This window comes from Bubalus kerabau, chromosome 11, assembly GCF_029407905.1.
Source record: "Bubalus kerabau isolate K-KA32 ecotype Philippines breed swamp buffalo chromosome 11, PCC_UOA_SB_1v2, whole genome shotgun sequence".
Taxonomy (NCBI): Eukaryota; Metazoa; Chordata; class Mammalia; order Artiodactyla; family Bovidae; genus Bubalus; species Bubalus kerabau.
This window is the reverse complement of record NC_073634.1, coordinates 103,738,432-103,998,151: the sequence shown is the minus strand read 5'-3', so window position 1 is coordinate 103,998,151 and position 259,720 is coordinate 103,738,432. Positions and strand designations below refer to the sequence as shown.

General features: G+C 49.2%; 6 protein-coding genes and 1 non-coding gene across 10 annotated transcripts in view; 2 read left to right on the top strand and 5 right to left on the bottom strand.

The window, feature by feature from the left end:
- Nucleotides 1-34,515: 34,515 nt before the first annotated feature.
- Nucleotides 34,516-65,123, top strand: FIBCD1 (fibrinogen C domain containing 1). The gene is made up of 7 exons (XM_055539213.1): nt 34,516-34,587; nt 43,689-44,168; nt 48,996-49,155; nt 49,567-49,703; nt 60,840-60,936; nt 64,162-64,341; nt 64,864-65,123. The coding sequence occupies exons 1-7, from the start codon at nt 34,516-34,518 to the stop codon at nt 65,121-65,123; spliced, it is 1,386 nt and encodes a 461-aa protein (XP_055395188.1).
- Nucleotides 56,761-56,833, bottom strand: TRNAG-CCC (transfer RNA glycine (anticodon CCC)). Its single transcript has one exon. It is a non-coding gene; the product is annotated as a tRNA-Gly (tRNA).
- An 11,048-nt stretch (nt 65,124-76,171) lies between the features above and the next one.
- QRFP (pyroglutamylated RFamide peptide) lies at nt 76,172-76,665 on the top strand. Its single transcript, XM_055539212.1, has one exon. It carries the CDS (start codon nt 76,172-76,174, stop codon nt 76,574-76,576), a length of 405 nt encoding a protein of 134 aa, XP_055395187.1. The 3' UTR covers nt 76,577-76,665.
- Nucleotides 76,666-82,007: 5,342 nt separating this feature from the next.
- Nucleotides 82,008-227,364, bottom strand: ABL1 (ABL proto-oncogene 1, non-receptor tyrosine kinase). 3 transcript variants are annotated; one of them, XM_055541407.1, is made up of 11 exons: nt 226,716-227,364; nt 115,366-115,539; nt 114,519-114,814; nt 106,571-106,843; nt 97,326-97,410; nt 96,473-96,650; nt 94,478-94,662; nt 91,972-92,124; nt 90,345-90,434; nt 89,833-89,997; nt 82,008-85,698 (listed from the first exon to the last, which is right to left on the bottom strand). In XM_055541407.1, the coding sequence occupies exons 1-11, from the start codon at nt 226,849-226,851 to the stop codon at nt 83,978-83,980; spliced, it is 3,456 nt and encodes a 1,151-aa protein (XP_055397382.1). In that variant the 5' UTR covers nt 226,852-227,364; the 3' UTR covers nt 82,008-83,977. The 3 variants fall into 3 exon arrangements, with proteins under 3 accessions (XP_055397382.1, XP_055397383.1, XP_055397384.1); XM_055541408.1 differs by lacking the exon at nt 226,716-227,364 and adding an exon at nt 130,228-130,436; XM_055541409.1 differs by lacking the exon at nt 106,571-106,843.
- Nucleotides 227,365-227,457: 93 nt separating this feature from the next.
- LOC129623660 (uncharacterized) lies at nt 227,458-227,556 on the bottom strand. Its single transcript, XM_055541413.1, has one exon. The coding sequence runs from the start codon at nt 227,554-227,556 to the stop codon at nt 227,458-227,460; it is 99 nt and encodes a 32-aa protein (XP_055397388.1).
- A 3,193-nt stretch (nt 227,557-230,749) lies between these two features.
- On the bottom strand, nt 230,750-240,871 carry EXOSC2 (exosome component 2). Of its 2 annotated transcripts, XM_055541411.1 has the most exons (10): nt 240,695-240,784; nt 239,644-239,700; nt 238,986-239,087; nt 237,281-237,326; nt 236,933-237,022; nt 235,808-235,873; nt 234,792-234,860; nt 233,466-233,642; nt 232,936-233,064; nt 230,750-232,428 (listed from the first exon to the last, which is right to left on the bottom strand). In XM_055541411.1, the coding sequence occupies exons 3-10, from the start codon at nt 239,069-239,071 to the stop codon at nt 232,348-232,350; spliced, it is 744 nt and encodes a 247-aa protein (XP_055397386.1). In that variant the 5' UTR covers nt 239,072-239,087; nt 239,644-239,700; nt 240,695-240,784; the 3' UTR covers nt 230,750-232,347. The 2 variants fall into 2 exon arrangements, with proteins under 2 accessions (XP_055397386.1, XP_055397385.1); XM_055541410.1 differs by lacking the exon at nt 239,644-239,700 and having other exon boundaries at nt 240,695-240,871.
- A 9,170-nt stretch (nt 240,872-250,041) lies between these two features.
- PRDM12 (PR/SET domain 12) overlaps nt 250,042-259,720 on the bottom strand; it is a 15,025-nt gene continuing 5,346 nt past the window's right edge. The window contains exons 4-5 of the mRNA XM_055539211.1: nt 252,603-252,714; nt 250,042-250,445 (exon numbers count right to left, since the gene is read on the bottom strand). Of these exons, the coding sequence (XP_055395186.1) occupies nt 250,042-250,445; nt 252,603-252,714 (516 nt within the window). The remainder of the gene's footprint in view (nt 250,446-252,602; nt 252,715-259,720) is intronic.

Genomic DNA, 259,720 nt, shown 5'->3' with positions numbered 1-259,720 from the left:
TGAGTTTCTATAGGCCCTTTGCCTCCGTCCACCTGCACACCTATCACCCTGATATCTGGCTGGAGCCTGGATTGTTTCTCTTTCATCCTATGACAGTTATTTTTCCCCCCAAGGTATATTTCACATTCAGTGAAATGTACCAACAAGTACACGTTGTTGTTCAGTCGCTCAGTCGTGTCCGACTCTTTGCAACACCATGGACTGCAGCGCGCCAGGCCTCCCTGTCCCCCACCATCGCCCGGAGTTTGCCTGCGTTCATGTCCATTGCATCAGTGATGCCATCCAGCCATCTTATGCTCTGACGTCCTCTTCTCCTTCTGCCCTTAATCTTTCCCAGTGTCAGGGACTTTTCCAATGAGTCAGCTGTTCGCTAGCTTGATGAATTTTTCCATGGGTGTGTGTTAGTCACTCAGTCGTGTCCAACTCTTTGCGACCCCACGGATTGTAGCCCACCAGGCTCTTCTGTCCATGGGATTCTCCAGACAAGAATACTGGAGTGGGGTGCCATTTCCTTCTCCGTAGGTATGTACCTATAAAGGGGTTTCCTCAATGGCTCAGTGGGTAAGAAATTCACCTGCAGTGCAGGAGACACAGGACATTCAGGTTTGATCCCTGGGTCAGAAAGATCCCCAGAGAAGGAAATGGCAACCCACTCCAGTATCTTGCCTGAAAAATCCCATGGACAGATGACCCTGGCAGGCTGCCTTCCAAAGGGTTGAGAAGAGTCAGCTACAACTGAGTGACTAAGCATACTCGTAAAAACAGCACCAGGATCAAGACCAAGAACATGGATCACTAGGGAAAGTCCCTTCCTGCTCCCTCCTTGTCATTGCCACCTTTCCAAAGGGAGCTACACTTCTGTCACTCTAAGTCACTCCACAGGTTCTAAAACTTCAGAAAAATGCAGTTGTATAATATTAATATGTACTCTTTCGGAGAAGGCAATGGCACCCCACTCCAGTACTCTTACCTGGAAAACCCCATGGATGGAGGAGCCTGCTAGGCTGCAGTCCATGGGGTCGCCAAGAGTCGGACATGACTGAGCGACTTCACTTTCATTTTTCACTTTCATGCATTGGAGAAGGAAATGGCAACCCACTCCAGTGTTCTTGCCTGGAGAATCCCAGGGATGGAGCCTGGTGGGCTGCTGTCTATGGGGTCACACAGAGTCGGACACGACTGAAGCGACTTAGCAGCAGCAGCAGCAATGTCTCTTTTCTAATTTGTTTGACATTAGGGTAGAGGAGATGCATCCATGTCACTGAATATTAGGGGCTCCTCCTTGTTCATTGCTGTGTAATATTTCACTGTTGTGGATACACAATTGTTTCATTCATTCTCCTGTGGATGGACATTTAAGCTATTTCTAATTTGAGGCAATTGCGAAGAAAGCTACTGGTATGCGTCTTTTTGTGAATATAAGCCCTCATTTCTCTTGGGTATATGGCTGTGAGTGGAATTGTTGGGTTGTAGGGTAGGTAGAGGTATATTTAATTTTACCAGAAGATATCAAGCACGTCTTCAAATTGGCAGTGACATTTCACATGCCCACAGCAATGTGTAAGAGTTCCAGTTGCTCCAGGTGTGTGTCAACACTTGGTGATATCTGTCTTTAATTTTAGCCATTCTGGTGGCTATGTACTGGATCTCACTGTGGCTTTCGTTTGTATTTTCACCACTGACTCATACCTAGATGACTGCATTGGCCTCCCATCTGGGGTCCCTAGGCTGGTCCCTGGCCCCTCTAGTCCATCCTGTATTCAGTAGCCAGAGGGATCAGTTGTCAGGTTAAAACCCTCCTTTGCTCAAAACTCTCCCAAAGCTCCCAGCTTGCTGACAGTAAAAGCTGAGGTCCCGATGGGCCCCACTGTGACTGGGCCTTCCCCCGTATTGTCCTCTGTCTCCCCTGCACCCCACCAGATGCCAGCTCTCCAAGGGCAGCACCTGTGTTTTGCTCCATGTTACATCCCCAGAGCCTACACCAGTGTCTGGCGCAGAACAGAAGCTCAGTCAGTACTGGTCGAATAACTGAAACGAGTCAGTGGCAGGTAACATGGCATTTGGTGGAGCCACTGTTCTGAATGAACATGGAACTCATGTAACATAAAGGTAACCATTTAAAAAAAATTATTATTTGGCTGAATTGGATCTTAGTTGTGGCACGCAGCATCTGAAATCTTGGCATGTGGGATCTAGTTCCTTGGCCAGGGGTGGAACCTGGGCCCCCTGCACTGGGAGAGCGGAGTCTTAACACACTAGACCACCAGGGAAGTCCCAAAAGTAACCATTTTAAAGCATACGATCTGGTGACGAATACTGCAGACACATGGTCATGCGACCACCATCTTTGTCTTGTTCCAAATAACAGCCATTAAAAAATAATATTTTATTTTTGACTGTGCGTGTGTGCTCAGTGGTGTCCGACTCTTTGCAACCCCACGGATTGTATGTAGCCTGCCAAGCTCTTCTGTCCATGGGATTTTCCAGGCAAGAAGACTGGAGTCTGTTGCCATTTCCCTCTCCAGGGAACAACAGCCATTGTGATGTGGCCTCGTCAACCCCTGATGTGACCTTAATAGTTCCCCACCCCCATCTTTCTTATTTCTAAAAAACTAAATGCCTCTGCGCTTCCAACTCCCAGCTCTGAGTTTTGCTGTGACCTGGAGCTTTCTCCCACGGAGGTTACAGATGATCAGAAGGTCCCACCTTGGGACTTCCCTGGTGGTTCAGTGGCTACGACTCTGTGCTCCCAATGCAGGGGGCCCGGGTTCAATCACCAGTCAGGTAACGAGATCTTACGTGCAGTAATAAAGATCCTGTGTGCCACAACTAAGATCTGATGCAGCCAAATAAATAAATATGAATAAATATTGGGGGGAAAAAAGTCCTATCCAAGTGCATAGGACCCCCCTGGCACCACGTGACCCTCGCACCACGCAACCCTCCCAGGGGCCTGATGGAGAGACCAGGGGCAGTGAAGGGGTTGGTTATCCACACCTCCCCACTTCCCCCTGCAACACACACACACACCATTGACTACTCCGCCTGGGCCCACGGGTCCCCTAGAGGTGGGACAGTCCTGGGCAAACCTGGGCTCTGCTGCCCCACACCCTTGCCAGCCTCCCTCTTCGACCCCCAGGCGTCTTTCCTTTCCTTTGGCTGATAACTGGGAGAGGGGAGGACGACCCAATTTATTTGGCAACAAATAAAGAGCTGCCATGATTAAGAGTGGGGGAGAAAGTTTAAAGGAGGAAAAATTCCTCGGGTAATGCCATCTCCTGCGTCTTTATATTCCGAAACGGATCACTCTGGACGCGGGCAGAAGGCCTGATTTAATATCGTCATGGAAAATACTGCACCTGATCCAATTACCACGGGAATTTTGATACAGTCAGCAGTCAAGTTGAAAGATTCAGAGGCACTCGCCGTGGGAGTAAATGCAGAGACTGAATTACCCGACTCCTCTGGGGGGTGTTAGGCGGTTCAGGTCGCCATGAGGGCACCTCAGGGCACCCGGTTTGCCGCAGCCGGCCCTGCGGCCATGCTTCTGCGTCCCTCCGGTCACCCTCCAGTCCAGCGGAAGGCCCTCGGCTTTGGGCCCTGGTGCGGTGGGCCAGGGTCTCCGTGTGGAGAGGGGTGGTCCGCACAGGTGCCCAGGCCCGGTCAGGCCCTGGAGGTCCTCCTTGATGTCCAGTCTCTCCTCCAACCCATCCTTGCCAAGCCCTGTCCAGGCTGCCTTCTGAACCCATCTCCATGCACCCGCCTGGCTCAGTTTCCAGCCATCAGACTGGCCCAGGCTCCAGTGCCCTCTCTGGTCGCCCTGTCTGGTCCTGCTCCCCTCCCGTGACAGACAGCCCTCAAGCATGAGTCTAACTGTGCTCAGAACCCCCTAGTCACCTCCAGCTGGTCTCAGAAATAAGTCCAAAGCCAGGAAACACCTCTGAGGGGCTGCCCACCCGGAACTGGCCTGCCCCTTCCCCACTGTCTCCCTCCCTTGCACCCACTCCAGTGCCCAGACCAGTCCCGGTCTCCCTGCTCCATGCACTCTGAGCCCCTGTGCTCTGCCTGCAAAACACTGGCCATGACTGTAATTATATCAGAACCACCCAGGGACTGTGGGTGGAAATCATCTGCCCCACTGGATTTGGGCTGCACAGATGTTGGAAGGGCCACAAGCTGCAGAGTCTCTGTCCCGTGCAGGCCACGCAGCCTTGAGCCAGTCTCTAGACTCTGAGCCTCGGTTGACTGATCTGCACAATGGGACCACAGTGTCTGCTTCATGGAGGTGGGAGGTTGGGGGAGAGGCTGAAGGAGAAGAGCCCGATGAAGAGTGAAGGTTCTGCCACCAGACTCTTTGGAGTCAAGTCCCAGCTCTGTCACCCACAGCTCTGCGTCTCAGGCTCCTCCTCTGTGAAATGGGTCATTATGGTGATCACATGAGCTACTATCCCTGGTCATAATAACACCATAGCTGTGTTAGCTCTTGCTGTCTGGTGAAGTACCTTGAACATTTCCTGGTTCATATTGGAGCTTCTTCCCTCTGGGAGGGTCAGCTAAAGGCTTCGGGCAGCCCCACCATTAGAGACCAAGGCCAGATTCAAAGGTCCTGGTGTTTCCCGCTGAAGCCAGACGTTATCCTGTTAACCATAAACCCACGAGTACAAGCAGGCTGTCACCTCCAGAGCTCACCTTTGGGAAGGGACATGGCAGGTGGGGTGCACGGGAGGAAGTTGAGAAAGGAGGCACAAATGTAGCCTTGGGATTGGTTTGTTCCCTGGGTGACTTTTGTGCTCAGAAAAGGTGACTCAGACAATGCCTTTGACTTTAAACGTTCAGATCTGATTCGTGAATGTTCCATATTTTAAAAAATGCTGTTCTGGAAATTCCCTGGCAGTTTAGTGGTTAGGACTCTGAGCTTTCACTGCTGAAGGCACAGGTTCAAGCCATTTAAAATATATATATTTTATGTATTTATTTATTCGGCTGCACCAGGCCTTACTTGCAGCACAGGGGATCTTCAGTTGCGGCACCCAAACTCTTAGTTGCAACGTGTGGGATCTAGTTCCCTGACCAGGGATCGAACTCAGGCCCCCTGCATTGGGAGAGTGGAGTCTTAGCCACTGGACCACCAGGGAAGTCCCCACGGGTGCAAGCCCTGGTCGGAAAACTAAAATCCCGCAGTCCACATGGTGTGGCCAAAAAAAAAAAAAAAAAAATGCTGTGCTTTCTTAAGGTCAATCCACATCTAGCTATTTTATTTCTATTTCTATATTTATAAATGCAGCACATCTACACGATCTCTTTCAAGGGCCACTGATTACCGTTTGTTCCCATTTACAAAACTAGTTAATCAAACTCTGTAAAGCATTTGAAACGGCATAAACGGATTGAATACCTCCCGCTTTCCTTTAGGTACTGCAGTGATCCGACTGAGAAGCCAGCCTCACTGCAGAATTAAGTGCATCCTTTGTACATCTAATATACGGGATCTATAAACTCCAGCACTGTCTACAAACTTCCCAAGAGTACAACCGGAAATCCCAAGTCTAAATCAACTGCTCAATCTCATATTTTAAATTCGAATCACAAGGCTGAACTAGGGCTTTAAACAGCAAAACGCTCCTGAAACTTAGAAATGCGTAAGCCACGCAACCTGCCCACACTTCAGACAAAGCTATTGATATTGCTGTTCTGATTCTATTAAAGATGCCTATTCTTTATTTTTTTAATATTATTTATTTGGCTGCATCAAGTCTTAGTCGTGGAACACAGATCATCTGTGATGATGCAAGGACTCTTTAGTCGTGGCGAGAGGGCTCGGTAGTTGTAACCTGTGGGTTTAGTTGCTCTGCAGCATGTGAGATCTTTGTTCTCCAACCAGGGCTCAAACCCACGTCCCCTGCATCGCAAGACAGTTTGTTAACCACCGAAACACCAGGGAAGTCTCGGTGTGCCTATTTGCCATCCAAAAGCTTCTTGGGTCTGATAGAGGCTAACCCAGCATGGAAAGCATGGGGCTCCCTGGGCCCCCCTGGCTGGTGGGCTCATGCTGCTTGGCCCCTCTTTCTCCTCTGCTCAGCCTGCCTGAAGCCTCCCACCACGTCTGCCCCCTCCCCAGAGGATTGGATCCAGCTAATCAGTTTACTGATTCCTCCTGTCCAGGATTCTTCTCCTCCTTCCTCTACGTTAGAGGCGACGTGGAGGACTCCTAATGACAGGTGATTGGATTCTGTGTGTCTCTCAGGGCTTTTATTGTGGTTCTGAGGGTCACTACGAGGACAGAGGGGGGCAGGTAGAAAGCCTGGCCACCACCCTGGAAGAGGCCCAACCAGAGTCGGAGGAGGAGTGGGTGGTCATGAGGAGACCGGACCTCTGCGAGGGCCGGAGGAGGCGCCAGTCTCCCCGCCGTTGTCCGCTGCAGGCCCTGTGTCCGCCGCTGCTGAAGCCACAGAGCAGGGCTGCTGCTTGCAGAAGGCGGGCTCCGGGGAAGACCTTGGGCTTTGGGTCACACCAGCCTGGCGGGCCTCCACCACCTCGCCCTCCCTGCTGAGAGAATGCGGTAGGACTGTAGCTCTCGCTCTCTCTGGATCCCACTCGTTACACAAACCAAGCGCACGCAGGGTCTGACGCTTCCTCCTGGGGCCCCGAGCAGGGCCTGGTACCTAGCCGGCTCCACGTGACCATCCGACCCTTTCTCTTCCGGAGGCTGCGGTTGTGGCGAGGCGGGGGGGTGCAGCATCCACACCAGCCCCTGTCACTGACTGCCTGCTTCCTGGGTGCCACGTGCCCGGGAGGGGCTGTCCACACCATCTCTTGTCTGATGTCCCAGTGAACACCTGAAGGCTATAACTAGTGTCTGGGTCAGTCCTGGGGCTCAGAGAAGTTAAGTAAGTTGCCCAGCATCACGGAGCTTAGAGACAGTGGAGCTGGGGTTGCTGCTCAGGCGGGTCTGACCCCCAGGGGCTCCTCGTCTTTGCCCCTGTGCCATCCTGCCCGCACATCCCCACCTGGGACAGGCCAGGCAGCAGGCAGCAGGAGGAAGCAGCGTGACCCAGCTCCTTCCACAGTGGAGAGGATTTCGTTCCATCAGCTCGTCTATCCCTCCTCAATTATCTCAGCACCAGGAACCTGAGGAATGAAATGTACCGCGACCACCGCCTCTCGCAGATGAAAGCCGTGGCCTTCGAGTGGGGCCGAAAGCCCCATGGCAGGGGTGCCCCGCTGGAGCATGGGGGCCGTGGGGGAGAGTCGGCGTGGGGGGCGGTTTCCCCTCCAGCCTCTCTCCCTTCCCGCCAGCCAGCGGTGGGCAGGGTAGGTTGTCTTGGCAACTCAGGCTGAGTTGATGTTAGTCATCTTCCTGGGATTTTTTTTTCCCTGTGATGAAAGGTGGGAGCGGGAGGGGCAGGGTAGGGGGAAAGAGCCGGAAGGAATCAGACGCCCTCCTTCCACAGGGGCTGCCGACTTAATAAGAATAAAGGCAGCTCTGGGGAAGCTGGAAAACCCCAACTGCAGGTTTGAGATATGTCCTGGGGGGATGGGGAAGCCGGGCCCGGCTGTGGGGAAAGTCCTCGGGTCCCATATGTCCCCCTACCCCGGGGGGCAGGGGCAGAGCCTTGGAGGGACCAGTGTGGGTCAGTGATTCTGCAGACTTGGGTATAGCAGTCCAGTGGTTAGAGCTCACCCTGGTTGACCTTGACTCCCCTCTTCACAGGCGAGTAGCCTTTTCCTCATCAGAACAGGGTGGGTGGGGTGTGTGTAATAGTGCCCCTCCCCCTGGGGTAGGGGGTTGAGTGAGATGCTGCCCTTAGTGGGTGCCCCCTCCAATAGGCAAGCACCGCCCTCATTGTGGATGTGGTGGGCTGGATGGCCTGGCCGGGACGTCCACCCAAGAATTGGAGGGCACAGGACCGAGACCAGCTTCTCTCTTCCTTTTCCTTTTCTTTGAACCAGCCTGCAGAACAGCAAACCATCTCCCTTGGACTGGGAAGAGAAGCTCGCCCTGGCCTGCTCGGGGCAAGGGCACGTCTCTGCCTTAACCCCTTACTCACGCACGTTGTCCCTCTTTATAGACATGGCCACAAGCTTGGCGGGGCGCAGCATGACTTGCCAAGGAGTTCTGGGCCAGTTGGGTTTTCTCAGACCCAGGTGGGTGTCCTGGGGTTCGGGTGAGGGGGGGTCCAGGCAGCCCCCACCCACGGCTCTTTTTTTTGACAGCCCATTAGCTCTGCCCTCTGCTCAGAGACCCTTGAGACCGCCTGGAATGCGGATGGCTTCACGGTAAAACGTCATCACTCTCTAACCCGGAGCCCCACATGGCCTTGGCCACACATCCAGGAAATGGCCACATTAGAGGACAAACCCGCTCTCCTAACTGACCACCCCCAAGGCACCAACCCATGGCCTGAGAGTTGGGCAGAGCAGTTCTAATCAGAGAGCCAAGGACGAAAACTCTGATGGGAAAAGGTGGGTGGGACAGGACTCAGAGGCGGCTACAGACATTTCTTTTTTGGCCACGCTACATGATATGCAGGATCTTAGTTCCCCAAGCAGGGATCGAACCCTTGTCGCCTGCAGTGGAAGTACAGAGTTAACCACTGGACCTCCAGGAAGTCCCAACAGACATTTCTAAAGCTGCTTCTCCCCAGTCACTGGGCCAGTGAGCTGGGACAACCAACCCCGACTGCCCGAGGGGCAATGTCTCATTCCTGAGTACCCTACTGACAGGATTGCGGTGTGTTCCACAGTAATCAGAAGAGATTTCATTTAGTGAGGCCTTACTGTGTGCCAGGCCTTACGCTAAGGCCTCTCGTGCTAGCAGTGAGGAATGTCACGTCCATTTTACAGATGAGGCAAGTGAGGCTCAGAGAGGCAAAGTCACCTGCTTACGTTAGGTGGATTCTTCCAGGAGCAGACCTGAGTCGAGGATTTCAGGATAAGTGATTTTATGAAGGAAGTGCTCCCAGGAGAAGCCAGAAGGAACAGGGGAAGCAGAACCAGGAAAGAGAGAAGGCCAACGAGGGTGTGATTTCAGGTCAGGCCCTGGGCTCAGCACGCATGCCCCCCCCACCCATGGCCTCTCATGGGGCTGGCATGTCCTCATTCAGATGTTGCTGTCCCCTCTGTTTCCTGCTCTCTACTAGGAAGTCACGGGGCCCACTGTAGATGTGACAGGCGCACACATCACACACTTCCATCACTCCACGCTCTGCATCATGTCTAATACAAGTCTCGCCACGGAAAGCATAGCTCAGGGCCTCAAGTATCTTTTATGCATCAGGACTTTCGGTGCAGGTACTGTGGGGGAGCCCTGGATATATACCAACGTGGCCCTGCATGCTTGGAGCATCTTCCGTGTGCAGGGGGACAGTTAGACACTCCTGAATTAGGGCCCCTCTCCTTGCCTGGCAAAGCGAACAAACAAACGAGTGCATTTGAAGAAAAGGACCTGTGAATATGTGACGGTTGGCCCTTGGATATGGCAGGGTGACCGAGGTTCGGATCAAGCTGCCCACTTAGGGGTTAAGGGAACAAAGGGGCAGGGACAGGGAGGCAGGCCTGGGGATGAGGTCTCGGAAGAGTCATTCCTGCGCTACACCAGGCATCGGCTCGTGCCCTCTGGAAGTTAGACACGGACATGTGACTAGCTCTCACAAAGGAAAGCTGACATGGAAAGATGGGGCCACTACTGGGCCAGAGCAGGTAGATGGGGGTGCAGGAACCCTGGCCCGGCTCTCCTTCCAAATAGTAGAGCTTCTGTTCATCTGGTCCCCACGGCCTGGGAGCCGCAGGTGCTGACGGAGACGTCGGGAGGGTCTGACGGGGGTCTGCACAAATAGGGGGTGGGGGTGGTGGGCCCTGCACCCTCCGGTTGGGTCCCCAGGGGGCCTGTGCAGCTCCAGGGGCCACCTGACGCCGCAGCCCACCTGCTGCAATTTCAAAGGCAAATGTTCTGAGAAGAAGTGAGGCATAATAAACCGGGTTGAACGATACTCCACTGAAGGAGAGGGACAGAAGGAGGGGGAGAGACTGACCTGGAGAGACATAAAGAGACATGGAGAGACCCGGAGAGACACAGAGAGACCTAGAGAGACACGGAGAGACCTAGAGAGACACGGAGAGACATGGAGAGACACAGAGAGATACGGAGAGACCCAGAGAGACATGGAGAGACACGGAGAGACCTAGAGAGACACGGAGAAACCCAGAGAGACACGGAGAAACCCAGAGAGACACGGATTAACAGGAACAAGACTAGAGAGAGATACTTCTGTACAGAGAGGTATGACAGAGTGAGATATAGGTAGAAATGCACAGAGAGAGGGGGATGGAGAGAGATAGACACAGATAAATACATGACCAACAGAGGGACACACAGAGAGACAGACAGTGAGACACCCACCAGCCCCACCGTACACCAGACACATGTGACAGACACGTGCACAGACAGACAGGGACAGACAGACAGGGTTGCAGGCGGACATCCGGGGAACGGGGGATGCGCACGATCGGGGGGCTGTGGGAGAGGGATGTAAGAGGCGGGGGAGGAGAGCTGTGGAGTCCGAGCCTCCTGGGGAGCTCGAGTGAAGCTGCTGGAGTCGTGGGCCCGCTGTCATTCCAGCCTCGAGGTCTTGTCCTTGGTCCTCCGGCTCTAAGGCAGTGGGGCAGGCATGTGGTCACCCCTACCCCAGTGCTCAGAATGACGGTCAGAGGGACGGGCGGGGCTGCGACCTCCCATCTGGGGCCAGCCCACCTCTCACCGGCCTCAGTTTCTACATCTGCAAAATGGAGGAGGCCCAGCTCTCTCCTCCCAGGGTGGTCTCTAGGGTTAAATGAGGTGATGACCACAGAGACCACTAGTCCAGCAGCAGTTACCCTTTCCAGAAACTTCTGATATGCCAGGTCCATCTGGGGACCCGGGGAGTCCAGCGGTGAGTGAGGCACAGAGACCCCATTTCCAGATGAGAACACGGGGGCCAAGAAGAGAAGTGACTCACCTGAGGCCACAGAATTGCCTTCGCAGAGATGAGATGAGACACTGGCCCCTTCCTGTTCTTTCAACCTTAAAATATGTTTCTACCACTTTTAGGAGCAGACAGCCCAAGTCCTGTGTTAAGTACGGTGAATGAATAGCCAAGAAATGGAAGCAACCTACAAGCCCATCAACAGAGGCATGGATAAAGAAGACCTGTGCACACACAACGGAATATTACTCTGCCTTGAAAAGAAGGGAATGACGCCATTTGCAGCAGCATGGATGGCCCTAGAGATGATCACACTAAGTAAGGCAGACAAAGACAAATACCATAGGGTGTCACTAACATGTGGAATCTAAAAAAAGACATACAAATGAACTTATTTACCAAACAGAAACAGACTCACAGACATAGAAAACATGTGATTATCAAAGGGCAATGGTCAGGGGAGAGAAAAATTTGGAGGCTGGGATTAATATATACACACGGTGTGCGTGCTAAGTCACTTCAGTCGTGTCTGACTCTTTGTGACCCCATGGACTGCAGCCGCCCAGGTTCCTCTGTCCAAGGGATTCTCCAGGCAAGAATACTGGAGTGAGTTGCCATGCTCTCCTCCTATATATAAAACAGATAATCAAAAAGGACCTACTGTATAGCATAGGGAACTCTACTCAATATTCTGTAATGACCTTTATGAGAAGAGAATCTGAAAAAGAACAGGTATACAAATATGTATAGCTAAATCACTTTGCTATGACACACCATTGTAAATCAGCTATACTCCAATATAAAATAAAATAAATAAAATAAAAAAACCAGGTGAACGTCCACCCTGGAGGGCAGAGAACCATTCACTCATCCATCCCCCCATCCGCTCACTCATTCATTCTTTTCCTTCTTGAACACTTGTGAATTGTCTGGCTATCACTGATAACTGAACAACATTTTGGAAACTAGCTATCTCCTGTCCCTTCCACTGTTCCTCGGAGGCTGTTCTGAGTGTCCTTGGCTATCCGTGGACTGCGGGACCTCAGGCCTCCTCCTCCGAGCTCAGCAATAACGCGCACCCTCATCTGTGCGAGGTTCACATCTTGGCTGGTGTGCCCCCCAGAGCAGGCAGGGGACAGGGCGCTGCAGCTGGACATCCGTCTCAGGGGCCTGCCCGTCTGGCCCCACCAGACCAGCCTGGGCTGCGTCCGTGTGGCCACCACAGGAGCATCTGCTGGACGCCCGCCCCATGCCAGGCCCACACGCTGCCCCCTCTCAGCTTCGTCACTGCAGGAAGGGGAGATCTTCACAGCTTTGTTCAACAGCTGGGAGAGGGAGGGGTCAGATCCAGGTCACATGGCTTGCAATGGCAGGACTGGGACCCCAGCCCACGCTCTTGGCCACCCTCCCACCCGCCAGTCCAGGCCCCTCGCCCAGCAACACCTCCTGGGGCCCGGGGCCTCGCTCAGTGGCCACACTGGTGTGGTCACATCTCTGGAGCTTGGTCCTGGAGGCTTGCCTCCGCGAGGAGCAAAAGGCCTTCCCCACCCTGGTCTAGGAATTGTCACCATAACCCAGCGAAGCAGCAGCTGGACTCTTTTCCTTTTTCTTTTTTTTTTGAATAATTGATTTACTTTTGGGCCTGCTGGGTCTTCGTTGCTGCACGCGGGCTTCTCTCCAGCTGTGGCGAGCGGGATCTACTCTTTAGTCGCAGTGCTTGGGCTTCTCCTGGCGGGGGATTCTCTGATTGTGGAGCACCGGCTCTGGGGCGTTTGGGCTTCAGTACTTGAGGCAAGTGGGCTCAGTAGTCGCGGTTCCCAGATTCTAGAGCACAGTCTCAACAGTTGTGGCACACGGGCTCAGTTGCTCTGCAGCACGTGGGATCCTCCTGGACCAGGGGTTGAACCCACGTCTCCTGGCATTGGCAGGCAGATTCTTTACCACTGAGCCACCAGGGAAGCCCCTGGACTCTTTCTGCAGAGCGCCGGCTCAACGGTCCAGCCCTCCTGCAGTGTACACGCTGCATGGGCCTTGGGGCTCAGTAGAACAGGGTTTGAGAGAAAGTACTCCCCTCTCTGTCCCACTCCCCCTCTCCCTAGAGTTTCCTCTCCAAACGTATACTTCCTGAAGACCCCCCCTTAGGTGTCTGCCACCCAACCCCGGCTGCACATCAGAGGCCCAGATTCCTGCGTCTCACACAGCACAGTCCAGTTCCACCAGCCTGAATATCTTAACTGTTTATAGTGGTAAAAAACACAAAACATAAAATTTGCTGTTTTAACCATTTTAAAGTGTACAATGTAATGGAATTCAATGTATCTACAATGTCCTGCAACCACCTCCATCATCTGGCTCCAGAATTTTTCCATCATCCCAGTGGAAACCCTACATCCACTAAAGGGTCAGTCTCCATTTTCACCTCCTCTAGTCCCCTCCCCGACCCCAGCAACCATTTATTCTACGTACTCTACTTCCCGTCTGCGCAGACTCGCCTATTCTGGGTATTTCATATAAATGGGCTCATACAGTGTGCAGCCTTTGGGTCTGGTTTCTTTGGTTTGCCATGGTGTAACAGCCATCAGAACGTCATTCCTTTTTATGACTCAGCAATTTTTCCAGTGTACGGACGTACCACATTTTGTTTGTCCATTCATCCATCCACTGATGGACACTGGGTTGCGTCCATTTTTTAAAAAAATATTATATTTCTTTATTTGACTGCGCCAGTTCTTAGTGGCCGCACACAGGATCTCTAGTTGTAGCAAGTAGGAGCTAGTTCCCTGACCAGGGATCAAACCTGGGCACCCTGAGCCGAAACTGCGGAGTCTTAGTCACTGGACCACTTTCATGCATTGGAGAAGGAAATGGCAACCCACTCCAGTGTTCTTGCCTGGAGAATCCCAGGGACGGGGGAGCCTGGTGGGCTGCCGTCTATGGGGTCGCACAGAGTCGGACACGACTGAAGCGACTTAGCAGCAGCAGCAGCAGCCACTGGAAGTCCCTGCTTCCATCTTTTGGCTATTGTGCATAAAGCTACTATGAATGTGGGTATACAGATATCTCTTTGAGACTTTGCTTTCAATTCTTCTGGGAATATGTTTTCTCGGAATGTACCCAGAAGTACAATTCCTGATCGTTCTAGTTTTAATTTTTTGAGGAACCACATTTTACGTTGTAACCAGCAGTGCACAGAGAACCAGTGTCTCCATATCCCCATCAACATTTGCTATTTTCCGTTTTTGTTTTTGTTTTTTTTTTTTAATATATAGCCATCCTAATTAGTGTGAAGTGGTATCTCTGGTTTTGATTTGGATTCCCTGATGGATGCCTTTTATCTTTTTCTTGCTTAACTGCTTTGGCTAGAACTTCTAACACTACATTGAACAGATGTGGCAAAAGCAGACAACTTCGCTTTGCTGCTTCACGGTGGTTTTGCCCAGAGTATTTTCTCAGGATCTGGGATGATTCTGACGGGCAGCCTGTGGTATAAGCTCCTGGCTTGCTTTGGTCAGTGTTTCCCCATCTTATCTCCTTTACTTCTCACAGCAGTCTTTTGAGGCCCCATTCTTGTACCCACTTTATAATAAGAGAGAAAACAGACTTCACGAGGTGGAGGTTCTCCACAGGATGGGGGCTGGGCAGCAGAGCCAGGAGGACCCAGGCAGGGACCCTGCTCACTACTGGCACCTGTTCTGATCGGTGGAATGAAGTTGCACAGCTTGGTGACTGTTTCAAAGGTCACCACTCCTGGCCCAGGCCTGCCTGATTCCAAAGCCCTTTGCTCCTCCCTCTCTGGGCACACGATGGTAGCCCTGGCATTGGCAAACTATGGCCCACAGTCAAATTCAACTCCAGCCGGTAAGCTAAAGGTGTTCATGCTCTTAAAGGGTTGCAGAAAGAAATCTAAGACATACATGCAAACAAAGCCTAAAGCATTTACTGCCAGCCCTTTACAGGAAAAGTTTGCTGGCCCAGCTTTGCCCAGAGAAGAAACTACTGGAAGGACCCTCCCTCGCCAGGGTTAGATTGGCACCCGTGGGTAATGTCTCCCAGCTGTGCTTTGTCCAAGGACCAGGCCCTGGTCGAGGGGTGTCCCCACCCAGTGCCAGACATCAACTCTCAGCAGCTCAACCCTCACTCATCCCAGGAGGTGAAAAATGTGACGCCTCGAAGTAGGCCATTAAAGTTTAAAGTGGGCGATGCATATTTAATGGGGCTTAACAAAGCATTCTTACAGAGGCTCAGACAGCCCCCCAGGGGTGGGGGCAGGCTGCAGGATAGCCACCCTGCCCATGGCAGCCCCCCTCCCGCCCGAGTCCCCTCATCTGTCTGTGGTGGGACAGCTTGGCATTCCAAGCTCCTTCGGGAGCCAAGTGCAGGCCCTTCCATTATTAATATCATGCGGATGTCTGAGGAGCTGTGTGAGTAGGGTCGCAACTCAGGCTGGCCTGGACCTGTTCCAAGCAGCCCCCAGCCTGTGGGACCTTTGTGGGAAGGCTGCCCCCCACCTCGTCTCTATCCTCTGACCCTCCACTCGTGTTAGTGGTCACTGCCGAGGGCGAGAGGTCAGCAGGAGGCATCCTTAGGAGTGGGGCATGGAGACAGCCGTCCTGGGAGTTTTGCTTGTGACAGGCCCCAATCCCTGACTCAGAGATCAGTGTCTGGGAATCAGAGGTCACAGATTCATAGATTCACGGCATCTTAGAAGAGCTGCTACTGACCCTCCTACATCCCAGAGGCCGGGCAGCTATGAGTTCTGACGAACCCACGTGAGCCACAGAACTCACTTTGTTGCTCCTCACCATCTGAAAAGCAGAGACATCACTTTGCTGACAAAGGTCTGTCTAGTCGAAGCTATGGTTTTTCCAGTAGTCATGTACAGATGTGAGAGTTGGACCATAAAGAAGGCTGAATTGATGCTTTTGAACTGTAGTGCTAGAGAAGACTCTTGAGAATCACTTGGACTGCAAGGAGATCAAACCAGTCCATCCTAAAAGAAATCAACCTTGAATATTTATTGGAAGCACTGATGCTGAAGCTGAAGCTCCAATACTTTGGCCACCTGATGTGAAGGAAGAGCTGACTCATTGAAAAAGACCCTGATGCTGGGAAAGATTGAAGGTGGGAGGAGAAGGGGACGACAGAGGATGAGATGGTCAGCTGCCGTCATCCACTCAATGGACATGAGTTTGAGCAAACTCCAGGAGACAGTAAAGGACAGAGAAACCTGCCGTGCTGTAGTCCACGGGGTCGCAAAGAGTCAGACATAACTGAGCGGCTGAACCAGCACCATCCACATGGTTGTGTGGCCTCTGTCTACTCTCAGAGCCACCCAGAGCCTTCAGGGACCCCAGGGGTTTCCCACAAGGAGGCCACCAGTCCTTACTGATATCCTGACCTGGCCATCTGATGGAGGAAGCTCTCCTTGGCCACATGGCAGGTGCCCCGCCCAGGACGGTGACCTGGAATTCTCAAGCTGGGAGTCCCTGAGACTTGCCACGGCATCTCTAACCCTTGATCATCCCTTGTGCAGAGATGACACATGACCTGCACCCACAGTCCAGCACATGGACCTCTGCCTTCAGGACTTGCTGCATGGAAGGTTTCAAGGGTTCCCCCCAGCTTAGGGTATCAGTAGAAAGCTTCAGATCTACATCTGCTCCCTCCGCAAGCCTGGTCCTCACCTGGGTTCCTTGTTGAATAGCACCCCATCATTGAAATGCCTGCACCAGATGCCAGCTTGGTCACCCCTTGACACCCACCTCTCGTTCACCTGTTTCTGACACTGTCCTTCCTAAGGCCTGACCAGCTCTGTCCTCCCAACTCCCCCTCTTCTCCTCAGGCTGGTCCAAGTGGGCAGCACCTCTCCTGACCCCTGTGCAGCCCCCTCATGGGCCCCCAGTCCATCTCCCATTGTCATCAGAGTGGACTTCCGGAAGCGCCATCTGATTACATCAAGTGCCTGTTTGAAACCATCAGTGAGTTCCCAGTTCTGTCCCCAGCAGGACATGCAGGGGATGTGGAGTCTGACCGCTCTTCCCACCAGCCTCTATCACACACCTTTTCCCTCCCCTCCCTCCCAGCTGTCCCCCGCACCCCCATCACAGGGCCCTGGCTCCCTCCCCTCCTCACCTGTAACACCTATTAGCCTTCCCATCTCTTCTATTCCTTGTCACTTCCTCAACTCCTCCACTGACCCTTCCTGACCAGGTCAGACCCCTAAGGAGGTTCCTGCCTCCCAGAGTTACACATCACAGAGGACACTCAATAGCTCTTGGGTGAGCCCCCATGCCAGCTGACCCCTTCACACTGCCCAAGGGGTGCTGGCTCTGCTCTAAGACTCCTGGCACCACCCAGGAGCCCAGCTTCAGGCCGAGATGAGAGATGACCCCCTCTGTGTCAGTTAATCTGTAGTTAATAAGCACCTGCCCTGGGCCAGGCCTGGTCCCCTGGGTCCCAGAGCAGCACCATGTAGCCCTAAGTATTGCAAGTTTCAACTCCCAAGGTCCAACTTGGGAGTCCCTGAGACTTGCCGCAGCATCTCTAGCCCTTGGTCATCCCTTGTGCAGAGATGACACATGACCTACACCCACAGTCCAGCACATGCACGTCCTAACCTCTAGGATGTGCCGCACGGAAGGTTTCAAGGGTTCCTCCCAGACTTGCTCCATGGAGGGTTTCAAGGGCAAGGCTGGGGGGAAAAGGCCCCTTCTCAGAGCAGACACACCAACCCCCACCTCCTTCAGTGACCTCTGCTGGCCGACATCTGGGCCCCTGCTCAGCTGGTCACAGATGCGAGCAGAGTGGCTGGCCAGCCTGGCAAGGAGCCCAGGTTTCCTTGGCATCTGAGGAGCTGACCCATTGTCTTAGACTCCGAGGGTTTTCCAGTGTGTGCAGGTTTGATGTTACCTCTGCAGAGCATCCCTCCAGGCCAGGGGTTAAAGATGTCTGTCTTGCCAGCTCAGGTTCTGCGGAGCGGCTCTGCGGGGCTGAAGGCAGGAGGGGCTGAAGGGGGCGGCTGGCAGGCCAGCAGGGAGCCAGGGGCTTCAGCACCCCCTCCCCATCCCCCCAGAACAACTTTGCTCTCCAACCACGGGGTTCCATAAAAGATCTCTTTTAAACAGAGTATCTCGGCTAAAATCAAATCCAGAGACTTCATTTGAAGATGGGGGAGGTGGGGCAGGGCCTGGGGGGAGGGGGCGCTGGGCTGGGGGCTCGTCCTGGTCACAGTGGCATCCCAGGCTAGCAGGGACCCAGCCACAGGGGTGGGAGTTAGCAGGAGAAGGTGGGGGTGGGTGGGGGGCTGGGCGACATCTGGAGTGGGTGTCGTCTCTGGTTCCGGCTCAGGAAGCAGCAGGTGTCCTAGCAGCCTCTCCAGCAGCCCCCTCCGTATTCCCACCCCCTCCCAGACACCCCGCACCCACCCGCCAAGAGGCACAAAGGAATCAGCCGTGCTCACATTTGGGAAGAATTACCAAATTCCTTTGCCATTTGCTCTCTCTCACTTTTCTTTCTTTCTTTTTTTTTTTTTTAAATATTATCCCAAACATCCTGGGAGGCCCATGATTTCATGATTCTAAGAGCCTCTGGTCCTCAGATTCAGCGGTCGGAAGATTCTAGAAGCTGGAGATCCCTCTTCAGTGTCTGGGCCCAGGGTCCCCAGCCGGGTGGTCAGCAGAGCCCATCCTGGCCTCAGGCCACCCGCCTTCTTCCCACTTTGGTCTGAGGCCTCACGACCTGTCGTGTGAGCTGAGAGATGGTCCCAGGGCCTGAAGAGGGGAGAACTGACTTTTCCTTTCCGGGCAGAGACTTGGGGTCAGAACCACCTCTTGGCCCACTCTGGTCTCGGCAGTTGAGACCAGAGTCGCTCAGGACTGGACAGAACTCCCACAGAACCTCCTGGAATTGGATGCACACTCAGGTCCCATTTCGCCTCCCATTCACCATCATCGTCCCTGGAACCAAGTTCCTTCGGGGGCCTCCGGGCTGGGGCAACCAGGGTCTGGGTCAAGGTCCCCAAGTTCCCGGCCAAACTGTATCCTATGAGAGCCTCAGTTTCACCCTCTTTTCCAGGTCTCTTTGGGGCTGGAGCCCTGGGGTGGCCAAGTGCATGGTTTACCCCATCCTGCTCCTTATAAGCCCTCTCGACTCTGATGCTGAGAGTTTATGGAAAAGGGGGCAGACTCCAGACACCTGGGCACCTAAATGGGGGCAGCCGAAGGTACGATGAGGGCACTTCCTGGCTGTGCAATCATAGGTGGGTGTCTCAACCCCTCTGAGCCTGGGTCAGGACTCAGCACAGGCCGTGGAATGGGACAACATATTGGTCCATAGGCTTGTAGGAGAGGGCTCACGCTGGGGCAAGTGGTAGCAGCCCAGAGCCTTGGGATCCACGCAGGAGGCTACCCTGCCACCGATCCCCCCCACCCAAGGATGGACCGTCCTCACCCTGGAGGAAAGGATCCAGTACATCCCGGTGGGTTAGAAGCCAAAGCTCCCCCTCGCCCACCGGTCTCAGAGGAGGAGCTTCGGAGGTAAAGAGCTGTTCTGAGTGGCTGAGCTGTGGGTCCCAGGGATACCAGGCAACCCAGGGCCGTGCCTGGCTGCCTGGAGGAGGTCATTGCAGACAGAACCTGCAGGGCCTCTTGGTGGGGGGGACCTCCAGGCTGGGCTGCAGCCCCCTCCGCAGCACCCAAGCTGTTGATAATGGGGGAGATTGAAAAAAAAAACAAAACCAGATGCTTCTCTGAACATTTTTGGCATTCATGAGTTTCATCCCAAACGCAGCTAACTTCCGCTCCCCTGCTGCCGCCTGTCTCTGCCCTACGCTTCCCACACCCTCCAGGTGGGCAGCAGGACGAAGGGAGGGCCCTCTCCTCCCTCCGGGTCCCCTTCTGCCCCCCTCCCTCTCCCTCCCCCATCAGCGTAGCCTCCCCAGGGAGCCACATTCCTGGCCTGGCGGCTACAGCTGGCCCCATGCCTGGGTCCCCGTCTGATGACCCCTCACCCTCTCCCTCCTCCGCATGCTGGAGGCCATGGCCTCTGCCAGCCCCTGGGGGCCTCCGGTGGAGCAAACGAAGCCCCAGCTGTGCTCTGGAGAAAGGTGACTCATGACAGGAGCTTGCTCAGCCAGCACCCGGGGAGGGTTGGGCCTCTGGGGGGCTTCTGGGGGGCTTCTGGGGGGCTTCAGCTTCAAGGGAGGTGGTCTCACCTGCCAGTTCCAAAGGGGCAAGAGATCTGGGCTCTGGGTCTTTCCTAGACACCTGCCCCGGAAGGAATCTGGGGAGGGGCCCCTGCTCCATGTGCTGAGAGCCCTGTGGCCTCAGTTTCACCCCCCCAGACATTGAAGGGAGTTAGACTGGACGGCCTCATGGCCCTTCTGACTCTGATAGTGCAGGATTCTAGAACCGTGACCCCCAATAACCTCACCTCCATCGCTAAGGAAAAGAAAAGGAAAAAATAACACCCACCCCATCTAATCCTTTGCTGGCTTATACCACGCAGCTCAGCTCTCTCGCCGGCTCCTCTGGGGGATGATGGAAATGTGAATTTAAATAGAGTTATGCCAAAAGAACATTAGCCAGCACAGCCCCAGCAGGGAGAAGCCCTGCGGAGCCGCAGAGGCAGGCCGCGCGGTCCGCGTGTTCACGAGGAGGCTGGCACCTTCGGACAATTACAATCAGGAGGCTTGATTAGCCCTCCTCCCACCTAGCCCCTTTCCCAGGACTCTCCTTAATAGCCCGCTGCCTCCTCTCCGGGTGCCGGGGGGCCGGCTGCTGGGGACCAGCCGGGTGTAGCTAATCTCCCAGTGGCACCACTCTGCCATCCACAACGAATGGGGACTCCGAAGCAGCTCTCCGGGGTGGCTCAGTGCCCCCTCCTGGGCGGGGGCGGCTGCCAGCCTGAGACGGGATTAGCATGGCTGTCAGCTCTGAGTTCAGGGCTCAGCCATGGGGCTCCGGGCAGAACAGAGCTGGTGCCAGGAGCTGGGGGCATCTGGGAGGCCCTGGCTTCCCCCCAACCCCCACACAGCCCTGAGCCAACCCCCTCCTCTGTGGTCCCCACACTCCCTGCTCTTTCCCATCACCTGGGTGCCCTGGAGGGAGGGGGCAGTCTGCCTCCCTGACTGCTGGGCACAAGGCAGACCCTCAGGGGGCGGCTGTTCCTGCTCTGGGCCAAGGGTTTTGTAGGGTTTGGAAGGTGGGCAGGGCTGACAGTGAGGCCTTGTGTTGGAAGCGCTCCTTGGGGCGGGGGTGGGGGTCCCAGTACACCCAAGCTCAGGCCAAGAGGGCAGGACAGGCCCCGGGGTGCAAGCCAGGAGGCAAGTGGGGGCCCAGTGCAGTGATGCCGGGGAAGGGGGTTGGACACGCCAGGTGAGCCAAGCCCTGGATTGGGAGCGAGAGGCCTGGACTGAGCCCAGAAGGCGGGATCCTCACGTGATCAGAGCAAGGGGCCTCCAAGCCCACGCAGGGCAGGATCAGCATGGGGAAGGGACTGTGCTTCCCACTCTCCTTTCTGACACTGTGGGGCCTGATGTGGCTAAACGGTGCCTGCTTTGGGGTTAGGTTCCAGAGGCTGCTCTTACCACACCCCACCCCCAGAAGTGGTGGTGGAGGTGATCACAGCTACCTGTGGGCCCCCAGGATGAACCAGGTACATCTAGAGGCCCCCCCCCCGGCCCCTGGCAGGCCCCAGCCCTCGTGCCAAGCTCTGGTTACTGCTGGAGGTTCTGGGGTGCACTCTCTGGGCCCCAGGAGCCGGTGGCTCCAGTTCTGTGCCTGCAGAACTCCAGCCCCCTGAGTAGGCTCCTGGCCGGGCCCTTCTCCCGGCCCCAGGAGGCAGCAGGGCCGAGGTGACTGCGTCCATGGAGCTGTTGGACTCACCCTTGCATCTCAGGTCGGCATGGTGACAAGGCCCCTTCCCCTTGCTGAGCTGAACTTAACCCCCTCCTGCCCATTAGCCACACTCTTGGGTCCAGAGTCTCAGTCTTTCCAGGGAACCGCTGCTGGTTTGAATGTTCTGGGTGAGCCTGTACCATCCTCTCCAAATCTTTGCCTTCTAGCCACATACTAAGGCCTCTGCAGCCCCATCATCCCATCCCGTGCTTTTGGTGAATTAGGGAAAGGTGCCCATTTCAGTTCTTACCACCTTTTTCAGCCAGGTGCCCTTGTTTTTTGTTTTGTTAATTATTTTAATTTATCATTTATTTGGATGCACTGGGTCTTCGTTGCAGCACACAGGATCTTTAGTTGTGGCATGTGGGATCTGGTTTCCTGACCAGAGATTGAACCCAGGCCCCCTGAATTGGGAGCTCGGAGTCTTAGCCACTGGACCACCAAGGAAGTCCCATAGCCAGGTGCCCTGGTGCATGCACAGCCTGGACAACTGTTCCAGGCAACCCTGCCTCATTTCTCCTCCTGAACACCTAAGGCAGAAAGTCCTCTTGCATTAGTTGCCTGCGTCAGGATCTCCCAGGTGTACCAGTTCTTTGAGGCTGCAGGCAAATCCACTCTGGATCCCAGTTTTGACTCAGCTGTTGTTGCCATTTGACATAGACTGGGTGTTGGATAATTGTAATCAGGTTGGGTGCTGGGTAGATAAAATAAAACAGAGGGCCTGCGGGTGCCAGCGCCAGGCTCAGAGCTTGTCAGACCCATCTCCATGTATTCTCAGCACCCCTGGGAGGCAGCAGCGGTGGGCTTTTGAAAAAAATATCCGTTCCTTTCTTAGGGCAAACCTAATTCCCCTCCCCCTGAGTGCGGACTGTCCACAGGGGCTCCTTTCTGATGAACAGAATGTGGAGGAAATGATGAAGTATGACTTCTAACCATAGATCATAAAACGCATGGTGGCTTCCCTTGCTCTCTCTGACCCGCTCCTATGGGGGAAGCTGGGGGCCATACTGTAAGGATGCTCGTCACCCTCTCGAGAGGGCCATGTGGCGAGGAGGAACTGAGGCCTCCCGCCAAGCAGCCACATGCGCTCTCCACCTTGGAAGTGGGTCCTCCAGCCCCATTCAAGCCTTCAGATGATGTAGCTCCATCAGCATCTTCTCTGCACCCTCCAGAGCGGGCACTGAGCAAGAACCACACAGCCCAGCTGCTCCTGAAGTCCTGGCCCCCATACACTGTGTAAGATGATAAGTGTTTGTTGTTTCAAGCTGCTAGGTTTCAGGGTAATTTGTAATGGTGCAGTTGATAACCAACACAATAGGCATTTTTGTTCCCTGGTTTGTTCAGACCAGAAAAGTGAGCTCCAAGGTGTCCTGGAAGGGACCTGGCTTAAGCAAAGGAGCCCTGGCTGGAGCACTCGTCTCAGAAAGAAAAGCACTTGTCACATGCACAGTGGAGGTGGGACCAGGGTGGCTCTGGGGCTTCGGTTGCAAAACTGAGGGGTCCCTTCCCTCCTGCCTACCAGTGGTGGGGGGCTGCCCTGTGGGCATGGCCTCTGGCCCTGTGGGCTCCAGAGTGGGGAAGCTGCTTCATGGGAAAGCTGCTTCATAAGGAGCTGCTGGGCAACCAGCAGAGGATCCAGGCAGGCCAGGCATCTTGTTTGTTTGTTCATTCATTCAGAGATGACCAAGCCCCTACTGTGTGCTAGGAGCAGCCACGGTCCCTCCATTAAGACCCTCCTGTCCCTACCATCCCTTCTGGAAAAAAGCTGACTCATGGAGAGCCTCTGGCCTCCTTGGCGGGGATACAAGACAGGACCCGGGATGTCAGGCTGGAGGTCAGGTGCAGATCTGGGCACGCGGGGGCCAGGTGGAAGGAGGCCAAGGCTGGACGCCTCCCAGTGATGCTCGGCTCAAGACAGTGTGGGAAAGAAGGCGAGAGATTCCAGAAGCAAGGCCAGAGCAGGGCGATGGGGATGAAGAGTCTTAAAGACAGTCCCGTCCTTTGACCCTGTAATTCTCTTCCTGGAAATCTACCCTAAGGAAGTAATTAGCAAGGCCGACAGCAATGGGGGGTGGTAGGAGGCTATTAGCTGTGCATTGTTTACAACAACTGGAAAATAGAGATAAATGTCTAAAAATGAGCCAGGCTTGTAAACGCCATGTCCCCTTCCCACCCCAACTCTGGAGTTGGAGTCCGATGACCCGGATGTAAATCTCCAGTCTGCAGCCGTGACCTCTCTGTGCCTCTGCTTCCTCTTCTGTCAATGGGGAGAATAACGGGACTGAGCTATGGGCACCTGTAAGGGTCTGATGAATCAGCACTCTGAGCAGGCTAAGCTCAGCTCCTGGCACAAAGATCCCCTCCCGTACATATTAGCTGATAGCTTTGTGGTGGTATTGCTTAGTCACTAAGTCGTGTCCAACTCTTTGTGATCCCCATGGACTGTAGCCTGTTAGGCTCCTCTGTCCGTGGGATTTCCCAGGCAAGAACACTGGAGTGGGTTGCCATTTCTTCTCCAGGGGGTCTTCCCAACCCAGGGATGGAACCCGCGTCTCTTATGTCTTCTGCGTTGCCAGGTGGTACTGTACCACCCGGGAAGCTCTGACACAAGCCTAACTCTAACAGTGAGTTCTGGAATCACGAAGAACATGGGCCAATTCTCACAATTAGGTTACGCGAAGCTATGTACCACAGGCCCTCCATCTGGTGAAACGTGATGTGTGTCAGAAATAACCATCTCCACCGCTGCCTAGGGCCCTCCTCTGGGTCAAGGGTGAGACCTGGTCACTGGGGCACAGATGCCGGGCCACTTGCATCGGCGCATGGGTCATGGTCCACGTCTGGCACACAGCAGCAGCAAGCGGAGTGCAGTGACGCTAGAATTTGCTGAATGACTGTGAGAAGGGATGGAGACGCAGGTGAAGCTTATACACAGAACACCTGGTTGCCTTACGTGGGCTTTCCCAGAAGCAGAGACGTAAACACAAGCGGTTTGTTTGGAGGTGATCCCAGGAAGTGCTGCCAGGGGAGGAGGAGGGTGAGATGGCAGCGGGGAGGCAGACAGCATGGTGAGGGGAATGTGTATCAGATCGCACCATGGCATCTGGGGCACCAGCCCTGGGGGACTCTGGGAAATGGGCCAGACCATGCCCTCAACAAACAGTGAGGGAGCTGGGGATTTACCCCTCACTCTCCTGACTCCCAGAGAAGGCAATGGCACCCCACTCCAGTACTCTTGCCTGGAAAATCCATGGATGGAGGAGCCTGGTGGGCTGCAGTCCATGGGGTCACTAAGAGTTGGGCACGACTGAGCGACTTCACTTTCACTTTTCATTTTCATGCATTGGAGAAGGAAATGGCAACCCATTCCGGTGTTCTTGCCTGGAGAATCCCAGGGACAGGGGGCCTGGTGGGCTGCTGTCTATGGGGTCGCACAGAGTCGGACACGACTGAAGCAACTTAGCAGCAGCAGCAGCTCCTGACTCCACTCTGTCGTTGGCCAAGGGCTGCCCTTTGGGGAGAAGGTACAGCACATTCTGGAACCATGAGTACCTACATGGACAGAGATGCAGCAGTGGCCCCTGCACTGATATCTGGTAAATGTTGAATAAATACTGCTGGGTTTTCCCATCTCAGCCCCACCGGCCTGCCCAGAAAAACACTGCCAAGATCCTCTCCCGTCTGTGTTATGTATCGGTACATACAGATAGACTCCCAAGCCTTTGCTAGTCCCACAGCCTGTAGTCTCTGGCAAATACTTGGAAAAAAGACTGGAAGGAAGAACCCCCAAATGGTAACCAGAGTCGTGTCTGGACACAGCTAAACTAGGTGATTTTTACAACTGGAAAAACTGATGAGATTGAAGACAGAAACACAGATGGACAGATGGCATTACCTGCGAATCTAAGCCTGAAAGACTCCCATCTGAGTGTTCCCATCCCTGGGCTCCTCATGGTCGCCCCTGCCACAGTCTGTCCCATCTGTTTCTCAGCCAGTGCTCAGAGGGTCTGGTGTTGGGTACACAGGGCTTCCAGATGGGTCTCCAGAAGGGGACACGGATGGTATGGGAACCATGGCTCTTGAGCCCTGGGTCCCAGTAGAGGGCAGGCCAATCCCCGCTGGGATGTTCTGGCCCAGAGGACCTCCCTGGGGTCTATCTGCCTGCCGGGCTTTCTCTGTCTAGCCTCATCTGTCACTCAGGTGAGACCTGCAGCAAGGGACAGAGGCTACCTGGAACCTCCCACTCCAAGGCCTTGAGATCCAGGAAGGCAGGGAGTCAGAACCCGGCAGAAAGCCGGGGCCACACCCTCAGTGAAGGAAGAGACTGAGGACGTACCCGCCCACGTGAAGGAGCAGTTTAACAAGGAAATACGTCCGCCACAAGTGTATGGCCGAAGCCTCGTTCTCGTGGAGATCTGGGGTTTTTTGTTTTCTTTTGGCTGGGCCATGCAGCATGTGGGATCTTATTTCCATGACCAGGGATCAAACACGTGCCCCCCATAGCAGAAGCGTGGAGTCTTAAGCACTGAACCACCAGGGAAGTCCAATCTGGGCTTTAAATTTTATTTTCCCCCTCATGCTGCTAATGGGAGTAGCAAAGGCTTACAACCACGTTGCGAAGCAATTGGACCACTGTTTCAGGAGGCACGGCCTTCAGCCCTTGATGCTGCTGGGTGCCGGGCAGTGCGGCTAGAGAGAGCGGGGAGGGGCAGACTGGGAAATAGAATGATGATTGACAGGCGCTTCCACACGCTGACACATTTCTGAGGTTTGAGCAAGACATCAGCTTCAGAGCGCAGACGACAGCCGAGCTGGCCTCCCGACCACAGCCACGAGACAGACCCTCAGGCGGGTGTGGTGGGAGAGGGCACCCTGATGGGCAGAGTGGCACCAGTGGGCAGGCCGCCCAGCCATCCCGAGGCCCTGATGAATGGGATGAAGCAGGGGAGGTGCTCAGGAAATGCTTGCAGAATGACAGGGAGCAAGCGATGGGGCTTCAAACACCCACATGAGAGCCATCATCACCCACGTGGCACCCACAGGCGCCTTATACCTGGGAGGAAGCCAGGTGCAAGTCACGGGCCACCTGCACCCCCCAGACACTGCTAGTGGGGTGTCAGGGTGTACAGCCACGTTGGAAAGCAACTTGGCTGTTTCCTATAAAGTTAAACTTACTCCCACCCTATCACCCAGCGATTCCAAGGACTGTGTACATGTGTGTACCAGCACGGGCGTACAAATGTTCACAGCAATGCTGGGCTTGACAGCCCCGCATGGAAACAGCCCAAACGTCCATCACCAGCGAAGTGGTTAAGCCAATTATGCAGAACCATAAATAAAATACTATTGCAGTAAAAAGGAACAAACGACTGAAATACACAACATGGACGCATCTCTTCAGCCTAACGCTGAGGGAAGGAAGTCAGATCCAAAGGAACACACACCATGTGGTTCCACTACGTGAAATTTAAGAAAAGGCAGAACGAAGCTGTGGTGACAGAAGTCAGAGCAGTGGTCACCTCTGGGGGGACCGTGTGTGATGGGGGAGGGGCAGGAGAGAACTTCCTAGGGTGACAGAAAGGACAGGAGTGATGGCTGGAATTCCCCAAACTCTACCCTTAAGATCTCTGCATTTGGGGACTTCCCTGGTGTCCAGTGGTTAAGATGTCTCTTTCCAACACAGGAGGTATGGGTTCAATCCCTGCTCGGGGAGCTAGGATTCCTACCTGCCTTGTGGCCAAGAAACCAAAACATAAAACAGAAACAATATTGTAGCAAATTCCATAAAGACTTTAAAAATGGTTCACATCAAAAAAATCTTTAAAAAAGAGCTGTGCATTTTATCATACATAAATTAGAATTTATTTATTTTTTTAGTTAAAAAAAGTAAATAAGCATGATAGAAGAAGTGAAATCGCTCAGTCGTGTCCGACTCTTTGTGACCCCATGGACTGCAGCCTACCACGCTCCTCTGTCCATGGGATTTTCCAGGCATGAGTACTGGAGTGGGTTGCCATTTCCTTCTCCAGAAGATCTTCCCAACCCAGGGATCGAACCTGGGTCTCCTACATTGTAGGTAGACGCTTTACCGTCTGCGCCACCAGGAAAGTCTTGAGAGAAGAAGGGACTTGTGTTTTTAATAATATGGTAGACTAGACTCCTACCTGGTGGCTCAGTCCGTAAAGAAACCACCCGCAGTGCAGGAGACCCAGGCTCAATCCTTGGATCAGGAAGATCCCCAGGAGAAGGAAATGGCAACCCACTCCAGTATTCTTGTCTGGAGAATCCTACAAACAGAGAAGCCTGGCGGGCTACAGTCCAGGGGGTCACAAAGAGTCAGACACGACTTAGTGACTAAATACCACCCCAGACACCTACTACAACAACAACAAAGCCTCAAAAGTTGGATATGATATCGCAGATATTCTTTTAAATGTGTAGTTAGACTAAAAAATAAAGAAGGAATCAACAGGGGACAGAAACCAAGAAGAACCAGGGGCCAGGGAACCTGCCTGGAGATGGGCAGACTAGGAAAAATTCCACCTTGGGAAGGGAAAAGGACCAGGAAAAAGTTTCCACTTTGGATGACCAAACAGAAATCTGTTTTCATGAGGATCTGGGGTCTGAATTCGTTCTACATACAAGATAAGAACTTAAAGCAGCTCTGAGTCTGAAGCATCTTCGGTTATCTAGTGGAAACAAAAGCCATTCCTCCCGGGAAGGACAAATTCTCAGCTCAGAACACACCGGATTCCCAAAGATAAAGTTCTGACCAAGTTGGAACACGCAATCCAAAATTACAGAACACGCGGGGAAGCAGTCACCGCGAGTGAGGGTCGGCAGACTCAACGACTAACAGAATCAGCAGGGCAGGGACTCAAGATGGTGAGCCAGTATCATGGCACAGAGAACAGGAGACAAGCAGGAAACAGGCCGTCTTTGAAAGTTTGGCCACGTGTAGGTTGGGATGTGGCCACTGGTTGCAAGATATTTTCTTTTCTACACCCAGTTTCTTTCATTCAACAACAAACATCGGGAACCTGAGGGTTAACCACACAGGGGTCCCCGAATTCTAAAGGAGTGGGTTCTGGGACCAGAATGCGGAGGTCAAATTGATGCTGTGACGTTTATCAGATGTATAACCTTGAGCAAGGCACTCGGCCTTCGCCTGCTTCAGCTGTTCCTTTATCTGTGAAGTGGCATAAGAAATGCTAGCAATCTGCCTCTTAGGTACCGGCCAGGGTTTCCGTGAGAAAATTCAAGTCACCTACGTAGTGCATAGCGGGCATTCAGTAAGACAGCACCTATCCTGATTCCTCTATAACGAAAGCTTAAGTCACCTGCCGGCTGGATTTCTTGCTTGGCCTGAATTCTGGACCACAGCCGTAGCATCCCTCCCATCCCCTGCCATAGCCGACCCTTAACTGTGCCTTGCGCTGACCTCGGTAGGGGCAGGGCCCACTCCCTTCATTTCTCCCAAGTCTTTCCAACACAGGTTGTTGAGCAAAGCAGACTCTTAACCAAAGACCGGTGGATAACAGATGCGCTCTCCTGTATCGCAGCTCGGAAACCACAAACATCCCGCTCACACTCACATCAGCGCTGGGGTTCCCAGGCCAGCCTTCTCCCCAGGCCCCCATGCGGCTGGGTGGGCTTCAGTCCCTCCCTCTCTGCTTCCCTCTGCCTCCCTTCCCCTCCCCCACATCCCCTCCCCTTCCAGCTGCTTCTGCCGAAACCACATTTCTCCCTGAGTTTCTTACCTCCCCGCCTCTCCAGGTCCTGCCCTCCCCTCCCCAGTGAAGCTTGAGCCTCAGCTTTTTACACCCAAGTAGTCCATCGGGATGTTTTGCTGAATAAAAAGCCAGAATTCTGCCTCTAGCTTTAAAAATACCAGTGTTCCCTCTCTGCTCCGTATTTCCAGAGCGCTGATCTCAGAGGACGTGGGAAGAGGGCTGGGGACACTGAGACCCACAGGGAGGTCCCGTCTCGCCCGCCAGGCCCGAGTTATCCTGCTGGGTTCCGGCCTCAGCCTCAGCCTGCGCCTGCATTTCCCTGGCACCCTCCGACAGGCTGGCGGCAGAGGTGGCCACACACAGCATCCCAGGGGACCCCGGGGTGCAGACCCACCCGCCCATGCACAGCGCATCAACGCCAAAAGCTCACACGCTCACACACGCACGTTCACTCCATGCTAATTCCTGCCTTTGATCGCGGCCTCTAGTCTGTCATCACCACTCAGTGTTGACAAAGCAAAAATAAAAAATAAAATGAAAGAAATCCACCCTGTCATTTGGACTCCCCCCCACCCACCCCCGCGGGCTTGGCAGCCCCCGCCCCCGCCCCTGCCTTTGTATTATGGGTTTATGTCAAGGTATGTTGGATTCTAAATTAAATGTCAGCCCACTGTACGTTTCTGCCTCCAGCCGCAGAAAATGAAGAGCCAGCGCTGGAGACCATCCAGCTGTTCCGCTCCCCGTGCCTAACCGTGAGGGGTGACAAGCCCATTGAATCACTGCACGGTAGCTTTCCATGCCATGGGAAGCCAAGATAAATTTATTTTTAATGATAAATGTGACTGTCAGAGTGAAGTTGAGACAGCTTTACGGTGAGAGTCAAGCACCCTTGGCAGCGCGGGGCAGAGGCTGGGTGGCCAAAGGCCAGAGGTCCCAACCTCCTGGCCAGCCGGTCCCCAGGGCCCCATGAGACAAAGCATATTCAACATTCAGCCCACGTGTGCTGAGCTCCTGCCACAAGCCAGCTTCGTAGCGCTGGACTCAGGCCCAGCGCTGGCCAAGCAGGAGGACAGAGGCGAGGAAGAAAGGAAGACGCGCTCCAGCAGTGCGGAGACTCCAGTTCACATTCTGGCTCCGTCAGTTGCTGTGTGATCTTGGCTGAGGGACTTAATCTCTCTGAGTTTCAGTCGCCTCATCTATGAAATGGGTATATCAATAACATCCACGGGCTTTTGTGGAGAACCACATGAATTAAGATCTATTGCTAATGAACGGTACACAGCACATGAAAAATGCTTTCTGAATGGTAGCTATTATTTATATCATTTTTGCTAATAGCACTTTTACCCAAGTTATGTAACTTACCTTTGGGAGTCAATTTTGTCATCCGTGAAACAAGGATAACAATAGCTCTCACTTATGAGGGTGGCTGGGAGGATGCTCTGTGCCCGGAGCAGGGCTGAGTGTAGGAATGAGGGGCAATGGATTCTAGCCAGTCGGACAGCAGTAACCCTGAATGTTGTCACCCGGCGTCTCTGGCCATGCTCATCTCCTTGATGAGAGGGTCTCTTCCTTTCTATCCCTCTCAGGCTGGCAGGCCTCACAGCCTGTCCTGTACCCCCTCCCTACAAAGCAAAGGGAGTACCATGCATCAGGACCCCACAGCCATCCCCTCCTTCACACTACGGTGGGCACCTGGCCAAAGACAGCTGATGACCTATGAGTGACATGTCCTGGCTCCAAAAGATGAGCAGGATGAATCAGAGCCCTTCTTTTGGGAATTTAAACTAAAAATCCCCCACGAGGGATTTCTGTTGGTGCAGCCATCATGTCCAAGTGGCCAAAGGCAGGAAGGACAGGAACATGGGGAATCAGTGAACCAGAGGGAGAAGTGTGAGGTGATGTGTAAGGAGTGGGCGGGGTCCTGGAGCAGCCTGGGGGTCCCGGGTTCCAGCTTTCCTGAGGTCCTGGCTGAGGTCCTGGCTGGAGTGCCCTGGTCCAGCCCTGATTCCACTGAGCACACCTGGGCTCTCCCGGGGGCTCTGTGGACACAAACTGTGCCCAAAGGAAGTTAGAGGCAGGGGCACTGTCCCCTCTGTGGGGTCAGCTGCCCTTTTGCTCACATAGATCTGGAGCTCACAGAGGGCAGACCCTCCTCTCCCCCAGACAGGGCATCTTGTAAGGCGCTGAGCAAACGCCGGCGGGCTCCTTCTTCTGGGTGGGCTCTTCTCCTGGGGGGCTGAGCAGGGGCCATCATCACAGCGGGGGTCATGGGTGAAGACCACTCCCACACATGCACTCACCACACCCCCAGAGGCAGGAAAGTGAGGAATCTGTGGCCCAGCGTGTGAGGCAGGCTGACTGCAAACAGTGCCATGAGCAGCCGCTAGGTGGCCCCCGCTTACCTGTCCAACCGCCCTTCTGCAGGCCTGGGAGCAGGTCCTCTGGCTGGTGTCCTCTGGTTGGTACCTGCCTGTGCCGGGGAGCTGTCATTTTCCATCCTCTGCCTTTGCTTTGCGGCTTCGCTGCCTGGAATGCCTTGCCCCCAACATTCCAGGTGTCTCCACCTTCACAGCCCAGTACCCCACCCCCTCCTCTAGGATGTCTTCCCCGCCCATCCAGAGCAGATACCCCCAAAACTCTGCTGGCCCTTAGCACCCCCTCCACTCAGAATCTCAGCTCAGGGTCCTCCAGAAGGGTGACCTTCTGTCTGTACAGAGACACTTCTGGAGCTTACCTCCTCTCCCCAAATCGGACTCAGGTTTGCAGTTCCCGCCTCACGTCTACAAATCTCTTAAGTCCCCATTTAGAAGGGGGAGGTGGTGATTTCTTGTTCAATGAGGAGACCCAGGCTTGGAGAAGACAGGGAATCCGCTCAAGGTCACAGCGGGAAAGTCTGAGGTCTCATCCTGCCAAGTGTTTCAATGCACTCTCAGAACTTCACAAGAGCCCTCTGAAGAGGGTGCTGTTGGCCCTTTAGCAACCGTGGGGAAACCGAGGCTTAGAGGCACAGCTGCTTGCCCCAGGCCACTTGGCCACCACACGCCTCTCCGCAAGGCTGATGGCCCCCCTGCCAATCCATTTAACCTACTGGAAAGGCCTCAAGTGAGAGATGACATCGAGAAAGAGCCCAGGGACCAAGACTCCAACCCAGGTCATCGACTCCCAGTCGATGCTGGGGGACCCAAACTCCCAGGTGGCCCGACTGCCTCCCTTGGGCCTGGGGAGTGGGCTGCAGGTGAGGCTGGCAGACAGATCTGGAAGGAGGAGGCGGCTGGCAGGTTGGGAATCCACCTTCTGTGGGTGAGTGACAGTCCAATGGATGCCAGGGGCAGCGAGTGCCCCCCAACCCCAGCTTTCCGGGGCCCCCACCCCCAGGCAGTCTGCTGCACTCGTGAGGGCCCCGGGAGAGGGACGAGTACGGGGCGACAGACTGGGAGCCGGTGGGAGAGAGACGAAGACGGTGCCAGTGAACAGCCTGGTGGGCCAAGGCGCCCCGGGAGCCTGAACACAGCTCTGGGGAGAAGCGTGGGGAAGGGAACACGGGAGTCTATTCTGAAGCTGGGGGAGCCGAAGATGGGGAGCCCCCGCAGAGAGGGGCGGGGGAGGGGCAGTCGGTGGCCCGGGGGAGGGGGCGGCCGGCCGGGAGGGCGGCCTCGGTCGTGTGGGCGCCTCCCGGTCAGGAGTCACAATAGCAGCTCGTTAACAGCGCAGATTAAGGACTTTTGTCAATTACCTCTGAAGGCTACACCGGGCGGATTAAATGCTTTTTAAAGTGCTGCCGGTGGGAGGGGGCGACTAAGAAGCCCCCTCCTGGCACAAATCCCTCCTCTCCCGGGCAGAGGAGGAGGCGGGGGCCGAGGCAGCGCTAGGCGCGCCCGGGGAATGCGGGCGATCGGCCGCGAGCGCGGGCAGAGCGCGGAGCGGCTCGCACGCGACACCGCGGGCCGCCTGGGCGAGAAGAAGGCGTGGGGCCGGCTCTCCGTCCGCGAGCACCGGATGCAGGCCTACAGGCTCTGGCCGAGGAGCCCCCAGGGCCGGCCTCGCGGGTCGGGGTCGGAAGCGGGCGGTCCCTGGTGACCGGAGACTCCGGGCCTGGGCGCACTTGCCCCGGGACCCGGACCCAAATCTCGGACACCCGCAGGGGGCGCCCTTCGGCTGGCCCCCACCCCCCGGACCCCGACGGGTCTCAGGGTGAGCCCCTGCGCCTTGAGGGGGCCGGGGGGAGCGCGGCGCCGCTCCCCGGAGACGCCCGAAGGCCCCCCGGGGACGACCCCGGGACCTTCCCGGCGCCGCGCTCCCCGCGCACGGTGAGTTGGCTCGGGTCCGGCCCGGGAGGAAGTTTGCGAGGAGGCGGCCCCCGGGGTTCTCAAGCCCCTCCGGGCCCGGCGAGAGGAGGGCTGGCCGCAGCTCTTTGCTATCCTCCCAGGCTGGCCCCGGGGGTCTCGGCCCGCGTCTTCTCTATTAATTAGCCTTTGGGGAGGTGAAGTTTCCCCATCGCCGTCCGCGGTGTGTGCGTGTGTATCAGAGGGAGAGCGGGGGAGCAATAAAAGGCAAAGAGAGTCCGAGACAAAAAAGACACGGAGATTGAGAAGGAGGGAGGGAGGAGGGAGGAGCGCGCAGGGGAGGCGCGGGAGCCGGGAGCGGGGACGGCGCGCAGCGCGAGCGGCGGGCGGGCAGCGGGCGGCCGGCGTCTCTCGCGCTCCCGCTCCCGCTGTCGCCCGCACACACCCGCGCACACGCCGGCACGCACACACACACGCACACACACACACTCGCACACCCGCCCGCTGGCCCGGGCCGTCCAGGTGCAGGGCAGCGAGGCGGGAAGCCGGCGAACAGAGCGAGCCCGCGCCCACCTCGGCGCCTTTGCGCTCCGCAGCGGCGCGCCTCGCCCAGCGTCCCCGCCAGCGGTCCTGCCGGAAGATGGTCAACGACCGGTGGAAGACCATGGGCGGCGCTTCCCAACTTGAAGACCGGCCGCGCGACAAGCCGCAGGTACCCGCGGGCCCAGGGCGTGGGGATACGGAGGTCCCGGGTGGCGGCTCCAGCCGGCGGGCTGGGCACCCGGGCTGGAGTTTGGGGCGTACCTCCCGTGAGGCTCGACAGGCCCGAATTGGGCCGGGCACCCTCCTCGGCTCCAGAGGAGACACTTGAACTTGGGGTTCGGGCTGCCGATGGGGGCGGCACCCCTGCAGGAGCCCGCTTGCTCCTCCAACGGACTCAGGTGCACGCCTGCACAGAGAAAGTAAGGGACCCACAGAGTTTACAGTGTCACCAGCCCTTGAGCGCGAGCCTCTGTTTCCTCATCTCTACAATGGGCATCTGAACCATTTACTAAGTATCCCAAACTGGGCAGCACCTCGTGCCAGGCGCCTGGCATGAGACCCCCTCCCCTTCATCTCCTCTGAATCCTCACACTTTAGCCAGCCTATCCCTACCCCCATACAGCAGAGGATCAATAAATATTTGCCTCTTGTAAGAACACTGGATACTGTGATTCTCTGGCTTTAAGACAAGGGAAGCAGGATTCAGAGAGAGTTGCTTCTGCCCCAGGCCTGTGGCTCTGCTGGGATTTGAACCTCAGGTCCTTGGGCTGCAGGTCTGTTCATCCCATGCTTTGTGCCGCCTCTTCAGGGGGCCGTGGAGGATGCCCAGGGCTGTGCACTGGAAGTGGGGTGAGGACAGAGCTCCAGGGCTGGCCGGAGAGGGGGCTAGGGATGGGAAGCCGAGTGGAGGGGCAGCCCCGGGGCCGCCCCAGGCTGGGCTGCCAAGGGACTGGGGCAGGCAGGCGAGATGCCGAGGTCTGCTAGCCAAGGAGAGGAAATAATGGAGCTGCCCGTTTTAAATTTCAAATTTCTCCCAGACAGATGTCATTGGGGAAGGAACAGTTCTTGTTTGCAGAGGCAGGAGGGGGGTGGCAGGGGCGGGCCTTGGCGGGCCCCTCACTCTCTTGGGAGCGGCAGCCTGAGTGAGCGTTGTCTGGAGCCACATGCCTCCACACTTTGCAAAGCCCTTTCCCAACCGTCTGCACAACCTCGCTGTCGGCAGCAGCCTGGGTGGGGAGGCAGGCGTGCACATGCCCTTGTCACAGGAGAATGGTGGTGCAGAGAAGTCGAGGCATGCACCCAAGTCACACAGCATGTTAGCAGAAGAGCAAAGTTTCAAAGCCGGGTCTGACTCCATGCCTCTCCCAATACCTCCTGGTCCATTCCCCTTTCCTGTGAGCCCCCTTACAGGTACTGACTGCTTGTCATTTGCCAACAAGCAAATGACACCAGACTGCCTGTTTCCAAATGTTTGCTGCCTCATTGTCCCCCAAACACACACACACAGAGACACACACACACATACACTTCATTCAGGGAAACCCTACATATACTTCAAAACCTACTCAGATGCCACCTCCTCCAGGAAGCCCTCCCTGATGCCTGATGCCCCGTGGGCTTTACCTTGATTCCCAGCAGCATTTAGCCTGTGCCACTCAGCTGCCTTTATCTCCCTGCCTTGTTCCCTAGCCTTGGTCCCTCCTCTAGCAGGAGCTCCCTTTGGACATATGCTTCTTCTGGGCGCCCATCCTGGGGTCTCCCCCTGGGTCCAGGCTCCTGTCTTTCCATGCAGCTCAGACCGGGAGTTGAGGAATTTTTGCTGACTTGAGCTGCATGAAGCCCGGCCAGGAGGAGCTGGGAGAGCAGCGAGTGCTGATGTGTCTCAAGGGGAGGTGGCTTCTGGGGGATGTATTTGAAATGTGGCTTTAAGGCCTCCTGGGTCAGCCCTGGCCTCTCTGCTGCGTCGTGGGGTATATATTCCAACTGCCACCAAGCCAGAGCTCAGCTGTCTGCCCCTTGGCATCGGAGGCTGCCAAGAGCTTGTGGTCCCAGCGGCCTGGGCCAATATCAAACACCACCTTCTCACTCCACCCCTTTGGTGATCCAACATATTAGACAGGCTATCCCATTGCCGGCTCCAGGCTTGTCTGAAACTTCAGGTAGGAGGCAAGCCCTTTCCTGTGCCCACCGTCAAAAGGGAACCAGGGTTCCCTTGGGCCTGGCCTTCTTGCATGCATTGCTTCTAGTATCATCTCCACCACTGACATGCTTTGTGACTGGGTAAGTTACGTCCCCTCTCTGATTCTGGACTTTACCATCTGTAAAATGGGAACAGCAATCACTGCTTCCTCCTCACTTCACAAGGACTTAACAAGAGCTGAGTGAAATACTGGTATGCTTTGCAAACTGTAAAGCGCTGTACACCCTTGAGGAAGGTGGTTCTCAGAGCAGCCTGACCCCTTTGCCAGGCTGTCAATGTCCTGATCGCCCCTTTGCCCACCAGGGAAAGCAATATGACCCCCCAGTTCCCTCCAGAAGGCTCTGACTGAGGTTCTCTAACAAGGCACTTCCTCCAGAAAAGGTGCCAAAGCCACAGTCTGAGTACCAGCTGTGCTCATCTGCATAACTTCTCGTTTCTGAATCAAACCACTCTCAGAATTTGGCAGCAGGAATGATCAACCCATTAAACAGATGAGGAAACTGAGGCTGAGAGTTGCAACCAGGACTTGAACTTGAGTGGCCGATGAGCCTTTTTGGGAAGACTAAGGGAAGAGAGGCTGGCTGCCCTTGGCTCCTCCTGCTCGGGCACATTATGTAATTCCCGAGGAGAGGGCTCTGTTACCTAGTGCGTGGTTCCCCAGGGCACACACCATACCCACTGCCATTGAAGGGCCTACATCCAAGTGTTGCTGTTTCTGCGGACAGCCTCAGGCCGGCTGTGTCTTGGGCCTGTCCGGCCTCAGCTCCTCATTTGCCAAGTGACCTTGGACAAGGTGCCGACTTCATTAGAGCTTCACTTTTCCCCCTGTGAAAACAAGGGGCTCTCACACCCTTAGGGCAGCAGGTGATGGTGGAATATTTGCCAGGAGTTCGGAGTTGCTCAGATAAAAGGACCCAGAAATAGTCACAATTCTCCTAATCTTCTAGTGTGGGGCAGAAAGTCACCCTGTAACTATCTCCTCTTGTTGCAGGGGGGCGGGGAGGCTCATTTCTGAGCAATCCCTGAGTCAAACCACCCCACAGGGAGGTCAACCTCTGAACCATCCCAGGCAGTGTCTCTTGATATTTTCAAAACTTTGAAAAATATTCCAGACAGGGAATACAGTTCTCATTGGGAAGTTCTTCTTGATGTCTAACCTAAACCCTGCTGCATTTAATTCACTCAGTGGCTATTTATAGAGTCGCTCCCTCCTCTAGGAGAGACAGCTGTAAACCTGTGCCTTGGGAACTTCTATAGAGTCTCTTGGGAGGAACACACTCGCATCATGGGATTATGACAAACCTCGATGGGCACTGTAAAGAAAACCATGCAGCCTCGGTCCTCATTGCCTGGGCTTTGGGCGGAGGTCACTGTGTCTGGGTTGGACGAGAAGGAGGCTGAAGAGAACAGGGCCTTCCTTCTCCTTCAGTTTCCTGGGCCCCTCCCCATGGAACTCACCCCCAGCCCAGCGTGCGGCAGTGATGAGGAGGCCGGAGGCTGGGGTGGGAGGTCAGAGACCACTTCGGCATTTAAGCTGGACAGCATCTGTCGGATCTGTGACACCAACATGTGTTGGGGGAAATGACAGAGGGGGCATCCCAGGTGATGCTAGTGGTAAAGGGCCCGTCTGCCAATGCAGGAGACTTAAGAGATGTGGGTTCAATCCCTGGATGGGGAAGATCCCCTGGAGGAGGGCATGGCAACCCACTCCAGCGTTCTTGCCTGGAGAATCCCATGGACAGAGGAGCCTGGCGGGGGGATATGGTCCATAGGGTTGCAAAGAGTCGGACACGACTGAAGCGACTTAGCACGCAGGCAGGCGGCTGGAGAGAGCTGGGCAGGAGTGGGGGTTGGGGGAGGGTGCAATAGCGGAGGCTGGGGGTGGGGCGGAACCTGCTCCTGAGGCCTCCGCAGCCCCGCAGTGGTCTGGGCGGAGTGTCCTGGGCTTTTTGCCATCAGGAGGGTCCTGGGCCTCTGGGTGGGGTATTGGTTGGTAGGGCTGGGAGGAGGTGGGGAGGCTAACGGGGAGATGGTTGAGGTGATTTTAAAGCAGACGATGGGGCTTGGACCATATCAGGGCTGGGGGGCCATAGGAACAGAGGGGCCCTGGGGATTTGAGGAGGTAAGAGTGGACGCAGCCAGGTGCTGGTGGGGTGAGGGAGGGGAGCCCAGGGAGGTCCCCAGTTTTGGAGGGGGCTGGTGAGGCTGATACCATCCCTGGGTGGAACTCTCAGGAGGGCTCAGGTTTGAGGTGGAATGAGCCTGATTTAGGGGTCAGTGGGCTGGAGGCCTGGGGATCTGGGGTGTGGGGAGGGTGAGCAAGACCCTCACAAGATACATCAAGAGACCCTCCTTCATCGGAAATGGACTCAGAGCTGAGTGCTCTATGGGGAGTGACAGGGCTGGCGGCTCAGCTCCTTCGGGAGGGGTGGACGCAGGCAGTTCCCAGACCCTTCTCTTTGTCCCTAGAACATCTCCAGCCAGTCTCCTGGGGACTTCCTGGTGGCCTGAGGCTTCAGATGGCCTTCAACGTGGGTCATGTTCAGAGGCCCCTGGCAAGACAGGGAGCTCTTCCCCCAAGACTCATAGAGTGAGCCAGCAGGCCCTCTTCCTAAATCTTTGGGACCCCACCCAGAATTTTAAGCAGAACAACCACCTCCTCTTTTTAAGGAGTCTCTGGGACCCTCCTTCTGCCAGGGCCAGAGCATCAGAGCCCAGCCCAGGTCAGGCGCTGTTTGCCTGGCTGGGGGAGCAGATGCGTGTTCCTGGGGAGAGAGGAGGAAGACTCCCCCAGGGCCTTTGGGCTGGGCAGGGGCTGGGCTGCCCCGCTCGCGACGATCCACGAGCCCAGGTGCAACTCTGAGTCTCTGCCAGGCTCAGACCACACTGCCGCACCTTGGCTTTCTCAACGTAGACCACACAGTGGGTTTCTGGGGCTGGGGTGCTCCTAGAAGATGAGGGGCTGGGAGCGGCCTGCACCTGGATCTCACCTTGCCTGGCCTCCCCCTCGGGGAGGTTTTCTTCTTCCCACTTTGCTACAAGGAGTGTAGTCTGAGCCTACTCACGGGACCACGACCCAGCTCCCTTAAAAAAACGGAAAGGGACTTCCCTGGTGGCCCGGTGGTGGCCCCCTGCACGCTCCCAGTGCAGGGGGCACAGTTTCAATCCCTGGTTGGGGAACTAAGATCTCACATGCTGCGCAGTATGGCCTTAAAAAAAAAAAAAAAAAAAAAAAAACAAGAAGTGAGGTGCAGTGCAGGCAGAGCGCTGTAGCCGTGAGCCCTTTCTTCTCTTAGTCTCAGCCAGACCCCGTGGCCATCCCTGGAGGCTGGGGACTCAGAGGAGGCAGTCGGGACACATACCACCCCTCTAATGAGGCAACTCCGGGGTTTTCTTCTCCTGCCTCCCCTGGCGTGAGCCCACCGTGTCCTACCCTGGCTGGGGCGTCCTGGGCCGCCTTGGACCACGGGCCAGCACTAGGGCTGATGCAGGGGACGAAGCCACATTCCCTGAGCCGGAGGCTTGCACAGGTGTTTAGCACTAGCAGCAGGTCTCAGACCCTGGGGTTCCTCGAACGCCCCCCACCCCCTGCCTGGGATGCCTTCCCAAGCTACAGGCTCCTTGCCCCTGGGAGGTAGGGAACCCAGGCATGCAGCGCTCTGCCCCGGCCAAGGGCTGATGAGTTAAACACCAGCCCCCCGCATGCTCCTCTGGGTGGCTTGCACCCGAAGCCCCCCTTATGGTCTCGGATAGATTTCTTTGCAAGGCACGTAAACTGCAGCCTATAAAAGCGAACAGCACTTCATGTTTAAGGTGATCTCTGAAGACTGATTCTCCTCTGCTGAGTGGCCGGTTTCATCTCCAGGCTCAGGCATCCCCTTGCCCCTCGGGGGACCCCCTGCAGCCTTCTGCAGCGTGCCCCCTCTGCGCCCTTGGCCTTCCCGCCAGGGACCAAGGGCCTGGGTGGAAGCAGATGCCTAAGAGGACCTGGGGACGCACACGGGGGACGTGGCTGGCTGCTCTGCCTCCCAGCTGGGGACCTTAATGCTCTCCTGTGGAGGACGGCGCTCAGAGCTGCTCGGGGCAAGGTGTCTCGCGATGGAGTCCGGGAGGGGACTGACAGGGACTCACCGGCTGACACAGGGCTTTGTCTCAAATCCCGGCCAGGCTTCCCACAAGGCGGGACTGTGGTCAGATGGCTCAGCAACGGCCACACAAACGGGCGAGGGGTTTGAACCCAGTCACCCGGGCCTGGGTTCACATGCTCCTGTGACCTTGGGCAAGGCTCTTCACTCTTTGAGCCTCAGTTTTCCCATCTGCAAAATGTAACCAACCTCAACAAGGGTATGTTTGGAGGTTTCACTGGTGGGAACACAGCATAAACTCAAGTAATAGCAGTGACGATGCAATGCCCGCCCCCGGGGATCCTGCTGGCTCGTGGCAGGCTTGGGGCAGCCTGGGGAAGCCTTCATTCTGTGCCAGGCCATCCTGGGTGGGCACAGAGCTCAGCATGGAGGTCATGATCCTCTGCCCTGCCACACACCATGGGTCCCAGGGCCTTCACCTCCTCCCACGCCAACAAGGTCATGGAGAAATGACCTAGCCCGTCTGTCCTGCCCTCCATCCATCCAACAACCAGCTGCTCTATGCCTTTTGGGGGAGCGGGGGGGCTCACGGTTTAGAGCAGGTTTCCTAGATCTGGGCTCTGCAGGCCCCAGAATTCTAGCTTTCCTTGTATCCACAGCTTTCATCATCTCCAAGGGGACCCATGCCCCCAAAGAGGGTAAGAGTCATAGTCCATGGGACACGAGGTCCCTACGGGCAAGGCTGGCATGACTGTCCACTGCTACCCCTCAGGGACTGGCTTGGACCCTGGCTCGGGGGAACACCAGGTAATACTGAATGGATGTTTGAGTGAATGAATGCAGTCAAAGGGGATGACTGTATTTGTCAGCAGGGAGCAAGGGCTGTGGAAACACTGAGGAGGAGCCTCACCCAAACTGGGAGGAGGGCTGAGGAAACAGTCTAGGAAGGCTTCCTGGAGGAAGTGACATCTAGCTGAGCCCTGAAGAAAGAGAGTTTAGCTGTGGAAGAGAAGCAGGGGAGGCTGATGCCTCGGGCTGAGGGAGCAGCCTGTGTAGAACTGACGGAGGGAAGCCGACGTGTTCAGGTCTGGCTGGAGTAAATCGTGCCACTGTGTGGAGTCCCAGCATGTCTGGGCAGGTGTCGGGAGAGGTGGGGTAGAATGTTGAGTCCCATCACTGCAGGGACAGGCTAAGGAACCCTCTCCCTTGTCTCTCCAACAACACAGACCCCTGACCCCTTCCTCCTCTGGTGCCAAATGGGAGATTCAGGAGTTACTTGTAGAATTTGAATTTAGGGAAAAGTAGCTATTTGCTCTACCATATTTTCTCATAGAAAAACACTGTATATAAGAGGCTGTTTTTTTTTTTAATTTGGCTACATCCTGCTGCACAAGGGATCTTAGTTCTCTGACCAGAGGTCAAACTTGCGCCCCCTGCAGTGGAAGCATGGAGTCTTAACCACTGGACCACCAGGGACGTCCCTAGAGGCTACTTTATGTATCTCCAAGAAAGAAAGTTGTCAATCACAATTGTAAGATCCTCCCATATGTCAGAGATGTTGAGATATGGAGATAAAAAAAAAGGGAAGGGACATTCTAGCATCAATGACACAGAAATAGCACTTTGGGTGGAAAATAAAAAACCCGACACCTCCAGATGCTCTGTGCACATTGATCACGAGATAATAAAAGCCGCTAATATTTATTGCGCAAACACAGTATGCCAGGCATGGCTCCAAGTGCTTTAATATACTAACTCATTTAAAGATGCCTCTTGGATTCAGAAAGTTCAAAATGTGGAGGAAATTCAGCGCTTGGACATTCCTGGCCCCGGGAAGAGGCGGGAGGTGGGGGTTCCAGTCCGAGCCCAGCTTCTCATCTGCAGGGTGACCGTGGGCAAGCCCCTGGCCTTCTCTGGGCCTCAGTGTCCCCGTGTGTCAAAGGCTGTGATTGCTCTGCAGGCTTCCCTTGGGCTGTGAGTGATGCGGGCCAGTGAGTCTGGATTTGTGCTCCATCACGGTGCCTCCTTTAATTACAAGCGGCACTGGGTCCAGGGGGTGGCGGGGCTGCTTTGTGAAAGAGGGGGAGGAAGGAAGGGCAGGCAGGAGAGGAAAGGGGGTGGGGAGGTGCTCGGGAGGCCATCCCCGGCCTGGGGACTCATGGCAGCCTCGTGGGCCTGCAGTGGCTTCAGGACGCGGGGTGTGGGTGCTCTGGGTTGAAAAGACCGTCAGTGACAGCAGCCCATGACCCCAAGGCATCCATCCCGCTGAGACAGCACAGTGATTTGTAACATTGCCGTGTCACCATCGCAGCTCCCCCTTCCCGAGTGTGCACGCCATCGGGCGCCTGCCTATGGGGCGGGCGAGTCATCATTGCCCCCATTTGACAGATGAGGACACCAAGGCTCAGGGAGGCAAAGACCTTCACTCAAGGTCACCCTGCAGAAAATGACAGCTCGGGAACCCGAGCCTGGCCTGTCTGGCTGCAGAGTGGGAGTCCACCTCCCGCCTGCCCTTACCAGACCTGGGAGGGCTCCACGTGGGGCGATGTGCCCAGCCGGGGCAGGGGCAGCGAGGGAGAAGGGACTGTCCCTCCATCTCCTGGCTCTCTGCCCTGGTTCCTCTTGTCGCCATCCCCTTCTCTGTCTCCCTGCCTCTCTTGCTGTCTTGAGCTTGCCGTCTTTGGTGGCGGCAGGTGGGGGCCTGTTTCTCTGTCTTCCTTCTGGGGCTCTGTTTTTCCAAGACTCCCCTTCCTCATGCCCCAGAAGGAGGCTCGTCCAGGCTTCACAAAGGGCAGAAGGCCCCGTCCCAGGGTTGGAGCCGGAGGCCCGGGTCTGCCCCTGACGCTGTTCCTCTCTCTCCGTCTGTCCCTGTCCGTCTCTGCGTCCGTGCGGAGCCGGAGGCCGGGTCGGCCCCTGACGCTGTTCCTTCTCTCTCCCGTCTGTCCCTGTCCGTCTCTGCGTCCGTGCGTCCGGGCTGGCCCGCAGCGGCCGAGCTGCAGCTACGTGCTGTGTACCGTGCTGCTGTCCCTCGCCGTGCTGCTGGCCGTGGCGGTCACTGGTGCCGTGCTGCTCCTGAACCATGCCCGTGTGCCCGGCACGGCGCCCCCACCCGTCGTCAGCACCGGGCCGGCTGGGGCCAACAGCGCGCTGGTCACCGTGGACAGGGCCGACAGCTCACGCCTCAGCATCCTCATTGACCCGCGGTGCCCTGACCTCGCTGACGGCTTTGCCCGCCTGGAGGGCGCCCAGGCCTCCGTGCTGCAGGCGCTGAGCCAGCGCCAGACCGAGCCACGGCTGCCGGGCGAGCAGGAGCAGGAGCTGCTGGACACGCTGGCGGACCAGCTCCCTCGGCTGCTCGCCCGGGCCTCGGAGCTACAGGCTGAGTGTTCCGGGCTGCGGAAGGGGCATGGCGCCCTGGGCCAGGGTCTCAGCGCCCTGCAGAGCGAGCAGGGCCGCCTCATCCAGGTAAGGTGGGGGTCTGTGCCTCCCTCGGGGTCTGGTCAGGGGTGGGTGGGGTGGCTGCCACCACCTGCTGGCCCTGAGTGCCTGGTGCCCTCGGCGTCACTCCATCCCAGGGCCAGGGGCTGTTGTGATTCCCATCTGTGGACAAGCAGATGAAGCTCAGAGAGGTGAGAGTCTCACCCAAGGTCACACAGCTCGTGCGGCCATCCTGGTGACCTGGGTGTTAGTCTAATCTCCATGGCATGCAGTGGTCCTTCCATCAGTCAAATCCATCCATTGAGTCAAATCCAGGCCTGGAGGGGCTTCCCAGGCGCTCCCGTGCCAGTGGACACAGGAGAGGCAGGACATGGCCTCCTTCAGGCTAATAGAAGTTCAAGGTCATATGGTGCTCAGTGGCAAGCCCCCACACCCTCGGCTGTGCCATGTGGCCAAAGAGAGCCGTACCCCCTCCACCAGGTCACCCCATGCACTGCCATTTGACGCCCACAGCCTTCCAGGGAAGGGGGGACCAACTGAAGAGCTCAACCAGACCCTTAGAGTGTCCCCAACACCTCCGCCCCACTCCAGCCCCCACCAGATCCCAGCCAATAGGTCCCAGCAAGCACCAGGTGGATCTGGGTGAAGGGTTTCTAACACTGACCATGTTTGCAGCACCAGCAAGAATCTTCCCCCTCGTAGAATCAGGGTTCAGGACCAGCTCACTGGCCCTCTGCCGTTTTCCAGAAGAGAAAACTAAGGCCCTGAGCGGGGCAGTGATTTGTCCGGGGTACAGTGGCCAGGTCTCCCCAGGTGGCGCTAGTGGTAAAGAACCCACCTGCCAATGCAGGAGATGTAAGAGACACAGGTTTGATCCCTGGGTCGGGACAATCCCCTGGAGGAGGGCATGGCAACTCATGCCAGTATTCTTGCCTGGAGAATCCCCTAGACAGAGGAGCCTGGCGGGCTACAGCCCATAGCATCACAAAGAGTCAGACACGACTGAAGAGACTCACCACATGCTTGAGCACAGCGGCCAGGTCAGGCCTGGCCTCTGGCCTCTGGAGCATTGCCCAGCCCCCAGCCTTTACCCTGCTGCTGCCCATCCCCCACCCCCATGACTTAGGTCCTTAGGGACTGGGAGGCGAGCCCCACCCCTGCCATGGGTCCAGCCCATTCCGGACACGTGAGATGGCCAGGCATTTGGTCACTCACCAGCTCAAGAGTGACGGGCCTTTTCCCTCCCCCGAAGGCTGCAGCTGGAGAAATTACAGTCCTCGTCATCCTGTCTAGGTGACTGATGGGGAAGCGGCCTCCCCATCCTGGGGGAGTGTTCAGCTGCCCTCCTGCTGCCCCTCCATCTGCAGCGATCCTGCCCCTCATCCTCAGGGATCAGGGAGACCTCCAGACTTTCTGGGGCATCTGGGTGCCTCACTCTGCTCTCCCCGTGGCTCAGCCCTGGACAGCCTGGCCTGCCCGCAGATGCTCACCTTTGGGGCAGGGGCGGGGGACTGGGTGGGAGCCCTGGGCCTCCCACCTGCTCACCTGCATGGAGGCCTAAAGCCATCCCCGGAAGACTAATGGCTCTTCTGGGGCCTAGCACTGCCTCGGCTCACCTGATATATTCACTTCTCACAAGAATGTTTAATTTGACTCATTTCCCATAGACTCAAGGTGATTTCAGAGACCATGTGTCTTGCAGAGCTGTGTTGCCATAGCTCCTAGTTCCCCTTCTATGAGCTTCCCAGACCCTCCGCTGTTAGCCCGAGACCTGGGTTTCTCAGAGCAATGCCCACGGCACTCCCTGTTGGAGTGACCAGAGCTGCTCATTAAAAGGCATGTCCCTGGACCTCACCCCCAAACCCCCGGGTCCCAGCAGGTCGACAAGCACCTGGGTGACTCCTGTGCACTGATGTACAGGTGTCTAAGACCCATTGGCCCAGGAGCGGCAGACCTGAGTGTTCCTGCCCTCACGGTTTGAGTCAGTTGAGTCAAGGCTTCACCAAGGACCAGCTGTGCGTCCCTGAGCACCTCCAGTGCCCTCTCTGGGCGGGGCACTGCCCTCCTCACCAGTAACATGGGGCTAGCACGGTCCATGCCCAGTAGGATGCTGTCACTCATAGCTGTACTGGGCTCGGTGGGCGTGTGGCACGTGAGAGATGTTGTCTACACATTCCCACTTCTTTTATTATGATGGTAGAAACTTTGTAAACTGAAGTTTCAGCCTATGGGGAGCCACGACTGAAAATCTTTTTTTCAGTCCACACTGTGTGTAATCAGCACTTTGTAGTACAATAGCCCCAGGAGGTGGTGAAGTGAAAGTGAAAGTCTGACTCTTTCAAACCCATGGACTATACAGTCCATGGAATTCTCCAGGGCAAAATACTGGAGTGGGTAGCCTTTCCCTTCTTCAGGGAATCTTCCCAACCCAGGGATCGAATCCAGGTCTCCCGCACTGCAGGAGATTCTTTACTTGCTGAGCTACAGGGGAAGCCCAGGAAGTGGAGGGAATCGTTATCCCATTCTGCGGAGCGGCAGACTGAGGCTCAGCGTGGCAAAGCGACTTGTTTAAGCTCCAACAACTGAGAAGTGCTGGAAGCAGCAGCTCCGATTTCACTGCCTCTGAAAGTCGCCAAGTCCTCTTGAATGCAGCTGTGCGGCTCAGCGAGCAGGGACTGACTTTCCCCATTAATTCGGGGCATGTTTTTATGTACATTTTCAACTTTAATCATTTGCTGGTTTAAACTGAGGTCTTCCTTGCCCGTTAGCAAGAGCTGGCCGTGCCTGAGTTTCTCGAGTGTGTCTGCCTCGTCACAGAAGAATAGGCAGTTCAGATTTGACTGAACTGATGGGCTCGGTGATCTTTCCTGCTCACATCCTGCAGGGCCGCCCCATGCCCCTGCTCCCTGGGGCTGCCTGCATCCCAACGCAGGGCTCCTCCAATGGGGCTTGTCTCCAGGACACTGCAATAAAACCCCGGGAGAAAGCTAACACCCCGCCTCAATGCTCTCTCCACCCATCTGGGTGCCTCTTCCCCGGGCCTGAGCCCCCACTGAATCACCTGCTCAGCAGAGGGGAAACTGACAAGGAAACAAAGCGTTGTCGGGCCCCTGCTCCCAGACAAGCCGAGAATCATATTTTGTGAACTGCTGGCACTGTATATTTCTATTTCCCTTCCTCGAACGAGCTATTATCTGGCCAGTGACAGACTCAGTGTGTAAAGACCCAGCAAGCTGCATGCTCGCTGGCTGGCTGCAGTCTGCCCGTGACCCTGCCTCCCTCCCCCTGGAGCCCTGGGGTGGGGAGGTGACAGACCACAGACCCCTCAGGCAGCAGGCACAACCGACAGACCCCAGGTGGAACAGAGCTGCACTAACTGAGCCCCAAACCTCTGGACCGCGATCACAGTGGGGATGGTACAAATCGAGAAAGAAGACTGAACACGTGCTGTCGTGAACCTTCCCCCCTCCCCAGAAAACAGGGCCCACCGCGGTGGTTCGTGGGGAGGAGAGTAATGTGAAAGGGGTTTGGTTACCCTTCCAGGGTTATTTGAAAGTGATTGGAGGAGGGTCCTGAGCCAAAACTCAGAATCAACACCAGAGCCTGGGTCCAAATCACCGCCCGGCCTGCCCCCACCTTAGGCTCCCTGCACGATGGCACAGCCCTGGGTTCCTTTCCTGCCAGTCAGCCCATGGGTCATGGCCTGAGTGTGTCCCCCACAGGGACCTCCCCTTCTGGGCCTCAGTTTCCCCATCTGTAACAAGGGGATGACACCTCAAGCCCTTCCACCTGGCAATGCTATGGGGTCAGGTGAAGGGGTGGACATCAGAGAGCCCTGGAAAGTCAAAGCCGGGTTCTCATGGGGTGGTGCAGGCCTCCAGGGTCCCACCTGTGGAGTGCAAACCCAGCACCCCTGCTTTGTAGCCTTGCTGGGCAATAAGAAGAGATGTTGAGTGAAGGTGTTTTGTAATCTGGAAGGTGCCTCATGAATTCCCATACTGAGGCAGGCACCCAGGTGCTGAGTGCTGAGTCCCTGCTGGGGGCCGCACGCTGTGACTGATCCCCAAGACAGCTGGGCCAGGGAGGCTAGGTTAGCCCCATCTCAAGGCTGGGTTAATCACTCACCTGCAGCCGTGTAACTGGCAAGTGGGTGAGCTGGGATTTGAACAGCGGGGTCTCCTGTAGTCAGCTCAGCTGGGCTGAAGGCACAGAAATGGATGAAGGACAGGGCCTGGCGGGCAGCAGCGGCACAGGTGTCCCCTCCCACCTGAGCCCCCGTCCTTTGTGCACCGCGGCTGAGACCGCCGTGGGCGGTGGCCAGAATAAATCAGGGCCTCACACCAGGAGAGTGCCTCCACCTTGAGGACTAGCGCGTGCGCCAGAGCTGTTGCCGGGTACTCCACTCAACCAGGGCTCCATCCACCAGGAGCTCCACCCACCTGGGGCCCCACCCACCAGAAGCCCCACCCACCCAGCACCCCACCCACCCGGAACTCCACCCACCCAGTGCTCCACCCACCAGGAGCTCCACCCACCTGGGGCCCCACCTGCCAGGAGCTCCACCCGTCCAGCGATCCACCCATCAGGAGTTCCACCCACCTGGAGCTCCACCCACCAGGAGCTCCACCCGCCCAGTGCTCCACTCACCAGGAGCTCCACCCGCCCAGTGCCCCACCCACCAGGAGCTCCACCCACCTGGGGCCATACCCACCAGGAGCTCCGCCCACCTGGGGCCCCACCCACCAGGAGCCCCACCCACCCAGTGCCCCACCCACCAGGAGCTCCACCCTCCAGGAGCTCCACCCACCCGGAATTCCACCCACCCAGAGCTCAACCCACCTCTATGCCCCACAGCTTCTCTCTGAGAGCCAAGGCCACATGGCTCACCTGGTGAACTCGGTCAGCGATGTCCTGGACGCCCTTCAGAGGGACCGGGGGCTGGCCCGACCCCACGTCAAGGCTGACCTTCAGAGGGCACCTGCCAGGGGATCACGGCCCCGCGGCTGCGCCAACGGTGAGTGAGGTGGGGACTCCCTTCCTTGCATGACCTGGGTGCCCAGGTTCATTCCCACAACGTCCCCCACCTGCCCCACTGACAAGGCTACACTGCTTCTGTGTGCCGAGGACTTCCTGCTGCCGGGCAGCCCTGAGCACCCTACCTATACCCTCCTGTTGACCCCTCTCCCTGCCCGAAGAGGTGGAGCTCACTGCACCCATTTTCCAGATGAGGAAATTGAGGCTCAGAGAGGGTGCTCACTCACCACATCCACCAAGGGAGAGGCAGAGCCACAGTCTGCCCCCAAGGCCAGTGCTCTGGAGCCCACCTGACACTGCTGGACAGACAAGTCAGAGACCCAGGGACACAGGAGAGAGGGGAGGAGCGTGGGTGCGGGGCCCAGTGCCCTGACGGCCTTCCCTGTCTCAGGCTCTCGGCCACGTGACTGTCTGGACGTCCTCCTGAGCGGACAGCAGGAGGACGGCGTTTACTCCGTCTTCCCCACACACGACCCCGCCGGCTTCCAGGTCTACTGCGACATGCGCACAGATGGAGGCGGCTGGACAGTGAGTCTCCCCGAGTGTGCGGCCGGCTGGGCCAGGCCCCGCCTCCTCTGGGCCCTGCAGATGGTCCGGGCAGATGCTGGGGTGACCCAGGAGGCTGTGCACGTGAGCCGGGGTGCTCTGCCTGGCCCTGCCCAGGGGCTCACCAGCCATCACAAACCTGCCCGTAATCTCACCAAAGCCTCCACAGGGCAAGTGGGGGGCATGTGCTGACATGTGGGGGCCACTTGGGAGCAGGTGTCAGATCCCCATGTCTGAGTGGAGCCGCCTTCCACTCCCTGAGCCCGCAGCCCCCGCCCCCACCCTGGGCAGTGGTTCTGGAGGGGTGCGGGGTGCTGAGGTTGGGTCCTGAAACTAACGGCTGCTGATGTGAGGGCAGAGGTTTTCAGTTACTCAGTAGATGGTGCGTGTGCAGGAGACACAAGGGGCAGCACAGTTGCTGTGAGCAGAGAGCCCCCCACCAGGGTCTCCTGGCAAGGAGCCGTCGCCATCTCCTTGCACCTCCTGATTCCTGCCCTGATGGGAATTGGGAGCAATGGAAAGGGAAGGGTGAGAGCCGCAGGTGGCCTGAGACCTCCCCGGGGCCAAGAGAAGAAGGAGGTGGCGTGGCGGGGCAGAGGCCCTGGTTTGAAGACCTGGAGGTCTCCTGATCGGCCAGCGGAGAAGCCCCTTCTACAGCAGGGTCGACACACAGGTCTTCCCCGGTCTACGCCACAAGTCCTCAACTCTGCCTTGGCAGGGGGAATGTAGCCACAAAACTAAAATGCCTGGGGGTGTGTGCTGGCATACGAGGGTGACGGCAGCGGGGTTGGCCAAACGGAGCAGAAGGCGAGACGGGGAGGCCCGAGTGAGGCAGGTGGGCAGGGCCCAAGCGGACGCTCTCGGAGGGCAGAGCTGCCATCAGGAGCTGGTGTGAGAGCCGCTGAGAGCCCCCCGAGGACCCCGAGACAAACATTCTCCTAATATCCCTACAAGCTCCGGAGAGAGGAGCGTTTAAATGCACTGGACTCTCATCTGAGCCTAAAAGCACTTTTGTTTTCCTATCTCGGAGCATCTGAGTTATGGCCTCCACCTCTGGGACCCCCTCGGCAGGCAGAACAGCTCTGATACACCAGCCAGAGCCCAGAAATCAGAGTTAAGGGTTAGGACAGGCTTAATGAAAGACCAGGATGCCGGCCCGGACCATGCATCTTCCACTCGGGTGGAGTGGAAGCCAATCTCCTGGGAAGTCAATCAGGGTTGGGGTTGGGAGGCGAGTAATTCCTCGGGCCTGGGCTTTGGGGGCGATTAGAGGGGAGTCGATGAGGGTGCACAGGCCTGCCCAGCCCTCCCACCCAGACATCTGGATCAGCCAGCCTGGAAGAAAGGCCATTCTCAGCAGAGAAGGGCTAGCGAGGCCCACAGACGTTAATATCCATTTGGGCTTCCGTCAAAAGCAATCTTTTCCCGGATACCTCTGGGCGTCTGTCAGGATCACCTCCCTGCCACAAGGAATCTCTCGGAAACTCAATTGCTGTTTGGGAGGGAGCTGGCTGCTGCTTTGCCGGACCCCAATACCATCCATCCTCATTTAGGCTCCATGTCCAAACTGCCGGGCCTCGAGTGCCAACACGGGGGACAGGGTGCCTGGGGCCAGACACACCAACCAGAACCTGCTTCTCAGAGAGCCGGAACTGCAAGAGGTTGGCACACAACATCCCTGTTTGCCTAGGGGCACTTTACCGTTTATATACTGTGGCCCTGCTGGCACTTTTCCAGCCCTCCTCCAACCCCTGGAGACCCACAGGGCAGCCTCAGAGAGGGCAAGAGGTTTGTTTAAGGTCATCCAGGTGGTGCTAGTGGTAAAGAATCTGCCTGCCAATGCAGGAGACATAAGAGATGCAGGTTCATCAATCCCTGGGTCGGGAAGATCCCCTGGAGGAGGGCATGGCAACCCACTCCAGAATTTCTGCCTGAAGAATCCCACAGACAGAGGAGCCTGGCTGGCCACAGTCCACAGTGTCGCAAAGAGTCAGGCACAACAGAAGTGACTCAGCATGCACGCACCTGGCAAATAAGCAGCCCAGCCTCATGCAAGTTCGTGGAACCAACTGTCAACGGTGTCACTTGTCACTTTACGGCTCAACTATGGGGTGCCAACCTCGGGCCAGAGGATTCCGCAGCAAGGTGCCAGCCTTGCAGGGAGCTAGACAAGTTAGCCAACCTGTATGGAGGCTGCAGGGCTAGGGGTCCAGGGAGACGCCAGAGGAGAGCCCCCTTACCCTGCCTGGGCGGCCAGAGAGGCTCCTGGACTGGGAGGTTGGGGCACAGGGAGATGAGGTGAGAACAATGTCTAGGCAAAGGGAACACGTGCGGGGGTGGCACGGAGTGGGGCAGGGCTTGTTCTGGGACCATGGTGGCTCTGTTCTGCTGGCGTAGCCCTCGGGGCCGGGCATGGGTTGGGAAGCAGGCAGGGCCTGGTTAGCATGGTTTTGCAGATGCTATAGGAGTCTGGCTTTCTCCCTGGGGGCACGGTGGGCTCTTGGGAGGGAGTGACCCAGAGATGTGGGACCAAGGTGGAGAGTGTGCAAGCAGCTCAGGAGCTGGGGTTGCAGGGACCTTGAACCCTTGCAAAGGGCGTGGGAGTTGCCATGTGGGAATGAGGTCGAGGGACAGGGGGACACAGGCCTCAAGGTGGCCTCTCTGCTGATGTGGCCACTGGCCCTGGTGGAGCCCCAGCCCCTCTCCACACTCATCATTGACCACGGTGACCCAGGCCACATGGGGTCAAGCTGATCAGCCAGGCCACTGCTGACCCTGCCCTGTGCTCCCCACCCATACCCGCCCCGCAAAAGGAGGAGGAAGGCAGGATGAACAGTCTGCCCCCTGCTCACCTGTGACCCTGGGCAAGGGGCCCAGCTTGGTCCCTGGGTCATTTGAGAGTCCTCCCGGGTCCCCCGCTCATGCTCCCTTTCTGCACCTGTCACAGGTTGTCCGTCTGGGTCCCCACCAGGCTAGAGCTCTGCAGGGCGGCAGCTGGTCACCTGGTGGCCCCCGTAGCTCAGGCGTCCACACGGTGCTTCCACACCATCTGTGCTCCTAAATACTTGCCGGATGGGTAACCGTTGGCATCTTCTGGCAGCATAACTTCCCCTCTTGGAACCTCACTTTTCTCATCTGTTAAATGGGAATAAAGTAGTGCTCTTCATGGTGGGGGGGCCGTCAGAATCCCCCACAGGCTGGTCACTTGTGGGGCAGGGGCAGAGGAAGAGGGAGGGGCGCCAAGGGTCCTTGCTGAGCCTTAGGGATTCCCTGAGAACAGAAGAACTGGCTCTACCCTGTAGGATCTTATAGTCAAAGTGTCTTTCATTATTTTTTACCTTTTTGGCAGCACCCCACAGCACCTGGGATCTTAGTTCCCTGACCAGGGATCAAACCCACGCCCCCTACATTGGAAGGCAGAGTCGTCACCCCTGTACCACTGGGGGAATCCCAAGCGGTGTTTTTAAAGAGGAGGAAGATGTGTTAAAAACAGAAGCCAAATTTCCTCATTTGGAAGGGTGATGCGTGGGATGAAGCAGCCATTTCCAGCTCATCCCCGGGGGCCCTGAGAGACTGGAAAGGTCACATTCCCTCTGGGGGCGTCCCCTTCCTCATCTGGCCAGTGGGGTGGCCCTTGTGTTTTACGTGGCCACCTTTCAGGGCCTGGGGAACAGGGTGACCGGGCCCAGGGCCCGGTTTGGGTTTTGTGGTTGGAGGGAGGGTCCAGTTGGCGTCTGCAGGCTAGATCCCCCACCGTCCTGCCCTTCGGCCCCGGGGACACAGCCTTGTCCCCACCAGGGTTGCTTCAGCAGAGCTGTCAGCCGGCCTGATTGCCAAGCCCTCATCTTTGCATAATCACCAGTCGAGGTCACAGAAATCAGGTCCAGTTCAGCGTCTCCTACCGCGGGGACCTGCAACAGGACTGACTCTGCTCTGTGCCCCCCGCTCAGATCCACAGTGCCGCCAGCTTTCCCCCGGCCCCACCAGCCGAGTGCCCGAGCCTGCGTTCTCTGCCAGGCATTTTTACTGCCGTGCAGGGTCAGCTGGCTCAGACGGGCCTCTAATTGGCTCCACTGCGGGAGCAAACCTCCCCTCCCACTGTGTCCATTCCCTCCCTACCTGTGCTCCCCAGGCTGAGGAAAATCCTTCTCTTACTGGGAAGACATCAAAGGAGCTGAACCCCTGAACAGACCCAGCCCAGCAGGGGATGAGGCTCAGGAGAGATGAAAGCTCCCAGCCTCAGCCAGGATGCCAGGATGCAGGTGATGGGGGGGTGTTGCTGTGGGACACGCTAGGGGCGCCGCCTAGCAGGACTTGGGGGTCCAGCAGGGTGTGGTCTCCTCCCTGTGTCCCAGGGGCTGCGGAGGCAGGAGGAGACCTGCCGCGACGTCAGTGGCTGTCACCCGGCTCCCCAGTGTTCCGGGGGAGTCCTCCAAGCGCACGCTAGTAATGACCACGTTCACTGCTGATGGCACCCCTCTGGTCCGTGAGTGATCCGCTGGGAGCGATTAGGATTTTTCAAACTTTGAACGTAGACGAGGTGTGGGGGTACACGTGGAGCTCAGCCCGGCGCCTCAGCATCTGATAAATGGCAGCTCTGAGCGCTGTTTGCCTGGAGCCGACAGCCACCGCCTGCCAAGCCTGGGAAACATGGCGGGGCGCCAGGCCCAGGGGTACCATTTGCAGTCACAGACAAGGAGTGGGCCCACTTCCTTCTGGGTTTCGGTGGCTGGTTCTGAAGGAGAGGGGGGTTAGACATACCGTGCCTCTCCCCGACCCCGCTGGGCTCACACCTACCTTTTCCTGCATGGCATCTTCACTGTGACCCTGCAGGGCTGACAAAGGGGTTGCTGATGGGGCCTTTGAAAATATATATATTTATTTATTTGTCTGCCCAGGTCTTAGTTGTGGCCTGCGGGATCTTGAGTCGTGCCGTGAGGAATCTAGTTCCCTAACCAGGGATCAAACCCAGGCCCCCTGTGTGGGGAGCTCGGAGTCTTAGCCACTGGACCCCCAGGGAAGTCCCTGTTGGAACCTTTTTTTTTTTTTTACAGAGAGGGGAACTAAGGCTCAGAAAGGGTCCTGTGACTTGTCTGAGGTCACACAACCCATGAGAGGCACAGCCAGGATTTGAACTCAGTTCAGGCTTATTCCAGCAATTGTGCTCTTGCTAGCAAGCCTAGGCTCTGGGAGCTGCTGCCCAGAGGTGTCCAGAAAGGACTGGAGGAGCAACTGCCTCCTGGGAAAGCCGGCAGAGCGTCCCCAGGGGCCGGCTTTGAAGGGCTGCATTTGTTCCACGTCTAAGTTCTTTGTTCTTTAGAGACAAGAATCCGCCTCTGCCATAGCCTGCCACCCCTCCTCCCGGAACCGCCTGCTCAGGAGGCCTGGGAAGGCTGGTGGAGCACAACCAACACAGTTCTGCCTGTAATTGGTTTCCGCAGCAACTTCATCAGAGTCGAGGAAAAATCTCAGATGCTGCCTCCTGGGGACCCTTCAATGGCAGCAGAGAACCACCCCCACCACCACCACCTCATAGTGTTTGGACCCACCCTATGCCTGTCTCTTGTGCCTCAGCTCCTCCGACCACCTGCCAAGACCCTGCTCAATCTGCAGTTCACCCAAACGTCTCCTCCTCCGAGAAGCCCTCTAGGACCCCACCCTCCCAACCATCCCAGGAGGTGGCTCATCCTCCTCTGAGCTCCGGACAAATGTAACAAGTGTGACCCTTATGGACTCTTATCAACCAGCCCATTTAACCATGTCACCCGTATACTGCTGGGTTGGAGCTGTTACAATTCCCGTTTTACAGATGAGAAAACTGAGGCACGAAGATGAGAAGAACACCTCACATTGGGAGCTGCTCTGCCCTGAGGCTGCCGGCTTGTGCATCCATCTCTTCTGGGGCTGTGAGCTCTCTGAGAGTCTGAGTCCCCCCACCAGTCCAGGCACACCACACGAGGTCTGCAGCAGCAACCCTATCATTTTGTGGAAGAGAGAAACCAAGACTCAGATGGTCGCATGGCCCTCGGCTGGAGCCTGGCTAGAACTTGAATCTCCTGGGTGCCAGCCCAGTGCGTTTCCTGGGACCCGCTCAGGTCAGCTATGATGAAGGAGGGATGGGGGGCTCACAGGCCTGGGGGGCAACGTCCACCCCCTTAGCCATGGGGCACCCCTGGGCCGCCTCAGCTTTGGGTACTGTCAGTCTCCCTACTTCAGGTTTCAGTGGGCCCCTGCCCTGAGGCACTCCTACTCCGCAGAGGTGGCCCCACCTCTCCAAACCTCAGTCTTCTCATCTGTCAAATGGGAGCATGAACCCCTCCCTCCTGGGCTGTGGTGGGGAGGACTGAGATCATCCTTGAAGGCACTGGGGTGACCAAAGAGCCAGACCCTGACTCTCAGGTCTCCGCACTCTGGGCGGCGTGGCTAACGAGATCAGCCGGGGCCTATCGGAGGAAGAGGCCCAGAGGACACTGAACCTGCGGAGCGCCAGACAGGCCCCAGGAGCCTGTCTGACAAACAGGGGACAGTCGGCCGCTCTACTCCTCCCCCCACCCCCTCCTGCCGCCCAAATGCAGCGGCTCCTTCCTTTGAAACCTCCGGGCACCATCTGCAGGACCATGTGGGCCCAGCGCTCCCTTGGCAGAGCCTCCCTGAGCGGCACTTGGAAGATGCCGGGCGGCAGGCGGCTGGCTTCTGAGAATCCGTACCAGAAAAACGCGCCCGTCTGTCTTCCCACTCGTGGCATCTGCCCAAGAGGCCGCAGAAGCATTTCTCCATCAATCACTTTGCAGCCAGAACCTGAGGGAGAGGCCCCAAGAGTTGGGCCAGTGGATATTTTAGCCCTAAAATTAATCGTTTGTTTCCCCACCTTTCCCCCACCTTTTGTGCCTAAATGGGGACTCCTGTTCTGTGGCTGGGACAGAGGAGGGGGAGGTGGACGCCTCAATCCTTTACCTGCCTCTCCCCTTTTTTTCATTTAGCTGTACCAGGTCTTACTTGAAGCATGTGGGACCTTTTAGTTGTAGCATGGGGGATTTAGTTCCCTGACCAGGAATCGAACCCGGGCCCACTGCATTGGGAATGCCGAGTCTTAGCCACTGGACCATCAGGGAAGTTCCAAGAGGTCTTTTTTTTTTTTTCCCCTGCTACACTGAGCAGCCTGTGGGAATCTTAGATCCCTGACCAGGTATTGAACCCAGGCCTTTGGCAGTGAAAGCGTGGAGTCTTAACCACTAGACCACCAGGGAAGTCCCTTGTTTTCTTCTTTGTATCTTCTTGTCTGGCTGATCCTTGCTCTGTAATTGAAGGCCTTCTGGTGGGTGACATCTGGCCCTCCAGGGTCCCCAGAGCCCAGCTGGTTTCCAAAAATCTGAAGCCACAACTGCAGTTCACCCTGAACCCCGAGTTAGAGAAAACACTCCTGGGAGCCTGGGAGGACCTGCGGATGACCTGTGGCCTGTGCCCACCTGGAACACATGGCATGCTGTGGTCAGCTCAAGGGCAAGACCAGGGCTTTCGAGTCTGAGATCCCAGCCATTGCCCGGCATGCTCGGTCACCCAGAGTTGGAGCTATGGGATCAAGACAGCCCATGGCAAAGGCCGACAACTTCAAACTGCGGGTCGTGATCCATTGGCTGGTGGAGAAATCAATTTAATGGGTTGTGAGCAACATGGGTTTTTTTTTTTTTTTTTAATGAAATGGAGTGGAATAGAACAGAAGAACAGGGTGGAAAATATTAACACCCATCCATCTGAAGGACAAGTATCGTTTCGGGAAGCTTTTGTTTCAGATACAAAGAGCTGTGAGTATGTGTGTCAGGATGTCAACTACATTTCCCTGGGTCACGGTCCAAGAATCTAAAAGCCACTTCTTTGGAACTGCGGCACAGCTGTGTCTCGGCCCTGGAAGGGGTCGGTCATGGTTTGTTACCACTCGGAAGAGCGCCCGTGTTGGCAAACGATGCTCTGACCTCTGAGCTTCGGCGGACTGTCAAGACATCTGCTGCTCTCAGTGACGGCAGGTGCTTCCCAGGTGGAGGAGAGCAGCCGGGAGGCCCCATGGTCTGGAACGTGTGCTCACCACCTCTGATCATTCCCAGACAGAGCCCCAGCCGGGGCCCTGCCTGCCACCGGCACCCAGCCTGGAAAGGGAGCGGGAAAGGGGGGCTGAAGATGGGGGGATGCTGAGAGATCAGCTCTTGGCCTGAGAGGCCTGGCAAGGAGACAAAGGGGCAGGTTTGGGACGCCCCTGGTGGGTAGCAAGTGAGCATGTGGATGTGGGTGGTGAGACGCGGACTTCCGGGTGCCCAGCACGGCCTCAGGCTACGGAGTGAGGGGTGAGTCAGACTGTCCACCCATAGCTGCCTGACTTCTGGCCAGTGTCCAAGCTTCTATCTCCTGGAATGGAAAGTGGGGCGGGTCAGGGGACCCAGAACCGGGCTCCTGGGGTAGGGGTAAGGAAGTGTGTGCACCGGACAAGGAGAACTTAGCCTGAGCGTCGGCTGTGGTCAGCTCTCAACCCAAGCTGGTCTGTCTGTCCCAGCGGCTAGGGTTCATGTCCTGCCTGTGCCTGCAAGCGTGACACCCCCACTTTCCACTTCATAATAGCGGGAACAGGGAAAACAACAGCGATGGCAGTAATGATACCAACTACTCTGGGGTTTATTCCTCGCTGAGGTCTGGGAGGTGAGCTGAGGGTGGGTGAGGCAAGTGTGGCCCCGGGGGCAGGAATGATGTTCCTGGGCCACGCATTGGGACATGCGGGGGCCAGGATGGGCCCTTGCTCCAGGGTCACCCTGGATCTCCTCCCAGAAGCCAGCCCCTCTGGCCATCCACTATTCCTCTGATCTGCCCTGCTTCCTGCCTGGGCGGGAATCCCCTCAACCAGGCCTCACTCTGTGTTTCCCTGCCCCCAAGGGCCCTGACTTGGATTTCCCAGCTGGTGCCTGATACAGATGTGCTCAGTGGGACATTTGGGGGAATAGACTTGGGGCAGGCCCCTGGGACAGTTCTGGAGGAGACACGCCCAAGTCTGGGAGGAATATGGCCTGGGGCGGGGGCCGGGAGAGAAGGGAGGAGGGGAGGCCCTGGTGGCCCGTGTCCTGGGGCTGTGGGTCTCCTTGGCTGGTATGGGCTGACCACCGCCCATGTGCCAGGCCCTGAGCGGACTATCTGTGGGTGAAAGTGTTACTTCCTCAGTCCTGTGCGACTCCTTGCAACCCCTTGGTCTTGCCATGGAATTCTCCAGGCAAGAACACTGGAGTGGTTGCCATTCCCTTCTCCAGGGCATCTTCCCCATCCAGGGACTGAACCCAGGTCTCCTGCATTGCAGGCAGTTTTTGTTGTTGTTGTTGTTGTTGTTGTTTTTTACAATCTGAGCTATCTACAGCCAGTGGTCAGGGGGGTTTGATGCTGAGATCCCCATTTTACAGATGAGGAAACAGGCTCAGCGAGGCAGCGTCACTGGCTGGCACTCTAAGTGGCAGAAGCCCAGATTGGGAACCACTGTCCTCCCCGCCCCCGCCCCTCTCCTAGGCCCCTGCAGCCCTCCCCCCACCCCACCCCCAGCCCGGCTCTTCTTGTAGAAACAGGCTCTGCTGTCCAGGTCTTCTCGGGGGAGTGTCTGAGCTTCTGCCAGGATTAGGCCTTTCAAAGGGCGCGTGCTCAGGGTCCCAATCCGCAGCCATCAATACCCGCTCTCCACCGGCTCTCTGATCTCCGAGCCTGATCGAATTTCCTTCTGCTCTCGTCCCTTCTGAGGGCTTTCACGTGTCAGGGCCAGGCCGGGTTGAAGGTAGCGAAGCAAAGGAAAAAGGTGTGGCCGCCTCCCTCCCCTCCCGCCACCTGACGTCAGAGCTGCCCAAGCAGCCGCGGTGATGGACGGTACCCTGCGGACAGACCCACAGTTGCGGGCAGACGCCGCACAGGGCGGTTCCAGGCGGCTGAAGCCCGGCTGCTTAGTAATGGATCGGGCGGCTCTGTGCCGCGGCCAAACCTCTAACACCTCAGACGCGGGCGCAGATGGAGGCGGTGGGGGCGAGTGCTGCCTCTGCAAATGAGCAAGAAAAAGGCTTGTTAGACAGAAAGGCTTGGGGGCGGAGGGGGGGTGGGGGGCGGCGAGCGGGGGAACAGGATTGTCAGCGGATCCTGTAAATACTCAAGGCAGCTCTGGCCTGGACCAGCGTGCTACTTATTTCAAAGCAATTTAACCGATGGGATTCCGGACTCCCAAATCAAGAATGTTATTAAAATGAAGAACAGAAGCGGCCCGGAGGCTGGCTGCGGACTTCTGGTGCTCCCCTGAGAGGTGGCCGGGTCTCAGCTTTCCCAGGGCCCCCTGCCGATCCCCTACCAGGGGCTTTTTAATAGAGTTGGGGGAGATGTACATGAATGTAGCAGGGGCATATTGAGAGACCCAGCCAAGCCCGGGTGTGTGTCTCTGTGTGTGTGTTATGTGAAGTGTCAGTCGCTCAGTTGTGTCTGACTCTGCAACCCCATAGACTGTAGCCCATCAGGCTCCTCTGTCCATGGGATTCTCCCGGCAAGAATACTGGAGTGGGCTGCTGTGCCCTCCTCTGGGGAATCTTCCCGACCCAGGGATCGGACCCAGGTCTCCTGCATTGCAAGCAGATGCTTTGTCATCTGAGCCACCAGGGACACCCTGTGTGTGTGTGTGTGTGTGTTATTGGGCTTTAAAAACTCAAGAATGGGCTTTTGTTCAGTTTTGTTTTGACCCAGGAAAAAGTACAGAGACCCTTGTTCACCCGCTTATTATTTGACCAGTGGGGAAACTGAGGTCCCCGCAGGGATGGGACCAGTCCAGGGTCACACAGCAAGGCAGCAGAGTGGGTCTAGAAGTCTGGCTTTCTCCACTGCACCCCAGTCCACCCCAGTTCCTCCTTGAGGGGGCGTTTCAGGGCCTGGGGGCATTTGGTCAGTCCCCCCGCCTTGGAATACCATGAGCCTCCCAGGTCCAGGTCCCAGCGAGAGCTGTTGAGAGACTTGAGGCTCAGCCCCTGTGCTCCCCAAGCAGGCAGGTGAGGTGCAGTGGGGGGCCAGGGGACGCATGTGAGGTCCTGGGAAGGCTGGGACCAGCTCTCCATTCTCATCCGCTCTCAGGTGTTTCAGCGACGGGAGGACGGCTCCGTGAACTTCTTCCGAGGCTGGGAGGCGTACCGTGATGGCTTCGGCAAGCTCACGGGGGAGCACTGGCTAGGTGAGACCCCTGCCTGACGCCTGGCCCACCCTCTCCCTGTGCAATGCATGCTGTCAGGCATGAGTCCCCTCCTCACATGGATGCCAGCCAGGTCTCCGTGACCTCCTCACACCCAGGTCAGCTCCCAGGCTCTGCATGGAAAAGGGACCTGAACGTCCAGTGGAATGTGTTGTAGGAGCAGGAAGCCCAGGGCGGTGTGCTCACCGTGGGTGGGTCCCCCGAGGATGTGTGCTTGTCCCGCTGGGGGCACCCTGGGACCTGGTTTCTGTCCCGACTCAGGCCTCTGTGGCCGATGCAGGTGCTGGAAGACCGGGACAACCCTCACGCTCCCCTTGAGGGTCAGCACCCACCCCCGCCCAGAGCAGCACTGGTGCCCCTGCCACTCCTGGCATCTTAACTGAAATCTGTCAGCAGCCACTGAGTGCAGGAAAAGCATCTAAGTGGAGCCTTGGCCAGCTCCTGGCAGGCAGGGAGCCCCGATGAGAATGTCGGCGGGAGCCCAGTCCTCAGCTGCCCTGTGATGTGCCCTGCCTCTGCTTTTCCACATTCCCCTGCCACCTTTTCATCCAGTGTTTTCTCTTTTCCTATTGAGTTATGAGAGCTCTTTATATATTAAGGTTATTGATTCTTTGTCAGATACCCCTGATACATAGTTACTCCCAGTCATTTGTCCTTCAGCCTCTCTATTTTTGGTAACATTATTGCTTATTTCCTAGGAGTTTTAACTTTTTTTTTTTTTATGTAGTTGATTGTGCTAGTCTTTTCCTTCATATCTTCTGAGTTTTAGGCCCTGTTTTTCTCTCTCAGTGTCATAAAAATGTCTATTTTTAAAATACCTTTTCAGTTTTCGATGGTAGGTTCAGCTCTTTAATCCACCTGGGAGTTCACTGGGGTGACGATGGGGGTCTAAGTATGTTTCTGCATCTTCCTCCTCACGCTCTGTGATCTGAACTCTGATGGATGGTGGGGATGGAACTCCAATCACCCAAGGGGCCCAGGGAAGTGGGGGGTTGTGAGCATCTTGGTGGATCAACAAGGACTGGAGAAACCCAGAGAGTAAAGATGAGGGAGGTGGAGGCAGGGGGAAGGGGGCCTTGAGGGGAGGAAGGGTAGAGAGGAGGGAGACCCCAGCCCCTCCTTCAGGACACCTGCCCCGGGGCCCCCCGTAGGCACTGGGCTGGCCCATTAAGGAGTGGAACTCTGCTTATCCAGGCAGAGTGCTGTCCAAATGGGGGTCCATGGGGCCCACTCGGCGGTGGGGAAAGGAATCTTCCAGCATCCCCACGGGGCTGGGCTCCCTCTTGCCCTATACCTGGATCAGATCATCTGTCCTGGGCAAGAACTAAATGAGTTCATGGAGTCTGGGCGAGCCTGCCTGGGTTAAGCTCTGCCACTTAGCAGCTGTGTGACCTGGGCCAGTCAGTGACTTCAACTCTTGGCGCCTCATTCTCACCTATGAAACATGGATAATACTAGCAGCCATCTACTGGATCACGACAGCAGTGGCAAACACCTGGATCATGTGTGCAGTGGGCCAGGCGCTGTTCCAAGAGCTGTACAGGGACCCTTTAATTAAATCGGACTCACTCGAATCCCCCCGGCTTCATTAATCCACGTGAAGCGCTCATAGCAGCGCCTGGCATTTGTAAGTGCTGTCTGGGGGGTGGGGGCTTCTGTCGGCGGTGCCTATGGTCTGCCCTTTGCAGCTTGGGAGGCCCTCTGGCCCTCACTCCACGGGCGTGCAACCTGGGGCCCAGAGAGGGCCAGCAGCTTGCTATGAGGCTCTAGCCCAGGGAGACGAGGCCCCTGGGCTCTGGCAGCCGGGTCCTCAGTGGATGCAGGGAGGTTCTGGCTGTCTGGATGTCTTTTGCTCTCGTCATGGTTCCTTTTTCTCTGCCCTGGACCTGGACCGGAGTCTTCCCTCTGGGCTGATTGGGGAGGAGCCCACACAGCCCTCCCGCCCTGGGGGCATGCACACACTGACCCACGCAGGAAAGGAAGGCAGGAGGGACAGGCTGATGAAATGTCACTTGGTGCCAATAACTTGTAAGGCGTTTAATTAAAAGCCCTCTTAATCAAGAGGTAATCAAACTGGCAGGGAAGCACCTTGAGTGTGAGTGGCGGGAGCAGGGTGGAAGGGGAAGGGGAGGGCCTGGCATGAGACCCTAGGGTGGGCACAGGAGAGCGCAAGAGAGGAGGGACAGTGGAGGTGGGGGAGGAAGTAGGACAGGGTATGCTGAGGGGTGTCCAGAGCCAGGCATGGTCTTCTGCCTCTCGTCCACTAGGCCAGCATTTATTGAGCACCTATTGTGAGCTGGCCCGCCTCAGATGCTGGGGTTCCACAGTGAGCGGGACAGTCATGTTGATCGCATGGAGCTTCCACACTGGTGGAGGGGGGAGCCCGACATGGAAATAGGCAGCTGGGACCAGAATGACAAACACCAACAGGGGGCACCTGGGTTGGCAGACGTCCTCCACCTCGACAGGAAGTCAAGCAGTCTTCCTGAGGAAGTGAGATCTGAAAATGAACAGAAAGTAACCAGGTGACGGGGCTTCCTTGGTGGCTCAGCGGTAAAGAATCCACCTGCCAATGCAGGAGATGTGGATTCTGTCCTTGGGTCAGGAAGATCTCCTGCAGAAGGAAATGGCAACCCACCCCAGTATTCTTGCCTGGGAAACCCCATAGACAGAGCAGCCTAGTGGGCTACAGTCCATGGGGTCGCCAAGAGTTGGACACAACTGAGCGACTAAAGAACATCAAAGCGGGTGACGAGAGTTGGGAAAAGTGTCTCAGGCAGAGGGAACAGCATGTGCAAAGGCTGTCAGGCCAGGGAGTGCATGTGAGGACCAGATCCCATCTGGCCGGAGCCCAGAGTGTCAGAGAAGATAAAGGCACCATCACCCCTAACCCAGAAGGTTTTCCAGACTCCTCTTGACTCCCGCAGCCTTTCTACCAGCCTTCAGCTTAAAACATTTGGGAAGCACAGCCTGATTTAAAGCAAACACAAAAAACACAAAATATGAAAAAACGTTGGTCCTGTTTCCTGCCAAACAGAGCTCTGCAGGAAGAAGGAAGTAGCCCAGGGCTGAAAGTACACCCTTGGTGGTGGTTGTTCCTTTCTGTCACCAGCCACATCAGCTTAGGTCTCATCTCCCCTTGGTTCTTTACAGGGAGGTCGCTTCCTCAGCTCCCAACTTCTCTCATCATTCTCTCCTGTATTTCAGGGCTCAAGAGGATCCATGCTCTGACCACTCAGGCAGCCTACGAGCTACATGTGGACCTAGAGGACTTTGACAATGGCACAGCCTATGCCCACTATGGGAGCTTTGGCGTGGGGCTCTTCTCTGTGGACCCTGAGGAAGACGGATACCCGCTCACCGTGGCCGACTACTCGGGCACAGCAGGTAGGGGTCCAGGCTGCAGTGGGGGGTGGGGAAGGGCCAGGGCAGCCCAGCCACCTTCCCAGCTAGAAGGACAAAGGAAGTCTTTCTAGGCCAGGGGCCAGCATCAAGGCTTCTCATCACCACCACCAAATCCCCAGCTAGTCCTCATCCCAGCCACATAAAGCTCGCAGGGCCTCTCTCCCACAGAACCACTCATTTTGCAGATGAGCCAAGAGCCCAGAACCAGGAATCAGGACATCTGGAGTTTGAGCTCTGCTGAGCCTCTCCACCCACTCTGGCCTGGGTTTCTCCTCCCAGGGCCGAGGCAAGAAAACCCGGGAAAGGGTGTGTGACAAAGCTAGAAGGAGGGAGAGGCTGCGGGGACAGCCGCCGGGACCATCAGGGGGGCGCTGGGGCTGCCTGTGGACACCAAAGGTGTGGGAAGGGGCAGGTGCGCGCATGCTCACGTGTGTGCATCGTGCACGGGAAGCACGTGCACGCACCTGTGCCCCACTGAACACACACCTGTGTGCACCTGCGCAGGGGACTCCCTCCTGAAGCACAGCGGCATGAAGTTCACCACCAAGGACCGTGACAGTGACCACTCAGAGAACAACTGCGCCGCCTTCTACCGCGGCGCCTGGTGGTACCGCAACTGCCACACATCCAACCTCAACGGGCAGTACCTGCGCGGCGCACACGCCTCCTATGCCGATGGCGTCGAGTGGTCCTCCTGGACTGGCTGGCAGTACTCACTCAAGTTTTCCGAGATGAAGATCCGGCCGGTCCGTGAGGACCGCTAGACTGGCACGCTCCGGCCCCGCCCCACCCCTGCTTCCCCGCCCCTTGCCCCACCCCCACCACGCCCCGCCCCATCCCACCCCGCCCCTCGCCCCAACCCAGTCACCAGGCCCCCACCACGCCCTCGCCCCGCCCCCAGCCACCACGCCCCGCCCCGCCCCCAGTCACCACGCCCCGCCCCACTCCCCGCCCCCACCGTCACCACGCCCCACCCCTCGCCCCCGTCCCCGCCATGATCACACCCTAGCCCTGCCCCCAGCTGTCACCACGCCCTAGCCCCGCCCCCAGCCGTCACCACGCCCACCCCAACTCTGCTCCTTCCCAGATGCCCTCCTGCCCAGATGCCCGCCTGCCCGTGCATGACTGACCTGCTCTCGCCATGGGGTGGGCCAGGCCAACCCCGACCCGAAGCACCCCCTGAACGAGTGAGGCCACACAGCGCCTTCACAGTCCCCACCCCCAATTTGGCCCTGCTGATGAGGGCGGGGCAAATTTGACTACCCCAAATTCTGCCTGCCCTGACTTTAGCTCCATGGGCCCCGTGTCTGCCTTGGCCTTGGCCAGGAGTTGGCCACGTGCCCCTGGCAGCCCTTCCACTTTGCCAGCCCAAACATCTGGAGTCATGGGCGGCGGAGGAGGGGCAGATGGCACCCCTGGAGCCCTTTTAGCAGACAGAGGGAAGGGTCAGATATTTCTAGTTGGGTCCGACGCCAGCCTTCTCTGACCCTCTAGACCCGTCCTCAGTTTCTCTGGTGCCTGAAGGTCCCCTTCTCTCCCAAGGACTGGGGAGTCGTGGTACTCAGGGCTGCCTGTGCCCACGGGCTAGGTGGCCACATCCCTCCACGTCCCGAGGCCCGGCTGGGGTACAGCTGTCTTCAGGAACTCACATCCCAGGGTGACTGAGACGTTCCCTGGAGCCCTCCCTACCCACCCACCCTGATTCCCGATGTCTTTCCAGGCCTGGGAGGCCCCCAGTCCCCTTGGCTGCTCTGCCCATCCTCCTGCCTTCCGGGGGCAGCTGAAGTCTGGCCCCACCCCATCCTCCTACCTGTGGGAGGCACGGGACCTGTGCTGGGCCAGTGAAGACCTCTTGATTTTCGGGGCATTGGCGGGGCTGTGTCACCCCCACCATCAGTTTCCAAGCAGGGACTCTGGGATCCTAGTCCTCCGAGGAGCAGGCTGGACAGAGAATGCTGGACCCAGAGAGGTTTGGTGGCTGGTACTTGGTCAGCCTGGACATGGCTGTCTCAGTGGGGAGGCTGCCCCCTGCTGCTGACTGTGGGTGTTGCCACCTTGGATCAGGGGAAAGGGAGGGAGTCACTGGGCAAGTGGGGGAGACTGAAGCACCTCCCAGGCACTCAGAGACCTTTCTCATTGAATCCTCTCAACGCTCAGTGCACTGGTACTGCTCCTGCGTAACAAGAACCGCAGGTTCCCCAGGCCAGAGGCCAGGAGGGGCAGAGCAGGGACTTCAGCCCATGATCCCCTGCTCAACCAGCCTTGGTGTCAGAACCAAGCCCAGGGCTGTTTTGCCGAGTTTCCGCCTGTAGGGACCTGAGAGGGCCAGGAGATCAGCCTGGAAAGCGGCCCAGAGGGTGGGCATCCCAGCGACCCTCTCAGGCAGGGGCTGGGAGTGGTTCCTAACCAGGACACCTGAAGGCAGTTGAGTGGGGAGTGTGGGATCCAGCCCTCCCTTCCCCTCCCACCAAGGTCGTGCTTCAATAATAATAAACCGGAGTTGGCCACGGACTGCAGGAAAGGCCCCGAGGGCCTCTGATGTGCCAGGGGACCTGGCCGGTCCCCTCCAGCTTCACCTGGTTGTTGGGCGTTTGGCAAGGTTTTCTGGATAAGACCCAGTCCCTGCTCTCCTGGCCCTCAGCTGGAATCAGAGACATCCAAGGAATTGGTGATGACAGCCCAGAGTCACCAGGGTGGTAACAGGAGTGCCAGGTGCAGGCAGGGTGGGGGCAGTGTGCTGGAGATGTGTGTAAGACGACCACATGGGCCCCCCTGCTGGCCCCTTCCCCATCCTCTGGAAACCAAGAGAGCCAGCCGCCCCTGCCCCTGGCTGCTGGGACTCCCAGCCAAGGAGCAGAGGCCATGTGGAACCCTGCATCCTCATCCTGGGGACCCCCCTTCCCCCTCCAGCTCCAGACCAGAGCCAGCTTCTGCTGCCAGCCTCGCAGTGCCAGCCACTGTTTAGAAAGTGCCAAGCACTTTCTGATCTGTCATCAAGCACGCTCCTGGTAAGCGTGATGTTAATGGATTCACAGATGTGCGTGTGCGTCAGAAGGCTCAGGGGTGCTCATGCCAGGGCTTGGCCCAGGAACAGACGAGCCACAGCTTTGGCCTGGTCGGGGGCCAGGCGAGGGTGGCTTTTAGGAGTGTCGAACCAACCTGGAGACACTGGTTCCTTCCTGCTGGAGATCCCTGGTCCCCCTCCGGAACCCAGGTCTGGCATCACTAGGGACACAGCCGCACCGAAAGCTGGCTGAATGGGCACACGGCCTGTCATGGTGAGGACTGCCAAGGCCAGTGCACCCCTCTTCCTAAAGGGCACCCCTTCCCATGGCCAGGAGCTGAGGCGCACGAGGCAGCCCTGGACCCCGGCTTGGAGGAGCCCACAGTGTGATTCCAGCGCACGTGGCTGTCACCAGAGATGGGAGTGACCACAGAAGGAAGGGCATGCTGGGGGAGCCGGAGGGGGAGCCACAGCACGAGAGAGATGGAGAGATAACAGATGCATGTAAAGGCCGCCTGAGACCCACGGTCACTGCACCCGAACGCTGACCACCATCACGATGACGGAGTCGATGGCTTGACGGTGGTCTACCTGTGACCCAGCCATCCACGTTGCCTGATCAACCCCCTCCTGCTTTCTCCTTCCTTCTCTGATGAGGCGAGAACCAAGCAGGGGAGGGGGGGCTTTCTCTACTGGGACCCTCAGGCAGGGCATTCACCCTTCCCTCTTCTGAAAGTTCCTTTCCATAGGCATAGGCAGGTTTTATGGGATAAGCCTCAATCCTTGCCGCTCAAACTCTGGATCCATCTCTGAGACGCCACCCAGCTGGCCACCCCAGCTCCCCGAGTTCAGAGGGTGGACAGGCCCTGGGTTTCTAGCCTGAAGGCCTCAGTGCGGTCAGCAGGAGTTGAGCACGGAGCCGGGGGCCGTTCTCAGATGGCATGCTCCCCCTGCAGCCACATGTGAATAGGTTTTGTCACGTTGGTCTTGGAGCAGAAGTGACAGCCACACACTTCAGCACCCACCGCCTCCAGGTCCCCCACGGCCACGCACCCTCATCCACGCAGACCTCTGGCCCGGAAGCTGGGAGCCCCGTCACCCAGGGTTCAGAGGATTCGTGAGGTCCGTCAACAGGACCCGCTGGTCGTGTTGCACTTCAGCAGAAGGGGAGGGAGGTGGGGACACCGTGTGTGCTGATGTTGGGGGACCCGGGACAGGGCCTTGACATGGAGTTTGAGGACTGACACGCTCACGGGAGAGACTGTTTAGGGACGTGCAGACAGGGACACAAGGCTTTGGTCCGATGGGCTGGCCGGCACCTCCCCAGGGCCTATTTCTTCATCTGTAAGAAGGGAGAGGGCTGCCCCCAAACTCCGAGTGCCCACACAGCTGGCAGGACTTGGCAGACCCGGGGCCGCTGACGTTGGACCTTGGTGGGGATGGAGGGTAAGGCATATACACTGGGCTCTGAGTGGCCACGTTGGCCCGCTGCCATACCCCCAGGCTGCCTGACTGTCCACACGAGGGACAAGCCCAGCCCGGGACAAGTGCTCGTGGGGCCCGTGTGCACTTGGCGTCACGTGTGGTCCTGTCTCCAATAAAAAGTCTCGTGGTGACCAACTCGGGCCTCCGCCTCCCACCTGCTCGGTGCCCCACAGGGTGGGTCAGACACCCCAGGGTGCCAGGACCACCTTGTGCACACTCCCCAGCATGGCTGTTTTGACATGGGCAACCCCTGTTCCCCAGACAGCTCTGTACCCCCAGGAACCGCACGAGACCCTGGGCAGAACCGGCCCCACTCCTGGCCAGCAGCCTGGGCATCGGGGTGGGAGAGGGGAGGCCTTCTCCCCTCAAGAGTGCACCTCCCGGGGCTGAAACTGGGCCCTTGTTTCCCATCACAGTCCCCAGGGTCCCAGTCAGTCTCAGTGGGTTTCTCTTGTGGCCGGGCTGCAGTCCTGAGTTGTTGAGACTCTTCATTCAGAAAATCAGTCACTGTGCTCAAGCCCTCAGTTGTGTCCGACTCTTTGCAACCCCATGGACTGTAACCCGCCAGGCTCCTCTGTCTATGCGATTCTCCAGGCAAGAATACTGGAGTGGGTTGCCATTTTCTCCTCCTGGGGATCCTCCCGACCCAGGGGTCAAACCCACATCCCCTGTGTCTCCTGCATTGGCAAGTGGATTCTTTACCACTTCCCTGGTGGCTCAGCTTGTAAAGAATTCGCCCACACTGCCGGAGACCTGGGTTTAATTCCTGGGTTGGGAAGATCTGCTGGAGAAGGGATAGGCTACCCACTCCAGTATTCTTGGGCTTCCCTTGTGGCTCAGCTGGTAAAGAATCCACCTGTAATGCGAGAGACCTGGGTTCAATCCCTGGGTTGGGAAGATCCCCTGGAGAAGGGAACGGCTACCCACTCCAGTATTCTGGCCTGGAGAATTCCATGGGCAGAGGAGCCTGATGGGTTATAGTTCATGGGGTCGCAAAGAGTCAGACACGGCTGAGCAACTAACACAACACTTCTTTACCACTGAGCCACCTGGGAAGCCCCATTCAGAAAATCAGTCCCTAATGACTGTTTATTCATAAAACAAATTTGAAGCTTAAGGATATAGCATCCCCTGAGTTGCTGTAATGAAATCCAGTATTTATCAAGTGCCTGCGTTGGGGACCGTGGGGGCCAGGGGAAGTGAATGTGCCTAGTGTCCTGCCTTGGGCTGGCCTGAGAGGGGACCCCCAGGCTGGGGTGTCTGCACTGCTGGCCTGTGTAGACGGAAGTTGCGGCCCAAGGCTCCCTGGACTGTCCTTAGCATTGGTCCCCTCCACAAAGGGTCCTCGCTGACGGGCATGTGGTCCTGCCCGCTGACGGCTCTGTATCAGGCCCACGCGGATGCCGCAGGGTGAGACCCCTGAGCCAGGCCATGGGAAGTCACCAGGGTGACCATGGCCGCCTGCTTTCCCACGGGCCACATCCACCCCCCAGGGGGACCCCTCTCCTCTGCCACCCATCCCAACTCCTCTGGCCCGGCTCACAGCACCATTCCGAGGTCTGGTGACTCAGGCACACGGAGGTTCTCGGAGCTGACGAGCGGTGCTGGCATTTTAGTGACAAATAGTGAGCTTCCCTGGTGGCTCAGTTGGTAAAGAATCTGTCTGCAATGCAGGAGACCCAGGTTCAATCCCTGGATCACGAAGATGCCCTGGAGGAGGAAATGGCAACCCACTCCAGTATTCCTGCCTGGGGAATTCCATGGACGGAGGAGCCTGGTTGGGCTACAGTTCATGGGGTCTCCAAGAGTCAGACATGACTGAGTGACTAAACCTACCCAGGGGAGAATCCACGTGGTAAGATTCCCAGGGCAAGGAGGGTTCAGCTGGCATGCCCGGGAGCTCTCAGGGGGATCAGCTGACCTGGGAGGCCGATGCTTGTGAAGAGGGCATCGTCCGGGCTCCCCTGGACGCCAGCAGCCTCCACCCTGGGCCCACCTGCCTTGTGCCCTGTGGCTCACCCTTCCCTCCCCACAGTGTGGGCTCTGCTGCAGGCCCCCATCAGGAGGAGTTGGAGGTTCAGGCAGTGACGAGACTTGCCCGAGGCCACGGCTGCCTTGTTGTTGAGCAGAGGGGAGCCTGACCCTAGGGGCTCACGTGAGGATGAAGCGTGGCAGAGGGAGGCATCTGAGATCCGAGGCAGGGGCCTGGGCTCAGCACAGCCAGGCTGTGTCACCCCGCGGGTTCCTGGCAGGTTCTGCCAGGGCAAAGGCCGCTGGCCAGCTTGGACATCCCGGGACACAGCCCCGCCACTCCGCGGGGCGGCTTCCCAGGGAGCCTGGTGGCCCTGCGGCCCCGTCCCCCACAGCCTCCCGTGCTCCCCTGGGGTGCCAGGGGAGGCCTTGGCTTCTGGGAGCTGACCCTGGCGCCCCCGCCCATGTCCTGCAGTCTCACAGGTGGTACCTCCACGTGTCGCACTCACCCCGTGGGTTACAGTCGTTACCCCCTCCTGCTCAGGAGTGGGGCTCGTTCCCTGGAGGAAGTCAGGGGTTTTGAGGAGCCCGGAAAGGGACTTGAAACCAATATTTTGGGCCAGGTGTCCTGGGGAACTGCTGGCAAGCCCCTGGGGTTGGGATGTTTGGCACCAAATCTGACATCAGACTTGCTTCCGGGTGCCCCTGCTCCAGGGCTGGGGTGGAGGACTCCTGATTGCCCCCCAGTCTTGCTCCCTACCCCACCCACGCCCAACACTTGGGACCTTCTGTGGCCACTTCTCAGAGCCCTGGGCCCCCGACCTGAACAACGCCAGGGGCTTGTTTTCACAGCAGAATTGTCTTGGGCCCAGTGTGTTAACAGCCAGGTGGAACTTTCCTCCTAGGCGGAGGGGGTGGCCCTCAGGGCTCACCCCCACCTCTGCCATCCCCACTTTCCACAGCCGTCCCTGAGGAATTCTGCAGGGCACAGCTTGGGAACCAAATCGTCTCATTTGACGCCCATGGGAACTGGGGCACAGAGAGGGCAAGCATCTGGCCCAAGGCCCCAGAGCGAGTCAGTGACCCCACTGCAGGCTGTGCTCTGTCGTCAACCAGCACCCAGCGTCACGACCAGCCAGCACTCACCAGGGAGGTGAAAGGACACTGCACCTCCCAGCTCACTGCACACGTTCACACACGTGTGCACAGGTGCACACACATACACACAGCTGGCTCTGAACCTGCTTCAGTCGGCACAGGGTGTGCCCTCTGCCTGCGCCTGCCTGCAAAGTCCTCGCTCTCGCCAAGGACACTGAGCACACCCCTCCAAGGGGCCCGGAGGCAGCCCGTGCTGCCTGCCTGCTCTTGACCTCGTTCCTGCCACAGACGGGGCTGGAGACAGGAGCGCCAGGACACAGCTCTGATCTCGGTGCCTCTGTCCCCCGACCCTGTCACCATGAGGGCAGTAGACTTTAGCCCCTTCCTCAGGTCTGGGGGTGGGGAAGGGTCTTCAGGGCCGTCTATTCATATGTGCGGTGATTCCCACCCGTCCTTAGCACCTCGGTCGCTCAGCGGTAGAGAATCCGCCTGCAATGCAGGAGCCTGAGATGCAGGTTCGATCCCTGGGTCGGGAAGATTCCCCTGGAAGAGGGCATGGCAATCCACTCCAGTATTCTTGCCTGGAGAATCTCATGGACAGAGGAGCCTGGCGGGTCATCGTCCATGGGGTTGCAATGAGTCAGACACGACTGAAGCGACTGAACACTCATGCACACCAGCACCTCACCGGCGAAGCCAATACAGGTCAGCAGGGTGAGGGCCCTGGAGCTGGAATCCGCTGGGCTCAGTCCTCAGTCCGGTCTGAACAGCCACCCCTAGACAACTGCCGTGCGGCCGAAGCCTCACCAAGCCCCTGCTCACCTCGCCGCCTGGCCCGCTCTGGGAAATCTAGGCCGGGTGAGACACAGAGGCTGGGGCTGTGCTGGGCACCTCCTGCTGGTCTCCCCAGACACTGGTGGTGGACAGGGGAGGGGCGGGGGAGGGAGAGGGACGGGAAGGGATGGGGAGGGATGCTCCTGGGTCTGTGGGCTGCTATGGGCCAGTGGGGGCCCCCAGGAGAGCGATTCCCCATGCTGGGCACCGGCCATACCCCTTTGGCTAGTGCCTTGAGGAACATGCTGCCCAAAGGGCCCCGTGCCCTGGCTTAGCCCACAGCCCACCCCCTCCCGGCCCCGTACCCAGCAGGCCCCAGGGCCACTCAGCGATCACACACAGGGCAGGCAGAGGGGCGCACCGGACTTTGTGGTGAATAGTCGTGGGGTGAGTGCCCTGAGGTGTGAGCAAGATGCCGAGGGACCAGAGTGGATCCCACAGGGACCCGTGCACCCACGGCGCACCCCCTCCAGCCCTGTACCCCACTGTGGGGAAGCGGTGCAGGTGACCACACGTGCAGGTCCCCACCCGGGCCTCTGAGCTCCCGGGGGAAACTATCAGGGAGTGAGCGGCTGGGGAGTGACGAACTGGTCACGGTCATGGTGCCCTCCATGACCGTGACCTTCACCCAGGCCTCGACGAGCCCCACACCAGGCTCACAGCCTTGTCTCCATGGCCTGCGGCAGAGAGGCAGACGAGGTTTGAGCACACTCGCGGGTCTGTCCGTCCTTCCCCAAGTGAGGCTGGCTCAGTGGGGCCCACCGAGCCGGGCAGTGGGGCCTGGTGGGACTGAGCCTCCCTGCAAAAAGGCACACTCTCCAGTATTTTATGGGGTGTGGACTTGAGAGAGGGGCTGGTCTCGCCCCCCTCTACGCCCTCTCCCGCTGCCCAGCTCAGCCTCCTGGCACTGATGCCCCTCGTAAGGCTCCGGAGCAGGTGACCTGTGGCACTGAACACAGCTCCTCACCTCGCCCGTGCAACAGGCCGGGGCGGGCTCCAAGCCGTCTGGCCTCCCGAGTCTCCTGGGGGTGGAGGTGCTGGCCCGGCAAGCAGATCCGACAAAGGCAGGACCGTTAGGGTTCCTCCAGGCCAGGTGGGACCCCAGGGCCACGCCTGTGACTCACAGTGAACGAGGCGCCCTGGCTCCTCCAAGCAAGGCTGCCTTTGCGCAAAAGGCGGCCGTCTGGCCTCCTGTCAGACCACATCCTGTTTGTGTTGGGTCTTTTATCAACGTGGTCTGCGCAGTCCCATCCTTCACTACCAGGTCCCCAATGGAATCCCAGGGTCAGGAATGCGCAGCAATCAGGAGTGCCCAGGGCACGGGCCCCCTGGGGGGGTCGCTATATAAAGCAGGGAGCGCCCGGGAGCCGCACCTCCTGGACAAGAACCCAGAGCAGCTCTGCCCAGCCTGGCCCAGGTCCAGCCGCCCAGCTGGGAGCAGACCCGCAGCACCGTGAGTATGGCCGCTCCATCCCCGGCAGGAATCGCGCTCAGGCCTCCTGCAGGTCGGGAGCTGGGCACAGGCGGTGGGAATCCTGGGGACCCACAGGGCTGGGAAGGCCCCAAGGAGTGGAGACCCGCACCTCATCTTGCTGCCTAGAGCAGGCAGAGATTGGCCACGGGCGCCCTCCAGGGCTCGGCACTGGGCCTCCCTCTGTCTTCTCCTGCCAAGTCCTGGATGTTGGGGCCTGAACCCCAACTTGTGCTGGGGTCCAGTTTTTGGTCTGGAGTGTTCCAAGCTCCCATTGGATTCCTGAAGGGGTCCACGGTCCCCCCAAAAGGAAGGAGAGACGGCATCACACCCCCCCTTTTGAGACCCAGAGGCCATTCCCAGGTAGATTCATCCACCGGCTGGACTCCCACCTGGTCTCAAAGCTGTCTGCCTCGCTTTCTGTGGGGAGGAAAGCCCTTGAGAAAAGGCCCCACCCCACCCAGATGCTGATGGAGAGGCTTCCCTGAGGCAGGTAAGAGGTTGCTCCAGCCTCAGGAGATGAGAGAGGGGTAGGAGGGCTGGATTCAGGAAGAGGAGGGAGGACATGCTCTAAGACTTTTTTTTTTTTAAGCTTTTTGGGCTGAGTACACTTTGAAATGTCTTCAAGGGAGCCATTTCTGGAAAGAGCTCTGGGAGGCCTGGGCTGTCTTCTCCAGAACCCGCTCCCTCTATTCCAGCCTCAGCTCTCCTCCTCAGAGGACCAGCCCGCTCCCACCCACCATGGTCGTTACCAAAGAGGCTTCCTTTGCGAGGGAACGAGCAGTTACTGTCAAGGCAGGGGCACTGGGGGGAAGCTCTGTTTCTGTTTCGCATCCCCCACGGACCGTCATGCAAGGGGCAGAGAAGCCATTCCTGCGTCCAGCCCAATTAGACCCGGGCTTGCATCCTAGCTTTGTCACTTACAGAACTGAGATCTTGGGCCCGTCACCCGTTTGCGGATCCTGCCTCCTCTGTAGAAGGGAATAAGGGAGGCCCTCAAGGACAGTATCAGGTGGGGATGGCCCACAGTCCAAGAAGCCCCCTGGCCATTAGAATCGGGGACCCTAGAGCCTCTACTTTCTAGCTGTGGGGCCTGAGCACAGTCTCTTAGCTTTTCTGATGGTTCTCTTGCCTGTAAATAAAAATGGGAATAACAGGGCTTCAAGTTAGGTTTACTGTGAAGATAAAGTGCAACCACGCAGGCAAAGGTTTACCTTGCAGCCAGATTACACGGTTGGAGAAGGAAATGGCAACCCACTCCAGTATTCTTGCCTGGAGAAGTCCTTGGACAGAGGAGCCTGGCAGGCTCCACAGTCCATGGGGTCGCAAAGCGTCCCCATCACTGTCACTCAGGTGCACAGTTGGCGCTCAGCGGGTACTGGCAAGCGCTCCTCTCTGGGAGGACGTCTGAGTTAGGCCGGGCCGTCAGATCTGGTTCCTGCTTTCGGGAGAGACTGGCTTCCACATCGCAGAGACATGAGCAGAGCATTCCCGCTAAACAGCTTAACCAGACCCATTTATTATCGAGTTGAAAACGAAGAGGGGTAGATGCTATTAACTCTACCCTATGGCTCTGAGATGATATGGCCCAGGAGTCAATAATTATAATAAGGGAAGGACGAGCCCACATTTGCTCAGCTCTCCCAGGGCCGCCTGTAAGCCGTCCCAGCGGCAGTGGTATTAGTGTGCTAAGCTGCCAAGGCCGTCAAAAGATTGCAGGAGAGGGAGAATCAGCCTAATTGGCGTGGCTGGCTCCTGAACCTGCTAAGAAAATAAGGGCCTGGTTCCCGCAACGTGTTGACAGTCCCTCTTGCTGCTGCAGGCTGGGCTCAACCGAGCCACCAGATCATGCCTTTGACGGTGGCCCGGGTCCCCGGGAAGCACGCACATGGCTGTGCGTGGCCTCGGGGTGCAGCCCGTAACCCCCTCCTCTCTCTCCTCTGGACCAGATGCGGAGCCCTTACTCCCTGCCCTACCTCCTGTTCCTGCCCCTGGGTGCCTGCTTTCCGGTGCTGGACACAGAGGAGCCCGTGGACGCCGTAGCGGGCACCGGACGTGAAATGAGCTGGACGGACCCGGCGGGGGGACACCCCTTTCCGTGGGGCTCCCCTGGGTGGCCAAGGGCCCCGTACCCACACGCCCTGCTCGTCACGGCCAAGGAGCTGCGGGCATCGGGCAAGGCGCGTGCTGGCTTCCAGCTGCGTCTCGGGAGGCAGGACGATGGCAGCGAGGCCACTGGCGGCCTCCTGGGGGAGGCCGAGAAGGTGGGGGGCCCGTTGGGAACCCTGGCTGAGGAGCTCAACGGCTACAGCAGGAAGAAAGGGGGCTTCAGCTTCCGTTTTGGCCGGGGGTGAAGGGGCCAGCATCCTGGGAAGGGCCCCTCTCCACCCGACCCCATCCCTGCTGTTTCCACACTCTTCTCCTCTGGCCTCAAAAACCAAGACACTGAGAAGGTGTGGGGTGTTCTTACAAAGGATGACAATAGGAATTATAAAAGCAGCAGGATTGGTTAGGTGGGTGCTTACTTTTGATTTCCAACTTTGCTGAAGCAAAAAAACCCTGGATGGTGTCAAAAAGGAGCTCAAAAGACCAGAAAGGCAAGGTAACAAGGGATACCACATCTGGCACAGCCCCCTGGCAGACTGCTGTGTTTCAGCCCTCTCCTCCGGGGGCCTGGAGCCGAGGATGCCCTTGGACCATGACTCTGAACAGGCAGAGCTGGTTGTGCTGGCTCTGGCTTAAAGGTAGGTGGCCTGAGTGATTCTGTAGGATAACTGAAGTTTTGACAGTCTCCACCAAGACGTCAGGGGTTGACATCTGAAGTGCGACTGTGAGCGAGCACATTCCACTGGGTACAGACGGCGGTTCTGAAAGTTAACAATGGAAAAAAAAATCTTGTTCTCCATCCCATTAAGACAACATCCCTCTGGCAAGAAAACCTTGCTGCGGTGTTGCGATGCCACCCGGAACCCACTGCCCAGCCCTTCTGACAAATGTCCTCATCGGTGGTACGTTTGCCAAGCTGAGAAGTCTCGTGGGAGGTGAATGAGGAAGGAATACATTTCTTTTTTTGCTGTAGCAAGGTTGAGCGTCCATTGTTCAGAATGTGAATGTGTCGTTGTCTTTTGAAATAAAAGTTGTAGCGACTGCAAACTGACGGGAAGCCCGCCTAGCTCTTGCCTGCAGGTGCTCTGTGCCCTGGGAACTTCGCTTCCCGAATTGTGAGTTGCCTTGACTTTGGGGAGATGGAAATCGTGTCTCCTGTACCCCACACCTCTCCCGGCATCCCCTTAATTGGCAGTTGGTGAAATACCTGTGGTCAGAGGTACAGGGAAAGACACACGGGGTGGTGCATTTTTCCTCTTGCGCTAGATAGCTCTTGCCCTGCTTTTCTCCAAGCGAGGAGAATTCTGAAAGCAACTGCTCTGCCCCGAGGGAAGCCCGCGCCGGGCAGCCCTGGGGCGAGGCGGAGCAGCTCCTTCAAGCGTGGCTTTGGTGAGTCCTGCGTTCCGACCCTAGTCAGGTTCGGCAGGCTGATGCTCCTCACTCCCAGGCTGGCTTTAACTGCCAGGACCAGAACCTGTATCGATGTTGCCATGGCAACACCTCTCCTCCTCCCTTGGGAGCCACGGCTTGCCCCTGTTCACAATTGAATAATTCTCCACTGAGCTGTCACAATTAATCGGTAGATTCTTATTAGCCTTTTTAGAACCACACTGGGCGTGGGCCCGGCTTGGCACCTCAGAGCATTTCACAGTGTTTTTCCCGTTCTATTAGAGACTTAGGTTCCCCGGTAGCAGTTCTCAATCCTCGACAGCCCGGAAAGTCACTTCATTAAGGGGTGACAGATCTGAGCCATAAAAAGAGGCAGGCTGACTGGGGAGCAGAAATGGGATGGTGGGGTGGGACGGGGATGCAGGAGTCGGAGCTTCGCCTTATGCTGAGGCGAGCTGCCTGGAGCACATGTCCTGGGCTCAGGGCCACGGTGACGGGGGCCGGCAGTGACGCTGAGTCTGGGAGGCACGGTGTACCCTTTGGCCTGTGCCACTGGCGAGGGAGGGAGGAGCCGGGAGGGCTGCTGCTAATGTGACAGGTTGATGGGGGGGGGGTGGTCTTTGTGGGCGAAAGAAGCAAATACTCGGCCCTGAAGCCACAGAGGGAAAGCTCACAAAACCAGTCAAGGACAGCCCCACTGCGGAGGCCGTACAACACGGGGTGGCCAGAGGAGGCAGGCGGGGTCCTAGCCTGGGCTCTCACCCCGGCATGTGCTCACCTCCACTCTGATACGGGGGGAGGCGAGGCAGCGTCCTGGAGTAAGTACTCCAGCCCGTAGCTCATTTACACACACAGAGAAGCCAGAGAAGGTGCTCGTGACACACCAGGGGAAACAACAGGCCTAGGGCTGAGGGACGCCCTGCAGCAAGGTCCCCCGGCCCACACGCGCTCGGGACTAAAGGACCACCCCCGCAGTCACTAACGGTGAGAACTGGGAACCTGGAGGTCATCGAGGGGGGAAATGCTCCCGCACGTGTTTACGCACGCTGTGGGTATGCACCGGCTGGCTTTTAATTTACTAGGATTAGGTTAACCTCGATGGAGAAATCCGAGATAAAGCGGGGAGGGGGAGAGGGGAGGGCCTTCAAACAGTGGATAACCTGTCATTAGGCTTTCATCATTAAACAGAAATCAACAACAAAGCTGTCCTCTCCAGTTGCTTGTACATTGGAGTTCAATAAACCTGAAAATCAGAACAATCAAACCGCTATGGGCGTTGATCTGTTAAATCCACTCCCACTGCGTTTGGCTAACCTTCCTCTTTAACCTCCCCACACCTCTCGACCCCCCGGCTCTGTAAAGGTTTGGGGGTCTCTCGTGCCATCCCCACACAGCCCCCCCCCATCCTTGATGGAGATTACTCTCCAGATTAGTGAGGGTGAGGCTCTTCGGAAAACATCTGCTTTGGAAGCAGGGCAGTTACGCTCCCCCGGCGGCCCGGCCGGCTGCACCTGCTGTGGCCATGCTGTCCTCTGGCCCAGGCGCCTGGGAGCTGGTGCATTCGCTCGTGTTATGCATTCAAGACACACACACAAAACCTCCATCTTGGTGTGCAGATCTCCAGGTATTTAGCTCTTAAAATGGACGGGGAATATTTGCCGGTATTTTCTTGCACGTTTGAAATATTAATAAAAATGTCCAGGAAAAAAAGAGGTTGGGGGTGGGAGCAATAGCAGACCATCAGGCAGCAGCTGTAGTAAGCGAGGCATCAGCTCGTCCAAACAGTGCCCCGGTGCCAAAGATGCTGCAAGACACACGCCAGGGGAGACCCGGACCCGGGCAGGGGGCTTTCACCATCCAGGAGGGGAGCCAGGGCCCTGGCCCGAGATGGGGGCGCGACCACGGAAGAAGGCGGGCACCAAAGACAGGGGACACCACGGTTGGGCAGTCTTCTCCCACCTAACATCTTCTGTACGAAGATAACACATCGACATGGGCCCCCCCGAGTGCTCAGCTGAGGAGCGCCGTCTATAAAACACCCCCAATGCCGACAGGGCTGGGTGAGCTGTAGCTCTCGCCTCCCCTCTTTCACGATGGAGGAGGGGAGGCGAGCCTGGCCCTGGAGCCCACCTGGAGTGTCGACAGATGAGTCCGGCACAGCAGGCATTAAGCAGGCACATGCTGTGTGACCTCGGGCTGGCTGCCGCACATCTCGGAACCCGGCTTTCTCACCCATGAAATGAAGATGGTCACAGAACCTCCCTCGTTAATTCTGAAAAAGGTGTGGGGTTTCCCACGGTGGTGCATTCATCGAGTAGCTAAAAGCACTCCCCTGTAAGCTGTAATTCTAAGAAAATCTTCAGTGCAACCTAACACACATCTGAAATGCGCCCCAATTCCAAGCGTGGTTGGATGAGTTTCCAGCCAGTGACACACCCATTAGCTGGCACCACCCAGGCTACGCACCCCACGTCGCCCGCCTTTCTGACCTCTTCCATCAGACCACGTGCCCATTTAAACACCACTGTGCTGGGTCTGGCGGCTGCCTGGCACTGTGTACCGTAGAGTGGGGTGAGTCTGTCCCCTCCCACTCCCAGTGCCCCCCAACATTCCATGGCGTGCACATACCACCCCTACCTATTCCGTCCCCCTCTTGATGATTGCTTTCAGTTTGGGGATCTGAAAGGTTTTAAAATTTTTGAGGCTGGAAGCTTATAAATTTTGAGGTAACATGTCAACAGCAGCTGCCAGCCCTCTGGGGCTTGGCCCTTGGGTGCCCCCTCCTTTGTTCTGGACCTCAAAGGCCTGACTCAGACCTTTGGCCATCGTTGTGTGTACACACAGATATGTCTTCCTGGGGCTATATTCGAGTCCTCACTAGGTTCTCGAGGGGTTCTGTGACCAAAGAGGTTCAGGACCACTGACCTAGAACGGAGAGACCCAAGTAAGCTTCTTCAGCTCGCCTGACACTCGTGGAGGATGCTACTTTGGAGAAGAGCCTTCCGAGTCCCCTGTCTCAGGCCGGTATGGCTGCCAGGGTGACTGGCGCGTACACGAGGCCTCGTCCTGGTCTCACCACGTGGGAGCTGTGACTGGACGAGCTCTCTGCTGGGCGCTGGGAAGACGGGACGGCTCACCCTGTCTGTGAGGCTGAGTTCGGGACCCACGCACGCCTGACTCAGGGGAAGCAGCTGTCAGTGGGGACCGTCACTGCAATCCCACATCCTCTTTCAGACTTGAGAGCTGCCACTCAAAGCAAGAGCCTGCTCTCCGTGGAAAAGCCCCGACTCGGGGGCTCTGGTGTCCTGTGGCAGCTCTGCCACTGACCCACCCTGCGGCCTGGGCCTGTGTCTGCCTCCGTGAGACGAGGAGACCTGTTCCCTGGTGCCGCCTGGGGCCATGCCATTTGAGCACACACCGCAGGTCCTGCTGACCTCTTCCCCGGGCTGGCGTTTCCACTGCCCCTGCTGCAGAGCGGCACGGCTCGCTGCCCAGGTCTCTGGGAGAGAGGCTCCGCTGGACTGTCTTCACTGGGCTCTGGTGGACAGGATGTGTGTCCTCTGACAGGCCTGCTGGCTTAATAAGTATCATTAGCAAGGGGCAGCTACTCACTTCCCCGACGTCCACTTTCCGAGCCACCAGCTGGCGTCAGATGGAGAACGGATATTGAGGACACGTCAACACCCCTCGGGAGGTCCCCGTGGGAGAAGTCATGCTGTGGCCCTGGCCTGCGGCTCCATCCCCTCGCAGGCCGGCACACCCTGCTCGTCTTCATCCACTGAGAAATAAGACGCCTGGTGTGCTGAACAAAAGTGAGCGGAAGGCACTTTGGGGACTGATGACAGTGGCCGAAAGTGAATTCAAATGCAAAGAGAGAAAAAAAAAAAAACCCTGTGGGGAGGGCCGAATGCTTTCAGGCCAGAGAGGCATCCCGGCCGTGCCCTCCCCCTCCCATTTCAGGGGCGGGCGGCACTGCTGTTGGTGGTCTTCCTTTCCCACGCCAGATGGCCACGGCCCGCGTGGGAGCACGGCCCATTCTCGGTGCTGCTGCTGAGCCAGGCCACTGGCGAGCAGGGCTCGAGGGTGCAGAGGGGCCCGACATGAGGGCTGGCTGGTGACACGGCCGGCGCGGGGTCCTGCCACACTCCTGTTCTCTCCTGTCGTGTGAGACCCGACGCGGCGCGGCCTCCGGCCACTTCGGGAAAGCCTGGCTCCCTCCCGCCCACGCGCGCGCCGGGGCTCGGAGGATGACAGGGAAGAATTATGGACCACAGCAATTCGCCCAAGGTCTGGTGTTGTAAACATTTATTTAAAAAATACTACGGAGGGGAGACGTGGATTCAAAAAAAACACAGAGTCATATACAGAAAAAAATGTACTGGACCAAAAAAAAAAAAAAAAGACACCATAGGCATTCCAGAAGGGAGGACAGTGGAAAACTATTTACAGGTCATTTATAAAAGGGCGAGTCTATAAAAGAGTGTAATATCAAAGTATAAATGCAAAATATAGTGGCATATCGTGTGAACGGGAAGAGACAAGTACCTCAGCAACGGGCAGTGGAGGGGACCTGGTGGGCTTCGCTCCACTTCGTCTGCAAGGCCACTGGCGGTGTTGGGGCACCCTCCCCCTTCGGTCTGCGCAGCACAGCAGCCCGGGGGGGGCAGAGAGGTGAGGCGCTGTGAGAACAGCATAAAACGACCCAGAGGAAACCATCTCTATCAGAGAAATAAAAGACAAACTCAGGTGTTTAGTGTACAAACGGGGCCAGAGTGAGGTCATGGGCACGGCGTGGCCTGGGGAGCGGGTGGGAGGCGGTTTCCTCCTGGTTTCTCCACCGGTTCTCCTGAGCAAGGCCCAGGCAGGTGCCGGCCCACTCTTCAGTAGCTGCTCCAGGTCAAGGTAAAGGGCACGCGGGCTCCTGCCCCCGAGCCTAGTCCTGGGCAGCCCGAGGAGATGATGCTGAGGACTGCTCTCTGAGACACCTCCTGGGGTTTCCTTTGTCTGATTCTCTTCATCCCTGATGACTCCCACTGGAACATTAGGTTAAGCGTGCTCATGGTAATTAAATAAGCTACGTGCCCATCGGGGCATGGCCCACGCTAGGCGGGGCTTTGGTGCCCCAGTCCTTTTCCTCCTGCATGCTCGCTGGGCGCCCGATGGTGGGTCCTTCTCTCTGGAGAGGCAGCTGTGCTGAGGGCAGTTTGGAAATGCTTCAAGAACTCTGGAAAGCTGAAGACTGGCTTGTCACCAGGGAAAGAGCTCTGCAAGAATCTACTTTGCCTTAGAGGAGCACAATGGAATGGAAAGAGAGCAAGTGGAAGTAAAGACCAAGCACCTTATCAGGGCCCCCGGGAATTCGGAAGGAAGGTAACTGCTCACTGCCGACCTGCCAGGCCCTGCTCTGGGACATCCTGGGCCCGGCTGCGCCCCCAAGCTCGCCACCCTCTCCTGCCTCTGGAGCCCCCGTGTGCTCCCCCGTGACCCTGCTACCCTCCAGACTCAAGCTTTCCATCCAGGATTAGCAGTGCGCGTCACAGGAGAGCAGGTGACGGGGCCCTGAGGACCTGGAGAGAACGACGAGGAAACTCTCCCCAATGCGGACTCCTTGGCTTCTCCCCAGACCGGGACCCAGAGGCTGGTTGATGGCGGCGCCCTGGCCTGTCTCAGCCCCAAGTCAAGAGCCGTCCTTCACATGGGGGGATGGTGCAAGGAGGGGGGCGTGGGGTGACCCCCGGGCCCCACTTCCCGGGACGTGGCTCTGGACACAGGTCCTCAGCAGGTGGCCCGAGCGAGGGGAGTGTACACTCGCTGCCTGGGGTGAGTGGAGGGGACAGTCTCCAAGCCCTGCTGACTTAGCTCCCGTTCAGAGTGCTCCCTCCTTGGGACAAAGTGGGCAAAGGCAGAGCCAGTGGAGGTCCTCCAGGGAGGAAGACGGAAAGGAAATGCTCATCGACCTTCCCGCCTGGCCCCGAGAGCTCAGTTTTGAAGCCCCACGTGCAGGGAGGAGGCTGGTGTGCCCACGGCAGTCCAAAGAGCGGGAACTCCACAGAGAGAACTTGGATGAGGCTCCGGGAGCCAGGCGGAGGCGAGCGCAGGAGGACGGCGGGCAGGACAAAGTCGTGGCACCGCGTTCCACGGCGGCAGCCGCTCTGCCAGGTGCAGAGCTCCAGGCCAAGGTCCCCACGTGCGGGTCCTGCTGGCCGCCTGCCCGCTGTCCCGGGCACACACAGGGAGCCCTCGTGTGCCGCCGGCTCCTGCTACCTCTGCACGATGTCGCTGATCTCCTTCACGGAGCTGAGGAGTTTGCTGAAGTCCTGAGTGGCCGCTGGGCCACCACCTGCGGTTGCTGGGCAGATTTGCAGCTCCCGGAGGTTGTTCTCCAGTTTGTTGATGGCCTCGCGGAAGGCGAATTTGTTCCTCATTTGCTGGATGGAGTCCACATAGCTCACGCAGAATGTGTAGAGGTTTTTGCCGGCTTCGAGCACGGCGCTGTGGCTGGCCATCTGCTCAGAGTTCTTGGAGATGGCCAGGCACAGGGCCTCCGTGCCATCCAGCACCATGCCCTTGGTGATGGCGCCACTGGCGATCCGCTCGGGAGGCTGCCGGGTTTTCCGAAGAGACACGCGGGTCGATATGAGCGGGATGAAGGCGGTGGAGGACGGCTGGTCCCCTGCCAGGGCAGAGGGTGCTGACGGCAAGGTGGCGGGGGTGGGGGCGGGGCTGGTCGGGGTCCCCACCGGCTTGGTGGATGCCGGCGGCTTTGGCATGGATGGGAGCACGGGCTTCTTGGCGCCCTCTCCCAGCTGGCCAGACTTGGCGGTGTCGCTGTTCACGGCATCCGCAGCCAGAGCTGCGGGTTTCACCTTTGCCCCGGCGCCTGCCTCCCCGGCCGCTTCCTGGCTCTGGCTCTGCGAGGACTTCCCGGCTTTGCCAGTGGAGGTGGGTGGCGGGGGTGGCGGGGCAGGTTTGAGCTTGGACAGCTTCCCCTTGTCTCTCCCTGGGGACTCGGAGGCGGGCTTGTGCCTCCTCCCCCGGGGCTCCTCTGCAGCAGTGGAGGCAGCCTTGCTGGGCCCTCCGGAGGCTCCTGGCCCTGCCCGGCTGGTGGGGGGTGCCAGCTCAGTGGGCGTCCCCGCAGCACTGGGCCTGCCGGCCTCCTCCTTGTGGGGAGGGCTGGAGGGAGGCGCGGCCGCACCCTGCCTCCGGAGCGGTTTTGGCGTCAGGCTGGGTGGGCTGGAGCCTGGACTGGCCTCAGCCGCGTCCTTGAAGACCTCGTCGGCGGCCTCCTCGGTTTTCTTCACCAGCCGGGGCGGCGGGGTAACCGTGCCTCTGGTCATCTGGTCAGACCTGTTCTCGCTTGCCCGCTTCCGAGGCAAGGCCGGCTTCTCGCTTTTGTGGCCTCCGAAGGTGGACGAGTCGAACTGCCTGCCGGTGGACTGCAGGTCCCGAGGCAGGGTGACTGACCGCCACTCTGTGTCCTTGGCGCCATGGGGCACGCAGGAGGCCGAGCAGGACCTCAGAAAGCGCTTGCTGGCGCCGCCACCGCTCTCCTCTTCACCGGCAGCCAGCCGGCTGCTGGTCAGAGTGCTGGACTTTTTCCACAGGTGGGGCGACCGGAAGCCTGCGCCCCCAGACTCCCGGAAGGCTCCGTTGGGGACCCCGGCCCCGCCGTTGGGCTTTGGGGACTTGGCCGACTCTGCTGCATCCAGGGGTGCTGGTGCCAGCGCCCCGTTGCTGATTTCCCGGCCTTCCTCCTCACTGGCCGCTTTCCGCTCAGGCGGGCCATCCATCTCCCGGAAGGAGCTGCTGCGTTTGGGAGGGGTCGGGGCGGTTTTCTTCTTCTTCTTGATCAAGGCGCTGAACAGGTTGGTCTTCTTGTCTTTGGGAAGCAGGCGCTCATCCTCATTGAGGCCGCCATCCGGAGGACCCCGTTCTTTTCGAGGGAGCAGTGGAGATACAGATGGTTCGTGGTCCACAGGATCTGAAACACACAGGGAAGAGTTGAACGAGTCCAGGCCAGAAGCGACGAGCCTGGCCTCACCCGGGCCGGCCGGCCTGTCCTCACACAGCGGCTCCACATCTGGGCTCTGCCAGGCTTGCATGTGCAGTTGGGCTGCTCGCCCCTGGCGAGCGACTTCTCTCTGCTCACCCTCGGCTTCCTCATCGATAAAACGGAGCACAACAGAGCTACCCAGAGTGCTGCCGTGAGAATGGGATGGATGTGGGGCATTTATCACAGCTCTTGGCACGAAATCCTCAGTAGCTATTGTCACTGTATGTTGGTGGTGCTATTATTGGGCAGAGCTAAGGTCTCGAGGATGAGATGGCTGGATGGCATCACTGACTCAATGGACGTGAGTCCCAGTGAACTCCGGGAGTTGGTGATGGACAGGGAGGCCTGGCGTGCTGCGATTCATGGGGTCGCAAAGCGTCGGACACGACTGAGCGACTGATCTGATCTGATCTGAAGGTCTCTCTCCTTGAAGACAGCAAAAAAGATGGGGCACCCAAGCCCACCGCCCCACCCCTGTTAAAGCAGCAGAGGCCTCTGCACACCACCATCTGGAGGGTACAAGGCAGACGAGGCCAAGCACAGGGTCAGGAGCTGGGCCTCTCTGACCAGGCGGCTGCCCGCGGCTCCTGCGAGGCCGGGCAGGAGGGAGGGGGGCCGCGTGCCACGGAGTGCAGTGACAACGGGCTATTATGCTCGCGGAACTAGAAGGGTGACCTTTTAAAACTTTTAAATGGGCATTCTTTAAATATGAATAACAGCGCCTAAGAAATCTTTCTGGCGTTGCCAAGCTCCCCACGAGTGAGTGGCAGAGCTCTCCCTCCAAGGGCGGCAGCAGCACAGTGGCCATCAGCACCTGGGACGCTGAGGGACGAGGCAGCTGTCAGAACAGCAGGTGGCACACAGGACTCCCGGATCCGGGGAAGTCGAGGCCCTCCAGAAACCTCAGCCCCGTCGGAGGAAGGCGAAGAGAGTGAATTTCTAATGAATTATGCACAGCTCTGTTTCACGGGCTGAACAGCTAATTGACACTCTTGGCGCGCCATGAGATTACATATCAGAATGCCCCTCAGATGAATACTGATGGGGGGTAAATGAACACGATGGCTTATCACTGGCCTTTTAATAAGCCGCAAGTTCTCAGAGCGGCCCCTCCTCCCCACCGCTGTCCCACTTCCTGACGTCGGGATGACTACCAGAAGGATGAGGGGCCAGGTTCTACACAGTCTACATGCTGTTGAAGCAGGCTAAGCACGACGGTCCCGGGAGTGTGCAGAGAGCGCAGCATAATTTATCTCTTACATAAACCTTTTAAGTGTATACTTTTGCTGTATTTCATAGTAAATATATTTGTGCAGCAGTACATATACAATACCTATATATAGGAGCTACACTTTCAACTTTTAAAATATGGGTACATGATTAAAGAATAGCAAGGAGAGATAAGAAATCCAAAAACTTCCAAATGTTCAAGCTGTATTTAGAAAAGGCAGAGGAATCAGAGATCAAATTGCCAACATCTGCTGGATCATAGAAAAAGCAAGAAAATTCCAGAAAAACATCTACTGCTGCTTCATTGACTATGCTAAAGCCTTTGACTGTGTGAATCACAACAAACTGGAAAATTCTAAGTGATCAATGTGAAGAAACAGAGGAAAACAATAGAATGGGAAAGACTAAAGATCTCTTCAGGAAAATTAGAGATACCAAGGGAACATTTCATGCAAAGATGGGCTTAATAAAGGACAGAAATAGTATGGACCTAAAAGAAGTAGAAGACATTAAGAAGAGGTGGCAAGAATACACAGAACTGTACAAAAAAGATCTTAATAACCCAGATGACCACGATGGTGTGATCACTCACCTAGAACCAGACATTCTGGAATGAGAAGTCAAGTGGGCCTTAGGAAGCATCTCTACAAACAAAACTAGTGGAATGATGGAATTCCAGTTGAGCTATTTCAAATCCTGAAAGATGTTGTGTGAAAGTGGTGTACTCAGTATGTCAGCAAATTTGGAAAACTCAGCAGTGGCCACAGGAATGGAAAAGGTCAATTTTCATTCCAATCCAAAAGAAAGGCAATGTCAAAGAACGTTCAAACTACTGCACAACTGCACTCATGTCACACGCTAGCAAAGTACTGCTCAAAATTCTCCAAGCCAGGCTTCAACAGCACATGAACAGAAAACTTCCAGATGTCCAAGCTGGATTTAGAAAAGGCAGAGGAAACAGAGATCAAATTGCCAACATCTGCTGGATCATAGAAAAAGCAAGAAAATTCCAGAAAAACATCTACTGCTGCTTCATTGACTATGCTAAAGCCTTTGACTGTGTGAATCACAACAAACTATGGAACAGCTGGGATATACCAGACCACCTTACTTGCCTCCTGAGAAACCTGTATGCAGGTCAAGAAGCAACAGTTAGAACCAGACATGCAACAACAAACTAGGTCCAAATTGGGAAGGGAGTATGTTAAGGCTGTGTATTGCCACCCTGCTTATTTAACTTATATGCAGAGTACATCATGCAAAATGCTGGGCTGGATAAAGCACAAGCTGGAATCAAGATTGCTGCGAGAAATATCAGTAACCTCAGATACAGCACCTTTATGGCAGAAAGCGAAGAGGAGCTAAAAAGCCTCTTGATGAAAGAGGAGACTGAAAAAGCTGGCTTAAAACTCAACATCCAAAAAATGAAGATCATGGCATCAGGTCCCATCACTTCATGGCAAATAGATGGGGAAACAATGAGAGACTTTATTTTCTTAGGCTCCAAAATCACTGAAGATGGTGACTGCAGCCATGAAATTAAAAGATGCTTGCTCCTTGGAAGAAAAGCTATGACAAACCTAAACAGTGTATTAAAGAGCACAGATATCACTTTGCCAACAAAGGTCCATATAGTCAAAGCTATGGTTTTTCCAGTCATCATATATGGATGTGAGAGTTGGATCATAAAGAAGGCTGAATGTTGAAGAACTGATGCTTCTGAACTGTGGTGTTGGAGAAGACTCTTGAAAGTCCCTTGAATAGCAAGGAGATCAAACCAGTCCATCCTAAAGGAAATCAAGCCTGAATATTCATTGGAAGGACTGATGCTGAAGCTGAAGCTCCAATACTTTGGCCACCTGATACCAAGAACCAGTTCATTAGAAAAGACTCTGATGCTGGGCAAGATTGAAGGCAGGAGGAGAAGGGGACGACAGAGGACGACATGGCTGGATGGCATCACTGATTCAATGGACATGAGTCTGACCAAGTTCTAGGAAATGGTGAAGGACAGGGAAGCCTGGCATGCTGCAGTCCACAGGGCCGCAAAGAGTCGGACACAACTGAGTGACTGAACAACAACATGATGAAAAAATTGGAATCATGGGGTCTTGAAGATTCTGGCTTTGTCCTGTCCCTTCCCATTCACCCAGAGTGTGTGGCCCATCAGACCAATCCCCTAGAAGCAGCTAAAAACCCAGACACCTGGCCCACTGCAGACATCTCCACTCAGTTGGTCTGCTCTGGAATCCAGACTTCCGTATTTTTTTTTTGATTGGGGCAACTGAAAAGCAGAGCAGCCTTGCTGAGAGCAGAGCCTGGCACACAGGAAGCACTGGGTCCATGTTTGCTCATGTTAACCCCTCCTGCAGTGCTCCCACCGCCCTCATTAGGCAAGGGGACAGCACCAGAGTCTCTTCTCAGGGACCACGAGAGGACCCCAGCTCTGCCACGGGGGTCTCATGGCTCCGTCAGCACCAGTGAGCTTTTCGTATCAGTGCTTTCACAACGAGCTGCTCTTTGTTTGGTTCAGTGTTTATTATTGCTCTATCTGTCCACAATGCAGAACAACCACAAACAGTGTGAATGATACATGAAAAGGTGGGTTTGTTCCTTGTGGGTTTTATGAACGTCTCTGCCTATCTGACTAGACTGACTGCCGAAGCAATGGCTCCTACCTGATGGGGGCGGGGGGTGTGGTGGCTCAAGAGTGCAGAGAAAAGGAGAACTTTCCTCTCTTTGCAGCTGGCCCACTCATGAGGGATGTGCCTGCCTTTCAGTTTAGGGTCGACTCCCTGGGGCCCCTGAGGCGGGTGGGGGGTGGGCACATACCAGTCTCTCCTGGGCCCTTGGAGTGGGGTGTCTCGGGCATGTCGGGGCTGTCTTTGTGCTCAGCAGCTCTCCTGGAGGTTCTTGTCTTGGTGGGCAGTTCTGGGGCCTGCAGCAGGGTACCTGCAACCCCTCGCATGCCCTTCTTCCCCAACTCCTTTTCCACTTCTAAGAAACATCAAAAAAATTAAGAATAAGACCAGCAGTCATCAGCAGTGTATCACTGTGGTATGTTGGCTTTTTCTTTTTAAGGCGACAGTGGTAAACAATATACGGTTACAGAAAAGGGACACACACTCTGAAGAAACAGTACTTGAGCAATTTTCAGAACCCTGGCTTCAAGAGATGGAAGGCCACCCTCAGCACCCCTGCTCCACTTTCTGGTCTCCAGCGAGATGCTGGTCTACGTGCTCCAGCAGGAAGTGGACTGAAGGCCTGGGCTGGGCCCCACACGGCTGTCCCTCCCAGGTCGACCTCGCTCCCCACCACAGGCACCCCCAGGACGGGCACTTTACCGTCTGATATGCTGGATTCCTGGAACATCGTTTCAAAGGCTTGGTGGATCTCAGCGAAGGAGGGCCGGTCGGAGGGATTCCACTGCCAACCTGCAGATGAGACCCAAGTCAGACGGCTCACGAGGCCTCGCTAACATGGGGGGACGAGACATTCTCGGTGGAAAGTCTGGAAATTAACATTCCAATCCTACTTAAGCATCTTTTGCTATGACAAGTTAAAGTGACGAATGTCACTGTGTCTTATTACAGACGTTGAGAATTTGAGAAAATTTTACATACTGGCAGGAATATGGAGTGTAAAATCCCAGAGACAGGCTGACAGCAACAACTACATGTACAAACAGGATTTTACCAGCCTGCCTCCAGCAAATGCAGAAAGTTACTAAACCCAGTAGCTTGCTTCCTACCTTACCCTTACTTCATGGTTATCAAAGCCCAAATTCCTCATCAGAAAAGACGTACTAATTAAAACAAGGTTAAAATGAGGATTAAGGGATGACTAAATCCTGTTAGGTAAAGACATAGAGTCCCTCTCGGAAACTTCTGTTGAGAATATCAATTCATATAACCTTTTTGAGAAAAAGATGATAAAACCTATCAAAATTTAAAATGCACTTAGCTCCCTGAACCAACAGTTCAACTTCTAGAAGTACTAGCAAAGTGCAGAGGTCTATGTATGAGGGTGCTGGTTCCTGCCTTGTTTATAATGACAAAAAACCCCCCAAAAACCAACAACAAATGTGTAAAACAACCAAATGCTCATCAAAAGAGGACTGGATGGATGAATAAATCATGCAATAGATGCCAGAGAGCTACATAAAGATATGAGACAGGAAAGTGGGGGGAAGAGAGTGCACCTGCTCTGAATCACAGACATGGAAAGACAGGCCTGTTCCACTGCTAAGTACAAAAAAAAGGTGAGGTGATAAATTTTTATACATTTTATATATGCACACACATTACATACTTATACACACACAACCTGTAACACACACATAACACACACCTGTAACATACATACACCACACGTATAACACACACACACATACACATGTGTGTATGTATATGTATGTGCGTATGTAAATTGCTGAAATTTCAGGGCCCATAATATATATGGGCTTCCCTGGTGGCTTAGCAGTAGAGAATCCTCCTGCCCATGCAGGAGATGCAAATTGGATCCCTAGGTTGGAAAGATCCTGGAGAAGGAAATGGCAACCCACTCCGGTATTCTTTCCCGGGCAATCCCATGGACAGAGGAGCCTGGAGGACTACAGTTCACAGGGTTGTAAAACTTGGGCTTCTTATTAATAAATGCAAATTTCTTGTATAGTGGGCAAATATTCTGAGTGACTTTTATCCACCCAGGTTTGGTATCCATCGGTCTCATTTTGCATGAAAAACAAACAAAAAACCCTCACATGTAAAATACTATCCATGAATAAAGGCACAGAGAAACATGGGAAAAGTTAAGCAAAAAAAAAAAAAAGCACCAAACTGTACAGTAGTTGCTTCTGAAGAATGGGAAGGAAGAGAGGAAATGGAGCACTTTCAACCCCTGACTTGACACACACGCCCCGCACTGGGCTGCCTACAGAGCCCACATTGGAACCAGCAGGGGAAGGCTCACATGCTCGCATGAGTTCGTAGACCTTCTCTGGGCAGCCTTCCGGGCGCTCCATGCGGTAGTCTTTCTCCAGCAGCTCATACACCTGGGACAGGTCAATTCCTGGGTAAGGTGACATGCCATAGGTAGCAATTTCCCAAAGCAACACTCCAAATGCTAAAAGAAAAAAGAAAGATCAAGACTGTTCAAGGTGCATTTAAGATTTGACTGTACCGCATTCAAAACCGGCTAACTGTGCAGCAGACTTCAGAAGTTACGCCCTCAGAAGCAGCCCAGACACTCCAACATTTTATAAGGCTCTTAATTACCAACAGCCCTGGACAGAACAGGACAGGATGAGGCTTTCCGGTCACTCAAGCCCACGGACTAGCACATGCTGTAGGAGAGAAGGGGCCTGGGGTGACCAGCCCCTCCAGGGTCTTTAAGGGAGCATGGCCATCTTGCTGGGAGATGTGGTGGAAGGTGCCTAGGACTGGAATTGAAGAGGCCATTTCTAGTCGTGGCTCTGTGACCAACTAGCCACATGCCTCCAACAGGCACCTCTCTCTTCTGGGTATGTGAAGTTATCTCTAAGGTCCCTTCCAACTCCAAAAATTCCATTAAAATCTAACGAAATCACTGAAATTCCAGGTCCCACTAAAGAACCTGAATTCCTTGGAGAAGTGGGTGGTTCAGGTCAGGGGCAGAGAATGAACCTGGAGTATTTCATCCATTTTAGATAGCACAGATGCTAAAGAAGACTATAGGGTTTTGTCAGAAAGAACCAGGAATAATTTGAAGTCCCCACAGGCCAAAGTTGAGACGATCTGAATATCAATTTTAAAAAACTCCTGCAGTGGATTAATCCATAATATACTCAAATATAATTAAATCCAAGAGCTTGTAATACTACTACAAAAGAAAAACAAAACCTAACTGGTCACCACTGGAGGGTATTAAGAACTCAATCTGTTATCATGGAAACTGGTAAATAATGGCAAGGAAGTTTATATTTATCTTGTCTTTCCTGTATGAACTGTACACCCTACTGTAATCAGATGGTAGGAGAGAGGAAGTTTCTTCTTATAGAAGTATGGAGCTCATAAATGAGTAAGGAATGAGAGAACCAGGGAACTGTCACTTGGCAAGCCCCTCATCAATCAGTGGCTCTAGACAGAGAGGGGAAATCAAGAATTACAGGGCTACTGATCAAAGGTGCCCTCCTTCCTATGAAGTACTCTTACCAAAACAAAACAAGTCACACCCGAATGTGATCAAGGTGCCTAGGTCCAACTATCCACTTTCTGGGAATAGTGAAGACTGAGGAACATGAGAAACAGTGAGCAGAATCCAGAATGTGGGAGACTTTAAAGGACAAATGGCAGGATCTGTTCCACAAATAACCAGCGAGACACACAGAGAGATGAGAAAGGAGTTTACAGACTAGAGGAGACCTAAAGGATGTCATCAACTAATTGCACTGGTAAATTTGTATTTTCACCCCAATTCAAACAGATCAAAAAAAAAAAAAGGGGGTGACTTTTATGATTAACTGGAAATTTGAACATTGATATTTGCTAATATTTAGAAACCGGTTCTTTGATGGCTCAGCAGGTGAAGAATCTGTAATACAGGAGACACGGGAGACACGGGTTCGATCCTTGGGTCAGGAAGATCCCCTAGAGAAGGAAATGGCAACCCACTCTCCAGCATTCTGGCCTGAAACATCCCATAGACAGAGGAACCTGGTGGGCTACAGTCATCCCATGGACAGAGGAACCTGGTGGGCTATAGTCCAAGGGGTCGCAAAGAGTTGGACACAACTGAGCGACTAAGCAGGCAAAATCCAGAAACTAAACTCAACTTGCGGTTCTACAAATACAAAAGCCATCTTTTAAGAGACATATGAAATATTCATGGACAGAACATTATGCTGTCTGGAATTTGCTTTGAAATAACAAAGGTTGGGGCTGGGCGGGGATATAGGGTGAGAGGGTACCACAAGGTGAAGACAGCAAAGCTGGGGTGGCAAGTGCCTGGAGTCCTCAGGCAACTCTGCCTCCCTGACTGCCTGCTGACAATCTGCATAACCAAAAGTAAAAATAAAATACTGTCACACAAGGCTTCGGAGAGGAACATTCTACTTGAATTTCAAACCAGACTCTGCAGCATTCTCTCCGCAGAGGCAGACCCTGGGTGCCTGCAGGGTGGGCTGGCTGCCCTGCACATCCAGGCAATCTAAGAGTGAAGAAGACATAAAGTTGTTAAGTGGGGGAAAGAGTTCATCTGAATTATTTTCGAAGAGAAAAAAAACCTCATTTTTACCTTATTTAGGAGAGAAAACACGGGAGAAGAGATTTTTGAAATTGAAAAAGAAGTAAAATAAACAAAAAGAGAAGGAAGCAATGAGAGAGAAATGAAAGAGCAAGGGAAAAGGAACTCAAAAGGCAAGGAGAGAAAGCAAAATGGGGACATAGCCCCCCCCCACCCAAGACGAGGGCGAGGACAAAACCGGAGCGGTGGCCCTTACCCCAGATGTCCGACTTGATGGAGAACTTGTTGTAGGCCAGGCTCTCGGGCGCCGTCCACTTGATGGGGAACTTGGCCCCGGCGTGGGCTGTGTAGGTGTCCCCTGTCATCAGCCTGCTCAGGCCAAAATCAGCCACCTTCACCAAGTGGTTTTCCCCTACCAGGCAGTTTCGGGCAGCAAGATCTCTGGGAAAGGAAACAGTTTATCTGTGAGTTCCTGGCTGGCTGTCAGCTTTACAAATCTTGTACCACTGCTTACCAAGGGGCAACACCCACAATGGGAAAATGGAGATCCTAAATAAATACATCTACTTGTAAATAGTAACCACCAAGCTCTACCCGCAGCGGGTGGCGGGGGAACAGGCTCCCTGGCCCCACGACCTGGAGTGAGTGAATCACCCTAGGACTTGGTTCTCTCACCCATAAGATGATGATATCGGTGCTTGCTTCTTAGGGTGGTTGTGAGTGGTAGTGAATTCACAATAAAGCACTGACGATGCCTGGGGACAGTGTCCTTAAGAGTCTGTTCAGCTACTCCTGCCCTGTGCCAGGCACCGGGAGCCGATATCCAGGCCAGGCCTTGATCTCAAGAAACTTACATCAGCGTGAGTCTCTGCTTGTCCTATTTAGACTCAACAGGATAAAATAGAGCCCATGACATTCTTTATCCAAATTGTATTTCCCACTTCCCTATTTCTTCCTGATGCGTATCCAAATGTATCCTATGGATTCTCTCCTGTATAATCAGCTTCCTTTAGCCTTCTGATTCTCCCACGGAGGCAGGAGCCTAATCTCTGGTTCACGGACGTTAAGCATGAAATCGCAAGGCAACCTGGAAAGCGGGATGAGGAGAGGCCCCCGCTGAAGGCGATGGCTGTGAGATAGCCTGATCACCAGCAATGAGAGGGAGGAAATTCAGGAGGGTGGTGCCTAATAGGATTTCGGTAAAGCATTTTAAGTTTGCGTGAATGAAGAGAGAATGAACCGAGCCATACAAGGCAAACCAGAAGTCAAGAAATTTCAATTTGCAGCCTCAGAGGGTTCACTTTCCTGAGTGACAGGAGCCTCTGAAGCAGACTCTCATGGAGCAGAGAAAAATCTGTTGTACAAGGCACTGCCAGCAGTTCACACACGGTCCTCTTACTTCTCACTATGAAGTCCCGTGTACAGGTTTCATACTTGAGTTAATTGGGAAGGAAAGGTCACCACGGTGGCTGGAGAACATCTTGTATAGAAGACTCCGGCAAAGCCCATCAGGCCCTGTCCTGCACAGGCCGTCACTCTGCTAGGAAGCCATTTCCACCAGCAAAGAATGTGGAGACCAAGATAATTGTGGCATGTTTGAAGGTCAGAACACTCCAGGCTTTGAAGCAGCCAAGATGCTTAATTTAGAACTACGCATACACAATCCTGACAATGGTGGAAACATCCCTGAACCAGATGACAGCAAGTTAAGTGGAGAATGAAATGATAATTACCAGAAGGGAGGGGAAAACACATACACACACAACACGGGAACAAAACCCATGTAGGGCCGTTTCTGAGACCTTGTGGGGAAAAAACGCCCCAGCGGCTGCTGGGAAGAGGTCACGACACTACTGATGAACCCCAGCCCTGGAGGAGCAACGGGTGCCCTATGTCACAGGGAGCCCTGCCAATGAAAAGGGGTGCCTTCTGATAAACTTCACCCAGTATTCCTCTTAGTCCAAAATGATTCTGCAGTGAAATACTTCTCAGCCTGGGGATAACTGCTCTGTGGGTCCAAGGGCCAGGCCGGGCTGAGTGCAGTCCTGGACGCACACCCGAAGCTGGCAACGTCAGGAACATGGTGTTCGCCTTTGCTCCAAGGTCCAAGGAGCTGCCGACGCTAAAAAATTCAGAGGCTGAGCCAGAAGACTTTGTAGGTTGGGGTTTTTTTTTGTAAAAGTATGCCCGGGTCCCGTGGTTGCCCCGCAACTCCGCTGGTGCGGGGAGGGCGGCCTCACGCGGCTCCTACCTGTGGATGAAGTTTTTCTTCTCCAGGTACTCCATGGCGGACGAGATCTGCGTGGCCATGTACAGCAGCACCACGGCATTCACCTCCTGCCGGTTACAGTCCCTCAGGTAGTCCAGCAGGTTCCCATAGGTCATGAACTCAGTGATTATGTAGAACGGGGGCTCCCGCGTGCAGACCCCTGCCAACGAGACAAGGCTTCAGCGTGCCGCTCCGCTCCCAGCGGAGCACACACCAGAAAAGATGAGCCCTGAAGAACGAGGCTTCTGAGACGGATTCGCTCTCTGCCCCTACATCCCGGGCCCAGGTCCTGCGATGACTCCATGCACTCGTGGGTTGAGATTATGTTCCCGCGGGAGGGATGTGGCCCCCCGCCCCCTTTTTTCTTCCTCTCAAGCCCATGGGCTTCAAGCAAAGAAGCTGCCACTGAGTTCAAGAGCAGAGGCTGGGCCACATCAAACATGCTAAGTCATCACCCCAAAGGATATATGGATATTTCTATGTACAGAATCGCTTCAGGAAGGAACTTCTGAAATTCTTAGGTTTCAAGATACTGATTTGAGACTTGTGCTTGACCACTTTTGGGTATCAGCTTAAAAGTTATAACATTCTCTCTCACTCGTGTGGGCACATGGACACACACACACCCACCCCATCTCTCACTTGTGTGGGTGCATGGACACACACACACACACACATCCATTCCACACAGGTCTCTTTGTACCAAGGGCTGATACAGGTGGGGAACAGATGTACAGACCAGAAACCTTAAGGCAGTGAGCCATTCACCTCTGCTTCAACAGCGCCTGTATCACTCGGAAAGTTTAATTCAGAGCATAGAGCTCCTCACACTCACCGAGTAACTGTACTAAATTGGGGTGCTTGATCTCTTTCATTACTGCAGCCTCTTTCAAGAACTCCTCCACCTCCATGGTATCCTCCTGCAGGAAAGAAAGAAGTGATGACATTATCTCAGCAAGGAAAAGTGCTCAAGTGGGGAAGTATGACTTGAACGGTTAACACAAGCTGGAGCTTCGACAGGTAATCATCCTGGTCCACCAGTTTCAACCACGACATCCTTCTTGACAGGTTCCAAGGTGGCCGGTCATCAGCCCGACGGCACAAAGAATTTTCCACTATGGCGTGGAGCTTTTGAATTCTCACCCTGAGCACAACAGCAAAGCTGGCTGGGTATGCTGGTGACTTGCTCTGGTGGCTCCATGCAGACTACTTGTTTCCATCACCTAGTGAAGTTTACGGGGAGGGAGGGAGATGTGTGAAGGCAACCACCACAATCATGGTACCACTCCCCTAAGGAACGGCTGGTTTCCAAGGACTCCCAAAACGTTTAACATTAAAAAAAAAAAAAATCACTTGAAGAATCCAAAAGGTACTTGATTCAAGAGAAGAGACCTTGATGACACAAAAAGATGTATAGCACTACCAAAGATGTGGCAGCAAGAGAGGACGCTGAGTTTCTTAAGAACGTGGTCTCGTGCGGCCCTTAATGAAGCAATCGCCACTACCTGTCAGGTCAATTTACTCAGATCCTAAAACCAGCCTCACTGGCAGCTCCCCTAGCAACGGGTTCATAAATGTGATCACCAGCCCATACCACGTTTCAGCGAGCTCACAGCATTTAAATGCCAAGAGGAGACAAAGATATAGCACACGCCCAGAGCAAATGTGACAATATTGCTACATTCCCTCACCTATCAGGGCAGAGTGCTGTGGTGCTGGGTCCTGGGGTTGGCCCTGTTATCAAGATCGTGGGGGTGGGCTTATGGCGGGAAGACCTCTTTTCTGACCACCAAAGGAAGAAGCCAGTGGATGAGATGTGACGTAGTCTGTTGCTATAAAGGCCAACGAGGGAAGTGAGACCCTCCCCTCCCAGGTTTCAACATGGGGTCTGAGTCTGTCTGAAGAGCAAGACTGCAGGGGAGACGGGGAGAGCACGTCTTGAAAACTAGATTCCCCAAGAAGAAAGCTTTATCAACTACTGTAAAAGTGGAGCTTTCTTTACGCTGTACCTGCGGCCCCTCTGGGAAACAAAGAGCTAAAGTGTCCTACTCACCGTAGCTGCCGGTTCCCACCCTGGCACCTGGGGATGACCTCCAGAGGACAGGTCACCCTCTACTGGGCGCTGTCCTGCTCTGGTCAGTCGTGTTTACCAGCGAAGCAGGACCAGTGAGGATGTGTGTCAGCCCCTGAATCACTCAGCTCAGGGCTTGGTGGGACTGAAACGTAGACACAATTTACTGCCCTATAGAAATGGTGAGGGCTTCCCTGGTAGCTCAGTGGTAAAGAATCCACCTAGCAGCAGCTCAGTATCAGAAAAACAAACAACCCAATCAAAAAACTGGCAGAAGACCTAAACAAACATTTCTCTAAAGAAGACATACAGATGATTAATAAAATGAAAAGATGCTCAACATCGCTTATTACTGGAGAAATGCAAATCAAAATACAATGTATGAGATGATGGCCATCATCAAGAAATGCTGGGGAGGGTCTGGGGAAAAGGGAACCTCCTTGCACTGTTGGTGGGAATGTAAATTAATAACAGCCACTATGGAGAACAGTATGGAGATTCCTTAAAAAACTAGGAGCAAAACTACCCTATGACCCAGCAAATCCCACTACTGGGCACATACCCTGCGAAAACTATTTTAAAAGACACATGTGCCCCAACCTTCAATGCAGCACTATTTACAACAGCCAGGACATGAAAGCAACCTAGATGTCCATGACAGATGAATGGACAAAGAAGTTGTGGCGCATATATACAAGGGAATAATACACACTCATAAAAAGGAACAAATTTGAGTCAGTTCTAGTGAGGTGGATGAAACTAGAGCCTGTTACATAGAGTGAAGTAAATCAGAAATAGAAAAACTAATATCATATATTAACTCTTACATATGGAATCCAGAATAATGGTACTGATGCACCTCTTTGTAGGGCAGTGTTAGAGACACGTAGACAACAGACTTGTGGACACAGTGGGAAAGGAGAGGATGGGACAAACCGAGATAGAAACATACACAGCACCATATGTAAAAGAGTTGGTGGGAATTTGCTGTATGAAGCAGGGAGCGCAACTGGTGCTCTGTGATAACCGAGAGGGGTGGCATGCGGTGGGAGGTGGGAGGCAGGTTCAAGAGGGAGGAAACGTATGTATACTTACGGCAGATTCATGTCGCTGTATGGCAGAAACCAATACAACATTGTAAAGCAATTATCCTCCAATTAAAATTAGATAAATTAAAAAAAAGAAAAGAATCTACCAAACAATGCGAGAGGCCAGAGTTCCATCCCTGATCTGGGAAGATTCCACATGCCCTGCAGAGCAACTAAGCCCACGAGTCACAACTAATTCCTAGTTTTTAAAGAAATCTCCATACTGTTCTCCATAGTGGCTGTATCAATTTACATTCCTACCAACAGAGCAAGAAGGTTCTCTTTGCTCCACACTCTCTCCAGTGTTTACTGTTTGCAGATTTTTTTAAGCATCTACTGAGCCCACGTGCTGCGACTTATGAAACCTGCATGCTCTCGAGTCTGCGCTCTGCAGAAAGAGGGGCCACTGCAATGAGAAGCCCGTGGACCGCAATTCTAGAGTGGCGGCCCCGCTCACCGCAGCTAAGGAAAAGCCATGCAGCAACAAAGACCCAGCGAAGCCAAAAAGAAAGAAAGAAAATTGCTTAAAAAAAAAGGTGAGCCATTCTAAGGTCAGTTAAACATCCTGGGTGGACTCTGTGTCAAGCTGCATGGGTGGGAAAAGAATATACCCTGCAGCCACCTTCCTGGCTGTTTTAATTCTTCAAGTCCTCTATGTTCCTGAGCACGCTGAGCAGACCACGCTGTCTCTGGTGTGGTGGGTTCTGATCTACCAGGGTGAAAGTGAAAGTCGCTCAGTCACATCCCACTCTTTGAGATCCCATGGACTACACGATCCATGGAATTCTGCAGGTCAGGATACTGGAGTGGGTAGCCTTTCCCTTCTCTAGGGGATCTTCCCAACCCAGGGATCAAACCCAGGTCTCCCACACTGCAGGACCACGCTGTTTCTAGGGCGGTGGGCTCTGATCTACCAGGGTGACACACTACTATGGATGGCTGGAGGGCAAGTACCTGCCGGAACCACAGGTTCAACGCCACCTAAAGGAAGGACCAGGGCCTGTAAGACTCTTGCTCAGCCAACAGTATGTTCAATAAGCAGCCCTCCAATGAAGGCTCGTGGGTGTAAAGGCCCCCGTAACGAACCATGCAGAGTGAGATCATTTCCGAAGTAACACTGCTCTTGTAGTACTGACTCTTCTACAAGAGCCACGTTCCAGGTCTTGAGGGGTGTGGACGTGCAAAGAACCACTGCGGCTTTCAAAGGCATCCTTCTCCTCTCTCTCCGTTCATTCACTCACTCACTCACACACATGCACACACGGCATGTGGACAGTATAAATAACTCCTTGTTTTTTGTCTTTCAGGACAGTCTTGTGTGAACTTGTCTCCCCCTGCTGGAAGCAGGCCTGGTTCAATTTTTAAGTTAAACCACTAACGGCATCCTACACTGGTAGCTGTGTTCAACTGGAGATAGCCCTGATGCTATCCTGCTACAGGCCTTTCATTTTAAAAATCTCCATCACCTTGTTGAAGAGGATTCTTCCATTTACATAGTAAAATAAAAGGAATTCTGAATGATCAGGGCGAAGGCCACACTGTGAGTAAAGGCTGTGAATTTCAGTCCTGTCTGTCAAGGAGGGGGATGGGTCCCCTGGCCTCTCTTCACGAGGCCTGACTGGATGCGGACGAAAGCTGTGGCTGGCCCAGCGGTTAAGAGGATGCTCGTGAGTTATCCCTACCGAGCTCTGCTGCTGTGTCACCACGGTAAGTCACCTACATGACAGGTAACAGTATCGCTGGACTTGTTCTCTCGCCTACCGAATGGAAAGAAGAGCATTACCTGGCTCGTACACAGAGAGCGCCGAGGGCAGCACTCAGAACACGGGCATCACCACTCCGGGGGATTCACTGTCACTATTATTAAGACAGCTGATCTCTATTCCTGAGAAGCAGGCTAAACATATTGCTCGTATAGAAGACAGGCTGGTTCTTTAAACACTGGTTTTGGGGTCTTTTTCACATTCTCTCAGACTCAACATGTCACAGGTAGCTTCATCCTTTTTGCTCACTGGCCTCATCCCCAAGAGCAGGAATTCTATGGCACAGGAGAGTACACCATTTTTAAGTCCAGCCCAGCTCTCAGTCCTCTCCAGACCTCCCTCTTGGCCGAGCTGGGCTCGTGTCTAAGGTAGATCAGCTCCCACATTTTGTGTTTACCCAACGTCAGAGACGTGCAGTTACAAGCACACTGAAGTGCCATCCTGCACCATCGGCTCGACCAGGATCAACACGCGGGAGAGACAGGGGAGGTTCTGAGCTGGAGTGAGGAAGGCGGCTGGTTCACAAATCAGGTGGGGAGCTTAAAGCTCAAGTGAAAAGTCCATAACGGACGATCTCGGAGAGGAACCCTAGACTCTGGTCCTCAGTAGGGTAGCCGTGTTGAGCTCCATGGCCAGAGAGAACCCATGCGACAGGGTAGCAGCCCCTCTCCCCAGCACATGGCTCCTCACGAAGCCAGAGCGACCGCGGAGACTGGCCAGGCTTCCTGGTGTCCTGGGGCCTTCCCTTCTCTGCTCATGATTGGAGCTCTCCAGTAAGACCAGCTTCCTGGGGGTGGGCGGGGGAGTAACAAATGTAAAACCCAAACCGAACACATACTGTGTTGGTGCAGGTGGGGAAAACGGGCACTTCCTCCACACAGGTGCTGGAGTGCACACTGGTACGAGCACTTGGATCCAGCAGTTTCTGCTCTGAGGAACTGACCTACCAGCTCAGTCTCCTACATGTGCAAACATGGAGAGTCCCTGTACACTGCATGTAACAGCAAAGTAGCGGAGAGGAGACGCATGTCTACGGAAGGCTGGTAAGATACTAAAATACCAACCAAAAACAAGGCCACCTTCCAAGTACTGTCAAGGAGGAACTGCCAAGATATAGTAACAGAAGGTTCAGAGCAGTGTCTATAGCAGGCTACCACATGGTTAAAAAAGGTAACACACGTGTGGACTATTTCCGGAAGGACATGAAACTCAAGGGTGGAGGAAACTATGTATATATATCACCTACTAGAAAAACAGGTCAACAACTGAGTACAGGCTAAGCTTCAACTTTTTTCAACAGTGCTATTTTCTGCTATTTTAACAGTAAATTTGTCAGCTAACTTATGAGTCAATATTAACACAATTAGATCAATGGCAGACTTTTCCAAATTATATTACTTACACAGCTGTTTTATACAAAGATGACTGATGTACAAACTTTTACTAGACAGCTCAAGACTGAAGACTGTCAAAATTCAAACTAAACCTTCCCCATCAGGAGGCCTTTGCTGTAGTTCCAGTTTCCCACCACAGGGGTCAACCTGCTGCTACTGCTGCTGCTGCTAAGTCGCTTCGGTCATGTCCGACTCTGTGTGACCCCATAGACGGCAGCCCATCAGGCCCCACCGTCTCTGGGATTCTCCAGGCAAGAACACTGGAGTGGGTTGCCATTTCCTCCTCCAATGCATGAAAGTGAAAAGTGAAAGTGAAGTCGCTCAGTCGTGTCCGACTCTTAGCGACCCCATGGACTGCAGCCCACTAGGCTCTTCTGTCCATGGGATATTTCAGGCAAGAGGGATCAGCCTAGGGTCCCCTTTTTCTCTCTTCTGGTCTTCCTTTTGCCCTGAAGGGAAGAGACCAGTGTTGCCTGGAGGATCAGTACAGAGTGGTGGTTAAGAGCAGGGCCTTGCTCCCCTCGCTGGTTAAGGAGGGTCTGGTTCTGTCTGCAGAGGGCCCTGTGATACCAAACAGGAAGGACAAAGAGGGCCTCCGTGAGAACTGGCTAAACGGACAAAAGCTTGGGCTAGAACATGAGGACTTCCCAAGGCGTCTTCAAGAGAAAGGCAGATCACAGCCTGTGTGGGAAGGGAATGGGGGGGGGTACTGGGGAAAGGTGATTTTTAAGGTGCGCAACTGTAGTTTGTGTGTATTCTTCATGGTATACGAGGAATTGGATGCTGCGTAACAATTTTTAGAAAGACCTGGGCTTTGCAGCAGGATATATCTGGGTTCATGCCCTGCCTCCGTCACTGCCAGCCATGCAACTGATGCCAGGCCAGTTAGTGAACCTCTCCCTGCTTCAGGTCTCTCAACTCTGAAATGGTAGGGGTAATCAGCAGCCTTCTCTTCAGGTTGGAAGGATTAAATGAGATGCTCAATGCAGAGCATGAAGCACTCAGACTCTGCCAGGCACGCTGGGAGCATCAGTAAACGACAGCCACCACTGCCCCTCAGAGCCCACACCAACCCTCCGCATCTGTAGTGGGGATGAACGCCCCAAATGCTGGCAGCAGGCTGGTCTGAGAAGCGGGAAACACACTGTGCACACGCTTTCTAAGCAGGGTGGGCTGGAAGGAGGGATCGTTTATTTAGCCATTGCTCAGTACCTTATTACTGGGTTAATCCACCTCTAGAAAGTGACACACTCCCCCTTCCCTAATTAGCTGCCACTGGGAATGACTGACTAGTCACAGAAATCTATGCAACTATATTCTGTAATTTCTTTTTCATGAACTATGGGATCATAAGTTAATAAGGCTCTTAGGGAAAATCATTAAAAGTATAAAAAGCTTAATAACACATCATTAGAGAAGTACATTCTGGAAGGCACCCACTTCCAGTTAATTGTGATATACGGGTAGAATAAAAAACCCCCCGAGCTCCAGGGAGCCTCTCCTCTAGAAGCATCTTCTTCAGTCATTCAGAAAACAACGGCTTGGCACAGCTAGTGGGCTACGGTTTTCCCATGTGCAACTGCTACCTCCTCAAGTTTTCGAACAGGCCTCTTCCAGACCGCCGTCTATTTGTGCTTTTCCTCTTGTTTGGCTTTGGCAAATCCAGGCAAGTGTGTGGGTAGCGCCTGGGCCTTGACCAGTTCTGCAAGCCAGCCGAGGCCTTGTCTGCCGGGGCCTGGTCTGCAGCTGTGGTCACATGGGGACGTGGGAGCACGCGTCTCCCTGCCGTCGCCAGGCCTCCGTTGAGTTCATTCGAAGCCCCCTGACAGGGCTGCCCCAGGAGCGGTGAATCCAATCACCTTCTTTCGTTGTATCAAAACCTTCAGGGTGCCCCACTGCCTCCGGGACAGCACCCCAGCTTCTCAGGCGGGCTCGAGGCCTCTCAGACGTGCCAAGTCTGCTCTGCCCCCTACCTCCCTCTCCCAGCTCCGTCCCCTCGCTCACCCTGTTCCTCCTCTGTGGCTGGCTTGGGGCCCGTCCAGCCCTCTCCCTGGCCAGCAGCACTCACCCATCTCTCCTCTCGTCCCCACGTGGCGCTACAGCTCTGAGCTCCTGTCACGATCACAGCCTCCGTCACACGTGGTACAGTGAGTGGCACACCGACCCATCTCTCCTACTAACTAGACTACCTAGTAGGGCTTCCCTGGAGGCGCAACAGTAAAGAGTCTGCCTGCAGTGCAGGAGACCCGGGTTCGAGCCCTGGGTTAAGAAGATCCCCTGGAGATGGGAATGGCTGCCCACTCAAGTATTCCTGCCTGGAGAACTCCATGGACAGAGGAGCCTGGTGGGCTACGGTCCATGGGGTCGCAAAGAGTGGACACAACTGAGACCAACACTTGCACTTTTCAGACTACCTACTTCCAACTAGACAACTCTAACTACCTAGACTTAGCCCAAGGCCAAGAACTCTGTCCTATTCCTTTTTCACAGTCCCAGTGTTAAGCTCAGGGTCTGGCAAATAAGAGGATTTTTAAAATCTGATAGGCATTTACCAAATTCTTCCCTATCTGGAAAATAAACAGGAGTCCGCAAAACATCCATGCCACCCCCCCACCAAGTGTATCAATCCTGCATCCAAGGACCAACCTAAGGGGACGCGGTCAGTACGAAGGCCAGGAAGCCACCTTTGGTCTCTGGGACTAAAGAATGGGATCTTTTCTCTAAAGTGTCACTTCGTATCAACCGGAAACCACAACTTCTATTTTGTCATGCCTTTGAGTAAGGGCATCAGGGAATTAACTGGGTCCCGAAAGGGCAGGCGTTCTGGCCACGTGCACCCGAACGACCTTCGAAAAGAAGCGTGTACACACTCGGGTTCGTTTCCCCAGGGGTGGGTGTTTCAGTTCTGCTTCTCTGCCAATAGCTGCAAAACGGGGCTCCCCTCTCTCCCATTCCTGGGCACAGCTCAATGGAATTGGGAGTTTATTTAAAACAAGTGAAAACCACACAGGTCAACACTAGGGGACACTCTCGCCACAGCTAACACTGTGGGTCACACTTTTAAGGAGGTGGAGGCCTGGAAATGAAAACGTCTCCCTGGGCATCCTAAGAGCCGCCTGGACACGAAAACCACTAGGCATCAGCTGAAAGGGAAAGCCACAGTAAGGGCACAGAACAGACGGTATCTGAGTTAGCAAGAAGCCCTCGTGTTTTCATAACGCCTCCTGGTGGGGGCAGCCCCACACTCGTCTTTCCAGGAGTCTGGACACATGATACAGAGAACTGGAACCTACTAGAAACACCTGGCGCATCTGCTCTCACATCTAAAAAAAAAATCCACAGATTTGGTTTTGTCTCCTACAAAACTCAAGAGATTCCCTGCCCACCCGCCTCCGCCCTCTTAACTCAATAGGAAGTGATTCAAATGCCACACAAACTGAACGGAAACCCGCAGCTTTCAAACACCCTTGCCATAGAATGAAAAAATTCCTTCAAATGACTAATCGTTTTACACCGAAAAAAAAACCCACAGCACTTCTCAGCTCTCAGCATATGTGGAAACACGTAGAGAATAGGCGAATGAAGTCAACCCGCTCACAGAAACCCAGACGGCGTGTGCCGGGGAGTCAGGCCCGGGGCTGGGCGTGCAGGCAGGCGACGGAGGGCGCGCGGCTGGGCCCCGGCGGACAACAGGCCCCCCGTAACTGAGGCGCCGCGAGTGCCTGGTCTCGCTGGACGGCCCGCCGGGCAGGTCCCGGGCTTACCTTCAGGGTCTTCACAGCCACCGTCAGGCTGTATTTCTTCCACACGCCTTCGTACACCTCCCCGTACTGGCCGCCCCCCAGCTTGTGCTTCATGGTGATGTCCGTGCGCTCCATCTCCCACTTGTCGTAGTTGGGGGACACGCCGTAGACGGTGGGCTTGTTGCGCTTGGGGGCCGGGTAGTGGAGAGTGGTGATGAGCCCGTCGGCCACAGTGGAGTGGTGATGGACCAGCTCGGCCAATGTGTTGAAGCGGCTCTCAGAGGAGACGTAGAGCTGAGGAGACAGGGGCAGCCTTCAGCCAGCGAGCAGACAGAGCCCAACGACTCAGGAGGCCAGCTCTGTGTGCTGAGCCTTAACGCACAGCAGCCCCTCAGAGGAACCACCCTCCACACAGGACCCCGGGTGGAGAAAATCATTCACGCTGTGTTTCTCTGTGAAATCCTCCACCTGCCTGACTGCCACATGTCTGGTTCTCTGTGACCAGCCTGAGCACACTGGCAGCGTCCATGAAGTATTCCCTGACTGGCCAACGCAAAGTCACGGCTCAGCATCAGTCTTCTCATCACCTGTCTTACTTCTCTGCACTGCACTCACCTCAGGCTGATGATTCCTGGTCTACCTGCTTGGTTACTGTCTGTCTCCATCTACCAGAATGCCAGTTTCATAATAGAGCCCTTCGGCCGTCCGCTTTTATCCTGTGTCCCCAGCGTCCAGAAAAAGATACAAGCACATAACTGATACTCAACAAATGTTGTTGGTTAAATTAGTAAAGAGGAGAACTTAGTATTTGCTGATTAGAAAAGAAAATGAATTATAATAATTATGTTTATTACCCTAAACGTATAATGATATAATTGTCTAGAACTAAACAGTGATCAGGCTTCCCTGCTGGCTCAGTGGTAAAGAATCCGCCTGCCAATGGAAGAGATGTGGGTTTGATCCCCGGGTCGGGAAGATCCCCTGGAGGAGGAAATGGCAATCCACTCCAGTATTTCTTGCCTGGAGAATCCCATGGACAGAGGAGTCCGGCGGGCTACAGTCCATGGGGTTGCAAAAGAGTTGGACAGGACTTAACAACTGAACAGCAACAACAGTGATCAGAGGTGAAAATCACTAAATAAAACGTAAATCTCCTTCTCATTCCTACTCCCTAGATTTGGGCTGAGTAGGAAGCATCAGAGGCCAAGACTTGCAAATGCCTGTGGCGTGCCCATGTGGGATGTCCTGCCAGCTCTCTCTCAGGACAGAGTTGGGGTGTGGAGGGCTACACAGAGGCCACACGGCCCCTTCCAGCACAGGGAAGTAGGAGAAGGGATAGAGACACAAATACACGTCAGTCTGGAATTGAGACTGACGGCCGGTGAGCACCCCCACAGCGAACCCCTCCGTGTGGCATCTTGGTCTGAACGTGCAGAGGGGAGGAAGGCAGAGGCTGGCAGAGAGCAGCATGAGGACAGGACAGCTCTCTTTCTTCCTTCTTTTCGGTTCAATGAGGCAGTGAGGGGGTATTTCCTTACCAAAACCAATTCACATTAGAATTCACAGAGAACAATGGGGATCCAGGCATACAAGTGACTCTGCTGGCTCACTAAGGGCAGCTGACAATCGCTCAAGGTGGAACGGGTCTTTAAAATCACGACTAGGTGTTTGTAAGCCTTGGTCAAACTGCAAAGATGTGGGAAGGCGGAATACAGATTTGGGACAGTGGTGATGCCTGAGGCAAGAGGGACAGAAGGAACAGGATCAGTCAGCTGCAGCTGTATTAACTCCCTACTTAAGAAAAAAAAAGAAACAGGAAGAGAAAGCCCAGAACACCTATGACCGGGCCACGGCCTCGGCTGTTGGCAACAGAAGGCTCCGTTACTCTCTGCATGTCTGCAATTGTAGGCAGTAAAAACAGTTTAAAGGAAGGAAATAACAACAAATATAACAAGCTGATCCCAGCTATGGCTCTCAAGAGGTACACTGGAGTCCTTAATAAGAGATCTTTCTTTGCTTGGGAAGATGACAAATTTTTAAAAATCAGGCAAGCCAGTGGCAAACTGTGGCTTCAGTTCAGTCGCTCAGTTGTGTCTGACTCTTTGCGACTCCATGGACTGCAGCATGCCAGGCGTCCCTGTCCATCACCAACTCCTGGAGTTTACTCAAACTCATGTCCATGGAATCAGTGATGCACCCAACCATCTCATCCTCTGTCGTCCCCTTCTCCTCTTGCCCTCAAGCTTTCCCAGCATCAGGGTCTTTTCAAATGAGTCAGTTCTTTGCATCTGGTGGCCAAAGTATTGGAGTTTCAGCTTTAGCGTAAGTCCTTCCAATGAATATTCAGGAATGATTCTGGCTTAGAGGTTTATAATCTGCAATCTTTTTGTAGCAATTCTACTAAAATAAAATTCTAACCCCAAGAACCGTGCAGAACGATCCTGCAGCCCTGGGGAGCTTGTCCCTCAGGAAGAGGGCACCTCTGGGTGGGAGGATCAGTCGGGGTGAGGAGGCCCCACCTTCACACCTCAGAGTGCTGAGGACCAAGCCATGAGTGAACCGCTCTAGGGCGAGGCCATGGGCCACCCGCAGGCCCCCTGAACGAGGCGGGGTTGGAGCGGGCAGAGGAGGGCACTGCTGAGCCTGCCCTCAGCTTAATGTCTGCACACTGACGACACGGCACCCAGTCAGTGCTAAGTCACCAGTGCGCCTGCCATTCAAGATGATGACGGAGTGGGGGATGCGGGAGAGCTCCTAATCCCTGTCCTTCTCTGGAAAAGTCTGACTGCACTACTACAGGCGGCAGACCACCCCCAGCTCCCCAAGTCCTTTCTCCCCGGCTGCTCAGCTGGTGGGCACTTTTCCGACCAAGGAGTGACGAGAGGAGGGAAAAGCCATTCCAAGGAGGCACCCCCCTGGGACCAGAGTGACCCTCCCAGCCTGGAAATCTGTGCATAGCACAGGCAGAAGGAAAGCCTGTTCCGCCTGCTGGGCTCCCAGGGCAGGTCGCCTGGGAGCGAGGCTCATTACCCATTTCTCCCTGTCAGCTTGAAAGCGGTGCTCCCCAACCCGAGGATCAAGTTCACTCAGTTGCACAGAATGCTAATGGCTCCCCTAAGCCCTAGTTTATGCAGAATTTGTTCTTGGTCTCAGCTGATTCCCTCTCAGGCTTCTTTGTTAAAAGATTTCAGAATGATGGGAGGTTTCACTGACTGGGCAAACTTTATCCTTCTCAATAATTAAATTTACAGACCCTGAGACTCAGTTCATCTTTCAACATAAAATTTACATCCTGACATTTATTAAATATTGACACTGCTCTCCCTTCAACATACGGCACAGCCATCTTCTAAGAGTCAAGTCTGGGGGCCTCCTGATTAGGGCTGGTCTGTGAGCGGCATGTTGCTTAGTGAACTGGGGGAATCTTCATCAGGAATTCATGGCATGTGCGCAGGAGAAAGTGAAATGAGCATTATGAATGGCATGTCACCATGCTATGTGCCCAGTTACGTAAACACTCTGGGTGCTCAGCCAGGGCTGCACGTCTTCCTAATCACGCGGGGACCCGAGAGATGGGGCCTGTCAGAGACACTCACCAGGAACAGCTCTCCTCCTGACAGCCAGGCTCACGGGCTCATCGGACTTGGGCAACCTTTGGCTGCCTCAGACCTTGGCGTCCCACCTCGGACGTGTTATTTACAGGCTGTGAGGCTAGGAAGTGACACCTGCCCAGCAACTCCCAAGCTCCTCAAACACCAACAGGAAGGCAGTCCTTACTAATAATTCCCCCTGGTCTCCTGGACTAGGGAAGGTCAGCTCGGTTCAGCAGGCTTTTCACCAGGTGCCTGCACCTGCTGAGGCAGTGTCAGGGCGGGCAGGTCTTAAAGACACAAGAGGGCATACAGGTGGTGCCCCGTCATGCCACCTCTGCTAAAGCTAAGCCCAGATTCTGCTCCTGCCAACTCCGAATCTGTGACTTCAGCAGCCCACAAAAATAAACGCCAACTGGGCGGCTCGTTGAAGAAAGGAAGGAAAGACTCTTACCGAGGGCTGTGAGGAACTGTGGGGCTTGGCAGTGGCGTCCCCCCAAGTAAGAAAGATAGAGACACAAATAACCAAACAACGGGAGAATGACGGGGGTGGGTGGTGGAGGAGGAACAGCGGCCTTTAATTCCGCTTTAATTCTGTTGGCAGAGGGTTCCAGACTTTAAGAAAGCATCAAGAACAAAAACCAAATCCCAGGGTATCTGGAGATTGTTAAGCCTCACAGGACACCCAGGAAATAGCAATGGCTGTTTGGTATGGCCCTTCCAAGAGGCTAGCCTGAAACTCCTGGAGTCCTGGGCTCTGGGCCCCCAGGCTGACTGACCAGCCACAAGGGCTGCTGAAACCAGAGCCAAGAGGGTGGAGGCAGAAAGAAATCCTTTGGGGCCTGAGAGAAGAATCTTCTAAAAATTCAGTTGTTTTCTGAAGATTAGCTAATTTGAAAATAAGAATGAAACTTATTCAACCCTGGCCTATTCCTCCCACCAAACTTTAAATTTTCCCCTTCAAAATCCAAAAAGGATTGCATCAAAGCTCTGCTATGCGAGCAGCGTTTTTCAGTGCCGAGCCACGTTGTCCCACGCGCCGCTGTAATACCTCCCCCTCCCTCCGACTCTGAGGCTGTTCCACTCATTCCAGGAATACAACCCCACCCAACGGAGTCCCCTTGAGTGTGACCTGATGACCCCATGGGCTGAGAAGTCTCCAGGTGCTGGGACAGCTGAACGGAGAGTCTTTGCGGAGGAGGGGTGGGGGGTCAAGAAACCTAGGACACTCTCATGAGATGCCCAGCAGTGGACACTGCCTGGTCAGCTCCCCATGGACTACCTGGAATGAAAGGAACCCACCTGGCACACATCAGCTTCCAGACAGGGAGCTGGGCTTCCTCGTTAGACGACTTTCAAATGCTGCAGATTATGTATTCACGCAGGCCTTGCTCTCTCCCCCGCTTTAACAATATTTCAGACCAACCCCCAGCTAATAAGTTGTCAAACTAGATCATGCCTGCCCTGCATCTGTTCCAAGGATGCTGATTAAACAACTCCAGGGAAAAGAAACCATTATCCCGTTCAGTACAGACCTCGCCTGATTACTGCGGTGCAGCATGGCTCGCCCTGGGTAAACAGCACAGATGGGAAGCAAGCTGTCAGCTCCAGGAAATCACCTCCCCACCATGGGTGGTGCACTCGGTTCTAATTCACTGAAAAGGCTCCCCTGCGGCCTGAAGGCACGGTTGCAAAGGGTCCAGCACCCTGGAATGCACCCGAGGAGTGGAAGGACCTGGCTCCACAGCTGGGCTGAGAACAATGGCCTGCGGAGCATGCCGATGAGGCTGCACCCTGGTCGCCCGCCAACAGCAGACTACGCTGTTTGTCGTGCAGACTCCGGTGCTGGTGTAAAGACATGGGCGGTGACGGAAAGGATCAGAAAAACATCAGAGGAGAACACTGAAAAAAGACACGTACTGTGCGTCTATATGGTACAAATGAATGTGTGAGAATAGCCGTGAAGATGCTAGCAAGATTAAGAAAAGGGGACTAGGAACTTCCCTGGTTGGTCCAATGGTTAAGACTCTGCCTTCCAATGCAGGGGGCATGGGTTTGATCCCTGGTCAGGGAACTAAGATCCCTGCTTGCTGCCGAGGTTTGGCCAAAAAAAAAGGACTAGCCCCACCAGATATTAAAATATAAAGTCATACAATTAAAAAGTCTGGTATTGGTATATGTACAGACAGACCAATGAAAGAGAATATACCTAAATACAAATGTAAATTTGGTATACTTCAAATGTATAAGAAAAGATGAATTTAGGAAGCACAGGTATAGTAAATATAATGAGGTATCATCTTAACCAGTCAGTGATAGAGAGGTTTTTGCAAGTCTGAGAACATACTGCTGAGGAGGAGAAAGGGAACATGCTCTCACAACACTGCTGGTGAGAAAATGCATCTGCACAATTCCTAAAGAAAGTAATCTGGCACCATCTATACAAGTTTTAGATACGCATAACCTTCAATCAGTTCTAGTAACTTATCTTGCATAAATTGGACTGTACACAAAGAAGTATGTGCAGTGTAATTTCAAAATGCTGGTCATGACCCACCAGTGGGGTCTATGGAATAAATTTAGTGGATTATGTCCAGAATGTTTTAAAATGAAACAGAACAGAATGGTATACAAAATATCAGAGTGCATTACATACAGTAAGAGTAATGAGTAGGGTTTCCTGAACCTTCTTGTTACTAGTGTGTATATGGGATGGTGGTGTAAAGCTTTTTTTTTTTACAGGAAGCCGAGATTTTTTTTTTAAAGGCTTGAAATCCACCTCATAACGGCATTATAATAGCAAAAGACTGGAAACGGCCTAAAAACTGGCCAACAGGGAATTGCTTAAAAAAATGACGGTTCATCCATACTATGTAGTCATTAAGAAGAATGAGGCAGCTCTGAATGTGCTGCCATAAAACAATCTCCAAAATATATTATTAGATTGGGAAAGCAAGATGCGGAACAGTGTAGATTATGGATCACTTGTGTTTCTTAAAAAGTATAAACAAGTATACCCAGGGGAACTATGGGAGAAACTGGTCACAGTGGTTGCCTCTGGGCAGGGGAACTGAATTAGGGGACACAATTATGTTTCATGGCAATTGATTTTCTTTTTTTTGTTGTTTTTAAACCATATGCATGCATTACACGTTATTAAAAAATACATACACCATGTGGACCCATGCCGACAATCCACCTATCTACACCCTCAATGACTCGTGAAGCAGACAGTGGAATCTGACCCTGGTTCCATCGATGACTCACTATGTGATCTTCAACAAAGAAATTTTATCCCTCTAAACCTTCACTGGGGGTTTCCCTGATAGCTCAGTTGGTAAAGAATCCGCCTGTAATGCAGGAGACCCCAGTTTGATTCCTGGGTCAGGAAGATCAGCTAGAGAAGGGATAGGTTACCCACTCCAGTATTCTTGGGCTTCCCTTGTGGCTCAGCTGATAAAGAATCTGCCTGCAATGCGGAAGACCTGCGTTCAATCCCTGGATTGGGAAGCTCCCCTGGAGAAGGGAAAGGCTATCCATGCCAGTATTCTGGCCTGGAGAATTCCAAGGACTGTCTAGTCCCTGGGGTCACAAAGAGTCAGACACAACTAAGTGACTTTCACTTTCAAACCTTCATTTCCTTAATGCAAAAATGCAGATAAAAGCACTATCTGTCCTGAGGACTAAGGTGAGGTTTAAAAGAATAGCAAGAACTCAGTAAATGTTAATTTCTCCTTTCCCTTCATGGACTCTTAATGACTGTTTATAGGAAGATCAAGAAACCATATATATCAACTCCTTTACAAAACTATAGCTCAGGTTTGGAAATATATAGGTATAATGTGATCCCATGTTTATTTTAAGAGACCTTTTATTTTGTTTATTTATTTTTTGGTACCTAGACAGGGACTTGAACCCTCCCATGTTTATTTTAAAATATTACACATACATGTGATTTTATCGACAGGAAGAAGGCCACGTACCACACTTGTTTTGGAGAGGTACTATTAAGGTGATCTTTCACTTTAAAAATAATCATCTATTGTGTGAATTCTCACTAAGGATAAATTACTATAACAAGAGATTTTCTAAAAAGGGAGAGTCTTAATGTAAGAAGTATGCCCACAACTCAACAGACAGTCCACCTGTCTTATGAAACTGCTGACCACACCACTCCAGGAGGACAATGAGAGCACATCACGCTGCGGACCTCTAACTGCACACGACTGCTCCTCCACAGAGGATCTTTGACCAGGTTAGTGGGATGATGCCTGCTGTTTCAAACATCTGCTTGCTTTGCTGCAAGAACTTAGCAGCCCAGTGGCAGGTTCTCTGGCCCCCGCCCCGGCCCATCGCTATCCCTGCCTAGGGCCACCTACCTTGCCATCAGAAGCAGTGTTGATTCGGTAGTGGTACACCCTTCCTTCGTATCTCAGTGAGATGGACCTCTGCCCAGGACTACTCTCACTCTCCCGAACCAAGAAGCTGCCGTTGATCCCACTGCTCAGAAGGTACTCAGCGGCGTTGCGGGACACAGGCCCGTGGTACCAGGAGTGCTTCTCCAGGCTGTTGACCGGTGTGATGTAGTTGCTTGGGACCCAGCCTTGGCCATTTTTGGTTTGGGCTTCACACCACTCCCCATTGTGATTGTAGCCTAAGACCCGGAGCTTTTCACCTTAGAAGAAAAACACCCGAACTGGACACGTCAGTTTTAAAAGCTAACACGTTTGTTTTCATTCACTCTTCTGTGATTACTAAAAAAAAAATCTCCAAATTCCTAAATACCTACTTCATTTTAACAGGTCCATATAAATATATGCATTTAGAACTGTATGAGTACACAGTTTCCTGTTTACAGTGAATATGTAGATAAATACATAGCTACAGTTTTTATAAATCTATTATTCAAGTGACCTAGTTTCTAATATAAGCAAGCTTTTTGTAGAAAAATACTTTTTCTTAAAAAAAAAAAAAAAGGGGGGTTTTCAGTGTTTGGTCCAGATGTTTTTTTCAATACAAAATAGAGAAAGCTCTGCTTTTGTTAAGAACTATGCAAGAACTTTTCTCCTGAAGGAAAAGTGACTCTCATAAAGATGCTCTTAGTTTTTCTGGCTCTCTCTGCACTTCAAACAGCTCTTTCAGCAAGCAAAGGTGTGGCCAGTCAAGCCACATTTCCCCTGATCTCTGTCTCCTGCAACCACCGGCAGCTGCCCACAGCTCCTTTACCTTTAGTTATGCTTAAAGTGTTATCCCCACTGGCCACAAAGTCATACAGTGCAACGAAAAGGTTGGGGTCATTTTCACTGGGACCAGCAAGAAGGTTTTCCTTAGAGTTCCAACGAGCTGCTTCACTCAGACCTTGGGGCTCGAAGTCAGATGCTACTGGCCTCTGAAGGGCTTCTGGAAGAGAAAGAGAAGAAACAGGGAAAAAAGTTTCATTATCAGGAGCAAAGTCTGTGTTTCCAACATAATACATTCCTGGTTTACTTTTACTTCTTAACATCCGTACATACTACTTACTAATAAAAAGGGGGGTTAAAAAATGGGACTCTTCCATTCCCAAATCTTGTGAAAAATCCTAAGCATTTACATTCCTGAGAGGTAACTACTTACTGCTGCCAAACGGTTTAAACTTTAAGTTCTTTAACTCAAAATGAATTATATGAGAAAGAGACGGTCCATCCTCACACCTCTTTGCCATTGCTAATTTATATTATAATATGGAGCAAAAGCTTCCTGCTTTAAAACGTTTTCAAATGTATGAAACATACATACATAATTTAAAAATCAAATAGCGTGGAAGGGCTTATAATGAAGGACAAACATTTTCCATCCCACTCTTCCGTTACCCAGAGGTAACAGCTGCCTTATTTTGGTGATCCCCTCCATCTCTCTAAACACAAGCTGTCCTATCATTACAACTGCCCCTCCCTCTCCCACACCAGGCTCTACTACTTACCTTTCTATTTTCAGTAACCGACTTCCACTTTAATTTCCTGTTCTCCTTGCTAGAGTCAGTATCTCTCAATGATTTACCTCACAAGATAAGGATATTAACATCCTACCCTTCCTTCTACCTACCCCTACTTCCCCACATACACACTCCAAGTAGGACTTCTTTTCATTTTCTTTTACTTTGTGTAAAAGTTCTGTTCTTCTATTTTGTCAACAAAGTCTTCCATTTTTGTCTATGCTGCTGCTAAGTCACTTCAGTCGTGATCGACTCTGTGTGACCCCAGAGACGGCAGCCCACCAGGGGTTCTCCAGCAAGAACACTGGAGTGGGTTGTCATTTTCTTCTCCAATGCATGAAAGTGAACAGTGAAAGGGAAGTCGCTCAGTCGTGTCCAACTCTTCGAGACCCCATGGACTGCAGCCTACCAGGCTCCTCCATCCATGGGATTTTCCAGGCAAGAGTACTGGAGTGGGGTGCCATCACCTAGGTATATTCTAAAAGTTGAAAACCAATCAACATCTTTTATGTTAGGAAAGTGTGATTATTACCCACTAAGGGGTTAAACACAGTTAGTATTTCTTCCTGAAGTTTCTTCTATTTTTTTTTTTTTTCTCAAACTACGTTCAAACTCTCCACAGTTTATTTCAAGGCAGCAAATCTACTCCAAGTAGATCTTTACAGTTGTAGAATATTATGGGGTGAAATCCGATACTCATTTAAGGACACTACAGTAAGAAATCAAACTTTTAAAAAGGAGGAAAGTGGGAAATTCTAACTTTATGCCAAAAGCAAGAAAACAAAATTGTTTCAGTTTTTCCTTTTTATGGATTTGGAGGACCCAAACATGTCTTCTTGGGGAATGACACCCGTCTCTGGGGTGGTCACGGTTTTCCAGTAGTCACTTCAAAGGACACACTAGAGGCACCTACAGTATCTGAGACCAGGCTAACCTTCCACAAACATGACTGGAGAGCTTTCAGAAACAAACAGTCTTTAAACAATCTCTGAAATAAACCAACAGAACATAAAGAAGAAGCCCTTTCTATCCTAGTTTTTGTACTACTGACTACAGTGAGTCTTCAGGAATTGTTTTTCTAAAGAGTAAGTCCCAAATTACATCACCACTGCGCTTGGTATTTCATCCTGTGAATCATGAGGGCAAAGAGAATTTCAAGGAAGAGGGTCTTGTGACGCTACCATTTCCTAGAATGTGCAAAAGGCTTAGTGAGATGTGTTAGGCCCTGTTCTCTGAGTACTTACAATATAAATAGCTCTAAAAGCATATCTAGTGCCATTGTGATCAGAGGCTGACCAATCAACCAAAAAAGCTAGTTAAAGCAGGGCATTCTTGAAAATTAAAACATGAGATCCCCTAGCCCTGCCTGAATGTACACTGATTTGCTAGTCTTGACAACAGGGCTGAGGACTGTCCTGAGGGTGGGTGTGTGATTAGAGCTGGATGCTGTCTTACCATCCTACCCACGATGCCTCATCTCAGTTCCAGCTATACATTCCTGCAGGTGGAGGAAGAGGGTGGGCCACTCGATATAAAATCCCAGTACAATCCCTTCCAACTGTTCACAGTTGTGTCACTCACACTTAGTCCTGAAACAATTTTTTTAAAAGACACCTGCATTTATAGTCTCTCTAAAACACTGACCTAAATTTCCATAGACAAATCTCTTCACATTTGGATTTCACTGGTTTTATATGAACCGAGTAATAAAACAAGTATATCTGAAAAAAAGGGACGTGGGAAGAAATACAAGTGGCTCTGGGTGTGCTTGTGACTCAGGGGGTGGGAGCAGAATGTGGCAGAGGAGCGGCTGCTCGACTCTGTGGGCACCAGAGAGGCGTGTGTTATGAAGGGAGCCAGGCTGCTCCACGCTGCAGTGAGTCAGTTAAGTGAAAGTAAGTCATAAGAGCATCTATGGTCGTTAATATTAAGCAGACTTATTAGGCAAAGGATCCTTACCATAAAAGAACTTTTGCGAATCAAAAGGGAAAAGATAAACCCTCCTCCATGGAAAAATGGAGAAGGAAAACGGCAACCCATTCCAGTATTCTTGCCTGGAGAATTCCATGGACAGAGGAGCCTGGCGAGCCGCAGTCCATGGGGTTACAAAGAGTCGGAAATGACTGAGCGACTAACATACACACTCCCACTATGGAAAAACAGACCAAAACTATGAATAAGCAATGCACAGAAAATTTAAATTACTACTAAACAAGGAAAACATGTTAACCTTTCTTGTAATCAAAGAAAGGCCAATTCTCTGTCATGTTGGGCAGGGACATTTTCTGGAGTCTAACAGTGTAAAACTTCAATGAAATGGGCATTCTCATACAATGCTAGTAGGTGATGTAGACACTGCTGGAACATTTTAGGAGAAAAACTGGAAACATGAACTGAACTGAGTCTTTGAAGAATTCCATCACCTTAGATATACCTCGAGGAATTTATCCCAGGAGACCCAAACAATGATTTGTATATGCTCAGTCACTCAGCTGTGTTGACTCTTTGAGAACCCACTGACTGTAGCCCGTAAGGCACCTCTGTCCATGGAACTTTCCAGGCAACAATACTGGATTGGGTTGCCATTTCCTTCTCCAATGATTTGTATGTACTGATTTTTAAAATAACAGCACCAAAAAGGAAAAGCACAAAATATTTATCCATTCAAGATAGGTTAGTTTGTGGTCCATCCATAAAATAGAATATAGTCATAATGTCATTCAAAATATTTTTGGAAAAACATATCTAACAACTTGGAAACATACTATAACAATCATAATTTTATAAAAATTGAAAAAAGTCCAGAAGGAACTACACCAAAATGTGAACAGTAGTTAATGCATGGTAGTTGTCAACAGTACCATTAACAGTAGTTTAACACAGGGTGGTGGGATTACAAACATTTTAAGTTTTCTTTTTTCTTTTCTATATCCTGGCATACTTCTCATCATGAATGTGAATTGTTTCTATAACCAGAGAACAATTACAAGAATAGAAAAATGGTCATCAAGAAGCCAGCTGACGCTTATATAATTGATCATCTAACATGGAAAAGTACACAGGAGGAGGATGGACTCTTCTCTCTCGGTCCTGAAAAAGTCCATGTGCGTTTCCCTGCAGGATCCCAACCTCGTGGGCGTGAGCACACGACTCTGGCAGACCAGGGCTACACAGGAAATTAAACCAGAGTCATGAATACAGAAATGCTTTTCTTCTCAAAGGCCATCTGACCTCTTCTATCAAACATTCTGCAGCATCTGGATTTGATCAAAGTTACATAATCGGGGGAAGTGGCCTGGAAAACACCTGGAATGGGCAGAACACAGACACCGGCCCGGGGGTGACTATCGATTTAAAGTGTGGATTATTAAAGGGGGACTGTCCCTCACATGGAGACAGATGCTGAGAACTTCATGTGAGGGGATGAGGCCTCTCTGTCAGGAAGGAAAGGGCCTCCCACTGCTTTTTGATTCAACAGGACGTCAGGAAATCCAAGGCAGCCTCTTGATTTTCCTCTCCAGTTCTTGCTCCATTCCACAAATTAATGGCCCAAGCCCAAAGGGAAGTATTGCTCATGCATGCCTCTGGATCGAGACGCTGAAGTGCAGCCACAGTCCAACACCAAAACCTTCCAGTCAATTCCCAATCCAGGCTGATGTCAAAATTGACTCACAATGTATAAATGCCAAGTTCCTTGCTTCATTTCATAGTGAACGATGCTCGTCAACCTTAAAAATGATCACAGCTTACAAGGCCCAAGTTGCAGAATGTACTTAAATCTTTCTTGCCTAATACATGAACTTCCTGCCAGTCCCCGGATGGACCCTTAAAGGAGCTCAAAGGACTCATTAAAAAAATGATGCCCAAAATAGCTCCTCTCTTCTGTTCTGCCAACGGATAAAGAAATCCTTGCATCTATTCTTCTTAAAAACGTTAGTTTAACATTTTCTGCGGCATCCTGAGTCATAGCTTTAAAATATTTAAGATTTTTATCTTCAAGAATGCCTCTCACCTCATTGGAAATCCTTTTGTTATTACCATATCCTTCATGAAAAGGTTTCCACTCACCCACAAAACTCAGGAAAAGTAATTAATTAGCCAGTTGAATACCAAGAATGGTGCTATCTAAACGTGCTCCAAAGTTACGGCTCCAACTGTGACAGCAAACTAAAAAGTCTGTAAGAACGATGCCACAGAGTTCAGTGGATCTGCGAGTGATTAACTTATTTGGACGGCATTCGAAGAAAAGAGCTTGGGTCTTTAAAGTATAATTTAAAGATCATTTTATACAAAAATAATCCTTTCTTAAAAGTTGTGAGTCACTGATCAAAAATGTTTACAAAAGATTCTCCCATATGGCATGTCTGGTCTAGACTCTCAGGGGCTGCTGCTAAAGCTGCCACTGCCAAGGAGGAGGGGAACAGGCTACTTCAGTCCCAAAGCGGGAGGGGATAGGAGTTGGGGGAGAGGGGAGGTGGGAGGGGCAGAGGGGAGGGGATACAAGTGAGGAGGGGGTGGAAGGGGAGGGAAAGGGAGGCTTCACCTCCAGGAAAAACATCCCAGGGAAGCTTCCCAGCTTCTTCTTGGTGATCGTGCAAGCTCACGGTTCCTGCTCGAGTCAGATAGCCGGGCTATGTGGCAGTCATTTCTGTCCACCTCATGGCTCTGGTCGGGGGGGGGGGGGGGGGGGGGGAGGAGGACAGGGCATGTCGCACGTGATAAACACCCCCTTTACTTTTGCTCACATTCCATTATTTAAACCCCGGTCGCTTTAGTCTTATTTCCTTTGTGGGCCCTTCATTATGATCCTCCAGTTCAAGGAATCTCTGTAATTTAAAAATCTATAAAACAGATCCTTCAAAAAAGAGGGACGGCTTCGTGTTTTATTTCACACTCAGTTCCAACCGATGAGATCATGCTCAGACTATTCTCAAGTCAGTTTATAACAGTCTGATACAACTTTTTATAATATGAGCTTAGAGGAAAAGGATGATTTCCCACAATCTGAACTCGATGAAAGTCATTTTATCTACATTCTACATGGTCCTTTATTTTGTAATTTACACCCTCACCCAGAGCAGTTAAACGTAAAAAACAAGTTAGGCTGAATACAGCCTTGGCATTAACTTCACACTCTGAACACAATGTTCCCAGCGCCCCCAAAACACTGTGTGTCAGCTGCTGGGGAGCAAGGGTAGGGCAACGAGGTAAGGATGCAAGGAACACAGCCTCTGCTCCTTGAAGGAGAAACACCCATTCAGGAAAATATACACACCCTCAAAGCAAAAAGTCTAACAGAAGACAAGCGCTGTCCTGTGCATTAATTTTTAAGGACACAGACATGGACTACCAGGAGTTGTCAAGGGGGGAAACAGGGTTAGGAAGAAGTAGACTCTGAACGAGACCATGCCCAGCAAGAGAAGCCTGATTAACACAGGGACCCAAGGCCAGCCTGACACATCAAGCCTACTCAGGGAGGGGGCTTCATCTCTGCTGTGCTGTGGGCCCTGTGGTGATGCAGAATATTCTGACTTTACTCCTCAGAATAAAGTCTGCAAACACATCAAATACATATGGAGCACTTCAGAGAACAACTGTACTGAAACAGTCCTCAAAGTATCTTTTGAAAGAAATCTGTAATACGGTGTTTCTCTACTATGCATTAAATATACGCTCCTTTATTAACACATTAAATTGCAAGCTCCAGTAGTAGCTGTCATTTCAAAGTAGTGATGAGTTTAGGTAATAATCACAATTGTTATATAATATGAAAATATCTGAGTTCTACTGCTGGCAAAGTCACAAGCACTGCTAATATTACTGTGGTTATATACATTTATTAAAAAAAAGATAAAATACTAATTTTCAGTTAGCACTTAGTGAAATAGTCTTAAATATTTTTCCATCCAAGGACATGGAGCCTCTGAATGTCATCCCAGACCCCAAGGGCCTTGCAGGTCCACGTCTACACTACTGATGTAGTTCAGCAGAACCCCAGCAACCCGACAGAGACACAGGCCTAGAAAGGGGGCCGCTGTAAGTTCGTGTGAAGTCCAGATTATGCAAGTTTCTTTCTTCTTAAGTAAAAAGAACTAATAATTTTCTTTCCATTACTTCCCATCTAGGGGTGTTCTAGGCAATAAATTAGATGGGCTTCCAGAGAAATCCCCTTTAAAAAATAAAAAAAGTTTTTTAACAAGTTATTTAAATTGGCCCAAGGTGTAACTATTGCTGAGAACCTTTTTATATTGTGATACTCCTAGGCAGTCAATTTTAGAAAACAGAATTCTCCATCCTAACCTCTGTCCCGATAGGCAGTTCGGATACTAACTCTTCTGAAGATACAGTCCCCTGTCCCCCTTCGCTCAACCAGAAAGAGAAAACAAAGGAATTTCGTGTCACTTTCTAAGAATCTACTGTCAATGAAGTCTACGATGACTAAAAATGGAGTACAAGGACCCACAAAAGAAGACTCTACTACCTCCACACCATTCTGAGCCCAACATTCACACCCCTCTCCCTCTCAACCCGGTAAGCGCACACCCACAGCCTGGCCACTTTTCCTCCCAAATCTCTCAGCAAACCTGTATTTTCCACACCCTAGACTGGTTCCCAGCTTTGATCTGACCCCTCGTTCCACCTCCGCACTGCCACCAGAGCGGTCTTCCTGAAAAAACGCACATCTGACCCAAGTCGCTCTCCTGTTAAAATCCACCAAGACGGCCGCCGGCCGAGAAGCCGAAGAGAAAGCTTGGGAGGCGGCCCTCCCTGTGGGCCTCGGTCAGGTTTATTGGCGCGGTCAGCTGAGGCGATGTGAGGCACAGGGCTATCCTGTGCCTCACGGGGAAGCTGGCAGTTGGCCGACAATGTAGGAGCCACTGTTCCCTCAGACACCGGCGGGGGCTGCTGCTGCTGCCACCTCTGCGGGAGGAGCCCGAGCTCCAGAAGGACCATCTTCCCCCAGGACGCTTGCTCTTCATTCAGCCTCCTCCCATATGCCCCCGTCGGTTCCCCATTGCTGTCTCAGCGGTGAGCACCTTGGCCAGGGCCAGTCATGCCCCCTGGAATGCCTAGTCCCTTCTCATCCTCCCGGCGGCACCATCTCCAGGAAACCTGACTGGTCCTTCTGCCTCCCCACCCCTCACCTCTGGGTGATTACTTCCGGTTCGCCTCACACTCGGGAAGGACCTGATGTCCGTTAAGGGCGCCGTGAGGAATCTGCCCCCATGTCCCTCGTGGGACACTAAGCCTGGGCTCCAGGGTGCACAAGCCTTGTTCAAATCTCAGCCCACCATGTCTTTAAGATACTAATTTCTGAGCCTCAGTTTCTCAACTGCACAATGGCTTCAAAACCGAGTCGGGCCGTCAGGCGGGGTCAACGCATACATGCGGGTGAAGATGTTCTCCGTACGGATGCGGGCATGGAGCCTGGCACCAGGGCACCGCAACAAAGGGTAATCATCCCTTATTATTGTTACCAAAATAATGTAAATTCCTCTAGGGCAGAGATGGAGCGTTCTTCTCACAGTCTTCAGTCTCACCTGCCTAATATGACTCAGCCCGGCTCAGGGTTTCGTAGAATGAACTCAGTTGTAAGAACATCCTGCATTTGTTTGTCTTTGGCAGCAAGGTAAAAAAATTAGGTCATGACTGAAGAGTGCACCTTAATGACCTGTCAACCTTAAGTAAGAACAGCAGAAGTGACAGACGGGAAAGATGAGAAGCAAATGCAACCCAACTAGGAAAATTTAGCAAGATTTAGGAAATACAGTAACTTTTTAAATGGAATCTACACCACAGCCAAGAACCTAAAACAAGGTGTAGCATGAAAGTACCTTTCTCTGTGCTTTCAAAAGAAACAGGATTCATTACTGCCTCCTAACAGGCCGAGATGCCTCCACAGACTTCTTGTTTGTGAGGGAAGGTTCCCCGAGTCCCCGGACTGGCCCAGAGTCAAAGTGGCCACAGTGAGCCAACTAACCTTAAAAGCCTTTTTATTCTGTCACAGGCCATTTACAACAGACTGAAAGCCTCCCCCTCTGCCTGCCAGGCTTGGGAGGGTATGTAAACCCTCATTTCGCATTTCCTGTTTTCTGTTATAGCATCATCAAGGCTCCTGGGTCACTTAGACCCAGTGACTGAAGTGAAGAGGCTGCCCAATGAAGGCAATTTCCCTAGAACGTCTCATCGGCCATTACTATTGGAATAACTTTAATTGGAGTCAATCCTAAAGGAGATCAACCATGAATATTCACTGGAAGGACTGATACTAAAGCTCCAATACTTTGGCCACCTGATGCAAAGAGCCGACTCAATGAAAAGACCTGATGCTCAGAAAGATTGAAGGCAAAAGGAGAAGGTGACAGAGGATGAGGTGGCTGGATGGCATCACTGACTCAATGGACATGAATCTGAGCTAACTCCGGTGAAGTGAAGAACAGGGAAGCCTGGCGTGCTGCAGTCCATGGGGTTGCAGAGTGGGACTCAACTTAGGGATTGAACAGCAAACAACAAAAATTGGAGTAACTGAATGTAACCCCGATAAAGGTATTTTGTCTCCAAAACACAACGGTCGACTCTATTTATTCATGGCCCATCTTTAAGTTAAATTAAGGGATTCAATGTATAGCACTGTTGGCTAAATTTGAGGACTGATAAGACTGATAGGGATTAGGTAGAATTTAAGAGTAATAAGGCTGAAATTTATGCAGCTGAATGTAAGGGAACAACAGCTAGTACTTATTGATCCCTGCTGACTGCCAGCACTGTGTCAAGCACTTTATCTGCACGAAATCCCCACACCCCATTAAGTAGCCTCTATTATGAGGGTACTTGAGAGGGCAGGAAATGGAAGCAGATGTGAAGCGCCTCACATGCTCTCTCTCCAGGAACCCCTCTCTCAGCTCCCTGTCTGTCAGTCTCACTCAGTCTCAGCATTGCTCTCTCAAGGTCTGGCTCTTTCTTTTCCTTTTCCACTCCGGCATCTCTTGTCCCCCTCCCCCCACCCTCCCTCTGCCCCTGTCCTAGCCCCTAACCCCCTCCTTCTCTCTCATCTTTCTTTACGCCTCTCCTGTCTCAACTTGTCTTGTCTTTGTCTCCTAGTCTGTACCTCCTCCTCCTTCTGTCTGTCTGCTCTATCTCCACCATCTAACACTATAACAAAGCATCGAAGGTGTGGATTAAGACAGAAGCATTCGAAAGCCAATTTCAGAGAATAACAACTGTCAGTATCTGAGGATACTGTTAAGTCTCTCAAAAGTCAGCAACTAGCAAGCTATTTTTCCAAACAGCTTTGGAACTTCCCTAGGCAAGAAACAAGACTCACCATAAGTGTTAACTATTAAAGATGGACAAGGAGTACAAGGGACTTCACTATGCTGTCTGCTTTTGTTACAGGTTTAAAATTTTTCCACTAAAAAAAAAATAAAAAAACACGAAAATTCCCTGGTGGTCCAGTGGTTAGGATTCTGCACTCTCAATGCCAGATCACCATTACAGAGGAAAAGTTAAATTCTTTCAATGTCTCATCTGATCTTTGGTTCTTGGTTACATATACTTCTGGTTTTATTTTTTCCAGTTTTATTGAGACAGAATTGACATACCTCATTGTCTAAATTTAAGGTGTACAACATAGTTGATATATGCACATTTTATGAAATGATTACCACAGGGAGTCTAGTTAACATCCATCACCATACACAGTTACAAATGACTTTTCTTGTGAGGAGAACGTAGATCTACTCTCTAAGTCATTTTCAAATATACAATATAGCATTATTAACTATAGTCACCATGCTGTACAATGTTACGCATTTTTAAAACCTATCCATCAATAATTTTTCATGTTTCTATTTCAGATCAGGGATTACGCTGATAAAATTGCGGCCTGATTTTACAATAAGGTAATAAGTAGTACGAAATTTTCAGTTTTCACATGTTTGGAGCTGTGGAAATGCATCTCTAGAGATGAGAAATAAGATGCCAACTACGGCATCTATTCCTGCCAACAGGGTTTTTCTTTCACAATTAAAACATTGACCATGGGAATAAGAAACGGTCAGAGGAAGAGAAGATACTCTTCCTTAGAACCAAGGACAGGAAGTATTAATTATAGGCATCAAAGCAAACTTGGAAACAAATTGTTTTCTTAACAAGAAAAACTATGAGTGGGTTTAGTTCAAATTCTATCATCACACTTCAGCCATTACAGCAATTGGCAATGCCAACATTTTAGACCGTGAAATATTTAAATTAACAACAGCTAACATTTGCTAACATCTTGCTCTGTGCTAAACAGTTTAAATGAAATGTCTGATGTGAATCTCCCAACTCAAGAAGGCAGGGACTACGATGAGCCTTATTAGAAATGAGAATACCGAGGCTCAGGGAGCAACATGCCAGTCACTTCACTGGCAGGATGGCTGACATCCGGGCCAGGTGGCTAGCTTGGGAGTTGTGTGCTTCCCAGGAGAACAGGACCTCGGCAACATTCTAGCCATAATACTGCCTGGATTTAAGGACATCCCAAAGGAGCCTCACATCAGTATAAATACATACACTTAGCACTTCATTGGTCTCAAAGCTTTCCTGTGACTCATCTCCTGGATCCTCAGAAACAATCCTCGAAGGTGGGCTGGCCAGAGAATGTTTGTTCTCTTGGTCTTAGAGGTAAGAAGGCAGAAAAGTTGAGACATGAAGAAAACTGGGTTCGCCTGACTCCAAATTCAAATGTTTTTCCTACCCAACTGAACTGGGGCCCTTCTTCTTCCTCCTCTCTAGAAACCTCATAGCATCAGTATGAGAATGAAGTGAGGATGTCTATGAAGTGCTTGGTGCCAAAGAACTGTCACCTCATTGATGCTCAACAATTTCAATGTAACCCTCAAATGAAAAGGACTGACTGGCTTTCTATTTGGTTACAGAAAGAGCTTCAGATTTTTCTTTGTTACTAAACAAGGGAAGTATTTGATGACCTCAGAAGAGAGTATTTAGAAAGAGAGCATGAGCTTCTGTGAGGCAGAAGTTCTAAAAGTGTATCTGTGTGGCTGGCACCACACAAAGCCTCCACCAGAAAGTTAACTGCTGAATAGAAGTGTTTCAAAGTGGGCCCTTAAAATAAATGCGGACAGTTCACGAAGAGTTCACTTCACAGAACTAACGCGTCCGCATGTAAGATTCATGCACAGTGTACACAAACACAAACACACGAAAAAATCAAAGTAAACTGGGGGGGAAGAATTCAGTTGGCGAATGTTCACGTTTTCTTTCACACCTCTAGGAGAGAGAAGAAATTAATCAGAAAATTCAGTGCTTGAAGTAGACCTAAGATTGTAAAGTTCAGTGTGGCCATAAAGGACAGATACACCTATAAACATACATTTTTGCAAAGCTGGAACATGGAAGTTAAATGCTATAAATGCCTATGTGTGCATAAAATGTTTCTAAAAGGATACGCAAGAAACTCAAGTGAGGTTTCTGGATGAAGAACAGAATTTCTTCTCACTAACCTTTAAGAATTTTTTAATGATGTACGGCTATTCTAATAAACATTTAAACATTTTAAATTTTACTGCTAAAAGTAGTCATTTTTAATCAGTATTAGAAAGAAAAAAAATCCCTGTTTCAGGCTTTAGAGTGTTTCTGAAGATACTATTTTAACATCCACAGAGAGTTCCAAAGGAGATGAACAGTCATAGCTGGTAAAGCATATAGTGGCTAAAACTGGGCTTTTTGAGGCCAGACAGCAAGGGTTCAAGCCTAGCACCACTGCTTGCAGGCTCTGTGACCTTGGACGAATTTTCTAACTTTCAGATGCGTCAAGTTTTCTTCATCTATAAAATGGAAGCAACCAAAGGGCTATCATGAGAAATAAGCAAATAAAATCATATAGTATGCTCAAACAGTGCTTGGAATACAGTAAACATTTAATAATTGTTGCTTTGGCAGCTAGGCCTAAATAGCAATAGATGCACGATCAAGTTGCATATATGGCTGAACTTACTCTCAATGGAAAACTTGATCATATTCGATTTTCTCGGGCACTTGGGACACCTGGGCCCCCAGTTTGTGTCAATAAACACTGACTGACTGATTTAGGATGTCGGTTAAAAACAAAAAGGCTGGATTACTTATCCAGATGTTAGAAATATTTTTCCCAAGCAGCTAATAGCACATCCAGTCTTTAAGAAATGATCACTTAGGTCTGTTAAATTTCCTCAACTACAAAACAATGATTTCATTTACTTTCTCCAATTAAACATAACAATGAAAGAAGGAAACCTCAGTAACAGAAAAGAATTCCTAGAGTGATACCTTCCTAGATGGAGACTTAATGCCAGGTGGTCTGCTGTAATCAGAATCTTTTTTTTTTAAACTTGAGAGTCAATGTCATTTCAAGACGCATTAGATTTTGTAAACCCTCACCTCCAAAAAAAAACAAAACCATAATTAAGCCATCCAGGTAAGAACTAAATCTACTGTTTACCCTCAGGGAATACAAAACAATGTCACAACAGTGCTGTGACCTAAACCTTCCTCCATCTCTGCAGCTACAAAAGTCCATTCATCTACCCTGCCTGAAGCATCATCTGCAAAATGGATGGTGATGCCTAAGACTAACTCGTTACAGATGGAAATGAGCATGTGCTCAGAACTCTGAGCAACTTGGAAAATAAGCAGCATATTAACTGAAGATGATTTTGGCGGCTCACATGCCAACTTCTAGGGACAAATAAACCATCTTCTCCCTCTAAACACTACATCTTGTGAGCCCATTCCATCTGGATGCGCCTTCTCCCAGGCGGCCAATATACACGTCTCATGGCAAGAAGGGCCAGCTGATTTCATCTGTACCACTGGTGTTTATGGTTTGAGCTGAGCACGTGACTTCATGCAGACCCTCAGGTCAAAAAGTTGGAGAGAAAAGAAAAATAGGTGAGACAATGAACAAGGCCTCCTGTTCATTTCTCCTTCATTTTAAAGAGAAAAACGTTAAAACTCTGATGGCACTTGTTCTAAAAGGAGCTTTAATTTCTACTCCTGTTTTAAGTCCTAAATAAAAAGGACAGACAAATGTAAGCAGATTCACATCCCTAAAGTACAATTAACTTTTCTGCTGAAAGGCATTAGTCTGGGGCCACGAGTGCCCAAGTCAGATAAATTTCCGCTTCATCCTGAAGCTACAAAATGAAGGCCACTCATCATAGTCAATTGGTTTCTTGGGTTTTTTTTTTTTTTTTTTTTTTTCCCCCAGTTGTCACCTTACTAGGACAGAAAACAAAGACACACAGGAAAGGGGAAAAAAGGGGTGGGGGGCGGATTAGAGAAGAAAAGGGGAGTAGAATGGGAAGAGGGCAAAAGTGAACCGCCCGGGCTCTGGGGCTCTGAGGCTTTACGGAAGGAACTTAACACGAGCTGACCCTCCTCCAAGTGCCCTGGACTCATTCAAAATCTTCCCTAAAATGCGGTGGAACTTCTCTTTTCTCCCCGCAGAAGTCTTAAGAATTCTTACGACCTCTTCGTGGTCCGTAGATAAGATGGAGAGTGTTTGTGTGTGTGTTGGGGGGTGGGGGGGGAATGGTGTAGAAAGATCACTTCAAATTCTGTATCCATAAATGGTAGAGCCGTGCTCCCTTTTGTCCACGAGACTTTAATGAAAATCGTCTGTTTCGCAAACACGGGTCGACCTTTTGGACGCGTAATTCCCAATTAGCGGTGGAAATTCCACGACGTGGGCTCACGAGGCCCTTCGGGCCTGTACGCTTCGCTTTCTCAAACTTTCTCGGGGAGACCCTGCAGGCCTGGGGGCCCCGCGACTTGGCCCTCCCGGTGTGGGCTCCCCCCACACCCCTGGGGTTAGTGTGCGCGGGGGTGGGATGGGCTGGAGGGGGCCCGGCGCCCCGCACCCTCCGGGCTGGCGGCGGCGCCCAGGGGCGGGCGAAGGAAGCGGAGAGCGGGAGAGGGCGAGGGAGGAAGGCAGAGGGGAGAGGGGGAGAGGGCGGGCGCGGAGGGAGCGCGCGCGCGCGGCCGGGCGAGGCCTAGGAAGGCAGGCCGGCCGGCTGGCCGGGCGGCCGGGCGGCGGACACGCGGCCGCCCTCGGCCTGCTCCCCCGAGCTCACCTTCCAGGTAGCAGCTGGAGGAGGACGAGAGCCCCTTCTTGGATTTGCAGCCCACCAACTTCAGGCAGATCTCCAACATCTTGGCGCGCCGGAGGCGTCGGGGAGCCCGCGCCCCGGGCTGCCCTCCGCGGCGGGCTCAGGCCCGGCTCGCCCCGCGCGCCGCCCCGGGACCCCGCGGCCCCACCATGCCGCCTGCCCCGCCGCCTGCCCCGCCGCCCCACGCCCGCGGCCGCTCCCGGTCTCGGCTCCGGACGCGCCTGTTAACAAAGGGCCCCCGAGCCCGGCCCCGCGAGGCCCGCCCCCGCCGCCTTAACCCTCTGCGCGCCGCGCCCGCGCCCAAGGGCTGCCCCGTGTTCCGACCGGCCCGGGCTGCCGTCCAAAACCGACGCCTCGCGGGTTTCGACGTTAAGCAAAGCGGGGGGATGGCGATTTTAAGCGCGGCATGTCTTGGTTCTCAGAGTTGCGAAGTACTGTCCTGACGCCCCAAGGAAAGACAGCAGCAATTAAGGCAGGCAAGTCGGGGGAGGGCGGGCCTGCTCAGCATCACTTTGAGGAACCTCCTGCATCTCTGGGAGGAGATCCCCCCAACCAACCCCACCCCACCCCCAACTGCACCGCTGCAGGCCAAGCGAGTTGCACGGGGCGCGGTGCCCTGGCCAACCCCGTGTCCCCTGACTGTTAGTGAATAAGGCAGATTCCTCTGCAGTTATCAATACTGGTCTCATTTCTATTCGGTGAGCTTACTGTGATTAAGGCCAACTCAGTGGGTGTCTGAGGAGTGAATAATCAGAGAGCTGCAACCCACAGTACAACTACACAAGTTTGCAACACATTTGTCAAGTCATACATCCAGACTAGGAGACAAAGGAGACGTGTGAGGTCAAACACAATGTCTGATTATTAATAAAGGAGTTTAGTCTCCTCCATGAGAACTCATCAGGGGCATGGCCTGCGCCCTTTGTTTAAGAAGCCTCATTTTTCTTTGAGAGAAAACTCTTCTCTTGTTTGGTGTGTGCCACGGGGGGAAGGGGAAACACATTATTTAAAACCCATTTCACCCCTGGAGAAGGGATAAGGCTACCTTCTCCAGTATTCTGTCCTGGAGAATCCATGTACAGTCCATGGGTCGCAAAGAGTCAGACATGACTGAGCAACTTTCACTTACTGCTGTGCTTGGCTCCAATAGACAATATCATCACATATAACAACATAAAAAATAACAATAATGTGTGACTTGGCACCAAACTGGAAATCTACATCAGTGGAATACGAATCCAGACATACCAAATAATTTAACAAAATCAGAAACGTTTCAGCAAGTATAGGAAGGAAAAGTTGTTTAAACAGTGTTAGATAACTAAATTGCAACAGGGAGAAAAATTAAGATAGCGTCCAGGAATACTAAGAGCTGAGGGGTACTGAGATTCTACTACGAGTCAGACTCCTGTGAGAAACACCCTCCAATCATTACCTGTGCACAACTATTCTGTACGGAAAACAGAATTATCATCCTGATTCTTCAGGTGAAAATCTGAAATTCAAGAGGAGTCAAGCACCTCGCCCAAAGTCTGAGCTGGACTACCCCCGGGTCTGCCTGGCTCCAAGGATCAGGCTCCTAACCAGTGGATTATGCAGTCCCTTCTCACCAAAAATAAATCCCAAGTAAATTAAAGCTACATATATCTTTATCTTTGGCTAATAACTAAGGTTACCATATGTTTCAGAAGAAACCTTCTGAAACAAGAGACCCTGGCTACAGTCATCAGTCCCACAGGCAAAGCTGGACTCGTCTGTGGTCCAACGTATCCTGTAATGACAAAGCCTGGGTATCTTCACTATACTAGGAGTGGCTAAGTAACAAGACCTTCACTCACACTACCAAAACCTGACCGTTCAAGGCTGGACTAGATATGACTAGTGTGTATCAGTGTTTCTCAGCCTCGGTATCATTCATTTTTCAGAGATGTCCTGTCAAATTCTGATTCACATACAAAATGTGTTTTTACTGCAACTAAGTGACCTGTGGTTTGTGTTGTGGTACCAGGTCAGACCTCATGAGCAGCTAAGAAGACACAGCACTTCCCACTGCCTGGAGACAGGGCTACAGGGCCACGAGGTGACACGTGACTGTGGATGCCATCTATTAACAGATGCTGGGAGACACTATCATTCTGTCAAACAGCCCGTGTGTAATGACGGCCAACTGCTCCTTGAACCTTCCAACCTCCAAGTATAATGCCAAAAGTAAAATCCCAAAGGGTGCCGCCAATCCAAATAAGCTGAGAACTGCTGTGTTGGTACCTTTCACAAAGTTCAAGGGCTTTGGATCGGACTATAATCAAGTCTGTCATATAGCATTTCAGATGTAATGTGATGGCTATATTCAAATAGGCACCTTAATGCCAAGAACAGTGGGCATTTTTGCAATTTTAACCATATCCTTGAATTCTATCAATTAATACAGGCCCAGATATTTGCCTGCATGTGTTAAACTTTATATTAAGACGTAAGTTTATTTTTAAAAGTTAATGACTATGCTAATATTCTGCTCTTGAGTCTAAAATGATCTTATCCCTTTAAAACATCTTAAAATGAGTAATGCTTATAAACTGTGTCCAGATCTTTTAAAATAGTTACAAAACCATACATCAACAGGTCTGGGAAAACACTCTGAATTAGCAGCAATGAACACTGAAAATATCGCCGAGCTCCCCACTACCAAATTAAACTAGGACTATTCTTTCCAGATCTAGCTTTTGATGCTTTTGAAACTCACTCACAAGTACAAAAAACATTCTGCCACAAGCAGATAGGAGAGCTCCAGTCTTCTTACTAGAACAAACAGAAGCCTGAGAAGGATTCCTTCCAAGTAATCTTAAGCCTAAAGGCCATTAACTTTTTTTTTTTAAGGAAAACAAATCTAAAAGGTTGTGAAGTAACTTGTTTGCTATGTTGTACTCAGTTTGGGAAAGGAATAACCTTTTAATATGTGCCAGGCACAAACCTTCCAACAATCCTATGGATTTCCTGTAGTTTAACTCCATTTCACAGGTAAGGAAACTGAGGGGTAAGCAGGTACAGGGACAGGTTAACAGTCTGTCCAGGTTCACATAGCTAGGAAGTAGTAAGTTCTAAAGCCCTTGAACTTTCCAAAATGGACATAATTTGTAATTTAAGTGAAAGGTGGATAATTGTAGCAAAGCCAGAGGATGAAATAAAAATCATTAACTATTGAAAAATGTCTTGAAACAGCTATTGGAATTAGAACTATTTAAGAATATTTTAAAATATATTCAGAATAATGAGAAAGAATAAAAGTCCTTACTTACATTAAAATATGTGATCTGCGCTGTGTTTCTAAAAGCACGGTCCACGGACAACCTATTTTTAATTGTCTGGGGTGCTTGTTTAAAATGCAGACTCTCGCTCCAGTCTAGACCTACACAATCAGAATATATGGATGGTGGTATCTTAACATGATCTGAAGATGATCTGCGTGCATACTTAAGTCTGACAACCATTGTTTTGGAAGAAGGAAGAGTTCCTCCTTGTTTTCCTTGGAAATAGGACAAATAGGGATGGATGTTTCTAAAATTTATTCATCTGAAAGCAATTTCTGCATTTAAGAAATTGTATAACTCTAAAACAAGTTACTTTGTCAACAAAGGTCCCTCTAGTCAAGGCTATGGTTTTTCCAGTGGTCATGTATGGATGTGAGAGTTGGACTGTGAAGAAAGCTGAGCGCTGAAGAATTGATGCTTTTGAACTGTGGTGTTGGAGAAGACTCTTGAGAGTCCCTTGGACTGCAAGGAGATCCAGCCAGTCCATTCTAAAGGAGATCAGTCCTAGGTGTTCATTGGAAGGACTGACACTGAAGCTGAAACTCCAATACTTTGGCCACTTCATGCAGAGTTGACTCATTGGAAAAGACTCTGATGCTGGGAGGGATTGAGGGCAGGAGGAGAAGGGGACGACAGAGGATGAGATGGCTGGATGGCATCATCGACTCGATGGACATGAGTTTGAGTGAACTCCAGGACTTGGTGATGGACAGGGAAGCCTGGTGTGTTGCAATTCATGGGGTCGAAAAGAGTCGGACACGACTGAGCGACTGAACTGAACTGAAAACAAGTTACCAAAAGAGGACTTTTCTCTGAAAATTTTGGATAAAGAATGAACTTTTTTAAAGTCTGGAGTTCAGTCCTTTTTTTTTTTAAATAGCGTTGCAGGGGGTGGGGTGTGGATAGGCAAGGGCCCACCACAGAAGTTGCTTGAGGGAAGAAAGCAGGATATGGATGCAGGAGGCAGGATGTGTAAGCTCTACCTGGGAGCAGCAGGATGGGGGTGGGGGTTTAAGGGAGACAGATGAAATCTGATATGGTGCCTGGTTTGGGACCCCCAGGACCAAATGATCCCAGATCTGACTGATCCCTTCCCTGTTTCCAGCCCAGTTAATAACTTTAGGAGGAAAGAGCAAAGATCTTGAGTTATGTACATGCTTGCTATTTCACTATTTCACGTGCCAACAGAGACTACATCCTCTGATTTACAGACACTGTCCAGTGAGAGCCTGCCAGGCTCCCAAGTGATGGGTCCAATCCACAGGAAAATATGGCTGAGAAGAACATATCAACCATACCTGCTTTTGCCCCGGTAAAGGGCATGCATGCATCTCTTTAAGTATCATAGATTTTCAGTGAGATAACACTGTTTATTGGTCAAGTGTCACAAAGGTCCAGGTACTCTGGTGTGGGGGAACCAGGTGAGACGGAAGGCCATGCAGTGAGGCTGAAAGAGCTATGACATCACACGACCTTATTCTCAGTCTCAGATTTTCCATTCACCGTGGTGGCATAGCCAAGCGACTCAATTTTCTAGTCTGTAAAACTGTGGGGTGGTCTTAAGAGTAGCCATCTCACTGGGTGATGAAAATTAGAAATAGTGTATGAAAAGTGCCCCATGCAGAGAAGGTGCTCAGTGAACAGTATTTTTATTTCCAAAAGAGGACTCTTACTGTATCAGGTGATGCTCTGTGTTCCTGTCTAAGTCTTACTGGGACCAAGTCAAGAGCTAAAATTAACAAATGTGATACGTGAAAATGATTCCAGAAAACACAGTCTGAGGGAGTGAAAGCAGTCTGGAGGTTTTCCAAGGGACAAGGAAATCAACTTATTTTATTAAGGGAAAGAAACACGAGTTATGGGGTAAGAGGAGCAACCAAGGTTCAAATGTCACAGAGAGTCCTATCTTTAACTTCTAAAGACAAAGTTTTACAACCACAGCTCAGTGGCAAAACACAAACTCCACGCCGCACATCTTTAGTGAAAACCTATTTCAGGCCCAGAACTCGAGAACTTGATGTGCAGTCTACACATGGGACTGTCTTTCGCAAAACACTGATTGTTTTGTTACTCCCTTTGGTAGTTCCAGACCTACAATTCTCAATGGGGGTGGGGTGGAGAGGCACATCTGAACTGCTTTAGGGTAATTACATCCACTTTCTAGAAAACCTCATTCGAGAAAGATTTTACTATATTTTTATAATTGACAAGTCAAACATTACTATTAAGTGATTTTTCTCCCAGAGGAAACTAGTATTATTGTTGGTATGCCCTAAATAGTCTTATTTTTAATCAAAGTAATAAAAGTACATGGTTAAAAACAAATAGTACTAAAAGTCTTATAATAAAATCAGAAGTCCCCTGACTCCATCCCCTTGTCTGTTTCTCCAAAGACAGCCTTCTTCAGATTCTGAATATCCTCATATTGTTGTTTCTGGATTCATCAACTTTCCACATGCTATATTAACTGGTTATAGTAGAATCATGCTATCACCATCTCCAATCTCCCATAACAATACAATCACAATTTTTGGTTAAATCAACAACGGTCAGTGTTGATCATTATTACGATGACATAAATATTGTTCATTGCTCCACCAATAATATACTGTGAATGTTTCCTTTATTATATAACTTTGTTTATCCTGGAGATATTATTAGGTTGCAAAACTAATTGCAGTTTTGCACTGTTAACTTTGCCATTTGATATTGGAATACATTCTTAAATGTGGTTATTTTATACATCATTTTAATGTGCACTTCTCACTTTTTTTTTGCTAATGATTTATTACTTGCTGCGAATTTTATCTTAGACTATGGAAATGATTTAGACAAAAAGCAAATTCGGGTGATTTTTCTTATTCGAGCTCAAAATGGGTCATAAAGCGGGCAGAGACAATTCGCAACATCAACAATGCATTTGGCCCAGGAACTGCTAAAGAACGGATAGGATAGTGCAGTGGGGTTCAAGAAGTTTTGCAAAGGAGATGAGAGCCTTGAAGATGAAGAGCGTACTGGCCAGCCATGGGAAGTTGAGAACAACCAACTGAGAGCCATCATTAAAGCTGCTCCTCTTACAACTACATGAGAAATTGCTGAAGAACTCAACATTGACCATTCTACGTAAGGTTATTTGGCATTTGAAACAAATTAGAAAGGTGAAAAAGCTCGGTAAGTGGGTGTCTCATGAGCTGACCGCAGATCAAAAAAATCATCGTTTTGAAGTGTTGTCTTCTCTTATTCCACACAACAATGGTGAACCATTTCTCAAACGGATTGTGACACGTGATGAAAAGTGGATTTTATACGACAACCAGCAACGGCCAGCTCAGTGGCTGGACTGAGAAGCACCAAAGCACTTCCAGAAGCACACTCACACCTGAAAAAAGGTCACGGTCACTGTTTGGTGGTCTGCTGCCCGTCTGATCCACTACAGCTTTCCGAATCCCAGCGAAACTATTACACCCTTACCTCCGAGAAGCATGCTCAGCAAATCGATGAGATGCACCAAAAACTGCATTGCCTGCAGCTGGCATTGGTCAACAGAGAGAACCCATTTTTTCTCCATGACAATGTCCAACTGCACGTGGCACAACCAATGCTTCAAAAGTTGAAAGGGTTGGGCTGTGAAGCTTTGCCACGTTCACCTGACCTCTTGCCAACGGATTACCACTTCTTCAAGCATCTTGACAACTTTTTGCCGGGAAAATGCTGCCACAACCAGCAGGAGGCGGAAAATGCTTTCCAAGAGCTCGTCAAATGCTGAAGCACAGATTTTTATGCTAAAAGAATAAACAAATTTATTTCCCGTTGGAAAAAAATGTGTTGATTGTTACAGTTCCTCTTTTGATTAATAAAGATGTAAATATATAATGATTTAAAATTCACAGTCCAAAACCACAGTTACGTTTGCACCAACCTAATAATTGCCTTGTTTTTTTTTTTTTTCATTTGATTAGTCTTCTGTAGACCTATTACTGTTTTTTCCCCAAACATTTCAGATATCTGTTAAACAACTAGTAGTATTTTTTCCAAATATTAAAAAACATTTAAAATATCCTCAGTTCTATTTATTGACTCACATCCTCAGGTGGCTGGAATTCACCATCCAGTAGCTTCCTGGGGGTGGGGAGAGGTGCATGTTTGAAAAAAAATGCCTTTCCAGTCCAGTGAGTTTGGCTGGGTATAGAACTGTAGGTTGAAAATAATTTTCCCTGCTTAATTTTGAAGATATCTCTCTGCTATCATCTAGTTCTCAGTTCTGTTGTTTAGAAATATAAATCCACTCTGACTCCTGATCTTTTATATATCACCTGGATTTGTCTTTGGAAGCTTTTAAGATCTTCTAATATTCTCAGTGTCTTAAGATTTTACAATGAGATGGCTTGGAGTGAGTCTTTTTTCATATATTATGCTGTGCACTCAGGGAGCCAATCCAATTCAAAGATTTCAGTCATTGAACTCCAGAAAATACTCACTTCATTAAGTTCTGAAATGTTTCTGATATTTACTGTTTCCTAAATTCTCCTCCACTTGCTCTCAGTTCTCTCTTTCTGGAAGTCCTGCCAGATGGCTACTAAAGCCCTGGGACTGAGCTTCTAACCTTCTTACCTGTCCTGTTTTGTTGTCTGAGTCTTTGCCTTATGTTTTGCTTTCCGAGAGGGACCATTTTCCAAGTCTCCTGTACAGTTCTTCTGAATTCTTCTGTTTCCTACATTGTCTTTATTTCCACCAGGTTCCCTTTCTCTGTGAATTTCTTTTACCCTTTATCTAATGCAGAGACTTTTAATTTGGGTGTCCATTCATTATCCATGGGAGAGGAACTAAAAAGTATGCACAGAAAGGGCACAACATGTGGACTTAGATGAAGGGAGGTGGTGAGCTTACTTTTCCATCAAGAGAATGCCCAAGTCGGCTTTTCTCTGAGACCATTCAGTTTTGTTTTGTTTTGTTTTGTTTTCTAGAAAAGATTCCATCTCTTCTCTGTTAGGAAGAGGGCTGGAGAATCTCATTATTTAGTATGCAGACTCAAAAAAGAATCTGCTCTTGCCCACCCCACTGGTTTCAGCCCAATGGTGTACCCACACCTCTGCTGGGATAATACCCCAGAGTCTGGAGCCTTTATAGGGCAATTTCTCAGTAATACTTCTAGTCTCATGAAAGTGGGAAGGAGAAGTGGTGATCTGGCTGTACAGGGAGGGGGAGGGGTATGAAGAATCTAAAAACTCCTTTACAAGCTTTCAACTGATCCCCTTGATTTCAGTTAAGAGCCTCACCACCCCCTGCTTTTTGTAGTACTAAAGATTCCAATTTCTTATTTTTTTCCTCTCAGATTCTTACTTCTAATCAGTGTCTCTCTCAGAAGAGGTTAGGCTTTAGTTTCTTTGATTCTGCTAGGTCTATTACAACTTTAAAACTATATATATATATATGAATTTCTTTAATTATTTTTTATTAATGAGTTTATTCATTTATTTTTGGCTGTGCCAGGTCTCCATTGTGGTACTTCTCATTGCGGTGACTTCTCTTGTTGTGGAACACGGGCTGTAGGCACGAAAGCTTCAATAGTTGGAGCATGCGGGCTCAGCAGTTGTGGCTTCTGGGCTTAGCTGCTTTGTGGCATGTGGAATCTTCCCCACCCAGGGATCGAACCTGTGTCCCCTGCATTGGCAGGTGGACTCTTATCCATCATACCACCTGCTGCTGCTGCTAAGTCACTTCAGTCGTGTCCGACTCTGTGCGATGCCATAGACGGCAGCCCACCAGGCTCCCCCGTCCCTGGGATTCTCCAGGCAAGAACACTGGAGTTGGATGCCATTGCCTTCTCCGATCATACCACCAGGGAAGTCCTATTACCACGCTCTTGACTGCCTTCCATTTTCAAAAAACATTTTTGCCTTTCTTATCTGCTTTTCTTATTGGGTTCTTTTTGTCCTTATACATTTTCACTTAAAAAAAAAAAAAAATCATCTTACTGCTGTTCCAGTAGGTCTTGGGGGAGGTAGTAGAAATGAAAACAGGTCTGTAAACTTTAATCATTTTAAATCAGAGTCTCATTTGACCATTTTACAGATGAGACTACTGAGGCAGGTTAAGTAACTTGACAAGGTCTCATAGCCAGTTAGTGGCAGAGCCAGGGAAAGAGCCCGGATCTCTGAATTACCTTGCTAGAATTTTTCCATTATATGACACCCACGAGGCACCCATAATCAAGAGCTGACAGACTAATTTTAGGATATGAGGCTGAAAAAGTACTTAAAATTTGTTGCGAGCTACAGGTCTCAAATCTTAATATTGCTGGTAGTGAAGAAACAACCAAACCCTGAATTCTTAAATCCAGTCACATAACTTTAAATTATAAACAGATATGTTATTAAACAGAAATAGTTTGGGATATTCTTATTAAACTCTTAAGTGCTTGAATTCAATTTAAAGAGGTTTCGCGTGATTTCATGAATTGTCTTTGTCCCTTTCACTTTGGTTAACTTTTAAAATAAATGCCACGGAATTTTATTTTAAATCGTGGAAAGTCTTGTTTGTTTTTAATCAGAATATTGAATAAAAATTGAGAAATCTACAAGACAAATGAAAAAGAGCAATGTTGCCAAAATCTAAAGGATTCAAACTATTTTTTCTATAATAAAGTAAATTTAAGCCCACTTAAGTAGAACTGGTTGAAAAAAGAAAAGCCCAAGCGCCGGTTATTTATAAACAGTACTCCTTTTATTTTCAAACACTAGCACTGCTTTTGGCTTTTATAGTTTTGTTCCGTCTGAACTGGAAAATCAATGGTTAATCTTTTTTCCTCTCTTTCTGTAAGACTAAAAGAATCTGCGAAAGCAGCAGACCAGGCCTGGGGATCACGTTACTTTGGGGGTGGGGGGAAGGAGGCAGCTGGAGGGGAGTGTAGAGAGAAGGGCCAGAAGGGAAAGAAAACAAGTTGTCTGAACCTCCCCACAGTGTAAGACCCAGCAGGGATTAGGAGGTACGTGGAGGAGCCCGTGTTTATCCAAGTTATCTCTGGGGCAGCTGAAACGGACTGTGAATGTATGGGCTCCCCCGATATTAAAACCTTCTCAGCAGCAGAGCTGCACCCGGGAAAGCGGATGTCTTGGTAATTGTTACCAAGGCCTGAAAACCTAGAAATGAAACGCTCAGGGGGCGTTAATGTTTGTTTCTTCCAACATTCAGTACCAATTTGTTTTGTTGTCAAGGTTTTAAACACACAAAGGACAAACGGATTCAGAAGATTTCTTCCCTACACTTGTTAGAAATTACTGCTGTCCTTAGAGAAGCAATGACATCTCTAAACGAAACACTGCTGCTCTTTTTCCTCCTAAAGAGACAGATCTGGCATATTAATACAGAACTACAGACTCACCAGAGAAGAACAGCCACACGTTGGAAAAACTGCTCATTAAACGGCACTTCTGGGGGAAAGAGCCACTTGAAAAGCTACAAAACAAAGCTGACCTGGCAGAGGCTGTCCTCTTGTCTGCCACCTTCCTACCATTGGTATATAAAATCTATATTCAGTAAAGCAGCTCCAGAACTGTATTTGATCACTAGGGTATTTTCACATTCCCTAAGTAATAATAATTCATATTTAGTATTTATGGCTACTTCACCATTAAGAACAATTCTAAAACAATAGTAAAATGAACTCCTCCAAAAGGTTTAGGCCAATAACAGCATATCAACTAGACTTTCTTTGATGAAAAAGTCATGGGAATCCCACACAGACTAGTTATAGGAACCACCAAGCCCAACAATGGCCCCTAACATCTGTTCTCCTCTCTCACCCTCAACCTCTTAAGTTTTAGATGGACATATGGCCCCTAGTCCCTCTTGTACCTAGTCATTACCATGTAACTAAGTTTTAGCTGGAATCAAGATTGCCGGGAGAAACATCAATAACCTCAAATACGCAGATCTGATACGCAGACATCACCCTTATGGCAGAAAGTGAAGAAGAACTAAAGAGCCTCTTGATGAAAGTGAAAGAGGAGAGTGGAAGTTGGCTTAAAACTCAACATTCAGAAAACTAAGATCGTGGCATCCGGTCCCATCACTTTGTGGCAAATAGATGGGAAAACCATGGAAACAGTTAGAGACTTTATTTGTTTGGGCTCCAAAATCACTGCAGATGGTGACTGCAGCCATGTAATTAAAAGACACTTGCTCCTTGGAAGAAAAGCTATGACCAACTTAGACAGCATATAAAAAAGCAGAGATATTACTTTGTCAACAAAGGTCCATCTAGTCAAAGCTATGGTTTTTCAAGTAGTCATGTATGGATGTGAGAGCTGGACTTTAAAGAAAGCTGAGTGCCGAAGAATTGATGCTTTTGAACTGTGGTGTTGGAGAAGACTCTTGAGAGTCCTTTGGAATGCAAGGAGATCCAACCAGTCGATTCTAAAGGAAATCGACCCTGAATATTCATTGGAAGGACTGATGCTGAAGCTGAAGCTCCAATACGATGGCCACCTGATGCGAAGAACTGACTCAATGGAAAAGACCCTGATGCTGGGAAAGACTGAAGGCGGGAGAAGGGGATGACAGAGGATGAGATGGTTGGATGGCATCAATGACTCGATGGAGATGAGTTTGAGCAAGCTCTGGGAGTTGGTGATAGACAGGGAGGCCTGGCGTGCTGCAGTCCATGGGGTCGCAAAGAGTCGGACACATGACTGAGAGACAACTGAAGTTTTAACCAATGATATGGGGAGCAGAGGTGGCGCTCTGCTAGAGCCAGGTGGTGCCAGTGGCAAAGAGCCCACCTACCAATGCAGGAGATGCAAGAGACTGTAGGTTCGAAGATTTCCTGGAGGAGGAAATGGCACCCCACTCTAGTATTCTTGCCAGGAGAATCCCACAGACAGAGGAGCCTGGCAGGCTACAGTTCATGGGGTCACAAAGAGTCGGACAGGAATGAGCCTCTGAGCAACATGGCGAGCAGAAATGATGCATGTAACTTCTGGGCCAGGTTCTTAAAAGGAATGAGAACAGTTTCCCTCCCATTTTCTACTTCCCACTGCCTGCAAGGGGACAGGCTAGCTGGAGTGGCCGTTTGGATCATGAAGTAACAAGAGAGAAGGTGTCTGAGTCTGTGGAGTCCTCATACACACGCAGGACTGCTAATGCCAGGCTGTTACAGAAGCCAGAAATAAACAAACATGCAGTTGTTTAAACCACGGATATTCTGTGTCTGTACAACAGCCATTTATTCTTTACCATAATACTAAAAGACCAGTTCTAACTCCTATAAATCAAAGAATTTCCCAAATCAACTGTTTCTTTTCTTTATCTAGTAAAAACTGTTAATCAGAGAGCAAGCATTTGAAATTGCCCTATAACCTTTAGAAAATGAGAAAGTGTTTTAAATAATTGCTGTGAAAAACACAGTCCAGTATCCAGCTCATAGCAAAGACTCAAATATTACACATTAACTGTTATTACTAGTATTTATACACTGTCCCTTTCACTTTCCACAGTCTCTGAGGAAGATTAAAAGATTCTGTGTTCTAGGATGTATCTGAGAAAGAATTTGTATCCAGAATACAGAGAACTCAACACTCAATAAGACAGTAAGCAAGCCAAATAAAAAACGGATACAAGATTTAAACTGGAGTGTCACCAAAAAGGAAATATGAATGGCTAATAAGCATGTGAAAAGAGGCTCAGCATCATTAGTTGTTCTAGAAAGGGAAACTAAAAACACAATGAGGTACTTCTTCACAGCCACCCAAATAACTGTGATCAAAAAGACAGACAAAACCAAGTGCTGGTGAGAATGTGGAGAAACTAGAAGCCTGGTGTGCTGTAGTCCATGGGGTTGCAAAGAGTCAGACACGACTGAGCGACTGAACAACTGTTACGCTGCTGGTGGGAACGTAGAATGGTACGGCCCTACTATAGAAAATACTTTGGCAGTTTCTTAAAAAGTTAAACATAAATTTACTATAAGACCCCAAAATCTCTACTATTAAGAATCTACCCTAGAGGAATGAAACCGTATCCACACATGAATGTCCACAGTAGCATTGTTTGTAACGGTCAAAAACTGGAAACAATCCAAATATCCATCAATGATTGATGAATTAAACAAAATGTATATCCAAAGAATGGAGTAATATTCAGTAACTAAAGGGAATGAAGTGCTACAATAGAAATGGCAACCCACTCCAGTATTTTTGCCTGGGAAGTCCCATGGACAGAGGAACCTGGCGGGCTACAGTCCATGAGGTCACAAAAGAGTCGGACACTGCGGAGCCACTCAACAACAACGATAAACAATAGATGAACCTCAGAAACACACTGTGATGCGAAAGAAGCCAGTCACAAAGGCCATATAGTGTCTAATTCCATGTATATGAAATGTGCTGCTGCTGCTAAGTCGCTATAGTTGTGTCCGACTCCATGCGACCCCACAGACGGCAGCCCACCAGGCTCCCCCATCCCTGGGATTCTCCAGGCAAGAACACTGGATTGGGTTGCCATTTCCTTCTCCAATGTGTGAAACTAGAATAAGAGACAGTTCCTGCTTTAAAGAGATCTGGGTATTTATCTTCACTTCTTGATCCTTGTCTGACTCTTGACTTAGCTCTCAAAACTCTTATTACTTGTCAATCAAAGATTTGACTTGTCATCAGAGATTTGAGAATGGGCTGCTCATGCAACAAACATTATAGAGCCAGTGGTGATGAAGACGATAAAAAGGAAGAAGACACACTTCCAGGCTTCTCAAGACACTGGTCTTGAGAGACACTTGGGAAAGAGAGTAGCAGACACTGAAACAAGGAATTAAAAGGTTGTGGTTGGTTTAGTCACCAAGTCGTGTCCAACTCTTGTGACGCCATGAACTGTAGCCCGCCAGGCTCCTCTGTCTGTGGGATTGTCCAGGCAAGAATACAGGAGTGGGTAGGCATTTCCTTCTCCAGGGGCTTTTCCTGACCTAGAGATCGAACCCGGATCTCCTGCATTGCAGGCGGTCTCCTGCACTGCATGTGGATTCTTTACCAACTGAGCCATCTTTCAGTTTAGAAAATTGCAATAATAAGTATTTGCATAATAGCTACAGGAGCCCAGAAGAAGTGGCTAATTCTGTCTAAAAGTGAAATGAAAGTCGCTTAGTCGTGTCTGACTCTTTGCGACCCCAGGGACTATATAGTCCACAGAATTCTCTAGACCAGAATACTGGAGTGGGAAGCCTTTCCCTTCTCCAGGGGGGCTTCCCAATCCAGGGATTGAACCCAGCTTTCCTGCATTGCAGGCAGATTCTTTACCAGCTGAGCCACCAGGGAAGTCCAAGAATACTAGAGTGGGTAGCCTATCCCTTCTCCAGCGGATCTTCCCGACCCAGGAAGATCTTAGACATTCTGCCTAGAGATGTCAGGAAAGGTTTTCCAGTGGAGAAACCAGTAGTACAATACTATCTCCTTTTAGAATATAGAAATCAACTAAAAGCATACAAGTGGCCCACACATATGTGTTGAATTGCTTCTCCACAGAGGCAGTACAAAGGCAGTTGAGTGGGGATCAGTTCAGTTCAGTTCAGTCACTCAGTCGTGTCTGACTCTTTGCGACCCCATGAATCGCAGCACACCAGGCCTCCCTGTCCATCACCAACTCCTGGAGTTCACTCAGACTCACGTCCATCGAGTCAGTGATGCCATACAGCCATCTCATCCTCTGTCGTCCCCTTCTCCTCCTGTCCCCAATCCCTCCCAGCATCAGAGTCTTTTCCAGTGAGTCAACTCGTCACACGAGGTGGCCAAAGTACTGGAGTTTCAGCTTTAGCATCATTCCTTCCAAAGAAATCCCAGAGCTGATCTTCAGAATGGACTGGTTGGATCTCCTTGCAGTCCAAGGGACTCTCAAGAGTCTTCTCCAACACCACAGTTCAAAAGCATCAATTCTTCAGCGCTCCGCCTTCTTCACAGTCCAACTCTCACATCCATACATGACCACAGGAAAAACTATAGCCTTGACTAGACAGACCTTTGTTGGCAAAGGAATGTCTCTGCTTTTGAATATGCTATCTAGGTTGGTCATAACTTTCCTTCCAAGGAGTAAGCGTCTTTTGAACAAATGGAGCTGGGACACTGTGCCATCCATACGCAAAATAATGACACTTGGTCAATATGCACCATATATGCTAAATGAAAACTTACAAAACTTCTAGAAGAGTATCTTTGTGACCTTGGTGTCAGCAAAAATTTTTTAGCTACAATACCAAAAGTATAAACCTTAAGAGAAATAACGGATAAACTGGACTCTATCAAAATTAAAAATGTCTGCTCTTCTAAAGACCAAAAGTATAAACCTTAAGAGAAATAACTGATAAACTGGACTCTATCAAAATTAAAAATGTCTGCTCTCCTAAAGACCTTGAGAGAATGAAAAGGATAAGACTGGGAGAAAATGCCAAGCGCTGGTGAAAATGTGGAGCAACTGGTGTGAACTGCTGATGGGGATGCAAAGTAACACATTCACATCGTAAAACAGCTTGGCAGTTTCTCAAAAGCTAAGCATACCCTTAACATATGGCCTACTGATTCCATTCCTAATTATTTAATCAAGAGAAATGAAAACTAATGTTCACACAAAAACTGGTATGTGAATTTACATACAGTATAGTGGCTTTATTCATAACCATCAAAAACTGAAAACTCAAATGTCCTTCAACAGCTGAATGGATAAACGCACTCCCACACCATCACACAACAGGACGCTGCTCAGCAATAAAAAGGAATGAACCATGCTGACTACATGCAACAGCACAGATGAATCTTAAATGCATTCTGACTCATAATTCTGTTTATGATATCCTATAACAGACAGAATCTTCAGGAAAGAAAACCGAAAAGTGCTTGCTGGGGCTGGGAGGATATGTTGACAACCAAAGGATTCAGGGCTGGAGGCATGCGTGATGGGACAGTTCTCGATCTCAAGGGTGGTGGTAGTTTTATGACTGTGTGTGCTGGGCTTAGTCGCTTCGGTTGTGTTTGACTCTGTGCAACCCCATGGACTGTAGCCCACCAGGCTCCTCTGTCCATGGGATTCTCCAGGCAAGAATACTGGAGTGGGTTAACATGCCCACTCCAGGGGATCTTCCCAGGGGATCTTCCTGACCTGGGGATCGAACCAGGAACCAGCATCTTCTGCATCTCCTGCATTGCAGGTGGATTCTTTACTGCTGAGCCACCAGGGAAGCCCCACATGACTATAAGCACTGTCAAAACTCAAAACTCTGAAAGGGGCAAATTTTACTATAGGTAAATTATGCCTCAATAAAGACATTTCCTTCTTCCTTCAGGGAATCCACTCACTGCCGGAGCCCCAGCTTGGTGCTTGCCTGTGAATAACACCCCTCAGGGGCTGTGAGAGGGCACTGGACTTGATTTGGCTGGTGAGAATTACATTAATGGAACTAAAGGAGTGGTCCTAGAGGGGTGAGAACAGTCTATACCATTTGATTTCTTTGCCTTTGTTCCTTCTACCTACAAGACTCAAAGATGAATATATATCAGAAGTACACACAGCACTGATAAGCAGCTTTATCCACTGTCATTCCAGGCGGCAGAAATCCATGCTAAAGGGTTGTCTTTCTCTAATGCAAACCTCCCTGCACCTGGATGGGAAGGCACTGGTCACCACAGAGGAGAGGCAGCTGTAGTGGATGGAGAGAAGCCCTGCAGGACAGTGGAACCCTGGGTTCCAGAGGTTTCTGTAAGGCTCGGGAAGGCACTTCGCCAGCTCTGAGCCTCATTCACCTGCAAAATGAAGGCTGTACCAGATGGCTGTTGTGATATGTCCAGGCTCTTGGTCGATAAGCTGGTTCAAGGTCTGAGGTAAATCTTTCTGCTTCTCCTTGTCAAGGACTTTTTAAAAATGACCACAGGCATTTTCCTGACCAGGATAAGTTAGGTTTGCTAACTTACAAATGCCAGCACCGTACCCAAAGACTGGCTTCCCTTATCTAGACCATGCCCACAGCCAGTCAGTCTTCACAGATGGACTTAGGAGCACTGGGGCCACAGGACAATGAAGGGCAGGTCTCCAGCAAATCACATCAGAAGTGTGGACGGTCAGCCCTAGCTGGCTGCAACTGATTCCTCTCAACATTTCCAGAGCAAGTGAGCCAGAAAGCTTTATGAAAAACAATGTCCAGAGCCCTGGGCATTCAACTTCCTGCTGGTAAGGTGTACAAAGATGAGGATGGGGTGGGGCTGAGCAGGTTTGCAGTCTCCTAAGGATTGAAAGCACTGTTTAATTAATTCCGCAGCTTTCCACTCTTTAAGACCATAGAATTGCCTTTAACTTTGTCCTATAGTTGTGGGCTCTTGACTCTGCCTAGGGTTTGCATATCTGATTCCTGGGTCTCAAAAAGCCCCATTAGGGAAATTTGACAATATTCAATACCTATCAAAACTATAAATTTATTTACCCTTTGACCCAGTGATTATATTTTGGGGGGTTTACTCTATATAGCCATCCATACACACACAAGTGGATGCAAATATACACATATTCATTCAAATATACATACATTCATTGTAGATTGTTTAAACAGCAAGTATCCATCGTTAAGTTAAAGAAACTTTGGTCTTAGCCTTCAAAATGGGGTACATTTATGCCTGGATGGGGGTACACGTTAGCTTTCCAAGAAATATGCAAGTATTTACTTAAAAAGGAATATAAAATAAATAAATAAAAAGGAGTCAACTTTCAGAGCTTCAATTTCACACGTTATTCCTTCTACAACTGATCTGCCTAAGAACTCTTCTGTCAGTTCTCCTTGACTAATGTTGCTCTCATAATGACCCCTCACTTTCCCCACGAAGGAGAGGAATACCCCTTGTAAATCCATGGGTTTAAATATTCCTGGTTATAAACCATGGGACAATCTGAGAATATATATCTTTAGACAGGAAGTTGGTTTTCTTTAAAAAAAATTTTTTTTGTATTTGAGTATAGTGGATTAACAATTCTTTTCTTTCTTTTTTTTTGTGAGAACAAAACAAAGAGATACCCATTAAGAGATAAATATTAAATATTCTGCAAATGTGTATGGAGTACCTACTAAGAGCTAGGTACTGTCCTACATGGCAGGGTTACAACAGCTAGAATAGAGGGGGAAAAAATCCCTGTCCCTTGATGGTTCACACCCCCGGGGTGGGGGTGGGGTGGCGGCAGAAGACAAAATAAACTAGTAAATTACAGACTCCATAGAGGGTAGAGAGGGCTTCCCTGGTGGTTCAGTGGTGAAGAATCCGCCCGCCAATGCAGAAGACAGGGGTTGGATCCCTGGTAAGGGAAGATCCCACCTGCCATGGAGCAACAGAACACGACTAACTACTGAGCCGGGGCTCTGGAGCCCGGGAGCTGCAGCGACTGAGCCACACGCCGCAGCCACTGCAGCCTGCGTGCCCTGGAGCCCGCACTCCGAAACGAGAAGCCACCGCAAGGAGAAGCCCGTGCACCTCCGCTGGAGAGTGGTCCTCGCGCCCTACAACTAGAGAAAAAGCCCATGCGGCGATGAAGACCCACACAGCCAAAAAATAAATTAAAAACAAACAAAACAAAACACTAGGGAAATAAAGCACGTAATAGGGGTGGGGATGCTGAGGTTGAAGAGTAGGGACTGAGAGCAAAATTTTAGATAAAGTGATTAGGAAAACCATCACTGGAGATGACAACTGAGCAAAGACCCAAAGGAGGCAGCGTCAACTATGGGGAAGCACTTTCCTAGCCCAGGGAACAGAAAGTACAGTCAGTTGGGCAGGGAGGATGACTGCGGAAGGTTCGAGGAAGAGCAAAGATCCCACGAATTTTTCACTGCATTTTCACTTTCATTCAGTTCCAAATACTTAAGTATTTCACTTTTGATTTTTTTTTTCTTTGACTCATGGTTTTACTTAAAAGTGTATTTCATTTGCAAACAGCTGAAAGCTCTTCCAGATATCTTCCTGTTATTGATTCCTCATTTAACTCCACTGTGGTCAGAGATCATACTTTCTATGAATTGAATCAACTTACATGTATTGAGACCCTTTAAATGGCCCAGAAAACGACTTGTCTTGGTAACAGTTCCATGTGCACTTGAAAAGAATGTGTATTCTCCTATTTGGAGGCAGGGCCAGAGTGTTCTATAAGCATAAATTAAACCAAGATAGTTGTTTTTATTGTTCAAACTTCCCATATCTTTATTGATTTTCTGTCTATGTGTTCCATCAACTGAGTGGGAAGTGTTAAAACTCCAGATATAATTGTGGATTTCTCCTTGAAGTTCTATCAGTTTTTGAGTCATGTATTTTGAATCTCTAATACATACATGAACACTTAGGATTATAGATTCTTATTAGACTGACCTCTTTATCATTGTGAAATGACTCTCTTTACCCTTGGTAATATGTTTTGCCTTGAAATCTACTTTGTCTGATAGAGCCATTCAAGTTATCTTTGAATTGATGTTGATATGGTACATTATTCCCTACCCTTTTGATTTTAATCTATCTGTATCAAAAGAGTTGGACGTAACTTTGCGATAAACAACAACACATCTTTATACTAAAAGTAGGTTCACTGTAGGCAGCATATAATTGGGTCTTACTTTTTTATCAAATCTGACAATCTCTATTTTTTATTGGGACATTTACAACTTTTCTATTTAACATAATATCAATGATAGAGTTTAATCTATCATCTTGCTATTTTATATTTATCCAATCTATTCTTTTTCAAAAAGTAAGCTGCAGATGTACTGCTATGGTTAGACAGCATCAACAACTTAATGGACATGAATGTGAGCAAACTCCAGAAGATAGCAGAGGACAGAGGAGCCTGGTGTGCCGCAGTCCATGGGGTTGCAAAGAGTTGGACACGACTTAACAACTGAACAAGACAAGTACTGATGTGTAATTGGGTCTGTGTTCATTTTTCCAAGTTTTTCTGCCTGTCCTTTTTGTGGTAAGTAACTTCATGATTACAATTTATCTCTGTTGGCTTATTAGCTATAACTCTGCTGCTTTAGAGTTTATCATATACATCTTTAACTTATTACAATCTATCTGCAAATGATATATTAACTTCACATATGGTATAAGAATCTTGAGACTTCCTGGGTGGTCCAGTGGTTAAGAATCTGTCTTGCAGTGCAGGGGACATGGTTTTGATCGCTGGTGGGGGAACTAAGATCCCACATGCTGCAGAGCAGCTAAGCCTGCGTGCCATAACTGGAGAGTCTGTGCACCAAAATGAAAGATCCCACATGCCACAATTCAAACCCCACACAGCCAAATAAATAAATAAATATTAGAAAAAGAATCTTACAATAGTATGCTTTCATTTCCCCACTCCCATTTGTGCTTTGCTTCTACATAAGGTATAAATGCCACAGTGTGTTATTTCTGCTTTTGTTTAAAATACATATCTTTTAAAGAGAGATTTAAATAAAGAGAAGAAATATTACATATTTGTAATAATAGTTATCCTTTTTCCAGTGTATTACTTTCTTTCTGTTGCTCTGGTTTCCACCAGGTATCAATTTTCTTCTGCTTCAAGAACATTCTTTTAAACATATTTTTAGTGGTAGCCCACCAATAATGAATTCTTTTAGCTTTCAATATGTCTGAAAAAGATTTTATAGTGCCTTTGTTTTTGAAAGATATTTTTACCAAGAAAAGAATTCTAGGTTGACAATTTTCTTTTTCTTTCGTTACTTTGAAGATGTTCCTCCACGGCTGCCTGGCTTACACTGTTTTCCAAGAAGAATCTGCTGTCATCCTGAGCTTCATTCTCATATACGCAATGTGTCTTTTTCTATGGCTGCTTTTCACATTCTTCTCTATTACTAGTTTTAAAATAATTTGAGTATGATGTGCCTTGAAACCATTTTTCTTCATGTTTTTTAATGCTTGGAGTTTCTTGAGATTTTTCGATCTGTGGGTTTATTACCTTCATTACATTTGGAGATTTTTTTTTTTCCAGTTATTCTTCTCTTGTGTTATTTCTTCTGTCCCTCACACTCCCTTCTTTGTCAGGCATCCCAATTACACACATACTTGGCGCGACACTTCAGTGATGCCCTGTTCATTAATTTTTTTCAGATTCTTTTCTTTCTGTGTTTCATTTTGGACAACTTACATTGTCTTTGACTTCCCCGGTGGCTCAGAAGGTAAAGTGTCTGCCTACAACGTGGGAGACCTGGGTTCGATCCCTGGGTTAGGAAGATCTCCTGGAGAAGGAAGCGGCAACCCACTCCGGTATTCTTGCCTGGGAAATCCCATGGACGGAGGAACCTGGTAGGCTACACTCCATGGGGTCGCAAAGAGTCTTGCCTTCAGAACCACTAATCTTTACTTCCATGCTGTTTATTCTGACATTAATTTCATTCAGTATATTTTCATCTAGAATCTCTAGAAGTTTATCTTCCATGTCTCTAACACAATCTTTCCTCTAGCTTCTTAAACATATGGAATACAATTATAATACTTATTTTAATGTCCATATTTACTATCTGTACCATCTGTGTCATTTCTGGTCAGTCACTGGTTGTCTTTCTTACTTCCTTACATACCTAGTAATTTCTGATTGGATGCAGACATTGTGAATTTTACCATATTAGGTCCTAGGTATTTTTCCATTGCTAAAACTATTCTTTAGCTCTGTTCTGAGATACAGTTTGGAAACAGTTTGACCCTTTGGGGTTTTGCTCTTAAATGTTGTTAGGCAAGACCAGGGTAGCATTGATTGTACCGTTAACTGGGGCAAGACCCTTGTGATGGTTAATTTTATGTGTCAGCTTAACTGGGTCACAGAGCACCCAGATATTTGGTCAAAATGTTATTCAGGTTCTTTCCATGTGGGTGTTTTTGGATGAGATTGCCCTCCTTAATGTGGGTGGATTTCATCCAATCAGCTGAAGGCCTGACTAGAAAAAAAGGGCTGATCCTCTCCCAAGTAAGACAGAATTCCTACTGCCTGACCACCTTTGAACTGGTATTCTAGCTTTGTGTAAGAATGGGATTTAAAAGTATATGAATTCATTTTTGCTTACGTTTACACAAAGAAGTGATGGGAAGACATCTAACAAAACTGACTATTGTGTTTATTCACGCATAAAATGAGAATGGAATAACCAAGCAGTTCTGCACAAGGGTCAGAGGAAGACTTCTCAATCTACTTTTTTTACACATTAATTTTTAAACTAGCAAATTCATTATTTTACTTTTAAAAAGTCATCACAGGAGATAGGGCTGGCCTGGCTTACTAACATATGAACAGGGACCTTAATATTCTGCAGCATGCTGGAGTCCAGTAGGGCGTTCTCTGGAATTTAAGTCTTACTGGAGCAACTATTTCATAGTAATTAAATCACCTTGGATTAATTCCAAGGCAGATTTAGCCTACCATTAAGGCAACAACTTAAGTAATATTTTGCTCAAAAGAAGAGCTAGACTGTGAATTCCCCAGGCAGCTAAAACCAAGTCTTATGTCCAATTCACCTTTGTACATACTTAGAGCCAAGTCCTATAGTTATTCATTATTGATTGGTTGGGTTGGTTGAATTAAGAGCCTAATTCCACTGTTAAGCAAACAGTGTTAAGGTGAATTTCCATAAGCCCTGTTTTCTAAGGATAGTGATAGATATCTATTGTTGAAGGAAGGGTTCACTGGAACTCCACTTGTTGGTTTCCTGACTTTTGACCAGATTCTAGAGTTATGAGGTTTACATAAGCACCATTTCTTTTTTTTTTTTTAATTCATGTATACACCAATAAACTTAAATTCCAAAGAACCCCCTACTGGATTCCAGCATCCTGCAGAATATTAGGATTTCTGTTCTTATGTTAGTAAGCCAAGCCAGCCCTATTTTCTGTGATAATGTTTTTGATAAAATCATATATTCACTAGTTTAAAAATTAATATATAAAAAAGATTCTCTCACTAAAATTTTTTTGAAGTAATACAAATTTATTTTAGAAAAGTCAGAGTAGAGAATACTAGTATCTTATTTTTTATTTCTATTAAGTCTTTTCAAAAATTTATTTTTGGTATTATAGTATCATACCTAAAATAGAAATCTAAACCAACACTTTATTGAAAAGCAATTATCCTCTAATTAAAAATAAATAAATAAAATTTCAAATAATTAGAATTTACATCCCACTTGAAAATATACTGATTGCTTAATCAGCCCAGCCATGGATTTTTATTAAGAATTTTTCATATTTATAAAGTGAAAAATACCTATTTTGTAATTTATCTCTTCAGCCAGCTGCAATTTTTAGACATCAGAGTCCCTTACAGAGAAATGTACCTAAACAAAAAATATCTGGCCAGTTATGCAAAAGTAAGATACCAAATTAAATCTTTAAGCTATGAAATCAATAATCAACGTATCATATGTGGACACAACTGTATTCATAAGTGCAGTAAGTTTAAGCACAATTTTTGAATCTGTCATGCTCATGTACTTATGATATTGTTGGGAAAACAATTTTAAAAATAAGAGCAAAGAAACAGCTACAAGGAACAGACTATTCTGAAACCATTTCCAGGAATAGGGTTTGTTTAAACAAAATGTATTAAGTGAAACCAGCTGCATTAAGGGTCAATGCCATCTGAAGTGGAATTCTAAAACCACCCACTTCATAATATCTGGGTAATTATTCCTTCCTGTTGCTATAAAGGAAACACTCAATGGCCAACTTGCTATAAGAAAGCATGGCAAGGAGCAGTGTACCAGTGAACAAAGGGCAACTGTAGCACAAGCGGATGCCCCGAAACCTTGCGTCTCACTGGCTAGTTCACACAGCTTTATGCCTCCATATCGCGCATCAACAAGCTGAAGAAACGTGAAGGGAGCCGCTCTTTTGAGGGTACCAGGAGAGAGAGGCCTATAGTCAGGAATAACAACATTCTGCCAGTGGGTCAACTAATGATGCTTTCACACAAACTGGTTAAAAAAAACAAAACAAAATGAAACACTCCTTGAATTAAAATATGCTCTAGGGAATTCTAAAAAATGCATTCTTATTTTCCAATCTGAAAACTAAAACAGATCTCAAGAAAAAGGGGAGTCTGAATCATAAACAAGGTTTCATTATTTAAAATCATTTTCCTTAACTTATAACAAAAGCACAAAAAAGAGCTTGCTTCTTTAAAGACTTCCTAGTGGCAATATATCAGGGGAACCCTTTGTGAAGTCATGTGACCCAGTCAGGAATATCACCCGTTCTGAAAGTGTTTCCCAATGTATCATCAGCAGTGGTGGCAGGACTGTAATCAAAACAATGCAGTTGAGAAATGCAGCCATTAATCATTTTATTTTGGAAACCAATTAGGGGATGATGAAGGAAGAAAAAACAGTGATTCATTTGTTTTGATGAAATCTGGCCTTCAAAAGACAGAACAGGCCAAGAGACACACACATTTTTATGGCCTAAGGTATCTTAAACTAGACCTTTAAAAAAGATTCTTCCCAAGCTCACTAAATGAACAAAATAAATCAGTTAGTTTATGAACCTGACTGTGATGTATTCTGCTAAATTTATGGATGTAAGCTTACAGGTAAAAAATAATACATATGACCTAAAGGCAGTCACAAACTTAAACTCAACAAGATAGCGAGGTACCACCATCCAATGTCACCCGCAAGATAATGGTGGCCCAGGTTTGAAACTGCACTCATTAGCTGGGTTTACCTCACTCTTTAAAAAGCAGGCAAAGCTCCGTATTAAAATCCATATCAAAATGTGCAGTTCGCAATACAGCTTATATGGACCAGAGCTGTTTCTCAGAGGAAATAGTCTGAAACTTCTAAAATCCACCCAGAGGATAATATCAACAATGTCCTGAAAGGTTTTAAGAACATTCCAATTACAGGGATTCCTGATTAGTATGACTGCTGCTGCTGCTGCTGCTAAGTCACTTCAGTCGTGTCCGACTCTGTGCGACCCCATAGACGGCAGCCCACCAGGCTCCCCCGTCCCTGGGATTCTCCAGGCAAGAACACTGGAATGGGTTGCCATTTCCTTCTCTAATGCATGAAAGTGAAAAGAGAAAGCGAAGCCACTCAGTCGTGTCTGACTTGCAGCAACCCCATGGACTTCAGTCTACCAGGCTCCTCTGTTCATGGGATTCTCCAGGCAAGAGTACTGGAGTGGGGTGCCATTGCCTTCTCCGGATTTGTATGATTACCACCCATTAAAAATTCATGATAACTTGGGCCCAGGTTAGACTTCACAATACTTATTGAGAACAAAGCGGGTAGAGGCTGAGTACTTGGAGGAACTGGGGGAATGCGGAGCAAAGTAAATCTATGGAAGAAACTTTTGAAGAAATTCATCAATAGTGATAGGAATACTAAAAATAAGCAAATTGCATATGGTTCTCGGTGGCTGATTAAAAAGTGCTGTTCCTTAGCAATATCTATGAGCCATTACTATACAGAAGCAAGATGGTATTGGTGGAGAGTATCTGATTAGAAACCAAGAAGACATGAGCTTGAGTCCTGGGACTCTGTCCCTTCATGAACACAGGCAAGTCAATTAACCTCTCTAAGCCCAGCAGCCTTTACCCATACAGCTGAGATAATATCGGCCATCTCATATGACACCAAATGAGATGATGTCACACGACCATGTAAACAGAAGGTACAGTATTATTTGAAATAGCTCTTAAAAATCTTTTTTTCTTAATTTGATTCTAGTTGCTAATTGCTAAGTCGCTTCAGTCGTGTGCCGACTCTGTGCGACCCCATAGATGGCAGCCCACCAGGCTCCCCCATCCCGGGGATTCTCCAGGCAAGAACACTGAAGTGGGTTGCCATTTCCCTCTCCGATGCATGCAAGTGAAAAGTGAAAGGGAAGTCGCTCAGTCGTGTCCGACTCTTAGCGACCCCATGGACTGCAGCCTACCAGGCTCCTCCATCCATGGGATTTTCCAGGCAAGAGTACTGGAGTGGGGTGCCATTGCCTTCTCCATGATTCTAGTTGATTTTCTCTTAAAATATCCTATTCAACATGTTTCACACATCTTAACCCATCTCATACTCTCCCTATTCGCTATTTCCACTCTTTGTGCTGCTCAGGACCCTACGTCAGAAATCTTACTTAACACAGCTACTGGTCTGTGGAAGGCCGGGAGAAGGATGAAACACTTGAAGGGTGGTCAGTGCAAGAAGAAGCTGATGGAAACTGGAAAGGAAAAAGAAGAAAATCAAGAGCCCAGGAGTGAAATGAAAGTGGTCACATCCCTGGCAAAACAGAAGAGGCTTTCGGTTACTTGTAGCCTTAGGCTACCATGTGGCCTCTTAAGGGCAGAAAATAAAGATAAGAAAGTTCTGTTTGAGCAACCACTTCAGTGTCCAGAGAAAGGGAAAATGACACATTAGCAATGAGAAGCTCAGAGCAAATTCCCAGAGACTGTCTCAACCTAAGTGATGGTGGGTCCTGGCAAACATGTGAGGGTTTACCTCAAAAGTGAACCCCAAGGTGCCAGAGGTCTACTTTCTAGACAGAAATGGTATTCTGTTTTCAACTTCCTTAACTCTCATTCTGTCTGGATGGAAGAAAGATGATTTGGAGGTTTAAGTCCTGGCTAGGCTCTAAACCCGGAGAAGGCAATGGCACCCCACTCCAGTACTCTCGCCTGGAAAAATCCCATGGATGGAGGAGCCTGGTGGGCCGCAGTCCATGGGGTCACTAAGAGTCGGACAAGACTCAGCGACTTCACTTTCACTTTTCACTTTTCTGCATTGGAGAAGGCAGTGGCAACCCACTCGAGTGTTCTTGCCTGGAGAATCTCAGGGACGGGGGAGCCTCATGGGCTGCCATCTATGGGGTCACACAGAGTCGGACACGACTGAAGCGACTTAGCAGCAGTAGCAGCAGCAGCAGGCTCTAAACCACCTGGGATCTTCAGGCAAGTTAATCCACCTTTCTGGGTCTATTCAGTTTCTTAAATTTTATCTTTTTTTCTTGGAGTCATTTCCCTTTTGAAATATATCCTTGGGGATGTCTTTTAGTGCCGAGTTCTCAGTGGTAAATTCTTTTTATTTACCTGAAAATGTCTTTATTTCATTCTCATTCTTGAAAGACAGTTTCATGGCTATGTAATTCTAGGTTAACAGTTATTTTCTTTGCCTACATTGAAAATATCACTCTACCATTTCAGGGCTTCTCTAGAAAAGCCAGCCATCACTCTAATCTTTTGTAGGTAATCTGTCTTTTCTCTATAGCTATTTTAAGAGTCTTTTCTGTTTTTGATGTTCTGTAGGTTCACTATATATTTAGACATGTGTTTCTTTCCTTCTTTCCCTTTTCTCTTTGACTGCTTTGGACTTTAATAGGCTTCCTGAACCTGAGAATTTTTAATCTCTCTACCACCCTTACTTAGAACTTAGGACAAGAGAGGCTCGTCCTCAATTCCACGATTTAACAGACTCCAGCTCTCTCCGTAAGGCAAGGGGTCTGAAGGTTCAGGGGATATGTCCACCCAGAGCCTGAGTAGCATATTTCAGGTACCCGGGACCCTGGAATCCCCTGCCTAAACAGCTCCAAGCCCACAGTCAGGCTTTACCTGGATCTCTTCCCCACGTCTACTCTAAAAGTGGAAGGCACCAGCGGTATGGAGACATGCCAGAGGTGTCCTCAGGTGGCATGTCTGTGAGAAGTGTGACCTGAGATCATCTACGTAGGGTGAAACATCCATGCATGTGTGCTTGAGGCCCCTCGGCAGCGCAGAAAACAGCCAGGGGAAGAAAGGGAAGAGGGTCAGGCCGCAGGCCAGGCTTTGGCTCAGTGTGTGCTGCTCCACGCCAGTGCAAAACTCTGTGACGTCTGGACACTCTAAATTCCTGGGGTACTGTGGTATGTATATCCACCGAGAAAGGAATACAGAACATATTTTATTTAATAGTTTGTTACATTTGTAACTTTTAAATATTTAGACATATGGTGTGTATGTTTCCATTTATACTGATGCACTAGCTCTCACAAATGTTAAGGGATGGCCTGATTTCATCAGTTATAAAAGTTCTCACCCATTGTCGCTTTCAGTATTTCCTCTAGGCCATTGCCCACAGCATGTTTTTCTTAGGACTCCAATTAAACATAAGCTGGATGCTCTCGCTATGTACTCTCTCTTAACCAATCGCATTGTCTGCCTCTTCATCTCTCCAAACTGCACCCTCTGTTCCGCCTTCAAATTTATCTTCCAGTTCACTAATCCTCTCTTCAGCTAGATCTGTTTCCATATTCAATCCCTTCTTGAAATTTTTATTTCAAAGATTACATTTTTCACTTCCTGACATTATATTTGGTTTTTAAAATAAATTTGCCTGGTTCTGCTTGATGAGATCTTTTTATTTACTCATACTTTCAACTCCTTCTTTTTGTTTCCAAAAATTACTAAGTGAATTTATTTTATATTCAATATCCAATATTTCAAATATCTGAAATCATTAGATGTCAGAGTTGACTATGATTTCTAGTGACGCTTGCTCATATCTTGTTTCTGTGTGTCTGCCTGTCGGCTTTTTGGTGTGTTCACGTTGGCTGGAATGACCCACAGGAACTCTTTTGAGTCCAGAGAAGACTTCGATTTGCTTCTGTCAAGTGCCCAAGGCCACTGAAAATCTAGGTCCACTTTAAGTCAAGATTTCCAACTTGTAGTTATTGGAGGGGGGTGGGGATCACAGAAATAGTATAAAATCAGTTTCCAAATCCATGTGAGAGCAGGTCAGTAGCCACAGTTCTTATGTTACTTTTTTTTTTTCAACTTTGTCCTCCACCGGAAGCCAAAAGTGAAACAGAAACTTTTCTTGCTGCTTGATATTACATAAAGTCCTTCTCTCCTAGTCCACCTTTCCTCTGCGAGTGTAACCTCTCTCAAGTCTTGGCTTCACAGGAAATGGTCCTGGATCACCAGCGAACTCACTTCTCTATCCTCAGAGAGCCCAAGGCTTGTCACAGGCACACTAATCCCCTCCCACCCCCCACCACAGCTCCAGGTCATCTGAATCTATGCACCAGGGTATCATCAATGGATGCTTATTCTGGGGGTGAAGTTTTATAATAGCAGATTATTTACATTGTCACAGAATGTCTTCCCCAGATTGCTTTTTAGTTGCAGGAGCAAAGCCAGCAACTAATTATCCAAACCACACACTTCACTAGGTAATCAAAATCAATGTCATGAATGACAGGCAGAAGGACACAGTGGGTACCTGGAAGTCACACCATGAGAAAGACATGACTTTACTTTTGTAGTATTCTAACCAGGGGTGTGTAACCAGAATCTAATAGGAAGGAAACAGGCCAGAACTGAAAAACATTCTATAAAATAACTGGCCTATATTTGTTAAGAAATATCAGTGCTGTGCAAGATAGAAATACTAAGGAACTGTTTGAGATTACAGGAGATTAAAGAATATGACTGCTTAATGCAATCCATGATCCTGGGCTGGATCCTACACTTGGGGGTGGGGGTGGAGAGATGCTCTAAAGGGCATTACTGGGACAGCTGAGAAAACTGGAAACACGGATTATAGATTAAACAAAAATACTGTTATCAGAGTTAAAATTTTCCTAAAATTGGTAATCAAACTGTAGTTAAATAAGAGAATATCCTTGTTGTAAGGAAATATATTTGAAACATTAAGGGACAAATGTTACAACCTCAACTGACTCAGAAAAATGAATTTTATATCCATATACACATATGGGGGGGGGCGAGAAAGAAGGATAAAGAAAATGTAAACTGATAAAAATCCTAAAAATCGATGAATCTAAGTAAAGAGCGTGTGGGAATCTCTGTACTATCCTAGTAAATATCTTGTAAATTTTGAAATAATTTCAAAATACAAAGTAAAAAAAGTGGGTGATCCAACTCAAGCCAATGGTAGACATGGAAAACAGAATAAAGAGACATACAGTGCTTGCATTAGCAAACTATACTGATCTGTGAGGAACCTAAAACTCCATTTTACCAAGTATTCCTGCTGAGGAGCAGGTGAAGAAATAATATAGAGCTCTGTCCCATTTAAGATACAGAAAGTTGTAAGAGAACATCTCTCTCAACCTAACAAGAAAAAGTTAAGAGTATCTATAAAATCATAACATTTCTTGAGCTAATAAAAGAGAGCTGAGGTCACGAGGTAACCAAGTGAACTGAATTCTAAAGAGTGACAAGTCCCTCCAAGGAGAGACAAGACACACAAACTGTGTGACCTTTCACAGAGCACAAGAGGAAAGGCTGGATGCCATAAAATCAGGTAAAAGGGAAGCAGCTTAAATTTTAATAAATTCTGATAAAGCCAGTTGTGGCTTAGTATAACAGATCTCTGGGGGGGTCCAAACATCACTGCTGTCTGAACTGACTTGCGAGCTCCTTCCCATGAGGATTCTACCAGATGCTCATGAGAAAGACTGGGAGCAGAGAGGAAGACTGGAGAGCCCTTCACTCCCCTAGTACTGACTTGGGATAAAGTCATGCCCACTTCCTGGACCATTCTCTCAAATAGTTCGTTTTAATCCACAAGGCAAGAAACCTTCCCTGCACCCCAGGATCCAAGCAAAGATCTACCATTTCTGGGGGTGGAGGAGAAGCAAAGACATTGTTGGCTGACTTGGGCATTGATACAATATAGAGGTCTGCTATTGCTGGGGAGGAGAGGCCCGTGAGAAATTATATTCCACTCCTGCCACAGAAGGTAGAGTTTGTGTGCCACAGAGAGTGGAAGTGCTGGAATGCTAAGAAAGCCCCACCACAGGACTAAGGGGACCAAGAAATTCCCTGTCCCAAGCAACCACACGCCTGGCTCCAAGTAGAAAATTACAGCAATTTACCACTTGGGTAATAATAAAGGTAAGTTAAAAGTAAAAGAATAGGGAAAAAACTACACAAGCATTATCAAAAGGAAGCTAAAGTGGCTATCAGAACAAAAAGTATTACCAGGGATTAGGAGGGATGATACATAATGATAAAGAGGCCCATTCAAGTCTAAACAGTCCTAACTGTGTCTATACCTAATAACACAGCTTTAAAATATAAAAAGAAATAATCTAAAAAGTAATTTAGTCTTTCCTTTCATTCCAACTAGTCATTTCTTTGTCCTTCCTCCATCCTTACTAGTCCAACTTTTATTACTCGTTACTATGTGGTAGGTAACCAGCTTTGAAAGCTAATGACTAATTTCAGTATATGCCCTATTTTCATTGCAGCACTGTTTGTCTTAGCAAAACAACTTAAATGTCCTATGACAAGTTGGCAGAGATGTTTACTGCATTAGGGAAGAGGGAGGAGACGATATAAGAGGAGTTAAGTCCCACCAGAAAGAAGTAGAAGGTCTAAACCTCCCATCGTATTGAAGTGTGAAGAGAAGGAGAGAGAAAGAAGCAAATAGACAGACGTGTCATCACCTCCCCTTCCTGCAACATTCTGAGCGCAGGGATGACGTGTCAGTCAGGGGCACAACGGGCGACACAGAAACCACAGCAGTAATTTGTACAGGGAAATTTTAATATAAAGAATTAACTAACAAAACGTTGTTAACTATAAGAGGGCTTTCTAACTGTGTGTTCTTAAGAGTCTCTACGTGTCTATCTGGCATCCATTAACTACAGGGCCAAAGTACCCAGCCAAGCTGCTTACATCTGCCCCGTGATCCAGAGCCTTCACTCCAAACCACATCCTTATCCAGCTCTCACACACCCAGCTGGTACTTCCCCTGCCCTAAGTCATCCAGGGCCAAGGGAAAGCACACGAGGAAGGAACTGACAGCTTAGAAGAGCCTCCCCGCCACTCCAAAGATGAGGCTCAGACCCTGCACAGAGAAGTCCTGCTCCACTGCAGGAACACACTGCCAGCTGTGTGGCCCACACAGGACACCTGCCAGGGGGAGCAAAGCACAGAGGAAGTGGTCCACCGCGCAGTGGGGAAACCTGTTGGGAGAGTGTGTGAATGGGTTGGAGCCACTCCACAGTATGGCCTCTTGGGTGGTCTGGGAGGGATGCTGAGTGTCACTGGGCGTAGTCCACAAAAAGCCACACCCCACTGAAAATCAGCACATCGGAAATAGGAAAAAGGAAACCCCTTCTCCCTCCATGGCCTTGCAGGGTCCCTTCAACTCTGTCCCTCTACTGACAAAGCCTAACATGAAGCCAGCTGGCAAAGGAGAAATGCTTACAGAGTCCAGATCCCATGTCTCAAAGCAGGGCAAAGAAAAACAGATTTGGAGATGAAAGGCAATAAATGGGGATCTGGCACAGAGAGGGGAGGGGAGGGCAGGCTAATAGGTGGAGGGGAAATAACAGGCTTGTGCCCCACTTGAAACTCGAGAGGGGACCACCTTGCAGGAGGCAACCTCCCATCATACACAGGGATGGCCACAGAATAAAAGTGGGGAGTAGCATGGCAGGATGAGACACAGGGAAAGTCTGAATCGAAGCACTCTGAGCCTCCCTTAGTTTCTGTGTGGGAAGAAAGGGACTCGGAATTTCTTTTCTGCTTCACGGAAAAAAAAAAACCCAAGTCAAGGGCCATGTCATCTGCCACAGGGTGAATGCACTGAAAAGGCAGACAAGGCTAGTCAGCCGGACCTGATGGAAACAAAAGCATAAAACAAAAACACAAGGTTACCAAACACACCTCTGGGGACCTCTGCACAAAGGACCCAGGGACCAGACGGGGCTGGATCAGCAAAGGCGGCAAACAGGGAGCCCGCCCTCATCATAAGACCTTATTATCCTCAAGCCGCTCAGATGCCATTATCTCCTGGGGAAGGGTGGGGGAGGGGGAGGAGGGAAATGTGGACGCCTCAGAGCTTACCCAGAAGGTAATTTTTAAACTGAAAGGAAATCAGACCTTGTTAACTGGCTAATTAAAACACTTCTCCCCACTACAAGATGGCAATTTATGAGGAAGACAGATTGGTGATTTAAAGAAAAAAAAAGATTCTCATATCTCTGCACAGTAGGTGGTGGTATATAAAGCTATGACTTGTCTATATTACTATATGTCTTTAAAAGAGAGGGAGAAACCAAAAAGAACACACTAATCCCTATATGCATACAATATTAAACTTCATCAAGTCTAAGACGCCACTGCAAGATACAGTTTTACTTTATGTATCATTAAACTATGGCATTCTAATAGAATTCTTATAAGATCCATCCTGATATTAGAGATTTTCTTCTCAATTTTTAAATTTTTAACCATTTTTTAAAACTGGCATACAATTGATATATATGTTATAGGTGCACAGTATTCACAATATCTAAAGGCTATATTCCATTTATAGTTATTATAAAATATGTTATAGAGCTTTTTAAGTGTGAAATAATGGACATTTTCACAAAGTAGCTCTGAAAAAAACACAGGAGAAACTAGCAAGGTAGACCTTGCTGCTACTGCTGCTAAGTTGCTTCAGTCGTGTCCGACTCTGTGCGACCCAGTAGACGGCAGCCCACCAGGCTCCCCCGTCCATGGGATCTTCCAGGCAAGAGTACTGGAGTGGGTTGCCATTGCCTTCTCCAATGCATGAGTGTGAAAAGTGAAAGTGAAGTCGCCCAGTCGTGTCCGACTCTTGGCGACCCCATGGACTTCAGCCCACCAGGCTCCTCCGTCCATGGGATCTTCCAAGCAGGAGTACTGGAGTGGGTTGCCATTGCCTTCTCCAATGCATGAGTGTGAAAAGTGAAAGTGAAGTTGCTCAGTCGTGTCCGACTCTTCGAGACCCCATGGACTGCAGCCCACCAGGCTCCTCCATCCTGGGATCTTCCAGGCAGGAGCACTGGAGTGGGGTGCCATTGCCTTCTCCAATGCATGAGTGTGAAAAGTGCAAGTGAAGTCGCCCAGTCGTGTCCGACTCTTGGCGACCCCATGGACTTCAGCCCACCAGGGTCCTCCGTCCATGGGATCTTCCAGGCAGGAGCACTGGAGTGGGGTGCCATTGCCTTCTCCATGCCTTCCTTTGTTGCTTTCATTTTCTTACTGTATTTAAAAAAACACACATGCACAAACTTCCCTACTATTCATCTTAGATTCTCTCCTTAAAAGACATCCTGGTCACTCTCAATTTGAGGGAAGAACTTACATTTCTACCTAGACACATTCTAATTCCAACAAAATATGTGCTCCCAATTCACAGCTGTCTAAATTCACATGTAACCTGCTGCTCCACCTCTCTGCATTTTGGCGGGTATCTTTCTGGTGCTTCACTTTATTACCAGAGCACATCTCTGTGAACTGTCTGAGTAAAGGATGCTCTCTCTACTGCAGGTGTGATGGCTGTCCCCACACAGAGGAGACAAGCCCCGGCTCCATCTCATCTCAGCAGCTCTCTGTGGTTCATATAAGAGGAGGCCAGCAGCTGATTTAATATTCCACATGAGAGTTACACTTTGGGTGTTTATTTTCATTTTCACAGGAGTGAGGACCTTCCTAGGCCATCTGGTCCATCATTAACTCTTTTGAATGGTTCATCTTTAAAACCTTCCTGTGAGTTGAGGAATTTTGCACATGGACCTCACGCTGAGCAATGCTACTGGATCCATGCTGATTTTCTTATGTGCGCCGATGGTGCTGTGTTGGTAGAAGAGAGGGTACTTATTCTTGGCTATCAGGCGTCTACAGCCAATTTCCAGGTGGCTGGGTAAAAAGGAAGTGTTTGTATGTAAAGAGAGACAGAGAGGGTGTGGCAGTTGTTAACAGCTGATGAATCAAGGGGAGGCATACACTGGTTGTTCTCTGCTCTTATTATTTCAAGTTTTTACTGGTTTGAAATTTTTCATAATAAAAAATTAAGAAAAGAAAATAAATGTTCTTGATAAGTACAATCTATCCTTCTTAACATCTTCAGGAAAGGAAATTTCCTGACTTCCCTTAAAACCAATACAGCTGCAGCATCTTACTAAGGGGCGTCCTGACCACCACTGAAGCAGCCATTAATACAATTACCCGGGAGGTCTCTGCAGGCACCGTGTTAAGAGCTTTAGCCATGGCCTCTCCTCATCCTCTCAATACTCCTTTGAGGTGGGAGTGTGTTATCACCATTCCTATCTCAAGGGAGTCAGAGCCAAAGCTTTCAAGGGGTAACCCAGTAACTATGAGATCCCCCTCCAGTTACGGTAGAGTCAGGATTTCTGGGCGGAGAAACTCTGGGGCCCGTACTCTTTATACCGTCTCTTCAAACTTGGATCAGGACTCATTCCTGGTCATGAAATCCACTAGTAAGTCATAGCCCAGCATTTTTCAACTATGAAGTAAAATAGAAAAATCACTGTGCAGGATAAAGAGGGTGCGTATTAATTCACAGATTTTCTTCATACACACAGAGCGAATCGTACTAGAGTATATGTTCCCCACACAGGTTACAATGTTTGAAAGCCACTGTGTTATTCTATATTGCTGCTGCTTCTTTCATTTCCTGCCCAGAAGTCTGTTTAGGAGACTAGAGAAAAAAAAGCAATGCAGATTTAGAGAGTTAAGAGGGAAAAGTCCATTGGGAATTCTCTAATCTCAATATAAGCCAAAATAATATACTTGTAGTACACACTAATAGATAACAATGCAGCTGGCAAATTTGCTAATATAAAAGGCATTTTCAAGTAGGAATCTGGATAATCCCCTTGATGTTTGTTACAGTAAGATGTTATCTGCCATTCTATTAAAAGATACCAATTTAAAGTTCTGGCTGAAATAGTACATATAAATACAGTCAGTTTTTAAATGAAAATTCTTCTCTGGTAATTCTTCTCCACTGAAAATCCCATTGCATGTCAACAAGACTGAGGTCAAGAATGATGAGTGAAAACTACACTGAGAAGTCCAAGGTGAGGCGTGTATGGGTATGTGTCTGTGCTGCTGGCAGTGTGGGACTGTGCAAATGAGTGGTAGAGATTTATATCAATAGCGCCTCCCCAAACCAAGTACCCAACCTTTTTTAAAAGGTTAAATGAGAAAAGTGAAGGGGAAAAAAAAAAAAATTCCAAATGTGTTGAAGGACTACCATTTAAAGAGGGTTATCTGTGAATTAGTCTTACCAGCACCAAATGAAGTCATAGGAAGAAAGTACTATGTCTTTAAATCCACAGCTATTTTTCATTCCAAGTTTCTGTTTAAGGCCATTACTGCTCCCTTGGGATTGTACTGACTCACTGCATCTTCAGAATGACGCAAGTGAGCTTCTCTGTACAACTTCAAAACAGACTGTGAACATATCCAGGCAAAGGCTGTCTGGGGAGCCAACAGGTCCATCAGGCACCCATTCGCACAAGCACTGCTAGGACCGGGCCGGTGACGAGGATGCTCTGCCTCTCGTCTTCAATTTCGTCTCGGTCTGAAAACTTTCTTCAACTGGTAGAAGACCCTGACCACTTTTTCCACATCTTTTCTTAACTTGCCTATCCTCTTCCCAGACCTCAGAGCCACCTTCTCTGCCCATGTGGGGTCCAGTCTACTTTCTTGGACTTACTTGGGTGTGTAGTAAGAGAAGAATGAAAACAAGAAATCCAGTTCAAATTTCTCCAGTGCTGGGTCTCTTATACATCTCCAGTTCCCTCCTCTAATCTTTTTTTTTGTGTGTGTGGAGAGTGGGAGAGCAACTTCAATTATCCATGCTCACCTGCCCCATTATTAGAAAAAACTGAGAGCTGGCTGTAACTCAATATTCCTTCCAGTGCTAACAGAGACAACACCGAATGGTTCCCCTCAACTCCTGCATCAGTCCCCGTCTGCATCCACCAACCATGGGCAGAGTGGGGAACGGGGAGGACTGGCCGTGGCGGACCTCCACGCAGCCATTCAAAATCGAAGAGCAGCAGCCCGTGGCACGCACCGGGCGCCGTGCGGGCACTGGAGATGGAGCAGGCAGGCCCAGACAGCCATGGGCGTTCCCTGCACAGAGCTGACAATCTAGTGAAGGAGGGAGGCTTTAAATGACTGTCACACTAATAGGGTTCATTGTAAGCACAGAGAAGTGCTAACAAGGACTAACACAGGGGCTAGACAATCTGGCTGAGAGCGCAAAGGCCTTGTTGAAAGTGACAGGTAAGATGAGACCTGGAGGAAGAGGTGATGTTTGCCAAGGAGAGGAGAGGGTGGGATATGAGAAATTCGGGGAACAGATCACCTAACAATAGCAAGGACAAAGGCCCGAGGCAAGGAAGGACTCACTACAAGAATCAATATGAGGTGAACAGAATCCAAACCTGAAGCTTCAAGGGGTTTCATCCAGAGACCAGTCACATAGACAGTCCCAATCACCGCCAATGTGACAAAGGCAAAGAAGGCTACAGTTGCCTGGCCCGAAAACCAGGTAACTTCAGGGTTACCTGGTTCAGCACATTTCCTAAAAGCCCTACTGCTTCCTTCCCAAAACACATGACCAAAAGGTAGAGAGACCGAACCAACATAAAATGTGCATGCTTTTTTAAAAAAAAAAAATAGTTTACATTTGGGGCTGATCATTTTCACACAGTGTTCTTTCTGAGAACACTCAAATTATAAAAGGTATCCGTGGTGCCAGAAAGCAGAGTGGGGTCTATTAATACAACAGCTGAGCAGCTGTAAATAATAAAACCTCAAGTAATCAAGCTAAATGTCAGGCTTTGCCTGTAGTATCTCTCAAAATCAAACGCAACTTCATCATATTTCTATTTTATCCTTACAACATGGGCGGCGATAGTGGTAAAGAATCTACCTGCCAATGCAGGACACACAAGAGACAAGGGTTCGATCCCTGGGTCAGGAAGATCCCCTGGAGTAGGAAGTGGCAAGCACTCCAGTATTCTTGCCTGGAAAATTCCATGGACAGAGGAGCCTTGCAGGCACATTAGCCACCTAAAGTATCAGAAGTATGACAGTGTTTTAAGCCCAGAGAAGCTCCTCATGTAACAGATTACTCACATGCTCTATATTGTTGGGAGCTTAGTTGAGGCACCCAACTAAGATAGTTCACTATCAAATGCACCACTTTGAACTGATTTCTCCATATAAATGTTTATGCTCCCCCTCCCCAAGCATAAAGGGATAAATAGTACAAGGCTCTTTCGGGATTTTCTGTTGGGGACTAAAGTCTTGAACACATCTCAAGACTTTACAGGACTTTGTGTCAGAGGTGAAATTGTACCCCATTAGGCTGTAAGTCAGCAAGCTCTAACATAAAGTAAAAAATGGCGGAGGGCAGCAAAGAGGCAACGGAGGATGGAATTTCTATAGTAAACAGCTTTGCCATTGTGAATAATGACTGTTACTAAAATGTGCGGCTGCTTTTCCAGTATCTCCCTCTTTCTCCCTCTGTTGATCTCTGTTGCCATAACTACCATTTGAATCATCTTAACAACTGCATACACATCTCCAGGGCTGTTACTGCCACTCTGTCACTCCAGCTCGGCTTTCCTTCACCTGGCAGCTGCTTAGACCAGAGGCTGCTTAGCACATCGCACGAGGGGCTGTTTTGTGAACTAGTAGTTGGGAAAATTCCTAAGTCCTAGTTCTCAATATACGGTAATATTTAAATCTCAATCATAATTTTCAATCAACTAGAAAGGTTTTTCTTCCCTAATGGCCACAACTTTTTAATTTTCAAGGAGAAGATGACAAATTTTCAAAATATAAGAAACTTCTAAAAAATTCTAAGCTCTACATTTGGCTTCACGGCCTATGCTTTCCTCTATCTGCAGTCATCCATCATCATCAAAGGTGGTAAAATAACGACTGGGTTTCTGCGGAAAGATGATGGACTGAGCACACGTGCTCAACTCCTCTCCTGATGGCAGCCCCTTTAAATTACAATAAAGGAATTTTAAAGGAAGTCTAAACCCACAGCACGGAGAAGGCAATGGCACCCCACTCCAGTACTCTTGCCTGGAAAATCCCATGGACGGAGGAGCCTGGTGGGTTGCAGTCCACGGGGTCGCTAAGAGTCAGACACGACTGAGTGACTTAACTTTCACTTTTCACTTTCACGCAATGGAGAAGGAAATGGCACCCCATTTCAGTGTTCTTGCCTGGAGAATCCCAGGGATGGGGGAGCCTGGTGGGCTGCCGTCTCTGGGGTCGCACAGAGTCGGACACGACTGAAGTGACTTAGCAGCAGCAGCAAACCCACAACAAGGAAGAGAAAAGATAGAGGGGTTGTCATCAGACTAGAAGTTCTAACTAAATTTTTTTAGAATCTAAAAGCGGATGGGTACATGTTGCCTGGTGAAGCAGAGCAGAAGAAATCACCACTGTGCAGAGTCTTGAAAGAGGAGAGTGGTTAAGAGGGAGCCCGTGTGCCAGGAGAACTCTGAGCACCGAGATGGCAAGTAGAACGTAGGGTGGAAGTGAGACAGGGGAGTGAAAACTGAGGGATGCAAGCCTGAGCACAAAACGATCCGTAGCCAAAACCCACACCTGACCCACCTCTGTACCCCCGGACATTCACCCTACCAGCAAGGAGAAGTCTGCTCCAAAGAAGTTAAAGGCAAGTCTGCAGAGCACAGATGCAGTCCATTGATGCCCCGATGTCACATAAGCCATCGGAGAAGGTTTCTTAACTCCCCTACTCACCCACATACACAGAATACACTCAACCTCCCAATTCCCTCTTTTCTATGGACAACAAGGATCACCAGACTCCTGAGGAAAGCCTAGAGCATCACAGAAAGAGATCAAGACAAACAGATTAACCTTGAAGGGAACAGATAATTTAGGGGGAAAAAAAAAATTTAAAGCACCAAAACACAAGACCCTCCAACTCCTCTAATTCATACCCTTAGAGTCTCGTAAGGATTACATGTTGAGAAATCAAGAATGTCATGCTAGGGAAAAGATTTTAAAAATTAAAAAAGAAACCCTCTGGTAGTTAAAAACATGACTGCCAATATAAAAAAAAAAATATTTAGTTAAAAAAATAAATGAGGGCTTCGCTGGTAGCTCGGTGGTAAAGAAGCTGCCTGCAAAGTGCAGGAGACACATGTTCAATTCCTGATCCGGGAAGACCCCACATGCGGAGGAGGAGAAGCGAAGTCCGTGCTCTGGAGTCTGGGAGCTGCAACCATTGAGCCCGCGAGAAGAGAGCTGCCTGCCCTCGCTCACTACAACTAGAGAAAGCCTGTGCACCAATGAAGACTCAGCACAGTCAAAAAATAACCAACTACATAAATAAAAATTCTTAAAAAAAAAAAAAGAATGAAAAGTAGGGACTTCCCTGGGGGTCCAGTGGCCACACTCCCATTGGAGGTTTGATCCCTGGCGGGAGAGCCAGATCCCACATGCCACAACTAAGACCTGGGGCAGCCTAATTATTATTATTATTTCTTTTTTTTTAAAGCATGAGAGGTAGTCAAGGAAATTTCCCAAAACCCTAGAAAAAAGGCAAAGTCCAGGAGGGCAAATATGAAATTAATACAAAGAGCCCCTGTAGTAAACACAACCCAGATTCACGGCTTCCGTGGTGGTCTGCACTCTCCCTACTCTGCCCAGCCCCTCCGGGGCTTTCTCCTGTGTGAAACCATCCTGGCCACCAGGGTGCCTGGAAATCAGCTACCATAACTTGTCACCTGAGGTTCACTTGGAGCTCACCTGATTCAAATTTCACAGAGACCACCTAGAGCAGACTGACCCTCAGGTTTAACTCCTGTATCTCACAGTGGCTTATACCACTCAGGTGCACACAGTCTCTCTTGCATTGCAGACATCTGTTCTACCTTTTAGGGTCCTTTTCCCTTTTTCCTTAAAGTATAAAAGTTTCTTTGCGAGAGTCTGCTGCAGGTCAAAGCTCAGTTTTCATTTATCTGAAAACGTTATTCCCTGATTATTATAAAATTACATTTTCGCTGAGTTTAAGAGTCTAGGTTTGGCAATCATGTTCTCTCGGCCCTTTTAAAACACTATTCCACCGTCTTCTGGTTTCCATTGCTGCTGCAGAGAAGTCTCCCTGGGAGGCAATCAGTTATCTTTTTGACTGCTTTAAGATCATCTTTATGCCTTTGGTGGTCTATTACACTAATTTGTCTGGATAATGCTTTTTCTAATTTTAATTCTACTTGGGATTTACTCTGATTCTTTTTTTTTAATTTTTTTTTTTATTTTTAAACTTCACAAAATTGTATTAGTTTTGCCAAATATCAAAATTAATCTGCCACAGGTATACATGTGTTCCCCATCCTGAACCCTCCTCCCTCCTCCCTCCCCATACCATCCCTCTGGGTCGTCCCAGTGCACCAGCCCCAAGCATCCAGTATCGTGCATTGAACCTGGACTGGCAACTCATTTCATACATGATATTTTACATGTTTCAATGCCATTCTCCCAAATCTTCCCACCCTCTCCCTCTCCCACAGAGTCCATAAGACTGTTCTATACATCAGTGTCTCTTTTGCTGTCTCATACACAGGGTTATTGTTACCATCTTTCTAAATTCCATATATATGTGTTAGTATACTGTATTGGTGTTTTTCTTTCTGGCTTACTTCACTCTGTATAATAGGCTCCCATTTCATCCACCTCATTAGAACTGATTCAAATGTATTCTTTTTAATGGCTGAGTAATACTCCATTGTGTATATGTACCACAGCTTTCTTAGCCATTCATCTGCTGATGGACATCTAGGTTGCTTCCATGTCCTGGCTATTATAAACAGTGCTGCGATGAACATTGGGGTACACGTGTCTCTTTCCCTTCTGGTTTCCTCAGTGTGTATGCCCAGCAGTGGGATTGCTAGATCATAAGGCAGTTCTATTTCCAGTTTTTTAAGGAATCTCCACACTGCTCTCCATAGTGGCTATACTAGTTTGCATTCCCACCAACAGTGTAAGAGGGTTCCCTTTTCTCCACACCCTCTCCAGCATTTATTACTTGTAGACTTTTGGATCGCAGCCATTCTGACTGGTGTGAAATGGTACCTCATAGTGGTTTTGATTTGCATTTCTCTGATAATGAGTGATGTTGAGCATCTTTTCATGTGTTTGTTAGCCATCTGTATGTCTTCTTTGGTGAAATGTCTATTTAGTTCTTTGGCCCATTTTTTGATTGGGTCATTTATTTTTCTGGAGTTGAGCTGTAGGAGTTGCTTGTATATTTTTGAGATTAGTTGTTTGTCAGTTGCTTCATTTGCTATTATTTTCTCCCATTCTGAAGGCTGTCTTTTCACCTTGCTAATAGTTTCCTTTGATGTGCAGAAGCTTTTAAGTTTAATTAGGTCCCATTTGTTTATTTTTGTTTTTATTTCCAATATTTTGGGAGGTGGGTCATAGAGGATCCTGCTGTGATGTATGTCAGAGAGTGTTTTGCCTATGTTCTCCTCTAGGAGTTTTATAGTTTCTGGTCTTACGTTTAGATCTTTAATCCATTTTGAGTTTATTTTTGTGTACGGTGTTAGAAAGTGTTCTAGTTTCATTCTTTTACAAGTGGTTGACCAGATTTCCCAGCACCACTTTTTGAAGAGATTGTCTTTAATCCATTGTATATTCTTGCCTCCTTTGTCAAAGATAAGGTATCCATATGTGCGTGGATTTATCTCTGGGCTTTCCATTTTGTTCCATTGATCTATATTCCTGTCTTTGTGCCAGTACCATACTGTCTTGATAACTGTGGCTTTGTAGTACAGCCTGAAGTCAGGTAGGTTGATTCCTCCAGTTCCATTCTTCTTTCTCAAGATCGCTTTGGCTATTCGAGGTTTTTTGTATTTCCATACAAACTGTGAAATTATTTGTTCTAGCTCTGTGAAGAATACTGTTGGTAGCTTGATAGGGATTGCCTTGAATCTATAAATTGCTTTGGGTAGTATACTCATTTTCACTATATTGATTCTTCCAATCCATGAATATGGTATATTTCTCCATCTATTAGTGTCCTCTTTGATTTCTTTCACCAGTGTTTTATAGTTTTCTATATATAGGTCTTTAGTTTCTTTAGGTAGATATATTCCTAAGTATTTTATTCTTTCCGTTGCAATGGTGAATGGAATTGTTTCCTTAATTTCTCTTTCTGTTTTCTGTATTAGTGTATAGGAATGCAAGGGATTTCTGTGTGTTGATTTTATATCCTGCAACTTTACTATAGTCATTGATTAGTTCTAGTAATTTTCTGGTGGAGTCTTTAGGGTTTTCTATGTAGAGGATCATGTCATCTGCAAACAGTGAGAGTTTTACTTCTTCTTTTCCAATTTGGATTCCTTTTATTTCTTTTTCTGCTCTGATTGCTGTGGCCAAAACTTCCAAAACTATGTTGAATAGTAATGGTGAAAGTGAGCACCCTTGTCTTGTTCCTGACTTTAGAGGAAATGCTTTCAATTTTTCACCATTGAGGATAATGTTTGCTGTGGGTTTGTCATATATAGCTTTTATTATGTTGAGGTATGTTCCTTCTATTCCTGCTTTCTGGAGAGTTTTGATCATAAATGGATGTTGAATTTTGTCAAAGGCTTTCTCTGCATCTATTGAGATAATCATATGGTTTTTATTTTTCAATTTGTTAATGTGGTGTATTACATTGATTGATTTGCAGATATTGAAGAATCCTTGCATCCCTGGGATAAAGCCCACTTGGTCATGGTGTATGATCTTTTTAATGTGTTGTTGGATTCTGATTGCTAGAATTTTGTTCAGGATTTTTGCATCTATGTTCATCAGTGATATTGGCCTGTAGTTTTCTTTTTTTGTGGGATCTTTGTCAGGTTTTGGTATTAGGGTGATGGTGGCCTCATAGAATGAGTTTGGAAGTTTACCTTCCTCTGCAATTTTCTGGAAGAGTTTGAGCAGGATAGGTGTTAGCTCTTCTCTAAATTTTTGGTAGAATTCAGCTGTGAAGCCATCTGGACCTGGGCTTTTGTTTGCTGGAAGATTTTTGATTACAGTTTCAATTTCCGTGCTTGTGATGGGTCTGTTAAGATTTTCTATTTCTTCCTGGTCCAGTTTTGGAAAGTTGTACTTTTCTAAGAATTTGTCCATTTCTTCCACGTTGTCCATTTTATTGGCATATAATTGCTGATAGTAGTCTCTTATGATCCTTTGTATTTCTGTGTTGTCTGTTGTGATCTCTCCATTTTCATTTCTGATTTTATTGATTTGATTTTTCTCCCTTTGTTTCTTGATGAGTCTGGCTAATGGTGTGTCAATTTTATTTATCCTTTCAAAGAACCAGCTTTTGGCTTTGTTGATTTTTGCTATGGTCTCTTTTGTTTCTTTTGCATTTATTTCTGCTCTAATTTTTAAGATTTCTTTCCTTCTACTAACCCTGGGGTTCTTCATTTCTTCCTTTTCTAGTTGCTTTAGATGTAGAGTTAGGTTATTTATTTGACTTTTTTCTTGTTTCTTGAGGTATGCCTGTATTGCTATGAACTTTCCCCTTAGGACTGCTTTTACAGTGTCCCACAGGTTTTGGGTTGTTGTGTTTTCATTTTCATTCGTTTCTATGCAAATTTTGATTTCTTCTGTGATTTTTTGGTTATTCAGCAGCATGTTGTTCAGCCTCCATATGTTGGAATTTTTAATAGTTTTTCTCCTGTAATTGAGATCTAATCTTACTGCATTGTGATCAGAAAAGATGCTTGGAATGATTTCTATTTTTTTGAATTTACCAAGGCTAGCTTTATGGCCCAGGATGTGATCTATCCTGGAGAAGGTTCCATGTGCGCTTGAGAAAAAGGTGAAATTCATTGTTTTGGGATGAAATGTCCTATAGATATCAATTAGGTCTAACTGGTCTATTGTATCATTTAAAGTTTGTGTTTCCTTGTTAATTTTCTGTTTAGTTGATTTATCCATAGGTGTGAGTGGGGTATTAAAGTCTCCCACTATTATTGTGTTATTGTTAATTTCTCCTTTCATACTTGTTAGCATTTGTCTTACATACTGCGGTGCTCCCGTGTTGGGTGCATATATATTTATAATTGTTATATCTTCTTCTTGGATTGATCCTTTGATCATTATGTAGTGACCTTCTTTGTCTCTTTTCACAGCCTTTGTTTTAAAGTCTATTTTATCTGATATGAGTATTGCTACTCCTGCTTTCTTTTGGTCCCTATTTGCATGGAAAATCTTTTTCCAACCCTTCACTTTCAGTCTGTGTGTGTCCCCTGTTTTGAGGTGGGTCTCTTGTAGACAACATATGTAGGGGTCTTGTTTTTGTATCCATTCAGCCAGTCTTTGTCTTTTGGTTGGGGCATTCAACCCATTTACGTTTAAGGTAATTATTGATAAGTATGATCCCGTTGCCATTTACTTTATTGTTTTGGGTTCGAATTTATACACCGTTTTTGTGTTTCCTGTCTAGAGAATATCCTTTAGTATTTGTTGGAGAGCTGGTTTGGTGGTGCAGAATTCTCTCAGCTTTTGCTTGTCTGAAAAGCTTTTGATTTCTCCTTCATACTTGAATGAGATCCTTGCTGGGTACAATAATCTGGGCTGTAGGTTATTTTCTTTCATCATTTTAAGTATGTCTTTCCATTCCCTCCTGGCTTGAAGAGTTTCTATTGAAAGATCAGCTGTTATCCTTATGGGAATTCCCTTGTGTGTTATTTGTTGTTTTTCCCTTGCTGCTTTTAATATTTGTTCTTTGTGTTTGATCTTGTTAATTGGATTAATATGTGTCTTGGGGTGTTTCGCCTTGGGTTTATCCTGTTTGGGACTCTCTGGGTTTCTTGGACTTGGGTGATTATTTCCTTCCCCATTTTAGGGAAGTTTTCAACTATTATCTCCTCAAGTATTTTCTCATGGCCTTTCTTTTTGTCTTCTTCTTCTGGGACCCCTATGATTCGAATGTTGTAGCGTTTAATATTGTCCTGGAGGTCTCTGAGATTGTCCTCATTTCTTTTAATTCGTTTTTCTTTTATCCTTTCTGACTCATTTATTTCTACCATTCTATCTTCTAATTCACTAATCCTATCTTCTGCCTCTGTTATTCTACTATTTGTTGCCTCCAGAGTATTTTAAATTTCACTTATTGCATTATTCATTATATATTGACTCTTTTTTATTTCTTCTAGGTCCTTGTTAAACCTTTCGTGCATCTTCTCAATCTTTGCCTCCAGGCTATTTATCTGTGATTCCATTTTAATTTCAAGATTTTGGATCAATTTCACTATCATTATTCGGAATTCTTTATCAGGTAGATTCCCTATCTCTTCCTCTTTGGTTTGGTTTGGTGGGCATTTATCCTGTTCCTTTATCTGCTGGGTATTCCTCTGTCTCTTCATCTTGTTTAAATTGCTGAGTTTCGGGTGTCCTTTCTGTATTCTGGCAGTTTGTGGAATTCTCTTTATTGTGGCATTTCCTCGCTATGTGTGGGTTTGTACAGGTGGCTTGTCAAGGTTTCCTGGTTAGGGAAGCTTGTGTCGGTGTTCTGGTGGGTGGAGCTGTATTTCTTCTCTCTGTCCATTACCAGCTCTCCGAGCTTGCTTAAACTCATGTCCATCCAGTCAGTGATGTCATCCAACCATCCCATCTTCTGTAGTCCCCTTCTCCTTCTAACAAGACACCAGGCCAATATTGCTGACTCACCTCCTCAAGGAGGGGCCTGTGAGGAGCCACCTTCCAGCGAACGGTGAGAGATCCGGGCCAGGAGACTCGGGATCAGGAGGAAATCCAAGCCAAGGCCACGGCGTCGGTGCAGCCGGGGAGCTGCAGTGGTTGGGGGCCGCCGGTCGAGCGCGCGGCTTAGCCCTCTGAGCCGCCCCCTACTCTAATTCTTAAATCTAAATGTTTCTGGTTTCAGTATTTTTGGAAATTTTTAGCATCATTTTCTCAAATACTGCCTTTTCCTCACTATCTCTTTTATCTTTTTCTGCCTTGCTATTTATTTTAAATTATCTCATTCTGTTTCTTTAGATTTAATTTTCACAGTTTTCATCTTTGTCTTTCTATACTGTATCCTATGGAGTTTCTTCAGCTTTATCCCCAGTTTACAAAAACTCTCTTTAGCTATGTCTAACGCATTGTTCGGAGAAGGCAATGGCAACCCACTCCAGTACTCTTGCCTGGAAAATCCCATGGATGGAGGAGCCTGGTAGGCTGCAGTCCATGGGGTTGCTAAGAGTCAGACACAACTGAGCAACTTCACTTTCACTTTTCACTTTCATGCATTGGAGAAGGAAATGGAACCCACTCCAGTGTTGTTGCCTGGAGAATCCCAGGGACAGGGGAGCCTGGTGGGCTGCCGTCTATGGGGTCACACAGAGTTGGACACGACTGAAGTGATTTAGCAGCAGCAGCAGCAGCAGCATTGTCTGACTCATCTACCAAGGTTTAATTTCACTGATTACGTATCTCTGCTTTCAATTCTTCCAGATCTTTCTTCATAGGATTTTAGCTCTTACCTATTTTCTGTTTCATATGTTACTTATCTAAATGTTTTTAAGCTATAATTTTATATTATAATTCTAATATCTAAAGCTCCACACTAGTTCTGCTTTTTTTTATCTCTCTTGCACTCATAGTTGCTTATTTCCTCATGTTTTTAAATTGAGGATTATGAGCTCATGTTTGGAGAGGCTTTATCTGTGGGAATCCTGGGCTAAGGCTAGAATAAAGGCAGCTATATCCAAACAGGATATATATTGACTACTGCCAGTATCCAGGAACTCTATCAACCCAGGATCTCTTTAAGATAATTTCTCTTTTTGGAATTCTCCAGACTACATAGGTCAGGTAAATTCAAACAAAGTTCATGAGAAAGCATGCCTAGGGTAAAAACTATCCAAGGAGAATCCCACCACCACACATCTCCACCCCAGCAATTCAAAGTACAGGCCAAATCAGACAAGTTTAAAAAAAAAAAAAGAAATCTGCCAATGGGCTAATTTTTTCATCCTACCATTTTGATAGAGATATAGGTAGCACTTCAATAATCCTAACTTTATACGGCAGTCTCAGTTCCACCCGCCTGTTTAACACACGCTCCAGACTTTGTCTCCTATCCCCAAAAGCCATTAAAATCCAGGTCTCACAGACACCCACCATATGAGGGAACCACTCCACTTGTAGCTATATACCAAAGGGAAGTAAAGCATATGTCCACACAGACTTGTTCACAAATGTTCTGGCAGCTTTATTTGTAACAGCCCCAAAACGGAGACAGCCTGGATGTCCAATAACAGGTGAGCAGATAAACACAGTACGGCATGTCCAGACAATGAATCGAGTTTAGCAATCGAAAGGGACAGACTTCTGATACACACAACAATACAGGTGAATCTCAAACAGATAAGAGTATTCAGGATATGACTGCATTGTCTAGAATTTTATACAGATGAAAACTAAGACATGGGAATAGAAAACAGGTAAGTGGCTGACAGGGGACAGGGCAGTGTAGACAGGGAAAGGCTGCAGGAGGTCATAAGAAAACCTAATGATTGATATTTTCATTATTTTAATTATGGTGATGATTTCATGGGTGTATACATATGTCATAATTTATTAGATCGTACACTTTAAATATTTGTAGTTGCAAAGAAATAGTGGAGAAAAACAGAATGCGAAAGACTAGAGCTCTCTTCAAGAAAATTAGAGATACCAAGGGAACATTTCATGCAAAGATGGGCTCGATAAAGGAAGAAATGGTATGGACCTAACAGAGCAGAGGATATTAAGAAGAGGTGAAAAGAATACACAGAGGAACTGTACAAAACAGGTCTTCACAACCAAGATAATCATGATGGTGTGATCACCTAGAGCCAGACATCCTGGAATGTGAAGTCAAGTGGGCCTTAGGAAGCATCACTACGAACAAAGCTAGTGGAGGTGATGGAATTCCAGTTGAGCTATTTCAAATCCTGGAAGATGATGCTGTGAAAGTGCTGCACTCAATATGCCAGCAAATTTGGAAAACTCAGCAATGACCACAGGACTGGAAAAGGTCAGTTTTCATTCCAATCCCAAAGAAAGGCAATGCCAAAGAATGCTCAAACTACCACACAATTGCACTCATCTTATACGCTAGTAAAGTAATGCTCAAAATTCTCCAAGCCAGGCTTCAGCAATATGTGAACTGTGAAATTCCAGATGTTCAGGCTGGTTTTAGAAAAGGCAGAGGAACAAGAGATCAAATTGCCAACATCCGCTGGATCATGAAAAAAGCAAGAGAGTTCCAGAAAAACACCTATTTCTGCTTTATTGACTATGCCAAAGCCTTTGACTGTGTGGATCACAATCAACTGTGGAAAATTCTGAAAGAGATGGGAATACCAGATTACCTGACTTGCCTCTTGAGAAACCTATATGCAGGTCAGGAAGCAACAGTTAGAACTGGATATGGACCAACAGACTGGTTCCAAATTGGGAAAGGAATACATCAAGGCTGTATATTGTCACCCTGCTTATTTAACTTATATGCAGAGTAACTCATGAGAAACACTGGGCTGGAAGAAGCACAAGCTGGAATCAGTTCTGGGAGAAATATCAATAACCTCAGATATGCAGATGACACCACCCTTATAGCAGAAAGTGAAGAGGAACTAAAAAGCCTCTTGATGAAAGTGAAAGTGGAGAGTGAAAAAGTTGGCTTAAAGCTCAACATTCAGAAAACGAAGATCATGGCATCTGGTCCCATCACTTCATGGGAAATAGATGGGGAAACAGTGGAAACAGTGTCAGACTTTATTTTTTGGGCTCCAAAATCACTGCAGATGGTGACTGCAGCCATGAAATTAAAAGACGCTTACTCCTTGGAAGGAAAGTTATGACCAACCTAGAGAGCATATTCAAAAGCAGAGACATTACTCTGCCAACAAATGTCCGTCTAGTCAAGGCTATGGTTTTTCCAGTGGTCATGTATGGATGTGAGAGTTGAACTGTGAAGAAAGCTGAGCGCCGAAGAATTGATATTTTTGAACTGTGGTGTTGGAGAAGACTGTTGAGGGTCCCTTGGACTGCAAGGAGATCCAACCAGTCCATTCTGAAGGAGATTAGTCCTGGGTGAACTTTGGAAGGAATGATGCTAAAGCTGAAACTCCAATACTTTGGCCACTTCATGCGAAGAGTTGACTCATTGCAAAAGACTCTGATGCTGGGAGGGATTGAGGGCAGGAGGAGAAAGGGACGACAGAGGATGAGATGGCTGGATGGCATCACAGACTCGATGGACGAGAGTTTGGGTGAACTCCAGGAGTTGGTGATGGACAGGGAGGCCTGGCGTGCTGCGATTCATGGGGTCACAGAAAGTCAGACACGGCTGAGCGACTGAACTGAACTGATAGTTCAATTATACCTCAATAAAACTATCTGGGGGGGGAGGGTGTGAAAAGGCCTCTTGGTTACTGAAAATAGCAAATGACGCCAAGACAGCTGTGGTTTCAGCTTGCGCCTCTAATGTTCAGTTTGTCTGTTATTTTTTAGGCCTTGAGGAGTTCCCCCCTTTTCTTGCAAGTTACTAAAAGATGTCATCTATTTAAGCATTGTGTCTAAGCATTTTTGTCAGGTGGATTTTCAGAACACTTAACCTGTCACGTCACCAGTGAAAGTCTCCCTTGTATCTGTGCTTGCAGGCGCTGCTAAATTTCCCTCCAGTCCTGTGACATTATGCCGTCCCATCCCAGATCCTTCAACAATAAAACCCGGAGGGCGAGCAGAGTTGGATCACAACCTAATCCTTACGGGCCCTGTATTTTCCTTTCCTCGGGCTCTTCATATGCACTCTGCCCAGAAGCTGTGTCTTCGTCCTGTACCCTTAACTCCTTTCAACAGTCGTACGTGGGCTGTAGTGAAATCCACTCTTTACTCCCAGCCTCCGCATATGCCCCAAAGCTCTCTCTCACCTCCCTCCACCAAACAATACCACTCCCAAATCTCTCCCTGACCTATCACCCTAGTGAGTGGTAGGCTCTCCTTCCTCTCGACCTCTGTAATTCTTCTCACCTACACTCTTAATGGGAACTAAATCTTGCCTAGCATTTGAATTAAATGCTTGGGTGTTTCATCTTCTCAACTTGGTTCCTGAAAATCAGGACCATCTTTGAATCTCCCACAGACCTAGCACAATGCCTTGTGCTCCTGTAAACAAACAATAAATACCTGGCAAATGAATCACTGAACATACTCGGGAATGAAAATCCTCAAGGGCAAACTATTACAATGGGAGATATCTCCCAACGGTGCAGAAGGGCCTACTGTGGGCCTGTGTCCGACTCTTTGCGACCCCATGGACTGTAGCCTGCCAGGCTCCTCTGTCCATGGAATTCTCCAGGCAAGAAATACTGGAGTGGGTTGCCATTTCCTCCTCCAGGAGATCCCCCTGACCCAGGGGTCGAACCCGAGTCTCCTGCATCTCCTGCACTGGCAGGAGGATTCTTTATCACTGTGCTGCCTGGGAAGCCCAACCAGCCTGACATTCTGATACAAATCACTTAAATACAGATAGTCATAGCAAGAACTGTTTGGAAGTATCCATTTCAAATCTATAGGGCATGTACACTTTGCTTCAAGAGAATCACAACTAAAATGTTAAAACTGCACTCCCTAGAGTAATTATCAGGTAGCATTTTTAATACCAATTTTTGAAGGAGAAATATCGATGATATTTTCTTTATAGATGTATTTTTTCCCTCATAAGCACACACGCTTCTGAGTGAAGATATCTGCAGCATTTCAAAAGTCTAACACTAGTTAATGTACCATGAATATGTCACAGTGCTTAAGAAAGAACAAATGTTCCTATATTCTGACATCTGCATAATTTGTTGAGCCAACAGAATGAAAGGGCTCTAGGTCCCGATTTGTACCCCCAAGCTCAAAGCACAAATGTATAGAACATAAACTGGCATTCCAGCTGCCCGTACTCATCCACACCCAAACCTCGAGCTTTTCCCAATCTCACTTTTTCAGGGAGTGCCACCAGGCGGTGACCGACTTTAGCACACTTCCAACAGATGCCACTAAGGTGCGCTATGTGCGCGAGAACAGGAGGGGAAGGAATAAATTATCCAGGCCGCATTTTATAACAGATTACTTTCACAAATGATCAGACTTTAAGTCTAATAAGATATTCTCTGTTCTTTTCAGGAGGGTTCAGGTTGGGACCCTGACTTCATGTTAGTGAGACCCAGAGTCAATAATCCTCACAGCAACTGTAAGTGGGGCAGGGCTGAGAGGTGGGGCAGGAACATTGCTAGGCCCTGCAATCCCGGTCTCCTGCCTCGCTGTCCCAACCCCACAGCTCCTCTGTATAAGACGCAGGTTATGTGGCAACTTTCAATTTTATTTATTTATTTAACAAATACGTACATGGCACTTACTATGTGCCTGTGACTGTTCTCAGCACTTTATAAATATTTGTAAAGCAATATTTAGAGCAGTGCCTGGCACACAGTAAACACGACATGTGTCAAATAAACAAAAAATTAAAATCTCCAAATAATTTGTATTTAATGCAGCTCTTCTCATCTGAGGAGTCTGAAGCAACAGCCTATATTATAGAATCTCAGCAATCTTCTAGGGTTTTTTTTTTTTTTAAAGGATGCAAAATTCATAGAAATTAAGCTAAGAGCAAAGGAGAAGGCAATGGCACCCCACTCCAGTACTCTTGCCTGGAGGGTCCCATGGACAGAGGAGCCTGGTGGGCTGCAGTCCGTGGGGTCGCTAGGAGTCAGACACGACTGAGCGACTTCACTTTCCCTTTCCACTTTCATGCATTGGAGAAGGCAATGGCAACCCACTCCAGTGTTCTTGCCTGGAGAATCCCAGGGACAGGGGAGCCTGGTGGGCTGCAGTCCATGGGGTCACACAGAGTCAGACACGACTGAAGTGACTTAGCAGTAGCAGCAAGCTAAGAGCAAACGCCAGAAGTCTGTGCTCTAAAAGGCTGGAGCACTGTCCTTCAACTGGTGACTGGAAACACGAGCAGCGACACACCCACACAGAGGGACAGCGCTCAGACATAAAGGGAGGGACTCGCACGACAGACAGCACCGTGAATGACTCACGACGCTGACGCTAAGGGAAAGGAGCCAGACTCCAAAGGCCATACGCTACATGCCTCTGCTATAGGATGTCCTGTACATATAAGGACAGAAAACTCACTGCGGTTGCCAGGAGCTGAGGAGGAAGCGGGGTGGGGATGACTCCAAAGGAGCAGCGCTTGGGGGTGTGGGGGATGAGGGCAGGACTCCGTGTCTTGAATGAGGTGGTAATTTCACAACTGCAGGCATTCGTCACAGTCCACAGAACTGTGCCCTAATGAGTAAGTTTTATACTATATGGAAATTATACCTCAATAAACCTGACTGGGTCCATAGTTTAGCTTTTCAAATTAAAGATTGGTTGTATTTTAAGAAGCTAAAGAAGTTACATTTTAGCAAAGTTAAACAAAAACTGGTCAGATTTTTTTTCTCTGTCACTGACCTCTATCCTTTATTAACTTTATAACTACCCTTCACAATAGTTACGGTTGGCTGAGCTAACTATGTAACAAGCACTATTCTGTTTCTTCCCCTTTACTGCTTCCTCTTCTATGTCAACTTCAGATACATATGAAATAAGGAGGGAAAAATGCCCCTTCACTTCTCCATAGCATACTCCCACACCCATTCCACTCCCAGGACATAACCACCATCAACAGACTTTTTTCTACATGTGTTCAGACCCACACTCTTCCCTGTGGTATGAATGGGATTGGATTCCATATTACACTTGCTTTTCTACTGAATGCTTTAAACGTCGCTCCGTGTCTATGTAAAGCTGCCTCAATCTCTTTAACAGCTGCAGAATGTTACACAGAACCATAGCCATAATTTATTTAGCCATTCCCTAATAACGTGTACCTAACTCCTTCCAAATGCTCTAAGGTAGGTTCCTCGTAGAGAGTTTAATTCTCCCAACGACCCAACAACGAGAGGGCGTATTAAAGATAAGTACCCCAGGGCTTTGGAAAGACGCACTAAGTCCTTCCTTCCACAAATCCTGCTCTGTGCCAGGAACACAGCAGTGCACAGGTCAGACACTCCTGGCCACCACCTAAGTCACTGCTTTCTTCTTCACTGGCTGTAACCAGTAACAACCCCCTCAGCCCCCCAACTAGTACAAGTCAGGGCTGATGGGAGAGGGGCTCTGGGGGCACGCAGAGGGACTCTCGGCCTGGACTGGGTGCAGAGTAACCGCCGGGGGAGGCCTTCCCGTTCCTGATACTTGGTGCGGCCTTTCCTCCATGCCCATCAGACGGAGGACACACAGTGAGAGTCGTTGGGGACTCTATCCCAGAGCGGCCCTGCTCCCAAAACGGAAGTCGTCCGCCTGCTGCTGCTACATGCTGGCTCACACCAAGCCTCCCAGGAAGTGGTACACTCGGCAAATCATAAAGTAGCTCACAGGTTCACCAATGAGGCCACGAGTAAATCTTTCTCTCAACGAGGAAACAGAAAAAGAGGAGGCCGTGGGTTCTGACCGTTGTACACATGAATGAAGGGCACAGGGAAAGATCCCCATTTTAAGAGATGCAACTGAGAGAAGCAGTGATTCAGCGCCAGCAGACAGCTACAAGTAGAAATGCAGGGTCTGGGGGTAAAACCTCACAGTTTTTTTTAAAAAAAGGTATTATAAGAGTTTAAAAAATGTATCTCAAAGCAGAAGAGCATCAGAACCTCCAGGCACTCCACATACTCCGTGTCCCCACGTCCGACTCTTCCTGGCTCCAGCAAGTATTGATGCACAGCTGATCATCTTTCACTTAGACCCTGGCCCACTCCTCTGGCCCAAATAATTTTGAAGCATATATCTGATACTATATAATTTCATTCATTCATAAATATTGTAATACACACTTGTAGAAGATAAAGTCTAATTTATAAATATAATGATCCTTTTGGTTATAAGATCTAAAAATTAACAGTAAATCTTAAATATCATGCAATATTCAGTTAAACTTCAAATTTCCCCAATCAGCTCATAAATGCATTTCCACCACTCCAATTTTTATAGTTTGCTTGAGTTCAGATCTTAATAAGCTCCATGTACTGTGGTTACTTCTCCTTTAATCTACAGGTTCCACTTAATCTTTTTCTTCTAATTCACTTTCTAAATAAATCAAGACCTTTGCTCCAGTATTGCCCTCTGTCTAAATCTTGATGACTAAGTTTAACATGTTAGGGGGCTGAATTTTAATTGTTTCTTTTCCTGTGAAAACTTTCCTTTGCTCATTTGCAGGTGATGACTCCTATTTAAAAGAGGTGATTTTTCTGCGTATAGAGGGCGGGCAGGGATGGATAAATGTGCACACTTTATTTTGGAGGGCTGTTCTGTGGCTGGTTGGAAGAATCAAATGTGTTTCTCAGACAAACTGCAACTCTTTCACAACTAAAACTTGGTATTCCCTCATGAGGTCAGACTCTTCAGGGCATTCTGAGGCCAAGCAAGCCTCTAGAAGAACAGGACTATGGAGGACTTCCCTGGTTAACACACTGTGCTCCCACCGCAGGGTGCCTGGGTTCAATCCCTGGCTGGGGAACTAAGATCCCTCATGCAGTGCAGTGTGGCCAAATAAAAATGGTAGGATTATGAGGGGTCCTCTGCATTATACGAGTATAGACAGAGGGGAGACCCAGGTGGCACCAGTGGTAAAGAACCCGCCTGCCAGTGCAGGAGAAGTAAGAGGCACAGGTTCGATCCCTGGGTCGGGAAGATCCTCTGGTGAAGGCAATGGCACCCCACTCCAGTACTCTTGCCCAGAAAATCCCATGGATAGAGGAGCCTTTTAGGCTGCAGTCCATGGGGTCACTAAGAGTCGGACACGACTGAGCAACTTCACTTTCACTTTTCACTTTCATGCATTGGAGAAGGAAATGGCACCCCACTTCAGTGTTCTTGCCTGGAGAATCCCAGGGACAGGGGAGCCTGGTGAGCTGCCGTCTATGCGGTTGCACAGGGTCGGACACGACTGAAATGACTTAGCAGCAGCAGCAGCAGCCAGTGCAGGAGAAGTAAGAGGCACGGGTTCAATCCCTGGGTTGGGAAGATCCTCTGGAGTAGGCATGGCAACCCACTCCAGTATTCTTGGCTGGAGAATCCCATGGACGGAGGAGCCTGGTGCGTTACAGTCCATGGGGCTGCAAAGAGTCTGACATGACTGAAGCAACTTAGCACACACAACCAACTATTTCCATAAATAAACGAGGTTGAGTTTGGATGGCAAGAGTTGGGAAGAAATTAAAGGGGGAGAAAGCGCTGGTGCTAGCCTGGGCACTCTGCTGGGATGGGTACTCTGGCTAGGTCGCCGGGGAAGGTCTTTCCTAAAGGTGCCATGTGAGCTGGGCCTGCATGATCTGAAAGGCCAGTAACCAGAGCCGGTGTACCAGTACCCAGCAGAGGGCAGAGCAGGGCTAGGAGGCAGGCACTGACAGGGCAGAGCACCCGAGTGGGCAGAGGGAGGGATGGGAGCGGGGGTCTGAGCAGGAGACCAGGCCCAGACCACACAGGGCCCACGGGCCGTGGAGGGAGACTGGGGACTCCCTTCTGAGGTGGGCACCCAGCGGAGGACAAAGACTGGGAAGTGAAAAGGTCTGACACGGATGTCTGCAGAACGGTCTTTCTGACAGCAGGCGAGCAGACACCGAGGGGAAAAAGACCTGGCCGGAAGGTGGAGAGCTTTTCCGAACAGAGGTGGTGGTGGTGGTGGTGGTGGTGAGGGGCCAGGGTGGTGCGTGCTTGCTCTTAGCCTTTATTCTAGGATGCCAGGATTCTTCTAAGATTTATTCTGGGAGTTCTTCTTGGAGCTTTTGCTGCCACCTCAGATGCGGGAGTGGGGATGAAGGAGAGGTCCAGGTCGACACCTACGGGAGGGTGGGCTGGAGACCTGGGGAGACGATGCCATGATCACAGGCTGTCACCTCTTCCCCAGGCCCGAAGCCATGGGAAAAAAAAAAAAAAAGGACAGGACCACAGTGCGAAGACCAGGTTTGGGGAGAACGGATTAACGCAAAAAAAAACCCAACAACAACCCTGAAAGCGCCTGCGCGTCTTCCTCTTCACAGTCACAGAGTTCACTCTCATCCGCGCCCTAACGAGCTGCGTCCGACACAGCCGCCCGCGGGAGCCCACCTATGCAGCCCTCCCGCGTCCCGCCAGAAGCCCCCGCGGGCTGGGCGGCCGTTCACCACAGGTGTCCCCTTCTTTCCTCCAGATCCTTCTCGAGAGTCTGTCTGGGGATCACCTTCTCTCCCTGAGCCAACGGTTCCGCCCGGCCAGACCCACCTTCCGCGCTGGCGGTCACGCAGCTTGCGCTGGCTGTTCGGCCTGATGGGGAGCGGGCGGTGGGGGGCGCCGGGGGGAGGGCAAGTGTGCTCGGCATGCGTGTGTGCAATGCCCCGGCCACGGCCGCATTCCTCGGCGCGCACCAACGCACCGGAAGCCCCCGCTGGGCAGCCGTTTCTCAGCAGCCCTGGGAAACTTGTCGTGGGCGATGACCCGCACCCACTTGGTCTCCATGCTGCCAGATGCGCTCTGATGAATTCGCCCAGTTCTCTGCTTTGGCTTTGCTCTCCTCGGGGAAGCGCTCATCAGGCGACCAGCACCGGGTCCCTGTGACGTCTCTGTACCTAACCCTGCTGATAAGGGTTTTTTTGTTTTTCGACCAAGCGAATGCATACGACTGTTTTTTTTGGCCCGTGCCAAGATTTGGAAAATGTGCCAAACTATGATGCCCTGCTAGATTTATAACGCTTTCAAAAATCTCAACATTTGTTAAAGCATTAAGCTATGGTATAAAAAAGAAGAAAAAAAAAATTGCAAAAGGGGCTCTTGGGGGCCTAAGAGGCAGATCAGAAACACAGGGGCTGTCTGGTGGAATTATGGCTCCACACCACAAAGTGATGTGAATTTCCTCCTTCATAAAGAGAAATAAACACTGCTTTGTTATTGTCAGTGCACAGGTAAACTGTTCTACTGGACACACCTTCCAGGCGGCACTCGCAAGGACATCTCCAAAGCCTTTAAAAGCACCTATTCTTTTGATGCAGAAATCCCACTTCTAGAAAACTTATCCTGAGGAAATAATAACATACAAAAATGGATTATGAAGACAATGTTGGGGAGAAAAACTGCAAACAGCATTCAGTGCTCGTAAATGGCGATTAGAATAGACCATGGCGTGGCCACATCTACCAGGTAGATGAGATTTCCATCCTGTCACACATGAGTGCAGTGCTCCCTCCTCCTGAGAGAACCTGGCAGAGAAGCAGGTGAGCAGAACCCAGGTGGCCCGGGCTGCCGGCTGCAGCGCTATCATGGCTGCAGCAAAGCCTCTCCACGCATCTCTAACAGCTGCCCTGAGAAACCAATAAAGGCCTTCTCTCACACGCGCGCAAAAGCCACGTGAATAGACAAACGTCTGCATATAATTTCAAAAAGGCCTACAAAATCCAAAGAGAAGCATATCGTTTATATTTAAGAATAAACAAACAAACAAAGCATAAACATAATCATCTTGGCAAGGTAACAAATTCTGAATATGGGCAACTCTGACCACAAAGAACAGGGGTAGGGGAAATTCAGTCTTTGGAGGCAGGCCCCAAGCACACCACGAACTCTACCTGGATCTTCTTTTTTAATTATTTATTTTAATTGAAGGCTAATTACTTTACAATATTGTGGTGGTTTTTGCCACACTACCTGTTATTTCCTGAAATGATTAAACCAATCCACACAAGGTGTCGGAACACAAAACACAAAATGCCTGGCCCTACACACACAAGCACAAGGAATGAGAAATCTGTAGCGATTTCCAAGATTTTTGCATACATTCACTAGAACAGGAGTCTGATCCTGCTAAGTAAACCCAATACATCGTTGAGACAAAAAGCCCAGACCCTCTAATGAGAGAGGGAACCTTTGACACGTAGAAAGGTCAGCAACAGAGTTTAGTCCGAACCAGAAGACCCGGACATACATTCCTCCAGGGGTAACGAAAGAAAACAAACAGCTCTCAGGAGATGCATGGTACACAAACACCTCCCTTTGCAGGATAAACACAATCCAGAAAGTTCAGCTCTTCCTTTCTCTGCTATCTTCTGGATAAACGCAGCTGTTCTTCTAGAGAAGAAACTCTCCCTAAAGAGCACGGTGATGGCCGCATCCTGGCCTCTGTAGCTGGGTGTGACCTGCTCTCTGCCCCTTCATGGCCACTCTCCCTTCCCCGTTCAGCAGCCTGCCCACTCAGGACCTTCGCATGTGCTGCCCCTTGGCCTGGAAAGTTCTTACTGCTCCAAAGCCTGCCCTTTGGTCCAGTCTCGGGTTAAACGTCTCCTCTTCCTGCCCTCCCCCCAAACCCATCATGTTAGGACCGTATCTCATGTGGGAGGGCAGAGGAGGTAGTGGTGGCGGTTAATGACAAGACACAGTCACAAGTGAGATGCCCGCAGTGCCTGCTGTGTCCTGGGGAGTTCTCCTCATTCACTTTACCCGTATAATCTCGTTTAATCCTCACTATAACCCAAGGATGCGAGTACCGTTAGGATGGCCACTGCAGGGCCGGTATAGCAGTCAGCATCCAACATGGTCCCCAGTGATTCCCACTGCACCTTCAGTTCAGTTCAGTCGCTCAGTTGCGTCCGACTCTTTGCAACCCCAAGGACTGCAGCACGGCAGGCCTCCCTGTCCATCACCAACTCCCAGAGTTTACTCAAACTCATGTCCATCGAGTCGATGATGCCATCCAACCATCTCATCCTCTGTCGTCCCCTTCTCCTCCTGCTCTCAATCTTTCCCAGCATCAGGGTCTTTTCAAATGAGTCAGCTCTTCACATCAGGTAGCCAGAGTATTGGAGTTTCAGCTTCAGCACCAGTCCTTCCAATGAATATTCAGGACTGATTTCCTTTAGGATGGACTGGTTGGATCTCCTTGCAGTCCAAGGGACTCTCAAGAGTCTTCTCCAACACAGTTCAAAAACATCAATTCTTTGGCTCTCAGCTTTCTTTATAGTCCAACTCTCACATCCATACACGACTACTGGAAAAGCCATAGCTTCGACTAGATGGACCTTTGTTGGCAAACTTTAGTCCCCTCCCTTACTGAATAATGCTGCCCAGTATAACCGACACCATACGGCAGAAACGACAGTGCGACTTCTGCGGCCAGGTCGTAAAAGACACAGTGGTTTTGGCCTTGTGGTCTCTTGGACTGCCTGCTGCGCAGCCACTCAGGTAGCCTGTGGAGAGGGCCATGTGGCGAAAAGCTGAAGCCTCACGCTAACATTCAGCATCACCCTGCCAGCCCTGTGAGGGAGCCTCCTTGGAAGCGACCCCCCTTCTCCCACCAGCCCCAGTCAAACTGTCAGATGGCTGTAGCCCCAACTGACGTCCAGACTGCAGTCTCACTGAAGACCACAAGCCAGACCCAGCCAGCAAACCCACTTCTAAATTCCTGGCCCACAGACATCGTGACGTGATGCTTGTTGTTTTAAGCCTCTACATTGTGAGATTTGTCATGCAGAAATAGATAATACTGATGGGAAAACTGGGATGCAGAATGAAACACGGTTATACAACTTACAAGAGGTGCGACCAACATTTTTGAATCCCACTAGTCTCCCCTGAAAGATTCAGTTGGTAAAGAAACCGCCTGCAATTCAGGAGACCCCAGTTTGATTCCTAGTTTGGGAAGATCTGCTGGAGAAGGGATAGACTGCTCACTCCAGCATTCTTGGGCTTCCCTTGTGGCACAGCTGGTAAAGAATCTGCCTGCAATGTGGGAGACCTGAGTTTGATCACTGGACTGGGAAGATCCCCTGGAGAAGGGAAAGGTTACCCACTCCAGTATTCTGGCCTAGAGAATTCCATGGACTGTATAGTCCCTGGGGTTGCAAAGAGTCAGACATGATTGAACCACTTTCACTTTCAGTCTGACTCCAGAACTTGAGTTCTGAATCATTCCACCAGGCAGCCTTCTCCACAGCAGGATTAATGACCCCAACTGCTAAGTCACTTCAGTCGTGTCCAACTCTGTGTGACCCCATGGACTGCAGCCTACCAGGCTCCACCGTCCCTGGGATTCTCCAGGCACAAACACTGGAGTGGGGTGCCATTTCCTTCTCCAGTGCATGAAAGTGAAAGTGAAGTCGCTCAGTCGTGTCTGACTCTTCGCGACCCCATGGACTGCAGCCTACCAGGCTCCTCCATCCATAGGATTTTCCAGGCAAGAGTACTGGAGTGGGGTGCCACTGCCTTCTCCGTAATGACCCCAAAGGACCCCATAAAAGCAAGAATCATGACTGTCTTTTATTTTTAATGCTATAACCCCACCAAACACCAGTACAACAAAGCTGGCATATAGCAGATATTTTGTCAAAAGAAAAATAAATGGAATAAATGAAAAGAATCACCAAAATGTGGAGTCAGTAGCGGAATTTATAAGGTGGCATGCTCTAGCCTACATTTTGCTAGGTTTTTAATTGTATTTACTTCTTGTGTTTATTTCTGGCCGTACTGGCTCTCTGCTGCTGCGCAGGCATCTCACTGTCGTGGCCTCCCTTGCTGGGGCGCATAAGCTCTAGGGGCAAGGGCTTCAGTTGTTGCAGCTCCCGGGCTCCAGAGCACAGGCTCGCCAGTTGCGGCACGCGAGCTCAGGCGCTCTGAGGCATGTGGGATCTTCCCAGATCAGGGATCGAACCTGTGTCTCCTGCACTGGCAGGCGAATTCTTTACCACTGAGTCCCCAGGGAAGCCCCTTGGCTAGGTTTTTTGAAGTGTTCCTACCAAGTACATGTATTCTGGGGTTCACTTCACTTGGATTCAATTTGCACTGGGATCTGAAAGGAAGGAAAGCCCATCACCCAGTGTCCCAGGGCAGAGGAACTAGAAAGCAGGGCAAAGACCCTCTGGTTGAAACAGATCTGTCCTGTTTAATGAAGAGCAAGATGGGGCCAATATGGCTGTGGGGGGAGGCTGGGGACATGGATGGGGCAGATCCTGGTTAGGCGTTTGGCTTTTAGCTGAAGTGAAATGAGAAGCTACTGGAGGGTTTTTAGCAGAGGAGCAGTATGATCTCATTTGCATTCCTGAAAGATTATTCAGGTTTCTATATGAAAAATAAGTTGTACAGCATAAAGTCCAAAAGCAAGAGGAGGCCAGTGCGCATGGCCGGATGAAATGAGGATCTGATGCGGTGATTCCTGTATGAGTGCGGGGCACACCGCCTGGCAGACTTTATGCACCCAACTGTTCTTTCTTCCTTTGGGAAGGCTCAATTTGAAAATCAGTATAAACACATGCAATCACTATAAAGTACACACCCGTGCACCCAACACAAAATACAAAGTTACCATATTCTACATTCAGTGGCATGGAAAAATATTTACAATATATTGTGAAAGGTTTTTTTAAAAGCAAATGAACAGTTTCTATATGTGAGGGGTATGGCTCTGAGCAGAGAAATAAATCTGAAAGGTTTCCACAGAACAAAGAGTGGGTTATCTCTAAACAGGATCGGAGAGCTCAGTGAAATTGTGGACGGCTTTTACTTTCTTTGTGATCCCTTTCTATACTTCTGAATTCTCTTTAACAGTATTTATTAAAAATTCATATATGCACACCCTATGGCTAGCAGTTCAAGAATTCTTACCTGTATTTACCAAAAGACACGTATAAATACACACTATTCATCATAGCCCACAGGGTCGCAAAGAGTCAGACACAACTGAACTGACTTAACTAACACACACGATAGACCGGATAGAAAAACATGCATTCTCTTTTTTAATAATGAGCACTTATTTAATGGAGAGAAACATAAAACTGTTTTCATTGGTAAGGAAATACTTAACTTTTCAAATATTTTTTTTAAACATTTGAAGAAATGGCTGGATAGCCCACTAAATGAAGATTTATATTATTTCAAAGCAGAATAATTTAACTGGGAGAATCTTCTGGTCACATGGTAGCTGCGAAATGCAATGTTCATGACAGAGCATGGAAGAAATCTGTTAATGTCTAACAATGATTTTTCAAAAAATTAAAGGGGGAGTTGGTTAAAACAGGATATTTCAGCATTTCTTGATTTTTGTCCTCCTGGTCTGAAAATGCTTCCCAAAAAGACCTTTCCTTCACAGAGGAAAGAGAAAAGGCTGGGAGAAGCTTCAGGGTGGGGAAGGACTGACAGGTTAGAGGTGTGATTTGCTACTCCAAAGTCAATGATCAGATTTCAATGATATGCCAAAGCCCATGAATAGTCACAAAAACGGGGTGGGGGGGGGAGAGGGCGGGGGGCGGTGCGGATTCATTTAGCCACTGAGAAAATACATAAGAGAAAATTTCTTCCTTAAAAAGTAGAGAAGCAGTATGTTAAGGATGTGTTATCCTAATATTTTAGCAGAAAAGCTGTCACCTAATATTTTTGGGTCTCATTACAAGGATCAATTATGCAGCCACTTGGAAAAGAATGGAGTATTTCCTGCTTTCAAGAACCCCTGACATTTGTAAGAGTGAATGTTAAGAGAACGGAAAGAAATTCAGGAACAACAGATCTCCTGTTATAGGATGGCGCCGTCTATTACAAACCCAAGAATAACAGGAATCCACTCGATAGCAGCCACTTGGAAGTCGCCACACCAAAGGACTGCCTTTAAGGAGGGGTAAGAGACCAAACACAGCCACTTCTTCTCCTGGGCACAGCAAAACGACATCCCGACAGCCCCAGGATCTGCAGGCAGGGCAGTGACAATCCTAAGGAGACCACATTTTAACCAGGCTAAAGTGGGAAAACTAAAGAGCTGCAAGGTGGCCAAGAGGGAGCCTTCCAAGTCTGTGACAGGAGTCTGGGCTCTGGTCCAGGCCCACCACCGAGAAGATGGGAAGCGTGGCTACTTAGTGACACTGGCCCTGCAGTGTGATTGGGAGGATTAAGCCAGAGACTAGGAGAATTCCAGACACGGTATGCTCAACAGTTATTATAATAAATGGCAGACATCCTGGGAAACGCTCACCCCTTGCTCTACGTGAGACGGCAAGCTCTGCGGGTGCCCCCAGGCCTCCCCAGCCCTGGAGAACTGCTGTCAGGCACTTAGCAGGCCTCCCTCTGCTCTGATGAGTGAGAGAATGCCCTCCCAAACCCAAGGAAACAGGTATGATTTTAGCTGAAACCACCAGCCAGATCTGAAGCTGGTAAAGACAGAGTCAGAACTCCATCCCAGGTCTGACTCACTCCTGGGCCCAAACTCTTAGCCACTCTGCAAAGCAAAATGGCCGTGAGACATTGAGCACCCAGCAGCAGGTCACCCACTCAGAGTAAGCCCTCAATCTAAGTCAGGGAACTGCTGAGGTAATGTCAACAATATCCCTTCAAGGAAGGGAACTGGGGTAACGCTCCTGGGGGAGAAAAGACAGTGAGTGGGGCGCCTGGAGAGACCATGCCTTCTCAGCTTTCTCAGAATCTTGCCTGAACTCTCCAGTTTCTTGTACGACATTAGATTTTCAACAGGATCTGGCGTTCTCCTCCAGGAGGCAAGCAGACTTCCCCAGTGGGCTGAACTCAGAGCCTGTCATAAGCCTGTCATAAGAAAGAATGCTTGAGCCAATCTCAGTTTCTTCCCTTACACGGCCAAGTTTTGAGGGCCCCAGACTGCCTTCCCACAAGGTCAGAAGGAAATTCTGAAGAATAAAATGGCCTGAGACCCCCCCTTTCCACCCAGCATTCAGGATTCTCCCCCTTTTCCTGAGGTCAACTGTGTAGCGAATCCAGCAGGTAACACCAAGAGAAGCCCTGCTCTGCCCAGACTGAGGTTCTAGAGATTCCAAATGCCCTGATCCCACAGCCATGAGCATGGGGCAAGAAAGAGCTTGGTTCCAAATGCCCACATCCCACAGCCATGAGGACGGGGCAAGAAAGAGTTTGGTTTTCAATTCCTTTTAAAATGCCCCAGGCACACACACCTCAAAACCTCCTTATAGCAAGGCAAAGTGGACACAGATCAGTTATCACATAATAGAATGTAGCCAGCCAACGCTATTCTGCAGAGGCCAGTGGCAAGCTGGCACCATGGGCACAAAAGTTCCCTTAGACATCGGAAGATAAGTTGGCAAACAGCAGCAATAAAACAACATCTTCCCCTCAACTCCCACAGCCCTAACTATTTCTCTTTTTCGGTGAAACACTATCGGGCAGCCTTAGACACTGTCAAGTTAAGTCTAAAGGTGAAGAGGAAATGTTAAGAGTGAAATGGACTTCAGTGGTTTAGAGGAGAAAACGGCCATTTATAGCAGTGCTGAAAAACTGCTGAAAAAGGCACCAATTTTGTTGTGCCTGCATTCGTCAAAATGTTTTAAAAGTCGTAAAGAATTAAGTGACCCACTGAATAAGCTAGCTGGAAATCTAAAGTCTGTTGCAATTTCATATGGAAGGTATGAAGTAAATGCCTTTCATTTGACCACATAATTAATTAAACTCCCCACCCAGATGCAGAAAGCCCGAGAAGCAGCTCTCTGCAGGAGGAGACCTGGGGCAGGGGGGCGGGGAGAGGGGGCTCTGTGTGAACCCGGTGTGACCAAAGTCAAGGAGAAAAGGAAGTGAGAAAACACAAAGCCTCCCAGACTCAGCTGCTTTCCTAAAGCGGTATAAACTTGGAAGCAGGCTACTACAGCAGGGAACCAGCTTCTATTTGTTGATCTTTGCATTTCGAAACCCATTCGTCTTCGTAAGAAAAGTGGTTGCCTCTTCTCTCACAGAGAAATACTAAATGGCGTACACAGTGAAACAACCACACAGTTTGCAGATCACTTTTTAATAAAGGAGAAGTGTGGTCGACACTTGGGTATTCTGACAGAAACTTATCCTGACGCTAAAGGGTGTTCTTCCTGCACAATTAAAGGCGTGAAAGGCACAGGTCCTGGAATGAGGCCCGGCCTCCTTGGTCAGCCGGGGCAGACATCCGCAGATGGCAGGTCACAGACCCCATCTCTGGAGACCAGGCAGAGCAGCAGCTACGCAGAGGCCCCTGGAGCTGGGTTTGCAGAGACAGCCTTTATTTTATAGCGCCGCATGCCCAGGGAGAGGAACTCCAGGGTGCCCAAAACACAAGAAAATACAGTTTCACTTAGCTTTTCCAAAGTAGAAAAAAGGAGAGAATTGCTCAAAACGGTCTCCTAACTTACACACTATTATAGCTAACACATCAAATACACCTTACGAGTGAAGAGGAAAACCACGTGACGGGGTGCGTCTTACTGAATCTTCAGGAAATAATCCTACCAGGCACTTATTCTCATCATTACAGTTGATTCTCTCCAGAGACCTAGACTTCCCAAATCATGTGAGAACCATGAACACCATGGAAATAAGTGGTGAGCGAGCACAGCTGTGTACAAAACAGTGAGAAGATGGATGCAGACTGTCAACCAACAGCATTACTAAAGCATGTCCAGAACAAGCCTCACCTTCTGCTTACGTGAGAACTGCAAGGAACTGCCCTATTTCTGTGATTTCACTGTTGTTTCTGGTTACCAGACTGAAGTTCAAGAGAATCACTTTTCCCTCTTGCCCATCTCTGCCCACCTGACCAACCCAGTCGAGCCCGTACCCAAGATGGCTCTTGGTATCGCTGCTGTTCATCAGGCTCTCCTTACCTCCTTCTCAAGCTACAGACTGATTATGCTAAATCGTGGCTCGGATCTTTTGACAAACTCCTTCAACAAACATTTATTAAACATGTACTCTACTGTTCTAAGTACTGGGGATACTCTCATGATGCTAACAGATTAATGGGAATCCTCTGTAACTTTCATTGGCTGCCAAATATCCCCAGAATTTTTGGCTTGGCATTTGAGGTCATCGCTGAAGCAAGCCCAATGTGCCTTTCTGCCTTAATCCATGTACCACCCTAAATACTGTAGCCAAGCCATTCCTAACAAACTTTTTCCTTTGCCACCTGAAGACATCTCCTCTCCCTTATTAAAGAATAATCTCCCTGAGACTGTTCCCTAGGGCACTCAATGAAGATACTCAGAGAAGGAAGAGTCCTGAGAGGCCCCACTGAATTCGAATCCCTCTTTATCGTCACATCTTGCCTCCTTTTGAATAACCCCAGTGATAAAATGATCCTGGTTTTCCAAGGCACTCATGCTATTGCTCAACTGCTCTCCTGTCTGAAAACTCTTTCCACACTGAGCCCAAACACATTTTACTTTGTGACTGCCATCAACTTCTCCTAATTCTGCTTTCCAAAGCAGTGTAGGGTGAGACCAGCTTCCTCTTATATGACCATCCTTTAAATATCTTCAGACAGCTAATACACCTTCCCTTGGTCTCTTCTCCAAGCTCAAAACATCACCCAGGTTCAACTATTCATTACACACTCAGTCACTGAATACTTACTGAACATCCTATGTGACAGGCACTAAACACAACCTCTGCTCTAAAGACATGTAAGAGGAAATGACAGAGAGGCAATTATAAAACAGAGTGATAAATACCACAGTGATAAGCAAAGAATGCAGCTGGAGCAGGGGAAGTGATACCTCTCTGGAGGGGGTGGATTCTGGCAGGTAGCAAGGAAATGACATGGAATCCCATTTTCTGAGCCATGACCATTTTTAGGTTAAATAATGGGCTCTTCAATTTTCAGAGATTGAAACTTGGTGCTATTTATTTATATTAAACCTCAAATGTCATATTAAAAGGAACACAATTAGACTAACATAATAATATAAAGATATGTCGTTTATTTTGTATCAGTTCATTTATTCTACTCTGCCATGCCTTTCTGAACTGAGGTTTTTTTATTCTCAGATAATGGTTACCAGCATTCATTTAATTGCCCCTCATAATTCAATAAGAACTCACACATCAGTGTTGGACTTAATCAAGGACCAAAACACAACTTAGCACAATTTATTACGATAAATTACCACTGCTTCAGGAGGAGATAAACGGTTGTACTTCAAATCTAGTCTAAATGATGATTAAATGTCCCTAAAAGTGATCTATAGCAACATTAAACCAGTGTGAACTGCAGCCTGACAGCAGGAAAAAGACACACTCATCATGCTTGGGGTCATGGTGGAGACAGGGTTTGGTAGAGATTCTTCATTTAAAAAGATAATTAGGTAAAGAATCAACATGTTTTAGATTTTTAAAATTATTCATTAGAAAGCTACATAACATTCACCTCTTAAAACATAATCAAGAATATCATCAACTCAGATAATATTTTATAAAGAAATCTGAGAGAAGATGCACTAAATGGAATAAAAGAGATCCGCAATGTGGTATTGTACTGTTGTTGTTGTTCAGGCACTAAGTCATGTCTGACTCTCTGCAACCCTATGGACTGCAGCACACCAGGCTTCCCTGTTCTTCACAATCCCCAGAGTTTTTTCAAACTCATGTCCATTGAGTAGGTGTTGCTATTTAACCATCACGTCCTCTCCCACCCCCTTCTTCTTTTGCGTTCAATCCTTCCTAGCATCAGGGTCTTTTCCAGTGAGTTGACTCCTCTTTGCATCAGGTGGCCAAAGTATTGGAGCTTCAGCATCAGTCCTTGCAATGAATATTCAGGGTTGATTTCCTTTAAGATTGATCGGTTTGATCTCCTTGCAGTTCAAGGGACTCCCATTCTCCAGCACAATTCAAAAGCATCAGTTCTTTGGTGCTCAGCTTTCTTTATGGTCCAACTCTCACATCAGTACATGAGTACTAGAAAAACCATAGCTTTGACTATACAAACCTTTGTCAGCAAAGTGATGTCTCTGCTTTTTAATACACTGTCTAGCTTTTATTCCAAGAAGCAAGCATCTTTTAATTTCATGGCTGCAGTCACCATCTTCAGTGATTTTGGAGCTCAAAAAAATAAAGTCTGTCACTGCTTCCACTTTCTCCCTTTCTATTTGCCATGAAATAATGGGAATGGATGTCATGATCTTAGTTTGTTGAATGCTAAGTTTGGAGTCAGCTTTTTCACTCTCCTCTTTTACCTTCATCAAGAGACTCTTTAGTTCCTCTTCGCTTCTGCCATTAGAGGGTATCATCTGTGTATTTGAGGTTGCTGATATTTTTCCCAGCAATCTTGATTCCAGCCTGTGATTCATTCAGCCTGGCATTCTGCATCATATGCTTTGCGTATAAGTTAAATTAGCAGGGTGACAATATACAACCTTATCATATTCCTTTCTCAAGTTTGAACCAGTCTGTTGTTCCATGTCTGGTTCTAACTGTTGCTTCTTGACCTGCATACAGGTTTCTTAGGAGACAGGTAAGGTGGTCTGGTATTCCTACCTCTTAAAGAATTTTCCACAGTTTGTTGAGATCCACACAGTGAAAGGCTTTAGTGTGGTCAACGAAGCAGAAGTAGATGTTTTTCGGGAATTCTCTTGCTTTCTCTATGATCCAACAAATGTTGGCTATTTAATCTCTGGTTCCTCTGCCTTTTCTAAATTCAGCTTGTACATCTGGAAGTTCTTGGTTCGTGTACTGCTGAAGCCTGGCTTGAAGGACTTTGAGCTTAAACTTCCTAGCATGTGAAACTGTACTGCATGACAATGCTGTTAGGCCAGATTCTGCTCCAAGCCGATCATGTTCTTCCTTTAGCTATGATTCAGTTCACCCTTTTCTTCCTCATACTTATAAAGGCAATAAAAAGAGCAAAATTAAAATGTACAAAGTGTTCACATGAAAAGATTCTCAGCATCATTAGCCAGCAGGAAAATGCAAATTAAAACCAGAAAGAAATATCCAACAAGAATAGCAAAAAAAAAAAAAAAGATAGTACCAAGTGTTGATAAGGAAGCCAGGAATTTTGGCACAGCAAGGTACTGGTAGGGATGTCAAATGATAGCTCCTCTGCAAAAGAGTTTGGAGGTTTCCTATAAAACTAAATAAACTTACCAGGTGACCTAGTAACACCCACACTGAGAAATAAACCCACACACTTATGGTTAACCTACAACAAAGGTGGCAAGAATATACAATAGAAAAAGACAGTCTTTTCAATAACTCAGTTCAGTTCAGTTCAGTCGCTCAGTCGTGTCCGACTCTTTGAGACCCCATGAATCGCAACATGTAAAAGAATATAATTAGAACATTTTTCACATAATATACAAAAATAAACTCAAAATGGATTAAAGACCTAAATATAAGATCAGAAACTATAAAACTCCTTGAAAACATAGGCACAACATTCTTTAACATAAATCGAAGGTAGTTTTTTGGATCTGTTTCCTAAGGCAAAAGAAACAAAAGCAGACATAAACAAATAGGACCTAATTAAACTTAAAAGCTCTCGCACAACAAAAGAAACCAGTGACAACGTGAGAGGACACCCTGTAGAATCACAGAAAATACTTGCAAATGATATGACTGATAAGGGTTAGTATCTAAAATATATAAACAGCTAATAAAATGCATTATCAAAAAGAAAAACATTAAAAAAATGGGATGAGAGAGTGAATAGACATTTTTTTTCTAAAGAAAACATATGGACACATGAAAAGATGTTCAACATCACTAATCAACAGGGAAATGCAAATCAAAACCACAATGAGGTACCACCTCACACCTGTTAAAATGACTATCACCAAAAAGACCACAAGTAACAGATGCTGGCAAGGATGTGGAGAAAAGGGACCCTTGGACACTGTCAATGGGAATGTAACTGGCCACTACAGAAAACAATGTCCAGGTTCCTCAAAAACTGAAAACAGAATCAGCACAGGATCTCCTGATTCCACTCTTGTGCATATATCCAGAGAAAACAAAAACGCTAATTCAAATAGCTACACGCACCCCAGTGTTCACAGCAGCAGCATTTGCAACAGCCAAGATATGAAAGCAACCCAAGTGTCCACCAACAGAAGAGTGGATAAAGAAGGTGTGAGATATATATACACACACACAGACACGCACACGTGTGTGCATACACATACAAAAGAAAACAGCGTCCCACATACGGTGGGACGCTACTAAGCCATAAAGAGGAATGAAATTTTGCCATTTTCAAGGATATGGATGGACCTGGAGGGTATCATGCTTAATGAAATGTCAGACAAAGACAACTGCTATATGTTATCACTTATACGTGGAATCTAAATAATAAAACAAGCAAATGAATATAACAGAAAAAGAAGGGGGAGGCTGACGGAAACATGACTACAAAACAGGAGAAGAAGATGGAAGTGAGAGGTTGGAGGGATTTGAGGAAGGGGTTACTTCCATGGAAGCCACTCCATGGCTTGCCAAGGAGTGCTGGTGGCCTCTAGAAGCTGGAAGAGGCAAGGAAGAGGTTCTTCCCTAGAACCTTGGAAGGGGCAAGGCCCTGCTGACACAAAGACTTCAGCCCAGCAGTACTAGTCTCAGACTTCTAATTTCTAAAACAGTGGGGAAAGAAATTTCTCTTGCTTGTGGTAATTTGTTATAGCATTCATAGGAAACTAACATGCTATGTGAATTGAAAGCTTATATTCCCATTAAAAACAGTACCCAGAGGTTTATAACAACTCTATTCATATGCATCAGTAGCCGGCAATGACCCATATGGCCTTCAACTGATGAATGAATAAACCACTGCGGTATGTCGGTACAACAGACTACTACTCAGTAACAAAAAGGAACAAACTAGTGCTATTTGCAACATGTGGATGTATCTCAAAGGTGTTATGCTCAGTGAAAGAAGTCAGCCTTCAAAGGTTTTACACTGCATGGTTCCAATAACGTGGCATTCTCACAAAGACAAAATACGGAGACGACAACAGATCAGCGGTTGCCAGAGGCTAAGGATGAAGGGAGGGAGTGACTGCCAAGGAATTGAAAGGGGAAGGTTACTGGGGCAGTGAAAGTATTTTGTGTCCTGTTGTCATGGGTGGTAGTTATTTATAGTTTATTCCATATCTTCCCTCTATATCTTCTCTAATTAAATCAGCACTAACACAGTAATAAAGAAGAATGAAATAACTTCTGAGCCCAAAGCATGCTCCAAAGATATTTGGGTCAGCCCACATTCACTATGTAACTAAACGTAAGCCTAAGGACCATAAAGTCAAAAAATGATTCTGTATTGGAAGAGCCTCAAAGAAATTCACCTGTTCTCTTCATCCTTCACCAGCAGGTGAAGATGCTGGTGAAAAATAACATGGCTACATAGCATAAGAATGGAGGAAGCTGAAAGAAAGGGCCTGGAAAACCAGTTGCCAAATAACCAGCAGAGTGTAAGCTTTACTCCAAATCCCTACAGACTTCTTTAAATTGACAAATGCCCAGAAAGTCATGAGGAGAATCAGCCATCACAACAACATAGAGAAAAAATGCAAATACTCTGGTGTGTTCATGCTAAGTTGCTTCACTCATGTCGACCTCTTTGCGATCCTATGGACTGCAGCCCACCGGGCTCTGGTAGACCACTAAATTCCTTAAGCTTTTACCCATGCAAGAAATCTTTCTGACCAAGGACAATTGAAGGCTTGCAGGGTTGCTTATAAATCTCAGAACTTAATCTCTAGCAAACTAACCACAATATATAAATTTAAATATTTTATAAATTGTTTTCTTATTCTCATTTTTATTTATTTATTTTGGCCGTGCTGCATGGCTTGCAGGATCTCAGTTCCCCGAACAGGGATCAAACTCATGCCCCCCTACACTGGAAGCGCAGTCTCAACCACTGGACCGCCAGGGAAGTCCTTATCCACAATACCTTACACCAAACACTGCCTCACGAACTTACAAAGGTTCACAAGTAAAAACCTAGGCAGACTCTGACAAAAGGGCTGGGACAAAAAAAAAAAAAATGTGTGCGAAATGACAAGCAGTAGATTTACGGATTAGATAACTGTCCTGAAGAAATAAGAAACTACAGGAGGGAAAGAAAAGGAGGCATCCGGTCAGAGGACGCTGCCACTACAGCGGGAATGGCCCGAAGGCCCGAACGACATGGAAATCCTCAGGGCAGGTGATTAGAGACACACGTTTCAAGTAGCAGGAATGGAAAGATCGCTACAGCTCACATCCTCAAACCACCCTGAAGGAAGTACTTTTTTAAAAAAATGTATTTACAGTTTAAGAAGGGTTTTCTTGAGAATTTTCTTGAGGCATTGCATTCCAGTGTCATCATGTGTTCAGATACAACCCATGGATTTTACAGATAAGCCATAATTACCAACACTGTGCAACCTTGTCTCTGGCAAACTGCTCATCACAACACTATCACTACTAGAGTTTATCTCTTAATTTTCCTCTAGTTTAGTCCTTTTTGGCCTGCTCCTTATGACTGACAGGTATATTATTCTAGAATTATAAATAATAAGAGCAGCAATAATTAACATTTGTTAGAGGCTAAGTAGTCATGTTTTTCCAGTAGTCATGTATGGATGTGAGAGTTGGACTATAAAGAAAGCTGAGCACCGAAGAATTGATGTTTTTGAACTGTGGTGTTGGAAAAGACTCTTGAGAGTCCCCTGGACTGCAAGGAGATCCAACCAGTCCATCCTAAATGAAATCAGTCCTGAATGTTCAATGGAAGGACTGATGCTGAAGCTGAAACTCCAATACTTTGGCCACCTGATGCAAAGAAGTGAGTCATTTGAAAAGACCCTGATGCTGGGAAAGATTGTAGGTGAGAGGAGAAGGGGATGACAGAGGATGAGATGGTTGGATGGCATCACTGACTCAATGGACAGGAGTTTGAGTAAACTCCTGGAGTTGGTGATGGACAGAGGCCTAGCGTGCTGCAGTCCATGGGGTCGAAGAGTCAGACACAACTGAGTGACTGAACTGAGAGGCTAAGTGCCAGGCTTTGTTAGACTTTTTATTATCTCATTTAATTCTCCCATCAACAGTACAATCAAGGTGAGTACTATGATTCCTATTTTGCAAATCAGGAACCAGAGACTCTGAGAAGTTAAAAAGACTTGCTGGGTCTCCCTGGCAGCTCAGTGGTAAAGAATCCACTGCCAATGCTGGAGACATGGGTTCGATCCCTGGTCCAGGAAGATCCCACATGCCTCGGCACAACAAAGCCTGTGCACCACAACTATTGAGCCTGTGCTCTAGAGCCCGGGAGCCACAGTCACTGAAGCCCTCGCACCCTAGAACTTGTGCTCCGCAATAAGAGGCTACCACGATTAGAATCCCATGAACCGCAACTAAAGTAGCTTCCGATCTCTACAACTAAAGAAAAGCCCAAGCAGCAGTGAAGGCCCAGCACAGCCAAAAATAAATAAATAAAATTGTAAATATATATATTAAAAAAAAAAAAAACCCACAAACACTTGCTGTATTGCTCAGTTTAGTTCAGTCACTCGGTCATATCCGACTCTTTGCAACCCCATGCACTGCAGCACGCCAGGCTTCCCTGTCCATCACCAACTCCCAGAGCCTACTAAAAAACTCCACTGAGTTTTCATTGTCCATTGAGTCAGTGATGCCATCCAACCATCTCATGCTCTGTTGTCCCCTTCTCCTCCTGCCTTCAATCTTCCCCAGCATCAGGGTCTTTTCCAATGAGTCGGTTCTTTGCATCAGGTGGCCAAAGTATTGGAGTTTCAGCTTAAGCATTGCAATGAATATGCAAGCTTACGTCCTTGCAATGAATATGCAGGATTGATTTCCTATAGGATGGATTGGTTGGATCTCCTTGCAGTCCAAGGGACTCTCAAGAGCCTTCTCCAACACCACAGTTCAAAAGCATCAATTCTTCGGTACTCAGCTTTCTTTATAGTCCAACTCTCACATCCATACATGACTGCTGGAAAAACCATAGCTTTGACTAGAGAGACCTTTGTTAGTCAAGTAACATCTCTGCTTTTTAACATGCTGTCTAGGTTGTTCAGGAGAAGGCAATGACACCCCACTCCAGTACTCCTGCCTGGAAAATCCCATGGATGGAAGGCTGCAGTCAATGGGGTCACTGAGGGTCGGACACAACTGAGCAACTTCACTTTCACTTTCATGCATTGGAGAAGGAAATGGCAACCCACTCCAGTGTTTTTGCCTGGAGAATCCCAGGGACAGGGGAGCCTGGTGGGCTGCCGTCTATGGGGTAGCACAGAGTCGGACATAACTGAAGTGACTTAGCAGTAGCAGCAGCAGGTTGGTCATAGATTTTCTTCCAAGGAGCAAGCATCTTTTAATTTCATGGCTGCAGTCACCATCTGCAGTGACTTTGGAGCCCCAAAACATAAAGTCTCTCACTGTTTCCATTGTTTCCCTGTCTATTTGCCATGAAGTGATGGGACCGGATGCCATGATCTTAGTTTTCTGAATGCTGAGTTTTAAGCCAACTTTTCCACTCTCCTCTTTCACTTTCATCAAGAGACTCTGTAGCGTTTTGCTGCTGCTGCTGCTGCTAAGTCACTTCAGTCGTGTCCAACTCTGTGCGACCCCATAGACGGCAGCCCACCAGGCTCCCCAGTCCCTGGGATTCTCCAGGCAAGAACATTGGAGTGGGTTGCCATTTTCTTCTCCAATGCATGAAAGTGGAAAGGGAAAGTGAAGTCGCTCAGTTGCGTCCGACCCTCAGCGACCCCATGGACTATAGCCTTCCAGGCCCCTCTGTCCATGGGATTTTCCAGGCAAGAGTACTGGAGTGGGGTGCCAGTGCTTTGCTAGTACCCAGCAAAACGTGTAGCACAGAGGATGTCCTCAGCTAGTACCAACTACACCAACGCTGGTGTCGGCAGTCACACTGCTCAGAGTGGTAAATAGGGATCTGCATTCAGAAAAAATCATGATTTCAGGATCACCCTTATCTCCCTGTTGGGACAAGGAGGTAGACACAGAAGCAGGAAACTGTCAAGGAACAAAAGAACCCCTGTATATTCCACAGTCTGTACTTTCATTTCTGGGAAGGCTTGGTTTAACATATACTCTTCATTCACTGAAGCCTTACTTTTCCAGGTTCACTTTAAGTTATTAACTTAATCTTCAATTTCTCTTTCAAAAACAGAACCAGCCACAATCAAACAAGAAGGAGTTCAATAATTAGACAATTTGGGGAGTTTTATGAGATCAAAAATGCCACAAATTTCAGGATTCCCCTGGTGGTCTAGTGGTTAAGACTCCATGCTTCCAATGCATGGGGTATAGGTTTGATCCCTGGCAGGGGGAACTAAGATCCCCATGTGGCAGACTGTGGCCAAAAAAAAAAAGGAATGGAAAAACGGGCCAATTTCAACGCTGATAAACATTTTCCATATGCATTTCAAAGAACAAGAGCTAAAGTCTGTTATCAAAAGAGTTCAGGCTGAAATCTGAGGGAAAGAACTTCAGAATGATCAACACAAATGTGAAAGTCATTTCCCCCTCACTCCGGGAGTTTCCATTTCCTATCGTGAGCCAGAATTCACAGGCAGAAGGGAGGAAGGGAGAAACAAGGACGTATCAAGAGTTATGCTGTTGTTTATTTTTTTCTTTGTACAGAAAAATACAAACCAAAACTGCAGGGTGGTCTATTAGGCAGGCCAGTCTAAGCCACCTACACACCAGACAATTAAAAGGTCCCAAGCAACAGTTAGAACTGGACATTGAACAACAGACTGGTTCCAAATAGGAAAAGGAGTATGTCAAGGCTGTATATTGTCACCCTGCTTATTTAACTTATATGCAGAGTACATCATGAGAAACGCTGGGCTGGGAGAAGCACAAGCTGGAATCAAGATTGCCGGGAGAAATATCAATAACCTCAGATATGCAGATGACACCACCCTTAAGACAGAAAGTGAAGAGGAACTAAAAAGCCTCTTGATAAAAGTGAAAGAGGAGAGTGAAAGAGTTGGCTTAAAGCTCAATATTCAAAAAACGAAGATCATGGCATCTGGTCCCATGACTTCATGCGAAATAGATGGGGAAACAGTGTCAGACTTTATTTTTGGGGGCTCCAAAATCACTGCAGATGGTGACTGCAGCCATGAAATTAAAAGATGCTTACTCCTTGGGAAAAAAATTATGACCAATCTAGACAGCATATTCAAAAGCAGAGACATTACTTTGCCAACAAAGGTCCGTCTAGTCAAGGCTATGGTTTTTCCAGTGGTCATGTATGGATGTGAGAGTTGGACTGTGAAGAAAGCTGAGTGCCAAAGAATTGATGCTTTTGAACTGTAGTGTTGGAGAAGACTCTTGAGAGTCCCCTGGACTGCAAGGAGATCCAACCAGTCCATCCTAAAGGAGATCAGTCCTGGGTGTTCATTGGAAGGACTGATGCTAAAGCTGAAACTCCAATACTTTGGCCACCTCATGAGAAGAGCTGACTCACTGGAAAAGACCCTGATGCTGGGAGGGATTGGGGGCAGAAGGAGAAGGGGACAACAGAGGATGAGATGGCTGGATGGCATCACTGACTCGATGGACGTGAGTTTGAGTAAACTCCGGGAGTTGGTGATGGACAGGGAGGCCTGGCGTGCTGTGATTCATGGGGTTGCAAAGAGTCGGACACGACTGAGGGACTGAACTGACTGAAGAAAGGGAGAGGACCTTCTCAGCTCCCTACCTCTATTCTTGCCCACTTTTGTCTCTGTAAAAGCAAACAAGTGAAAACAATTCTACTCTAACACAACTTCAGCAAAAGGAAAAAAAATGAATATATATATATAATATGTATATACATATATATGGTTTACCTACTCAATTTTTAGATAAGACTACATAATTTTTCACAAAAATAGAGACTGTTTCACTATATAATGGGAACCACCAGAAGTTTCTGAGCTACACAATGGCAGATTGCACCTTAGCACAAGGGCTCTGGTGTTATTTGGGAACTATAGTTTGCTTGCTCAAAAATTTTTGAGAGATAAAGGTACGTGATATTTTACAAAAATAGAGACTGCTGCTCTACATAATGGGAACCACCAGAAGGTTTTAAGCTACAATGCCCCACACTTAGATTGTTCTTTAGCATAAGGGCTCTGGCATTATTTGGTAACTTTTAAAAATAATACGCCAGGGGGGAGGGGGGGTTCAGGCTGTGTGTGGGGGGACACATGTATACCTGTGGCTGACTAACGTTGATATATGGCAAAAACCATCATAATATTGTAATTATTCTCCAATTAAAATAAATTAATTGAGAAAAAGAATACACTTTGACATAAATCGTAAATAATAACAATAATAATTTTAAAAAGTAATACACCAAGGGCTCTGCATAGTGCTTTGGACAGAGAAAGCACTCCGGGGGCAGGTACAACAGGTAAGGGGTATATGACAACGCCTAGTGTCCAAGCCTCCACTTCACCTAACGCCCTTCAGAGATGGACATGCTTTGCTGAAATAGGGCTCAGCCTCCAGCCAGTGGAGAAAAGGGTAGTCATCAGACCTTCTCAGAAGTCTGTCTAAGTGCATTGCATTGGTTAAGGACTGAAAAGCCCCAGTGTGCGTCCTGTCTGACTCACTGCTGAGTGCACAGCCTCAAAATGACTGACATCCACGCAGCTGGAGACATCCCACATATGTGGGAAAGAGAACTGCTATTCCTCACAGATGGCCCTCCTTTGAGTTCAGCCAAAGCCAAAGACAACCAGAGAGTACACGTGACCCTGTAACCTTTGTGGGCCTAGGAGTGAGCACCGCACCACAGCAGAGGACCCAGGCGATGGGGCTGGCGACTGCTCTGTTTAAGGCACGGAAGGTCTGGGTCCAACTTATCGCAGCCCCCAGAGCCCCGGGGCTGTGCGGTGGCCAAGCAGCTGGGTGTCGCCAATCCCAACAAACCTGCTTTATCCCTTTTCTTAGGCTCTCATCCAATTCCCTTTTCACTGCATTTTCCTTACCCTGTTCTTGTTTTCCTCTGTGCTGGATTGTAAATGGCTGAGGACATGTGTGGTCTTGCCCTCTTCTGTGTAACCCACAGTTCTTGGCCAAGATAGGCACTCTGGTGGGCTCACTGGTATCCCTGTTCAAGGGTCTCCTGTGGCGTCTGTGAGAGCAGCCAGCCCCACGCCGCCCACTTAGCTTAGGAACTTTGTACCTATGCACAGAAAAGGAGCCAATTTCCAGTTCTTTCCAGCCCTGCAATCCGAGGACATCCCAGATGCAAGGACATGGTTCTTTGGGTTATCTGTGGCCATTCATTATGGGATTCATTATTAATTTACTGGTAAGTCCTCCCACAAGTCAATTTAAACAAAACCTTCGTTTCAATTAAAGAATCGTATGTTACTGACTCCACTGACTCACTATCTACATCATGATGACACATTCTTACACAACGATGATGTGAACTTAGGAAGTCATACCAGAGTTTGATCAGCTTACAGAATCCATCCCATAACCATGACTTCATAATTTGGAAACACTAACCCAAATGCACCCTGAAAACTGTCGCAGGACACCTACATTTTTCTTACTTTGATCACGTATTGCTTGTCCCAGGAGAGTATTAATTTTTCATTTGAACAATGCTGACTGAACTTTAAATTACTTTCTGAATAAACTCTTCTTTGAATAGTTTACAGAAATACATGTTGTTTTTGTAAAAAAAAAAAGTAGCTATTTTAAAAGTAACACCTCTTACATTTCCAGTCGCTAGGTTGTGTCCAGCTCTTTGCAATCCTATGAACTGCAGCACGCCAGGCTTCCCTGTCCTTCACTGTCTCCTGGAATTTGCTCAAACTCATGTCCATTGAGCTGGTGATTCCACCCAGCCGTCTCATCCTCTGTCACCCCCTTCACCTCCTGCCCTCAATCTTTCCCAGCATCAGGGTCATTTCCAGTGACTCGGCTCCTCTTTGTTATCAGGTGGCCAAAGTATTGGAGCTTCAGCATCATTCCTTCCAATGAATATTCAGGGTTTATTTCTTTTAAGATTGACTGGTGTGATCTCCCTGCAGTCCAAGGGACTCTTAAGAGTCTTCTACAGCAATACCACCTCAGCTCTTTCTCTGTTATGCCCACATCTTAATTAAACTTTTTTAAAAAATAAGAGCCCTAAAAAAGAAAGTCAGGAAACACTATGCATTTAATTTAACTGACAATGACATGATGGCATGATTGTGAATTAGACCATGCCAAGGCAGGTGCTATTAATTAAACATCACATGTCATGGCTCAGCCAAAGTAAGACAAGGCTATACAGGCAGCTTCCTGCTAACACATAAGAGAAGCAGTGCTCTTTTCTGTATTTCAATAGCTCCATTTTCCCTGCTAGGCTGAAAAAGCTTACATATCACCAATGAAACACATATTTTTCTAAGGATAAAAACTTTTCCTTACCTTGTAGCCACTGAACAATATATTTTGTTTTGAATAATGGGGGGGGGGTGGAGAGTAATAACTGTCACTATTACTTTTAACAACATGATTTAACATTTTTATGTTATCATTCACCCACGCAGACTACCTGATCCCAGCAACTACCTCAAATGTGCTTCTCAAACAAAACAAACCTTCCAAATGTGCTAATAATGATCACTTCTTAGTTTCCATTTTTTCCTTGCTGTTAAAAGTATCTGAAACTGTAGTTGTATTAAATAACTTAATGTATCACAAGTGACTGGACTGGTACCTGAATGTCCTCATCAAATGTCGCCAGTTACTACTGTGGAAGGAAGGGCAATTGAAAGATAAACACTATTGTGACATTTCTTTCCCCTTCGGCAATGTTCTGAGTATATCTTACACGTTGAGGTTCTTTGCATTATGACTGTATCTGGTTTTCCAACTGTCATCGCTCAAGAACAGATAGTGTTGTGAGGCAGAAGCAGTTTTAATACTTAGACAAAAGTGGGCACCAGTAGGCCTCAAGGAAGGCACTGAAAATGAGTTGAGTCCTTGACCAGTCTTTACCCTGGGCGCTCAGCACGCTCTACCACGTGGCTTCCATGTAAAACGGTCCAGAACAAACACAGTAGCTCCTTAAGCCAGAGGTCCTGTGTTCTTTAAACTGACCCGGAGCTCAGCATGTTAGGTGGGGTGCTGATCACAGGGACAGCCAAGCACAGGAGGGCCAGGCACTGTGCCAGGGCTGGCACTGGCTGGCCCAGTCAGTCCCCAAGAAGTGGCAGTAGCCAGGCCGCACTACCAAACCAGGCCTGGGTTTAAAGGCAATAAAAATAACCTATTATCTTTAACAAAGTGGTGCTGTAACAAGGCAGTCCAGCAATATACTTCAGGGATATAATTAGTACAGTGCGGTAGGGAGAGTGAAAGTTGCTCAATCACGTCCAATTCTTTGTGACCCCATGGACTATACAGTCCTTGGAATTCTCCAGGCCAGAATACTGACATGGGTAGCCTTTCCCTTCTCCAGGGGATCTTCCCAACTCAGGGATCAAACCCAGGTCTCCTGCATTGCAGGCAAATTCTTTACCAGCTGAGCCACAAGGAAAGCCCAAGAATACTGGAGTGGGTAGCCTATCCCTTCTCCAGCAGATCTTCCCGACCCAGGAATTGAACCAGGGTCTCCTGCATTGCAGGTGGATTCTTTACCAACTGCGCTATCAGGGAAGCCCAAATATGTGAAAATCTCTCAGTCGTGTCTGACTCTTTGCAACCACATCGACTATATAGTTCATGGACTTCTCTAGGCCAGAATAATGGAGTTGGTAGCTTTTCCCTTCTCCAGGGCATCTTCCCAACCTAGGGATTGAACCCGGGTCTCCTGCATTGTTTGTGAATTCTTTTTTTAAACTTATTTTTGCAGGTGGATTCTTTACCACCTGAGTCACAAGGGAAGTCTGTGGTAGGGAGAAGCATCCTTATAAGACAGAATTTTGCCAGTTTCACAAAACATAAAAACGAGTGTGAAAGTAGAACACAAACGCAGAAATGAAGCTGCTCAGTCAAGTCCAACTCTTTGTGACCCCATGGACTGTAGCCTGCCAAGCTCCTCTAGCCATGGGATTTTCCAGGCAAGAGTACTGGGATGCATTGCCATTTCCTTCTCTAGGGAATCTTCCTGATGCAGGGATCAAACCCAGGTCTCCCAAATTGCAGGCAGACTCTTTACTGTCTGAGCCACCAGGGAATCCATTAGACTAAGGCAGAGCCTAACAAATATAATTATGATTGGTCAATGGAATCTGTCATTTTTCTTTCAAAAAATGGAAAGGTGAAATAACTGATCACCTTAAAATGTATATCGCCTTTTCAGCGAGAATACCGGTGGTATAAGTTATAGGAAAGCGCAGGCATGCTCAGCTGTGTCTGACTCTTTGCGACCCCATGGACTGCAGCCCACCAGGCTCCTCTGATCGGGGGATTTCCCAGACAAGAGTACTGGGGTGGGCTGCCATTTCTTTCTCCAGGGGCTCTTCCCAACCCAGGAATCCAACCCTCCTGTCTCCTGTGTCTCCTGCACTTCAGGTGAATCCTTCACCACTGCGCCACTGGGAAGCCCAAAAGTAACAGTAAATCCAACACAAAACTGGCTTAAACAATCAGGAAACAGTATGATGTCACAGAATTCAAAGTCCAAAGGTCAGCTGGCAGTAGCAGCCCTATACTGTCCCCCTCCCTCCACCCCAATGCCAACCCTACCAAGGCTTCCAGGCTCCGGCCTGAAAGTGGCTGCCTCATGGTTTACACTGACTGCCAGAAGCAAAGACTGTCCTCCCACAACTTCAGGGAAGAAAAGGCCTTGCTTTCCATCAGAGGGTCAATTCAGAATGCTATGAGGGTCTGAGGGCAGGGGTGCTCAGTCCTGGCTGCTTGTTAGAATCACCTGGAGAGTTAAAAACAAAAACGAGGAGACACTTTGCAGACCTTATGGTCACGGTGTTCTCTCTAGTACAACAGCCCCTTTCCCTCCCTCGCAGTAATCCTTTTGTATAAAATCTCTCTCTGCTAAAAAACAAATAAAAAAACCTGATGCTCCCCAGGCCACTTAAATCCTCCCGAGTAGTGGAACCTAGATGGAAGTCGTCTCAAGCCCCTAAAGAGAAGGAAATGGCAACCCACTCCAGTATTCTTGCCTGGAGAATTCCACGGACAGAGGAGCCTGGTGGGCTACAGTCCATGGGGTCACAAAGAATAGGATGCGACTGAGTGACTAACACACAGGAGATTCTAATGCAGAGCGGGGGCTAAAATCGGCCTGGTGAGAACCCCTCTGGAGGCTGGGGTGGGGCTGTTCCTTGAGAGGTGCAGGGCAGTGAAGGAGCTGAGGGCAGTGGGGGCTGGGCAGGCAAGCAACCCGGCCCTGCAGTTACCTATTCCGGATCCGCCACACAGCCTGCTGAGACGGTTCGCAGCAACATAAATACGTATATCCCTTCAGCATGTTAAAAATGCTCAACCTCACTCAGAGGAGAGCTACTAATTAAATTAAACCCATAGTAAATCCAAGAGACTAGTTCCTACTGAAAAGTCCCCAAATCTGATAATACAGGCTCTCAGCTAGGCTCTAGGGATACAATTACCCTTGTGCATTACTAGTGAAGAGAGTGTAGCTATCAACATAGTATCCACCTTAATATCTACTACCTACTACTATCTATTGATACTAAGTAATACCTTGGTATAGAGGTTAATTAAACTGATTCTAAAATGTATCTAGAAATGTATCTAAAAGGTACTTGGAACAAGAATAGCCAAGGCAATCCTGAAGAACAAGTCTTGCTCTGTGCTAAATTGCTTTAGTCCTGTGCTACACTGCAACCCCGTGGACTGTGGTCTCCCAGGTTCCCCTGTCCATGGGACGCTCCAGGCAAGAATACTGGAGTGGGGTACCCTTGCCTTCTCCATCGTCTACTGGCTAGTGAGACTTCCTGTAAAGCTACAGTGTTTAAGACTACAAGACACTGGCGCAAGGACAGACAAATCGCACAAATAAGTAAGCAACCCCCACACAGACCTCAACACACGTGCACACCTGATTTATGCAGCAGATGTTCTTCGCAACTAAAGAAATAGTTAAATATGGGGGGAAAACAAACCACCATCGTCTCTACATAGAAAAAAATCAATTCCAAGTGAACTATAGGTCTAAATACGAAAGGTAATAGAATAAAACTTCTCCATGACCTTGCGGTAGACAAATATTTCTTGTATAGGACCAAAACAAGCACTAATCATAAAGACTGTTAAATTGAACATTAAAATTAAGAACTTTGGTTCATTAAAGATACCATTAAGAGAATAAGAGGAAAAAAAAACAAAAAAAGACAAGCCACAAAGTATAAGAAGATACTTGCAATAAATGCATTCAAAAAGAGATTGAGAATATATAAAGAACTCCTATAAATCAATAAGAAACACATATATGTATGTGTATATATGCATGATATCCAAATAGCCAATAAACATATGAAAAGGTACTTAATATCATGAGTTACAAAAAAGTTCAAATGAAACCCAGAATGAGACACTACTGCAGAGTCCCACAAAAAGTGGACCTTTAAAACACTGACAGCATCAAGGTTTGGGAAGAATGTAAAGAAACTTAGTCTCCTCTACTGCTGATGGGAACTACGCTGATGCAATGACTGGAAAGTTCTTTGACAGGGAACATGCCTATACCATGTAAATGAGCGATTCCACTTCTAGGTTTATAATAAGAACGTTCGTAGAAGCATTATTTGTAAGTAGCTAAAACTGAAAGTAATCTGCACGGCCATCAATAATAGCATGTGTAAATAAATTCTTGAACATTTATAGACCAGACTACTAATTAACAATGAAAATGAACAAACTACCAATACCTGCAACCACATGGGTGAATATTACAAAAATACTGTGGAATGAAAGAAGCTCTCACAGCACAGAAATCTACACAGATATATCCTGCTCGGGTTGAACACATGCAGACCTGAGCCTCTGCTTCTGGCCATAGTGCAGTTTCAGATATCCTTTCGCCCTAAGCAAATGCAAAACTGAACAAAATAAATGAGACAACTGTTTTCAGGCATAAGACAGCAGGCAAGGCAGGGCTGTGACCCTTAGAGAGGAGGAAAACAGCAGGGAAGCTCCAACTTCCTGCACAGGGCACTTTCCCAACCATGGTGCAGGGAGACGATGGTAGCCAAGCTGACAGCCGCAGTCCCTGTGAACTGCGGAAGACAAGACTGGAGCTCCAGACTGCTGAGGCAACTAGAACTGCAGGGCAGGACATGAGAGGGGGCGGCTTTGGGAAGTGGAAAGCGTCAGACAACAGCAGGTGGCTGACACACACGCAAGGTGAGATGCCATAAGGCTCAACAGGCAGCATCGGCTGCAAGGTGAGAAGTGAACAGAGGTACCAAGACTTCACGGCGCCCGGAACACGCACGTGCAGCCGGTCCAGAGTGGAGAGACCTTGCTAAACACCTCTTTCATTTAGCTGAGATTCCAGAAAAGTCAAGCATTAGTATCAAGAATGTCCTCTCCAGTAAGGGCCATGCCTCTGGACTAAGGATCAATCCAAAAACGGACTCACTCTAACAAAATACAAACAACCTACGGGGTCAAAAGAGCATGTCAGTAACTTAACCACCTGTCAGAGCAAAATGAAAAACTCTAAAAGTAAGACAAGACTGAAAACCCCTACAGTGTAACATCCACATGTCTGACATATAATCAAAAATAATTAAACATGCAAAGAAGCAGGAAAAGGCAACTCCTAAGGCAGGGAAAAAGCAATCAATCAAAATAGACCCCAAGATGACCCAGATTGGGATTCCCCAGTGGCTCAGCTGGTAAAGAATCGGCCTGCAGTGTAGGAAACCTGGGTTCGATCCCTGGGTGGGGAAGATCCCCTGGAGAAGGGAAAGGCTACCCCACTCCAGTATTCTGGCCTGAAGAGTTCCATGGACTGTATAGTCCCTGGGGTTGCAAAGAGTCGAACATGACTGAGTGACTTTCATGTTTCACTTTCACTTGACTCAGATATTTGAATTAACAGACAGGTCTCTACCTTCAAGGATTTGGAGGAAAAGATGGACTTAATGAGTGAAAAGATGGTGAATCTCAATAGAAAAATGCAAACTATAAAAAAGAACCAAATGGAAATTTCAGAGTTTAAACTGATTATATCTGACATGAAAATTTTAAAGAAACTGAAGATTAGAAACTGCAGAGAGTTAGTGAACTTGTAGATCAACAGAAAGTATCTCAACTGAAAAATAGGAAAAAAAAAAAAAAAGTCTGGTGACTTAACAGAGTTTCAAACTATATGACATGAAAACTAACAGAATATCTTTAGTTATATTTTCATTCTAAATATTGTTCTTGTATGCCTTTTCTTTTTCTTCATCAATCTCACTAGATGTTTGCCTATTTGACAAATTTCTTTCAAAGTCAGCTTTTGGTATATTTAAAAATTTTTTATCTATTTATTTACTTATTTGGCTGTGCTGGGTCCTTGCTGTTGCACGTAGGCTTGCACTAGTTGTGGAGAGCAGGGACTACTCTTCACTGGGGTGTGCAGACCCTAGGCGAGGTGGCTCAGGAGTTGTGATGCATGGGCTTAGTTGCTCCATGGCATCTTCCGGGACCAGGGATCAAACCTGAGTCCCCTACATTGTCAGGAAGATGCTCAACCACTGGACCACCAGGGGAGTCCCAGCTTGTGGTATTTTTGATCATTTCCATCTCTCAATTTGTATTTTTATTCTTGCCACTCTTCTTTTGTGTACTGTGGGATTACTCTGCTTTCCTAGCTTCTTTAATTAAAAGCTTAGTCACCCCTTCTCCCCTACCATCTTTGTTTTCTAATAAACTTTTAAAGCTAAAAAAAAAAAAAAAAATTTAAAGATAGAATTAAAAGCAAAAAACCCCCAAATCTATCATCATAGCTGTGATTTTTAACATCTGAGGCTCGGCAACAAAACACACCAAAAAAGAAAGTGAGCAAAAGTACAGATAAAATAAGTATACAAAAAATAAGTAAGGCTGTAGAAGATTTTAAACACTGTCAACCAACTTGACCTAATTCACATTTACAGAAAATTACAATCAACGACTGCAGAACACATATTCTTTTCAAGTACAAATGGAACATTCAGTAAGACAGGTCAAAGGCTGGGCCATAAAATTAATCTCAGTAAATGTCAAAGGACTGAAATTTTACAGAGGATGTTCTCTGATGACACAGAATTAAGTTTGAAATCAGTAAGATATCTAGACTCTCCCAAATATCTGGGAATTAAACACTTTAAAAACAACACATTAAAATCTGCCTTTACGAAGGAGGGGGGAGTCAAGCAGAGTTCTGAAGGGCAGATGGGTTTTGAACACACAGAACAGTGACGTCCGGGGCACAACCACCACGCGGAAGACATACACTCAAGGCCCTAAGGGAGTGCTTCCCCTTACTGCAGCTCATCTTCTGAGTAGCAGTCTTCATCTTTTTAGCCCATAGACTCAGATAATATGCCTGACATACTCCTATGGGTGTAATTCCCAACTCAATCATGTTAACTCATCCTTCTCCCTCCCACTCATTAAATGCATCTCTTTGCAACACACTTCACAACACACCAGTGGTTATCACATGGAGATCTGTGGCACAGGCAAAGTCCCTAACCAATACAAAGTGATTTCTTCTTTCCTCCAATTTCTATTATTTTCTTCACTAGGTCATTTAAATAAGGTAAAAACTCTTTCAGTTAAATCATCTTTGATTATCCTCCGTTACTAATCCCATTTTTCTGTTTTCTGAATTTTCTGTTTTCTTCTACATTATTAGCATATTTCTTAAAAAGGGGAACAAGGGACTTCCCTGGTGGCTCAGTGGTAAAGAATCCACCTGCCAGTGCAGGGCACATGGGTTTGACCCCTGTTCTGGGAAGATCCCACATGCCACAGAGCAACTAAACCCATGTGCCACAACTACTGAGCCTGTGCTCTGGAGCCCTGGAGCCACAGCTGCTCAAACCCGAGTGTCTAGAGCTCCACAAACCACCGCAATGGAAGTCCGTGGGCTGCAACTAGCGAGTAGCCCTCACCTGCTGCAGTTAAAGCCAGGTGAGGCTTTAATGAGAAAGCCAGCATGCAGCAACGAAGACCCAGTGCAGCCAAAAATAATTCGGCCAAAATAAATAATAGGTCAATAAAATTTTTAAAAAACTTACTTGTAATGCCAAAAATAAGTTTTTTTTTAAAAAAAATGGGGAATAAGATTTTATGAAAAACAAGAAAGCCATACAAAATGTATTAGACTATGAAAAATAACAGGATGCCTTAAAAAATCCACAACATACAATTTTGCATTTTCTTAGTTCATGTATCACAACCCCAATCACTAACATAAAGTACATGATATAATCTTTCCAAACAACCTCTTTATTTAAAGACCTAATTGAACTTCAATACGTATAAAACTCAACAGCTGTACTTCTTCCCACCTCCTAATCTGTATGGTTGCACAGTATAATTTAACAATAGTAAGAACTATATTGTTGCTGTATCAAGTTCCTATTTGATTACTTCGAATAAAGTTTTATTTGAAAACAGTGAAATAGTTTTAAACTGAGAGTAAATAATTTCTTACAATCATTTTTCAGTTAAGCTCATAGTAAAACATCTGATATGTACAAATTAAATAAGTAATACCCTGAAAGACATAGAATGTAATAACTTAAAATTAGAAAATCTAGAAATAATTCAGAGGGGAAAAAACCTTTAATTTTTAAAAGTACTAACTAGAAAAGCATTACAAAGCTTTACAAATTGAAATGATTTTATATTAACAACATTCACTACAAAGAAAAACAGGAAAACTCGTGTGCAAATTTTTTTTTTAACTCTGCAACTTTCTGATTTAGGGTGGAAAAACCTAGAGAAATGGGATTTAAAACTTAAACACGAGTTAAAATCATTCTCTTGTAAAATTTTGAATATCACCACCCTGACCCCCACAAAAGAAAAAAAAAAATTCAAACTAATCCTACAAAAAGGCGTCAAGTCTTAACTTCATAAACTAGCGAACGGCACCTTGCTTATGTGAAACACACACGGAGGTCCTCCCTTGGGGATGTCATCCACTCTCGTAGCTTTAAATGCCATCAAGAACCTGGTGACCCTCGGGTTCCCTCTCCAGCCTGGACTGTCTCCCTGAATTCAAGCTTGGGTGTGCATGTACGCATATCTGACAGAGCCACGTACAGGCGCCTCACACTCAGCCAGTGCAAGCAGCAGCCCCAGGTGCCGCCGCTTCCTCACACTCCCACCCTCTGGTTCACACTTCAGGAACAGGCAGCTCCACGTTTCCAGTCACTCAGTCCCCGGACCCGTGACTTCTCTCACATCCCACATCGAAGAACAAATCTAGTCAGGAGTGCCTTCAGATATTCACAGAATCTGACCCCTTCACCGCAGCCACCGCCCTGGACCAAGCCAGCACCATTCTCACCCAGACTAGTGCCATCAACGGCCAGGGGACTCCCTCCTGCCTCCTTGGCTCCCCTTCAGGACAAAGCAGCCAGAGAGATTTCATTACAGCATGAAGCAGGTTGTGGTCCTCCTCCCTCGAAATTCTCCCAAGACCACACGAGGAAAAGCCAAGATCCTTGAAGTGGACAACAAGGCCACTTTCTTCTCCAGCCAACCTCCCGGCTCCCTCATTTCATCTCCTGCAACCCTCCTTCGCTCTCTCTGCTCCAGGTACTCTAGGCTTCTCAAACCTGCTAAGCAAGTTCTACTTAGGGCCCCCATACACCTCGATTCCCCTCCTGCCTGAAAGCCATTATTTCCATGGCTTGCTCCTCCCACCTTCTCAAAGAGCCTCTCTGGCCACCCTAACTAAAGTCACCCCCTAACATTCCCTGTTCCCTTTTCAGTGTTATTCAGCTCCTCAGTGACTCTATGTTTTACTTGTTGCTGGTGTTGAGCTCCTTATTGCAAACTTCAGGCTTAAAGAAAGTAGGGAAAACCACTAGACCATTCAGGTATGACCTATGTCAAATCCTTTATGAGTATACAGTGGAGATGACAAATAGATTCAAGGGATTAGATCTGGTAGACAGAGTGCCTGAAGAAATACGGACAGAGGTTCATAACATTATATAGGAGGCGGTGACGAAAACCATCCCAAAGAAAAAGAAATGCAAGAAGGCAAAATGGCTGTCTGAGGAGACCTGAGAAAAGAAGAAAAGAGAAAGGGAAAGATATACTCAACAGAGATAGCAAGGAAAGACAAGAAAGCCTTCTTAAGTGAACAATGCAAAGAAATAGAGGAAAACAATAGAATAGGAAAGACTAGAGATCTCTTCACAGAGAAGGCAATGGCAACCCACTCCAGTACTCTTGCCTGGAAAATCCCATGTATGGGGGAGCCGGGTGGGCTGCCATCTAGGGGGTAGCACAGAGTCGGACATGACTGAAGCAACTTAGCAGCAGCAGAGATCTCTTCAAGAAAACTAAAGATACAAGGGAACTTTTCACACAAAGATGGACACAATAAAGGACAGAAATGACAAGGAACTAACAGAAGCAGAAGAGATTAAGAAGTGGCATTAATACACAGAACTATACAAAAAAGGTCTTAATGATCCTTTTAACCAGATCCAGATAACCACAATGGTATGATCACTCACCTAGAGCCAGTGTGAATTTAAGTGGACCTTAGGAAGCATTACTGCAAACAAAGCTAGTGGAGGTGATGGAATTCCAGCTGAGCTATTTCAGATCCTAAAATTAGATGCTGTTAAAGTGCTGCACTCAATATGCCAACAAATTTGGAAAACTCAGCAATGGCCATAGAACTGGGAAAAGGTCAGTTTTCATTCCAATCCCAAAGAAAGGCAATGCCAAAGAATGTTTCAACTATCATACAATTGTGCTCATCTCACATGCTAGCAAGGTAATGCTCAAAATCCTTCAAGCTAGGCTCCAGCAGTATGTGAACCAAGAACTTACAGATGTACAAGCTGAATTTAGAAAAGGCAGAGGAACCAGAGATCAAATTGCCAACATCCACGGGATCATAGAGAAAGTAAGGGAATTCCAGAAAAACATCTACTTCTACTTCACTGACTATGCTAAAGCCTTTGATTGTATGGATCACAACAAACTATGGAAAATTCTTAGAGATGAAAACAACAACAACAACAAAATTCTTAGAGATGGGAACACCAGACCACGTGAGCTGCTGTCTGAGAAACCTGTATGCAGGTCAATAAGCAACAGTTAGAACCGGACATGGAACAAACGACTGGTTCAAAATTGGGAAAGGATTTTGCTGTATATTGTCACCCTGCTTATTTAAGTTATATGCAGAGTACATCATGTGAAATGCTGGCCTAGATGAATCACAAGCTGGAATCAAGATTGCCAAGAGAAGTATCAACAACCTCAGATATGCAAATGAAACCACTCTAATGATAAAAAGTGATGAGGAACTAAAGAGCCTCATGATGAAGGTGAAAAAGGAGAGTGAAAAAGCTGGTTTCAAACTCAACATTAAAGAATCAAAGATCATGGCATCTGGTCTCATTACTTCATGAAAAATAGAAGGGGAAAAAGTGGAAACAGTGGTAGGTTTTATTTTCTTGGGCTCCAAAATCACTGCAGACAATGATTGCAGCCATGAAATGAAAAGATGCTTGCTCCTTGGAAGAAAAGCTATGACAAACCTAGACAGCATATTAAAAAGCAGAGACATCACTTGGTTGACAAGGGTCCGTATGGTCAAAACTATGGTTTTTCCAGTAGTCATATATGGATGTGAGAGTTGGACCAGAAAGAAGGCTGAATGCCAAAGAATTGAAGTTTTTGAATTGTGGTGCTAGAGAAGACTCTTGAGAGTCCCTTGGACAGCAAGGAGATCAAACTAGTCAATCCTAAAGGTAATCAACCCTAAATATTCATTGGAAGGACTGATGCTAAAGCTGAAGCTCCAATACTTTGGCCACCTGATGTAAAGAGCTGACTCACTGGAAAAAAACCCTGATGCTGGCAAAGATTGAGGGCAGGAGGAAAAGGAGGTGACAGAGGATGAGATGGTTGGATGGCATCACTGACTCAATGGACATGAGTTTGGGCAAGCTCCGGGAGATGGTAAAAGGCAAGGAAGCCTGCTATGCTGTAGTCCATGGGGTCACAAAGAGTCAAACACCATTTAGCGACTGAACAACGAACAACAACTCCACCAACTAGAACGTAAGTTTGAGGAGGGCAGGGAGGTGCTTTTACCCACTAATGTATCACCAAGGACTAAAACACTTCCTGGAACGTAGTGTGAGCTCAATAGATATTTGCTGAGAAAAGGACACATTAAGGTAAATGAGTTTACTAGGGAATGCTTTCAATCCTGTTTTACCAACTTTCACAAAAGTGAATTTTCTTAGTCAAGACACTGAAATTTGGAAGGAACAGAAGGTCATGAAACAATACCATGGTTTCCTTCCCCCGTTTCCTGTACATATGACTAGCCCTTTGACCCTGAATAATCCTAGCAAAAAGTTGCCATCTGCCCATTCTATTCAGGTTCATCACCACCACCATACCACACAACATTATTCTTGGCTTCCAGATTCATGTCTGGTCCAACACTGTATGTTACGGCTGCAAGTTTTTCAATCCAAACTATATGGATATTAACCAACTCTAGAAAGATCAGCCTGTGAGAGATCAAGAACCATTTGCTCCCCTAGGAAAAGTATACCCAAAGTCCAAAGAAATTCACTTGTCCTCAGTTAAAACATGATCTAGGCAATTTCTTTCATTAAACAATATGTATTACAAAGAACTGACTATTTGGTTGAGATGCCATCAATTTGTTTTTTAAACCCTAATTTGGGTATTACAAAATAGAACAAATTTTTTGTAAAAAGTCTGAAACATCACAAATGCAAAGTAAAAAGTGTAAGTTTTCTGCTATTACACCTAAATCCCAAATTCCCTAGAGATTAACAATTATGTCAGTCTAAATGCTTCTATCTTTTTTCTGTACATGTACAAATAAATAGTTAATTTTTATTTTACAAAAATGGGGCCACACCATGTAGACTGATCCCCAAACTGCTTTTTTCCACTTACCATTACACAGACAGCTTTCCGTGTTGGCACTTACAGTATGTTGGCAATAAACATCCTTATATGATTTCCTATTTCTGTTTGTTTGCTCACTCCCTTATATGACTTCTTGATAGACTTTCTATAACAATAGTTTAAAAACTTTTATCTCACCTCTTTACACTCTTGAAAACTATATAGAACCCCAGAGTGCTTTTATTTATATAGATTATCTCATCAATATTTACTGTAGTATAAACTTAAACTGAAAATTTTAAATAATTCATTTGTTCACCTAAAAATAAACATGTCTGTTTTCACTGGGAAATGGCTTGTTTTCCCCCATTTGTAGATAACTGTAGATACTGCTCTTTGAAGCTACACCAAACTCGGTAAGTGGAAGTTTCCTAAAGGCTAGTTTTGATATAGAATCTAAAACTCGTATCAATTAATATTTGTATTCTGTTACATGAAAATTCAATGGTCCTTCTTGCCCCTTGAATGAATCTTTTTTACCTGTGCTTGACTTTATAACATCATGTATTGTCATTTACAAAATATCAGTTCACTGGATCATGCAGGTCTTCCAAATAATGTATTCCATTATAAGACATCAAAATAGTGTGTTTATAAATATAACCACCAATCTCTACTTCACAGGAGCAGATACAAGTTTTCCAAAACCCTAATTTTTGCTGGAAAGCAAAGATGTTTTCATTGACAACAGACACTACCAGCTGTTTTCCTTGAAACACTTTTTAAAACATTTTTTTAATCAGAATAACCAGTTTGTCAGTAAAAACGGTAGTCTATGAAAAAAGCAGCAAGTTCAGCTCAAACTAACCACTGCCCAAAGCTCTTCCTAGAGACGAACAGCACACAGAAGTACTTTCCAGTTCCTTCACTGAAGATTACAAAGATATATACGTAACAGTTGAGAATTGACAAAATTAATAATTTTTGCTGTTTCATCAGGAACATCCTTAAGTGAAAACCAAAAAATATATGTATTTATTATTTTTACTAGTCTAGTCAAGGCTATGGTTTTTCCAGTGGTCATGTATGGATGTGAGAGTTGGACTGTGAAGAAAGTTGAGCACTGAAGAATTGATGCTATTGAACTGTGGTATTGGAGAAGACTCTTGAGAGTCCCCTGGACTGCAAGGAGATCCAACCAGTCCATTCTAAAGGAGATCAGTCCTGGGTGTTCTTTGGAAGGAATGATGCTAAAGCTGAAACTCCAGTACTTTGGCCACCTCATGCGAAGAGTTGACTCATTGGAAAAGACTCTGATGCTGGGAGGGATTGGGGGCAGGAGGAGAAGGGGACGGCAGAGGATGAGATGGCTGGATGGCAACACTGACTTGATGGACGTGAGTCTGAGTGAACTCCAGGAGCTGGTGATGGACAGGGAGGCCTGGCGTGCTGCGATTGATGGGGTCGCAGAGTCAGACACGACTGAGCGACTGAACTGAACTGAACTAGTTTACTGTGAGTGCATGGCATGAAGAACACAATGGCTACTATGGTTAGTTGCCACAACCTTGATTCATGCTTAGAAGCCTGCATTACTTTTGCACCATTACTGCAAAGATTGAAAATAACGTCTTGTGTGAGTGCATGCTAAGGTCAGCTCAGTCATATCCAACTCTCTGTGACCCCATGGACTGTAGCCCACCAGGCTCCTCTGTCCATGGGATTCTCCAGGCAAGAATACTTGAACGGGTTGCCATTTCCCTCTCCAGGGGACCTTCCTGACCCAGGGATGGAACCCTCGACTCCTGCATTGCAGGTGGACTCTTTATTGCTGAGCCACTGGGGAAGCCCAACATCTTAGTATTGTGTTAATATGAAAAGTTTTCACCTCTGGACCCTCTGAAGGGGTGAAAGGCACACCAAGGGCACTACACTGTTCCATGCTAGGGCCACTTCCTAGAAGTGAGATTACTGGGTCGCTGCTATGTACATTTTAAATTCAGATATGTTTGGCCAAAGCTCTCCAAAATGTCTGTACCAATTTTCACTGGGAGTGGCAGAGGAGGAGATGGGTGGATGGCATTACTGGCTCAATGGACATGAATATGAACAAACTCCGGGAGGCAGTGAAGCACAGGGAAGGCTTGCAAGCTGCAGTCTATGGGGTCGCAGAAAGTTGATGTGACTCAGAGACTGAACAATTTTCACTACCTAAGGTTGCATGATCATCACTAGTTGAAATGCAAATAATTCACTTACAAATCTTGATCGTGGGAAGTGCCATAATACATTACTTTATTTACCTGTCTAAAACCAATGCTAAAATACAACTCGTGTTTCAAGGCAAAAGTAAAATCCAAGTACCAGATTACTCAGAAAAATCAAACATCAATTGTCAAATACAAGTTCACTGAATAGAGAACTTTGTTTATTGTAGTCACAGATTGTTAAGGGTATTTGTGACTGAATTTCAAAGTATATGCTGCTTGCACACGTTGTCCATTTGCTTACAGAGGGTGGGTGGGCTCGACTGATATTTTAATAAGTCCTAGGTCTGAAAAATGTCAGGCTGCGACAGTACAAACAGGATGCTAATTAATTGGTGCGTGGCTGGCCCCTGGCACAGACATCAGTCCAAGCTGATCCTCAGCGTTAAAACTTCACGCAGAATTACTGGACGTGACCAGTATAATATGTACTGTCAGCACTCAAATGCCAGTGGTGTTCATAAAAATGTCAAAGACAACCTTTTTTGCCCCAAGTGTCATGTGAAACAAAGAGAGGAGGAGGAAAAAGCTCCATTCTGAGGAAAGGACTACTCCGTCTCAGGTGGAACCACTGAAAGCTGGGGCTCCTCAGTTCACAAGGAATGTGGCCTCCCCCAACTGTTTCCACATAGCTCCAAAGTGAGGATTTTCAAGTTTTACTTATGACTGAAAAGATCAAGGTTATTAGTGTCAACTAGGGCCTGTGGTTTTCAGCTCTGGGGGGTGCACAAACCCCTTTGAGGATAAGATTGAAAGCTTCCCACAGATAAAGCAGTGAAGGATCCATGTACCTCAGAGGAAGGAAGAGCCCAGGCCATAGGTCAGAGCAGAATCATGGACTATGGATCCTGAGAAACTGCTTATGTCCAACCTCCTCAGGAAGCTGAAATAGTAAAATGGCTTGTCCAAGGTCAACGGTGAGTTAGAAAGGCAATCAAGCAAGAAATAATCAGTAAGACTTTGAATAAAGCCATCCAGTGTCACCAAGTAACTTTTTCTTATACAAAGAAAGTTCCACGTGAGACTAAAAGATAACTACAGGAACTGAAGTTTTAAATACAGCTGGAAGGAACCAACACAAGCTCTGTGGTTCGAAAGTTCCTTACCCATGGCAAAGCAGAAAATAGGACCAGAAATCTTGAAGAGCACTCACCGTGTTCCACAAAAACATTGCAGTGTGGACCCCCGTGCCTCGATGATTCCTTCTTGCCTGCTCCTTTGATAAAGTGCAGGGCAGGCAGACTTGGCCTCCTTTGGTCCCCAAGAACTTTTCCAGGCTGCTGCCCCATAAAGCAAGGATAGGCACCCCTTTCCAGAAGAGGGTTCAAGATCGTTCAGAATGATCAGTGAGCTGAGAAGGAAACGGTCTTTACGTGGGATTTCACATTCACCGCATCTCCACCAGTCAGTAACTGAGGTCAATCACAAGACATCTTCCACAATAAAGGGAAGCGAAGATTTTAGGTTGACGTGTGCAAACAGGAGTTCCGATTATATTCGCAGTTTATCAATTCGAAGTAATGTAACTGTAGTGCGACCTCAAAGTTCCTGGATTTCAAGTGTCTTTTACTGGCTACGTTTCCTCCCTTTCAAAGAGAAAAACCTAAAGAGAAATATTCACAGGGGATGCTGTACAACGGTCAGTGAGGCTAAAGTCGTGTCGATTTCCACACATGGAGGAAACGTGGATCGGTCTTTGAATGCTCCTCCAGAACTTTTCCTGGGGAAGTCACCCACCCCCTATCTTGGTGTCTCCATCTTCCAACAAATTTCCTGCCACACTAGCTGCCGCTCCTGCTTTTTCTCTACCCTGCTCTCCGGAAAAGGACACGGGTCACCCCGACTTCAGCGAGAGCTGGCCCTCTGACGAGAAGGAATGCATGGCCAGCAACTTTTTAAGCCCGCTTTTTAAAAGGCCTGTGAAACCAGTCCAGGCTTTTCCTCTGCATTAAAGTTTCTGGCTGGGCTGAGGCTGAGGGGGCCGTAGGTGACATTGGAAGAAGTCAGGGCATTACAGGCTCACGGGAGCAACGTAGGGGGGCGGGGGGGAGGGGAGGGGAGCGGGGGGAAGGGGAGGCTACTTGACAGCAGGGAGGGGATTTGAATGAGGGGGGCGCTCCGAGGCCAAACTTGAGGCCGGGATTCGGAGTTAAGGGGCGGCTCGGGGGTAAAGAGGGAGGCTGCCGGGGCGGGGGGGGGCATGGGCGGCTTACTCCGGGGGGCGACGCTCCTCCAAGCCTCAGGAAACGGGGTGTCCCCAGGTCTGGGGAAAGAGACCACAACCCCAGGGTCCCAGAGCCGGGATGGAGCTGATAAGGGACGTCGGGCTCTCGCGGCCCCGAAGGCGGGTAGAGGACAGAACGGGGAGGAGGCCCGGCCGCCTCAGCTGCCCCGAGCCTAGGGGGGGTCTCTGTCCGAGACACCCCCCTCCCCCGGGCCCGAACGTGGCTACGGCCGCCGCTGCCAGGCAGTCACATCCCCCGGGCTCCGTCGCAAGACCCGGCCTCCCCGCCCAAGTAGGGGCCGTGGACAACGCAAGGCGGGCTCCTCAGCTGCAGGACCCAGGAACCGGTTCCGGCTCCGGCGCTGCTCAGGGACGGTCACCGACCCCCGCGGCCGCCATGATGGATTACTAGCCGCTCCACAACGAGGCCAGGCCCCGCCCCGGCCCCGCCCCCCGATGACGTCCGGTGCGCGCCTCGCGTGGGGACCGGGACCCTCCAGACACCGCTTTCGGAGACACTGCGGCGTCTTTCGGCTCTGGTCCCCCTGCCCTCCAAGGCCCGGCCCCGTACGACCTGTTATATGTGGTTCTCCAGAGGGGCAAGATGAGTGGTAAGGAAGCTCCCGCCTCCCCTGCACTGCCATTGGTCCCCGAGAATCCGTGTCAGCTCCCTCTCCTGCATCCCATTGGCCGACGGGGCTAGAGCGCCCAACCAACCACTTTCGGCGTAGCCCGCGGGGCAGGCCGGAATTTGTGGTCCTGCTGCGCCCCCGCCCCTGTCCGCAATCGCCCGAGCCTTGCCCTCGGCTCCAGGCTCCTGAGCGTCGGTCCCGCCCTCCTGGGAGTCGGTGGACTCTAGCCGGCCTCGCGCAGGGCTGGCCAATGTCTCCCCTGAGCGGGTTGGTAAGGCCGGCGAGGAACCAAAGCAAGGGGAAAACTGCGGATTGGATTTCCCCAGAACCGGAGTTGGATCGCTTCCTTGAGCTTCTTTAGAATTTAGCTCGCTCCTCGAAACCGACGTTATTTGGTGCCTCCACTGCCGCCCCTCACCAACTTCCACTTTGACTCCAAGAAGCATAAATATTAGAACGAGCGAAAAATAAACAACTGGAGAGCGTCGACATATTGCTAACGAATTGTTTCTTTGGAGTATCGGGGAGCCCACTCATTAACACCATTTTAAGAACCTTTCGGAGGCGAAGCAGAGAAGGAATTTTTAAGATTAAAGTTAAACTTGTCCAGTGATGTCTGTCAACTTTTTCTCAATAAAACTGGGGAGGGGGCGGGGTAAACAGTAGAAAAAGATTACACGATCTAATTTCAGGGGTGTACACATAGTCACATGAAAACATGTTAGCCAAAACTGTTGAGTTTACAGAACTAGCTAATGACCCATGCAACCAGATCCACACATGCCATAACCCATTTTTATGCAACTAAAATGTACCGTCCTGGTCCCCTTCTTCACTCTCCACGTCTCCCCAGAGCAATGCACCTGCCAGGATATACCCATCTCTAAGGGAATCTACTCATCACAGCTAATCTACACTGTGGTCTTCCGCTCTTCATAAACCATATTCTCATTTAGTCCTTACTGTATTGTAGCCCAGTAACACAAGTAATGTTGTCCCCTGTATACAGATGAGAAAACCAAATAAGATATGAGTTACTGAAGGTCACTGGCCTAGTCATGTGACAATTTGAGCCCAGATTGATACTACTCCAAAGCCTTGAATTTTCTCTTGTATAATTCAATATCAGGTAACTGTTGATCTAACGTTAGTTGATATTTTAGAAGTTGCTACTGATAGTAGGGGAAAACCAGTTGCATCATAGGTGTTGTATGTTCAGTTGTGTATTTTAGAAATATTTCTGCTGGATTGGGAAATGGTGATTTTATAGATACTGGCTTGTAAAAATAGAGTTCCTTGGAGGTACTGAATGTGAAGCAAATTCAGAAGCAGAATTTATATTTAGATGTTAGCCAGGTTAGCTTTGCTCTATCACTGAGTAGTCTGGCTGATGAACATCATCCTGGCTTATAGATCAGTCTTCAAGTGTCAACACCCTGTTCCCTTAATTTACCCATCACCTTATCCTTACCATCACCCTTTCTCTTTGAAGATTTCACTTTTTATTCCTCTTCACGCTTTCATCATTTCCTACACATCTTCATTCTTCACTCTCTAGCTTAAAATTGACCAGTCAAATCAGAACTCTAACCCACACTTCTTGAACTAATAAATCATTCACAAGCATTATTCAGCCCCTGTGTGCCAAGCATTGTCCTAGGTGCTGGGGCACAAATGAGGCGTGGGGGGGCGGGGGGACTCATCCTTGTCTCCCACAGCAGACATGGGAGGGAGAGGCAGTGTACAAAATGAGTAACAATCCAAAGTGTAGGTCTCAATGCTGGACCCCATATCCTTTCAGTGTCAGTCCAACCCCTTCTCTAGAGGGTTGCTTCATGATCCATCCCGAGAGCTTAAGCCTACCGATCCATAGCTGCTAATGAGCTTTAATGAAGTCACTTTAATTATCTGAATGGCTTTCATTTATAAACGAGGGTCATATCAAACTTTACAGGTTACCATGAGAATCAAATGGGACTTTATTTCCCATAAATATTGACACTAACTATGCTTTAGAGGCCAGCAGCACTTGATTTAAAGGTTTATCCTACTCGCCATTTACTAACTGCCATTTTCTAGTTTTAGGTGAACCCCCAAGCCAGACTATATTTTTTTCCAGAGATGCACTGTGTAACGCTGTAGAATGATACTCTTAAGGACTTAAAACTAGAATCCAGAGCCCAGAAAATGCCTGACAGTCAGAAGTAAATAAATGTTGCCAAATTTGAATAAATCCCTTTAAGCTCATCACTAAGAGTGATGCAGTTCAGCCTAATTTTGTGCTCACACTTATAAAGCAAAGCAACCTACACATTGCTAGAGGAATTCAGAACCAGTGTAAAAACTTCAGCTTTATTTTTAAAAAAAATACCTACTGAAATTATGCTTAACAAGGGCACCCTCTAGTGGGCCACAAAAAAAAGTAGATACTCACCAAAAAGGTGTTTTGAGACTTAGGTAATCACTATTCAGGAAATACTGAGTGAACAGTATGGGCTGGCAGCTTGGGAGACCAAGTGAGAAGGGCAAACATTCAACGAACCCACTTATGGCCCTGATCAAAACCAACCCAAAGCAGGCATGCAGGCTCCCATCCTTCCCCATTCCCTTCTCCTCAGGGACATACAACCTAGAACATGATCTCAAAAACAGGGAGCAAACCTACAGCTGCAACGTACCCTGTGCAACACTCAGCTGATTGCAAACTCTTCAAAACAGGTGACAGACTGAATAATATTATGAAGATGTACAATTTAACGAAAAAGAGTTGAGCTATGTTTCAAAACTGCCATATGCTCCACATTACTACTGAAACTGTCCTAGGTTTAAATTTTACTAGGTGTTCTAGGTTTAAATTTAAGGTCCTCTGTCAGAAGAATTTCTATCTCCTAAGTCATCCTTCACCTGTACTTAACTCCCAAGTATTACACAGAATACAAGAACAGAAACAGTGATGCCACATATATATAAAAAAAAAAAAAAAAAAAAGCTCACCAAATAGCACTCTCATATACTGACTTTAAAAGAACTGTTTACCCCAAACCCAAATCAGGGCACCATGTTTAGAAAGTCATTTGAAAAAGAATGCATAGGAATTCTAGCCATTCTCAGTGAGACAGAACTTCAATATCTTGTTTTCATCTTTCAACCCTGAAGTAGTCAAAAGTAAATGCATTGCTGCTTCAGTTATAGGAGGAAAACCTTTTCTTTTTCCATCTCTACTTTTTTACTTTGTTTTCACGTTTATCAGAGCACCCAAAACATTCTCTCTCTCCTCATTTATTCAGCTTCTTATAGATCATCCTCAAAGGCAGAACAGATTAAGGCAGCCTGGCGGGGATGTACTTACATCTGTCACTAGGAGGAACATGTAACAGGAAATGAGATTCCAACCAAGCAAAAGGCTGCTTGGTCGCTGTGTTCTTCCACTGACTCTTGGGTTCATTTTACCAAGCTACACTCTTCAGTGTCATTCTCGCGCTGCAGAGGAGGTGGGAATGGAGGCCAAAACAGACAACTGGGGGGATCAAACTGGGGGTATCAGGGAGGCTATGTTTTACATAGGGACAATTTCATGGGGCACTGTGCCTGGTGAGTTGACGGTAACTACAAGACGAAAGATTCCCCGTATGATTCCAGGATAGGAGTCTATTCGGATGGAACTCGGAATGCTTTTAAGGGCCTGAAACTACCTGTAGCACCCGAAGTCTATGGGCAACTCAAGGGGTCGGCAGCAGTAATCACCTGCCTCCTCGCTTTGCATTAAAACAGGAGAAAGCAGGTCTTCAAGGTACAGGCAGCCCGATGTAGGTCCAGTGATGAATTTCCTGGTTCTTCACTGAGCTGCATGCAGGGACTGCCAATCAGATTCTCCACTTTCAAGGACTGCTCTGCTCAGGTCCACAATCCTGGCCTTCAGATGCTTCTTCTTACCCCTCCTGTTCCAAAAGCCTCTGGCGTGTTTCCATCACAATTTCCTCCATTATTTCTGGCTTTAAGATGTCTTTGATCTGAAAAAGAAAGGACAAAAGGTAATTTGTTCAACCAGTAAGCACACCATCAAGCCGACCCAAATGTAGAAACCAAGCCTGGCTAACACGAGCCTTCTGTTTTTCTTTCGTTTATCAGAGGCTATGTATTGCAAGAAAGGATCTGCTAGAACTAGCTTAATAAATAAGCAAGGTTCTCTGGGATATAGCTAACAAGAACAAAAAAGCTATTACTCCAGCATTCACTAGAAAGGGAGCTAAAACTGGGATGGCCAAGATGAAGTCCAGGGGGTCGCTGTCATAAACCAGGCCCACCTGGCACCGCCAACTGCCCACAAACCCTCACATGGACATGAGACAGTGAGAATATTATTAGCATCACGGGGAAAGCTCTATCAGTCAACAAGGGTGTCCACCAGGTGAGTTCATACTGATGGGCATGGTGAAGGTACGTGGCGGGGACGTGGAGCAGATGACACGCCACGCCTGCTCACAGATCAGCAAGAAGGGGAGCCCTGGGTGGCATACCTGATGTGGAAGGGATGCTTCATAGCAGTACAGGATGCTGGTGTCATAGAGCATCATCCTCTGAGTTGCCAGCGAGACGATGCAGTTCCGGAGCCGGGAGATCACCTCTCGATCGGCAAGGGAGACCGGCTACCAGGGGAGGCAAACAGAATCAAGACCAGAACGAGTGAACAGTTACAGCAGATCACAGGACCCACTTACAGCTGAGGTGGGATCACTCTGGGACTCCAAACCAAGAAAACCGCTGACTCCAGGGAAGATGAAAAAGGATGGCACCTCCAGTGGCTTTTTGGCTGTTACCCTGCAACTGCCATCTGGGCCAACAGAGATCAAAGTCGCTGATTTCACCTCTCCAGAACAAGAGAGGGCAGCACGATGTTTTGAGCAGACTTCACTGGAAATGCATACCAGCTCCAACTACCGCCATGCAGCAGGGAGAAACAGAGAGCGCCCACCCCTGCCGCCGAAGCACAGTACCCACTCAGTGCCTCTCCATCCCAAAAGGGCAACGACGGGCGGCGTGTGCTCACCTCCAGGTTTGCGATGAAGCCCCCTGCATCGTCTTCTTTGTGCTCAGGGGTTGGGTAGACCCAGATGAAGCCGTTGTTGCCCAGGATCACTGAGGCGCCGCACGGCAGGTCATGGAAATGGGTCTTCTGCCGTTTCACCAGGGAGGGGGAGACCTGAACCAAAACGCCCTGACCTAGCTAAAAAAAAAAATATAGCGTACATTAAGTCACTGCAGGATCACCAGTGAGGCGACTATAAGGCAGAGTACAGGCTGTGTCCCAGGGGGGCTGGAATCGGGCTCCCTGCTGGTGACAACTGCCATGACACGCACATGCAGATACAGACGCTTTCCAGAGGCACGCGTCATTACACACCCAACAGAAGGCGGCTTTCACGCTCTTCTCCACCATTTATTCCCCTTTGCGAGCGTCATCATGCTCTGATCCAGGGCTGGTGTGACGGCTGAGAGAGGGTGGAGCCAATGAGGATGTGGGCTTGAGCCTCTTGAGGGCCAAGGAGCACTGCTCTGTTCCACCTTGACCCCAACCGTCTGTCCTGCCCACGATATATGCCACTGGAGAAGGGGACTGGCTGAGGGCTGGGCACAAATACATCCCCGGTCCTGGCAGGTGAGCTCAAGGCCCACATCCTGCAGAAGGCGCGTCTGCTACAGGCCCCGGGCCCACAAAGGTCAGCACAGGCAGTGCGCCTGTCTCCCCTCCTGATTCAAGGGTGCGGGCGTGGCGGCTGCAGCCTCTCCACTGACCAGCGAGGTTTCTTTTCCACTCAGAAAGGAGAAAGTTCACCCAGACAAAGCCAAGACTGAGTCATCATTTGTTTGGGAAAACATGCTGTCATTAAAAAAATAAATAGCCTCAGTAACGTCTGTCACCTTATAGCAAGAAAAGCAACAAAATTTCCTTTAAAGGCTCAAGTGACAAACCCATCTTTCCTAACAATAATGTCCATTTTCTTGACCGGACGTTTGTCCAAGGGCCAGGGGCCATCGTGTTTCATCAGTCCATGAGCTCCCTTGGCTGCAACTCAGCGCTGAGGCCATGCAAAGCCACCGCACCCCTTGGGAGAGAGCAGAGACAGCCGCGGGGCCAGGGCCCAGGGTCACAGGGGCTCTTCTGCCAGAACAATCTCCTCCGCAGGAAAAGGGTGAGTGTTGTCATGCTTTACGATGCTACCAGCCCACAGCCGTGTAAGTTAGCACGCGCAATGCCAGCCTGTCAGCACTTAACTTCCAGGTGCTTTAGGCCAGAATGCCAGAGACAGCTGGAGACCGGGAAATGGATTTGAAGTCTCCCTCATCCAAAGAGAACACCCAAAGACCAACTTACTTTTCCGTATTTGAGACTCCTCGTGTGCAGAGAGACGGCTCCATCAGAGAACACTGCCTGGACCTCAGCCTGGTCGGTGATGAAGGAACAAACACTTTCTCATCACCTGTGTCCCTGGTTCCCCCTCCACCCTCGTGTCTGTGTCCACCAGTCCTGCCTGCAGTTGTAGGTGGACTCAGAGGTCACACTGCTGTGACCTAATCTCTCCCCCTTGGCTGTCATGAATACCTTGACATGAACACCACCTTTTCTCCTTCCTGGGATGAAAGTTAACATCACCAGGAAACTTTGAGCTGGCTTCAAGCATGAGCCACCGTAAGTTACAAGACCGAAAAACCCAACTGAGCAGCAGCAGGTCTGAACAAGAGCTGGAGGGTAGCCTGGGCTGAGGAGATGGGGTGGGGAGGGATAAATGAGGAATCTCGGAGTAACATATACACACTGCTATGCATAAACAGATAAACAAGAACCTACTGTCTAGCACAGTAACTCTACTCAGTATTTTATAATAATATATATAGGAAAATAATGTGAAAAAGAATATACATATACATATGTGTATATAACTGATTCACTCTGCTATACACATAAAACTAATTGTGAGCATGCATGCTCAGTCGCTTCAGTTATGTCTGACTCTTCGCAACCCCCTGGACTGTAGCCCGCCAGGCTCTTCTGTCCATAAGATTCTCCAGGCAAGAATACCGGAGTGGATATTCATTGCCTTCTCCAGGGGACTTTCCCAACCCAAGGACTGAATTGAATCCTCGTCTCTTATGTCTCCTACATTAGCAGGTAAGTTCTTTACCACTAGCACCATATGGGCAGCCCCCCAAACTAACTATACTTCAATTTTTTTTTAATGTAAAAAGAAAAAAAGAGACAGGCTGCAGCAGAAGCCTTGGCGCTTGGTCGAGGCCAAGATTACAAGTTTCTCCTGTGAGAGACCGACAATCCAAGCCCCATTCCCCAGCTCCACAGCAAACAAAGATGCTGGAATGCAAGGTGAAGGATACACTGATAAGGTCCCCTTCCTGTAAGAAACCTCTCATTGCCAACTCATCTTCTGCAGATCTTCGCCTCTGAAACACACAAGGAGAAGGCCACGTTAGGGAGTCCGACCCTAAACCAAGATCTTGCTCCATCTCTTCTTTTTCTTTCACTTTCTCCCAAGACCTCCGAAGGCAGCCACGGTGTGCACACCCCAGGGTAGGTAACCCATGCCACTCAAAGAAGACAAAGCCATGACCACTACTTTCTGTCTCAGAGACCTTCCCGTGGCTCCTCTTCTTTGAATAATATTCAGACTCCTTATGTGATCTGCCAAACCCCAATCGAGCCTACCTACTTGCCGTGGCGGCCCACCACGCTCCAGTATGACCGGCTACTTCCAGCTTAACTATATCTTTGCCCACACGTTTCCGTTTATCTCAGATTCCTGAATTCATTGTTAAAATTCTAGCCATCCTTCAAGGATAGAATCAACTTCAACATTCATTTTTCCTATAAGCTTCTCGAGGGGAATTTAATCACGCCTTTTGTACAATCACACACTTGTTTACTCTTGGACTGCCGGGTATTTAGACCAGTTATCTCATAGTCCCTGCTCGGCTAAGCTCTTTCAGGAACTGAATCATGCCTCCTGGATCTTGGCATTCTCCAGACAGCTAAGCACCATGAGCCTCTCAGTAAATAGATGCTGGCCTGAAGATAAGGCTGAATCATAGCATTTTACAAAAGGAAGCAGCTTAGGTACTGTGGTTGTCTGGAATAATCCAATGTCATTCGATTCATGTAAAGCTGATTTGTAAACACAGTTTTTCAAGCAAGACCTTCACTGAGCATAACTGACACACCCAGAAAAGGAAAATTATTAGCACCAAGCATCTGAGAGAGCTTCTCTCAACTCTCCTTTGGGCTCTCCCCACAGACATCCCAGATTCTACCACATACCAACTGCTGCCTGAGTTGGGAGGCCTGGGCCAAGTGAAAAGCCTATGTGTACACCCAGACAGCAAAATTCACAGCAGACAAACAGGAGTACAAGTGACAACCTCAGTATAAAGCAAAGTTCTCTGGTGGAGCAAGGGATCCCAGCACTCTCACCAGCAAGCTATACAGTCCTAGCTGGAGATCCTTACCAGCTCTCCTCCGGGAAGGTTCATGGATGAGAGAAGCAAGACTGAATCCAGCCTGGAGTTAGTCTCCACCTTCCACCTCTTCTGTTGAACCTACAAAACAAAGGAACCCCACACCTGGACACAGACTCCAGAGGCCAGAGCTCACACTGTAAATGAACAATAACCCCCAATGGGACAAACCACTTACATCAAACTGTTTACAAACAAACTGTTTTCATCAAAGGTCACATAAGAGCCAAACACAATGAATCCTTCTTTCGTGTAACTGCGTGTAATAGGACGACTATCTCATTCATTAGATCACCAGCTCACTTTTACTTTGTGAAACCCAATCTGATAAGACTTTACCTCTGTGATTCTCCCCACTACTATGTCTCCCACTTCACCATTATATCTGAAAAAAAAAGCAGAAGGTCCTCCATCAGTGAAAAGACTCCATGACAAGACCGAGCATCATTTGAGATTTCAGTTAAAGAGCACGCAGGCCTGGATCAGGCACCACATTTGGTAAATTCACATGCTGTTCGAACTTAGTTTCAGGAACTGACAACTTCCAACATTCCTATGCATATAAAGTCTCCATCAACTATTCTCACACCATTTATTGCAAGGAGTGCATTAAATCTGAAACCCCTTATTTTGTTAATTGCATGAAAAATGGATACGCGTGGGATATTTTCTGGTGGGCTCTGGAACACAGACCAATTCCGCATCAGCCAGAGGAGGAGAAAGGAAAGTGAGACAGGTACCACCCAAACCGGTCTACTCATGTCTCCCCCACCCACTGGCGGCATGTCTCGGACCCGTTTCCTAATTCCTCCTCCCAACTCTAATGATGAATTAGAGCCTCCACACTGAAGGCTACGTCCTTGGGCCTCTTCTCTTTCCAGCCCACACTCACTCACTTGGTGAGCTTACCCAGCTCGATGGCTTCAAATACCAAGGATGAGTCCACCACTCCCCTGAATTCAGGCTCTAGCTCTAGTCAACCACTGGCTACCCAGCACCTTCACTTACGTGACTAAGAGGAATCTACGTAAGTTACAAACCTCAAACAAAGCTTTCTAACAGCCCCTTCAATTCCACTATAGCAAATGGATCCTCTCCCAATTGTCATCAGCCCAGGAAATAGCAACTCCACCCCTCCAGTTGCTCAAGCCACAGTCCTTGGAGTCTCTGGAGGAACCCTGTGTATCTCCCACCTCCCCTCCCTCTCCTGCTCCAGGACAAGTCCAGCAGCAGATTCTAGTACCTCTATCTTACCAATGTAGGCAGAAAATAAAAAGCATCCCAAAGGAAGAAGTAAAACTATCTCTTCTCACAGACATAGTCCTACATGTAGAAAAGCCCACATACAAAATCCTACAGCTTTTCACGATAAATACACTCAGAACACAAAATACGCGCAGAATTGAACACTATTCCCCACTTCTATGGCTATCACCTTAGTCCAAGCCACCATCAACTGAGATGATGAAAACAGAGCAGGAATCTATCCCCGCCCCCCAACAGCAGCCAGAGTGATTTCATTAAAACAGAAATCAGATCATGTCCTTCTTCTGCTCCACCTGCTCCAGGGCCTTCCTAGACTGCACAAAGTGGAAGTCAGAAACATTCATCGTGGCTTCAAGGCATGCAGACTGCCTACCTCACCTCTCTGCATCTGCTCCTACTACTCGCCTGCTCACTCTGTTCCAACCCCATTGGCTTATGTTCTGGGGCTACCCTTTGTTGAGCCCTCAAGGCAGGCGGCTCTCTGTGTACTTTATACACACTATTTCAGTGAATTCCAAGGAAGATCCTACCCAGGAGGTCAGGCAAGATCTCATTTTGCAGAAGAGGGAACCCAAGTTTGAAGAGGTCAGATATCGTAGGGAAACCTTTGAAGCCTGCCCTTACCTAGTCATCTCTACCCTTCCTCCAGTCATGTTCCCGAAATCCCAGACCTACAGCATGACAGGGCAGGGAGGGCTATGGGTAGAGGGTGTGTCATGGCCGAAAAGACCTGGCTGTGCAACTCAGATGCCACAAAATACACACCTTTTGCTCTCACCTGGTTTTCAAAGCTTTTACACAGATCAACTTGTTTACTCTTTCCACGGAGCCAGCCACAGATGCAATGAGCTTCTCTTCCCCCATATAGGTTCCATGGCCCCTGTTGCAACAGGAAGATACAAAGGATACCAGGGTAATGCTTGAGGTGACCTCTCGCAGCCAGAACAATGTATTCCTCAAACCTGATTCCTCCTGCCTCAAAGACAGGCTTTTGTGCTGGCTGCCACCTCTGCCTAAACACTCCTTCTTTAGAGTCCTATGTGGCCATCTCCTTCACTGTACTCAAGTCGACTCAAACGGCACTTTTTCCACCAGGCTTTCCTCGACTCTCCCATTTGTAATAGTCACCCGACCTGCGGCTGCCACCCCCACCATATTTCCAACTTATGCTCCACTTACCCTGCTTGACTTCTTAATTTTTTTCTACTGCATTTACCAGCAAATATTCTGAACAACTTGTTTGTTGTGCTTATTTCTCTTCTGTCTCTCTCAGAACATAAAGTCCACCAGGACAGAGATTTCCTCTTTGTTCAATTTATACCCCAACCACAAATAATATTTATTGACTGCATGAATAAAGGACTGAATCCTAAGATTTCCTGGGAACCAATAATGCCAAACTAAGAGGTTAAAGGGCAATGGAATAAATGCTGTACCTCTCTCACATGCCTGTGGGGGGAGGGCGGAGGCTGGCTTATCAGCAGTGTGGACCCCTGTGATGGTGATAGAACGGTGAGTCTTACTTTTTTTCATCATCATTACCCCTCATGTAATCCTTCCCTGGTGGCTCAGACAGTAAAGAACCTGCCTGCAATGCAACAGACCTGGGTTGGATCCCTGGGTGGTGAAGATTCCCTGGAGAAGGGAATGCAACCCACTGCAGTATTCTTGCCTGGAGAATTCTGTAAACAGAGGAACCTAGTGGGCTACAGTCCACCGGGTGGCAAAGGGTCGGACATGACTGAGGGACTAACTCTTCCACACTTTCACTTTCATGGAATCCTCACCACTCTCTGGAATAGTTATTATCATTATTTTACAGACGAGGAAAGTGACCTCGGAGAGGTGATACAGCTAATATTGTGATAGAGCAGGGCTGGAACCCCAGCTGCCCTTAAGTTGGAGCCTGCCCTCAGACTCAAAGTTATCTATTCTGGTGCATGTAACATAATATATTTGCATGCCCCCTAAGCCCAAAATGGCAACCCACTCCAGTATTCTTGCCTGGAAAATCCCATCGACGGAGGAACCTGGTAGGCTACAGTCCAAGGGGCCGCAAAGAGTCGGACACGACTGAGCGACTTCACTTTCTTTCTTTAAGCCCAAAGACTCGTTCCAAAACCGTGCCCCTGACTAGGAGATGGAATGCTGAGAGCTAAGTGGACGGGACGAAGTCAAAAACGCCCACCATCCCTTCCGCCGAAACCTGTGAAGAGGCCCCAGCTCCAGGTTCAACGAGGAAGGCTCAGAATCGGGGCCTGGGACACAGGAAGGTTTCGGGGGAGCTGAGGCAGCTGCAGACGGGGACATACAAGATGCAGGGAGTAGGAAGTCCGAAGCCTCGAAAACGAGGCAACTGAGATGCTCCGCAGATGCGCGGCGGGTACCGCGGGCACTTAGATGCAGAATACAGGCCCAGGTTTCACGTGGAGAGAAGAGCAATGCAGCCGCCCCTTGCTGCCCAGAGTCCCCCACAGCCCCACATACCGCATGAAGCCTGTGTCCGTGGTGATCGTGTCCCCTGGCACCACTAGGTGCTTTTTACTCTCGCGGCCCAGGCTCTCGCTAAGGGGCTTCCGAGCGACGGGAAGCCTCATCTCCAACGCCATCTTGGCGCCAATAACTCGCGCAGGCGCAGCCCCACTCGGAGTCACGCTTTCCGTCTCCGCAATTCCCAGCCGTCGCTCGTAGGGGCGGGGCCTCAGAACAGCCGCCAATGGGAACTCACAGTCTGGCCTCCATGTTAGCTATTGGCAACCATTAGGTTAACACGAAGGGAAGGAAGGAGTCAAGTTGCCATTTTTACTATTGGCAAGGCTGCCCTTGTCAAATAATAAAACCTCAGGTTGCATAGCGTTTGACTTTTCAGCAAAACTCTTGTGCTCATCCCACTTACTGTTTTCCAGGGTTAGAAATAATTGTGAAATGGGCCTCTTAGTTTCCTTCCAATTCAAAGCTGCTGAAATCTCTCTCTCTCTTTTTTTTGGTATGCGATTGACCAGGAGGATCAAGAGGAGAGAACACTATTTGGACAGAGGAAAGAGCCTCTTTTCGTACTGTTACTAGTAGCCCCTGTATTCTACATTACTGTCACCTCGTGAGTGCTAGTTCAGCACCAACCATCACCTACACCCCCAAACAGTGCTTGCAGGTACTGCTTCCATTCTTTCTTAAGTGAGCTGATTTCCCTGGTATTTCTTTTGGAAAAAGCAGGAAACCGTCTAAGAACACATTTGAATCCTGCCAAGCGGGTGTGTTTTGACAGGGAGGACAAATGGACACAATACAAAGATTTTCGCGTATATTTACTCACACAGAGAAATGAGCCAGGAGCTGTCCTAAGGGTTCAGTGATGAACAGATGGAAGGATATGTGGTTTTATCTAGGCGTCAGGAGTATTCCGCCTATCCCTCTCTCCAGGTCCTACCCTCTCCCTCACCCTTGCCCTGCATGCTTTATAGCATTCACAACAGACTTAGTTTTAACCTCAGGGAGGTGATAATTCTTCATGCAGGCTTCCCAGGTAGCGCTAGTGGTAAAGAACCCGCCTGCCAATGCAGGAGACAAAAGAGATACGAGTTCAATCCCTGGGTCGGAAAGCTGCCCTGGAGGAGGGCATGGCAACCCACTCCAGTATTCTTGCCTGGAGAATCCCATGGACAGAGGAGTCTGGTGGGCTGCAGTCTGTGGAGTCGCAAAGAGCTGGGCAAGACTAAAGTGACTTAGCACAGCACAGCCCAGCACAGGGATTCTAAACAGGATGAAATGAAATAACTTGCATCAGCACCACTCACTGAGACCAGTAAATTAAGTCTGTTTTCTCCTGAAGATCCATCAGACCAATAGCCTGGTAAATCTTCAAAAGGATAGCATTTCTTTCACCTAAGCTACATTTGTCTAGAAAGCCAACCCTATAAGGTAGTCAGTGATATAGATTCTAATTGCTCACAGGTAATCGGTAAGCAGACAGCCAGACTCTTTGCCTGGAGAAGGGGCTCACTTCAATTCAGTTCAGTCACTCAGTCATGTCCGACTCTTTGCGACCCCATGGACTTCAGCACGCCAAGCCTCCCTGTCCATCACTAACTCCCGGAGTTTACTCAACCTCATGTCCATTGAGTTGGTGATGCCATCCAACCATCTCATAAGACAGAGGACAGAGAAGGGGCTAGAGTCAAGAAAAGTATGAGAAAGGGTGCGTCTGTTGAGTCTGCTCTCGACCAGAAGAGGGCGGTGGTGTCCTTTGAAGCAGTATAGCTCAGTCAGGCTGCCAGGCCTGGGAATGCTCCTAGACCAAGTTCTAGTCTTAGGTTATAGATGTATGCTGGATTATAGTCTTGACACTATCCAGTTTCAAGGAAGGATGGACATAACCATAACCCCTCCCGTTCTCACGGCACTATGCTTATGGAGCCTTTCACAATATTGGGATTGTGGATCTGTCTTAGTATAGTGGCAGATCCAGTGTCTGGTTTAGATAGGGGGTACCTGTGACCCCTGCATGGTGGAAGGGGCCAGGGAGCTCTCTGGGGTCTCTTTTATAAGGCACACAATCCCATTCAGGAAGGCTCCACCTTCATGACCTAATCACTTCCCAAAGGCCCCACCTCCTACTACCATCACCTTGGGGTTAAGATTTCAAGATATGAATTTGGGGTGGACATATACATTCAGTCCACTGCAGGTCCCTTTTTAAAGAGGAGGAAACTGAGGCCCCGAAAAGGACTGGAATTCACACAGCAGTTGGTGGCAGGACCATGTTCCTCCTGACTGCACCTGCTTCACCCTAGAGCTTGCACATCCTGAGCGTCTGGTGCTTTGCATTGAGCAAACGTTATGTTATGGGAATTCCCTGGCGGTCAAGTAGTTAGGACCCTGTGCTTCCACTGCCAGAGTCCCAGGTTTGATCCCTCGTCGGGGACCTAAGAGTCCACAAGCCGGTTGGCGCAGCCAAAACAAAAACAATAAAATATCGTGTTTTACATTCCTCCAAGTCAGCTCATCTTGGAGGTAGGCATTATGATCCTTGGTGGACGACTTTGCATCACATCCCCAAGAGGCTTGTTAGAAATACTGATTCTTGAGCCCAGATTTAAGCACTGGGGTTTTGTAAGAAGGGTCCAGAAGTCTGTGAGTAGGTGTCTGAACTCCCAAAGTGATATTAATTGCTGAACAGGTCTAACATTCACCATTTCCTCCCATATCCATCTACCGCCCCATCTGTGCAGCACCAGGGCCATCACCCCAAGCCAATGGCATCACCACCTCACTCAGTTCCCTAATTCTACCTTTACCATGCCTACACCCAATTTCTGTACAGCAGCCAGAGGTAGCTGGACTTATCCACAAAGCAGAAACAGACCCGCAGACCGGGAGAGCAGACTTGTGGTTGCCAGGCGAGCAGGGGAGGGACGGATTGAGAGTTGGGGATTAACATACACAAACTATTATATATGGATAAATGACAAGGTCCTACTATATAGCACAGGGAGCTATATTCAGTATCCTGTGATAAACCATAAAGTGAAAGTAACCCAGTCGTGTCCGACTCTTTGCGAGCCCATGGACTATACAGTCCATGGAATTCTCCAGGCCAGAATACTGGAGTGGGTAGCCATTCCCTTCTCCAGGGAATATTCCCAGCCCAGGGATTGAACCCAGGTCTCCCACATTGAAGGCACATTCTTTACCAGCTGAGCCACCAGGGAAGCCCGATGAACCATAATGGAAAAGAATATTTTTTTAAAAGAATGTATACAAAAGTAAAAAAGAAAGAGAAAATTATTTTATGGCAATGTGACTAAATAATTAGTTAATTAAATTTTAAAAGAATGCATATATATACATATATGTATAAAACAGTATATGTTCATATATATATGAACTGAATGGGGCTTACCAGGTGGCACAGTGGTAAACAACCTGCCTGCCAACGCAGGAGACACAGGAGACACAGTTTCAATCCGTGGGTCAGGAAGATTCCCCGGAATAGGAAATGATAATCCACTCCAATTTTTCTTGCCTGAAAAATTCCACGGACAGAGGAGCCTGGTGGGATACAGTCCATGGGGTTGCAAAGAGTTGGACACGACTCTGCAACTGAGCACATAAAACTGAATCACTTTGCTGTACAGCAGAAATTAACACAACATAATAAACCAACTATACTTCAATAAAACATGTAACTAAAAATGAAATAAACAAAATGAGCAAGACACATAAAGCAAAAAAAAAAAAAACAGTTCTTCTGTATAGCACAGGGAATATATATAATATAATGTAATAAACCTTACCAGGGCCTCACTGGTAGCTCAAATGGTAAAAGAATCTTCCCACAATGCAGGAGACCTGGGTTCAATCCCTGGGTTGGGAAGATCCCCTGGAGAAGGAAATGGCAACCCACTCCAGTATTCTTGCCTGGAGAATCCCATGGACAGAGGAGCCTGGTGGGCTACAGTCCATGGGGTCACAAAGAGTCCAACACAACTGAGTGACTAACCTTCACTTTTTTGAATAAACCATAATGGAAAAGGGTAAAATAAATAATTAAGTCTTTTAGGATATTCAAAAATAAAATAAGAAATAAAAACAGATCAGACTAAATCACTTCCTTGCTTAGAACACTTCTGGCAGCTTCCCTGTTCCCAAGAATAAAACCCAGATTCATCTTTGCCTGACTCTGCCCATCTGTGACTGAACCTGCTCCCTCTCCCAGTATATACGCTGCAGCCAGAGGTGTTGACACCAAGGACGTGTGTGTTTTGGCGCTGTCTGCGTGGAATGCTCTTCCTCCCAGGTCTTCGTGTATCTCCTCCTCACTTAGATTTCAGCTCATATATCACCTCCTCAGAGAAGCCTTCCTGACCACCTTATCTAGACTAATCCTGTTTCTATCATTGGATCCTGTTTTATTTCTTGTCACTGAATTTTCCCCTGGTTAGGGAACTAGATCCCACATGCCATGCAGAGCAGTCACAAGATGAAAAAATAGGAAAACAAACCCAGGTACTCTCAGAACAGCACTCAGCAAATATCTGTGGAATGAATAAATTTATTCCGCAAGCATTTCTGGAGGGTTTCTACCCCAGGCATCAGGGTGTTTGGTCAGGAGCTCAGGGATCAGAGGGTCGAGAGGAGGACAGGAAAGACCTCCTGACAGCAATGGTGTTCGAATGAGCCTTGAAGGCAAGGAACTGTTGACACTCGGGAGTTGGGTTGAGGGCCAAAGAGAACTCTGAGTGAAAGTAACCAAAAAGGAAATTAGGATAAGTGTGAAAACAGAGGCAGCAGGAACCCTCTAGCCCTGAGCTCTTTGGAAGCATGGAGTCCTAACCACTGGACCACCAGGGAATTCCTCCCCCCACCCCCCATCCCCAGAAGTTTTGCAATCAGAGATGTGCACAAAGATTTCCACCCAAGGACCTCATATTTTGAGGACTGCCTCTCCCCAAAATATTAGAAACAGTTTTGATGCCTATGACAGCTCTTAAGCATGTCCACGAATTTTACGAATGGCAGTCTGTGCCTCCTTGTCTTACATCTGGGCAGACTTGTGACTAAGGCAGCTGTCCATCACCTTGATAGCACATGTCAAAAGTGCCTCTACAGGACTCCAAAGACCAATCAGAACAGACAAGGAAGCCTGGTTCTCCCACAACACCCACCCTTGAAGCCCTGAGCCAACACGCACGAAATTTGACTTCCCCAAGGCAGCCATGCCATGGGAAGCAGTCAGGATGGGTGCTAACAAGCCATTGTCCTTAATCTGTCCCACCCCGTCATGGCCATGCAGCCTAGCAGACCAGCCCCAAAGTGGGAAGGAAGCTGAGAGCTTAGAATATCTGTTCCTCCATTGCAAGAGCTCTGAGGATAATGGCTAATGGAAAGGGCGGGAGATGGGGTGATGGACGGCTTCCTTAGATTCCCCTGGGGGGTGCCCAGAGAGGTGGGTGGTAGAAGCAGCCACAACCCTTCACTCCACCAAAGGCATCCTTGTGCTAACAATGGTTTCCATTTACTGAGCACTTACCACATGCCAGATCCCAAGTCATGTATTGCACTTACATCCATTGTCCCACTTAGTCCTCGCAATCTCCATAGGAGCGAAGTATCACCACATTTTTCATTTGAGGAAGTTGAGACACACAGACATTAATTCACTTGTCCAAGGTCACCCAGCTAGTGAATGGTCAAGTAGAGTTTCAAACACAGAGCAGTGACTTCTATCTAGAACTCTCTATACCCAAAGGTCCTGAACCATGCAATAAAAAAAGACATGAAAGTCATATTGATTGGAAAAGAAATAAAACTGCCTTATTCACACACAACATAATCGTGTACATAGAGGTCCTAAGGAATCTAACCTCCCAAAGCTACAAGAATGAATAAGTGAGTTTTCCAAGATTAAGGCTACAAGGTCAAGACAGCGCCAAAAGCACATACATCCATGGTGCCAGCACCTCTGGCTGCAGTGTGTGTACTGGGAGAGGGAGCAGGTTCGGTTGCAGATGGGCACAGTCAGGCAAAGATGAATCTGGATTTTATTCTTGGGAACAGGGAAGCTGCCAAAAGTGTTTTAAGCAAGGAAGTAATTTAATCTGATCTGGTTTTATTTCTTATTTTATTCTTGAATACCCTAAAAGACTTATTTATTTTTACCCTTTGACCAGCTGGTCTATACCGCATGCCTATAGGATATGCAGCAAGCCCTTCGGATTGAACCTGCAGACTGACTGGGAGGTGGTGTATTTATGTGCCTTTGTTGGGAGGAGGGGGACGTGCACTCTTGGGAAAGGAGCCCAAGGCCCCTGCTGGAAAAGTGAACAAAGTAAGAGATTAAGCTTTGAGTATCAAGCCTCCCAGCGAGGAGTGAAAGTCACTCAGTCGTGTCCAACTCTTTGGGACAGGACTCTTTGGGTTGGGACATGACTCTTTGGGACTGTATAGCCCATGGAATTCTCCAGGCCAGAATACTGGAGTGGGTAGCCTTTCCCTTCTCCAGGGGATCTTCCCAACACAGGGATCGAACCCAAGTTTCCCACATTGCAGGTGGATTCTTTACCAGCCGAGCCACCAGAGAAGCCCCCACCTGTGTGCAGTCCTTCCGGCAGCCAATGCCTCCCTGCTCATCCTATTATCTCCAGTATTATCTCCAGCAACGCTATGGAACACAAGCACTTTAGTCTGCAATTACAGCCTGCTGCCACCAGGTGGGTTCTGGAGCAGGGGCTGTTGCCCTTCAGATCTGCCGGTTGGAACTTCATAAAATTACCTACAGAAAGCAATTTAGATTTTTGATTAAGGGCCGGCCCTCTGACTTTTATGAAGTCTGACACTGTCATTTCAGTGAGAGGAAGGGAAGGCCAGGGGCCACCAGAGGCATCGGAAAACGTCTCACGAGGAATCAAAGGCAAAGCAAATTTGTAACGGGATGAAGAGGAGGAGTACGAAGAGTGATGTCCCCCACTGGCCCCAAAGACCTGCAAGTGAACAACTTGCAGGACCTTCAGGCAAGATCAGCCCCCCGAAGTACTGGGTCTTTGGGAATACCTGAAGCTCCAAATGGGAATGGCCTGTATGTACAAGTGTGAATTCCAGCATCTTCAGGGGTGTATGTGTGTGGGTGTGTGTGTGGGTGGGTGTGTGTGTACACAGCTAGAATGCACAGAGAGGCGGGTCTGATGGATGCCAACAGGTTGGAAGGGTGATAGCCTCATGGCTGTTACATGCCAGAGCACAGGCGTGAACTCACATTTCCCAGTTTGTGCACCTCCTCCTGGCCAGGAGGTCCTGGAGAGGAGAGCCAGGGCCTGGCTCCACACTGATGGCCTCCCTGCTCTTTGTTCTTCCTGAAGGAGGGTCTGGAAATGGGCACCAGAGCATTTTTAAATTAAGGTCCATCTTGGTCCACCTGCACAGGCTGCATGGATTCCTTCAAGCTGTCCATGAAAATTAATAAAAAAGCAGCAAAGATTTGGGGGCAGTAACAAAGCAAGACACTGACATTTGAGAGTCATCTGGAAACCAGGAGGAATCTGCCCAGCGCCTTGTGAGCTTTGACTGCTTTATACTGTGGCCTTCTCTTCGGGGAGCTGATGCCCCAGCTGCGACAAGGATGGTTATTTTAAAAATCAGTAGGTGAAACAACTCTTCCTGCCCGCTCTCCAACTCCTAGGTATTTTCCACATTTCCCTTTCATGCAGACAAAAGCGTCGACCCATTCAGATGCTAAGTGGTAAATGTCCCAAGTAATTTTTATTTTAGAATACAAGAGAGGTACAAATGTATTTACAGTTGTACATGTACAATCAAATAATATATATCACAGGTTCGTAAATATCATTTAAGATAAATATTTACAAAGTTAAAGTGACCATTTTCTGGAAGTAGAGCACAGGTTCTTGAAAACTCTATACATTTTATACTTTTCATCAATTTTATAATTAATTTTACAAAACGCCCTAGGCGGGATTCTAGTAAATGACTGCAAGGTGGGGAAAGGCGACACTAGAGGGCGCACACGGCCCGGAGCGTGGGGAAACCGGACGGAGCCCAGGGCGGAATCCCTGGCATCCCGCACAGCTCGGAGATGCTTTCCGGGCAGAAAACCCAGTCTTGGCCTCCTGGTGCCGAAGGGTGGCGAGGAGAGCCCGGCATACCCTTTCCAAGCTTGACGTTAGAGCTGAAGGCGAGGCGGCGTTGGTCCAATTCTCTCATTTTACAGATGGGGATAGGGGAAGCGTAGGCCCAAAGAGAGGCAGGCCTCATCCCAAGGAGTGGATTTCTATTTTGCCTTGGTGCGTGCTTAAGTCGCTTCAGTCGTGTCCGACTCTTTGCAACCCTGTGGGCTGTAGCCCGCCAGGCTCCTCTGTCCATGGGATTCGACAGGCAAGAATACTGGAGTGGGTTGCTATGCCCTCCTCCAGGGGATCTTCCCCACCCAGGGATCGAACCTGGTCTCCTGCATGGCAGGCAGATTCTTTACCGCTGAGCCACCGCGGTTTCGCCTTCCTTCTCAGGCTGTTTGGCACATTTGTGCCTTGTGTGTCCTCAGGGAGCCCATTTTGGGGGGGCAGGTGGCCCGAAGGAGAGAAGCCCCCCAACCCCGTCCTGGCAGGGAAGGGCAGGTCTCTCCGGCCTCCTCTGGCTGCCCCGGAGCCCGCCAGCCCCCAGCTCTCAAGAAGGGGGCGACACTGCAGGATAGCAGTCCCTGAGGAGGGAGGAGGAGAGAGATGGCGCGTGCCAGCCCCGCTATGCCCACCCTGGGACAGGGAGTTCGCTCTCCATTCCCAACACGCGGCTCTCTGTGAGGATGGTGGGGGTCTCCCTTTCCCCTCCCCCTCGCTGAGGACCCTCGGAGGCTTTCAGTCCCCTCTCCGGCCACCCACAAGGGGGCTATATCATCCCGATCAGCCGACTCAAGAGGCGTGCGACTCGGGGACCGTCTGAAGAAGAGGTGGCCGACGTCGGGGAGGGGGGAGGGAAGGCCCGGGAGAGGGACTTCGCCCCTCAGGGTCCTCGTGTGCGAAACTGGGGCGAAGAGGGTAAGCCTGGGCGTCATTTCTGGGGCGCGCCTACAGAGCCGGTCCGGCGGCCGCGTGCAGCCGAGAGGTCGCGTCAGGAGAGATGACAGCCGCGTGTTGCGCGGCGGCCCGGGGTATGGGGGCGCGGGCGCGCGGGCGCGCGGAGCGGGGGCGCGCACGCAGACGCAGGCGCTCTCAGCACCATGGCCGGCAGGGGTCGCGCGGCGGCCTGGGGTCTGGGCGGCGGGGGCGCGCGGGGGTGAGCGGGGGCGCGCGCGCGGGGAGCGGGGCCGCGCACGCAGGCGCAGGTGCTCACAGCACCATGGCCGGCAGGTGGTGCGCGGCGGCGGCAGCGGCGAGCGCGGGCGCGTGCGCGTGCGGCGCTGGCAGCGCGGGCGAGTGGGCCTGCAGCGCGGCGCTGGGCGGCCGGTGGCGCGCGCTCTTCTGGTGGGCGCGCAGGCCTGCCAGCTGGGAGTAGGCGCTCTGGCACACCTGGCACTTGTAAGGGCGCTCGCCCGTGTGCAGGCGCACGTGGTTGCGCAGCGTGGACGACTGGCTGAAGCGGCGGTTGCAGAAGCGGCAAACGAAGGGCTTGTCCAGCGTGTGGATGCGCATGTGCGAGCGCAAGTTGCTGCGCGAGTTGAATCCGCGGTGGCAGATGACGCAGCGCATGCGGCCCGCCGTGCCCGTCGCCGAGTCCGCGGGGTGGAAGTCCTCTGGCCGCGCGGGCGGGGTCCGGGTGGGGGGCGGGGAGGCGGGAAGGAGGAGAGAGAGAGAGCAGCCTCGTTGGCATCCCCGAGGCCGGCGGCTCAACACCACTCCCTCCCCCCGCCCCCGTACGCCTCCCCGAGGGTCCCCCTCCCGGGGCTCAGCCGCCTCGGATCATCGATCCGTCGGGGTGACCTCTCCGCAGACTGATTGGGGCCACCGCACAGGGGTAGGAAGGGGCAGCGAGCGCCCTGACCTGGCATCCGTTAGGAGTCGTACTCCAGACCCATGCTGCGAGATCTCGGGGACTTAGTGACTTAGCCTCTCGGGGAAGCCTCAAGTTTCTCATCCAGTACAATGAGAACCTACGTGAAGGCAGGGCACCCAAAGCCAGGTGCTTTGTGACAAGCTGGAGGGATGAGGTGGGGAGGGAGGTGGGTTCGGGACACATGGATGCCCCGTGGCCCATTCATGTTGATGTAAGGCAAAAACCATCACAGTATTGTTAAGTAATTATCCTCCGGTTAAAATAAATAAGTACATTTTGAAAAATAATTTTTTTAAATGGGAACCTACTACGACCTCACGGGGATTATGCACAGCTACACCTGAGTGCGTGTGTTCAGTTCTCAGTCGTGTCAGATTCTTTGTAACCCCATGGACTGTAATCCACCAGGCTCCTCTGTCTACGGTGTTTTCCAGGCAAGAATACTAGAGTGAGTTGTCATTTCCTCCTCCAGGGGATCTTCCTGAGATAATCACAAAAAAAGCTGACATCTTCAAAGGCTACTCTGTATAGAGCACTTTACCTGCCTAAGCCTGGACTTAGGAAGTACCAGGTTTACAGCAGCCGTCCATAAATGGTAGTAACTGTTATAACTACTCCTCCTCCCCCAAAGCCTCTCATTTATTTATCCCACATTTATTTACTGAGTGCCATCTATGTACCTGGTGGCCTTGATGGTAAAGAATCTGCCTGCAATGCAGAAGACCTGGGTTTGATCCTTGGGTTGGGAAGATCCCTTGGAGAAGGGAATGGCAACCCACTCCAGTATTCTTGCCTGGAAAATTCCATGGACAAAGGAGCCTGGTGGGCCACAGTCCATGGGGTTGCAAAGAGTTGGGTTTGACTGGGAAACTTGCACTTTTTCAACTATGTACCAGTGAACTGTACCTCACTTTTCTCATCCCCAAAATGAAAGTAATGATGACATTGTTATCATTGCTTATCATAGCAAAAAGTTGCTATGAGGATCAGAAAAAATGGTTTGTGAAACATTAGAGCAAGGGCTGGATAGATAGTAGTTCCTGAGCCTCAGATTCGTCCTTTAAAAATAAAAATGACCAAATATCACAAAGGTTTTATGAGGACCCGAGTGGGATGATACCTGTAAAAGGTTTAGCCCAATACTTGGCAGGAAATGGGTTTTGAGCAAATGGTCTCTGCTGGGAGCCGGCATATTGCATATTGAGTGAGGATCTGTAATAGCTCAACTGGAATTCTATCACTGCCGGGAGCCAGCGTGAGGCAGGTCTCTACCATGGTGATCAATGCCGCCGCCCCCCAGCCTCCACCGCCCAACAAACACACACACACACACACATACACACGCACACGCACACACACACGCACACACACTCTGCTCAGACTTCATTCAACAGATGCACACTGAGCACCTACTCTGTGCCAGGTCCAGCACCATGGACAGAGCTGGGAGGACACTTAGACATCATCTTGCCCAACAAGCATCCTTCTTTTAGAGGTAGGGAAACCGAGCACAGAGCCATCTCCCAAGATTGCACAGCAGAACTGGAATCCAATCCAGTGTCCTTACTGCCTGGCCCCTTGCTCCTCTGCCACACCCTGCTTCTCCCTCCACCCAATCTGCCCCCAGACAGTCTATTTTGTCCAGAATCAGAACTGTCTTCCATCCATGCCTGGACCATGGCAGCGGCTCCAGGGGCATCAGCCTCCTTAAACCAGGAAGTGTCATATGCTTGACACTGCTGAAGACGGAACCAAGGTCCCCAGAGGCCAGGAGTTTCCCTGCCAAATACACACACACACACACACACACACACACACACACACACACACACCCTTACTCTCTCACTCTCTGAGTTCTGTGGGTCCGTTGTCATTGTGGACTCATGGGACTACCTACCATGCTTGTTCTTTTTCTGCTCCTCCTCCAGTCCGGGCACACCAGGGATCCCCAGGAAGGTGTTGTGTGAATTTCCATACCACACCAGCAGCTCCTGGTCTGGAGGGATCATCTATAGGGAAGGAGGCAAGACTAAGTCAGGGAGGCAGCAGTCCCCTGTCCCCCCAGCAGGGGAGAATGTCCCCTCACAGCCAGGAGGAGCTGTCCTAGCTCCCACCATGGACATGTGGATACAGCTGCAGCCCCAAGAGAGCCACACTGGGGTCCCTTTCTACCAGGCTATCTCCAACAAGCTTCACAGACACGGGAGGCCCTGGGATGCTCTGCCCCTCTGCTTCACTCTGCCCAGGCTTCTCACCGTCTCATCCTGGCTCTGCTGCTGGGACCAGAGCTGTCTCCTGGCCGCTCTCCCAAACTGACAACAATGGGATGGAAACCATGCTTCAAGCAGAAGTAACTGAAGAAGGAAAGCTAGAAAACTTGTCATTTCTCTCCGAGGGGAACCAGAACCAACCAGCCCTCAGGTCTGCAGGGCTAAGCCAGACATCCCCAAGGAGCATGGGCTGCGGGGCACCCTGTGGTTCTCAGTTATACCCTGCCTGACGGTGTTCTGGAAACATCTCTCAACCAGCGCACCCAGGAGGCAGCACCACGTCGCATACACTTCTCTCCCCGTCACAGGCCTCTGTATGACTCCCTGCAAATGGCTAAAAGAGAAGCATTCAGATCAATGAATGCTTCCACCTCCAGACATACTGGGGCACCCAGCCTTAAATGGGATCTGTCTCGCCATGTCATAGGCCTGTGGCACAGCTTCCCAGGTGGCTCAGAGGTAAAGAATCTGCCTGCAATACAGGAGATGAGGGTTCAATCCCTGGGTCGGGAAGATCCCCTGAAGAAGGAAATGGCAACCCACTCCAGTATTCTTGCCTGGAGAATTCCATGGACAGAGGGGCCTAGTGGTCTATAGCCTATGGTTTGCAGAAGTGTCGGATATGACTTGGGAACTAAGCAATGATAGGTCTATGGCAGAGAACTCCACAGTGACGGGGCTCTGCTGCTCCCAGGGGAGGACCTGCCACAGGGGCCTGCCGTGGGGAGGGCTCTGCAGTGACAATTCAGGGAGGCTGCGGAAGGCTTCTGCCTGAGGTGGCGCTGACCCCTTCCTCTGGGACATCCCAGGGGCCCGCCACCCCTCTGGTGGCAGCCAGTTACTCAAGGTGAAGAACCCTCTGGTCCTAGCCAGCTAGAGCAAAGGTGAGAGGGCAAGGCCCATCACCTCCTGAGGCCTGGACCCCAGAGGAGTGACTTTGGCACCCACTGGGTGGATCCCACTGGGGGTCACTCTCTGATCGGCCCAGAGCAAGGTGGATACCTCCAGGCAACAGCTAGTTGTTTTCCTAGTGGGCCCTTTTTGGTTTTTTGGCTGTATCACGTGGCATGTGGGATCTTGGTTTCTGGATCAGGAATTGAACCCGTGCCCCCTGCGGTGCGAGCTCAAAGTCTTAACCACTGGGCCGCCAGGGAAGTCCCCAGGTGAGTCCTCTTTTAGTTGAAGTGAATACAAAAAAATCACACAAGACTCCATGTAGGCTGTCTGAAATCACCCTAGAATGGACCCTTCTCCTTGGCTTCCAGGGTCACAGAGAAAGCCCCCACCCCTTCCCTTTGGTTCTGGCCTGCAGACCCCTGCCAATCACAGAACCATTCTGCTTGCCACACCTGCGTTCCTCTGGTCTGAGCCAGGAAGAACCTCAGACCATCAGAGCCAGCTCTGCCCTACCCTGCAGGGGAGGGAAGCAGGGAGAGGAGAGGGTGGAAGAAGCAAAGTTCCAGGGGGCCTAGGCGATGTCCATCCTCCAATGACTCGGCCTGAGGTCCCCCATGCCCCTTTCTAACAGACCCCACAGCCCTTGAGGTGTCATGGCAAGCCACATGGTCAGTGAGTGACAAGGAGCCTGGCAGAGGGTACCACGCCTGCTCAGATTGATGGGGTTTAAATATGGAAAGATCAAATGCAGTCTCAGAAGCCAAGGGAAATTAGGCCATGCCTAAAAGCAGAGAGATGAGAATCTGGCACTGCAGCAAGAGTCCTCGTGGCCTCTGATCATTCACAGGCACGGCCACTGTCAAGGAGGCCAGCAGGTCAGAGCTGGGGGCCCTGCTGGAAAAGCTGAGAGGTTCGGTGAACCCCTTAGAAAAGAGGGTGATGGAGCTAAAGTATTCAGGATAAATTCACTGTGAAGGAAGCTGCTGAGAGATGGTGCCGGTGGGCCTTCAGTCCCTGGGTCCCTGGTGACCTTAGGCGAGCATTCGGCCTTCCTAAGCTGGTTTCCTCAAATGAGGGTGGTGGGGAGCATGATCTCTGAGGTTCCCCCCAGTTCTAAGACTCTGTCAGTCACCTCTGACACTGTCCCAGCCACTGGCTTCAATATTCAGACGACACCACATCTTTGTACATCATGGTTCTTCTAAAGTGACCAGCTGTCTGGTCCAGCTGTCCAGCTGTCTGTACATGCCCCTTCTTTGAGGAGGTGGTATTGCCAAGGGTTCCGGCTCAGGTGCTGGGGCCACACAGGTCAGGGTCCACTTGGGCTCCCCGCCTGCTGAGCATGCCCCCTTGGGCAAGTGGCCTTTTATACCCAGTCCTCACTTTCCTCAACTGTAAAACAGTGACCACACCTCTGCTGGACATCCACCTCTGTGGTATTGGGTCCCCTGGTTGTCCCCACAGAGCCTGCAGTGTGGCGAGGGGGGGCCCAGGATGCCCATGGCTCTGCCTTCAGTGACCATCAGACGCACAGGCTGGGGAATTCCTCAGCGGTCCAGTGGTTTGGACTTGGAGCTTTTACTGCCGAGGGCCAGGTTCAATCTTTGGCTGGAGAATTAAGATCCCGCATGCCACGAGGCAGAACAACAAAAAAACGCACAGGCTGGCCTGCGTGCCCCCAGGACACCAATACCACGCTGGTGCCACCGTGTCCTGGCCCCATCTGCCCTGAGCGGGAGGGGAAAGCCCAGAGGTGGGGTGAGAGGGGTCAGCAAGCCCCCACGATGTCTCTGAAAACTGCATCGCCATCTCCAGACTTGCAGTCCAGGAGTCGAATACTTAAGTCAACACCGGCCTTTTCATTTGAACTGACAGTGACAACCATTACAAAACATAAAACAAATATAACAGTGACAGCAATCATGTGATGAATGAGGAGCCAAGAGCATCTGGAAATGCATGAATTCTGAAGATTATTATTCAAAATGGTGGTTGGGGACAATATTTTTAAAATAAGAGCTTTAATATTGACTGTTTTGAGTCATTTATTTATGGACACGTTTTTCAAATGGACTAAAATTAATTTTACTCCTGGATTTTAAAAATTAGAACAGTGACACAGACACAAAGGAGCATAATGGGAAAAGTAATTCTTCCAACCAAGGTGCCCAGACACGTTTTCTGGTTTTCTGCGAATCTTTCCTCAGACGGGTTTGTCATTTTGAGACTTTTTTTTTTAATGTTGATAAAAATTGACTTACATCTTCTACATGCTGCATCTGATGTTTTAAGAATTAATGAGCACACATTACTTTTATACAAAAATAATATATATTTTTTAATTAATTAATTTAGCTGTGCCGGGTCTTATTTGCAACAGGAGGGACTTTTTTATTTTTATTTTTTCCAGTTGCAGCATGGGGGATCTAGTTCCCTAACCAGGGATCGAACCTGGGCACCCTGCGTTGGGAGCGTGGAGTCTTAGCCATTGGACCACCAGGGAAGTCCCAAAAAAGAACAGTTTTTAAAGAAAATCTATTAAAAAGAACCTGCTAGAATTGACAATGACACACATCCCCAGACAGCAAGAAGTTTCCAGTGTGGGGGAGAATGGATACATGTGTATGTATGGCTGAGTCCATTTGCTGTTCGCCTGAAACTATCACAACACTGTTAATTGGCTGTACCCTGGTACAAAATTAAACATGTTTAAAAAATAAAGTAATCGGAACTGATGACATGAGCGTATTTGAGGTTATCCCGGTCAAGAAAAAAAAAAAAAGAAGCATCCAGTTCTCAAAGCAGCGCTGGGGAAGGCAGCCTCACCTCTTGGAGGCACTGAAGGTTCTCTCTACCCATCAGAGCTCCGGGAAACTAGCGGCAGCTCCTGGCCTGGACCTCTGGCCTCTGCCTGCTCCCAGTGGCCCCAGGGATGGAGACCAGGAGAGCCCAAGAACCGGCAGCCTGTTCCCTGAAAGCCTAGTACCACTGGCCGGAGGCTCCTGGATGCTGATCGCCTGAGAGCAAAGAATAGCCACGGTCCTCTGCAGAGCCCCCCAGTGCCCTCAGAAGCCCTATTTCTCCTTTTTTTGAAGAGATGCCCACTGCACAGCATATAGGATCTTAGTCTCCCAACCAGGAATCGAACCCACACCCTGCCCCCCACAGTGGAAGTGTGATGTCTTAACCCTTGGACAGCCTGGGAAGACCCTAGCCCCATTTCTTTCCAGTCAACACTCTGGCCTGGCCCGCTGGGGCTCTCCACTAGGGCTCAGAGAATGAGAATCAGCTGCTTGTTCACTTTTCTGGAGAGCGGAGACTAACTCGGGACACACAATAAACAAAGCAATTCCCAAAGAGACGAATGCCGCACCATAAAGTTCGCATCATCAAGACTCTGGGTGAATTTCAGAGCCTGACTCTTTAGTTGACAAATTACATGATCTCCCAACACGTGCTTCTTCACCTTCCCTATCAGCCCAGAAGTTTTGTCCTGACCCATTTCTGAATTTTTATTATCAGTTGAAAATGTGTGGGGGTTTGGGTTTGTTTTCCTAATATAAATTCATGTCACAACATGGAACATGCTCCCAGAAGGCTCTGATGCCCCCTCCCCCGCCCCCGGCAGTACAGAAACCCTCGTCCAGAAGGACCTTGGTGTCATCCGGACGAATATCAATTTCCATTGTACCACAGATGTCCTGACATAGCAATTAATAGAGTTCCAGCAAATAGATATTGGCCAGGGAGGTCCCATGGCGCAGTGACCAAGGGCTCCGCTCGGGGATCAGACAAATTCAAACCACAGTTCAACAGTCTCCCAAGATCCCCCTGAACCTCAGTTTCATCGTCATTAAAATGGGGATAAGGAAAGCCCCAGGCTGAGGGAATGAAAGTTGCGAAAAGCTTTAGCGTGGTGTTGGCACATGGTAACTGCTCCATGGATGGTAGCATCATTAATGATGCTTATTATTAATAATCAAAGTCCCTTAACTGCACCCACCAGTGAGCAAGGGTGAAAGGAAAATAGAGCCTGTCCTCATAGAAAAAGAAAGATGGAGAGACGGAGCTGTTGGGCTCTAGGGGGAGAAGAAGTTCAATAGCTTGGAAAGAGAATAAAAGTCACAAACAAGGAAAAAGCCCACATTTCAGGGCTATTTGGCATTTGTCCTATGCCAAAACATAGGGCGAGGAAAGCCTGAGAAGTTTCTTCCCAGTTCCCAAATCCAAAATTTGCATGAATTATTCCTAAATACTTTATTTGTATTGAATTTGGGGGTCAAATTTCTTGCTTCGCAGGACAGCCAGTCTTATTTACCAGTTTTGTTTTCCTGGGAGAAACAGGTCTGTGTGTCCACTTTCGAGCCAGCTCCCATCACCCAGAGAAAGACTTAAGCGTTAACATGCAGTGCCCATGTGCCATGTGCTGGGCAATTTCTAGAAGTGTCATTTTAGGCACCTGAGGTTACAGTAAATTCTTCCGTGCTAGAGGACAGCAAAGGGAGGAGGGTCCTAGTATAACATGCGGCAAATCCAGCCAGACACCAAATCCACCTGGACAGGCTGGTCCCAGAAACCCATCACCCTCGTCTCCATTTGGACGGCCTTCCTTTTGAATTTATAGAAAATTTCAGAGCCACATTAGTATATTCTGTTATTTTATGAAGATGCTTCTTTCCATTGTTTCTCTTTTTTTCGCAAGAAACGGGTTACTGTTATGAAATAAACATAGCAGTTCTGGGTGACAGGAAGATTAAGAAAACAGGTCATGGCACAGAGTCTTCTTGGCCCCCTCACACAAACACAGGACAGACAGCCCCCACACTGCAGAGGCGTGCAGGGGAGTGGCCTGGGGCAGCAGGAATTTCTTCCGGCCGAGCCCTGCTGCATGGCAGTCAGTCACACACACCCAGACGCACAGCTGGTCCGGTAAGTGGCATCTGACATTTTGGCGCATCACTTTAAGAAAACTGCCACCACCAAAAAAAAAAAAAAAAAAATGTGTCCAACATCACTTGTTTAAAGTAAAATGGGTGATATTTTGTGTTTTCTTATCCCTCACTCCAGCACTCGGCTTGCTAATTCTGTAGAAGCATGGATAGCCAAATTGCTGATATCCACTAATCTAGATCATATCCAGGAGGATATATTTTCCTAATCTTCTTTCTTCAACGTTTAAAATGTATTTTATTCTGTTTTGTCTTTTGGTCGCTCCGAGTGGTGGCTTTTGGGATCTTAGTTCCCCGACCAGGGACTGAACCCAGGCCCTCGGCAGTGACAGGGCTAAGGCCTAACTACTGGACCACTAAGAAATTCCCTTCTTTTCTTCAATTTTAATTCCCCGTCAAATGTAGATGACTTTTAAAAATCTGATAATCTTAGATTCCTCTGTGGAGACACACCTTAGCCACGTTGCCCTCTGACTCTGAATTTCCGTACAAATGTCTGTTAATATTTCCTGTCTCTGCTCAGCGCTCAGCCAGTTACCTGAACAGTGAGAGGAGACGCCTGTCTCCATAACTGATGCTGTCCGAAGTCCTTTGCTAAAATCACGTTGGCATCCTTACCCTGTTTCCCGTGGGTGTGAGTTTGTGTGTATATGAGTGTGTGCGTCTCTCCATGGGAGGGATGGAATGAGTGTGTGTCCCCCATCTCATCTGTTTCAGGGTAGCCAAGAGGCAGTGCACAAATGTTAAGGATGCATGTGAGGCCGAGCAGGTGAAAGGGGGTGCTCTCTGCCAGAAGTGGGGTTCAGCCACACATGAGGCCAATCCTAGGGTTGGCCTTTCTCCTGTAAGAAGCACCTCCACCCTCAGCCTGGGTTCGGATCAGTCCTGTCTTCACTCTA

What these genes read in the sequence shown, in the direction of transcription:
- LOC129623660 (XM_055541413.1), bottom strand. Translation starts at nt 227,556, where the DNA reads ATGTCACCTACGGCCCCCTCAGCCTCAGCCCAGCCAGAAACTTTAATG.
- EXOSC2 (XM_055541410.1), bottom strand. Translation starts at nt 240,816, where the DNA reads ATGGCGTTGGAGATGAGGCTTCCCGTCGCTCGGAAGCCCCTTAGCGAG. An exon ending in GGAGTCTCAAATACGGAAAA is followed by an intron (nt 233,643 to 234,791) that starts GTAAGTTGGTCT and finishes TTTTTTTTTTAG; the next exon opens with CTAGGTCAGGGCGTTTTGGT. An exon ending in AAGCATCCCTTCCACATCAG is followed by an intron (nt 232,429 to 232,935) that starts GTATGCCACCCA and finishes TTTCTTTTTCAG; the next exon opens with ATCAAAGACATCTTAAAGCC.
- QRFP (XM_055539212.1), top strand. Translation starts at nt 76,172, where the DNA reads ATGCGGAGCCCTTACTCCCTGCCCTACCTCCTGTTCCTGCCCCTGGGT.
- ABL1 (XM_055541407.1), bottom strand. Translation starts at nt 226,851, where the DNA reads ATGGGGCAGCAGCCTGGAAAAGTTCTTGGGGACCAAAGGAGGCCAAGT. An exon ending in CAATTTAGTACAGTTACTCG is followed by an intron (nt 96,651 to 97,325) that starts GTGAGTGTGAGG and finishes TCTCGTTGGCAG; the next exon opens with GGGTCTGCACGCGGGAGCCC. An exon ending in GGAATCCAGCATATCAGACG is followed by an intron (nt 89,998 to 90,344) that starts GTAAAGTGCCCG and finishes GATGTTTCTTAG; the next exon opens with AAGTGGAAAAGGAGTTGGGG.
- FIBCD1 (XM_055539213.1), top strand. Translation starts at nt 34,516, where the DNA reads ATGGTCAACGACCGGTGGAAGACCATGGGCGGCGCTTCCCAACTTGAA. An exon ending in GGCCGCGCGACAAGCCGCAG is followed by an intron (nt 34,588 to 43,688) that starts GTACCCGCGGGC and finishes GCTGGCCCGCAG; the next exon opens with CGGCCGAGCTGCAGCTACGT. An exon ending in AGCAGGGCCGCCTCATCCAG is followed by an intron (nt 44,169 to 48,995) that starts GTAAGGTGGGGG and finishes TATGCCCCACAG; the next exon opens with CTTCTCTCTGAGAGCCAAGG.